General features: G+C 47.7%; 3 protein-coding genes, 1 non-coding gene and 1 pseudogene across 9 annotated transcripts in view; 3 read left to right on the top strand and 2 right to left on the bottom strand.

The window, feature by feature from the left end:
• The window catches only part of LOC125942548 (uncharacterized), a 16,104-nt gene extending 13,707 nt beyond the window's left edge, over positions 1-2,397 (top strand). Inside the window, exon 3 of the mRNA XM_049660733.1 lies at positions 1,897-2,397. Coding sequence (XP_049516690.1) covers positions 1,897-1,917 — 21 coding nt within the window. The 3' untranslated portion in view covers positions 1,918-2,397. The remainder of the gene's footprint in view (positions 1-1,896) is intronic.
• Positions 2,398-45,714: 43,317 nt separating this feature from the next.
• On the bottom strand, positions 45,715-45,786 carry Trnat-ugu (transfer RNA threonine (anticodon UGU)). The gene has a single exon. It is a non-coding gene; the product is annotated as a tRNA-Thr (tRNA).
• Positions 45,787-51,663: 5,877 nt separating this feature from the next.
• LOC119437584 (bromodomain-containing protein 3) lies at positions 51,664-236,288 on the bottom strand. Of its 6 annotated transcripts, XM_037704595.2 has the most exons (24): positions 235,892-236,288; positions 235,238-235,340; positions 232,088-232,182; positions 194,316-194,397; positions 190,940-190,979; positions 187,848-188,433; positions 187,178-187,320; positions 184,455-184,667; positions 164,227-164,478; positions 164,050-164,127; positions 162,703-162,804; positions 162,515-162,643; positions 162,252-162,449; positions 147,733-148,225; positions 134,165-134,476; positions 133,790-133,924; positions 112,689-112,726; positions 112,248-112,530; positions 112,034-112,192; positions 107,594-107,806; positions 93,576-93,685; positions 84,011-84,157; positions 77,043-77,303; positions 51,664-54,008 (listed from the first exon to the last, which is right to left on the bottom strand). In XM_037704595.2, exons 5-24 carry the CDS (start codon positions 190,976-190,978, stop codon positions 53,943-53,945), a joined length of 3,957 nt encoding a protein of 1,318 aa, XP_037560523.1. In that variant the 5' UTR covers position 190,979; positions 194,316-194,397; positions 232,088-232,182; positions 235,238-235,340; positions 235,892-236,288; the 3' UTR covers positions 51,664-53,942. The 6 variants fall into 6 exon arrangements, with proteins under 6 accessions (XP_037560523.1, XP_037560524.1, XP_037560522.1 ...); XM_037704596.2 differs by lacking the exon at positions 194,316-194,397; XM_037704594.2 differs by lacking the exon at positions 232,088-232,182.
• LOC125942546 (uncharacterized) lies at positions 208,854-213,168 on the top strand (annotated as a pseudogene).
• A 9,738-nt stretch (positions 236,289-246,026) lies between the features above and the next one.
• Positions 246,027-281,820, top strand: LOC119447155 (WD repeat-containing protein 5). The gene is made up of 15 exons (XM_037711480.2): positions 246,027-246,030; positions 249,028-249,083; positions 251,415-251,510; positions 254,713-254,809; positions 261,528-261,601; positions 263,928-264,017; positions 264,308-264,397; positions 270,509-270,592; positions 270,662-270,717; positions 272,160-272,206; positions 272,804-272,879; positions 280,120-280,153; positions 281,116-281,190; positions 281,438-281,525; positions 281,597-281,820. The coding sequence occupies exons 1-15, from the start codon at positions 246,027-246,029 to the stop codon at positions 281,695-281,697; spliced, it is 1,068 nt and encodes a 355-aa protein (XP_037567408.1). The 3' UTR covers positions 281,698-281,820.
• The last annotated feature ends 6,538 nt before the right edge of the window (positions 281,821-288,358 follow it).

Raw genomic sequence — 288,358 nt, 5'->3', positions numbered from 1 at the left:
TTGCTGCTGCTGCCCTAATTTTTCTTCTTTTCACAGAGTGCTTATTGTAAACGCACACAAAGAGTGACAACGCAGAGGTGATCGAAGAGACGGGATGCGTTAACCGCTGCTTTCCCATTTGCCAGAAATTTGGAGGGGTGTGCATGTGTGCACAAGCTTTCATTCAGGGGTAATTCATGATAAGTTACATAATCATAGTTTCGTATCATGTCGTCATAGGCGAGATGTTGTAGGGGGCTTCAAAGGATGCGGGAGTGACCAATCTTTTGTGCGATTCTTGCTACATGCAGTGCAATATTAAATGGCTAGCATGTCCATGGTGGCATTGTCTACAGATAGATGTTTCCTTGCTGTGTTAAAAAATATGTAGTGCAACTTTACGGGAATAATGCTTTGTAGCTTCAGACTTGATGTTCAAGTTTGGGGGACTTGTTCACGATAAGTGCATTAATTGAAAGATCTAGGTCATAATTGCATTTGAATAATTGTAACTCTTCCTATACATAGCAATTGGCAGTGCACTGTGCGATGTGCAAGAGGTGGTTTTCATTCATAGACCCAATGCAGAAAGCAACACAATGCCTCGCTTGTGAACAGTGTGGGTAACAGTGCAACTTTCTGTATCCTCACTCTTTGCTTGTAACATTACCCATCAAGGTGTGTGGGGTCATCTCTTAGTAGCATAAAAGTGCTAGACCTGCATTTATGCAAGCTTTTATTTCCCCCTTTTCAGATGGCTGCAACTGTCTCAACAGGTCCTTCCTACATAGAGATATTTCCAGAGTTCGCAACAGATTCCAGTCTTAGTGCAAAAATCTGTTTCATGCATTCTTTACCGACAGAAGGTGCTTCAAAATTGGTTGCATGAAATGATCAAACGCACACTGCCACATACAGGGTGTTTTTTGTTACCATACAGATTTTTTTAAGGTTACGAGTGCGGCGAATGTGGCATTCTTGCAGAGGAGTTCCTTAGCGAAAATGCAGAGGAATTCCTCTATTTTTAAACTCCACAAATCTTAAAAGTTGCGCCTAATTATAAGATAAGTGTAATTGAATTTCAACGGTAAATTCAGGTAGTATTGGAACCGAGTGTGCTGGAAGCGCAGAAAAGGGGGTCCCACTATCGTATCAGACGGAAACACCCCTTGACGACAGGTATGAGAAAGTCTGAACATCTCGGCCAGTTGTAGCTACAGATATGACACTCTGCCTGGCAAGCATGTGCGTCTGTGTGCTTTGTCAGGGTATCATTTAAACTTCGTCCCACACTTTTCGATGGGGCATTGCCATCTGGGTGGTTATTCTGCAAGAGTCCACGAAGTGGACTCTTACAGAATACTCCCCTTGATGTGCAGCAGGATGCACCAAGTTTTGATAGTACTTATTTGAGCTTTGAAAACACAATTTAAAAAATTTCGATGCAAGTCAGATTTCCACGTAAAAAAGGGGGGGGGGTGTGCATTCAAATGCGACTGCCTCCAAATATGCCATTCAGACACTTGACCACAAGGCACTAATAAAAAGAGTTAATTACTGAATTTTTCAAAATGAACTTTTTGAAACTCGCATTATTGGTCAAGGGTGTCCACCTCTCCTAGAAGCAAGAACACCAGGCTCTCTGCGCTGGAAACTTTTATAAATTACATGCAAGGTTTAAAAAAAAGCTGTATATGCACAATTGTTAATGTACAATAAAAAACGTACACCATCACTTTTCAAATTTTTTTCTCCTTTTTGCACTCACCAGAAAAATCTTCGGAAATACAACCTTCACTTGACCTCATCTGACATGAACATTGAGTGGCCATAGTACTAATGTTTTAATTTTTCACTATTACCTTTTACTGTGATGTCACCACTGCAGTAGCTCAGCAGCTGTGGTTTTCATTCCAGGTTGCAGAAACCACATTCTGATAGAGGCCGAATGCACAAATACTTGTGTACTTTGCTATAGCTGCACATTGAGAATCCCAGGTCGCAGAGATTCATCCCTTGCCCTCATTTTTTTACTGCGATTTAAAAGTAATGTTTGTGCTGTAACCTTGTATCCCTCTTATTCAGACTAAATGTGCATGCAAAATTATATCTCTTTCTCTACACCATAGTGCCCATAGCTGTGTTTTGATTTTTGACGTGTCTGCATGTGCTGTAGCAAGGATTTTCAACCAACACTCACAGAAGAAAAAACATTGTCAAGGAACCAAGAAATTGTGTGTAGCAGTTCCTTTTAATCGGTGACAAATTTTGCATTGTTTAACCATGTGTTAGCAACATTGTGTTACCTTACTGCTTTGGAACTTTATAGTTTTGTTCAAGCAAGATGTACTTTGAATATTCTGCACATTCATTCTGTATGCACTTGTTACAATAAAATTTGTTTTAGGAATGTACGAATCCAGTGTGATGGTTGCACTGAAAACTGCAATATGCTGATTTCAGTTTCACGTTTCAATTTTCTCAGAGCCCCAAAGAAAGCGCCTTCGCTTATATTATTTCCACAGTTCGTGGGATCTGCATTTTTTAGATCTTGTCTGCATGCCGCATTGTTCATTTGTTTAAAGCAAGTGCGAGATAAAAATAAAGCAGTTGGATATTTCTCAATAAGCAGTAAGTTGCTCAAAAGGGTAGTCTGCTTGATTGCATTTGAATATTGCAGACATAGTTTCGTTCTTTTTTAAAGCCTTGACGGAAGTTGGCTGAAACACCCTGTATATTGTACAAACACCTTAACTATAGCTGTGCCACACCCACATTATATCCCGACCCAAGTCTTGGGCCGAGATAATGTAACAATTATACAATTCTTATCCCTTGCACTGTATGGTCTGAGCTATGTTATTGCAGAAACTGGTTGGCTGTGGTCATAAGTATAGAATTGGAAGCAAAGGAATCCTAGCATTATGCCAGATGTACATCCTTACCTTCCCGACATACCTTGCTAAGCAAAGCGATTCCTAGCTAAACAGGAAAATGCAGAGGGCAACGGTCAGGAGCATCTCTAACCTGCCGGACAACATATGGGTGGCCCTGAGAAGGGCCGTTTGATGGCAGGCAACATTTAGCGTTGTGTTGACATCTGGCGAGAAGGTGGCTTGCAGAACTTCATGCATTCATTTGATTTGTGGCCCTTGGTTTTGCAGTAGCAGCACTTGACTGCCTTGTAGACAGCACCTGGTTCAGCGCGTGTAGGTGACTTGACACCATGGCCTAACTGCTGAGCAAGAGCATTGACAACGATCTTTCCCAACTGGTCAATTCCTCGGCCTCTGTGCACATGGTACCCATCGTCTGCAAACATGGCGCGCCTTGGCTTCTTGGATGCGTTAAGAAACCGATGCTGGAGAAGAAAAAAAGCAGTGCAATTGGGACAAATGTTTATAATGCATTCAGATCACTGCGATATGTACTGTCGAGGACAAACCTGGACACCTGCAGGTGGTGCAAGAGGGTAGCAAGCATTCACATGCACGAATGTTTGCCACCTTTAGCTGTATATACATTTGTGCCTTTTAAATATGGATATTTCAGCTCCTGGCCATAGCTGTCAAAGGGTGGCTCGTAATGTAAGAATTATTCGCATTGGATACTGATTCTGCTCACTGTGTTTGCTTTAGAGTCGAAGTTTGTTGCTTGGTAGCTGCACTCAATTTCCTTGCTTCTTGTCTTCAGATGGCTAGGCTCCTCACATTTTAGCATGGCTGAACAAATGGGGCACAATTCAGAAACTCGAGTTTCTGTAGCCTAGTCTTTTCATAGTTGCCCGTGTCACCTGATCCATGTCTCAAGAACTTTCAGCACTTGCAAGAATACCATCTCAAGCATATTTTAAAGACAAACAGAATAAAGTGTGCTGAGCTACACTGACTTGACATCTGTCAGCACCAGTGAACGCAGTAAAAATTCTCACTAAATAACGAGTAACATAGCAGCAGATGGACAAATGGATGTGCTTTGAATTTGAAATTCAACTGGCTGAAATCGAGCATTTGTGAGGCATTCGCCTAGTTCACTACCTTTAAGCTGTGAGCGCAACGAAGATCCAACAAAGGTCAGGCAGGTTACGTGGCTGCACCAACTTTTGTTCTTCATGCCACGTCTCCCCCCCCCCCCCCCCCAGAAATTTAGCATGCCCATGCCTTGTGTGCAAGCCACAACCATTTACAACAGAAACAGTAATTTACACTGGTGAGCAAAAGATTAGAGAGCAAAGATGCTGCATTTTTTTTCCAGCCTACGCATGCACGCTGAAATCCAATCCAAGTGGTACAGCCAATGTGTGCCTGTTCAACCAATGCAATGCATTAAGACACTTTTGACAGCGCACAGCTGTAGCAGAAGGTTTGAATTTTTTTTCTTATGCCATGGTCTTATGAAATTTTGCTCGTGAATGTATATTCAGGTTTTGCAGGCTTTCTGCAGCTTGCACGTTAAGTGGCCAGTGTGTTATTGCTATCCAGTTGGAGTGTAATAGGAGCCAGTCAAATTGGTAACATATGAAGTCAGTGTGCGCTAAAAGATCATATGTACCCTTACATGACCTCAAGCCACAGGTAGCTAACAGCTTCCAATTCACAGTTCTTGTAATGTGCTTGTGGCAGCCATCTACAGTGATGTATTTAAATTAACGAGAATGTGTGTGTGTTGGCCGGATTGGGCCTCAGTAAACAAAAATTATGCTAGAAAATATATCAACACCGATCGATACGTTTTGCACAGAATTTGTCATTTCAAGAATGGTGTGTTGACACAGCAGCATTGTGCAGAAAAAAAGTTGGCAGATTCCATGCATAAATGAAAATCTGTTATAAATGAAGCCTTCTTTAATGTTTAGTGAGATGTACTAATAACTAGTTCACTTCTATGTAGCTCTATGCATTCCCGGTCATGTTTTGTTCATTTATGTCTACACTCAATTTCTTTTGATGCTGACTTCCCGACATATCGATGGCCGACTTCTTAATTTCCTGTTGCAGACTTCTTGCCTTTTGTTCTGCTTGTCTACCCTGTAGTACATGTTGAGTTGCACTTAACGGTAAACCAAGTTGCTAATTGGACACATGCCAAGTTGCACACATGCAGTGCCACACAGTGACCCAAAATGTATAATCGGCAGAACTAGCAGCCAGCAGCCACTGAGCAAGGAAGAGGCAAAGAGGGTTTCGTTTTGAAAACTATGTGCATGGTTTTACCTTTGAATAATGCATGCATCTTAACCCTTTCATGGACAGAAGCAGAAAACATAGCTTACTGTCCTAAGCATTAAAAGTGCATTTTTTGATGAGGTATTCACATAATGTCAAATCTCGAAGCCGACACCGATTCTGTAATAGCAAAAAGTGGGAATATGTCCACTATACAGCCTCGAGGCCCGTTTCTGCCTCATGGTCGCCTGTCATGTGATCAAAATCAGCCCGAGTACCCTGTGCAGTCTAACCTCACCAAAATCTCAAAAGCAGTGCTATTATATGAAAACACATATCATGTATTCGATAGAATAAACTAAACATCACTGCCACAGAGCTGCGAAGTTGCCCTGAAAAGTGGGACCAATATTTCCGACTATACAACAAAGGGCGAAATGCGTGGCGTGCGCACAGTACGTATCGCAACACGTGCTTTGTTCACCGCAGTAATGCGATTCTGACAATGGAGACTCGCAACTACGACAAACGGTCTGCATTTCTGCCGCAGTGAGCAGCGAAAAAAATTAGCCATTTTTCAAAAGAGCGAAAAAAATTAAAGCCGTGCGTGTTCCGGACGGTATGCAAAGGCATGCCGTTGGAAATAGCTTACCTCGTGGTTCAAAATCCGCAGACACGGCATGCGCTTAAATGTAGCCGTCAATTTGCGGTTAAGCAATAGACGCTTCTTCATTTTGCGCTCCGCATAAGCATCTCCGGAGTCCAAGCAGCAGGGAGCACCTTGAAAGCCAGCACGACGGGGGCCACGTCGCGTTGAAGCTGGACAACCAACGCCTAAAATAAAAAAAAAACAACAACAACCATCAGCACTCAATGTTTAGAATTTTGTGATTTCAGTACACTTGCCTTGATGTTGTCGCATATTTCTTGTGGGTCCATGCTGGTGTCGAGGTCGTTCCCGCCAACATAGACTACGGCGAAATCGACAGGCTGGAAACTCATGTTGGAGACCGCTCTCGCCAGCCGTACTGCGTCGTAACCACCAAAACTGAACGTACAGGTTTGAATGGAGTCGATCAAGCGCAAACGAGACCTATTCAAGAATTTCATCTGGCTGTCGCCGATAATGACACCGCGCAAGGATGACATGCCTGATCACGATCCGGCGAGGGGTAGCACGACAAAGCAAATGACCACCTGAACGAGCCGGCAGAAACCACAGGGATTTCGCAGCAGCACCTATAGCAGCGTCTTTCCCTAGGCGAACTAGTACCTATCTGGGGGCAGGGAGTACCTCCCTGACTCACGTCATATCCGGTTTCGACCCAAACCGGGGACAGCCGAGCTGCGGCGATACGCTTCTGCTTACACTAGTGGTGCAAGGCTGGAGTAAACAGCGGAGCTGGTGATCGACCTAGCTTTTCTTTCAAGTTTTACTAGGCTTGGCTAAATTTTGCTGAGAAATGCTAAGTGCTGCTGGGCACAGTGTTCCGAATCGGCTCGCCGCCGACGCGCAGATGCTCGCGTGGCCGCGCGACGCGCTTCAAGATGAGCGGCTTCTTCTTCGGGTATCCGGATCTTCTTTGGTCGTCCCATGTCAAGGCTATATGTACTCGTCACAGAGTCAACGATCGAGAGTTGTTCCGCCGTCGCGGCGGCTCCCGGTGACGTCACGGCCAAACTGCGCCTCCAAACTTGCTGGGGCGTGGCTGGTCGAAACGTGCCGAGCTGCTGCCGAGGCCGCCCGTGTTTCCCCGGCGCGAACGCGGGAAACGGGGAATGCGGGCAGCGTCGGCAGTGCGCGTTGCCTCGTTGGTACTAGTACAATTTCTTTCTCTCTCGCTCTAAATTTCTCTTTCCCTCTCCTGAGCATTGCGTGCGCCGCGCGCATGCTCTCCTTCCCTCTCCTTAACGTCCCATGTCAAGGCACGGCACGGAGAGGAGGCGAGGTGCACGAGAGGTGGTTGCTAGGCAACGCAGTGACGTCTTAGCTCGGCGAGGTTTTGCGGCAGCAGGCGGCACTTTTTACGGTTAGCTAGAACAGCCTCGCTTGAAACAGGCTGGGCGATCGTAGCCTAGGATTTTCCGGAAGTTCGCGCCAACTTTTCATCTTATTACTTATGATGATGATAATTTCTTTTCGCGCGTCTCGGACTTACGGGCGTCATTGCGCGTTGCATAGCGCAGCTTGCAACGCCGACACCGCGTCGCAATGCCGACAACGCGTTCCAGCAGAACCACTCCGTGAATGCGTCTCTCTCGCTCTCATTTTCTTTATGTCTCTCCCGAGCATAACGCGCAAAACCTCTTCTTTACCTTGCAGAGCATTGGCACGAGCGCGTAGGAACGCGCCAGCTGTGGACGAAGACGACGACGCTCGAACGCAATCATATGGTTCGCATTAATGCATATTCTGCAAGCGTGGCTGTTCAGCCTCCAGCTGGCTTCCATATAGCGTAGTAGTGTGGTTACGACGCTCGCCTTGGGACCGTGGGTACGCGGGTTCGAATCGCGCCTCGGGATTTTTCTCGGATATTTTCTTTTATTTCTTTCTTCATTGCTGATGATGACAGTTTCTTGATGCGAACCACAAATAACGGCTGGCTTAAACAGCTGCGCTGTTCAAAAATCGGTGCGAGAGCGATCGGGCTCGCCGCCTCGTTTTCCGCCCGCGCCTGGCCAGGAGGTTTTGCCCGCTTTGGCCGCTCCGCCTTCGGTGCGAATAAAGTGCGAGTGAAAGCGTTTTTCTTTCTGGAGTTTTACGTGCCAAAACAAGTTCTGATTATGAGGCACGCCGTAGTGGGGGGCTCCGGATTAACCGCCTGGGGTTCTTTAACGTGCACTACAACGCAAGCACACGGGCGTTTTTTGCATTTCGCCTCCATCGAAATGCGGCCGCCGCGGCCGGGATTCGATCCCATGATCTCGTGCCGAGTGAAAGCGTGCGAGGGTGCGCCGGCGATCGAGGCTAGCTCTCGCGCACGCGAGTGATGAATTATGATGATGATGATGATGATGATTTAATGGCATCCCCTTTGAAACGGGGCGGCGACAAATAGTCACCTAGCCTGCTTGATTTAATCAGGTATACTATGCATCTTCATCTAGCATTTTTGTATACCTCTCATTATTCTTTTTTCTTCTTCAAAAATTTACCTTGTACCGCTACCTATGATTTTAAGAGATCAGGTCATATCAATATCTATTCCCTGCTTTTTTTCCACCATTACTCTAATCGTCTCTTGCTTATCTCTACGGCTGATCGGCTGATGCTTCCTTCCACTTTAAGCCCAAGCGATTCTGGAAGTTGTACGTTACCTACGGCCCTGGCTGGGTGAATCCCTTCGCATTCCATTACGATGTGCCGAGTGGTCTCTGGATCTTTACTGCAGCATACACATGCCTCACCTAGTTCCGAATATTTGCTCCGGTATGTTTTGGTCCTTAGGCACCCGGCTCGAGCCTCAAATAGCAAGGCAGATTTTCCCTTCCAATTTCTTTCTTCTCATTCTTGTAAATCTCCACGGTCCTTTGTTTCCATTCTTTGCATCCGCTCTGACGTCATAGCTCGGCGAGGTTTTGCGGCAGCAGGCGGCACTTTTTACAGCTAGCTAGAACAGCTTCGCAGCCCCACTTCGCAGCTTCACGGTCTCTATTTCTCTCACTCTGATGACTCCTGGTTGTCTATTCACAGTTTCTTGGTTGCCAACTTCCTTGACCTCTTCCTCCATTCTGTGTCCACGCTTTTCATGTACAGATACTTGTCCACTTTAGCCGGCCATTTATTTTCACCCATGTTCCTAGGAGAGCCTTTCAAAACTAATTTTTCTCTGTGTTTCTCTGACTTCAAAAGAGGCCTAACCCATATGTGACCCTGAACTGCCTCACTTGTGGTTTTACCGTGGAATCCCAAAGCCAACGGGCCTACTGATCTTTGGTTAACTTCCAAACCCGACAAGATATCCGATTTTAAGCATAGAATGGCATTTGCGAACGTTAGCGCTGGCACCATTACTCCTTTCCAGATTCCACGCACCACCTCATACTTATTGTGGTCCCACGTACAGTGCTCAGTGTTTCATTATTGCTGCATTCCGCTTCCCCTTTATTTTCAGATTATCTTGGTGGTTGCGTGAGTAATTCTTTCCTTCGTTTATGTTTACGCCGAGGTACTTTTATTGCTTGACTATAGGTATGACTGGTTCTTGAATTGACCCCACGTAATTACGCGTCTCTTCATTAAAGATCATAATTCCTGATTTCTCTGTGCTAAACTTAAGGTCTAGATTTGTCGCTGCGTTGCCACAAATATTCGCAAGTATCTGTAAATCTTTTTTATTGTCCGCTAGTAGCGCAATGTCGTCTGCGTACATTAGTCCAGGGGCCTTCTGTTGCAACATTTGTCCATTACGCATGTAGGATAAATCAAACCCTAATTCGCTGTTTTCCAGTCGTCTTTGTATACCCTTAACGTAAAGCGTGAACAACAACGGAGACAGAGGACATCCTTGCTTCAATCGTTGGTGAATTCCCACCAGCAGAGAAAGCGGAGAGGAAGCGCGCCCTCTTTTGCGCGCTCCGGGGTGAGGGTAGGGTGGGCGGGCGTTTTTCTCCAGGCGGCCGCAAGGCTCCAGGGGAAGGGTAGGGACGCGGAGGGGGAAGCTTTCCGCGCGCTGTATCCCGAAAGCCATCTGCGTCGCGGACACATTCCGCCGTGCGCGCCTTCGCGTTGATGCGAGAGCTGGCACGGACATCAATTCGCTCGCTGCTGCAACCGCGCTTGCTCACTCCGGCGCTTTGGCAGCAAGTTTCCGCTGACATCGAGTGAGATGTGTACATGTTTGCTTGGTAATTCATGTTTGCTTGTTAATGTGTACACCATGCTTGTTAATTTAGTTAGCGGGCGTTCCGAAGTTTATACGGATGATAAAAGTACTAGCCATAATTAGTATAGCTGTCTACTAATCAGCCATCGCAATCGATGCTTCGCCTTTCGAACAGGCCCAATTGCGACATTGTGATGCTCATTACTTACGTAACTGCACAATAATAACACGGATACCTCGCGACACTCCTTTCATTACATGTCTTGTCAATAAAACTGCATCACACAGCATGATGTGGCAATGTGCGGGGGATATAACGAGCTTCCAATCTGTTTTCATGTGCGGGTTCACCTCCACGCGCACGGACTGATAACTACCTGATTGCGCATGAACCACTGTATTGACGCTACAATTGAGGCAAACAGAAGCGTGCCTTCAGCGACGCTTTGTGTGTCCAAAAGGCTCCAGTACACGTTACACACAATTTCGTGACTTGCATACAGCTCTCTATGCAATCATACTTGCCGCAATCACGTGAACGCAGCGGTCACCGTGCGCACTAGTAGCCACCGAGAAAGCGTCGCCAAACAGCCCTCGCAAGCGACCAGCCGCACGTGGTGACCAACTTGTGTGCCGTTCGTCTGAGGTTCTGATACGCATGGGAATTCCTCAAAGCATGTGGTACAGCGTGAAACCGCATGCACGACACGTACTTGTGTTTACTGTGTGTTGTGGTTGTCTCATGTATTTATGGACATACGCTAACCAATTCCGCAGTGGCCTTCAATTACACGTCTGCGTTACTTACCCACCCGGCGCATTTTACTTCGTCCACAGACGTCGGCGAACGCGTTTCACGCTTTCGCACTACAACGAACACACTTGTGATCATGCTCAGTTTTGCGTCCCTACCAGTGCGCTACTTTATCCAAGTCGCTCACGTCACGTGTGTTCACCTGCCCCTTTTCATTGCATCTGCACAGAAGACTGTGTGAAACGCTGCAGCACGAAATACTTCTATCCATCTTCACAAGCCATCTTCCTTGGAATGACCATCTCTCGCTTACCATGACGTAACGCCGCATCTTACGCCTCACTCAATACTTTGAGCATAATTCATGCGCGGTGTTGCAACCCGGCCTTCGCGTTTGCCGCGCCGCTCCACTTCAGGTGCCGCTATCATCGCTACGTAAAAAAAACGTACACCGTCAGCCTCGAATTTCGCCTTTACAGAAGACGCGCTGCCATGGAGCCTAGCTGCGTATCACGCTTTCGTCTTTTAACTATACCAAAACCGCGCACGCACCAAGCCGTCACAAACGCGCGTGGGAAATGCCTCGCCGGCTGCACCAGTGACATTCCAAAAGCCCGCACAGTGCTTTCCGCTGATAAATCCCCTTTCGTTGAAGTGCCATCGCATATTCGTCACTCGCGTGGGGCGAAGGTCGTCTATGCAGACCCTGCGTCAGCGTTTCTCCACTCGCACTGCTCGTACTAGCCACAGCGCTAGCTGCCGCGTGGCCGGTATTTCTGCAGCGTAGCAGTGCTTCTTTCACGTGCTGCTTCGCACTATCATGCCCCCGCGTATCGTCTCAACAGCGGCCGAACAGCTCACACGAAACGCTTGTCGCACTGAAGCAAGGCGGGCTTGGGTACGTGCCCAGACGCAAGAACAACGCGCTGGTGCGCGTGCGACGCACGCTGTAGCTCAACGCCGGAGGCGCCAGGACGCGACCCTGCGGAAACGTGAGGCCGATGCGACGCGACAACGCCGGCAAGACACTGCAGTTCTGGAACACGAAGCTCACGCGCGTCGCGCTCGCCGTAAGGATGCCGCAGTGCGGGAACGTGAGGCCGATGCGACGCGACAACGACGGCAAGACCCTGCTGTTCTGGAACACGAACCTCACGCGCATGGTGCCCGACGTAAGGAGGCCGCAGTGCGGGAACGTGAGGCCGATGCGACGTGACAACGCCGGCAAGACCCTGCAGTTCTGGAACACAAAGCTCACGCGCATGGTGCCCGACGTAAGGAGGCCGCAGTGTGGGAACTTGAGGCCGATGCGACGCCACAACACCGACAAGACCATACAGTTCTGGAAAACGAAGCTCACGCGTGTCGTGCCCGCCGTAAGGATGCCGCAGTGCGGGAACGTGAGGCCGATGCGACGCGACAACGCCGGCAAGACCCTGCAGTTCTGTAACACGAAGCTCAAGCGCATGGTGCCCGCAGTGAGGAAGCCGCAGTGCGGGAACGTGAGGCCGATGTGACGCGGCAACGCCGACAAGACCCTGCAGTTTTGGAACACGAAGCTCATGCGCGTCGTGCCCGCAGTAAGGATGCCCCAATGCGGGAACGTGAAATCGACGCGACGCGGCAACGCCGCCAAAACCCTGCAGTTCTGGAACACGAAGCTCACGCGCATGGTGCCCGATGTAAGGAGGCTGAATTGCGGGAACGTGAGGCCGATGCGACGAGACAACGCCGGCAGGACCCTACAGTTCTGGAACACGAAGCTCACGCGCGTCGTGCCCGCCGTAAGGATGCCGCAATGCGGGAACGTGAGGCCGACGCGACGCGACAACGCCGCCAAAACCCTGTAGTTCTGAAACACGAAGCTCACGCGCATGGTGCCCGACGTAAGGAGGCCGCAGTGCGGGAACGTGAGGCCGATGCGACGTGCCGACGCCGGCAAAACCCTGCAGTTCTGGAACACGAAGCTCACGCGCATGGTGCCCGACGTAAGGAGGCCGCAGTGCGGGAACGTGAGGCCGATGCGACGCGACAACGCCGGCAAGACCCTGCAGTTCTGGAACACGAAGCTCACGCGCGTCGTGCCCGCCGTAAGGATGCCGCAGTGCGGGAACGTGAGGCCGATGCGACGCGACAACGCCGGCAAGACCCTGCAGTTCTGGAACACGAAGCTCACGCGCATGGTGCCCGACGTAAGGAGGCCGCAGTGCGCGAACGTGAGGCCGATGCGACGCGACAACGCCGGCATGACCCTGCAGTTCTGGAACACGAAGCTCACGCGCGTCGTGCCCGCCGTGAGGATGCCGCAGTGCGGGAACGTGACGCCGATGCGACGCGACAACGCCAGCAAGACCCTGCTGTTCTGTAACACGAAGCTCACGCGCATGGTGCCCGACGTAAGGAGGTGGCAGTGCGGGAACGTGAGGCCGATGCGACGTGACAACGCCGGAAAAACCCTGCAGTTCTGGAACACGAAGCTCACGCGCATGGTGCCCGACGTAAGGAGGCCGCAGTGCGGGAACGTGAGGCCGATGCGACGCGACAACGCCAGCAAGACCCTGCAGTTCTGGAACACGAAGCTCACGCGCGTCTTGCCCGCTGTAAGGATGCCGCAGTGCGGGAACGTGAGGCCGATGCGACGCGACAACGCCGGCAAGACCCTGCAGTTCTGGAACACGAAGCTCACGCGCATGGTGCCCGACGTAAGGAGGCCGCAGTGCGGGAATTTGAGGCCGATGCGACGCCACAACGCCGACAAGACCATACCGTTCTGGAAAACGAAGCTCACGCGTGTCGTGCCCGCCGTAAGGATGCCGCAGTGCGGGAACGTGAGGCCGATGCGACGCGACAACACCGGCAAGACCCTGCAGTTCTGGAACACGAAGCTCACGAACGTCGTGCCCGCCTTGAGGATGCCGCAGTGCGGGAACGTGAGGCCGATGCGACGCGACAACGCCAGCAAGACCCTGCGGTTCTGGAACACGAAGCTCACGCGCATGGTGCCCGACGTAAGGAGGCCGCAATGCGGAAACGTGAGGCCGACGCGACAACGCCGGCAAGACCCTGCAGTTCTGGAACACGAAGCTCACGCGCGTCGTGCCCGCAGTAAGGATGCCGCAGTGCGGGAACGTGAGGCCGATGCGACGCGACAACACCGGCAAGACCCTGCAGTTCTGGAACACGAAGCTCACGAACGTCGTGCCCGCCTTGAGGATGCCGCAGTGCGGGAACGTGAGGCCGATGCGACGCGACAACGCCAGCAAGACCCTGCGGTTCTGGAACACGAAGCTCACGCGCATGGTGCCCGACGTAAGGAGGCCGCAGTGCGGGAACGTGAGGCCGACGCGACAACGCCGGCAAGACCCTGCAGTTCTGGAACACGAAGCTCACGCGCGTCGTGCCCGCAGTAAGGATGCCGCAGTGCGGGAACGTGAGGCCGATGCAACGCGACAACAGCGGCAAAACCCCGCAGTTCTGGAACATGAAGCTCACGCGCATGGTGCCCGACGTAAGGAGGCCGCAGTGCGGGAACGTGAGGCCGATGCGACGCGACAACGAAGGCAAGACCCTGCAGTTCTGGAACACGAAGCTCACGCGCGTCGTGCCCGCCGTGAGGATGGCGCAGTGCGGGAACGTGAGGCCGATGCGACGCGACAACGCCAGCAAGACCCTGCTGTTCTGGAACACGAAGCTCACGCGCATGGTGCCCGACGTAAGGAGGCCGCAGTGTGGGAACGTGAGGCCGATGCGACGCGACAACGCCGGAGAGACCCTGATGTTCTGGAACACGAAGCTCACGCGTGTCGTGCTCGCCGTAAGGATGCCGCAGTGCGGCAACGTGAGGCCGATGCGACGCGACAACGCCGGCAAGACCCTGCAATTCTGGAACACGAAGCTCACGCGCGTCGTGCTCGCCGTAAGGATGCCGCAGTGCGGGAACGTGAGGCCGACGCGACAACGCCGGCAAGACCCTGCAGTTCTGGAACACGAAGCTCACGCGCGTCGTGCCCGCCGTGAGGATGCCGCAGTGCGGGAACGTGAGGCCGATGCGACGCGACAACGCCAGCAAGACCCTGCTGTTCTGGAACACGAAGCTCACGCGCATGGTGCCCGACGTAAGGAGGCCGCAGTGCGGGAACGTGAGGCCGATGCGACGCGACAACGAAGGCAAGACCCTGCAGTTCTGGAACACGAAGCTCACGCGCGTCGTGCCCGCCGTGAGGATGGCGCAGTGCGGGAACGTGAGGCCGATGCGACGCGACAACGCCAGCAAGACCCTGCTGTTCTGGAACACGAAGCTCACGCGCATGGTGCCCGACGTAAGGAGGCCACAGTGCGGGAACGTGAGGCCGATGCGACGCGACAACGCCGGCAAGACCCTGCAGTTCCGGAACACGAAGCTCACGCGCATGGTGCCCGACGTAAGGAGGCCGCAGTGCGGGAACGTGAGGCCGATGCGACGCGACAACGCCGGCAAGACCCTCTGTTCTGGAACACGAAGCTCACGCGCGTCATGCTCGCCGTAAGGATGCCGCAGTGCGGGAACGTGAGGCCGATGCGACGCGACAACGCCGGCACGACCCTGCAGTTCTGGAACACGAAGCTCACGCGCATGGTGCCCGACGTAAGGATGCCGCAGTGCGGGAACGTGAGGCCGGTGCGACGCGACAACGCCGGCAAGACCCTGCAGTTCTGGAACACGAAGCTCACGCGCATGGTGCCCGACGTAAGGAGGCCGCAGTGTGGGAACGTGAGGCCGATGCGACGCGACAACGCCGGAGAGACCCTGATGTTCTGGAACACGAAGCTCACGCGTGTCGTGCCCGCCGTAAGGATGCCGCAGTGCGGGAACGTGAGGCCGATGCGACGCGACAACGCCGGCAAGACCCTGCAGTTCTGTAACACGAAGCTCACGCGCATGGTGGCCGCAGTGAGGAAGCCGCAGTGCGGGAACGTGAGGCCGATGTGACGCGGCAACGCCGACAAGACCCTGCAGTTTTGGAACACGAAGCTCACGCGCGTCGTGCCCGCCGTAAGGATGCCCCAATGCGGGAACGTGAAATCGACGCGACGCGGCAACGCCGCCAAAACCCTGCAGTTCTGGAACACGAAGCTCACGCGCATGGTGCCCGATGTAAGGAGGCCGCAGTGCGGGAACGTGAGGCCGATGCGACGAGACAACGCCCGCAGGACCCTACAGTTCTGGAACACGAAGCTCACGCGCGTCGTGCCCGCCGTAAGGATGCCGCAATGCGGGAACGTGAGGCCGACGCGACGCGACAACGCCGCCAAAACCCTGTAGTTCTGAAACACGAAGCTCACGCGCATGGTGCCCGACGTAAGGAGGCCGCAGTGCGGGAACGTGAGGCCGATGCGACGCGACAACGCCGGCAAGACCCTGCAGTTCTGGAACAAGAAGCTCACGCGCATGGTGCCCGACGTAAGGAGGCCGCAGTGCGGGAACGTGAGGCCGATGCGACGCGACAACGCCGGCATGACCCTGCAGTTCTGGAACACGAAGCTCACGCGCATGGTGCCCGCCGTGAGGATGCCGCAGTGCGGGAACGTGAGGCCGATGTGACGCGGCAACGCCGACAAGACCCTGCAGTTTTGGAACACGAAGCTCATGCGCGTCGTGCCCGCAGTAAGGATGCCCCAATGCGGGAACGTGAAATCGACGCGACGCGGCAACGCCGCCAAAACCCTGCAGTTCTGGAACACGAAGCTCACGCGCATGGTGCCCGATGTAAGGAGGCTGAATTGCGGGAACGTGAGGCCGATGCGACGAGACAACGCCGGCAGGACCCTACAGTTCTGGAACACGAAGCTCACGCGCGTCGTGCCCGCCGTAAGGATGCCGCAATGCGGGAACGTGAGGCCGACGCGACGCGACAACGCCGCCAAAACCCTGTAGTTCTGAAACACGAAGCTCACGCGCATGGTGCCCGACGTAAGGAGGCCGCAGTGCGGGAACGTGAGGCCGATGCGACGTGCCGACGCCGGCAAAACCCTGCAGTTCTGGAACACGAAGCTCACGCGCATGGTGCCCGACGTAAGGAGGCCGCAGTGCGGGAACGTGAGGCCGATGCGACGCGACAACGCCGGCAAGACCCTGCAGTTCTGGAACACGAAGCTCACGCGCGTCGTGCCCGCCGTAAGGATGCCGCAGTGCGGGAACGTGAGGCCGATGCGACGCGACAACGCCGGCAAGACCCTGCAGTTCTGGAACACGAAGCTCACGCGCATGGTGCCCGACGTAAGGAGGCCGCAGTGCGCGAACGTGAGGCCGATGCGACGCGACAACGCCGGCATGACCCTGCAGTTCTGGAACACGAAGCTCACGCGCGTCGTGCCCGCCGTGAGGATGCCGCAGTGCGGGAACGTGACGCCGATGCGACGCGACAACGCCAGCAAGACCCTGCTGTTCTGGAACACGAAGCTCACGCGCATGGTGCCCGACGTAAGGAGGTGGCAGTGCGGGAACGTGAGGCCGATGCGACGTGACAACGCCGGAAAAACCCTGCAGTTCTGGAACACGAAGCTCACGCGCATGGTGCCCGACGTAAGGAGGCCGCAGTGCGGGAACGTGAGGCCGATGCGACGCGACAACGCCAGCAAGACCCTGCAGTTCTGGAACACGAAGCTCACGCGCGTCTTGCCCGCTGTAAGGATGCCGCAGTGCGGGAACGTGAGGCCGATGCGACGCGACAACGCCGGTAAGACCCTGCAGTTCTGGAACACGAAGCTCACGCGCATGGTGCCCGACGTAAGGAGGCCGCAGTGCGGGAATTTGAGGCCGATGCGACGCCACAACGCCGACAAGACCATACCGTTCTGGAAAACGAAGCTCACGCGTGTCGTGCCCGCCGTAAGGATGCCGCAGTGCGGGAACGTGAGGCCGATGCGACGCGACAACACCGGCAAGACCCTGCAGTTCTGGAACACGAAGCTCACGCGCATGGTGCCCGACGTAAGGAGGCCGCAGTCCGGGAGGTGAGGCCGATGCGACGCGACAACGCCGGCAAGACCCTGCAGTTCTGGAACACGAAGCTCACGAACGTCGTGCCCGCCTTGAGGATGCCGCAGTGCGGGAACGTGAGGCCGATGCGACGCGACAACGCCAGCAAGACCCTGCGGTTCTGGAACACGAAGCTCACGCGCATGGTGCCCGACGTAAGGAGGCCGCAGTGCGGGAACGTGAGGCCGACGCGACAACGCCGGCAAGACCCTGCAGTTCTGGAACACGAAGCTCACGCGCGTCGTGCCCGCCGTAAGGATGCCGCAGTGCGGGAACGTGAGGCCGATGCGACGCGACAACGCCGGCAAGACCCTGCAGTTCTGGAACACGAAGCTCACGCGCATCGTGCCCGCCGTAAGGATGCCGCAGTGCGGGAACGTGAGGCCGATGCGACGCGACAACGCCGGCAAGACCCTGCAGTTCTGGAACACGAAGCTCACGCGCGTCGTGCCCGCCGTGAGGATGCCGCAGTGCGGGAACGTGAGGCCGATGCGACGCGACAACGCCAGCAAGACCCTGCTGTTCTGGAACACGAAGCTCACGCGCATGGTGCCCGACGTAAGGAGGCCGCTGTGCGGGAACGTGAGGCCGATGCGACGCGACAACGCCGGAGAGACCCTGATGTTCTGGAACACGAAGCTCACGCGTGTCGTGCTCGCCGTAAGGATGCCGCAGTGCGGCAACGTGAGGCCGATGCGACGCGACAACGCCGGCAAGACCCTGCAGTTCTGGAACACGAAGCTCACGCGCGTCGTGCTCGCCGTAAGGATGCCGCAGTGCGGGAACGTGAGGCCGACGCGACAACGCCGGCAAGACCCTGCAGTTCTGGAACACGAAGCTCACGCGCGTCGTGCCCGCCGTAAGGATGCCGCAGTGCGGGAACGTGAGGCCGATGCGACGCGACAACGCCGGCAAGACCCTGCAGTTCTGGAACACGAAGCTCACGCGCATGGTGCCCGACGTAGGGAGGCCGCAGTGCGGGAACTTGAGGCCGATGCGACGCGACAACGCCGGCAAGACCCTGCAGTTCTGGAACACGAAGCTCACGCGCGTCGTGCCCGCCGTGAGGATGCCGCAGTGCGGGAACTTGAGGCCAATGCGACGCGACAACGCCGGCAAGACCCTGCAGTTCTAGAAGACGAAGCTCACGCGCGTCGTCCCCGCCGTGAGGATGCCGCAGTGCGGGAACTTGAGGCCGATGCGACGCAACAGCGCCGGCAAGACCCTGCAGTTCTGTAACACGAAGCTCACGCGCGTCGTGCCCGCCGTGAGGATGCCGCAGTGCGGGAACGTGAGGCCGACGCGACAACGCCGGCAAGACTCTGCTGTTCTGGAACACGAAGCTCACGCGCATGGGGGGGGGGGGGGGGGCGGTCGATAGCCACGAAAAGGAAAGCGGCGACGATTTCATCCGGAACGGATGAAATCGTCGGTACCACACCAACGAGTCAACGTAGTCATCGGGAGAGCGAACCGTTAAGTATACAGTCACTTCACTGGAAATGGCGCGACTGGGGAAGCTAGACTAGTACGACGAAAAAGATCAGAATTTTGAATTTTATTTAGAACGCCTTGAGCATCTCGTCACAGCAAACGATATCAAAGAGGAAAAGAAGCTGGCCGTATTCTTGAGCGTGATAGGACCACGCACGTACGAGGTGCTCAAAAGTTTCGTAGTACCCGCCGTTCCTGGGGAGAAAATCACAGCATATCCACGGGGTGAATGATGATTAGTGGGCGAAGCTCCGGAGGGAATCATCGGATCTCCCGCTTAAGGGGACGCTAGCACAAACGCGTCAGAAACGTGCAGTACTGTCTAGTAAGGGGGAGCGGCCACAGCGTCTTACGCAGCCATTTACACATGCCGGAACGTGCACCGCGTTTGCCGACGCCATCACATGACTGCTGAGAGAGTATACCCCCCGTATTCATAAACGCTCCTCGACTTGAACTTGACTTGCCACCGCTTTGGGCAGCTCGTTCGAAACGCGTTGAAGGCAATTCGGAGAGGCCACAGTGTCTTACACCAGCTTATTACACGGGCCGTAACGCGCAAGCACAAACGCGTTAGAAACGCGCTAGAAACGCGGCCTTTCGTTAATGTTGGGTATTTATTGCCATCGTGGTGCGTGTGTCCACGTCCGCTTCGTGGCGGAGTAGGCTAACGCCGCGCGCTCGGAAGCGAGGGGTCGCTGTTTCGATTCCGCGCTACGGACACAACTTCGGAATTTTTTTTCTCATTTTTCTCAGACTGGTTACACACTACTACTACGACGACGACGACGGGGACGAACGGGTGCCGCTATAAGGAGCTTCGCCCCTAAAATCCTTTGAAGAGGTGACAGTGCCATTGAAGAATCACTATAGCCCAAGCTGTTCGGTCATCGCCAAATTTAACAGGCGAGCACAAGAGGAACAAGAAAGCGTCGAGAACTTCATAGTGGCCTTAAAGCATTTAGCAAGAAGTGCGATTTCAGTCTGTTCCAGCAAGACGCACTGCGAGACAGATTAGTGGCAGGCATAAGACGCGAAGAAACGGAACTCGCCTTGTTTGCTGAAGAAAGACTAACCTTTGAAAAGTTGAAAAGGCGTGCAAGATAGCCTTGGACCGGGAGCAGGCTGCGCGACAAACAGCGTTACTGCATGCAGAAGGCACGAAGGCGGCGCTGCATGCCATGGCGATAAGAGGACAGGGAACTGAAAAGAAATAGAAGCTTCGGAAGCTCAAGGACGTCAATCGAGTCTGCGAAAGATGTGGCAAGGCGCATGCCGCTAGTGCTTGCTGGTATAAGAATGTCCAGTGTCACAGCTGTTCACAAATCGTCCATTTACAGAAGATATGTCCCAGTAAGCGCAGAGAACTAGTCCACCAGAACTGCGAACGTGGTGGACTGCTCTGATAGTGACTCTGAATTAGATGTGTACCATGTTATTAATACAGTCCGTTATGGATACGAAGTGCAAGTAAACGTAGAAGGGAAAGAGATCTGCATGCAGATTGATACGGGAGCTGCTGTAACCCTAATTCCTGAGAGTGTTAGGCTGAACGCCTTTCCTCATGTCAAGTGCGAGCCATCGCGAGTCACCCTAAGATCATACACTGGGGAACCCGTTCAAATGAAGGGGCAATGCAACCTTTTCGTTACGGCCGGAAACCAGTCTTTGGGACTGCCAGTTATCATTGTCAAAGATCACGGCAAACAGCTCCCACTGCTGATGGGGCGAAATTGGCTCGAGAGGCTGTAGGCTTGACTGGAAAAGAGTCTTGTCTGTAAATGTAAGCGACGCTAGCAAAGAGGAAGCAGTGAAACAAAAGTTCCCAGGGGTGTTTTCTAAGCAACCCGGAGTAGTAAAGAACTGCCAAGCAAGGATAGTTCTAAATCATAACTGTCGCCACTCTTTGGCAAAGCTAGAAACATTCCATATGCGCTACGAGATAATGTAGAAAATGAGCTGGAAAAGCTGCAAAAAAGCGGAGTTATACGCCGCGTGAATCAAAGCGATTGGGCAACGCCAGTGGTTGTGATTCAGAAGAAATATGGCTCGCTGAGATTGTGCGGGGACTACAAAGTGACAATTAATCCCGTGCTAAAGACCGACCACAACCCATTGCCTCGACCGGAGGACTTGTGCTCTGCAATAGCGGGTGGCAAGGTGTTTTGTGTGTTGGATCTTTCAGCCGCGTATCAGCAGATTCCGTGTACTACCGAGTGCCGACCACTGCTAACCATTATTACGCACATGGGACGAGTTTCTGCGCTTACCGTTTGGTGTAGCCAGCGCGCCAGCCATTTTTCAGTCATTCATTGATGAGGTGCTCAACGGCATACCGCACGTGGGATGTTACATAGATGACGTCATTGTGTCGGGAAAAAACTTCACCGACAGCCAAAAGACGTTGGAACTTATCCTGCGGCGGCTTAACGATTACAACGTGACTCTGAAAGAAGAAAAGTGTCGTTTCTTTCAGAACACCGTGACTTATCTAGGTCACACTGTGTGCGCTGACGGTATATCTATCCCACGGAAGAAAAGATAAAGGCGGTCACGGAAGCGCCAGAGCCCACTTGCCACACGGAGCTAAAGGCTTATCTAGGTATGTTAAACTTTAAAAAATTAAATTGTGGGGTTTTACGTGCCAAAACCACGATCTGATTATGAGGCACGCCGTAGTGGGGGACTCCGGAAATTTCGACCTCCTGGGGTTCTTTAACGTGCACCTAAATCTAAGCACACGGGTGTTTTCGCCCCCATCGACATGCGGCCGCCGTGGCCGGGATTCGATCCCGCGACCTCGTGCTCAGCATGTTAAACTTTTACGCAAAGTTTACGCAACATGTTAAACTTTTACGCAACATTGCCTGCGTGGCAGAACCATTGTATCGTCTGTTGCGCAAGGGCGAAAAGTGGCCGTGGACACGGGAGTGTAGCGAAGCTTTTGCTGCTACGAAGCAGTTGCTTGTCAAGAGTACTGTGCTCACTTGTTACGACGAAGCGAAACCAATTGCTCTGTCGTATGATGCTTCGTCGTATGGGTTGGGTGCTGTTCTTTTTCATGAGACTGCACAGGAACAAGAGAGGCCAGTGGCGTTTGCGTCTAGAACACATCAGCCGAGAAGAACTATGCTCAGGGTGAGCGGGAAGCATTAGCACTGATGTTTGGGTTAAAAAATTCACCGCTACTTGTATGGAAGAGTTCACTCTTTACACAGACCATCAGCCACTGCTCGGAATATTAGGCCAAGACAAATCTGTGCCAACACTTGCTTCAGCTCGAATGCAAAGATAGGCAATTACGTTGGCAGTGTACAGGTATAAGCTAAAATATCGGAAAGGAAGAAACGTTGAAGTGGCTGATGCTCTGTCCAGGCTACCACGGCCTATTCTAGCGGCGGACAAGCCTCCCGAGTGTCTCTTTTGACAGCATGCCACTAAAATCGGATTACGTGGCTAAAGCAGGGGCCGGAAACTCCCTATACCTCCCATGGGACGTTCGGTCCCATTTCGATACTAAAGCCCCTTGATCTTGAAAGGGACACTAAAGAGAAACCGGAAGTTCAGCTTTAATGGTAGATTATCTTATCACGATCACAGACATACCATTCTTACTGCGAACAGAGGTTTAATAAGCGAGAAAATAGCGAAAAACTGAAGGATAGGTGCTGACGCCCCTTCGAATTTCCCGCACTACACGTTCGTGACGTCGGAGATCACAAACGCAGACCGACCGCGATTGTTCGAGAGCGATTTATCGTTGTTAATAAAACGCAAAATGAAATACACCTTAAACGTACATAAACAGCATTTGCCAACTTTTTAAGCCGTTTCAAGCGAGGACGTACAATTTTAGCGCAAAATTAAGTAATAAGAAAAAATGGCGCGGCGCTACATGCGGTCGTGATAGTTTCGTAGTTTCGTTTTTGCTCCATGCGTCATCGCGCGCGCCTGTTCCGCTCTACAGTGTTGCAATGTTTCGTTGCTTGTTGCGTGGCTCGAAAAACGTTGACTTCGCGGGAAACAGCCACAAAATGCCTCGTGTGTGTAATGTTAAGGGCTGTATAAACGGCGCATGGTGCTTGCTCAGGGGCAGCGGCAGTGTTGACCCGACTTTGTCCTTTCATGTGGTGCCGCGCGCTGAGCCCCGGCGTTCGCAATGGCTCAGTGCTCTGCCGATTATAAAACGGCAAAAGAGCCAGAGAAACCGATGGTGTGCTCTCTGCATTTCTCGCCCTCGGATTATGTATATAATCCTGCCTTTGAAATGTATCTTGGCGTGCCCCAGAGGCCAGTCCTTTCTCATCTCATCAATGTCCCTTCAATGTCGCCTTCATCAAATCCCCTACTAATGCCCCTGGCGGCTCGGTGAGTGCTGAATGTGATGAAAAAAAAAGACAAGAAAAAACCGTACCGAGTACGCGCGCAACTTTCTGCGCTTGTTCTGTCGGGAACATCATCGACTGGCGGACCGGCCGCCTCGCTTTCCGTCGGCGCGGCCGGCTGCTCAACGCCATCGTACGCGGAAACCCCTACCGCGCGAGCACGTAGGATCATTTCGTGCTCCGTTTCACTGAAGTCGCTCAAATGCAGTCCTGCTTCCCTGGCGAGCTCTTCGTTGCAAGGTTCAGCGTCAGCAACGGTATCCATCGCCGCTACAGAACACCTAAGCAAAAGTCAGAGCGAATGCAAACGCAGCGGCCATGCAGCCTATGATGGAGCGAGCGCCTCGGCCGTTTACGCAAGCGGTGACGTATCATGGCGCCCTCTGATTCGCTGAGAGCAATGAAATCTGTGACGACACTGCTTCAGCGCCGAATCTGGGGTGAGAGAAATTGAGGAAGTTATATTTGGTCTTTGTTTACGAATTTCTCCGCTAATAACTCATTTTTGCACCCGACAAAACCTGCATGCATTCCTGAAGGTCCACTTTTATTCCAGCTGAACTTCCTGTTTCTCTTTAGTGTCCCTTGAAAGTAGCGACACTCTCCTCCGCGCGCGCGCTTTCCTCCTCAATTCTCCTCGGATTTCTCCCCTCCCCCGGGCGCGACTTTACAATTGCTGGTAGGTACAGCGGAGACTTCCGCTTAACACGTGTTGTCATGGCAATCGTGGAGCTCCTAGGTGCCTGGGACATAATGGTCCCAGGCACCATTACCAGTTGCCAGTCCCATTACCAGTTGCCAGTTGCCATTACCAGTCGTACCAGTTTTTTTTTTTCCGACGGTCATGATAGCAGCCTTGTCGTTAGAGCAAATTCAGATGTTGTGGATGTGCAGAGGCTGTAAATATTAGGGTACCTGGCGCTCGCTCTTGTAAGCCCGTGGGCTCAAGGCCATTAACGTCGAGATTTTCTCGGGTACAGACCAACCCTCGCGCCGCGATAGAGATGCCGGATAGTGCGGATAAAGCGACGGACGCACGTTCTCGCGCGGGTGTCACACGGGCATTTACGATCGTGATCAATGATCACTCTTATATGGTACAACTAACCGCATCGAGTTTGCCGAGTTCTGGCGCACCACACGATCGTGGCCGATCGCAATTTGTTTAATCTGTATCGAGAAGAATCGTGATCGAAAGGGTCCGCGTGACAGATATGCATATCGACCACAACAGCCCGGTAACAAACGCTTGCACGGTTGTGGTAGATTTATTATCAGGCGACGTATTTTTAAATATCACCCGCAGGTGACAACATTCATGTATTGCACATACGGGTTATTAATGTTTTGTTGATGCAGGTTTTAACTGCATGTTTATCTCTTGAAACTTGCAGGTTTCGTATCATCGCTTCCCAAGAGATGCCACATTATACAAAAAGTGGATCATCGCCATCAAGCGCGATGAAGGGAAATTCTTCAACGTGACAAAATGCACAAAAGTGTGTTCAAGGCATTTCCTGCCATCAGACTTTATTCCCAGTGTATCCTGTGGCAACAACTTGCTGCGACAAACAGCCTGCCCCAGTGTGTTCAGCTTTGGCAAAATGCAGCAGCTTCGCAAGCCACCGAAGAAGCGAACATCAGATTCCAGATCAGCACATCAGATTCCAGATCAAGCTACTGCTCAAGCATCGACTGTAGAAGACAGTGAAGCAAGATTTTTTGATGACCAGTCTACTGATCGATCGTCTGCAGCAGCTCTAGGGTCCGACACACCTGAAACAGAGGGAGACACCACCAGTTGTTCACCTACTGCTGGTACAGTCCCTTTATTAGGTGGTGGCGAGCCTGTCGGTGAAGTGGAACGTCTTGAGGGTGTGGTTGCCACACAGGGCAATGAAATAGACAGACTTAAATATGAATGTGAAGTCCTCCAGGAGCAGCTGCTCCAAACGAAGACAGAGATGCACCTCTCTCTCCAAGAAAATCACCGCCTCACTGCACGTCTTGAAGAGACAGAAAGTTTAACAAGCTTTTGCGTTGAGCATTTTAAACACTCAAATGAGGACTTGCTTGCCTACACAGGAATGCCAACATACCGGCACTTTCTGGTATGGATGGCTTACATCAATCCTGGAAAGAATGGGAGTAACGTTTTGAGGAATGCTGGCATCAAAGCTAGCGGAGGCCGACGGCGGAAGCTGACAGTGGAGAATGAGCTGTTCCTCGTACTTGTGAGGCTTCGTCTTGGCCTCTTCGAGCATGACCTGGCACACAGATTTGGCATCACTCAATCAACCGTGTCACGCATATGTGTGTCATGGATTAACTTCATGTACATAAGACTCTGCAAATTACCACTCTGGGCATCAAGAGCTGTAATAGACGCAACATTGCCTGCAGCATTCAGTGCGTATTCAACAACAAGGGTTATTTTGGATGCAACTGAGATAAAGTGTGAGGTGCCCTCCTCACTGTCTCTCCAATCGAGCTCCTACTCTGCTTACAAGTCTTCAAATACCTTTAAAGGCCTCATTGGTGTTTCACCAAATGGCTTAGTTACCTTTGTGTCAGAGCTCTACACAGGTTCTATCTCGGACAGGGAGGCCGTACTGAAAAGTGGATTTCTCGACCTCAAGTTTGATGGAAATGATTCCGTCATGGCAGACAAGGGGTTCTTGATTGAGGACCTTTTGGCAAGAAAAAATGTCAAGCTACACATTCCACCATTTCTGCACAGGAATGCCCTCTCTGAACAACAAGTAAGGGAAACTAAGGAAATTGCTTCATTGAGGATCCATGTAGAAAGGAGAATAAGGAGAATCAAATCATTCCATATATTTGATCGTCCGATCCCACTCACTCTGGCTCCCATAATCAATCAGATCTGGACTGTAGCTGCTATTCTCACAAACTTTCAAAGCCCTCTGAGCAAACCTTCACCACCAAGCAGGCAACAGCTGGCACCTCCAACAGAGCTAATGGATGAATAACTTGGAGGATGACCTCTATTCATAGGCTCAAACCACGGAGCGAGATGACACAGAAGAAGGAACTTCCCTCATTCCTACAACCAGATGAAGTCACGATAAAAAATAAATAAAATATACAATGTGTGAATGCGACCCATGACTGATTCTTCTTCATTTGTACACATCACTTGTACAAATTCCTCATAGCGTGGAAGCTTGGGCATGTTGGTGATTCATTGGAAAAAAAACACAGAGACACGAGAGAGCGACACTACAAATTCCTCATTTGTATTTATCATCAGCCGTACAGCTTGTTCTTCATCGTAGCTCGAGCTCGGCTGGAATAAATGATTTAAAGTAAAATATGCAATGATGATTATACAAACAATAAGGAATGGACAATAATACAAAGAAAGGCAATGTCTAGCACAAAAAAGCCATAAATACAAGATATCACTATTCATTTATTTATTAGTTACCTGCATCCCCCGTAGGGCATTACAGCAGGGAGGTTACAAACTTAACTAAATACATGAACAAATAATTACAATGTGTGGAAGAAAGCATCATTTTCTGTGATGTATACAATGCGCGATGGCAAACTGTTCCAATCTTGAACAGTTCTAACAAAAAAAGAATAACGGAAAACGTCACCCCTACAAGAAAATTCCCTGACCTTCAAACAGTGGTCCAGTCGCTTAGATATGTAGTGTGGTGCCTGGATATATAGTTCGCGGTTTATGCCCGTTTTAGAATAATAAATATTGTGGAAAAATTTTAATCTGATATGCCTTCTACGATCCTTCAGCTCTTGCCATTTAAGTTTGTTTGCTTTCTGTCATGCTAAGCTGCCGACTATAGTTACCAAGAACAAATCTAACTGCCCTATTCTGGATTTTTTCTAATTTATTTATAAGCTCAGATGTGTGTGGGTCCCAACAAACATATCCATATTCAAGTATTGAATGTACATGACTGAAATACAGCTGCGTTTTTTAAGTTACTCGGTAAATGACTAAAATTGCGCCGCAAGAATCCCAAAACTGATGCTGCCTTATTTCCAATATAGTTAACATGCTTGTTCCATCGTAAATCAGAAGTAAAAAAGACGCCTAGGTATTTAAATTCCTTGCTTATGTTTAGAGTAAAATCATGAATTCTATACCTATATGGATGATTAGCTCGTTTTCTTGTGAAGGTGACGTGAACAGTCTTATTTATATTTAATGACATATCCCAACGCACACACCGGTCTGCTATAGTAGTTAAGTCAACTTGCAGGATTTGTGAATCGGAAATGGAATCTACGACTCTATAAACAACATAATCATCGGCAAACATCCTGAATGAAGACTGCATACCAATTGAAATATCATTAATGTACAACAAAAACAATAGTGGCCCCAACACTGAGCCTTGGGGAACTCCCGACGTAACTGATGCATATTGTGAAGATATACCGTTCAGAACAACAGCCTGTTTCCGCAATGACAAATATTCAGCAATCCACGCTATTATTTGACCATCCAAGTTAAAGCTTTTAATTTAGAGATTAGGAGACTGTGTGCGACTACATCAAATGCTTTACGGAAATCTAAGAAAACGCAGTCCACAACTTGTTGCTTATTGAGCCGAGGCTAAATAGTGTATAAATTCTACCAACTGTGTATTGCAAGATAAACCACGCCTGAAACCATGTTGGCTGGGGCTTAGGGGATTATGTTTAGTTAAATGGGCCATAACGCAACTGTATATTACGTGCTCCATAATTTTGCAGGTTATACTAGTTAAGGAAACGGGCCTGTAGTTCTGAACGGAGTTTCGCACACCACTCTTATGTATGGGCACGACTCGCGCTAATTTCCAATCATCAGGCATGTCTATTTCACTGAGGGACTTCTGGAACAATCGGGTGAAATAAAAATATAATGCGTCCGCACAATTTCTTATGATAGCGGCAGGAATGTCATCAGGGCCGCATGCCTTAGTCTGGTTCACATACGGATACCATCGACACAAAAGGTGACTTCCGGCATGCGGTCTATTTCAATAGGTAATTCAAAACAGATAGTACATGAGCTAGACGGCAAAAACACAGATGAAAAATAACGGCTAAAAATTTCAACTTTAGACTCATTATCATGAATAATTGTTTCATCATTTTTTAAAGCAAGTATCAATCTGTTGTCCTTGCCATTACGCTTCACATACCTCCAAAATTCTTTGGTATCCCTGACAAGTCTTTCACCTAGATTAAAAAAATACAAGTCCTTAGCGATGTCAGACTTTTGTGTAAATTCAATTTTTATTGCTTTCAGCAAGGCCAAATGCTCTGGCGAATTAGACGCCTTGTATCTGATAAGTTCGTCGCTGTCATCGAACAAGGGCACGTAACTCTGCGTTAAACCAGGGTTTGTCTTGAGCTCGCCTACTTGATATAACTCGTGATGGGACAAAACCTTCACGTAGTTCAAACATTTTCAGTTTGAAAGTATTCCACAGTTGTTCGATATCTAGATCATCTGCGAGTGCATCAAAAGTTGGAAAGAACGACTCGAAAGCAGCGCTAATCGCCTCGTAGTTGGCCCCGCTGTAGGCATAAATCTTTCGACTAGGTGTTTTCGCAACCTTCACATACAGAACTGATAAATCTGCTAGAACAACGTTGTGATCGCTCACAAGCTGCAAAGTAGATCACTACAATGAAGAAAAATGTTCAATCCACATATCAATGCAACCTCATTACAAAACATATATTGCCAGAATTATAACAACGCAGCAGTGTTGCGAGCAGCAAAGTAAGGCAGAGCTGTAGTAAAAAAGAAATCATCTAACTGTGCCTTAACATTGTCCCACTTCTGTTGATCAAAATAAATGGGCTCCACAGCTATCCACTTTTCCGAAAAAACTACGAAGTCCGCCCATTGGCATTCTGTGACAGCCATCTGTCCTAAAACTTGATAAAAATATTCGTCATCTCTCTTGAGCTGCGGTGTATCATCAACAAATGTAAGACAAAAGTTTTTGGTGGTTACAGTATTGGCTTCACTGTCTTTTAAAGAGTAGGGGCACTTTATCTCTACCACACCATGGGTGCCTTCTTCGGGGTCAAAGGCCAACCTATCCGGGCTTGCACCCAGCCATGGACAGCTAGGGTGCACAGCAAGGCCACAATGTTGCAGGGTCACGTTGTGTCCTGCAGCTCTCATTGTAGTGGCATACCGCTCTGCTGCAACAGACTCATTTTTCTTTCCATATTGTATAGCCCGTACACGGGACAGATCCTTTGGGTCTAAGAGGTTCCTTAGTCCTTTCTCGGTCCATTCTTTCCGCTTTATCACCCTGCCAAAGGTGGACGCTGTGAGGCGGTGATGTCGTGCCGAGTGCCATCTGTCGCTCAGGGCCTGCTGCCTGGTATTCGCTTCTAGGTCCTGGGCTTCCTCAGGAGCAAGTTGAAGGTGCTAGGAAAGAAATACAATAATATATATTTGCCGCAAGTCTGTACTTTAATGCATTTCAGCAGTTCTCAATAATCATGCTTGGCGCACATCCAGTCTGTCGACTTTTGCTAGTAACAGTGCATCAGATGACGCTAATCTGAGCATGCAAAATGCTGATCGATTAAATGGCCAAACAGCGAAAATTTCACAATTAGCTGCAAGCCAGTCATCTTTCGTGCCTTGTGTGAGCCGCCACACAGCTGTTTTTGTTATATGCTGCAGAGCTATTTTGAAGGTTACTGGGCCATTCTATAAGTGTTAACAAGACATCATCTTACACAAGGCCATCTACAAGGGGTGGGGAAGGAGAAATAAGGCATCCTCTGTCGCAGGCATCGCAGTTGTAGTTGTACAGCATTTGACTGCGGCAATGACTGACAACAGAAAGCTCGAACTGTTGGCAGTGCAAACTTTCACCACCAACCACTTTCACCACCAACCGGTATCTTTTGCGAATTATGAAGCTACAGTGCCTTCAGCACAGGGCCAATTACATGGCTTAATATGGCTATTACTATGGTTGACAAATAAACACACTAAATTCCAGTCCCCACCCTGTACGACTGTAATGTGCCACTGGCACTGGTCAAAAGTAATATGGCGGCTAGGTCAGCTCTGACCAATGCTCACATTACTTTGGACGCACATTATGCGAATGACAAATTGCAGCAATAAAAAACCGGAAACCACAACAGAAAAAAGAATAAGAACATGCAGCTGGCTGTGAAGCAGTCAAAGTGAGCATCTTTAGCTGCGCACATAGGAAGCGTGAACATTTTAAAACAGTATTGTAATGCAGTGATTTGGGTTTGTTGGTATGGCATCGTGAGGCTTATAGCAGATGAAAAGACAAGGACGAAGGAAGACGTGACACACTCAGGCGCTAGCGCCTGTGTGTGTGTCATGTCTTTGTCCTCGTCTTTTCACGCACTATAAGCCTCACGTTAAAGCAGTAATCGTTCTTGTACGCCTGTTCATGAGATAAAGAGCACGCTATGCACACCAATTAAGAGCAGCAGGTCTAAAAGTATAGTATCGTCAGACATGCATGCTTTGAACTCTACTATCACAGCAGACGTCCATCGCCAGGCAAAGCGGCCATGCAGCTTGGATGGTGCTGACTGAGCCAATGAACTTTTGGCGGTTACATTATATCCTTTTAGTAAGATCATCAGCAACAAGATAATCAACTGAGAGCATTCAAGATGTAAGTTTATCATAGTTCAGGGAGATTATGAAAAGCGTGTGGCTTGTACGCTATGAGCATCCGCGAATAACACATGCCAGATACGTATAACTTCGCTTTCTTGAGTACGGCTATTTACTTCACGATGGCTGCCAAGATATCATTGAGCGATTGTTAATTGACTTTACTTTCGCTTAATCAACTCACGTTCATAAGCCTATATGCAGGAAAGAGGATGCAAAGGGCATTGCAAAGGGCATTAAAATCTCCATGCAACTTCACCTACCAATATAAGGAAAGCGGAAACAATCACCTCACAAAGATATACGCTTGGAAGGGGCGAAATCCTTTCTCCCGATGTTATGGAGCCCCTGCTTCCGGCGCATGACATTCCGTTCTTCCCGGGGGATAGAAAATAATGCTAGCCCTTTCTCTGACCTGCTGCTGCATTGAAACGCGCAGCAGCAAGGCATTTTCACGGAGAACGAAGCCCAGATTCCTATGGAACCACAGGAAAACTTAGGAAACGCACGTTCGGAGCGGCAGGGCGACCACCGCTTGGAAGGCCCATGGCGGGCGGGAGGAACTAAAAGCGCGCAAAAGAAAGTTTCGGGCCATTTTCGTGACGTCAGGGTCACCTGACAGGGTCGTATCGCGCGCCGCAGCCATTCAGCGGGCAGATGCGCCGGCTCCGCGAAAGAGGGGGAGAAAAAGAGGAGGTTAACAGCGCCGGCGAGGGTGTCGCGACGTAGATCAAAGAGTGCCGCTACTTTCCAACATCAAGGTGCTTTAGCTAATTATCAAGGAGCTTTAGCCGTTGGGAGGGTGCCTCGATGCCAGCGCCGCCGTTCAGGGTGGTGCCAACCTTTGACCGCCCCCGCGCCGCCGCTTTCTCGCTGCGACGCCATATTGTGTCACAGCGAGCCGTTGCGATTGCTTGGTGCCGGTGCTGAGTTCGAGGCACAGTGCGCGCAGATGCTTCGCGGACGCTTCTACTTGCTAGACAGTGTTCAGCCGCATGACTGACAAGCTATCAAGTGCATCGTGTCGACATGACGGGCTGTTGTGTTCCCAAGTGCGCCGGATCGACGCGTAAAGGACTGCGTTGTTTTCGCTTTCCCCGGGACCCAGAGCGACGGAAGAGATGGGAAGCCCAAGTAAAGCGCGATCACTGGAAGGCAACGGATAACTCCTGCATTTGCGAGGTAAGTGTCAAGAATGTTTAGACTACCGCACCGTGTTTTTCATTTAAATAAGAAAGTATTCTCTGATCTTCGCTCACGTACCTACGTTCGCTCACGAACTAAGTAAGCACTGCACCGATGCTGTCTGAGTAGCGTATGGTTTGCGAGCGCGCGTCGCATAGGCTTTTTTCGTTTTGATGGGCGCAGTCTGTACCCTTATTTTAAGGACTGACGAAGATGCTTAGCCGCGAAATAGTCTTACATTAGCTACGAATCGTCACGTAAGCCACCTATTTTCCTTTTTCACGGGAGGCACACATCGTGTGTGTCTCTTGTTTCTTTTTTTTTTTTTCTTTTTTCGGTACTGGTTATTTGGGACTAAAGAACGCAATGCTTCGTCTAGGGAGAGCGGCTGTTTTGTACGTGGTAAGCAAAACATTGTGATTTTCTCTGATTTCTCAGGAGATATCTTGCGGACCTCAGGGTGTTACGTTACATAGCTGATTTTTTAGACTTGTACATATTTGTAGCGTGGTGATCGTAAGCCGATGCTCATTCGTGCTCATTCCCGATCGTAGTGGGTACTGTGACGGTCTTTAAATGCCTGTGCACGGTATGACCAGGTGTAGTAGAGTTAAGGGGCATCATGGGACCAAAATGTTTCGGCGCTTTCTGGCATGGTGTCTGTTGTAGCCTGTGCATTTCTTCGAAACGTGTGAAGCGAGGTAATACAGCATTGCTTCTGCTAAAGTTTATTTTTAAGCACTGTAATGGGTTCTCTGTATTTACAAGGCAACTTTTCATATCAATAGTCACTTTTGTTGTTTTACCTGTACTTAGAAACACTTTGAAGAGAACCACTACGAGGGAAATCGACAGGATGGGCGCCGTCTGTTAAAGTCAACAGCCCTACATCATCGTGGACCATATTTTCGAAGTGAAAAACATTGCTAATCTGTATTTGACTGTCTTAGTTTCATTTACGGTTTTTGTACGTGATATGTATGCAGTGTTGTTTATTTTTTCAATGTAGTTGTCAGTGTTCTAATGGTTATTTATAAAATGTTCTGTACTCGCCATCGATGTGTTTGGCTGATGCGACGTATTCGATGGTAGCTGATGTATTCTGGCTGGATATCTTGATTAATATTACCCGCGGTTGCGTTTTCTTGTTTGCATTCTTGTTTTCGATTTATATTGTATGTAATAAGGTTGATGTACTCACTTGAACCCCCCCCCCCCCATGTAATGAATAAATAAAAAAAACTCTCTCTATCCCGAATTGTGTGTCGAGCCTACCTTGCGAATTAATTTTTTTATCTCGTCTTTCAACATAACCTTCAGGCGCCACACAGTACATATAATTTTTCATGTACATATCTCTTTCATGATTGATTGTACTAGACATTATAAGTAAATGTATTTTGTGCATCGTTTGATTTCTTGTGTGTACTACGCAAGATTGACACAGACAAGTTACGTTACATTTTTCTCTACAGCACTAACTAAACCTTATTTTCACATCGCAGTTATTTTTACAGCAGCTTAATCATGTCAGCACACAGTTTTGTGGGCAAAAAAGCAAAAATTGCGCGTAGATATCGTCAAATAATTGCAACGAACGCGAGGAGCATGCGCAACGCAAGGGAAACTAACCGCCGTGCGCGAGTGGCTGGCTACGGTAAAGGAGGCGTGACGTGTAAACCAAAATACAACAGCGAAAAAGAAAAACTTCCACACACAGGGGGTCGCAAACCTTATATACCAAGCATCGAAGCGCAAAAAAAAATAGTGCGTATTTTAAACATACACACGGCATATTAAATGTGATTGAATTAGGCAACTTGGGGCATGTTCCCGGCGCCATACATTTACGTCTTCGACCTTCGACGAGTTAACGGCTATTGGTTATAAAGATATGCAGATGGGACACCGATAAAAAAATCCTCATCAAGGCAAAGCACTTGGAAGCGCGCCGCGAGTAACACTTTATGAACGCAAGCGTAGCCGAGTCTCAGCTCGTGTGACACAATATGGCGGCGCCAGCGGGGTTGTCTCCACCCTGGACGGCGGCGCTGGGCATCGAGGCACCCTAGCCGTTGCCCCTATATATAAAAAGTAGCGACACTCTCCTCCTCCGCCTTCCCTCCTCCTCGTTTCTCCTCTCTTTCGCGCTCCTTTTTCGACCGTTGCGCCGCCTACACCGCTTGAAACACGTGCACTTGTTTATCTTTAACCGCTGATCAGATTCGACGATCGCCGACTGTGTTCGTCGCTATCGTCGTGCTCCTCGCCAGTCGGTAGACGCTTCTCGGGCAAAAATGACGATGGAGCCATAGAGAAAGAAATTCAACAAGAGGGGACACTCGGCAAAAACTGGCAACAGGAAACACGTCACCATACGTCACGCTATACTTTTGACACCGAACGTTAGCTGCCGCGAGCATCGAAAAAAAAAAAAAGAAAGTGAACTTAAGTTAACAGGCATTGATTTATTTTTTAAATTCTTTGCCGCGAAAACTAAAACGTTTTGCGTATAAATGAACTTAAGCTTTGCGACTTATTTTCCTAGCCTTACCTAGCCACAGGTCAATGACGCGCCAGATACATGCGTCATCCGCCAGACAGTCCCCCGAAGCCAGCGAGTGCGGCCGCGCCCGCGTTTGAGCGCTCGCCCGCGGCGACCCGTCTGTCCCCTTTTTTTGTAAAGTAGCCTGGTTTCGTGGGCTCCCGGCGTATGCTTACGTTTCTTTTGCACTGGGACAAGACACCACTGCACTATTGGATTACGGCAAGGTGAGAAATTTGGTTTCACAGTCTACGACGCATTTAGGCTTACGGCACGGGACCGAGACTTAAGACGCAGTTAGCGAAAAACAGCTCGGCCGTCCTGGCGCAGTTAATTTGAGTTAATGAATCGTGCTGGGACATGTTTCCGAAGCTTCCTAGGGGATTATTGTAACTTATTTCGGTTCTGTTGAGGCACACTGGCCGCGCAGCGTGCTGTGACGCAGTTAGCGAGAACCAACTCGGTCGTAGTGCGCAGTGTAGTGCATCTTACTAGGAGAAGTTTGTGCCGCTTTCTCTGACGCCAGACATTACTGAAGAGTAATTTCGTTACTTTCTGGGGTACTTTTGAGGCCCGCTGGCCGCACAACGCGCTGTGACGCAGTTAGCGATAAGCAGCTCGGCCGTGGTGATAAAGTTAGTTTGGCGTGTAATGAATCTTATAGAGGGTCAAGTTTGTGACGTTTTTTGTGGCCCCGCAACAACATATACCTTCTTTCGGTACTCACGCCTGTTGAAAACGCGATGGGCGATTGCCAAGAGTGATAACATGGGAGTGTGCTGCTGGCGCCGGCAGAACGCGCGAAAGATAACGCCGAGGAACATATCACACTTCTAATTCGAAAATTCCGTCTTCTAAAGGACTGAAAACAGGCTTTGCACCCACGCATTTGTCTTGAGTGCCTGTTACGTCCGTCTCTGTGTATGTCACGTACCGTCGCATAACCTGAGGCCAAGTTGTGAAAACGCGAAGTCGCCCGTGTATTTGTGGTGCCAAAGTGCAGGAAATAGTGCCCGGAAAGGGGGGAACGCTTGGAAATCAGATGTTTTCATATATGTTTGGGATGAGTCGGGTATTTTCTACGCCATGTATGTAAAAGCGAATTGCTTTTGTTTGTAATGCCGCCCATTCACCGCTTTCGCACGTTTCGCCTCTACACGCAGTATTTCTATGTCGAAATACCAAAATGACTCATGCTTGTAACATGCTGTTACGTGCTTGCAAATGTAACATGCTTGTAATTTACTTTTTTTTTTCAGCTGGTGCCGTCCGGTGGAGCTTCGTACAGGAACTACTGCCTTACCTGCTGGTGTCACAACGTTGGACGAACGCACAAAAAGCGCCGAAGGAGCTTTTATATAGAGCAAAATAAATATTTCCTCATTGCACAAAAGGTCTTGCGTCTACTTTGTGAAATTGCACGTGGCACAGATTCGATGGGACTTTACGAGATCGTTCGCAATCATTTTTACTAAATAATAAACCGATTCTGCACGCAGAGCAAAAAAATAAAATAAAAGGAGGGGGGGGGGGGGGTCGAAGCCGGCGTGCTAGCTTGCGTTCAAAATACGCGCGCCCAAAACCGAAACCGGAAGTGATGTAAGTGATCGACACCGACCGCTTGGCACGCTGCAGTCAATTCGGCCGCTGGGCCCTATGGGAGTGTCCCCTCTTGTTGAATTCCTTTCTCTATGATGGAGCGTGATCGTAAGCAAACGCAGCCAGCGCCCGGGGGCTCGACGGTCCACGTGATGCCATTAAGCCAATACCGGCGCGGCCTCGGACAGGGTGTGCGAGGAGGCGGCGGCATTCTTCAAAGCGTGACGCTACTTTTTATATATAGGGGTTTTAGCCGTTGGGCGCTCACCGCGCCCTCTGTGTGACGTCACACCACGGGCCTCGATTCTCCGGCGACTCGGCTCGTCGCGCGGCTACAGTGGCTAGTGTAGCGCAACCACCGCTCCTACAGGCGCGCGTCCGCCTTTGCCTGGCAACCGCCACAGCTGGCTGGAGTTCCCAGTGACTCTACGGCTCTGTTCCAATTCTTTCCATCATCGTAGACAGTCTACTTTGACGTCTAGGAAGACAGCCAAGACAGCTTCGAGGACAAGTAATGGAACGCGTTTCGAGCCGTCTGGAAGACAAGATGATGATTTATTGGCATCCCCTTTGAAACGGGGCGGTGACCTAGCCTGCTTGATTTAATCAGGTATACTATACATGTTCTTTATCTAGCATTTTTGTATAACTCTCATTATTTTTCTTTTTCTTTAATTTACCTTGTATGGATGGATGGATGGATGGATGGATGAGGCTGAACCCTTTAAATCGGGCGGTGGCATACGCCACCTAGCCATGGCTATTAACGTAATTTGTACTTTGTGGTGGGTGAAATTTCACCCCTGCCTTAATTTTATCCACCAATCAGATAACCTCTGTTTGGTTATTTCTACCCGCTTAAAGTCTATTTTGCCTTCACTGTCCCTAAACCCCAATGCTTTGAAAAAATCAGCCCCGTTGCCTTGCACTGTAGGGTTAAGCCCCTTACAGAAAAGTATGAGGTGTTCAGCCGTTTCCTCTTCTTCTCCACACGCACAGCACAACGTGTCTATACCTTGGTACTTGACTCGGTACATCTTAGTCCGCAATACTCCCGTCCTGGCTTCAAACAACAAAGAGCTTCCCCTAGAATTATCGTAGATATTTTCTTTGGCAATTTCTTGCTTGAAAGTTCGGTATGTGCCCAGTGCTGATTTCGTCTGCATCCCTGTTTTCCACAGACCCCTCTCTGTTTCCTTAACCTTTTTCTTAACCGCTGTTTCCTGGTTTGCACCCCTCCTGCAGTCCAAATATTTGATTGACAGTTTTCTGGTCACTGGCTTCCTCCATTTTGTATCAACATTCCTCATGTACAAATAACTGAAAACTCTCCTTGCCCACCGCTTTTCTGCCATCTCTCTCAATCGCTCCTCAAATTCTATCTTGCTGCTGGCTTCCCTGCCCTCGAATGACGTCCATCCCATGTCACCCTGTACCCCCTGATTTGGTGTATTTCCGTGTGCTCCCAGAGCCAGTCTACCTACCCCTCGCTGCTTAACTTCCAACCTTGCTCGAACCTCTGATCTCATGCACAGGACCGCATTGCCGAAAGTCAAACTAGGGACCATCACCCCTTTCCAAATCCCTCTCACCACTTCGTACCTATTGTAATTCCACAGTGCCCTATTTTTCATCACAGCTGCATTTCTGCTACCTTTAGCCGTCACATATTTTTCATGTTCCGTTAGGTACTCAGCCCCATTGTTTATCCACACTCCAAGATATTTGTACTTATCCACCACCTCCAGCGTAACCTCCTGTATCCTATGCTCGCTGCCCTGATTATCATTAAAAGTCATGACTGCCGATTTTTCTTTACTAAACTTCAAACCTAAGCTATCTCCCTCTTTACCACAGATGTCCATTAATCTCTGCAAGTCTTCCTTGCTGTCAGCCATAAGTACAATGTCATCTGCATACATCAGACCTGGTAATGACTGTTTAATCCATTCTCCCTGTTTGAAATAGGAAAGGTTGAAGCCAAGTCCGCTCCTCTCTCATTTTTTCTCTAATCCTTGTAAATACAGCATGAACAACAGAGGTGACAGAGGGCACCCCTGCCTAAGCCCCTGCTGTATCTCTATAGGCCCAGATACCTTGTTTTCCCATTTTATAAGCACCCTGTTACTTTTATAGATATCTTTTAAAAGATTTCTTACTCCATCTTCCACCTCTAGAGTGCCCAGTATGTCCCACAAATCCTTTTGGATTACACTGTCATAGGCTCCCTTGATATCCAGAAATTCAAGCCATAGGGGCCTGTGTTCCTTTTCTGCTATTTCAATACACTGTGTCAATGAGAACAGATTATCTTCTAACCTTCTTTGTTTTCGGAACCCATTTTGTAGTTCCCCCAGCACCTCCGCTCTCCACCCATGCCTGCAGTCTGTCCTTTATAATCTGCATCACCACCCTGTAAACCACTGACGTCACTGTTATGGGACGGTAGTCGTTTATGTCGGCTTTGTCCCCCTTTCCCTTATATATCATGCTCATCCTGCTCAGTCTCCACCCGTCAGGGGCTTTACTGTCCATTATCATTTTGCTCACTGCCTCTCTTAATGCTTTCTTAGATTTTGGGCCCAATGTCTTTATCAACATAATTGGGATGCCATGAGGACCTGTCGACGTGCTACTAGGAACCCTCTTCTCTGCCCTTTCCCACTCGCTTTGTGCCAGTGGAGCCACTGCACTGACTAGTCCATCCTCACCTGATTGAGCACATGCTATGTTTCGTTCTTTAAATTTTTCTGTCATCATTGTTCTTATATGTTCCATTGCCTCATCTCCCTCTAGTCGAACACCTTGAGCTGTAACTATAAACCTCTGCTCTAGGCTAGTCTTATTACTCAAGGAGTTGAGATGTTTCCAAAATTTCTTCGCTGCTTTTCTATCCTTTTTGTTTACTTCTGACAACCATTGGCTCCCCTTTCTTCTGATCTTCTCATTGATCAAATTGGATGCTTCCCTTCTACAGTTTAAGAAGTTGTTCCATTTTCTGCCTACATCAGCTTCTGGTTCACCCCTCTGCTTTGAATATCTGTGTTCCCTGGATGCTTCCTGGCGTTTCTCTATGGCCTTCTTAACCTCCTCATCCCACCAGCTCTTGGGTTTACATCTTCTGTTCCCTTTTGTCCTGACTCGTACCTTAGTAAGCTCTAGCTCATATAGTCCTGTTAAATTTTTATATGTCCATTCTGTTTTTGTATCCTCTGAAATTACTTCCTCAATTTGCTGGGTTGCTATTTCAAGCTGCTTTTCCGAGTAAAATATCCCACCTGGTTGTTCATCTTGCCTCCTACCTACTTTCATTTCCCTTCTAAAACTCACCTTAATACGTTTGTGATCACTACCTAGATTTCTGGAGCCATATTCATCTATGCTCATTACATTTAGCCTATCGTGCATCCTATGTGACATTAGTGCATAATCTATCGTCGACTGCAGGCTCCCTACCTCCCATGTTATGTGCCCTTCACACTTCTCAGTACTGTTGCATACAACTAAGTCATGCATTGCACACATATCCAGCATCATGTTGCCTGTTGAGTCTGTGTACCCGTCCATGTCTTCTATGTGTGCGTTCATATCTCCTAGTATAATAATCTCGCACCCTTCTCCTAGCTCATTAATGTCACTTGATATGCATTCCAGCATTTTTTTGTTTTCCTCTTTGGCATTTGCTCCTGTCCACAGGTATACAAAGCCAAGGAGTGTCTGCTCTCCTGCAACTTTCCCTTTTAGCCATAAATGCTCCTTGCATTCCTGTTTGACCCTTTGCCAGTTCATACTTTTATGAATGAATGCACCAATTCCACCCCCTTTTCTGCTGCCCTCTGTTCTATTGCAATATTCCCATGCATAGTCAGGATTACAGGGAGGTTGCTCCGTGTCCCTAAGATGTGTCTCCACAAACCCGTATACCATCAGCTTTTCTTGCCTTAGTTGCTCGTCTATCTCCTCCCACTTCAGCCTATTCCTGCCACCTTGCATGTTAATGTAACCTATGTCAGAATGACCTTGCCCCTGGTGCTTACGTCTATTTCTTCTACCGATTCTACGTTTCTTGAATCTTGGAGCCTCTCTGGGTCCGTCTTCGTCTACACTGGTGGTCTTAGGGCTCTGGGTCCCCCCAAAAAAGCCGTAGCTTGGCGCCCTATCCTACTACCTACGCTCCCGCCCGTGGCACCACTGTAGTGAATGCCATCCTGTGCAAAAGGCTGGGAGCCAGACTCGTACACTTCCCGGTTTACCTCCATTACACCGTACCCAAGTGGTCTGCTGAGACCCCTAATGACCCGGTTAGCCTCAAGCACCCTCCATTCCATCGCGCTAGCCTGGCCCCGGACATGTGGGATTGTGCATATGGTCACATGCACTTTTGCAGAGGTTTCTCTGAGTTTACGCAACCCAACCTCTAACTGTCCGTTTAGGTTCTGGCTCCTTCCCTTCAGCACATCGTTGAGACCAGCATGGATAACGACCAGATGTTCATGCTCGAGGTTGTCCGATACCACCTTCTGAGCTTTTGCCATTGCGTCAACCATGCACTTCCCTGACTGGGCCTCCACCCTCACCCGCCCGTCTGCCTTCACTGTTGTAAGGACGCCCTCCTTAACCCTAGCTACGTTGGAGTCCCCCACCACTAGGACTCTTCGCTCTACACGTTTGCCTCCCGCCTGCGATTGTCGTCCTCCAGTTCGCGCTAGCTGGTTCTCCACCCGCCGTGCGCCACTGACACGTGACGATGTGCTCCCTGCCATTCGTCCCTTCCCACCCGAAGCCTGCCGCACTACCTCGCTGTAGAGTTGTGGAACCGCCGTGTTGCCGCCGGCTCTCGCCTGCTGTTCAACGGCCCCTAGGCGTCCCTCCCTGCTCTCATGGCATGCCTCTGCCTGAGTCTCCGCACTGTCCCCGCCGCCCGCCTGAGCTGACCCGGGATTACGCGCCGCCTGTGCCATTAGCGCCTCCACCCGCTCTTCCAGCACGACCCGCTTTTCCCGTTCTTCTTGTAGCTCGCCAGCTATTCGCTTTACCAGAACGGCCTCGGCCACCTCCCTGTGAAGCAACTCGCCGATCCGAGTTTCGAGCTCAATTCGCCGCTCTCGCTCCACCTTCAGCTCCCCTTTGAGCTCTTCCACACTGGCTGACCATTCCCCTTCCATCCGCCGCACAGCCCCCTTAAATCCTTCACACGACCTGCACGCGAAGCTAGCCTCCTCAGCGTCGGCTAAACTGGCGAAGTGCGTCTCGTCCAAATAACACCAACGTTTGCACTCCTCGCACTGCACCAGCTCGTCATCACCCCTGTCCTTCCTAGCCTGCCGCGCCATTGTCCACCCGTCCACCTATCGAGAAAGCCCAATAAAATACCTGAACAAGGCCCCACGGTAAGCCGTACGGCAAACTCGCTATCCGGCTACCTCCGCTAGCTTCCCTAACGCGGTTTAAAACTGCCGCTTTACACTGCTTTCACCATGCAACACGTGCGCCACAACCCGCTTCAAAAAAAAAAAAAAAAGAACTATTCGTTACCTACTAACGTCCTACCAAACTAACCAAGAAACTAAAAAAGCATGAAAAACAATATGTATAGATAGCTCAGGTACCCTAACACTTCTATCAACCAAATAAGAATAAACAAAATTTGAACTTATTCACTGCTCCTGCAGCGCTGAGCTCCACTCGGCCACGACCGTCCTGTTCGGCTTCACTCGAGTAGTACCTTCGGCTTTAGTACCTTCTGCGACCTGACGCCACCTCGCGGCGACCAAAAGGAAGATGAGAAAAGCACACATTAGTTTTGTATATGTTAAGTATTTTCGCCTGCGAACCTATGAAAAACATGATGTGACCAAGGAAGTTTTAAAAAAATGCTGGAGTGGAGCAGCCGTCTCAAAAGTGAAGCCGGACCGCCGCCATCTTACCATAGGCAAGCAATAACGTTAGGAAATAGCGGGGAATATACGAAGCACATTCTTCCCACTCTGTGCTGTTTTTAGGTGGATAATTTAGCCGTGCAGATATCGTTGGACGTCTTCCTTTCTGTCACTGGTTTCAGAAGAAAGCCTTAAGTTATTTTCAAATTTTAAGCGAAAGGTTCGAGCTTTTAATTTCAAATTAGCCTAGCATTTGCAATAACTGACCAAAAGGACGTGAGCTGCTACCAGATTTCAGCTGTCACAGCCCTCTTTCAGAGTAGAAGTATAGGCAAATTATGGCTTCACCTGTGTTGGTAAGAAACTGCGGGAGCTGCCACTCCAGATATTTTTTTTAAACCTCCTTGGATGCGACTTACATTGAGGGTATTGAAAAGCGTGTCCACGTTTTTGTGTGCGCAGCCAACTTTCCCATCGAGTTTCTAAGCGCCCTATGCTCAGTCGCCATCTTGTTTAGACAGGAAAGTAGCCTGCATCGTTCTTGACTTCGATGCTGTCTACTTTGACATCTTCGTGAGAAATGTGCAAGTTTCGTGAGAATTGGAACGAGACTTAAGATGGCCGCCGTCCACTTAGCTGTCTATTTAGCCGTCTAAGGCGAGTATTGGAACCATGGAGGTAAGTTTTTTTCCTTCCTCCATGATTGGAACACACCCTACAGCTGGCGCGCTCGCCGCGCCCTGTGTATGACGTCACACCCCGCGTTCCGCAGTTCGCGTCGCCGCAGCCGGGGGTCTGTAGCTATCGCTACTCGACTAGGTTTAACCAGAGCTAAACCACAGCCAATTTTTTTCTTCGCTTTTTGATTACGAAAGCAAGTCGACGGTGGCGCCCCTAGAAAGCTTTCAAGCCGGGCTTGAAAGCTTTGAAGCTTTCAAGCCGGGCGCGCGCCGCGGCCGCCGCCGGCGACTGCGCAGAGTGACTTTCAACATGGCTCTGAGGCGGAAAAAAATATAAAGTGAAAGCGCGCGCTATCATCGTCCAATCGGATACAAGAGAGAGAGAAGCGGCGTTGATCAAAGGATGGCGGTACTTTTCCCATATAGGGACTTTAGCTGCACCCGCTCGTCCATTCTCACAAATTTTTCATACTACCGGCTCAGTGATGTAGGAGGCGAAGCGAACTTTCGGAAAGCAAGTTGCTTGTGCGATCGCGCCCCAGGTTTCAAACACCAAAAAGTTCACCGACGATTACGATACGCCCTTATGGGAATTTTGAGCGCAGCTGTTTAGGTGTTTCGAATTTGCGATATATTATGGCAAATAATTTGATTCTGAACGACAGGGTCCTCTCGGCGGCGGCGCTGAGCTCGTTTAGCAGCAGCGGCAGACGAAGTATTTTCACCGGTCGAGTCACTCATTGTTCAGAAAGAAAGCGTGAACACGGGAACGCGTGGTTCGCGCATTCTCTAGCGGCGGCAGCGCAGGCGATGTAGCGAATGCGCAGCGGGGTCCGAAGCCCACGTCAGCGCTTCGTTTCCATATACGGTATCGGACGATGCATGCTCGCCGCCGTGAAGCACGTGTCGTGTGGCACTCCCCTTTCCTACTCACCCTTCTCATCCATCCGCTTTCCTCCTCTCTTCGTTATCGTCGTCTTTCATTCCCCCGCTGCGGTTCCTTCTTTCATCCTTCGTTGTGCTCGGTTACGCCGAGCGACGCCGACAACGGGCGCTTGGGCTTTAGGCTGGACAGCCCAACGTTACTAGACTAGCTTCAGTTGTAAAACTCGGCGGCGTTGCGCGGAACCGCCACTCGCCCGCGCCTTCATGGGGTTCACTTCCCCACTAGCCGGCTACGCGAACTGGCCGGACGAAACACGCGGTGCAGCGTTCGTGTATTCTGTGGTTGGTTGTTGACGGCGGATTTCAGGAAGCTCCGCGAAACTGTAACCTTCGCCGCGTTTGTTGATATTAGCAGACGATCTGTCGACGTATCTGCCGAACCAACCGGGAAAAAAAAAAAAAAAAAAAAAAAAAACGCGAACGAAGAGAGAGATGTTTGGTGACCTGTTCTGGGCCATCTTAGAAGAGCTGAGAATACGCTGAGTCGTGTTGGGTACCCCTTGCGCTTTCAGGAACTCAGTGCACGCATCAGTAAATTTTTAACAACGGAGCTGTTTAAACTTTTTGCTTCCCCGCGTAGTGTTCGCAAAAACTCGCCTAGCGATGACCCCACTGCGCACAGCTGCGCCTCGCATCACCTTGCGATAGCCAATCAATAGCTAATCAATCAATAATCACTAAATTCCGGGAAATGCTGAGGATGACTTGGTAGTGCTAAGCCTAGCCCAAATATGTGGACAATACCTTGCGATAGCCTATCAATAGCTAATCGATCAATAATCAATAAATTCCGGAAAATCATAACCCGTAAGGCCAGGACCAGGTAGGTGCCGATCAGCTCCGCCGTTTCTTTAGCCTTGCGCCACTTGTGCATGCTATGCCACGTAGACCCAAATCATTTGCCTAGATTATGTCCCTTCTGAGTGTTTAAGTCTTAGCTTTATATAGGGGCATACAGTTGTTTTTTACTTCGTTTTCTTTAATAAAGCATTCATTGGTTTACAAGAAAGTTGTGCTGTTATTTTTGTGGATAACAAATTTGCTCTCGCTAGCTGGCGTATAACTGCCCCAGACCAAAGTGTTAAGCAAGTAAAAGCAGCGAGAAAACGTGCCAAGCTGCTGTATGGGAAAAGTAAACTGCGTGAAAGGTTTAGGCGGCAAGAAGAAACACATGACACTTAAAAACGCAGCTTCTGCGCTTCGTCGTATGCGTTTCTTGCTATTGTACAGTTTACCCTTCTTTCAGAATGCACCAACTAGCCCGATATATCTTATTGCTGTAGGTGGATACCGCTTTCGCATGGTATCACTCATAGGCGGAAAGTTTTCATATTTCCGGGGGGGGGGGGCATTATGCAAACCTACCCACATACATATATACACACACACACACATATATATATATATATATATATATATATATATATGCGGGAAGAAAGGGAACTGAGGGGCCTGATTTTACTAATCATAAGAAGCCAACAAACAGTGACACCAACGACAACATACGGGAAATTGTACTTACTAGTTGAATTAAAGAACTGATAAAGTATTGAAAATGAAAATGGATGAAAAAACAACTGGCCGCAGGTGGGGAACGAACCCACGTCTTCGCATTACACGTGCGATGCTCTCACCATTGAGCAACCGCGGCGCCGTTTTCCCATCCACTTTCTGTGGTATTTATGTCTTACAACAAGAATTAACCCTTGGAGTGTTTGCCAGCGCTACCACTCACAAACCTAGGCGGCGGATGTGGAACATCCTTTCTGCCGCTGGCGTCACGAGTACGTGATCTTTTTCGGTGAAGGCAACTGGTCAATAAGCCCACATATGCTACCTGAAGGCATCAATGTTGCCGGATTTGAGCCCTCGTTATGTAATGAACGATAAGAAAGGGGACCGAGGGGCCCGATTTTGTAATTCATATCATAGGGTTTTATTGTCGCGGTTGTCGTCGCCGTAATGTACGTTTCGAATTCCACCCAAAGCCAAATAAATGCATGAGCGACCCATACCCTGTGGGTGCGGGAAAAAGCACGTAACAGTGAGCCGAAAAGGGTGGCGGCTTGATGGGCATTATTTCCCATGCCCATCCCATCCACAGGAAAAGTAGAAAGATACCTATCAAGAAAGGGGTCAGGCAAGGAGACACACTCTCTCCAATGCTATTCACTGCATGCTTAGAAGAAGTATTCAAGCTCTTAGACTGGGAAGGATTAGGAGTGGGGATCGATGGCGAATATCTCAGCAACCTTCGGTTTGCAGATGACATTGTCCTATTGAGCAACAATGGAGAGGAATTACAACAAATGATTGAGGACCTTCATCGAGGAAGTGCAAGAATTGGGTTGAAGATGAATATGCAGAAGACAAAGATAATGTTCAATAGCCTGGCAAGGGAACAAGAATTCAGGATCGCCCGTCAGCCTCTAGAATCTGTAAAGGAATATGTTTATCTAGGTCAATTACTCACAGGGGACCCTGATCATGAGAAAGAAATTTACAGAAGAATAAAATTGGGTTGGAGTGCATACGGCAGGCATTGCCAAATCCTGACTGGGAGCTTACCACTGTCGTTGAAAAGAAAAGTGTACAATCATTGCATTCTACCGGTGCTAACATACGGGGCAGAAACTTGGAGGTTAACAAAGAATCTCGAGAACAAGTTAAGGACCGCACAAAGAGCAATGGAACGAAAAATCTTGGGAGTAACGTTAAAGGGACACTAAAGGCAAATACTAAGTCGACGTGGACTGTTTAAATACCTTTCCAGAAACCTCAAAACGCTTGTCTCATGCAAAGAAAAGACTTAGTTTACGAAAAAATGGGATCTGAAGGGTCCAAATAATTTTATTGCAATTCAAATCACCCGCCATGCCAATTGAAGAGTTGTGACGTTGCATACGCCATTTTCTGCCGTTGGTGAGTGTAACGGCGCCCGACAGATGGCGGTACGGTGCGCCGCTGCAGCTGATTTTGGTAAAGTGGCGTAGACCGTTCGGGCATTCCGCGACGTCGCGTGGAAGTGGAATTCTCTGCTACTTGCAGTTAGTGCGAGGTTCGCGAGCCAGAAAAACAAGTGCAACACTACACGTTAACAGAAAAACTGAAACGCGAAAGTGCGGGCGGCGCAGAGTCGAGCGAACACGAAACATTTTGACCGCCCGCGTTGTTGTCAACGGTGTAATGTCAGTTAGTTCTTTTTTGTAAAAATGTAATACAACTAGTGAAGTAGTATTTTCTTTCTTCTTATAATACAGTACAATGATGTTTTCATAACGAGTGGTTCAGTACTAGTGACAGAATTTAAATGAGGAGTGCCTTCGTCATCGGGCGAGTACTTGAATGTCCCGGGGGAGTCGCTAATCATGTCCTGCATTTACCTTAATTTCTCTATTACTAAGGCTCTGCTCGCGATAATATTGACGCTTTATTGATACTCGTGCACTAATGCATCACTTTAGCTTGACTTAGTATTTGCCTTTAGTGTCCCTTTAAGAGACAGGAAGAGAGCGGTGTGGATCAGAGAACAAACGGGGGTAGACGATATTCTAGTTGACATTAAGCGGAAGAAATGGAGCTGGGCAGGCCATGTAATGCATAGGATGGATAACCGGTGGACCATTAGGGTTACAGAATGGATACCAAGAGAAGGGAAGCGCAGTCGAGGACGGCAGAAAGTCAGGTGGGATGATGAGGTTAGGAAATTCGCAGGCGCAAGTTGGAATACGCTAGCGCAAGACAGGGGTAATTGGAGATCGCAGGGAGAGGCCTTCGTCCTGCAGTGTATAGGCTGATGATGATTTCCCATGCACTCAATATTCGGGTTAGTTGTAGGTCACGTAATCAAATGCGTATGGGAAGGAGCCCTGCCGTAACTGAATGACTGTGCGTGGCTGACGCTTTGGGCCCGCGTGCCATATCTAATTGTTGGTAATCAATGGTGGGTGCAATTACTAAGGGCGAGCAGGGATGGCTGCTAACTTCATGCGCACTGTCTTCCTTGCCGGGCTGTCTTTCTGCGTCCCCAGTGTTGCAGACTTAAGAGACAGAGCTCATCGCAGATCACGCACAGAGGCCGTCAGTAGTGGACATTAAAAATAGGCAGATAATGATGGCATAAATAGGCATAATGATAATTTTCCGTGTTGCGGTGAATCGCGCGGCTGTAGGAACCGTTCGCCTCCGCTGCCGGCGTTCTTCTCAATGCTTGCGTTGTGAAAGCGAGTGCTCGAGGTCATCCAGTGAGGTATTTACAGGTTTACATGGTCCGTGCATGCTTGCCATTTTAATTTTAGGTGAATATTTACAATTTATCTGGCCACTATAACTAACGTATAGACTCGTGTAAGGGCCACACTTTCCTGTGGCGACTTTGACGAGCCTTTCATGGGACCGGGCCATTTGACCTCATTTTTCCAACTACGAGTATGGTGAATCCGCCGTAAACATCCGCGATCGCCTCCTCTCGACCTCCAGTAGCGACGCTCGAAAGTACGCTGCGCGCGACAATTCGCTGTTGAGCCCGATCAGAATCAACGCACGGAACGCGATTGCTTCTCAGTTGGATGTCTTTTTTTTTTTTAATATTGGCTGTCAAGTTATGGGTGCGGCCTTTACACGGGTGCGATCCTTACACGGATTTACACAGTAAGAATCTTCCTTCGTGTAATTGTCTTCTACTTCGCTATCACTAATACTGCTTCGCCTTCCCGGCCGAACTGCATTTTATTTTTTTAGTATTTTGAGTCCGAGTATAAGCGCTGCTGCGCATGACTTCTAGACTTCTATTCATTCTGATTTTGAGTGAATCCGTCTTGGCATCATTTCGAATACTGAGTGAATTCTATATACAAGGTGTTTCAGTGAACAGATTCCAAAATTTTTAAAGGTGCCCTGTGTCAGATAGTACAATTCTAGTTCATGATAAGCTCGTCTACTCGAAGAGGCGGGCATTACTCGCACAAAAAAAAAATTGAAATGCATAATCGACTAAATAACAAAATTAACCAATTAAGTTTTTAGGTAATTACCTTATAACCCATCTTGCAATTTACCGTCTGAGGGTTCCTAGCTACAAGCATCTGAAATGCATCGTCGTCGACTCCTTTCATGATGTGCTTTATTTTTTCCCCTTTGGCGAGAGATGGGTCGACGAGCTTGCACAGGTAGAGAACGTTCTAGCCGTAGAGTGCGGATCCACTTTGAACTAAATCTCAGGATGACACCAGTGTCGAGATATTAATTCTCTAACTTTGCGGGGAAATACATTGGCGTGCCAGTCACTTTCTCAACAAAACGTCGATTTATGCATCAAATCACAAAAGTATGAAAAGAACAAATTATGGGATTTTACGTGCCAAAACCACGATCTGATTATGAGGCACGCCGTAGTGGAGGACTCCGGACTAATTTAGACCACCTGGGGTTCTTTAACGTGCACCTAAATCTAAGTATACGGGTGTTCTAGCATTTCGCCCCATCGAAATGCAGCCGCCGTGGCCGTGATTTGATCCCGCGAACTGATGCTTAGCAGTCCAACAGCATAGCCACTTAACCACGGCGGGTAAGCGCAAAAGTAACAGGAACGGCAATGCATTTCTCCAGAATGTTCGGGAATTAATATCTCGAAACTGGTGCCTACCTGAGAATTCGTTCCTAGTGCATCTGCCTTGCGAATTCCACGGCTATAATTTGTAAGTTGCAACACGGGCCATATAAGTTAATATGTTAAAAACCTAACTGGTGATTTTTTTAGTTCGTCGATTATGCACTTCAATTTTTTGTGCAAGTAATGTCCATCTCTTCGAGTAGACAGCTCATGAACTAGAATTGTGCTATCTGCCACAGGCAACCTTTAAAAATTTTTTGAAAGTGTTTGCTGAAACGCCCCGCATTTATAGCCTCTGCATGCAAGAGGCGATGTTTCCACCCCTAATGCGCGAATGTTGTAAATAATTAGAAGAGCTTTTTTATTTTATTTTGTCGCTAGTCGTTAGCATTGCCTACTGAAAAGAGAATCACCATTGAGACACATATCACTCACGTGCTTTTCACAAGCCGTTGATAGAAGACTCGGCCGAAGGGGTCACTGAAGTCTGCAGGTTTTTTTTTTTTTTCAGGGTCAAAAAGCACGCAAAGTAATTTGAAGTGAGGTGAACATACATCAACATATTCATTCTCTAGGTATAGGCTATCCATTTAGTTGACTATCTCCTTGTCTTTAAAAAATATAATAAACTTTGTCCTTTGTATATATTTAAATATATTGTGTCTGTGCGTGGTGTTCTCAGCGGAAATAAAAAAAAAAGATGTTAAAGTGAGAAAACACGGATGAGGTAGCTGCCGCTGGTGCTTCTAATGCGCTTGTCCTCCTGTTGTCAGGATTTGCCGACATAAAGCGAAAGTATAAATTAAAAGCCGTGCACGTCCGCGCCAACAATGATGCAGTGAGCTTTTAGCCACAACAAAAGTGAAAAAGTAGAGGCACCTCAAAGACTCCTCAAATTATGTGGGTAACAGAACTCCGGCAATAACATTTTAGCGCGGGGGGGGTGTAGGCTACGGATCTCGGGGGGGGGGGGGGGGGGGGGGGGCTCAGCCCCCCCGGGAAAATTCCGGAGGGGGCTCGAGCCCCAGAGCCCCCCCGTAGTCGGCGCCTATGGTATCGCTAATTCCGACTATAGGGAGAACGCCAGCGAGCGTGAAATACGCACAAGCTGCCCGTCCGCACGAGCTCAAGAAAATTCCGGAGGGGGCTCGAGCCCCAGAGCCCCCCGGTAGTCGGCGCCTATGGTATCACTAATTCCGACTATAGGGAGAACGCCATGAAATACGCACAAGCTGCCCGTCCGCACGAGCTCAAGAAAATTCCGGAGGGGGCTCGAGCCCCAGAGCCCCCCCCGTAGTCGGCGCCTATGGTATCACTAATTCCGACTATAGGGAGAACGCCAGCGGGCGTGAAATACGCACAAGCTGCCCGTCCGCACGAGCTCAAGAAAATTCCGGAGGGGGCTCGAGCCCCAGAGCCCCCCGTAGTCGGCGCCTATGGTATCACTAATTCCGACTATAGGGAGAACGCCAGCGGGCGTGAAATACGCACAAGCTGCCCGTCCGCACGAGCTCAAGAAAATTCCGGAGGGGGCTCGAGCCCCAGAGCCCCCCCGTAGTCGGCGCCTATGGTATCACTAATTCCGACTATAGGGAGAACGCCAGCGGGCGTGAAATACGCACAAGCTGCCCGTCCGCACGAGCTCAAGGCTGCGGCGAGGCGTCCGCAGTGGAGCGCGATGGAACGGCGCTGCCATCTGGCGGCTGCCCAAGGTGTGGCGACAGCGGCGGTAAGCGCACGGGCGGAGAGTTTTACAACTGAAGCTAGTCTAGTAACATTGGAGCAGCCTTCTTGAGTGTAGCTTCGCAATACTTGGCCACATTCACATTTTGTTCTTAAGAGGCACTTGCAAAACACCATGCAACAATGAAGGATGGTGTCAGGCCAGAGAACAGAATAACACAGTGCACTTGAAAGTTGCCGCTGCTTTTGTATTTTAAAAACTTTCCACATTTCTTTCAGACATCCAGAGAGAGAAGAGCAGGAAACAGCAATTTGCCTCCATTGCCTCAATGCAGTGAACACTCCTATTTACAGAGGAATTAAAAAAAAAGCCAAGCAAATAGAAATATATTTATATATAATATAATATATATATTTGTGTGTATGTATGTATACATATATTACACACACACACACACACACATATATATATATACATATATCCTCTCGGTTGTTACAACCACAGCAAAATAAATAGGTTCTGAAAAGAAAGCATGCACACGTAGCTTATGTACAAATCTGCTGAACATGCAACGCTTACAACCCTCCAGCCCAGCTTGTCACACCTAGCCTACATACATGCCAAGACAGCCCCCCCTGAGTCTTCTTTGATAAATGGTACTGCGAAGTCTGCAAGCATGCACATCATAGTTAAATGTTGCAGCCACATTAGTTTGCTACTGCCTGATATGCTCTGAAAAGAGACAGCTTGACTTGTAGCCACAGGCTATCATCCAATTTCCTCCCGCTGCAGGCATGGTAATGAATGCATGTGGATTAAGACCTTGTCAAAATGATGAGCAGTAAAAATCCAATGAGGGGGTATATACCACCGCGGGTGTGACAAGACTCAGTGCCTGGAAATTGTGTGCCTCTTGCACAAGAGAAATGTTGGGTGAGGAAAAACACTATGAAGGAAATCAAACTGCTGCACGCACACACACACGCACACACACACACGCACACACACCACCCAGGCCTGGGCTTGATATCCTAGCATGCACACATCCATGCACACATCCACCCACACTTGCCTCTGGATACCAGCTCCAAAACACACTTTGACCTTCCCCAAACGTAAAATCAAACCCTTCTTTCACTGTGGGAAGCAGATGAAACTAAAATCCAAAATGCTGCAGTGACAAGAAATCACATCTATCAGCATTCCAACACGACAAGGACAAAATACAACTGTCCGCAGAATCCACGTTCTGTGGAGATTAAAAAAAAAAAAAAAAAAAGCAGGATTATCTTGGCAGCCTGTCAAACATGCCCTCCGGCTTCAGCCATTTAAGTGAAGCCAGTAGTGCTTTGATCAGAGGTTGCATGGTGAGCCACCCTTGTGTAGAGTGGGGCTGCAGTTACAACAGCACACAGAGCTGGGATAGCTCGCCAATGATTTTTAAACAAAGATGAACCACAAATCACTGCTGTCGACCACAATTTTGATACAGAAATGGCCACAGGGATACAGGGGAAACTTGAAGTGCAGTCACGAGCACAACTTAAGAAAACAATGCACAAATGCAAATAAAGAAAAAAAATGTTCACACATGGCCAACTGTGTGCAACTTAAACTCTGGGCATAGTTACGTCACTATGCAGCCCTTGCAAAAATAGCTGATTGCACTAAACATCCATAGGTGGAAACAACAAGTGCAACTTATGAATCCTTCCTGCCATGTGCCACTACAATTTTTGTGCAGATGATCATGTAGCCACTAACTGTTAATGACAAACATTCACAAGCGCACTTAACAGCCGATAGCACTACGGTTACAATCAGTAGCCAATCTAAAATGTGAAAAAGAAAGTTGCACAAGTGACTGCTGTAATGATTTTCTTGCTGTGGCGGCAGAAATAAAAAATGGTGGAGCTAAAGAGAGAGGCTACATAACCATGCAGCCACTCAAAACTACACAGTGCATGAATATACATTCTAGACACTGTGCAGCAAAAGAAGAAAAACAACTGCAACACAATGAACAAATCATCTCTCAACCCAGCCATCAGAAACAAATGCACCAACACATCCTACCATTGCTAAAGGGCTTGCTACTGTGCGCACACAGCCACCTTTTGGAGACAGTTTTGACAAACTCCATCAAGATGCTTGCCACACAAATATGCTGGGTTGAAACAAAGGGGACTTGATAACAGCTTGGCCTCACACACACACACACACATACGCAAGCACACACACATGGCAGACAGCGTTGATCGTCCCTATTTACACCATGAGGACTGTCCCATTGCATGAAGGGGTGGCGCTGTTTGCCACTGAGCTAAAGGTGGTTGGCAAAAAGAGGCACCCCCAGAACGGGGCGAAACTTGGCAAGTGTGTCTTGGCCTTGCACAGGATGCTAGGAAACATGGGTGCAGTCTTATATCACAAGTCACCACCACCACTCGCGAGGCACAGTCATCATCATCATGGGGTGGACCAGTTATGCTCGGTGGTGCTTCCTGGCCAATCACAGCATCTCCTCGAAAGTTGCCATTATGTCACTTTGTCGGTTCATGTCAATCTGGCCAGCCATCTGCAAGGAGTATACAGGTCACTTTCATCACATGCATGCTTTGCAACAGGCATCTCTGCAGCACATGACTGAGCAGTGCTGAAATCTCATGTGGCAAGCATGATATTTTTTTTTTGCTGAAAGGCTCTGTTCACACAAATGAAAAAGGGCTCAGCTAGGTGAGAACACGCAGGCTCAAGCAGCTTGTTGAGATAGCAGATGTGCTCAGCTTTCAATTAAAACTTCACCATACACTCTTTCCGCACCACGCCCATTGGGCATTGTTAGCTCGTCAATGGTTTGACACGCTACTTTGGAGACTTTCCGCGTCTCTCAAGGACACACTGCGCCATCGGACGTGAAGGAAGAGAACTATATTTTTGTTTTCTAAGCAGTTCGCTTTTTCACGCCAGGCGTTATTTTTGAACGCACTCCGAAGTCTCACGATCGTCAAAACAGAAAGCAAAAATGGCCGGCCGCTATCGATGGTTTGAAAGAGTTTCTCACTATACCACCTAGAAGGTAATCTGGTGCCACCGTCTATGCGAGTTTCTTAAAGGGCGATGTGACGTCATGGGAATGACGGGATGTGTGTCTGTGAGGCTTGTGTTGGCTGGTGTTGTACGAGGCTTCGTCTAGAACGTGGATATGGCTACACAAATAACGCATTCTTAAAATAAAATCTACATAAAAGGCTTTCACTCACCCATATTACATCTCTCAATAAAGTTGACTCACCTACAATGCAGAATTAAGCGAAGAAATGCAAGAACAGACAACAAATTGTTCCAATGCGAGTGAGAAGTCATCTGCCCTCCAATTTTAGCGGCTCATATATTTTTACGTTTCATATAATTGTACATCCAATAGTAAGTCCTAAAAATTAAACAAAATATGTTTTTGTGTAATAATAAAGCTAAAGCAGCTTTTTATGTGCTGTTTTAGCAGGAAATGAATCATTGTGACAGACGGTGCTAGCCAGGTGCGTCTTCAAGGCTCTCCGAGAACTATGCCAATCTGAAGTCACAATATACCGGCATTCCCATGGATACCACAGCGCCAGTTTTCCCTCTAGGATATAGTGAGATGGTTTTAAACATCGCTTTCGAGACCTTCCATGGACACACTGCGCCATCGGAGGTGTATTTTTCTTTTCTAAGCTGTTCACTTTTTTCCCGCCAGGCGGTAATTTTTGAACGCGCTCCGAAGTTTCGCGATCGTCAAAGTAGAGAGCAAAAATGTCCGCCTCCGAAGCAGGCGCACGTGCTTCGAAAGACCGCAAATCTTGTGATTCCGCTGCGCCTGCGGCTGCTCTTATCGATGGATCGAGCAGCAGTGAGTCAGAGGATGCTGCTCTTTCGCGAGACTTTGACTCTGAGACCAACTATGCAAACCAGCCCGGAACATCGGCAGCCACAGCCCAGCACACCAAACTGTAGTGCTTGCAGTTAAATTTTTGTAGCGGAATACTTGTTGAATGAAAAATTTTGATTTTTTCAGAGATAGTGCTTTTTTTTTTCTTAGTAGATACAAGCGTGTCTTTACAAACTTTATTCAATTTTATCCCACAATCTTGATTTGGCAATTTATATCTCTTTATGACACACATCTCGTTAATTAAACTTTAAAGGGGACTTCAAACTTGGTGGTACCAGTAGGATAGCCTCCCAAGCAGAACAATTCCGGGTAGAGTTCCCCCCCCCCCCCCCCCCTGAATACTTTCTCCATTTTTCGTCCTGCGAATTCGGTTTGCATCAGTCAAAGGTTTGGAATTATCTCCCGTTCCATAAATGTGACGCATCTGTATTTAGTTCAAATGGAAGCGAAAAGTGTGAAAAGTGCATTCATTCTGCTTTTTGTTTATGTATTACGTAAAATATTGAGTGCAGTAGTTCCTTTGGGGAAAAAAAAAATCTGCCGTAACCTACAAAAAACACCTATTTTCCCCATGGCAGGGAAAGATTTCAAGTTTTTCTCATGAGTGTCATAAAAATGAGTAGGAGATGGATTGGCTGATGGCATAAACACTCCAGCTGTTCCCTTGCAGTTTTTCATGGTAATGATTCATATTAGGCAACATTATAACATGCTCAAGTTTCTTCTGTGAAGAAGGCACTGCAAAATAATTCTTTGTTCCTGTACTTGAAATATTTTGCAGTCTCGAGGCATAACACTCACTGTTACAGATTCAACAACATTTACATCAAAGATTGCACTGTCTCTTTTTTTTATGTGCAGATGCAAAAAATGTGCAACAAATACATATTTGTGACGAACTCTATGGGCAGTTGTGCCACAGAAAGGCCTGCAAGTTAACTTCAATGTATACGAAAAATGCTGCTGGCCATTTCCGTTAAAGTCAATATCAACAATGGTGGTTTCTTGAAGATGTGTGCCCTGGATAGCTATCACTGTCTTGACAAGTGCATCAAACAGGAACAGAACCACAAAGTTAGTCTTTTTTAATGTGATTAGCATTCTTTGGGAACTTCACCCAGTTTTGCAGTATGCCTCTCTCTCTCACTGGCACACAATCCTTTCAATCATTGATGACCCTCTTCAAACAATGACCCTTTTTGAAGTCAACTTGCGTCGCTGGGTATGTGCCGCATTTCATCATATAAAACATAGACAATTACGGTCTATGTATGGATGCATCAAGAGAGGGGTCCAGGCAAGGAGACACAATATTTCCAATGCTATTCACTGCATGCTTAGAAGAAGTATTCAAGCTCTTAGACTGGGAAGGCTTAGGAGTGAGGATCAACGGCGAATATCTCAGCAACCTTCGGTTTGCAGATGACATTGTCCTACTCAGTAACAATGGAGACGAATTACAACAAATGATTGAGGACCTTAATCGAGGAAGTGTAAGAATTGGGTTGAAGATGAATATGCAGAAGACAAAGATAATGTTCAATAGCCTGGCAAGGGAACAAGAATTCAGGATCGCCCGTCAGCCTCTAGAATCTGTAAAGGAATATGTTTATCTAGGTCAATTACTCACGGGGACCCTGATCATGAGAAAGAAATTTACAGAAGAATAAAATTGGGTTGGAGTGCATACGGCAGGCATTGCCAAATCCTGACTGGGAGCTTACCACTGTCGTTGAAAAGAAAAGTGTACAATCATTGCATTCTACCGGTGCTAACACATGGGCCATAAACTTGGAATTTAACAAAGAAGCTCGAGAGCAAGTTAAGGACCGCACAAAGAGCGATGGAACGAAAAATCTTAGGACTAACGTTAAGAGACAGGAAGAGAGCGGTGTGGATCAGAGAGCAAACGGGGATAGCCGATATTCTAGTTGACATTAAGCGGAAGAAATGGAGCTGGGCAGGCCATGTAATGCGTAGGATGGATAACCGGTGGACCATTAGAGTTACAGAATGGATACCAAGAGAAGGGAAGTGCAGTCGAGGTCGGCAGAAAAACAGATGGGATGATGAAGTTAGGAAATTTGCAGGCGCAAGTTGGAATACGCTAGCGCAAAATAGGGGAAATTGGACATCGCAGGGAGAGGCCTTCGTCCTGCAGTGGACATAAAATATAGGCTGATGATGATGATGGATGCATCCACAGCCTCCCCCCCCCCCCCCCCCCCAATATGGGAATGGCCGACTACCCTATCCTAACCTTCTATAAATGAACACGGGCCTAGGTCATTTTAAACGTGTTTTCATTTATACCTATCAGATGGCCGCCACAGCATTTAAGTATAAACCGCATTCACGCGATCTTGCGTGCGACAGCGACAAGCGAAGCGATGGAGATGGCTGTTGCGGTCGCTCGTCGCCTACAAGTCGTACCGCATGCGAGCGACGAGACTGGCGACGACTTTGAGCGACGTCTCCCCGGTGTTGCCGGTATGAGGGCAGTGAATACTCGCCGAAACTGGCATGACGCTTGCTTTATTAATTTAGGTTAATGTGTTTTAGTGTAAAGAGCAGCATAAATATTTCTAAAGGTCTTGCACTACGTTATTATCCTTGCACGTATCAAAATCTAGTCGTTTGCTCGTTCCGTGCAACAATTGGTAGTGCTTGACTGATGTATATCCAGTTCCGGCTTCGTGCTATTGGCTGGTCGCTCATAGCACTTCCGGGCGACGAGCGACGAATTCTAGATTTCTAGAACCGAGCGATCTGTTCGCGTGACGGCCCGTTTCGTCACTCGAAGCCGTCGCTCGTCGCACACAAAATCGCGTGAATGCGGTTTGGGCTTTAGAGCCAGTCGTTCGGTGACAATGCAGAACATTCTAAAAGCGAAATTCACTGCATCATTCATGTACTCATCCGTTGAAGCACAGTACGCAATGACAGTTTCTTAAAGCATTGTAAGGCTGTCGTGTCATGAGATGTTGGTGGAAATAAAAAGACCATGATTTATAGAGATAGAATTGAGCATCATGTTGGCGATATAAGTAGGAATTATAATTTTAAATTGGCACAGAAAGTTGTGAAAAACGATAAGTGGTGCGAACTGGCGGTAAAACCTTGGTACTTGCAATGCAGTACAGTCGAACCCATTTATAACCGCCTTGAAAAGTGGTTGCTGTATCAGTAGTTTGTTACATATGGACTTGCCCTTAGAAATGCTCAAACTGTACTGAAGCTGGTGTCAGTAGCTACAATTTGGCAGCATCCAAAAACCAGATTTTCAGTGTCATTTTTGTTCCCGGTACGCTCCCGCACCTAGCCGCAAATTTCTGTCAGAAACGTCCATCTAAAGCAGTGGTTCTCAGCCATGGATCTGTCGGGGACTCCTTGTGGACAGGTGAAAGTTATGGGGGACCCCTTGTGTTGCCAGATGGGGGGGGGGGGGGGGGGGTCAAAGGTTGAAGGAAAAAAAATTGGAAACACTGCGACGTCTTTTTATTTTTAAATTTTTTTATTATTATCTTGTGTGGATTGCTGCCACAGTTCCAGAAGCAGGTCCTGGAACTGGGAATGAGTCAAGGCTAAAAAAAAACTTTCAATTTTTTTTTTAGGGATGTGTGAATACCATAATTTTCAAATAGAACATTTAAACTTGGAATATTGAATTGAACGTAGAATAATGATTTGCACATGCATTTATTAGCAAGTTCGGTTAATTTCACATGTAACATTGCAATTACACTGTCAATGCTACAAAGCTAGACTAGTAAGCTGTTATACTAACACATTGTGTATTTGGCTTATGTTAACTTTGAAAATTTTATAACTCCCACTAGCTGTCCTCGCCACTGTACCTAATTATACCGCATCAAACGCCCGTAAACTCGGAGGCATTTGGCCCTGTGCCAGTCGTCACTCATCGCACTTGCTTTCAAGCAATAAGCTCATAATTTGGGGTTGCGCTGCAAAGCTATGGGGAAAAAAAAGAAGAAAAAAAGTTCACCTTCACTGTCTGCGACCCGTGCCACTTGCTGCTGAGAGGTTGGCTTTCCCACAAAGTTTAGACGTTTAGTGGCTAAGTGTGCTTTGCAGTGCCAGCAGCACGAAATTATCACAAAATTAAGACCAGTATTCTTACACTAGATAGAAAGAAATGCTAAGAACCGTGTTTGCCAGCCAGCAATATATTTGATTGGATACGAATATTCGATAATACTTGCCGCAGTTCACATATCTTGGTGCCATCTGGCATGTGTTTGACCTTGGCACGGAAGGGGTATCCACTGCAGCTCCACTGAGCAGCAACACAAGTAGGTATCGCCATTTGTTTTAGAGAGAGCATGGCACACCAGGTGAACCAAACAATCGCCATAACGATCCACGCCCATTGCTAGTACGACGACGGAGGAGGAATGACGCATGCGCAGAGCGCCGAAGAAGAGCAGACCTGAGGTTATTCGAGTACAAATCACGATGGCACGCATGCTGATAACATGGTCGCCAATGGAAGTGCGTGCTGTTATCCGGTACGAATGGGACTAGTGTGTCCGTCATCCATGAACGCCTACAGATCGTGTATAGGGAAGATGTCTCGTCAAATGGTTGGTCGCTGGTGTTGAGTGTGGAAGATGAAGGTCAAAATGAGCATCCCTCCACATCCACGAATGATAACAACATTACTAGAGTACAGGACAAGCCATACTCTCGGGACTTCCAAAACAATGCTGAATTGGAGCAGGCTGTGTGACCCTGCATCGCAGGGCACCGAGTGTTACCAGAGTGGTTTCTTCGAGCTACGACAAATGTCGGTGGTGAATAGTGCAAGGTGTATGATGCCATGGTGCATTTTTTTGCAATGTAAAAATAAATGATGAAACTTACTTTCGGAACGTCCCTCGTATCCAAACTTTTTGAATATTCACACATCCCTATTTTGCGGGCGTGGGTTTCATGGGCCCCCATTTGAGAACCACTTATCTAAAGAACAAAAGGAGTTGCCAAAATTGCTGCTGTATGTGTCATCCTGTATGTATGTGTTCAACCCTAGTAATGAACCTGAACTAGTACGCACTGATAACACTGGTGCTGTAATTACCAAGACTCGTTGTGCACAGCTCAATGATACTTTCTGATTAGTATTTACTTTTGAGGATACTGCATCATGCCCAAATATTAAAAACTTAACTGATAGTTATATGCCAGAAATAATTATTAGAGAGGGTGGTATTCTTTCTCTTCTTAACAAATTCAAGATATCTATTTCTGACACTTCTGGGTTCAATAAGAAATCTGTCGTTGAGCATTTCGCCTGTTTTATCAGTGCTTTTTCAATAATTTCTCTCGACTGGTACCATCCTCCATGACTGGAGAGTTGCTAAAGTCATCCCCATTTTGAAATCCAGTGACAAGTCTTCGCCACAAAACTACCAACTCATTTTGTTAACAAATACTGTTTGTAAGCTTCTTGAGCATAAAATTCATTCTCATGTCAGTAACTACCTCGAGGAGCATAAGATCATTGACAAATACCAGCATGGTTTTCGCAGGCGTTATTTATGTGACACTCAACTACTCGGATTCATCCATGAGTTACAATCACCACCAGATGGTGGTGGTCAAGTTGGCGTAGTCTTCCTTGACTACTCGAAGGCTTTTACAGGCTTCTTCATAAACTTACAGAAGTAAATATCCACCCGAAAATTGTTCTGTGGATTAAAGATATTCTTTTCAAATGCAGTATACCTACGATAACTACAGCTCCTCTCTGGCAATCATCATGTCTGGGGTACTAGCATGCTTGGGCTTTTTCTAATCTGTGTTTCTTCAGAAATTCTATTACTGCATATTACAGGGTGATCACTGTTACTTTATTTTCTTCTTAATTGAGCAGCAGTTGGCAACAACGTGAACGTACCATAATCCCTGCTACTTCTTCTTGGTTCCCGCTATCTGCGCAGTTCACACATTTTGGTGTTGTCGGTACACTCATCTGGCACGTCGGCACGGAGGGGGTCCATAAAAGGGGGTCCACTGCAGCTTCACTATTTCCTGCTACTGACCGCAGGTTGGCTTTCATTTTTCTGGACCTTTCGTATGTCACAGTTCTTTTTGCAACTGCTACTCATTCGTTTTTTGGCTGAGTTACTTCTTGTGCCCTGAGGTACCTAATAATGCCGAGCTGTGGAAGAAGATTGAGTGCCTTGAGTCCTTGCTGGAGGGTAAACTTGATTCTGTTGTTGAAGAGCTTGCTGCTAAAATTGTACAGAAGCTTCAAGACCAGGGCCTTAGCACTATTACTGCATGTGCCGATAGTGCACGTTTCATCAGCCAGCAGTATGAATAAACGTGGGCGACGTTTGATGCACTATCCACTACAAACAAAGCTTTGATAGCTCAGAATTAATTCTTGACGAAAAAGAATTACATCATCCCTTCAATGCAAGGAGAGGATGGCTCTGCCATTTTGACTACTGTCGCTGATGCAATTGACTGTCCACTTGATGCGGTGGACATTGACACAGTTCATCGGGTCGCTAGCAAGTCAACACAGAAAAAATTTTTTTGTTCGATTGTGCTCCCGTACCAAGAACGATTTCCGCCGTAAGGCTCGAAAGGCACGCCTGAGAACCTCCACGATTGGGCTCTCTGGTAATATTGATGGCCCTATATATGTTAACGAGCACCTCACATTTGAGAACAAACGTCTGTTCAGCAGTGCACTTGCTCTAAAGAAGGAACATAAGTGGCAGTTCCTTTGGACAGACAACTGTCAGATTAAAGCACGCAAGACTGAAAATAGCAAAGTGTTCTTCATTACCTCTGAGGCTGACCATGCGTCATCACTTAACCTATCTGTACTTCAAACATGTCTCTGTTTTCCCCGCCTGAAGCTATATCACTGCTTACATCTGCTGGCTCTTCTTTTGTTCACATCAAATTTGCATACGAATCATGATAACATATCGATTAACTTTCCCACACTTTTTCGTTCATCTGCATATCTGGTTTGGCCCAGCTGAAAGCAATTTATACGGGTTCCATTCCTATCAGGCAGAGTATTGTCACCGTACTGCAGATCGATACGGTGGTAGCGCGATTTTTGCTTCACCCCTTATTAAATATAAATGCAGGCCTGACCTTTGCCTAGACGTATTTCAGAGCGAAACCGATGTCTTTTCCAAACTATTGTGGTAGAATTATTAGTGGCTGTATTTATTGTTCTCCATCTTCTTCTGTACCTGATGTCCTTCATCATCTTAGCTTAGTTCTGCAAGTGAAAACAAGCCTGCCCTAATCATAGGCGATATAAATATTAACTCGCTTGATGTCAACAATGGTGCTGTATGTGCCTATACGGACTGTTTTACTGGCTTTGGGCTTGAGCAATTAATAACTTCTACAACCAGGATTTCCACTCAAGGAAGCCGCTCCCTCTTAGAACATGCCCTCACTAATATTTCGCCTTCACCAGATTCTGGTGTAATTGACATACGTATATCAGATCACTACCCTGTACTCGTCACTTTCAAATCTAACCTTCCTAGGTCAGATTCTTGTTATTTTATGTCTTGTCTTGATAAGATAAATTTTGTTGATACAATTGACAAAATTGACGGACATTGATAGCTACCAAACAAAATCCAGAAGAAGCACTTTCAGTTATTTTCGTCTTTATTTTTAAAAGTTGTTCAAGCTAACACTGTAACTCTAAAGTGCAAAAAGAAATTTAAATTTCCACACAATCCTTGGATCACTAATGGGCTACTTATGAGCATGAGGAAAAAACATGTAAAGGAAGACTAAAAAAACAGCCTTTCAATGTTAATTTAGCATTAGACTATAATAAATATTGAAACAACTTAAGCAATTTATTGAAAGTAAAAAAGGCAATATTACGAAAATGAATTCGTGAAAAATAGGTTTCACCCTAAAGAACAATGGCAACTTATCAACGAGCTTTTGAATGTATTGCATTTTGGCAGTTCCATTGAAAAAAATAATTTACAATAATGTAACTATCACTGACCCGCCTAGCATTGACCCTGTGTTCAGTAACCCCTTTTATTAAATATACAGGGCGTTCATTTTTAAGCTTTGTGGAATTTTCAAAAATCACCTGTGGCAGGTAGCATAATTTGTATCGTTGAGCAGGGTTATTCGAAGAGGCGGACATTAGTAGCATGAGAAATCTAAACACATATTCAACTAATTAAGAAAAAGTGACTAGTGAACTTCTTAGTTAATTACTTTACGAAACATATTAAAATTTACGAATTGTAGCCGGTGAGTTTACAAGACGATGCGCATCCACTTGAAATGAATTTCCAGGATGACACCAGTTTCGAGATATTATTTTCCGAAAGTGTGGGACGAAATTCATGGGCGTTCCAGTTATTTTTGTGCTTCAATGTGTAAAACAGCATTTTGGTTAAAAAAAAAGTAAGTGGAACAACAGTGCATTTTTACAGCGAGTTTGATCTCCAAACTGGTCATTCTGGAAATTCATTTCAAGTGGATACGCCTGACAAGCTCACCGGCTACAATTCGTAAATTGCAATTTGTGTCATAATGTAACTAAGAAGTTAATTTGTGCATTTTTGTTAATTAGTTGAATATCTGTTTCGATTTCTAGTGCTACTAATGCCCGCCTCATCGAATAACCCAGCTCAATGATAAGAATTATGCTACCTGCCACAGGCGATTTCTAAAACTTCTGTAAAACTTAAAAATGAACACCCTGTATAATGCTACCCATGATTTTTCGGACTATCATGCAAGCCAATGTGACCCTTTATGTTTCCGGTAACCTCTGAAAAGTCCTAACTGAAATTTCCAACTTAAACAACACAAGTCCTGATCTTGATGGAATTTCCGCATTTCATTTAAAGCTTGTTGCACCGACTATTTCTGGTGCTCTGAGTAAATTGATTTACTTTATTTCAAAAATGGTATATTCCCTAGATGTCTAAAAAAAGCTAAGGTAATTCCTGATCATAAAAAGGCTGACGAAGCTCAAGCCGTTAACTATCGTCCTGTATGCATTTGATCTTCAATTGGTAAAGTTGTTGAAAAGTTATTAGTTCACTCTATTAACAGCTACCTTAACAAATTTAGCCTTGTCAGTTCGGATTTCGTTCAGGAAGCTCGACTAACTTGGCTTTGCTAACAATTAATGATTATATTAGACATTCACTGATAACTTACTAAAGCCTTGGATACAATAAACCATAATGTTTTTTTTTAGTAAACTGCATTCGATTGGAATATCTGGTCCAGCACATAATATGTTAAAAAGTTATCTAACTCTTTCCCTACCTTGGGGAAAATGGGTTTTTTTGTATGTTACGGCAGATGTTTTTTTTCTTAAGGAACTACTGCACTCAATATTCAAGCAAAATGAATGCACTTTTCACACATAAAACTTTTATTAACAAGATGTATCATAAAAAAGATATAAATTGTTAAAATCAAGATTGTGAACAAAGTTTGTAAAGACATGCTTGTATCTACTAAGAAAAAAATTTTATGAAAATTATGAGATATACAAAATGTATTGCCGCCTATTAAGCACTATCTCTGAAAAAATCTAAATTTTTCATTGAACAGGTATTCTGCTACAAAAATTTAACTGCAAGCGCTGCAGTTGGGCGTGCCGGGCTGCGGCTGCCGATGTTCCGGGCTGGTTTGCGTCGTTGACATTTTAAGACTCAAAGTCCGACGAAAAGTCAGCGTCCTCTGACTCTCTGCTATTCGATGTATCAATAACGATAATGATCAGCCGCAGAGGCAGCGGAATCACAGTAGTTGTGATCTCCTAAAGCGCGCTTACCATTTCCGGAGCCGGACATATTTGCGTCCTGCTTTGACGATCGTGAAACTTCAGAGCGCGTTTAAAAATCACCGCCTGGTGGGAAAAAAGCAAACTGCTTAGAAAACAAAAATATAGTTTCTCCTCTTTCACGTCCGATGGCGCAGTGTGTCCCCATGAGCGGCGCTGAAGGTCTCGAAAGTGGCGTTTCAAACCATCGATACAGCGCTAGCAATGCCAAATGGGCGCGGTACGGAAAGAGTTAATCATGAATTAACAGTGTACGCAGGTGGGGCTTTCTTTGAAAGCAGAATTATTAACCAAGGAGTGCCTCAGGGCTCCATTTTAAGTCCACTATTGTTTTGCATGTATAGGAGGGATTTACCCGACTGCGTCAATTATACACTGCCCATAATGCAAAAAAAAGGTAAGGCGTGCAGACATGGACACGCCTTACTTTTTTTGCATTACGAATCCTTAACAACTAGCTCAGCTTTCTGTCATTCTATTGTGACAGTGCGCAAAGCCAGTGTAGTAGATAAAGAGAGCAGTGCGGTGAAGACAACATTGACAGTGAATGGGTGCGGCGAAGACAACATCGAGAGCAAGAAGCCGATGACGAAGAAGCGACGCGCGTGAAATTTGATGCACCGTCAAAACAAAATACTAAAAAGAAAGCAACCATTAAGGGCTGTACACGATGGGTGACGTAGGACAAAAGGGAGGACGAAGAAGAGATGTGAACGAGACCCGAGAACGGCGTGGCGGTGTTTGGACGCAAGCGAGCGCCAAGAAGTTAGCGTCCGCCGGGAGCGGGAGTAAGCCGTCGGGCCGAGGGCCCGAGCTTCCAGACTCCTACCGGCAGAACCTTGTCTGCCTAGCCTCCAGAGCTAGGACACGGTCCCACCGCGTGACTGGAGTGAGCTGTCTGGCCACAGGCTCGAGCTTTCAGATTACCACAGGCAGAACCTGGACTGCCTAACCTCCTGAGCCAGCAGAGGGTCCCTTCTCGTGACAGCCTGAAGTTCGCTCAAGGAGCGACCAGTGCCCTCCTTCGATGACGGCTCGACGTTACTCACCGATGCGACCATGTGCCCAAACTGTTGGTGAGCCGCACCCCGCTCTCATTTTACTGTGCTTGTGTAGTCGGACACACCTAACAACTGTAGCATTAGAACTGCGGTGACCTTAATTTGTGAGAACAGTCTTTGTTAAAAGCAGCGTAGAGTGCTCTTTATTTTTTTATCCTTTGTTTTTGTGTGTTATGTTTCTGCTTTCTTTATGCAAATATACGTTCTTTCACTTCTGAGATCAAACGCTCTCATCCGTCATTTGAATAGAAAACATGGATAGCGATATTACTTTAAGTCGCTTTCCATAAACGAACCATGACATCTATTATCTACCTATATTATACGCAGACGATACAACTGTTGCCCTCTCAGATAAATAATTAATTTTGGTAATTTTGAAACTAAACAGTGACCCGACTAAAATTACTGATTGGTGTTAACGCCAATTTTCTAATTATAGACCCTGCAAAATCGCAATTCATGATATTTAAGTCATCACAGAGACATTTACCTTGCTCTCCGAGCATAACCCTCAATGGGCATGACATTATTGCCTTCAATTATGTGTCCTTCCTCGGCATTAAATTAGATCCCCCCCTTAAGTTTACTAATCACATTGCGCACATCAAACAAAAAACAGCCTTTTGCAAACATTATAGCACTACTCTAATCATTTGCATTTTTTTTCCAAACAAGCATTATTATCATTATACAGTAAAACCTCGATAATTCGAACTCGGTTAATTCGAAATTTCGGTTAATTCGAAGAATTTGAGCGGTCCCGTCATTCTCTATGCAAATTCTACCGGATAATTTGAATGGCCCGCGCGGCTCTATTCGGATAATTCGAAGTTTCCGGCTAGTAGCAACGTGCGGCGGTTAGGTTAGGGCGCTCCGTACAGTCGCCAACCGATTTTCCGAGCTCGTGGGGACTGAAAAATAGTCCGGAAAACTCTGTACGGCCGAAAAAAAAAAAAAAAAAAGTCATTAGTGCGGCTTAAAAAAATCTTTAAGAATGTCCTGCCTCATACTACGCTTGGAGAGGATCGACTTGCTTGGATTTGCGCAGCAATGACGTCGGCTCCGTGTACAGTCGACACGAACGCCACCGCGTTGGCGATCTCCGCCAACGGAGTTCGCCATGGAGATCCAAGAAACGAGCTTCGCACCGCTTAGCTCTCGCGAAGGTACAGGAGGTAGCGCCGATCACTGAGACATGGGTCTCCGAGACACCTGCTCGGTGTACACGCCACGTTCAAAATAGAAACCGAAAATTGAGGGGAAAAAAAAAAAAAAAAACACTGAATTAACACGCGTGGTGTCAGCGCGCACGAGCGAGCGAGCGCGGCCGCCGCAGCGAGCTAAAGTTCGTGCGGTCTATATCGCTTCAACGGAAACTGAGCGGTGAGAGCCAGAGCCGTCTGGAGATCGCGTTCAAGATACGGTGCACGCGAGAAACCGCTCCGGCGCTAAGTACCCAGTTGTTAGAAGAGTAGAAGTCGCCCCCCCCCCCCCCTCCCATACCCCCACGGCCTTTCGCACGAGGGAGGAAGTCGCGTTTACGCTCCGCCGTGCGTTCGCTCTCCATGAAAGCGCGCGTACCCCGCGCGCTGTCACTCGCACATACGGCGGGCGCGCGGCGATGATTTTATCGCCCTTGGACTTTGTATGGATCCTCAGGGCGGCGACGCCGACGGCGAAAATCCGCTTGAAGTGTCCAAATAATTGCTGTCGCAATAAATAAAAAAAAAAAATCCCACAATAAATGGTTACAACGATGGCATGGCCTCCGAGACTGGAGGATTGCGCGAGCCATAGAGTTTCTAAATAAAATATGAAACTCTATGGCGCGAGCTCTCTATTGATAACGCGCGTTCTAATCTTGGAGGCATATAGCGAGCCACTGGAATTCAAGCCAGTGCATAATCCAACATGGCGGCCTCCAGGATTGGGTAGCGCGGCTAGGAAAGAGCGATTTAGTCCGCAAAATCGAACTTTGGGGTCTCAATTCGTCCGAAAAATTGGGTGCGAAAATGCATGAACTCAATGGGAACCCTGATGGTGCATTTTTGAAGTCCGGAATATCCAGCAAGTCCAAATTTTTGGAGTCAAGCACCACCACGCCCGCTTTCGCGGCAGTTATCGATTCCGTGAACATCGTCCGCAACTTTGTTGAGTGCAGTGCGGGTGATATTTGTATGCTACGTTTTTTTGAGCCAGCTGGAGAGCATGGCACTAAGGGCGGCGAACCAGCGCGCCAAGTAATCCCGCATCGGTGATTACGTTGAGTAATTTTTCTCGGACATGGAAAATAAAGGTGATTTCTTTTTGCAGCAAGTTCTTGCTTGTTTTCTTTTTTTTATTATTCATTTCGGTTAATTCGAAAATCCGCTTAATTCGAAGAATTTTCGCGGTCCGGCGACCTTCGAATTATCGAGGTTTTACTGTACTTCACTTTCATTCATAGTCGTATCATTTATGGTATTGCTTCATGGGGTAATACTTATCTTTCCTCTATTCAGCACATTCAAAATCAGGCTATTCACATTATAACCCAAAGCCATTTTTTCTCGTAACATCTCCTCTTAACTACGTACAAACAGCATTGTTCAAGTTGCAGATTTGTTCAACTATCATTTAGCGATATTATTTTTCAAACTAGTAACTAAACAAGCTTCTTACAACTTTGTTAGTTCTGATCTACTTCTTAATCCTAATAACACAAGGTTTGCAGCAGAAGTAAATTTCCTGTTACCTTTATGTCATACTAGTTACGGAATTTCGCACTTAAACTTTGGAACAGTCTACCATATGCCTTTAAATTGTCATCTACCTTGTACTCATTTAAATACCAACTTAAGAATTATTTGCTGTCTGATTACCTTTGTATAATGTTATTTCGCTAACTCGGAGCTGTGTAATCATCTATGATTGTGTATGCTTCCTCTTCCTTTGCTTAAATATGTGTGTCCTCACTCAGTTTTTTGCGTATTCCATTTTGTTGTTTCCCTGCTCTGTATTCCGCTTTATTTTTTTATAACAATTAATCAAGGGTCCCGGTGCAGTCTCTGACTTTGGGACTCTTCGCTGTATATAATTTCTTGTAACTAATTGTATGAAGGCATAATAAACTGAAGTTTTATGAAATTTTTAAAAACAGCCTGTCGTAGATAAGATAATTTTAGTCCTTGAGCTGGATTACTCAGAGAGGCGGACATTACTTGCACACGTTTGGACGCCAGTTTGGAGACACTTGCTGTAAAAATGCACTGTTGTTCCACTTACTTAAAAAAAACACTCTTTTAGCATAGATGCACAAACTCGGCAAGCTTTGCGTAAAGCAAGCAAAGCTCGTGCAAGCCCAGCATTTCTTAAAAGAAACCCTTTTGAGGCCGCTCACACGTCACTTGCCGCCTGCGAGACCCCTCGTTGTTATAGCAGTGCCATCTTTGACAGCTGCGGCTTGCTACGTGCGATAGAAGCACAGTTAAACGAGTCAACGTAATCAGCAGCCGGAAGGAGTGGCCTCCCTGCCATTATCTCACAACAGCTCTGCCGTATTTTGCTTTTTTTTCCCATGCAACCCGGTTATAACAATGAAATTTTTGTGGCCCTTGAATATTGTTGTAAGTGGGTTCGACTGTGTCTGCCTCTTGTCATACACTATAATCAGAAATTTGCTGTTGCTTGACTTGTAATCTCTTGTGGTCCGATGTATTGCCGTACCTGCAATTATGTTTGTATTTACCTGATTTTTGTGACCCCCTGAAGAGGGCCTTAAGAGATGCGTTGAAATAAATAACTAAATTACAGTGGCTAGCAATGCATCAAACCTCGACCTTTGTTCGAAATAACCATTGCAGTTTGTTTCCCTATTCAAATACATGCAGCTCTGCTGGGACCAACTGAGCAGTTCAAGACTCTGTCAATTCAAATGAAGGGATTTCGAATTACCTTTTTTCACTTTTTTAAGGAGAAGTTAGAGACCTTGAAGGAGGTCAACCAAAACCAAAATGGACTAATGGTGCCGTCAGTGCGACCCAAATCATGCACCGCTTCAGCACAGACACAAAGGAGGCGAAGACTGCACACTATGGAGGATGCCCCCCGTTTACATGCTGATTCTTCGTTTGAAGGCTAGGCATGGCCTTGCTTACAAAACTCTCCACAGTGAAAGTTTGGTCGTTAGCGACTGGATGTCAACTACACCGCCATCACTCATTGCACGCTATGAAGCTCGTAATATTGCTGACGAGGCCGGTCTCTTTTACAATCTGCAGCCCGAGAAAAGCCTTTGCTTCAAAGGCAAATCTTGCCAAGGCAGCCATAAAAGAAAACAGAGAGTAGCAGTTTTGTTCCCCTGCGATGCCAACGGCTCGGAGAAAATGAAGCTAATCGTGATCGGCCGGTATCAGAATCCCCACCGCTTCAAGCTGGCCAGTCGTGTTGCATGCCTTGTACGTACAAGATTAACAAGAAAGCCTGGATGGCATCGGCGATGTTCTTGACGTACTTGAACTGCAAGACGCCAAGACAGAACTAGAGGATCCTGCTACTCCTGGATCAGTGACGCTGCAGAAGGTGAAGTTGGTTTTCCTTCCCGCCAACACAAGCCATTTGCAGCCATTAGATATTGGCATCATACGGAATGCAAAGAATTACTTTAAAGGGCTGCTTGTACGTTGTCTTTTAGCAAATACCGAATGCAAGGACGATAAGTTGCCTTTTAGATGCACTGCATTTTATTGCCATGGCCTGGTATCATGTCTTGCGCACAACTATAACAAATTGAAAATGTGGCGATGTGGAATCTACCGTGACCGCCTCGCAGGAATCGGAAGACAACATAGAGTACTGAGATCAGCTTGGCGTTGAGTGTTCCGCCGCCGACTTGGTCAAGTCCACAGGCCACTTGTGACCTGTGGACTGCGCACAGTCGAAGAAATAGTGAATGAAGTGGCGACATCACAAGCGAAATTTCGAGCAGCGACGGCAGCGCCAGTGACCAGCAACCGTCGATTCCTGAAACACTCTCGGTGTGCCGTAGCATCCGAGTGTGTTTGGGAAGTAGTTGACCTGGCAAAGAAAGAAAATCCAGAAGGGTATCTGGGATATCTTCCAGCGTAGGTTTACGAATATTTTACGCTACCCCTTGCGATTCGTATCACAGAAGTTTTACTGTAAAATGATAACCTTAATTCCCATAAAAACAATGCATTTAAAATTGCGGCCAACTGCAGCAAGCTGTCCAGGCACCAAACCATGGGCAGCTTGGCTGGCTTGCGGCCTCCGAGATGGCACCAGAGCCATGTGTATGGCTGCGCGTGGCACACTGCTGTGAGAGCGAAGTGGATACACTGGTCTTTCGCACCGCAGCCACTTGCAAGCAATGGCTGACGATCGCACTTCTCTCTGGAGCCACCCTGTGCGGCAAACCACAGTGAGAGGTGGTGAGAAACACCAGTGTAGCTAGACAGCCTAAGGGGCAACACGTGCGGATCGCCCCTAAGCCCATGGAAAGCGATATGCTCGATTATTCAGACTGCTACTCCATAGACCTAAGACTGAAATTTCCGACAGCTTACAGCCATAATTCAGACTCCGCCTGCAAGACCACATGCTTAATTTGGCCACTGAGTCAAGCAGAAAAAGCAATGTTTTTGTTTTGACATGTCGCCAGCATGGTCGTCAGCCAAGTTGCCATCACCTTCTTAAAACCAAAGCTAAAAGAAAAAATTTAATTATGGGGTTTTTCGCAGTGTTGCATGGAACGGAGGAATGCCACTGTTCTGTTAAGGGTCGGTGGAACTGTAACGGTAACTCGTTAGGTTTACGAGGGAACGGCGTTCCTTCTGTAAACGTTCCACGGCACTGAACAGACGCACACACGTATGCAGCACACCATGCAGGGCGGACAGGCGACCGCGTGAGGCGCAAAGAACTACCGCTTGCCTGTCGCGTGATTATGGTGCATTCTTTTTTCGTTCGTTTTTTTTTTTTTTTCTCAAAGGAAAGCGCGAGCTCGTTGTCGCCAGTAGCTTAATCCTAAGATTTAAGCTATCATGGACCTCATACAATTCAATGCGATACCAGACGACCATCAACATAAAGACATAAACATAAACATAAAGACAGAGTTGACTGCTGTGACCGAACCAGCCAGCGAAGATGTTGCCACCTCGTCCACGCCCGAACATTTCTCCTTGTTCGAGAACCAGACCCTTCCAGCTGAGGCACAGGACGAGCCGTCACAGTACCTGCTGGTACCAGTTGACTACCCGCTGTCACAGATTAAGAACTTCGAGGGACTGAACCAACGAAGTTTCCTTAAGTACAACACGGCAGTACCCTCAAGCTTTTTGGCGGAACGGCTCAACATTGGCAACGAAATGCTGACGAAAAAAAGGATTTGTCTGTCGGACACCAACATCGAGATGCAACTCTTGCTAAGTTCAAACACAGGGCTTTACTAAGTTGCCGCATGAGTATTCTGGACATTTTTTAACAGCGGAGCTGTTTAAGCCGGCCCTTATTGAGTTAGTTGTCCACAAAAAATTTGGGCCGATCCTGGCGGTAGTGCAGAAAGGTTCCAAGCGCAATGGCACATACCCCTGTGAACTAGCGAAGCTGAGCCTGGCTAAGTCTAGCTAAGCATAAAGCCCCTATACAGTAGAACCCCGCTGTTACGTTCCCGGGTGCTGCGTTTTCCCGGCTGTTACGTCGTTTTCGGCCGGTCCCGGCACAGCTCCCATAGAACCCAATGCATTGGTAACCCCGCTGTTACGTCGCAACTGTGGGACCGTTCCCGCATCATACGTTGCGAACTGCCACACCGTGCCGGCCCGAGCGGCCATTTTGACTTTTCATGTCGCTTGGCTTGGTTGTTTGACGATGGCATTGGCCGCCCAAAGTGCTGGGGGCGACATTTATTACGTATTTTCGGTTTCCGCCAGCAAAAGTATGGCCTTTGATATCCGCTTTTGCTATCTAAAGATGATGTCTATGACGCGTTGCGGCCCTAAAATTGGTTTTGGCTCATAGATGTTTCGTATAAAGTCCAAGTGCGATAACGCCGTCGCCGCGCGCCGTATGCTTTCTTTCGCGCGCGAGACGCAGTCGTCGGCTCCCCTCGCACGCTTTCACTCGCACATACAGCATACGTCGCCGCGCGCTTTCACTCGCACATACAGCATACGTCGCCGCGCCGTATGCTGTATGTGCGAGTGAAAGCTTGCGAGGGAAGCCGCGTGGCCGTATGCTGAATGTGCGAGTGAAAGCGTGCGAGGGGAGCCGACGACCGCGTCTCGCGCGCGAAAGAAAAGCAGAGAGGAAGCGCACCTCCTTCCGTTGCGCTCGAGGCACCAGCGAGGGAGCGAGGGGGGGGAGGGGAAGGTAGCGGGCAGCGTTGTGCTCCGGCATCATACTGCGCGGCGGCGCCGCGGCGCGCGCGCGGTCCCGCGGGCCTTATCTTGAAAGCGATCTGCGTGGGGGTAGATTCTACGCAGTGTAGGTGCGTCGGCGGCTCGTGGCTTTGTGCGTGCTGCGTGTTCTCGGCGCTCAGTTAGGGTTGAAGCGATAGACAACAGCACGAAGGTCACTTCGCTCGCTTCTGCAGCGGCGCTTAACTGCGGGTGTCCGCGCTCATCGAGTGTGATGTGTTCATGTTTGCCTGTGGGCGCTGACACTATGTTTGTTAATTAGTTAATAACCGAATGTTTACAAGTTTATACAGACGATAAAACTACTATTCTTACTTTGTATAGCTCACCGCAATCGATACTTCGGCTGTCGGGCGAAACTACTTTTTGTCGCACGTAAGAATTAAAATAATATTGTGTGCAGTTCAACACTACTCCCATTTCTCAATTTTTCCTGTTTCCTGGCTCTTGCGTTTCCCGGCTCTTACGTTTTTTTTACGGTCCCGTGAAAAACGTAACAGCGGGGTTCTACTGTATATAAAAAGTAGCGCCATTCTTAGATCTTGCCGCCACCGCGCTCACCCCGGCGTTTCCTCCTTGCCGCCTCCTGTCGCCCCAGCCTCCTCCGCTCCCCCATTGGCCAATCCGTGTCACGTGGAAGCACGCGTTGCCGCTTTTGTATATTTTTTTTTCTTTCAAGTGTGCTCCGATTGCCATTCTCGGGCCTGTGCGACGAAAGTGCTGTACGCACAAATGGATCAAATGTGTCAGGGACAAGAACTTCGTTGTGATGACATGCTGCTGCACCTTAAGTTGCCGCAACCGACAAGGCGAGGGCAAAAGGCATTTTTTGTTTACCATCCGGCGTGGCCAAACCCTTGCTGCACACTTGATATTTGCGCCATCTCGCATCATCGCGTTGCTACTTCCAAAACGGCATTATTAAGGCCAGTTACTGACTGACGAAGCAAAATCGCGCCTCAAAAACTTCTCCGCAGGGCGCGATCGAAGTTTTCCGCCGATTTCCTCTGGTAGCGCGTTAGCTGTCGTCTGCTACGGCAGGTCCGACGCAGGCGGCGCCACTGTCGATATCGCGCCTCGATCGCGCTGGTCCCGAGCGCGACAGTGGAACGGAGGAGGGGGGAAGTGGATGGCACTACTTTTTATATATAGGGGCTAAGCATGGTTGGGACTGCTTAGTCAGTCATCGATAGCCAATCAATAGCTAATCGAACACTAATCATTTAATTCAGGAAAATGCTGGGAATGACTTGGTAGTGCTTAGCCTAGCCCAAATAAGTAGCCAATACCTTGTGATAGCCAATCGATAGCCAGTCAATAAGCGATCAATAAATTCCGGAAAATGCTGGGGATCACTTGTCTAGCTGGGGATAGCTTAGTCTAGCTTAATACGTAGCCAATACCTAGCGATAGCCAATCGATAGCCAATCAATATGCAACCAATAATCAATAAATTCCGGAAAAAGATGGGGACTACTTGGCAGTGCTTAGCCTAGCCCAAATATGTAGCCAAAATACCGTGTGATAGCCAATCAATAGCTAATCGATAAGCAATCAATAATCAATAAATTCCGGAAAATGCTGGGAATGACTTGGTAGCGCTTAGCCTAGCCCAAATATGCGGCCAATACTTTGCGATAGCCAATCAAAAGCTAATCGATCCCTAATCAATAAATTCCGGAAAATGCCGGGGGGCGACTTGTAGGTTTAGGGTAGTGCTTCGCCTTGCCCTAAAGCCAGGACTAGCTAGGTGCCCCAACAGCTCCGCTGTCTCTTTAGCATTTCGCCTCCAGTGCAAGCTATGCTTGTATTTTTTTTTCCCCCTCTGATACTGCAATATTCAATCTGCATTCATTGAATGCCTATGTATTGTTCCTTTCGATGCGGTTTCTTGTGCAAGAAATTTAATTATATTGGTGCATGCGAGCAACTTTCTATTTGCCCATCTGAAGCGCAGTATCCCGACTGCGCATTTGAAGACCGAAGTTGAAAGTGCCATATCTGTGGCACTCGTAATATATTACGACGAGCAACAAAGTTGCAGTTAGATATCTCTGGAGTATGTCTGGTGCTCAGTGAAAAAAATTGTCTAGGAGAGTTTTTTGGATTCTTTTTACCTCCAGATAATCTGCTGCTGGCGATGTTCAAATTCGAGTTCTAAATTGCTCACGTTATTTCGCCTCAGGATTATCCGGCACTATATTTTAATTGAAAAAATCAAATGTAGCGTTGAAGCAGATGTAACGATATTGATATTGATGTAACGACACATTCCAATATTCAAAGTGTAGCTAGAACACGTTCCTTTCGCATTAAAGGAACTTGTAACGGGAACTCATTCCAAGATTGGGAAGGAACGAGGAACGAGCTTTTGTTCCTGTTTTCGAGGAACGTGTACAACACTGGTTTTACGTGCCAAAACCACGATCTGATTATGAGGCACGCCGTAGTGGGGGACTCCGGAATAATTTGGACCACCTGGAATTCTTTAATCTGCACTTGAATCTAAGTACATGGGTGTTTTCGCATTTCGCTCCCATTGAAATGCGGACACTGTGGCAGAGATTCAATCCCAAAACCAAAGCTAGTGAAGCCTAGTGAAGCTAAGCCACCAAGTTTTAAGGGCTGCATCTGCGGTTTGTCGTGCGAGTTCCACGTATGCAGCGTTTATAACCGTTTAAATAGCAACACAGTCCTAGGTCACTTCTTTGATTGTTATTGTGAATTTTCGTCAGCATCATCAAGAAGCTTCAAGTGGCAGCAACTCCACCCTCAATATCTGCGCTGAACAGGGGTGCAATTAACCTCTTTTGTGCGACGCTATTATCTCAAATTCTGACCAAAAATAAAATAAAGCAGATCTCGTGCACTGTGGGAATTGGTATAAACGAAGCTTTGATGAGACGACAAGGCAAAATGCAGCACGATAAGAAGTGTGCTTGGTTGGCATACAAAGAGCAAAGGCAAGCTTGTATTCAGCGGTGGTATTCAGGGGCGATGTTCTTGAGCAATCACTTTCAGTGATACAACATCCTCAAGAGATTTCATGTCTCTACATTGGAAGTAGACAAACGAAAGCGTTTGTGAAACCACAAATGCTGTCGGTTGGAACCATATGTTGCGTTTGTCACGAGTGAGCACACAGCGTGGGGTGTAAAATGCAGTGCCAAACACTGCCATCACTCGTGTGGAAGCCAAGATGCATTGCTGGTAATCGGACCTCTCGTACACAAGGCCCCAAATATCGCACGGCAAAGGGTTCCAGCATTTGAGGTTTTATGGAATGGCTTTGTTGGCACCACAAAGGTGTCATTGACTGTATTCAATGGTCTGGGGTGCAACAGCAGCCACTCACCGCCTCACGGCGCCGTCGCTCCTGCTCCCGCAGGCGCTGCCGCTCGCGCTCACTGACAGCATTCTCAGTTGGGCTGGGGGGTGGCGGTGGTGCACGGCGCCCCTCATCCTCGGTGGTGCCATCAGCCGTGACACTTGTGGAAGGAGCCAGGCGGGCCGTAGTCGGCAGAGAGCGCTGCTTCTCCTGCTCCTGCCTCAGGCGCTCTTTCTCGGCCAGCTCCCGCTGGCGCCGCTGTTCCTGGGCCTCAAACAGCTGCCGCTGCTGCACATTGGAGCGGAGGAGGAATTCATCAAATGATGCAAGACATGGCTTCATTAGCACTGGCTGGCATGAGATTTCATAATGAAAGTAATCAAATCTCATCTTAGAGTCGTCGTGCCATTTGATACCCAATTGTAATGCACCAGTAAATGTGGACCCATTCTCTTGGAAACGCGCATTACAAGCTGGTAAACATGGTCATAATTCGTCGTGAGCTGCTGCTTTTGCTTGAACCTCTGCTGAGGGCGCACGAAAAATCTCCGTTTTCAGCAGGAGATAGCATGTCTGATAGTGTCCCTTAACACCTCCAACACCAGTGGGGCCACTATTAGGGTCAGGTGTATGGCGTGCGCAGTCAAGTTATCCAACAAAGGCCAAATTCAGGGTCACAATAACCAGTCTTGGCCTATAAAAAGCATGCGCGCAAGACAAGACCATCGGTTGGGGTCAAATGGGCCACAAAATCAAATTATTTGAGTCAAATTAACACAACTCTATCCTTCAGGCATCAGTGACGTACCAATACGTTTCCGCGTTTTTGTCTCGCCATGTCACTGATGTACCCATACAGTCTCTGCTTTCTCCGTTCGAACGGGCGCAGTAGCACGAGCTCCGAGGTAGTTCCGCCATCTGTTGTATATTTCTCATCACTCTGGGTTTGCTCAGTCTGCGTGCTGTTCAATGCACCATCCCTTTGAACAAAGGTGCACAAGTCCACCCCTCACTTTTGTGCGGCGCAACACTTCACTAACATCTGGACACTTTTTCAAAACCAGGACATATCCCTGAAATCTCAACTCTAATCTTCAAGTAGAAACCTGTTACGGTAACAACAATAAATTTCTGCTGCGATAAAACACACAAATGGAATCGAATGAAAATATAAACTCTGTGCGTGCTTTGCTTGTAGTGACAGCAAGCGGTGGCAATGATGCCATTTTGTTGGCAGATGTAGCAACAGTGGAAGAGCCCTTATCCATCAGTAACAATTGTCCCTAGAAATACAGACACAGCAGTTTCACTAGCAACATGCTTCCGGACACAGAACTGCGACGATGACCTGCTATACCCGAAAACGTCGCTGCTGGCTCTCAGCCCGCGCTGTTCATATTTTCAACAAGCACCACCAAAGCACCGTACAATAAGAGTGAAGCATGCAAAGAATGCCAAGAAAACTACAGACAAAAAGGTTGCTCCATGTCGTGGACGTTCCTTGCCATGGACACCAGAACTGTCTTGCTCAAGGCAGACACCTGAACTATTCCAAAGTGCAAGCGTGCTTAAATGACATCGCCTAGAAAGTGCCAAGTGTGACCGTGTGGCATCCCCATGAGTTCGGAGGTTACAATTCTCCACATGCATAGCTAGTACGGCCGCAGAAAGAAGCGCCAAAGAAGGAAGAGACGTGCCTCTGTTGCTAGACAACACGTGTTTGGGCGGAGCATGCGCTCGTAAAACCTGACGCGTTGTCGTCTGGGTGCACAGCAGCGTGCGCCCGCTCCAGTCCAATCGCGACGATGATATGGCCATCAAGATGAGTGGGCTACTGCCTCGCGCAGATGTCGAAAGTCGCAAAAAAGAAAACGTGTGGTCAAGCGTTTTCAAAGCATACCTCCAGCACCTTCAGGCCGGAGGCAAGTGCCGGTGCGATATTGGATGCCACGACGGCATCACTCTCGTTCTTGCACAATTGTCCGTGCGGCACAATTTGGAGTGACCATCTACCGTATTTATTCGAATCTAGGCCAATAGTTTTTTTCAAATAATCACATATGAAACTCTAGGGTCGGCTTAGATTCGAGGATTTAAAAAAACGCGCCAGTTTTTCACTGAAACTGATAAATATGGTGCATAGTTAGCACCATCTAGAAAAGTCAGTATCGCAGCCGCTACTAGCCGCGCCAGTAGCCAACTGAAGTACACGAGCGACGTCGCCATTTTGACCTACGTCGTATCGGTAGTATCGGTATGGTGCAGCATCGGCGCGCGGTGTGGCGTTAGCGTAATGGCACCAAATGGGCGATGCCACTATAGTGCCGCTTTCTAAACGAATACTATATTTACTCGAATCTAACGCGCACTTTCAACACAACCCTAAATCTGTGTCGGCATTTCAAAATGGGCGCCTCGCACGCGCGTCGAGCCTAGCTACCGTAGCATGCGGAAGCTTCCTCCGTGTGCTGCACTACACGTGCTTAGGCAATAGTCTACCGTCTGTCTTCACGTTCCCAGCGTCTGCTCTATCTATCAGCATGAAGTACCGAGTTCATCATGATGCCGCATTTAAAAGGAAAGTGATCATCTGTGCGGAGACGGACGGAAATCGGGCCGCATCACGGGCGTTCGGGGAATCCGAAACTTGCGAGCGGGACTGGTGCAAACAGAAGGAGAGGATTTTCGCCAGCAAAGCAATGCGGAACGGTTTCAGTGGACCGAAGCAGGACGTAATCTGCGACGATCCACTCCGGGGATACGATCGCCTTGGCCCTATCTTGAAAGCAATCTGCGACGGGTAAAGTCCGCCGCGTGCTGTGTTTTCGCCGCGTTGAAGCGAGAGGCATGCTAGCACGAAGGCGCGCTTCGTCTCCAGCGTTCTGACAGTTCGTTTCCTCGGTCAACGAGCGAGGTGTGTTCATGTTTGCTTGTGCGCGCGTGACGCCGTGCTTGTTAATAGCGGTCTACTAATTTGCTATCGCATTCGATGCACCGCCTTTCGGGCGAAACTGCGACTTTTTTTTTTATTCATCGCAACTTCAGTGCATCGGGAGGAAATCTATTTTTCCAAATGACAGAAAGTTGTATTTATGTTTGAAAGCATGAGGTGCGCGCTACTGGTAAAGGACTTTTTTTTCCTCATGGAAAACGGGTGCGCGTTACAATCGAGGAAGCGTGAGAATCGAGTAAATACGGTAGTTGTGCTAGCTGCAGAAGCATCGTCAAACGTTCAAGCCGGGCGGAACTTCGGCATCGGTCTGTCGCTGGAGGGGGCCACAGGAGATGGTTCTTGCGTGCGCCGCAACGTGCGCTCCTTCCAAAAATGCCGCATCTCTAATGCGGTGGGTGGTACTGAACATAGCGCACTGTTTGAAGATGTCAGCAGTAAGCAAGATAGCGACGAGGCTAGCAGCGATGGTGACATAGAATGAGCTCGGCATGTTCAAATTTAAGAAATGCTGTTTCATTTTGCGAATGCTGTCCTCGCTTTTTCGTTCGGCCTACATTCGAGGTAAGTTTTTTTTTTTTTTTTTTTGACTTCGAACTTTTAGGGGGTCGGCTTAGAATCGGAGTCGGCCTAGATTCGAGTAAATACGGTATAGTTTTCCACCATGGGAACAACGGCCACTCAAGCATTCCTGTCAACGCAGTAATATGCGGCCCAAGTCGGCAAAACGCTGCACCAAGCGCTGCCACCACGCAATGTTGCAAAGGATCGGCGCTTATTACGCCATAATCAGGAGATCACCGTTCCGCAACGCGTCGTTTACGAGTTGCCAATTGCTGGCATTTGACCTTTCAAACATTGCATCTTTTTTCGCACGAAGCGACACAGGTATCGAAATTTTATGCCTTTTGTGTGGCTGACGTGCGGTCATAATGCTGAGACCATGATGTCCGGTCACTTGTTGCAATGCACCAGTCACTTGTTGCAACGTACAAGCTGGCTGCACCGCTAAATTTACGTGACCACCACATTCAAACGCAACATAAGATGCAGGAAAATTACACATTAGCGACGCATCAAGGGGAACTTAATACACATGGAAGTAAATGTTGGATTTAGGTGGGCACCAGGAAAACGCGACATAGCAGCCGGGACAACACAGCAGTGAGGAACGTATCAACGAGGAACCCCACTGTTACGTTCCCGGGTGCTGCATTTTTCCGGCTGTTAACGTCATTTTCGGCCGGTCCTGGCACAGCTCCCATAGAACCCAATGCATTGGTGACCCCGCTACTGCATCGCAACAGTGGGACCGTTCCCGTACGATACGTCGCGAACTGCCATCCCGCGCCGGCCCGAGAGGCCATTTTGACTTTACATGGCACTTGGCTTGGTGGCTTGACAATGGCATTGGCCGCCCAAAGTGGCGGGGGCGACACGTATGACATATTTTCGGTTTTCGCCAGCAAAAGTATGGCCCTTGAGATCCGTATTTCCTATCTAAAGGTGGTGTCTATGACGCGTTGTGGCCCTAAAATTGGTTTTGGCTTATATATGTTCCATATAAAGTCCAAGGGCGACAACGCCATCGCCGCACGCCGTATGCTGCATGTGCGAGTGAAAGTGTGCAAGGGTCAGCCGACGACCGCGTCTAAATCTCGCGCGCGCAAGACAGAAAAGCAGGGAGGAAGCGCGCCTTCTGCCGCTGCGCTCGAGGCACCGGCAAGGAAGCGAGGGGGGAGGGATAGCGGGCGGCGTTGTACTCTGGCATCAACTGCGTACTACACGGAGGCACGCGTGCTCTATCTTGAAAGCGATCTACGTTGGGGGCAGAGTCTAGGCAGTGTAGGTGCGTAGGCGGCTCGTAGCAATGTGCGTGCTGTGTGTACTCGGCACTCAGTTTGCGTTGAAGCGATAGACAACAGCACGAACGTCACTTCGCTCGCTGCTGCAGCGGCACTTCCTCACGCCAGCGTTTGACAGCGCGTGTCCGCGCTCTTCAAGTGTGATGTGTTCATGTTTGCCTGTGGGCACTGACACCATGATTTTAAGTTAATATAGTTAATAAGCAAATGTTTACAAGTTTACACGGACGATAAAACTACTATCCTTACTTTGTATAGCTGTCTACTAATTTGCTACTGCAATCGATGCTTCGGCTTTCGGGCGCAACTACGACTTTTTTTCACACGTAATAATTAAATAATATTGTGTGCAGTTCAACCCTACTCCCATTTCTCAATTGTTTTCTGTTTCTCGGCTCTTGCGTTTCTTGGCTCTCCTGTGAAAAACTTATCAGCGAGGCTCTTACTGTATTAGGAATTTTTTCTGCTAAAAACAAATTCATTCTTTCTTGATTTTGTGTATGTTTTGACGATGCGAATTTTGGGTGATACGAATATTTCACGCGACCCCGCGAGATTCGTATCACCGAGGTTCTACTGTACTGATATAACGACCACTTTTGGTGGAACCCGGGTTCGACTGTACAGACGAATCTCGTTAATTCGAGCACGCTTAATTCGAACTGCCGGTTTATTCGGACTGCCGCTGTGGTCCCGTCAAAGTTATATTTATTTCAATAAGCGAAAACGCTCGGTAATTCAAACACAAAAGCATTTGCGACGGTTAATTCGAACCTACCACGGACCGACAATGCTCTCAGCAGCGCGCCAAATAACACGGCGGCGCCTCCGCACAGCACTGCTCCGACACCGCCATAGAGCAAAAGCTTAAGAGAGACCCCTTAATGAAGCGGCAGAGGCCCAGTCCGGCCAACGAAACTGCCCCACGCCAGCAAACGCTCGCTTTCCGATAACGATAGACAATGAAACTTCAGGGAGCGGGTTAAGCTGGCATGGGGCCGGCTGGACCGGCAGCAACACTACATTTGCTAGTAGGTACAGCGTTTGACCTCTGGCGCCACGCTGCGCCGCTCGCACGTACCGCGTTTCTAGGTGGTTCCGTTTACCGAGGGCGCTCGAACGCAATGATATGGTTTGCACGAATGCAACCCATGTAAGCGTGGCTGTATGGCTAAGTGGATATGGCGCTCGCTTCGGGATCTTGTGTATGCGGGTTCGAAACCCGCTCTGGCTACTTTTTTTTTTTTTTTTTAATATCACACTTTTCCCTTTTTGTTCTCTCACTGTTTGCCAGCGCGGTCGCTTGGACCCCAAATAAAAAAATACTGCTCCAGTCAGGTAGACTGCTCCCTCCCTGATAGTGAGATTATATTTGGATCATCAAAACAGTGATGCGTTTATAATACCACCGATCCCAACAGCAGGCAACCACCAGCCCAGCGTTTTCTCCGTCAACGCCTCCTCCGTTCCAACGGCGGCGGCTACAAACATGGTACGCGCGAGCGGCGCAGCGTGGCGCTAGCGGTCAAACGCTGTACCTACTAGCAATTGTAAATACGCGGACCGGCACCCCACGCCGGCAAGCGCTAACTTCGTGATAACGGCAGAAAACGAAACTTCAGGGAGCGGGCTAATCGGCGGCGGGCACGCACGGAGACAGTCGAAGGGGAGGGAGCTGAGAGAGAGGGCAGAGGCCAAATCCGCTTCCCTGCCACCCTCCTCCCCCACCTTCTCCGCACGCGCCCGCCCGTCGCCACCCGTCGCCGTCCGCTCCCTGAAGTTTCGTTTGCTGCCGTTATCGGGAACCGAGCGTTGGCCAGCGTGGGCGGTTGCGCGCCGCGATATTTCACGACTAGCACCGTTCGTGCATCTTGCTATGGTGCTCGAATACTTCAAAAATACGTCCTCTCTTTAATTCAAACTTCTTTTAATTCGAACAAATTTCCGGACCCCTTCGAGTTAGAATTATCGAGATTCAACTGTATTAACTTGCTGCAAGCTTTTCGAACGTGCTGCAGCTTCCCCTATAAGGCTCTGAAAAGCAATTGGGCAGCAATGGAAAATTAAGGGTGTGATTCTCCAGCAAACCAATGAATTGATGAGCACTCACTTAGTGTTTTCAACATCAACTCTCAAGTGTGAATATTGAAACTGTTGGCACACCAATTTCTTACACTCACCTTGTCCAACTTCTCGCGGGCCTGCTTCTTAAACTGCTGAAAGCTGTCCTTGACTTGGGCTGTCTTAAGTGCCTGGCCGGGGCTATTGGCTGCTGACTGCGCCAGGCTGGACCAGGACCCATAGTTCTTCAGCTTTGACTCACCACCCTGTGACACCCAGAAAAGCAAACACTGCCCATGAAGATTCCATTATATAAGACTCGGCACAAAACGATTCACCAGGAAGAAAAAAAAAAACTCATCTGCACAAGTGGGGAGGAAAGCTTGAGAATACAGTGCTGTATGTACACGTTTACCTGCAACCATGGCAGTCTGCCTGTGTCACACTGTCACTACAAACCGGAGAAGTACTGCCAGAGCTTGCACCAAATTTTCATATCCTGGCAACATAGAACAGAGGTAAACAGCATTCCAATAGTCAAACCGGCTCCATTGTGCTGTGTTTCATAGCATATTGGTGGAGCAGTGCACTGACAAGGAAGAGACGTTAATCGTCATACCAATACGGTTAATCATCATACCAATACGGTATGATGATTAATCACCAACTAGCCCAACTTTCCACATTACTGGGCTTCATAGCAGCTTGCATTGACACAGACAGCAAGTACAGGTGCAGCTGGCTTACGATTATGGGCGACTAACATTTGTAACATAATAGAAGAAATGTGCACAAGAGCATGCTGCTGTTTATTACATTAAGCAAGAGAGACACACACACTCCATACAAACATGCTGTGACTTGTTCCTGGGACTTGGCTGGCAACTACTAGATAGACTAGGCGATGGACTAGGCCAGAAGCATCGTTTCTGTTTTGATGAGGCACTGGCACAACAAAAACCTTGCTCTCGTAGCGGCCCCAGAGTTATCACGCTGTCATGCAGGCGTAGTCTGAAAGATTAGGCTGGTGCGATACTTTCCAATATTTGATTGAATATTATGCTATTCCATATTCGGTTTGGCTCAAATTTCAGATTCCAAGTTTTCAAAGTATTTGAAACGAACGAATCTAAAATTAAAAGCATGTGTATTCTACAGTTTCGGTTTGATTGAGCAAGTTTTATTGCCATGACATGGCTCATAGCCAAGAAAAGCCAAAGATGATACTATTCACTTACAGTCACCGACTGACTTTTGCACCTGCTCGATTACAGTTGATCCTGGCCTATGCCCATACATTTCTATGGGAAAAAACTGTTGTTATTTCGATTCTGAAATTACCTTTCGCCAGATAATTAAAACCTTACAAGTTATCACACATGCATGCAACCCCAATTGTGACCGCAATGGTGACTCGCAGGGCTTAGGGTATGGTGGCTAGAAGGGAAGGCAGGAGCATCACGGCTTCTTAGATGCCTGTTTTTCGGGTGGCACCACAGTAGCTGACTGTTGCGACCTGGAGTCTCCCGTTTTGATGACAAAATGTAGGGTTTGGTGGCGCAAGGGCCAGAAATGGCCAAAGCGTGCTAAGAAATGGTATGATATACAGTATAGACCACTTATAACTAGGGGTGTGCGAATACCGAATAGTAAGTCTCGAATCGAATACCGAATCGAATCAAGAAAAAAAAGCCGAATATCGAATCGAATATCGAATAGCAAAATTATTTAATAGAAGCTCGAATATTTACAAATTCTCATGCAAAAAAAGCAGCTGTTGTACGTGATCTGGGGTCAACTTCTCCCTCCGGGCCGTAACAATGTTGCCAGCCGTCGAAAACAACTTTTCACTTGGTACACTTGTTGCTGGAATGCCCATGTACTTCATGGCCATCTTGCACAATCCTGGGAAGTGTTGCTTGCCTGTCTCTTTCCAGAATGCTAGAGGGTCTTGGTCCTTACTGCAAGTGGGCTCTCGAAGGTACCGCTGAAACTCCTCGATGTTAGCTGTTTTGAAGGAGTGTCTTCTTTTTGATGACGCTGCCAGCTTCTCAATGCTGTCCCAGATACTGCTGACGCGCTCCTTGTGAGCTGTAGATGTTGACGCTTCAGTATAGTTAATTGATGCTTCTCCTGGAGAGCTCTGCAACTCAGTTCTTGCAAGCTCCACGAGCCTTGTTTCCTCGAATGTTTGAGCACAAAAGAGGTTCTTAAACCTTGGGTCACAGGCGGTTGCCAACACATACTCCTTTTGCTCGTCCTGCCCTGGAAACCTTGTCCTCATGCTTTTCAGCAAGTTTCTTGCAAACTCTGAGGTGTCATCATCGGCTGCAATGCAGTCTTTCAGGACCATTTGTGTCCCATAGAGAAATGGTACTACTGACGACAAAGTTGCATATTTCTGGCCACTAAGATCTTTGGTCGCCGATGCGATTGGTTCAAGAGCTTTGACGAGCCCAGCCACTGCTTTCCACTCCTGGGGTGTCAGGTTGGGCACAGTTGTCTCAGAGGTGGCAAGCTCTAAACAGACGGCTTCTTTCAGTTGCACAAGACGTGAGAACATGTCATGCTCGCTGTTCCATCTTGTTTCCACGTCTTGAATAAGTTCCAAAACTGAGAGCTCCATCCGTCGCTGGCAATCATGCAGTCTTGCCGCAGCTTGGGCACTGTGTTTGTAATGACCGACAATTGCGTGACACTTCTTGAGAATGGCAGGAACTCCTGCTGTTTCTTCCTTGGCATCTTTTATAGCTAGTTGCAGTGTATGGCCCATACACTGCATTGGGACGCAAGAAATGCCCCTAAGGGCCGCACGGAAGTTTCGTGCATTGTCCGTCACCACATAGACTGACACTTCCTGCAGTGGCAGCTCCCAGTTATCCATCATTGCTTGCAGGTGCTCCATGATGTTGCAAGCAGTGTGACTCTCGGTCACACTCCGGTTGTCCAATGCAAAGCTTCTCATCTCGAAGTTGGAGGTTAAGTAGTGGCAGGTAAGACTGATGTAACTTTGGTTAGACCTCGACGTCCACATGTCACTTGTAAACGAGATCGACTCTATGCCTTCCTGGAAGTCCGCATGCATTCTCTCCTTGACAGCCGTAACTGTGTCTCTGTACAACGCCGGGATGATTGTCCTCGAAAACGTCGTGCGACTGGGTATCTTGTACAACGGCTCCATGTGGTTCATAAGCTCTTTGAAACCTCGATTTTCGACACAGATGTAAGGCTGAAGGTCGAGCGCCAGCATTCGGGCAATCCTGGTGGTTATCGCCGTTCTCTCGCGCTGCGATAGGTCCTTGCCTGACTTCAGCGTACTTTTGATGAGCGGCTGTGCGCCTTCTGGTCTTCCTTGCTTCCCGCTGTCTCTCAAAAACACACTGTGCAAAGAAAGATGCTTGTTCTTGAGATGGTTCGCAAGTGGCGTCGTCGTACTCGATGGTGTTCGAAGTTTCATATCACAGCTTTTGCACGTAGCCTCTTGGGCCGAGTTCTTTACGAAATGTTTCCAAATGGCACTTTTCGTTCGTTCAGTCATCTCGCCCCTGACGTCGGACTACGTTTTCCGACAGATAACGCAGATAAAATTCGGGAACAGAACACGTCGGCTTCCCGATAGCGCGAGACTTCGTGGTTTCGGATTGCCCGGCGATACGACGCCAACGGCTAACGACGCGGAGCGCGTGGGGTGACGGGGGGAGGGAAAGACACTGGCGCCACCTCTATCCGGCTTGCAAAAGTAGGAGAGAAATTGGTGGGCTCTGCGGCCGAGAGGTGGCGCGAGGGCCGCCCGCGTCGGCCACGCAGCGACGGGGACGGAACGCAGCCAAGGCAGCATGCCGTGGTGCGCAGTATCGCAGTTCGCTAGGGCGGTTTCCTTTTGTGCTCGCGAATTGCAGTCTCCGATTCCTCTCAAGTGTATACAGTCGCCGACCGATTTTCCGGACTTCGCGGGGACCGAAATATAGTCTGAAAAGTCGGAGTCCGAAAAACTCGTTCACCCTTAAAAAGAAAATTTATTAGGCTTAGAGTGGTATAAAAAAAATGTTTATAATGCCCTGCCTTATACTACGCTTGGAGGCGATCAGATTTGCTTGGATTTGCGCAAGACTGACGTCTCCGCATACAGTCGACAAGAGTGTCACGGTAGAGTGTACTAGATTCTAGTCACGGTACAGTGGCCATTCTAGTCACGGCGTTGGCGATCTCCGTTAACGGATATCGCCATGGTGGTCGAAAAAACGAGCCCCGTTATTTCACACGTGGCCTCCGAGACGAGAGAATGGCGCGCGCGTGCGTGTCCCAATTTTGGAGGCCATAAAGGGGGCCACTAAAAGCCAAGCCTGGTCAAGTCGGCGAAATTCCAACATGGCGTCCTCCAAGAACGGGTAGCGTGGCTCGGAACGAGCGATTTAGTCCGGACAATCGAACTTGGGTGCCTAAATTCGTCCGAAAAATCAGTCGCGAAACTGCATTAGCTCTATGGGAACCCGGAAGGTGCATTTATGAAGTCTGGAATATCCAACAAGTCCGAATTTTCGGAGTCCACAAAAAATCCGTCGGCGACTGTATACAACTCTTGCTTGTGAAGGAAATGAAACACGGTGCAGCCTGTGCGAGCGGCGCAAACAAAAGGCTGTTTTAGTTCAGTTTCACCGTTCGGCTGTGTCACGACCACAATTAAATCTGCGTGCTGTCAGGTTCGTGGCATTCAAACTTTGTGTATTTAGAGTGTGTTTCGCATATTACCCGCCAACTAGGCTCGCCGAATATAACGAATATTCGAGTAACCGAATACTTAAGATTCGATTCGCGAATCGAACTATTCGAGAAGTTACAATTCGATTCGTATTCGTATATTCGAGTATTCGCACACCCCTACTTATAACGTAACAGTTTATAGTGCAGAACTGGCTACATCGCGGCCTTTTAAGACTCCCGTTTACCCTCCCACAGAACTCCATGTATACGCATACCACTTACAGTGCAGCCACATGAGATGAAATACCGGTTATAATGCGGCTTCCGCAGGAAAATCTCGCCAACAAGGGCGGCAGCGAGCGCGCTTCTCAACAAGGTGCGTGCTCCCGGCCGGCGTATGCATTATTCAATGCAATCAAACTCTCATTAATTCGGACTTATTTGGCCGCACATCGGTTAATTCAAACTACTTTCGAAGCTCAGTGAGCGAGGAGTGCCGCAAATGTGCGACGCAAAAGAACAAGAATGGCGCTAGCGTCTAACCGAAACGAAGTGGTGGAGTCCGCATCGCCACAGCCATCATTTGAAATCGTACGTGAATGACAGCAACGCCGGAACGCTTCGAGCCTATTTGTGTCTTTAAAGCCTCTATTCTTGCGTTTACCGCAGCGCATAACACAGCGTTGGCCGCGGGCTTTCGTAACTGCGCAGTTGTCATCCACGATCGCGTTGATAGCGGCCGCGGTTATCTCTGCAGCGGTTGCGGCGAACAGTAGTTTCGTTTAGGCCGCGTGCCTAAATAACTGCTGTGTAAATACGGCCGCGCGGCTTCCCTCGCAAGCTTTTACTCGCACATACAGCATACGGCGCACAGCGACATATGCTGTATGTGCGAGTGAAAGCGTGCGAGGGGAGCCGACGACTGCGTCTCGCGCGCGAAAGAAAGCATACGGCGCGGCGGCGGCGTTATCGCACTTGGACTTTATACGGAACATCTATGAGCCAAAACCAATTTTAGGGCCGCAACGCGTCATAGACATCATCTTTAGATAGCAAAAGCGGATATCAAAGGCCATACTTTTGCTGGCGGAAACCGAAAATACGTAATAAATGTCGCCCCCAGCACTTTGAGCGGCCAATGCCATCGTCAAGCAACCAAGCCAAGCGACATGAAAAGTCGAAATGGCCTCTCGGGCCGGCGCGGTGTGGCAGTTCGCAACGTATGATGCGGGAACGGTCCCACAGTTGCGACGTAACAGCGGGGTTACCAATGCATTGGGTTCTATGGGAGCTGTGCCGGGACCGGCCGAAAACGACCTAACAGCCGAGAAAACGCAGCACCCGGGAACGTAACAGCGGGGTTCTACTGTACATTGGTCAGCGGCCGAGAGGATTTGCTCAGTTTCTATTATTCATCTAACATTCTCGCGTTTATCTCTGTATACAGTAGAACATCGCTGTTACGTTCCCGGGTGCTGCGTTTTCCCGGCTGTTATGTCGTTTTTGGCCGGTCCCGGCACAGTTCCCATAGAACACAATGCATTGGTAACCCCGCTGTTACGTCGCAACTGTGTGACCATTCCCGCATCATACGTTGCGAATTGCCACTCCGCACCGGCCCGAGCGGCCATTTTGACTTTTCATGTCGCTTGGCTTGGTTGCTTGGCGATGGCGAAACGCTTCGGATGCAGCCGCACCAAGGTACTTTGGGCGGCCAACCGCCCAATGTGCTGGGGGCGACACTTAAGACCTATTTTCAGTTTCCGTCAGCAAAAGTATGGCCCTTGAGATCCGTATTTGCTATCTAAAGATGGTGTCTATGACGCGTTGCGGCCCTAAAATTCGTTTTGGCTCATAGATGTTCCGTATAAAGTCCAAGGGCGATAACGCTGTCGCCAAGCGCCGTATGCTGTATGTGCGAGTGAATATGTGCGAGGGAAGCAGACGGCCGGGTCTAAATTTCGCGCGCGAAAGAAAGAAAAGCAGGGAGGAAGTGCGCCTTCTTCCGTTGCGCTCGAGGCACCGGCGAGGGGGGAGGGATAGCGGGCAGCGTTGTGCTCTGGCATAAACTGTGTACTACGCGGCGGCGCGCGGGGCATACAGTTAAACTTGGATATAACGAAATTGACAAATTCCCGAAAAATTTCGTTATAAAGAGGATTTCGTTATATGCAGGTTCGGCACGAAAATTCGAAAAAGAAGCGCTTACCGTATTTACTCAATTCTAACGCGCCCTCAATTGTAACGCGCACCCGTTTTCCGTTTTCGTCGAAGCACTTATCCTTGGAATGTCACACCAGGTACCGGATGCGTGGACGCGTGTCGTTTCGCACAAGCACGAGGCATCGGAAACGAAGAGCGAGCGTCACGATAGCATCGTAGCGTCGTATAGTGTTACAGTAGAACCCCGCTGTTACGTTCCCGGGGGCTGCGTTTTCCTGGCTGTTACATCGTTTTCGGCGGGTCCCAGCACAACTCCCATAGAACCCAATGCACTTGTAACCCCGCTGTTGCGTCACAACTGTGGGACCGTTCCCGCATCATACGTTGCGAACTGCCACCCCGTGCCGGCCCGAGCGGCCATTTTGACTTTTCATGTCGCTTGGCTTGGTGGCTTGACGATGGCATTGGCAGCCCAAAGTGCCGGGGGCAACAACTATGACGTATTTTCTGTTTCCGCCAGCAAAAGTATGGCCCTTGAGATCCGTATTTGCTATTTAAAGATGGTGTCTATGACGCATTGTGGCCCTAAAATTGGTTTTGGCTCATAGATGTTCCGTATAAAGTCCAAGGGCGATAACGCAGCAGCGGTGCGCCGTATGCTGAATGTGCGAGTGAAAATGTGCAAGGCGAGCCGACGACGGTGTCTAACTCGCGCGCGCAAGAAAGAAAAGCAGGGAGGAAGCGCGCCTTCTTCCGTTGTGCTCGAGGCACCGGCGAGGGAGCAAGGGGGGAGGGATAGCGGGGCGGCGTTGTACTGCACTCTGGCATCAACTGCATACTGCGGGGCGGTGCGCGGTCGCGCCGGCCGTATCTTGAAAGTGATCTGCGTTGGGGCAGAGTCTAGGGGGCTTCTTCGATTTTCCACTTCTGCCTACCCATGGGCTGCCAGAGCCAGTAGGTGCGTCGGCGGCTCGTAGCTTTGTGCGTGCTGTGTGTTCTCGGCGCTCAGTTTGCATTGAGGCGATAGACAACAGCACGAAGGTCACTTCGCTCGCTTCTCCAGCGGCACTTCCACACGCCGCCAGCCTTTGACAGCGCATGTCCGCGCTCATCGAGTGTGATGTGTCACAGCCTGTACCAGCGCGTCGGCAACATCAACTGGAAAAGGAGAGAGTGCCGGCTTGGCGGGCTAGGCCAGCTGCAGGAAGCGGCAGGATCAGGTTTGAATTAAGGGAGGGAAACAGGTCACACCCGTGGCGGTAAGATCGCCAGATCGAGGGATGCAGGCCTGCCTCGCACACGCTCGCACGCATGCACACATGCGCTCGCTTCGCATTCCGTCGCGGCGCAGAAGGTGCTTCCAGTTGCTGCTCGCGCAAAAATGACAAAATTTGGGGTGAAATCTCTAGGTTGTCGGAGGGGAAAATTCGTTATATCGAGGGGGTCTCCCGCTGCGCTGCCACTTCGTTACGTAGAGGTCTCAAATACATGTGCTTCTATGGAGTAACGGCGGGGAACAGAAAAACTTCGTTATATCCGGGAATTTGTTATATGGAGATTCGTTATAAGCAGGTTTAACTGTATCTTGAAAGCGATCTGCATTGGGGGCAGAGTCTAGGCAGTGTTAAAGCCCATATATATAAAAAGTAGCGCCAACCACTTCCCTCCTCCTCCGTTCCACTGTCGCACTCTGCGCAGCCAGCGTGATCGAGGTGAGATATCAACAGTGGCGCCGCCTACGTCGGGCCTGCCGTGGCAGACGACAGATAACGCGCTACCAGAAGAAATCCGTGGAAAACTTCGATCGCGCCTTGCGAAGAAGTTTTTGAGGCGCGATTTTGCTTCGTCAGTCAGTAACTGGCCTTAATAATGCCGTTTTGGAAGTAGCAACACGACGATGTGAGACGGCGCAAATACCAAGTGCGCAGCAAGCGTTTGCGCTCTCCAGATGGTAAACAAAAAAAGCCTTTTGCCCTCGCCTTGTCGGTTGCGGCAACTTAAGACGCAGCAGCATGCCATCACAACGAAGTTCTTGTCCTTAACACGTTTGATCCGTTTGTGCGTACAGCGCTTTCGTCGCACAGGCCCGAGAATGGCGGTCGGAGCGCGCTGGAAAAAAAATATACATAAAAGCACAACGCCTGCTTCCACGTGACACGGATTGGCCAATGGGGGAGCGGAGGAGGCTGGGGCGACAGGAGGCAGCTAAGAGAGGGCGAGGAGGAAGCGCCGGGGTGAGCGCGGTGGCAGCATCGTCTAAGAATGGCGCTTCTTTTTATATATAGGGGCTTTAGGCAGTGTAGGTGCGTCGGCGGCTCATAGCTTTGTGCGTGCTGTGTGTTCTCGGCGCTCAGTTTGCATTGAAGTGATAGACAACAGCCACGAAGGTCACTTCGCTCGCTTCTGCAGCGGCGCTTAAATTCCTCACGCCAGCGTTTGACAGCGCGCGTCCACGCTCATCGAGTGCGATGTGTTCATGTTTACGTGTGGGCGCTGACACCATGCTTGTTAATATAGTTAATAAGCGAATGTTTACAAGTTTATAGGGACGATAAAACTCCTATCCTTACTTTGTATAGCTGTCTACTAATTTGCAATCGCAATCGATGCTTTGGCTTTCAAGCGAAACTACGACTGCGAACGAATTTTTGGCACTGCTGGCCGTAAAAAAATTATACTACCGTTGAAACAGGATTTTTCGAAATGACCAATCTTTCGTGTGCTTCTGTGGGTCCCGTCTGTGTCAGACTGTGCCAGCATAGCCCAAACTTGAGTTCCTATAAGAAAAAATAACTCGCTGGATGTTCGGTACCAACGCACCTTCCGTGTGGCTGGGGCTGTGGAATGTGGGGCCACCGGGTGCTGCTGTGCCGCCACCGCCTTAGTGTCCGGCTTTCGGTCAAACTCCACCGGCACAGTTGCTGCTGCACCTGCAACAGGGAGGGTTATGTCACGCTAACACGGTGCCAACATCTTTGAAGACAAAGGAAAGTTCGTACATGGGTATTGTTTTGGTATTTGGTTTACTGTAAAAACCCGCGTATAATACGAGGTTTTTTTCCAAATTTTACCATGTAAAATTTCTGCCTCCTATTATATGCAAATCCCAAAGTTTTCAGCGTGAAATTTGCAGTTTCGGGTTTGTTTTTGCTCACTGCTATCATCATCAAGACTCGTAGCGGAGTATGTGTCATCTTGCGGTGGCGTCGGTAGGCTGCTGCTTTTAACGGGTGCAATTTTGACCACGCTACGAATCAGCATGTTCGCTTGTCTATTTCGCACGATGTCGGGACCGCGAAAGTAGTACCCAGCTGCCTTTAAAAGGAAAGTTATTTTAGCTGCCGAGGCCATTGGAAATTGCGCCGCAGGGCGGCACTTCGGCGTCACCGGGGGCAGCGTTCACGGCTGGGATGACATCCCAGTCGCAAAGTTGCAACGGCGGCAGATAAGCGCATTTGGCCTTGGCAACGCCATCGCTTCGGTGGCAGTGGCTCCCCTCGCCATCCCTCTCAACTCCCTCGTAGCTCCCCCCCACCATCGACTGGCCCCGCGCGCGCCCGCCGCCGCGCCCGCCGCCACTCCCGTCGGCGCAGCGCCAACTTAGCCCTTTCCCTGAAGTTTCGTTTTCTGCCGTTGTCGGGAAGTTGGCCGAGACGTCGGCTCGTACAAGCGTGTTCTGGCGCGACGGTGAAATGGCGACCTTGCTATTTGAGAGTGAAATTGCCACCGCGCGTTTTTTTTTTTTTTTTTTCGTTTTCTTTTTCCCAGCGTCAGTTCGAATTAAGCGTGTGCGAGTTAACAAGATTAGATTCTCAATGCTTTCTGTGGGTTTTCCTCGCTCGCATTATATGCGGGTGAAAACTTTTTTTTTCGTTATTGCTATCCCCAAATAACACCTCGTATTGTATGCGGGTCCGTATTATACGCGGGTTTTTACGGTATGCATTTATAGTTGTGTATGCTGGAAAACATCCGCGTACAGGTGTGTGATAAAGTCTGGGCCATGCTGTTAATGTGGTGGACCGTGTGACCAGCGACACCATCTAAAGGCACCTCGATTGCACTGGCTCAGGAATGTTGTGTGGGGGATGTGCAACAGCAGCTAATTTTGGCTTTGAAACAGATAGCAGACAAGTTGAGAGAACTTGGCCGTAATATTCTCTATATGCGCATGCCCGACACCGTTGCCATGGGCAAGAACATAGCGAATGCATGAATGGTGAACCACCAAAGTCCCGTTTCATTAAGGTGTTTGGCGTCTTACAGAACTAATTGCTTTATCATTGCTATACTTAGCAGCACGATATAACAAACTTCAATAGAATGAGATTCTCAATATAATATCGTATTCAACTTTTTATAACTTCTTGTCCATAGAACATTTTGAGCCTCAATACAGTAAAATCTCGTCAGTACAAACCCCACATTAGCAAACTTTTCAGATTAACAAACTTTTCAGAAATCCCCCGCTGACTTCTTACAGTTTCAATGTAAATATATTTCAGTACTACAAACTTCAGAATACCAAACTTTTCATATTAACGATCGTTATTCAGTTTACGTGTCATGTTAACAACGCCTCAGTACTACGAACTACTAATATTCCAAAATCTGGGGATTCTTAGATTTCTGTGTTTGCGGTCACAGCAGCCGAAACAGGAGGCTAGCAGACGACAAGGCGCAGAGAGCGGACGCCGCGGTGCATGGGTTCGGAAAGCCTGAGACGGTGCCTCAGGGAAAAAAAAAGCACGCTGGCACGCAGCATTGGCGCGTCGGAAAAGTGGGGTGGCCACCTCTCGAAAGGCCAATCGCTCACGATAATCATTCCACGAGTTCTGAAAAAGCCTTGAAAGCAGCGCGACGATCTCGCAAATTGGTGACAGCGGCATGTCACAAGAGAAACGGCTGTCACCTGAGCGCGCACACAGGTTCTTTTGCGCATGCCTTTTCCGTACCAGCCAACCCTAAGGATGGCAGATGATATGCCGGCATGCATTGTAACGGGTTCGTGCCTGGTTTAGGACACGCTCTACAGCAGCACAGTGTGCCCGAAGGCCCCGCATGGACGGATATTCCAACAGCGCAGCTCAGTAGAGCAGCGGGACCAGCGAGGCGAGAAGGTGCACATCGGGTCGGGCATCACCGCAACATACTTTCGCTCTCGACTCGCACTTTTTCATTCCGAGGCAAGGTGCATCAGCTGAATAGTCAGGCGAGCCGTTTATTCTGAAAAGGTCCCGAAGTGGCAATTGTCACGCGCAGGACCGTGCAAACACACAGATGGTCAAATGGTTGAATTACGTGCGGCGAAAGCACCTCTCAAATCCCACGCTGTGCAACCAAGAGTGACCACTTAAGCGTAGCAGCATCACAATACATATAAAGTCCAAGTGCAACAAAATCCTATCACACCCTGTTTGCTTTAGATGCGTATGAAAGCATGCGAGGGTGAGCCGTGAAGAATGGTGGCTTGATGAGCACCGTCAAGGAGGGGGGGTGCACACCTCCTTTTCTAGCTCGGCTGTCAGCATGGCTGAACACACATGCAGCCCGCATGCCCTGTTTTAGATGAGCACGTGTGAAAAGACTGGGCAAGCTGAGATGGGGTGGCATCGTGCACTGCCTTCCCGCACGTTTAGTGCTCGAGGTTGCTTAATCTCGACTTTCGTGGACGTGCTGAAGATCAACTATTCGCTAGCACTGCATTGCATTATAGCATCATCCCACTGCGGCCGACACTATTAACGGCAGAGGTGGAGTTGGATGCGATAGCATAGCAGGCTTCGCTACATACCACGATATGACGATATCGTTGGCAGAGCATGAAACTATCTCTCGTCGCCAATTCTCAAATTCAACAAAATTATTTTTTTTTTACAAGTTCAACTGAGCCTTTTTTCGACTGCACAATCATTCAGAAAACTTTACAGCCCTTTCTCTTTAGGAAAAATCCATCAGTGACTGTACTTATTTGCATAAAAGATTGAATTTAAATATAACCAAGTTTTGATACAGTCGACGTCCGATTTCCCGGACCCTCAAGGGACCGCGAAAACGTCCGGAAAATCGGGCAGTCCGGAAAAACGAATGCACGTGAAAACGCACCTTTTTGGTAGGTATTTTTCGCTGACGGAGAGGGTCACGGCCGGAGTACAAGATTCTCATTGCTATTCAGCCAATGCATCTTAGGTGGCTCTGAAAAAGCCGTTAAAAAAAAAAATACGACGTGGCCGGCGCTACCTCATAGGTCAGCACTTGGGCGCAAAGAAGTCGCTTATTTTCTTTTGCACGGTCCGCTTGCCCGCGATCATGTCTGCCTCAATTTCAGTCAACGTCATGTTGCCGCTGTACACCGATGACATTGTCATCAGTGCTCGCGTCAACTCCGAGCTCGTTGGCTGTGTAGGAGCTGGCTCTTCGTTCTCGGTGTCGGAGTCGTCGGAATCCTCCGTAACTTGACGAATGATTTCGTCATCGGTCAACTCCGCACATAGCTCGAGGTCTTTGTCAGCGTCGGCGAAGCCCTCAAAGGTTATCCCGGCTGGAATCGACACGCCGGCAGCGCGCAGATCGTCGAAGGCAACGTCCGCGGATGGCAGTTCGTCACTTCGTCAGTTCGTCTACGGAGGGCAGTTCGCGGATGGAAGTTCGTTCGAAGGCGCAGACGAAGACAAAGGAGCAGTCGGTGCCATCGCTGTAAACGGCGAATCCGCTCGACGAAAAGCGCAGCACGAAACAGCTAGGAACTCGGTGGATGCTGAAGGTCGGGAAACGTGATCACTGAAGATAGCGCGCAGCAGCAAACGATCAACCGCAGACACGACCGCAGAGCTGACAAAACAACACGCGAACGAACACAGTGAGGTTTGGCTTGGCTAAGCTACGGCTGGCAACGGATTGACACGTGCGGTTTCGAGGTTACGGCAGTCGCGGCGCGGTGCGGCGGTGCTGCTGGCCACACCTGCGATGCGAGTATGGTGGGTTCGAGGATATGAAAACAGCCAAAATGGCGGCGTCGGTGGTGACTTTCGGTCGGCGGTTAACAGTAAAAAGTCCGGGAAATCGGATGGCGAAGGCTATAAGCGTCCGGAATTTCGGACTTTTTAATACATTGACTCTATGGGGAACTTGACGGTGCCACAGATGAGTCCGGGAAATCAGGCATGTCCGGAATTTCGGGCGTCCGGGAAATCGGACGTCGACTGTATAACGAAGCAAATTGACAATTTTACAGACTTGGTTATATTGAGGTTTAACTGTATTACAGTAGAACCCCTCTAACATGATTTCCACAGGACCACAAGAAAAAAACTTGATAGCCAAAGAATGTATTACGCGAACATGCAGTTAAATACTAAAACAAAGACACTATGCACAGCTTAAAGGATTTGCAGTCACCGACTGATGATGCGGATTCAAAGGGGACCTCCTAAAATTCCTAAATATCGGATACGGTAGAGAATGAGCGACTTATTCCAAACGTGACCGAGAAAGGTGCGTCATATTCTCGGTTAGTCCCTTTTGGGGATACCTTATCTTTCACGATTGTGAGATGTCCTGCGCTAGACGCATTGGCGTCTACGAGCAACGGCTCTCTTCGCACAGCGCCATGCACACTACCTTACTGCAGCACCAGAATCACTTTTGCCTGTAGTACCTTCGAAAGTTACTGTCCGAGAGTATGTGGCGAAGTTTGGTCCATATTTCAACCACTGCCATGGTGTCACTGCAGATAGCTAAAGTAAGTTAAAGAAGCATAGATAGCTAAAGAACCTTCGTCCTCTGGCACCATAACGAAGGCAACTGATTTGCAATAGTCGAATGCTCGCGGGTTAACAGTATTTACGGTATTTTTTTACACGCAAATTTTGCCTTTAGGTGTGGCTTCACGGCAGCACGACATTTGCCTTATAATGTGGCTTTACGGCAGCGTGCGCCGCGATGCCGTGAAGCAACACCTAAAGGCAAAAATTCACACACAACCCACACTCCACATGCTGGAACTCCAGTCGCCATTTTGCGCTTGGGCTGTGTTAGTAATTCAGTATTTCAGGCAAACCCTGCCGAGTCTGAATAATCCGTTTGCTACTCTATATCGCCTTATACAGTATTAGTGTGCATACTGTTGTGTCTGGCGGTCCCTCGGGACAAAGGAGGCCGGCGCCGACTCAGACGCGCCAACCTGGCGCCCTTTCTCGCGGCCGAGAATTGTCACCTGGGACTGAGGGATTAGCAGTTGGTCTCCGGGCTACCTCATGCGTGGCTAAACGGCAGCGTCGCCCCTTGGTGCGGTCCCGTGAATTACCAGCGCCGCCCGAACCACGACGACGCTACGCCGACTGCTGCCTTTCGAGACAGCCACCGCCCTACCTGGTTCCGCGAACTGACCACTATGGAGAGGCGAATCTTGAAAGGGGCCCGCGTCTGGCAATCCCGGGGGAACGACATCAACGTTCGGTTCCCAAGGTGTCAACCGCTGCCTGTGTTCGGGGGGCGACCTAACAAGATTGGAGGCGGAGCCCGGCGGGAAACGACGACACATCACGTGCGGGATATGGCCACCTGATCCAAGATGCTGATTGGCTAAAAGAACTACAGTGTGTTCCCTCGTCGAGTGAAAGAGGGAAACGAAAGGGATAAAACAGGGGACTTGAGTGTTGTGAGAGACGCTTAAGGCTTGACCATGTAGAGCACGCTTGACGATGTAGAGCACGCTCGACCATGGAGAGCGCTCGGAGATGTAAACGCTACCACATGCAAAGATGTTAGCACGTAGACGACTCCAATATCATGGAGCCCATCCTGTAATATACCATGTACAGTGTATATAAAACAGTTTTCTAATCTCCCTGGATAACTCCTCCTCTTGGCACCTGGCACGGCACCATACATGCAACCTTTGATGGACACACGAACCATCACCATTCGCAACAGTGGCTGGCAGCTTATGGGATCGGCCTGCGTTGGCTACATCGGTGTGGTGAGTGCTACGTGTTTGCTTCTCTTTTTGCCAGACTCATTAGCGCAGGTTACTAAGTCGGTAATGATGGTTTGGTGTTGTTGGTGATTTCATCTCGCAGACCAAGAATATAGTGTCTCGTGGGCTAGGTTACTAAGGGGAAGAAACACAGGGTGCACTGTAAATACGGATAAGTTTGAAATCCAGGAACTCCTCAAAAGTTATGAGCCGATGGGCATTTTGGTTGTCCCTGCGGTAGGCAAAAGTCAACAATTGGAGCTTTTACAGAATGAGGAAGTGAGTGGGGAGAAGGCCGGAGAGGCCAGGAAAATTGTTTCGTAAGCGAAGAGAGGAAATTCTGCAATCTCCCAAAGTGGCAGCGATAAGGACGGGCTTAGTGCCGGAGTTTGCGCTTCATGTCGCCAGAACTCTCTAGTACAAGTAGGTAGTTGCTAGGAGAGTAACTGTGTGTTTTCTGGCGGGCACCATTTTGGGAAATTCACCTTCTTTAAATAGCGAATTTTAGGAAGGGTGAATTTTGAAGGCAAACAAGATCGCTATGGAGAAATTCAGAGTGCAGGACCTCCTTCTAATTTGCGAGGAGTTAGGCATTTCGGTCGACTCCGCAAAAACGAAAGAAGCGGTTCTCGACGTCATGAAGGTAGAAGAGGTGACGGTCGAGGAAGCTGATGAGGCTTGGGAGACAATTGAGGAAAGAAAGAAAAAGGCAGAGGAGTGCAGGAGGCGCGAGCTTGAAGCTGTAGAGAAGCGCGAGAGGCGCGAGCGTGAAGAAGCAGAAAGGCGCAGGCACGATGCCGAAATTCGCGAGAGGCGCGAGCAGGAGGCAGCGCAACGGCACGCTCTTAGGATGAAAGAGCTCGAACGGGAAAATCAGATGCTCAGATGGCGGACAGCGCGACGCCAGCTCCACACTTTCGAGACAGACGAGGGTATTGTTAATTTCCTCGCCGGTTTTGAACGAGTGTGTGAGAAAGAGGGTGTCAGCCGGGACTCGTGGGCCGAGCGATTAGGAGCACTTCTCCCGTTTAGCGTCGGCGCGTGTTTCATGCATTGCTTGTCCGAGGAGAAAGCGCGCGACTACGACAGGGCTAAGAGGGCTTTGTTCAGGCGCTTTGGTGTAGCATGGCAGGCCGACTTCGAAGGCCCAAAAGACAGTGAAAAAGCCGAGCCTGTCGAAGGTAACATTAGCACTGAGAGGACTAGTGTAGAAAGCTTTCGAAAAGGTGTGATGCAAGTGGCACACACACAAAACGAAGAGAGCGGCGGATTTCCCGCACCAGAAACGGAAGGCCCTTTAGGCCAAGTGTGTACGGCGGCGGCAATTTCGGCCAGCCTGCCAGACAAGGTCACGCATTGCTTCTCGAATAGGTCGGAGCAAATGCTGAGGGAACCGGGAAAATCCATCTCCAGCAAGGTAGCTTTCAGGGCAAAAGCACGTGAGGAGACTCAGGGACTGATAGGCTTATTCCCTATTGAGCAGCGGTCACAGGACCATGGAACGATTCCAGAGGCAGCTGTAAGCAGTGATGAGTTAGACGTGTTAGTAGCCGGAAGCGAGGTGAATGCGGTCACCGAAGAGAGCGGTGGTTTTCCCGCCCTAGAACCAGGGGCCGACTTCGAAGGCCAAGATGGCAGTGAAAAAGATTGCTCAGACAGCGCTGAGAGGGCTGCGGTGCCCGTCGTTAACGGACACAGTGACAAGCGCGAAGAAACAGCTGTTTCGCCATTTAGCGAGGCTGTTCTGGAAACAGAGGCCGACTTCGAAGGCCAGCAAGGAGTTTTGCATGCTGTCGACAGCAGTGAGAGAGCTAGGCCAGCTGAAGGTAGACTTCATGACAAGCCAGCTTGCTCAATGGTCAAATCTGGTAATGTTCTATTACAAAGGCAGACGCACTGTGAAACCCGAGAGGCAAGGAAATTTCAAGCGCGTGTGCCGAAACTGCAGACTCTACGAAGCATGCCAAACAGAAAAGGCGTAAACGCAGGATGCGAAAGGCGGACGCGGTCGAGGCGCTTGGAATCAAACATGCGAAGCGCCAAAGCGACAGGGGCAAATTCGCTAGGGTCAGAGTCCAGACAGAGAGCGTGAAAAAGCGAAGGAGGGTAAACCCCAAGCTTAGGCGTTTGCTGCGGTCAGGGACCGGCGTGACGCACGTCGCGAAAAGGAGAGTTTCGCGAAGATTCAGGCGTGGTGAACGTCGCCTAACCGCATCTCGTACAACGCATAGTAGGCAGAGGGACAAAGGGAAGCGTCCTGTAGGCTGTTACAATGGCCGATCACTCGCAGGGGAAAAGAAAGGAGTCTGCCGAGCAGATAACTGGAAAGTGCGCGCACGGGTCTGTCAATGTATCTCCCTCCCCGTACTTGGACGCGGTTGTCCTAAAGTCACAGCTACCGGATGTGTCAGGCGAATTAGTGGCTTTTGCCTTCTTCGCGACGGCGCCTTGCGAAATCCCCGGAATGCGCGACCCCCTCGAGTGCGTTTGAAAGAAAGAGGTGCGTTTGAGGCCCGAAAACAGAGAAAACAGGAAGACGGGTAGGATTTTTTTTTCTTCTTTTGTATTCTGTCTGCCCGAGATTGAGTTCAGTTTTGAAAGTTTGACAGGCGTAAAGAATGCCGCAGTTTTTTTGTTATGTTGTTAACTTTCCGGCTCAGGTTAGACCCACGATTTAAAGGGGAGTGTGTACGCGGCGACAGATAAAAATTGTATTGCAAACAGTGTCAGGGTTACCAAAAGTTTAGAAGGTCACGCACAGGTTGCACAAGTTGATGACCGGAGTTTTCGCGCGAGTTAGTGTCGCGTCATGTTTTGTTTGCTTTCATGAAAACGTGACAGCTGATTTTGGAAAGCGTCGGATGGTTGTTCCCGCACGCACGTGGAGAGGACCGCGCGTTAGAAACTGGTTGCGCGGATCGCCTTTAGCGATAGATTTATTTTGTCTTCAACGTCTTACAAAGGGGTATGTCATATGAATACGGCCACCTGCTCAGATGGAGCTTATAGCATTAAAGCAGCACAATTTCGAAGTGCGCAGGGGAAAATGCAGAATAAATTAGGCCTTGTGAGCCACTTTGGGCACGGGATAGATGGTTTTCTTATTTGCTGATTTAGTATCTCAGTATTATGTAATGATTGTGTAGCTCTTTTGTGCTAAGTGTTACAGAATGCGAATTAGTGAAGGCCAGTTCTCCCTTCGCCTTCCTGATATGTGGAAACTAATTCATAATTACTTAGCTTCATTACATTAACCCAGATGGTGTCTGTTTCCGAAGACACATCATCGGAAGTTTTTTTGGTACTTGTCCGGATCAACGAGCACCTTGTGTTTCAGGGTTTTCTTTAGATGGGGGGCAGTCAGATTTTTGGAATTGGTAAAGTCTGGCGATGAGAGTGGCTTGCAGTGGCGCTTGCAGCATTGTGTGTGGCTGACAAAGGTCGCTCCTTGGAGCTTGGAGCTTGTCATTTCTGCAGCCCAGTCTGAGCCCACCTATGAAGAGGCCTTTGGCGGGAAGATCATCATTCCTGGAAGCAGCGGCCCCATGGCTTTGAGCGAAGCAGGCATCAAACCGGCCGAGCTGCATGAAACAACTCGACCTCCCGATGCATCATCTGGCGGCGGGGGTGCTGTTGTGTCTGGCGGTCCCTCGGGACAAAGGAGGCCGGCGCCGACTCAGACGCGCCAACCTGGCGCCCTTTCTCGCGGCCGAGAATTGTCACCTGGGACTGAGGGATTAGCAGTTGGTCTCCGGGCTACCTCATGCGTGGCTAAACGGCAGCGTCGCCCCTTGGTGCAGTCCCGTGAATTACCAGCGCCGCCCGAACCACGACGACGCTACGCCGACTGCTGCCTTTCGAGACAGCCACCGCCCTACCTGGTTCCGCGAACTGACCACTATGGAGAGGCGAATCTTGAAAGGGGCCCGCGTCTGGCAATCCCGGGGGAACGACATCAACGTTCGGTTCCCAAGGTGTCAACCGCTGCCTGTGTTCGGGGGGCGACCTAACAAGATTGGAGGCGGAGCCCGGCGGGAAACGACGACACATCACGTGCGGGATATGGCCACCTGATCCAAGATGCTGATTGGCTAAAAGAACTACAGTGTGTTCCCTCGTCGAGTGAAAGAGGGAAACGAAAGGGATAAAACAGGGGACTTGAGTGTTGTGAGAGACGCTTAAGGCTTGACCATGTAGAGCACGCTTGACGATGTAGAGCACGCTCGACCATGGAGAGCGCTCGGAGATGTAAACGCTACCACATGCAAAGATGTTAGCACGTAGACGACTCCAATATCATGGAGCCCATCCTGTAATATACCATGTACAGTGTATATAAAACAGTTTTCTAATCTCCCTGGATAACTCCTCCTCTTGGCACCTGGCACGGCACCATACATGCAACCTTTGATGGACACACGAACCATCACCATTCGCAACAATACTTAAGTTTTTTTTTTTTTTCTTCAGTCCTCCAACTAGCACTTTCACCTTATAAATGAATAAATACACTATATTTCCACTTTGGACACATGGAAAGTTGGTGTGTGTGATTCAGGGGCATGTTAAACTCGAGAAAATACTGCCAAACCAATTAGCAATGTGTTTTAGCATTTTTTTTTCTGCATGTTGTTTAATTGGACCCGCCGGATAATTCAATCAATTTCATCGGTCCCGTCAGAGTCGAATTAACAGAAGTCAACGTTTCTGTGGCCTAATTGGCATGCGGCCGTGCAGGCAGAGTCTTTATACCGAGCGGTGCAATGTTGGGTGCGTCAAAAGCGCACATCACGCTGGCGCAGGTGGGCGAAGGATCCGAGTTGTCCTCACTATTCCCTTCACTCGTGTCCCGATTCACGACGTCGGCAATAAAGTCCTCATTCGTCCATGGACACAAACTTGTTGACCGTGAACCGGTAACCAGCTTCTTCAAATGATGACAAGTCACTGCATCTTTTGCGAAAGTTAAGAGGTATTCCCAAAAGTGATCATTCGAGAATATGAGGCACCTTCTCTGCTGAATCGCAGACTCCAGATTATTTATTCAAATTTTTAAGTGGTCCCCATAGAGTTCAAATAAGCTGTCGCAACTGCAAATCCCTCAGGAGCCAAGCCGGGCATAGTGTCCTTATTTTAATATTTAACAGCACGTTGTGGTGATTTTAACAGCATGTTCGCGTAACACATTTCGGGTATTACGTTTTTATTCTCACGCTCCCGTGGAAAATGTTCTACTGTACACGTGTTTTTAAATGATATTCGTTTATTCTGAAAGGTTCGTCCAGGTCGACAGCACTGATCTAAATGATAACGAGAGGGAACAGCAACAAAAGCAGTGCCTAATTCGGGAAGTGCAAAAGTATGCGCAAAGATCGGGTGGATTAGCTGCCGACAGGCAAGCAGATCATGTTGGATACGCATTTCATGTAGCTTTAACAGCCGTCAATCTAACCAACATGCACAATCTCTGGAATAACCACTGATGAGACACATGTATGAGCATATTAGCGGCAAGCATTCCACCATGGCTTGCATCCTGTTACCGCATCAGCCAACATTTTTGTCACAGCCACACTGCCTAGGCCATTAGGCCTAATCGGCGCCGTTTCCTCGGGCGCCGGCGACTGAAGTTAGTTGGGTGCCGAATGAAAGCAGATCTATTTGGAGCGTGACACTCAGAAAGCTGCCAAACCGCCTCGCAAACGAAAGTGAATGAACGAGGAGGCAGGGAGGGTAGTGAACTTGCCATGAGCCTACAGATTTCAGCTTTTTTGACAGGTGACAAATCACGCTGAACCTGGCACCTGCTCTTTACCATCAGCGCCACCTATGGTGATCCAGTCACGCGATGCACGGTCCTTCCGTCTGTCACACAGATTGGCCTTACGATAACTGAACAGCCATAAAGTTGGTTTAGCCCTTCTGTATTTTGGAGAAGGGCTGGAAACAAAAAAAACTTTCTATGCAATAAATAAAAAGATTGCCGTAAAACACAGGTCCACTATTACACTTGTATTTTCTTTTCTCGTTTTATTCACCAAAAAATAGATTCATCTGATTGGCAGATTGTAGACAATGCCGAGCGAAGCGCGAGTTCCCCAAACACAACATTCCGCGAGAAAACAGCCTTTGTGACTCCAGATGGGCTCTATGAATTTCGAGTGCTTCCTTTTGGCTTGTGTTCAGCCCCGGCTACTTTCCAGCGAATGATGGACACTGTCCTTACTGGACATATCTGATATAATTGCTTCCCCTAAATAAAGTGCGCAGGATTGTGGAGGATGAATGTGGCGACAGCTGAGCGCCGGTAAAAGCCCTTCATTTGGCTGCTGTTTTATTGGCTGTAAAACCAAACACCTGGCTCCTGCAGCTGGAAAAAATACTAAGTACTTCATTGGTATTCAGTGCTACAGAATGTGACTAATTCATAGGTTCCAGAGGAAAAAAAAAGCACAATTCTATTCAACAGAAATTGACCTTCATATACTACAACTGAGCTGTAATCAGTATTGGTATTTGATGTTGCTTCTAGTAATAAGAGTAGACCGTACTGTGTATCTTGATTTCTATGCACCCAAATTACTGATAGCTTGCAAAATTCTTCTTATGCACTGCTAGGAGACTCCTAATCACCATATTGCCCAAAATTTGCACGCATTAAATGTTGTAAAAGCTTTTCTGTATTTGGTTAGATATTCGGCTTTCTTTTTTTCTTTATGCAATTCCAATATTCGATTCGAAATGGACTATTCAGTATTTGCACACCTGTACTAATGGCTGGTCTTCAGAGCTATTGTGCAAGTGGCTGTCACGATGTGAGCCCTAGTTTCGCACACCTTACAGACCCTGTAAATGAGACCATACCGGGCCCTGAAAGGCTGGTGATGTATGAAAATCCAGGCACGTCTCATTTTCAAGTTCCCACAGAGCTGCAAAAATTTGAGAAAATGTGTTTTACTGCTCTCAAGAGCTCAAATCGCCACAGTCACATCCGAAATAGTGCTGAAGACCTGCCAAGACGCTTATTCGGTGTCTCGCGGTCATGCTGTAACCGGAGACGGCGGCTGCACTTGTGTATGATTAAGGAACACATACTATGTCCCACGACAATAGGCCCTTCATACACTTAGTATGCTTCGACGCTAAACCTTGCGTATGCTTGACCACATAACATCGCTGTATTGTGGTGAAGCTGACCATTGGTTGCGCATAGGACTATGCAATGCTTCCAAAACGCTTGACATGCTTTCCACACTTGGTAGTTATTGGTGAAGATGATTAGAGCGCTGGTTCAACGCGGCGACACAATCAAAATGGCAGCAGTGGTGGCTTCGATTAATGCTGTTTTGAACCTGCGGTCACAGCAAAAACTCTGATAAATTGCCTGGCGAAGGGCCTTCAGGGTCCGAAATTTCAAAAGTCCTTCCAGACTGGCTCTATGGGGGTACGCGTCGGTTCGGCAAAGGCATCCAAATTATCAGGCATGTCCAAAAAACCAGGCATGAGAAAAAACAGTCGTTAACTGTATCGCTATTTTTGCTCAGCTCGGTGGCCAATAGACAGAATCACCGTACGGTTCACTGCAACGTGTCCAAATTTTCAGTCGTCCTTATTCATTAGGTCTATGGGGTTAGTGGTTGTGCTGTGGAGCTGTCGGAATAATCAAGCATGTCCGATTTATTGGTGTCAGAATTATTGATTAGCGACCGTACATTGCTTTCTTGAGACCTTCTACAACTGGGCATTCAAATAACATTTTTTCTAGTCCCGTGAAGCCTGAAGTGATGAGTAAATGCCATTAAATATGCAATGTGTAACAACAAACTGTTTGAATGCATGCAATGAAAACAGGGAAACTGACTACTTGTGGTCGACGGGGGGGCTCCTCCACTGTTGACGGGCGCAAATAGGTCGTCCAGCTTGAGGGCCGCCTCAGACGGTGGGGGAGGTCGTGTCGAGGGACTCTGTGCCTTGGGTGCATCCGCCAGGGGGGGCAACGCCAGTGGGGACAACCCCTGCTGGGGCCGGGCTGGCTGCTGTGGAGATGCCACTGGGGACACCGCAGTTGTGGCCACTGCAGCCATATATGAAGGCCAATTATACTCGCAAGCCGCTACTTTTATCCCAGGACATGAAGCTGCGCATTTCTTGCACACCGGCATCAGCCTATAGTTTTCAGGACGAAGGCGATCTTGCCCAATTTTCTTGGTGCCCATTCTGCAATGGTCAACATAGCCTGCCCAGCTCCATTTTCCCCCGTTGGTTATCCCCGTTGGCTCTCTGATCCACACCGCTCTCTTCCCGTCTCCCAGCCTAAGATTTTGCATTCCATCGCTCTTTGCATGGTCCTTAAAAAATTAAAACGGGCCAAAACCTGTTCTGATTATGAGGCATGCCGTAGTGGCCTGGACCACCTGGGGTTCTTTGCGTTCTCGAGCTTCTTTGATAATCTCCAAGTTTCTGCCTCATATGCTAGCACCGGTGGAATGCCACGATTGTACACTTCTCAACGACAGTATCCATGTACCGAACACACACCACACCCCTATGCTTCAATCGCTGTACCATCTGAGCTCAACAGCTCAGATGGTACAGTCATTGGGTCCCATCCCAAATATTTATTTTCGCTGAATCGCAGTGAAACTAGGTGCAGCCTAACCATGCACTAGCCGGCAAGTACATAAAAGATGCCACAGAAAATGTTGCCTCAAATACACACTAAGAGGTTCCTTTCTTTTATTCAAAGGAATCAAAAACAATTCAAGTCCAAAGATACCAAGCAGCATTTCAACACTCTGGTAGGAAGCACAACAGACACGTCAAGTTTTCCCCAATGCACATATATATCAGGGGTGGGACTGCCCACAGTCGTTTTGGAGCAATTTTTAGAGCAAGTAAATTTGCATTTTGGAGTAGTTTGGAGCAGACAAAACTGCAGTTTGGAGCAGCTTAGAGGAGAATACATTTCATTTTGGAACAATTTAGCGCAGATAAACCGTTTAGAACCGGCCAATTTGAACTTTGGTGGAATTATGGAATATGGCAGCACACTTCGAAACCATGACGGAAGACAGAATAAACCAAAACGAGCGCTGTACTGCAGCTGTCTTAAGCAATGTCTTTAGCTGAATTTTGAAGCAGATTACCCTAATACTGAAACCGTCTAGTGCATGCAAATTTTGGTAATAATGCCTGTAGATGTTTAATTAGTGGTAGCAATCCCGCCCCCAAAAAACACCCATTATGCAATAGTGAGCTAGAAATTTCGAAAAGTAGCCCAAAACATTTTAATATATTTTTCTTCAATGTCTCAACAGTGTGGGCGAAGTGCCTAAAAAGGCACTTCACCAACAGATTGTACACAGAGGCCAGAACTATTGTGCTTTATAGAAAGCCGCTCCTACATAATAGAAATAGTTTCGCCTCGCTGCAAGCCAATCAGAACGCGGGGCGGTAGAAGCGCGCTTTGTAGCTATAGCGTAGTAGAAAAAGTCGCAGTTCCACCTGAAAGGCGAAGTATTCATTACGATAGCAAATTAGTGTGTCTCGAAGACGACGTCGCATCTTAGTGTGTGTTCGTGCGGCTTCGCATTTGTGTGATCAGCGCCACTTCCTGTGCCTTCGAAAGAGCCAAGTGGTGCGAGAGTGTTCGCCCCCAACGGAGATCGCCAACGTAATGACACTCTTGTGCAAATCCAAGCAAATCTAATCGCCTCCAAGCATAGTATGAGGCAGGGCATTATTAGAAAAATTTAAATTCACTCTAAGCCATCTTAATTTTATTTTTTGGGGTGAACGAGCTTTTCGGACTATTTATTGGTCCCTGCGAGGTCTGGAAAATCTGTCGGTGACTGTACAGCCAAGGTTGGTTTCTCCACACCCTTGGTGCCAGGAAGATCAGAAGTAAAAAAGACGTGAAGGCAGGAAAGCTTGTAAGTGAGAGAGAAAGACAAGGTTGGAGAGGGCTGGAAAAGGAAACTACCGATTTGCCCCGGGTGGGTCATTCCGGGGTGCCGTCTCCATGAAGCCGAGGCAAAAGGGGTGTGTTGCCTCCACCAAGGGGCCTTAAAGGTCCTAACACAGCGTCGGCTCAACCCCCAGGATCCCCGTTTTCCCAGACACAGCTAAGCCGCACATGGTTAGATGCGCGAGGGTCAAACCCTCGTGTGCTCAGGTATGTGGTGATGCAGACGCCCCTACGGGGCAGGAGGCAACTACAGCGTAAACTCGTGTAAGGGCTGCAGATTTCGAACAAGTGCGCCTTATGCATCGGTGCGACTTATATACATTTCTTTTGTTTTTGTTTTTTCAGAAAAACTGCCATTTTGAGGGAGGGTGCGTCTTATACAAAGGTGCGACTTCTAGACCAGAAAATATGGTAATGGCGCTGGCTTTTAGTGGAGGTCATGATGGTTTGACAGCAAGGTTTAGCATTGCACTGGAACTCCTTGGACGGTGTAGGTGCAATAAGCTGGCACGATGCAGCACACAAGACCCCTCCTGCTCTGCAGAAGGAACAGCGTTCACAACACTGCCATGCTGAGGTGAGACAGTCACTGCTCAGACCGGTTGCTGCTCAGCGGGATGTGCTTAGTGTTCATGCCAGCAGCAGCCCTGGCTCCGCCAATTGAGCAGAGCATTTATATATATTTCTTAACTACGGCATACCTGTGTCGCCCGAAGGCATTGCCACAGGCATTGGGATTTGAAGGCGTATGTGAGTGCATTCATGTCAGAGGCATTGCACGCAGTGTGACCGGTGCTCCTCTGAATGCCTTTTTAGCCAAGCCCTGTTTGTGTTTCATGTCACGTGAGCCAGTGGTGTCCCCTTCAATCCAGCTATTGGTATCAGCATGCCAGTAAATGAGACATGAGGAGTGCCCTCAAGCCGATCATATCGGGAGTGGCAAATGTGAAAGTTGCCAGACTAAATTAAAAATTTATTTTAATATATTGAGGTTATGAAATTCACTTATATTTCACAGTGTGGTCGTTTGATGTGCATAACCTTTGCGAGATGAAAAGTTGCATCGCGAAAATGTGGTGCCATGGCCCTTTTAAAATTAGCATGTTATATTACTGGTGCAATAAAAAAGGAAACTTGCAGAAATATCTTCACCTTTTCGTGCACAGTACAATAGGCTTTAGCACAAAAAAATGCCAACTCCTGCATGTCACTGTCAAAAAACTCGCGGCCACTTTCATAAGTTGTGCAGGCTTCCGAGGGAGTCCTGGTAAGGAATCACTGACGGCTGGACCCAAGCACTAGTCATCAGACGCCAGCTGGAGCTGCTTGTGCCAGTGAGAGTCCAGCACCGTACAGTCGTCACAAGACTGTGATGATAGTGGTGGCCGACCAGCTAAACCTGCACCTTGTAGGTAGCCGCAGGGACCCGTTTTGGACACAGACTAGCCTGTAAGGCGTGTCCTTAGCTAGCGCGTTCGGTTTAGTTCCGCAGACCGATCTGGTGAGCCTTGCAGGATCTCAAACCCAAGGTCTTGATAGAGGGGAGTGAAAAACACACACACACTTATGTGGCTGGACGGTGGCACCCTCCGATTGTGTATATACTGCGCAGCGTGAAAAAGTTGCAGTCTTTGGAGTGACGGCAACAATGTGCTGCTTTTGCTTCTTGCTGGAGAACTAAGGTTAGTTGGACCACATCCCAAACAATGCCCCTTCACCTACTGCCAGAGTCAACATCACAAAATGGCAACCCCCCCCCCCCTCCCCACCCACAGAAATGACCGCAATTACAACAGCTTAGTAAATCTAAAATTCAAATGGCAGAGTGCAGAAACTGTACAGTGAGTTGCAAGGGCTCCACATCTGGGAATCAAACCTGTGGCCTGAGCATTGACAGAGCAAATTGGTTGGCTTAGTTGCGGACCAGCAGTGCATTCACTACAGATCCGAGAAATGTCATATGCAGCCACTACATGTTGCGGTCAAGGGGCTTGACACGAAAAAACAATCAGTACATTCCAATTCAGGAAATATCCTGCTCTCTCTTTTGCTAATTGGATGTTGATCAGATGTCACTTGTCTTACCTGAATGCATGTCAGAATTACATCTGTACATAATTCCAGCCCTGTTGTTGTTATTTGCTGCGACCAGTTCTTTCATAGAGAGCACCTTTGGTAGGAGCGTGCTGAGCAGTTTCTGCCCCAAACCCAATTCGATCAAGACGTGCTGTGATTATACGCCAGTCCACAAATTTTCAAAGAGGAAAAACAAGGCTCGCTTGGAATGAACAAATGGACCGGTGTGTCATCACATTCTCGGTGCCAAACCCTCACCAGTGGTGGTCGGCCTGTGTGGTGGGTTCTTTTTCACGGGAGCTGCTGTCGCCGTGGCAGTGGGCCGCGAGGGCTGCTGGGGAAGACTGCTGTGGCTAGCGACCACCGGAGGGCGGCCTGCTGGTACGCCATTGGCAGCAGACAGGCTGCCCAGTGGGGCTGCACAACAAAAGGTCCTGTAGCACAATCTTCGAGCAGTTACTGGACGACATACCTGTGAGGCCCGTGTAGGCAGCTGTCAGGGCCGGGTCTGGCATCGGGGCCTGGGTCAGCAGTCCCGGAAACGGCACCATGGCAGGAGCATACGACTGCGGTGCTGCCAGGCCCGAAGCGACTGGGCTGTGCAGAGAGTAGGCTGCCCCATTGCTGCTGCTGCTGCTGACTGGCAACATGGTGGCGGCGGCAGAAGAAGGCTGTCGTGGAGCCACGGGCGTCAGTGACGGCATGGTACCCGGAAGGGAAGGACCCAGCAGGCTCTGTGGCTCCAGTGTTGGAGCCTGCGTCAGACCAGCTAGCTACCACATCCATTTCAATGCATGCATGCCACCATGCTGCTATGCAGCCGGTGTGGCATACTTCCGCTCTAGCCAACTTGCTTACTGCACATGAACATTTTAAACAGTCCTCGCTACAGACATAACAACAGGGATCTCACCTGGTTGGCATCAATCTTCCCTTTCTTCGCCAAGGGCTCTAGAAAAGAGGAACAAACCAATACTTTGTAGCACCATTCCCAGGCCAGTTGTCCATCACACAAAATGCAAAGATTTAACCCATCTGGTCTCCTCCGTCTGGGTCAACAGAATGCTATTCTTGTCACGTGGCTAGTGCTGCAGAAATTTTGCCTCTAGCTTCAGTTCCTGTATACACAAAGAACAGAATTACTGGCTATGCCAGAAAATGCCTTCACACAGTTTTCTCTTGTGTCAATCAATGATAGTCTTACTGCTGAGAATGGAATTGGATGCCTTGCAGAATGGCCACAGTGGAGACTGAGTTGCAGCCAGTTGGTATTCTAGAGGACATGAAATGCACCTCGTGGCACCCAGGCAACTGGAAAATAAATCCTCAATGCCACAAGCATGCGAGGGTTTATGGGTGTGCTCCTCCCAACTTTGTGCACTACGAAATGTCGGCGCTTGAACACTCCCAGGGTTAGAGTCGATGGGAGGAGAGCAGGTTGTCTCTTATTATACTTTAAAAAAGATCACATGTTGCGGGTCTAAGCGCAGCTTTTATTGGCGTTTGTGAAAAGTGTTCTTATTCGGCGACCATCTGAGCCACACGACTAAGTTGGACAGATTTTCACTGGGAAACGCCTTGCTCAACATTTACTTGTGCATGACAACGAAGGAATGAGGATGATGGATTGAGAACGACAGTACAATGACAATGGGATGCGATGATGGAATGATGACAAAGAAGGGATGTCAAAAGGATGCTGATGGTACGAAGACAGCTTGACGATAATGGGATGACAATGATGGAATGACCATGGTGGCATGATGAGTGTATGACGATGGCATGATAACAGCAGCATAATTACGACAATGTGATGACAATGGTATACAGTAGCATACGTATTTGGACTGGCTGGTTAATGAATTGAGATTCATGAACAGACACGGTGTTAAAAAAAAAAAACAGGATGCACAAGAGGAGCAGAGTCTGTCCCTTTCTTATGCCGTTTTTTTTTTTTTTTTGCTCCGTTTCTGCTAAAGACAATGTACGACGACAGAGTGACGACAAAGTGACTGTGACATGAGTGAAGACCGCAGAACAATGACATGACAATGAAGCTGATTAACTGACAACAACGGAGTGTGGAGGACATGAGCTCTCTTATGTCAATTCAGTTTGCATTGTATCTGGTACTGGCCAATCGTGCAAGACAATGCATCCGCAAAGCAGGTGGACAAAAGCATTGCTTCAAAACCTTGCCTACATATGGTTGCGGCAAGGGGCTACAGCACGAAGCCCTCACAAGGAACCTTGTGCTGCCGCTGACTGCATGTCAAGATTTTGTGCAATTCAGTTGTGTTCTGGCCTGCAGTTAAGCGAGATTTTCTTGCAGTTACTAGCACAAATCCCATTTCTGATAAAACATGCCCAGTGCCTGTTTACACAACCTTCATGGTTTGCTCTGATGTCACTTTCTGTCATGTGCCGTGAAACAAGTTGCAGCAGCACTGATTCAGCAGTTTCCACCATTTCAAGTCTTAACCAAATGCTTATAGCGCCGGAAGGAACTCTGGCGCTTGTCTCTACAGGAGCTGCAAGCCATGGGAATGATGGCTCGTACATACATGGATTTGCCTTAACTTTGTCCTTCTGGCTTCAATCATTTGCAACACTGTGTAATAAATAAAATTAAATAAACATTATTAAAATTGTCCAATGGCAGGATTCTAACACAGAACTGTGGGCACAGAAGCCCGAAGCCTATCGATGAGTGGCACAGAACGCCCTTATGGATTTCTCCACTGATCTCTACATTAGGGGGCAGGATAGCGCATTGAGCGCCATCAACTGAAGCCACAGGAAGCAAGCAGCTTTGTCCCGGAAGTCGGTAATTTGATACTCTTCACCTGCATGGCAGCTCGGCATCTTTTTTTTTCTTCCCCTAAGATACCTGCTCATTGTGGCGCAAACTACCCAAGAACGCAGGAGGTGTCTTTTGGATAGACATCAAACATTGGTCATTGCCGTGCCGGCAGCGTCGCTAACATGAGCGGCGCGCGCTGGAAACACTGCCGATTTAGAAAATGCGTAATGAAAGAAAAAAAAATATCGCATTGGGGTTCAGATTATCATAATAGCCCTTACCAGACATAAAGCGACAACAAAACCCCCTAAAACGTGGTAAACCACTAGGAAAAATTGATTCGGCAGCAATATTATCCGACCAAGCGCACTAGTAAGTGAAGCATGCGTCCTACTTCCGGGACAAGCCGCTGCACGATGCTGCATTTCCGATGGCTTCACCTGCAGCCGGCTTGGCGAGCGGCGAAGCAGCATCCAGCAAAACATAGTACAAGTCAGTGGATTTCTCGCATGCAAGCCAGCACGTTGAGACACTTGGCACACTTCGATTTGGCCACCTCGACAGGCTGAAGCTACATTTAGCAGCAAATGTACATGTTCGCAGAGCAGTCTGAACTTAGAAAAATATAGATTGCTCTGAAATTTATGACAATGAAAGCAGATGAAGCGTAAACAAAGCCACAAGAAGGTCTGAATACACAAAAATCAGACATCATTCCCATGGTGGCTAACGATTGCAGCGCCAGATTTCGCTCTACAGTTGTTCATGTGCTGGGAACACTATTCAATCGCATACATGGTGCACATAAGATTTTATATCAAGCTTTGTGCGCATGTGTGAAAAGTGCGAGACGCAGAGAAATGACAGCTGGCAATCCAAGCCTGCTGTCTATGGCCTCCAGAAAAACCCAGTCTCTGAGGATATGTGCCGTCGCCTGCCTAGCTCTCAACTTCGTCAATAGGTGGCACGTTTCTTGTGTTAGGCTTCAAACCATTCTAAATGAGGAGCTATCTCGAAAACCACGTAAAGTTATCCATAATACTTGGTCGTCAAAGTGGCCGGAGACTAAGCAAAAGCTCTTGGACAGAGTAATTTGCACAAACTAAGGGAATTCTACAACAGCAACATATTCAGTTCGAAGTTGGCGGCCGAGGCAGCTACTATGTTGCCTCACGCAAAACCAGTAATGCTAAATCTGAAAAAAAGCATGCGTACGCTAAATGACCCATTGTGGTCATTTACCGTTATTAGTAGTCTAGCATGCTGCGCATGCAGATTTTGAGCCAAATATTACGCTAAACATGCTAAACTAAAACTGTCTAAGGACTGCACCTCAAAAAAGAGACATCTCTATCGAGGCAATACTTTCGCAATCATCATCCTGTTCCCAAGGTCATAGACGGCTGAAAGAAGGCGACATCTAAACATCAGGGCTGCTACCTCCCATCAAAGCGACACAATGCATTTACGAGTATACAGAAAGACATTTGAATAGCACAAGAGCTGTGAAATCAAGTGCGTTTCTCACAGCTCAAGCTAGTACAAGCTTCTCTACAAATTTGACAATGTCATCTTTGACAAACAAAATGATAGCTTCAATAGAGAGATTTTACAACGCATTACAACCGTTACCAACTGCCCTCGACTGCTTGAGTTTACTAGGCTCCAGCAGGCTTCCCAGAACGGCTCCCATTGGTTACGACTGTGTAGCAACATGGCAGTGCCCAGGCGATGTGCTTTTATTTGCTCTTCCTTTGCAACAGCAAGAAATAAATGATGAAATCAGCCATCATTTAGTCTCCCACTGAGGAGGTTTTGTAATCATCAGTAGTATGTTCTGACACAGCTAAGCCATGATATTAAGGCAGGGAAGTGTTAAAAGATGATGCCGCATCATTTAGCATTGATCAAAGGGTGTGCAGTGCTGCAGCACCATCTGTTAAGTGGAAATGAATGTACTTCCCCACCTTGATGCTCTCCCACTACAATCAGTTTTATACAGAGCAGCTCTTCCCCCATTGCTCGCACTTGCAACAAAATAGCGACGCACAGAAGTAAAAGATGTCATGTGTAAAATTCATTCTCATGTCGCAAAATATCACGCATTTATTAGAAGGAAGGCGTTGAAGATCTAAACCCATTTACCACCAAATCAGCACAGCGGGAGGTTTATGAAACCAGCAGCCACAGTGCACTACTGGCATTTGCGGCCAATACATTGTATATGCTGCAAAAACTAATGTTTTAATTCTGGGGTTTTACGTGCCAAAACCACAATATTATTATGAAGCATGCCATGGTTGGGGACTCCGAATTAATTTTACCAACTCGGAGTTCTTTAACGTTCACCCAACTATAAATGTGGAATTGAACATTCAAGCACACCACTATGGCGACTCGGCTACCACAGCAAGTGCACGAATACCTGATTGGATGTAACCTAACACGTTGAAATATATGAAGTAGTTATCCCGTAGAAAGCTTCGGCGCAGAGCAACAAATCTAGGACTGCACTACTTTAGTAAAATCTTGCGCAATGTTCCCTGCTACGTATGAACCAAAGTGTAGGCCTAGCAGAGTCAAAACGAACTACTGCTTTCAATGATACAGTAAAACCTCATATATATGTTTTAGAAAAATTGTACTCTCCAGAAAAGCGTACGATCCGAAGTATCTGAAAAATGCCACAGTTTCGGCCAGTATTTGACTATTACACAAAGTAGGCCTCATAGTTCTATGGGCAGTGTAAATTGCAGTGAACATACACTTACTAACTAAAGCTTGGTGTAATGTGCCTAAAGAGACACAAACAGAGTTCACTCTATGATCGCGAGCATTTGTCGTCACCGGGGTGACAAGCGCCAGGAGCAGGAAGCGTGCAGGTGTGCTTGTCCCAAACCAAACACTCTCTTCTGTCCCACGTCTCAACTGGGACAGAAGACAACACTGCGTCACCAGAATGCCGCAGATCATGTAACAACTGGGCACACATTGAAGCTGCCAGTTTTGTCAGCTGCCCCAACCACGTGTGATCTCCGATACACGACGCGTATGCGCTCTACTGCTAAGTGCACTCGTTCGTGTCGCCTCCTACATTTACCAAGCGGAAAGCGTCAAGGCTTCTCGGCCTCGCACCCGCAGAAGATTACGTGACCCCCAGCATGTGACGCGGGCAGCACCAACGTCGTTGGCCGGTGATCATGTTGACGCTGGCAATGAGCTTTCTCTTCGGGTGGTAGTCGACAGGTGTTCCTTGAGGGACAAAGAATTGCCGCAGCAATAAGTGTCTTTGTGCCATGCCTGGCTGTGCACGAGGGTGGCTTGTGCAGCCAATGCAACGACTGTTCGCTGATTGTGAGCAAGTGGTGCACCCACAAACCGGTCCCACTCAAAACGGCGGCATATTTAGGCAGTACGCTTCCAATGGCCCTACGCCACACGCACAGAAAGATGCTTATCACAATAGCTGTGAATGCGACGACCATGGAGCAGGGAAACGGCGTCCACCCCCCAGGAAATTTGCTGGTATTGGAAGAGAAAAACAGGCGCATGCTGGCATTTTAACATGACATGGGCAGGCAAGTACTGCAAGGAAGGTGCCCCAGTGGGCAGCTACTGCTGTCGATCGTGCACGCCTTATGCGCCCAGGCTGTCGGTGTCTCCGGTCGTCGTCACGGTAAGCAAGCGATTCGCACTCGTGCCACTGCTCCAGTGTTCGTCGTCTTCCGCAGCTGGGTGCGTTGCCGCTCATCATTCCAGCGTAGAATTTCACTTCTCTTCTGTCGTCGTAATGGGGAGGTCGCATTTATGGGGTTATGAGCCATTGCTTAAGGCAGTATGACCCCACTAGCGGTGCATCACTGCATGTTTTGCACCTCCCCAGGTTTGACGTTAGTGGAGCTACATTTCACCCAATAAGTCATTTGACACTTATTCTTGATCACATGGGATCTAGCGGCCAGAAAGCGTATCTTGACATCGCAGATTGGCAATGTACTAAACAATGTTGCCAAAAGATCCAATTTTCCGGGAACATATTAACCAGTAAAAAGAAAAAAAGAAGGATCACTGTATCGGATCATGCTTTGTGTTTTCGATCGCAAACATTGGCACTGGAAAATCGTACGAAATGGCATCATGGTTCCCCTGCAACTTCAAAACATCACCGATACTTTTTTGTTGGAGCGAGAAAGAGACTAAGCGAAAACAGACTTTTATTTCTTGCTGTCACAATCGAACAGTATATAACACCTGTGAAATAGGATCGAAGCCTGAGCACTGCCATGTCGTTATACAGTCACGGTAACCAGCGGAGTCATTCCAGTAAGCACTGCACATGCAAAGTATGGGCAGCCGGTTAATGCTGTGCTTAAAACTCTCCAGTACCAAAGCAGAATGCCTTCATCCTCTGAGCTGTCATTATCTTTCGGCTATTATCAACCAACGTCCGATACGCGTATCAAGGGTGGGCATGTTGGTAAGCTTTGGTTAGCAGTGCAATGAGAGACACAGCAAGCAACAGCTCGCACTTCCTACATCACTGGTTGTGCTGCTAACCAAAAGCGTCTAACAGTTGCCCTCTTCAACACTTCAGTTCTTCTTTTTGTGTGTGAAATCGGCTGGAAATACCCTGCAAAAATTAGCAGCGTCAACTCTTTTCATTTCTGGAAATGAAGCTCCCCTGATGACACGCTTTAAATCTTCAATTTGGGCCAATTACTACATCAAATCATTTTCAAATGTGTGCCTCTGTGAAAAAAGTCATCCAGAGGAAATCCATTTATTGTTTAGTGAAAATCCTGCAATAGATGCTGCATTATCGCACTCAGTGCTAGCTCTACAATGCATAAGGGTGTGGCAAAGTGCATTCTATCGCATACTGTGCATCGCGATGACTTGCTAGAAGGTTTGCTAGTCTCTGGACTTACTAGCAGAAAGTTTGTCTACTTGCGCTCCTTTTCAGCACCTTGACCTCTTACAGCCTGAATCTTTTTTCCTGATGAGACTAGTCTAAAGAAAACTGAAATGGGCATCTAGCGTAAAAGCATGCCTTTATATTCGAATGTTTTTGCATTGAGGTGAATTGTCTCGCATCCTATGGCAGTCTGTAAAACAGTCTTTATATTCGAATGTATTTGCATTGAGGTGAATCGTCTCGCATCCTATGGCAGTCTGTAAAACAGTCAGTATTGCAGAGACGACCACTTTAATTGATGCACAGGTCTCTTGGAGCGTTCACTCTCACTGGAAGCACTATGCACAAAGCATTGTTTTCAGACACGCGGACACCCCGACGTGTTTTTGCTGGACTAGAAAACACATCAAAATCAGGATTTCTTTTGCTTAAATCTCCAGTTTGGATTTATCAGCTCAGGTTCAGAATGTCGCAAAATCATTACAACAGGCTGGAAGAGGTTAAAGGTTCCTTCAAAACTGACGACACACTCAAGAGCTTTTAATGAATATATTCCCAAAGAAATAATTACTTTCCTTTCACATGGCTCAATAGCAATGCACTGTCCTATACCCCGGGAGCACCTACAGGGGATGCCATGAACTACCGGTCTAGCATTACAGTGGAATCCAGATAAAAGAAACTCACTTGAATGTATTGCCAGATTAACTGAACACTGGTACCAACTTTGGTTAGCTGCCCATAGGCACAGTGTTAATAGACTCGAGTTATATGGAACCCATCTTTTTGTGAACTCCTGTCAAACGAACTTGAGCAAAAACTACCACCTACCTCATTGGTGTATAGAACAGGAACAGCCCTACAAAGATGTCTAATTGTGAGGCTATAAGTAATGAAGAAAATCCAATCCATCAAGCAGTTGCAGGAAACTTTATGAAAATAACGATGTCGAAGTTGCAATGGTGTTTCCATCATGAGTGATGATCCACGACAAGGAAGAAAACACTATGGTAGGATCTTGTAGTCAAGCTGCCCCTATTTTGGTCGCACCGCAAGGAATAAGACCTCAGATGATGCCCTTGTTACCTGCTCCGAGGAGGCCGTTGAAAATATAACCCGTGAAGCTTGTGGCAAAGACCCTATTGACAAGGATATTACTGTGCCAGTGCGCATTACTGTTTTGGAGTAGACAGCAAGAGATGGAGTTGGAATATTTTGAACACGAGGACTGTGCAGAGTTATTGGAAATCAGTTCGCGCATGAGGATACCTTTGCACAAAAGATGCTACAACATTAGAAGCAGAACAGTATTTTTTTTTTCTTCACCACAGTAATATATAAATACTAGGACGAATACCAAATTAAATGATTCTGAGCAATTTCTGTCCCCTTTGCTAAAACGAAACTTGAGAAAAAGAACCCTTTTTTTTTCCCATCTACTGTACGCACCATAGGCTGCTTTTACTCAAGCCATGCACATTCTACCGTGAACACTAGCAACTGTTGGGTTTACAATTTATGGGTACACCCAATTGACATGGCACAGACCTTAGGAGCTGTAAACAATAATTACAAACAAACATTAGGCAAAATATACTGTGTGATCAATGGGTGGAACCCAAAGCTCCAAAATGGCCCTAATGTGTTATCTAAAACTGGCAGTAGATGCTTGGTGCAGGCATAGACTACAAACAAATTGCGAGTGACGCCAAGCTATCCTGTGCAAGGCAAGAGAATGCATCTGGGAAGCACAGCACATTGCGTCGACGTTAGCACCTCAATGCCACATGTCCGTATATTGAGCACATGGAAGTAAAAACATGTATTGATATATGTTTTTTTGTTTACAGTCATGTACTTTAGCTCAGTGTCAAAACTTCAGTGTCAGAGGAAGCTTTAGCTCGGGCCCAACACCAACTATTCAAGTACATGTAAAACGCATAACGCTTTTCTGAGATAACCCTTAGACCGATTTTAATGAAATTTGCTGCCTTTGAGGGAGAAAGTTAAATTCTAGTGACTGTTGGAAGCAGAATTTCAATTTAGGGCTTGAAATTTTTAAAAAGAATTTTCAAAAACTTGGAAGTTGGCAAAAAAAATAGAAGCACGGAGTTTACGAAATTAATAGCTCTCCATTAAGAATACACATCACAGTTCTGTAAATGGCATCCATTAGATCATTCGAAGCGAACAAAGTCATTATGTCCATTTATATCTTACGTGAATTCATTATGTTGTGTACAAGAGTTCTGCAAAATCTGTACTTCCAGATTACTAAATTTCTTGAGATTCTTATGCAACATATCAATTTTGTCTGCTTTAGATGTATTATTAGATGCAATTCACAGAATTGTGATATTTTTCATTGCAGAGTTGTGAACTTGATAGTTTCGTTTTCTGAAAATTTGCGATTTTTGCCACATATTAATAAAAAACTGACAACCTAAATCAAAAATTGCAAATCTACAGTCACTAGATTTTTTTTTTCTTTTAAATGCAACAAGCCTTGCCAAATTTCGTGCAGTGGTTGCCGTGAAAAACTAATTCTCCTTTTACATGTATTTAGATCGGAGCACCTGAGCTAAAGCTTCCTCTTAAGACAACAGAAATGCAGTTAATTAGTCTACAGAAAATTCCTACATTAGACTAAGACAACAGAAATGCAGTTAATTAGTCTACAGAAAATTCCTACATTGAGACCAACCGTTTAAATAAAAGGTAGACAGTGCCGAACAAACATGTGCTCAAAATACTTTATTTTGAGCACATGTTTGTTCGGCACTGTCCACCTTTTATTTATTTATTTTATTCGCTCAGCCCTCATTCAGTCACCATGACAATCACGGCACGGTAGGAAGAGCCAATTGTTTGCCGTTGTCTGCTACAGCTACAACGCGATCATGCTGTAATGGTGCCACTCAATCAATGTCCACAACATTAGGCCAGGGGGTACCGACACCCCCCCCCCCAATATTATCACTGCAGCTTACATATACGATTACATTATATGCACAGGTGGGCCCGCTGTTAGAGGGAACATACGAGTGCATGGCTCACGCTCCACACGGCGCCACGAACGGGACGTGGTGAAAACCAAGCACACGGTGCATGCCGTGCATCGTCTGCTGCCGAGCCATTACTTTGCTTCGCCTGCGCACGGTCCTTTGGCTGGGCGACCACTCGTCTTGAGCCACGGTTGCGGCAAACATTAAATCGATTTAAAGTTGCACTCGACATGCCCGCCATCTGGATGCTAAGAGCATGGAAATTATCCAGTTTTCAGAACATTATTGGCGACATCAAGCCCCGTTTTTCTTGTGGAAGCTTAATATTGTATTAATTTTGCAGCATATGAATCAACGAAACAACCACGAGTCACTCTGCACAGCTTTTTTTCAGCACTGTTGTGCATAGCATGTTTCAGGAATGTCTGGCTACGTTGCGCTCAGTCTGCCAAATTGCTGGAAGACACAAAACACCGTGTAAAGATACCGTTGGCAAATCGTAAACTAAAACATGTAAGGCTAAGCAGCAAGTCCTTGCATCTGCTCCAAAACTGAAGGGCTGTAAATATTCAATCAGAGAATATTTTTCACTGACAGGAAAGGAAAATGATGATAGAATTCACTAAAGCTCTCAGTTGACTAGCTGCGTCATTGACGGCACAACTTATATACTCGACCGTGTCAGCAAAGTCGTTTAGTCAAAAACATAGCTCGCAGCTTACTCATGCGCACGAAAACACCACCAAAAGCCCACACCACCTCCTTCCTTTTCATTTACCAACATTCAAAGCATAATGCCCCAGCACGACGCCATCTGCTCTTCACTAGAAGACAATGATTTTGGTATTCTCGTGCTCACAGAAACTTGGCTGTACCCTGCAATTGCAGATAACGAGGAACTTGCTGTTGGTAAACGCTACAACATATACCGCAAAAATCGCATTGACAAAAGAGGCGGCGGTGTCCTTCTTGGTGTAAAAAATACGCCCACTTTGTACGCACTAAATCTTGACTCTACCCTTAAGATCATTTGGATCAGTGGCGGACCGACGGGGGGTCCGAGTGTTGTAACCCCCCCCCCCATGCGTCCAGCCCCACCAGTCCAACGTGTACCTTCAGTGCGCTGTTCACATTGTCATTACAATTCAGGAGGTGGCTTGAGGTCGAATTTGCCTGATTAACAAAAACATTATCACCGTCTTGTATTTAGTCATTCACTCTTAAATTACGTTGAGTAAAACGCTGACCAAATTGTCATCATCCTTGGTGTCATATTATAATTATTAGGCATTTTATTTGCTGTTGGATTCCTCTGGCTTGTGGGAATCCTCTGTTCCCATGACCGCCGCACGTGCAGCGAACGCGGCGCATGCGCGCCAAGGAGAGTTGGGAGAGGGGAAACATTCCTTCCACGGGCGGCGCACGGGAATCGCAAGCGCTATCAGCGCCAACGGGTGGGTCAGGTGAGATCCCGCTGACATCACCCGGGATCTCTCTGGTCCCCAGCAAGCGGCGATGGCGGAAGTCTCCGCCGCCGCTCCCGTATTCCCGCACGTGGTTAGTCAACCGCGTTCTTGCCGCGGCAAACGCCGCGGCCGCCCGTATTCCCCAGTTGGTAAGTCGGAAGCCCTTCTTTACCTCGTGTATTATTCTCTTCGAGGGAACCCTCAGCGATGTCAACTAAAGCTAGCTGGCCTGCTCGAAGTGTTAGTTGCAGTCGTAATAAATGCTTTCCGAGTGTACACGTGGTTGTCGTCTATTGTTTCCTCGAGCTTGTACCGGACCGCGGTTGATGCGCAGGCATGCGCCAACCGCGGGGCTCGGTGTGTCGAGGCAGAGAGCGGTCGGCAATCCCCACATATCCCGACAGGCTAAAGCAAGGAAATTGCATATTATGCAAAGTGCTTGCTCCCCCCCCTGGCAGAGATCCTGGGTGCGCTACTGATTTGGATAGTCCGTGTGACTAAATACATTAAAATTTTATTTGGGGCTTGCCATTGTCTGCCTGTTTCTAGCAATACCATTGTACAGCAATTTAGTATCGGTTACGCCAAAGATCTTTGTCCCACAGATGTAATTTCCTTCTTCGGAGACTTTGATCTTCAGCTAATTGACTGGACCAATTTACTGTCACCGTGTAGCCTTTCAATAGAATTCATTAACTTAGCTTTAGACTTAGACCTGTATCAAGTCATTGATCAGCCAATCTGTGGTGTGAACATTTGAGACCTGTTACTGACGAACACTCCGGAAACAGTTCAGACAGTGTCTTGCCAAAAAGGCTTTAGTGACCATAATTTAACCGAAGTGACATTGGACTTGCCTCTAGCATTCACAGGAATACAAACAAAGGAAATCGGGGACTACAACAAAGCCGACTATAATGAAATGAACACTCAAGCATTTTTCATTCTCGTTTTACTTCCATGTTTCTACAATCGGTCTGTAAATGAAAACTGGGCACTTTTCAGAAATAAAAAGTCCTCACTCATTAACCATCCCTATTTGTAACAATAAATCAAACCCCTGGTTCACCAAATCGCTTCATAAACATAGAAACAGTGCTTGACTAATTATTGTGCTGCAATATGTAATGCAAAAAAAAAATATTTCCACAATGGGTTTCCTTCCTTTTTACAAAATGCTTCATATCACCTGACTAAGCTACTAACCAGTCATCATTAATGGAATGACCTTCGTCTTTCAAATTACGAGTATCCTACTTTTAATACGTTTTTAGCATCTGTATTCACTCGGGAAGATCACTCTGATGTGCCATGTATCCCTACCATTACACGCAGCCCATTGAAATCATGGTGGATGACATTGCATGACAAATTAAACAGCTTAAAGAATCATCAACAGGTATTGATGACTTTAACAACTTAATATGCTAAAACTGACAGATGCTAAAAAAATACCCTTTTCAATACCAGCACTATATTACACATCTTTCGACAGTCACTGTCGTCTGGACAACTGCCAGAGTACTAGAAAACTGCTAAAGTAATAAGAATAAGAAATAATAAGAAATAAGAATTCACCTGAAAGCTATCGTATCACAAACATGCATCTACTGTAAACAACTTGGGAATATACTCCCGCATCTACAATCACCTGCAGACATTCTTCTTTCCCAACCAGCACAGATTCAGGAAGGGCATGTCATGCAAGGAATTCCCCACTGACCTTCATTCCAACATGAACAATGGCCTACAGACCGATTGCATCTTTCTTGATTTTCCCAAAGCTTTCGATCAAGTCACCCATTGCTGCCTTATTTCTAAATTATTCGGCCCTTCGATAGATTCCCTCACTTTATCATGGCTTCAGAATTTCCCCTCGCAAGCAGTACCCGAATAATTCTTCCTACGTCTCTTCTGGCGTTCCACAAGGAAGAGTACTAGGATCGATTGATTGTAGTTTTTACTGGCGCAAGGGCCAGATATGGCCAAAGAGCGCCATGCACGTAGTGATGAGTAATCAATGAATGGTTTGTTAATAAATGAAGAAATGAGTTAGGAATGGTGGATAAATGTGGCTGTAAAGGGGCCTAAAATCAATCGCTGTAAAATACTTGGAATATAAATATACTAAAATGATCGCAATGATTTGTGATGTGCGCTATGATCGTAAAATATTTGCGATGAATACTTAGCAGGACGTGCAGGTAACAGCAGCACTAGCACCTCACAGAGCCCTTAGGGGCTTACAAATATGCTTGCATTGTAGCTGCAGCCTGCAAGAGGAGGTCGTGCTACAAGTATCCGGGCCAAATGACTTTTAAGATGTCGGTTTCGGCTAAAAATTTCAGTACCGTTTGAAAATCAAAAAGCGATTCATTGCTCAGAAAAAATGCAGGGTGTAAGCGGTAACGATATGCAGAACGGAAGTATTTTTTCCTCTCTGCTTCTATTTCAGGCCACTCAAGAAGAACACGGAGGACTGCAAGACACACTTAGTACATGCCGGAGGATCGCTTCCAGTCAGTAGGAAGGAGTGAGTGCTGCAAGTATGCCCTATTCTACAAAGAAGCACTTCTTGCTGTTCTCTCAGATATGCAGTTATCTAATTTTGGCTTGACAGTGCGTAGCTTAATATTTCAGCATCCCACTGCCAATACTTCAACTTGTGGTGTACGAAGGGCTTAAGGTCTGTAGCTGGTATGGGTTTATTTCTGTCCGTCTCACTAAAAGTAACTAACGAAGCGTTTTCATCAGCAGCTACATTGCCTTTTATTCCTCTGTGGCCAGGAAAGCGTAATGACCTGCCAAATAACATATCAATTATTAGAATCTTTGCTGATGACTGCAAGTTATACAGCACAATAGGCTCCGCTCAGTGAAGTTTGCTGCGATTGCTGCGCCATCTGTCGCAGCTCCGCCAACAATAATGAGACGGCCAAAGCGCGCGGGGGTATTCGTAGGTGCGGCGTCGATGGTGCTGTTCGGTCTTTTCTAGCGTTGAGACAATGTCATCCTTCAGCTCGACTAATGCTAATCCATCGACTGAAAGTGTCCGGAAAAGCAAGAGGAACAAGTGCCGGTACTGCTGCGTAAAAAACTGCCACAGCCACGAAGGCCAGCCTGGCGTGAAATTGTACCGATTTCCTGGCCGCCCGTGGGAGCAAGAACGACGAAAAAGATGGATTGTTGCTGTTCGAAGAGTTAAGTAATTGTGAAAACAATGTTTTCCTAGTGTCAATGTAGCTATATGCTTTAAGGTCTAGCCAGGTCTAGCTGCTTGAGGTTCTGCAACTGTATTTGTGTGTTTAGCGCGGTTGGAAGTGTATGGAGCACGTTTTGCACAGCAAGCTTACGTAGCGTGAAATCTTACGCGCGAATTTGCGCCTCAAATGCTCTTGTAGGCTGCATGCGAATCTGTTGATTTTCTTGCATGCTTGCAGTCCGGTAATAAACTGTTCAATTGCGTTTTTTTGTGATATTTTCAGCGAAGTAAGTAAACTCGGTTTGCGTTGATTTTGGGGGTAGTGATGGTGCGTGTAACATCTAAACTTCAAATGCCTTCACCAAGTGGCGCCCGCTGTGAGACTGCTCTCTCTCGTCAGCGCTTTGTGGCGTGTTTGCCTCATTTACCGTCTCGTGAAGAAGTCATTCGGTTACTGCATGTGCGCTCTTGCTTGCGGCCGCATGCATAGGACACTGTGTCGTCAGTATGAACTGCGTAGTATTCGTATTCATGCTCACTCCTCTTGTTTTCTTCGGCGAGAATGACGGCTCACCGTGGATGCCGAAGCAGACGAGCAGGATCTGCTCCACACTCTTCGTGAACAGCGGAGTAGCCAATAAAGGAAAAAAAACACACCTAGAAACACTTCATTTATAGATTCGCAAAAATGTGTTTCTGCGCACGTCGGCCACGAAATGAACGAAATACTGTAAATAGCAGAGCTGCAGTTGGGCATTTCTGTGACCACCCACCGAAATACCTGGCAACGTAACACAACGTGTAATCACCGAATGTCGATTTGGGACTGTTCTCATTCAAAAAACGTCGCGGTAACATAATCTTGGTTTGAGCTAGTTGCAATGCGCCGCAAGCTCCCGTCCTGTTTGTGTGTTCTTCGTCTTCGTTAAACTTGCACCGCGGATTTTCCTCCAATAAGTCGTGGTAGCGTATGCGCTTCCGCTTATGCGTCAAAACCACTTGCTGATATAAAGATGCATGCATGTTCTCCCTACCTGCACGGAAACGTCGTACACTTGTTTCCCTTGCTCAGAGTGACCGACGGCGCCCTCAAGTTGGTGCCGTCGGTCTCCTTCGCGTCGTAAACGTGGCCCGCCACATACAGCTTGTCTCCTTTGTCGAGTATAGGCGCACGAAAGTAATTTTCAATACAGCTTATCAGCTTAAAGCCGCAAAACAACACACGCGACATTTTGAATGTCACACGCTCGTTGAAACACGTTCAGTCACTGCCGCAGGGCTCGGAGCGGCCGTCTCAATGTTTCACATTCCTACCACCATTGGCGCTGCACGGCGTTTTGCCGTATTCGGTTGTAGCACCCTCTGTTCACTGTACGGAGCCTATAAACTGTCCAAACGACCACCTGATGCTTCAAGACAATCTTAACATTATCTCTAAGTAGTGTAACACCTGACACGAATATACTAACACATGCAAGATTTTTTGGGGGCGTAAGCATGACATTCCTCATTTTTTTCTACCACAAACAAGGCCACAAGCTGTCCTGGGCATTATCTTATATCCTGGCGTTAGATATCTCACACCAGGCCTCTCCTGGTTTGATAAAATCATTCGTGTCTGCACGAAAGCCTCAAACACATTAGGGTATTTATTTACGACCCACCCTCCATCATTGTCCCTCTAATGTTCGTAAATTATCCAACTATCGTCTGACCTCAAATTCAATGCCACATTCGTTTGGTCCCCTTCCACTCATTATCACATTAACATACTTGAAGCAGTTCAGAACAGAGCTGCCGTTGCACTTCAAGGAACTATGACAATGTGTTACTCGGCTTAAACTTGATCATTCTCTTCCCCCATTGGCCATTCGCCATCAACCATCTCTTATGCCTGTTTCACAAGTATTTTTACAGCAATAAAATATCCTCCTTACAACCTGAATGTCACGTCACGCAAGCTATATAATCGCCTCTGCTTCACGTGCATCGTTGGCAACACGAACACTTAACACATCCACACTTTCACAAGCCATCCGCATGTGGAATGATCTTCCCAATGATAAAGCCTCCGATAATAACCTGAATACATTTCGCTACACGCTTGAGGTGCATTTTGTCCAATAGCACTACAGCATGCTTTCGTCATTTTTAAGTTTTTGCTTTGTTTTGCACTGGGCTGCGTTTCCTTCACTTGCAGTCAAATGCTCTTTTCATGCTTATTCTGCAAAGGTAATTGTTACGTTTTTTTTTTTACTTGCATTGAAACGTCTTGTATTTTGCTTTCACTTGCATTGAAACCTTTTGTATTTTGCAAGTTACTTTGTTGTGTTGAGCTCACTTGTTTACTTGCTTTGTAACCCTGCTCCTGAAGAGTTTGCTTTTGCTTTCATTTTGATAACTAAACCCCCTTACTCAATGCCTTTTGGGCCTACAAGGTATTTTTTTAATTTTTAAATAAACATTATACTATTGTGTATATACATATGTGTCCCAACTATCATGCACCAAAATTTAAAGAAAGAGCAATTGCGTTACTCGAAGAAAACTTAGTGCAACTATCATGCACCAAGATTTTAAAAAGAGCAATTGCATTACTTGCGTTAAAACACACAAAATTGCCGCATGACTGTCCCCTTGAGGCACTTTGCGTGTATTTGCGGGCTTCTCTCCCACTCGGAAAAACACTTGTGTAGCACGTATTGAGCCACAAAGCTGTAACGGGAGTTTGTTTCTCTACAATTTTCCCAGGGACACTTTGTTAATTAGATCAGTACTTTTCGAGTCAGATAATTACCTAATTCAACCTCAGTAACGAAAAAATTACTGGTGGCTACTTCACTGTACTGGAAACAATATGCACTAGACCTTCGAGTAACGCAATTGCTTTTTCTTTTTTTTTTATTTCGGTGCATATTTGGGACATCCTTTATATTAGTCCCAAGTCATCTGAATGTATCCCTCTTCTGAAATGCTAGTGAGGCAGTGACACATATATACGGCAATAGGGAAAAATTTGCAGTTGCCAACGGTGTTTCCATCCACGAAGCAGCGCGATGTTATTTGGCCATGTCCGAAAATAGCATACTCCAAAACAACATTGTTCTGCTGGTGCTTATTCACATTCTATGCCAGCGCATTTACTTGCGCTTTCTACGTCACACTGGTGGCAGTTTCTTAACTCTTGATGTGCAATAGCACAGCTTGAGCAAAGCTTGGTTTGGACGCATGGCAAAGCGATGTGCAGAGCATGAATCACACGTGTTGACCCACCCAGTACATATATGCATTAAATATTTATACTACCATGCGTCAGCAATGTACGTCATTCAGAGGTGAAACTAAGCGTACAGAAATCTTTCAAGATGGCTCCCATTATTCCCGTATAACCACTCCCGAAAATAATTACCCGGCACAGCCCGGAATAACGTCGCCAAGATTATCGGCCGCATGCAATGAAAACATGCTCCCATCGGTTGACTGCCCCACTCCACGAGGTGGTGCTACTGTGTGGCTCTTAGTGGAGCAGGTACCTTGCTTAACAAGGCAAATTGGCCTACACTCCCAATGATTCAGATTAGCTGGGTCAACTTTCTTAACCAAAGAGGCCCAATCTCCAAAAGGTAGGCATTGCTGCAATCCATGGGGAGCTTGTTTCCAAGGCAATCAAGTAGGTTTTTTGAAGCCTTAAAATTCTGCCTAGGTTCTCAACAATGCATGCCACCTGCTTCCACCCCACCGACTAGCTTCATTCCAGATTTTGTGAGTGGACTCTTATGGACATGCCACTTTGGTTTTTCTCTTTGGAATTACCACCATCAGCACGAAAGTTTTGAATTGGTGGTAAACCTGGAAGACCTTCACTAGTGCCGGAAACCTCTCCTATTTGGCCAGGCCCATTGCTCTGCAAGGCACTCGGCCTTTTGCTTTCACTGCTACATAGAGAGATCAGGAATGTGTGTGGCACATGACTGCCCGAAACACGCATGCATCCACTAACTGGTTCAAGTTAAAGAGCCACGCATGCCTTAGGCACAGCACTTTTTTCCCAGTGACCCTTGCAAGAACAGATTTGCCCACTGCCAAACAAGAAACAATGGCCATTCAGCCTGCAAAGCCAACTCTGCTGTACGACCTCAAATGGCTTCCTTCTCATTCGTACACCATTTGACGCCAACCACTAAGCATAGTTTCTGGAGGTACAACCATAGTGGCTTATACCGAATAGCTTTCATTTATAAGTACGGAGATGAGCTCCTACAACTACGGAAAATTTCATATGCCGACTCGCAAATGTTAATGATGTTTCGTTTTTTTTTTTCTTTACTCTCACGTGATTGTTTGCAGCTGGTCCTTTTTATTATTTATGTTACGTATGTTTTTTTCATAGAAGTCCAAATGAAGTAGCTGGAGGCCTATTATTTCGAACATCTCCAGTTAAAAATTTAAATTATTTAAATTATGGGGTTTTACGTGCCAAAACCACGATCTGATTATGAGGCACGCCGTAGTGGGGGACTCCGGAAATTTAGCCCTCCTGGGGTTCTTTAACGTGCACCTAAATCCAAGTACACAGGTGCTTTCGCATTTCGCCCCCATAGAAAAGCGGCCGCCGTGGCCGGGATTCGATCCCACGACCTCGTGCTCAGCAGCCAAACACCATGGCCACTGAGCAACCACGACGGCTTAAAAAAAACATCTCCATCTCCAGTTATACGCCATTTAACCTAACCTACGAACAGGTTTAACGTTGCGCACGATTAAATGTTGTCAAGGGAGGATTCATTTCATGCCATTGATTAGTAGCAATAATAAAACTTGCCTTTCATGCCAGTTCCTTTGCAGCCCTTGAGCAGAATATGACCACACACTCAACACAAAAAAAAAATGTAGGGGGGGGGGGGGGGGCGGAGAGAGAGAGAAAGATCTATTTGCCCAAACAAGTGCAGTGTTCTCTACATCAGGCCAGCCTTGTTGTTGACAACATTGTGTAGCGTGTACCGCAGTAGCAATCACTGCCATCAACAAAACCACAACGCTGCAGGTTCCATCTTTTATTCAATGCTCTATGCAAAGAGGCTCATCCATCCACACTTTATTGAACACAACTGTGTAAACCCACTCACACACGCACGCACATGGGTCTGTGGATGATGATATTTGCTGTCTCAAAAAATGTACAGCTTTAAGAACAATGCAGACATTTAAATCAAAATGATCTGTGGCAGCCACGCAGTAGGCCCCACCTGTACAACTCAGTCTTTAGATATAAAAAGTACACCATTTAGGAAAAAGGTCCCAGTAGTGCTTGCTCATCATTCAGATGCATACACAACACACAGTATGAGATAAAATGCAATTACGACCAGAGAAGCAAAATAAAATCATTGCACCATACGCCACGCTTTCTAAAAAATAACACCCACCCAGACTAGCACAAGAAAATCTGCTAAGCCTGTGGGGTCGCTACACTCTTGGCCTATATCCAACAGAGTTGCGAAATTAAAAAAGCCCTAAATGTACAGCCGAGGAATACAATGTGTGCTAAACAAACTCTGAAGGGGGTGCACACACACACACACACACACACACACACGCACGCACACACACACGCACACACGCACACACGCTCACACACACGCTCACACACACGCACACACACACGCACACAAAAACAATGGTGTTGCGCAGAGAGGAGCCAGTCTCGGGCACGGCCGTACACACCCCTAGCCACAGAGTGCACGTGCTACAGCAGCAATCAACGCGGAGGCCAGCTTTGTCTCAAACAGGAGCCACCACCGAGGCCTCTGCTTTGTTCGGACAGGGGGGAGGGAGGGGGAGGGGAGAGGGGGGGGACAACGCTGGCCACCCAGAACAATGATGGCTCCTCCCTACGCGCCTCAAATGCTTACCCACTGTGTGTGCCCCACAGAAGCCTGCCGAGACAAAAATAAATAATGACAAACACTAAACCAGGGATGGCTTGCACACCACTTACACAAGGCTGGCCTCAAGGAAGAACACTGCACTCATGGGCTATAGATGTGCACCAACCGTGCACAGACTTTTTCAGTGTGGGAATGAACAGGGCAGCAAAGGACACTGGCTCTCTCAATGGCAGCATGACGTGAAGGGTGAAGGCACCAGCTTTCACCCTTCACCCCGGAGACGGACGCTTTAAAAGCAGACATTGTGTGCGCACATACACACTCGCTACTAGTTGGTTAAAAGAACCAGTGATGGGAACAGCAATGGCCTTCTATGTACAGATGACGAGGGTCTCTACGATTAGACTCGCTCTTGCTCAAAAACAGTGTGTGCCGCTGTCTGACAGCAGGGGAAATAAATACACTACCCACATTCACACAGTGCCCAGCCACAAGTGCACAGCCCCCACTCCCCCCAAATGCCCTGTGAAAGGGAAGTGTGTGTGTGTGTGTGTTGGCGTGTTGTGTCAGTCCCAAACGCACAATTTGGCATCGGGGGAGGGGGGGTTTGAGAGGGAAGGGTGCGCGCATCTTTTTGTTTGTTCCCTGGCCGGATGGTGCCGCGGTGATGGGCTCAGCAGATGGGCCGAGCACGAGGGGCAGTGCCCCCCCCGCCCCCGCCGGGCTGAGCCTAACCTGACTCCGAGTCCGAGCTGTCCGAGGAGCTGCTCGTTGACGACGAGCTCGAACTGTCGCTGTCCGACGAGCTTGAGCTGCTGGCGCTCAACCTGCTAGGGCCCCCGACCACATCCACGTGCGAATTCTCCGCATCTGCAACAGTGTGTGCAAGAGGCACACCCACACAACTCAATCTCCATGATGCCATGCAGGCATAGCAGTAGCAGCAGAGGAGGAGGAGGAAAAGGCATGCGAGACAGGTTGTGCGTTTGGGACGTGGTGGTGGTGGTGGTGGTGGTGGTGGTGTGAGGGGAGGAAGAGGGGGGGGGGGTGAACCATGCAGCAGCAGCAGCAGAAGGAGGAGGAGGAGGAGGGTACCAACTAGCTGCTCACCTTTCTTGAGGGGTTTCTTGGGGGTGGTGCCAAGCTGGCCACTCACATCCTGCAGCCGCTTCTCCAGCTCCTGCTTCTTCTCGCGCACCTGCTCCTCCTTGCTCTTGCCAGCTGCCGTAGCGGCTAGCTTGCTCTTGGATGAGTAAGGCTTACGGGGCTTTTTGCGCAGACACGATGCCACATACGACTCCAACTCCCGCAGGGTTGACGGCTTCAGCGTCTCAAAGTCTATCTCTATTTCGTCTGGGTTGGAGTCGCGCAGGGATGGCTCGCGCGACTGGATTATGTGCACCACTCGGCCAAGCTTGTCACCTGCACCCACAAAACTTGCCTGTGAGAACTACACTCGTCTGGCATTACTTAACATCTTTGTAGTCGGTGCTTTCCATAACGTCATGGATCAAGATCTCACGAGAACTACGACAAATTATAGAATAAATTGCTTATCCTTGTTTGTGTTTTGTACACTAGTGCAAGATGTGAAAACACAGCAGAACCAGTACACATTTTTGTTGCCAGGCTTCATCAACTAGCTTGCCGACGGCTATGCCTTGCAGTGCCCAAATTATCATAGTACAATCGAAACCGTTTACACTCACATCTCGTTATAATGAAATGGAAGACAGTTAAACCTCGATATCACCAAGACGGTAAAATCAGGAGTTTGCTTTGTTACACTGAAATATTGTTACATTGAAATTTTATCTTGTATGCGAATAAGTTCAGTCATTGACAGATTTTTCTTGCATGTAAAGAGGGGCCGCAACATCCAAATTATCCAGCAATCCAAAAAAGCAAATTCGATGTGAAAAAACACATTTTGTTGATTGAATTTGGGAGTCCGCAACGCGAGATATAGTTCATGCTGTGTCGACGATATCTGCATATTGGCGGTACGAAGCAAAGCCAGCCGCACTTTCATGTCCACTCTGCCACCACGGCTAATAGTGTCGCCCACAGTGGGACGATGCTATCATGAGAAGTGCCGGTAGCGGGGAACGAATGCTTCATCTGCCTCTCACTTCAACGCGGCTCCGAAATTTGAGATTACGCAACCTCAAGCACTAAACGCGTGGGAAGAAAGGGCATGATGCCATGCCATCTTAGCTCACCCACGTCTTTGCACACGCGGAAGATTACCTCTAAAACAAGGCATGCAGGCTGCTGACAGCCATGCAGAGCCAAGACTGCGCTAGAAAAGGAATCATGCACTAACCTGCCACCCACCCCCTTACCCTTGCATTCACTTGATAGCGTTACCGTGAGATAGCGTTACCCTTCCCCTTCTTTCCCCGTGCTGAAAGACGGCGCTCATTAAGCCAACCTCCTTCCTCGGGTCACCCTCGCATTTTCACTCGAACCCAAAGCACACGGCACGATAGTAGTTTATCACACTTGGACTTTATACGGAACATAACATAGCTGTGTTTCCGCGATCTCTCTTGGTCGCGAAGCGCGCAATTTTAAAGGTGCATGCGCAATGAGCCGATCATTTAACCATCTGCCATTTGACCATCTGCGTCCGCGGAAGTTCCCATTAATTAAGGCCTTATATGTTTCATCGTTCCGTCAAGGTTCTTCAGCAAAAACGGGACGACACGAAAGGTAAAAAAATGATAATCATCAATGGCTCATACCCCCATAAGCAAGCAACATGGATGACGAAACAAATTAAGAGGATGACCAAGCGAATTAGAGACTACGGTCGAATCCCGGCACAACGAAGTCCGCTTCAACGAAATTTTCACCACAACGAAGTTTTTTTCATTCCCCGCCGATGTCCCATAAAACATAATGCATTGAAATTTCCTCCAAAACGAACTACTTCACGGACACAATTTTACTTCAACGAAGTTTTTACGGAGCAGACGTGAGCAAAATTATTTAAACGGCAGCTCACCGAAACCCCTAAAATTCTTTTTTCATGCCTTAAACCATCGACCTTCATAGCATAAATACACACAAACTTGAGCTTCTCTGGCTGCAGTGTAAACAAAACAAAGCCGCCATTCCGCGTTAGTGATGGCAATGCAACGCGCCCGTATGGAGGAGCATCCGAGCTCCGAAGAAACGTTTTGGGTCATATTTGTTAGGAAAATCGTATGCCTATAAATTACATACACGCATTTTATTTTTATAGTATGTCTAACTTTCTATAACGTTCCGCTTCGGCAGATAGTGATGGCGCCGCTGCGTGGATGTCAGCTAGCCTCGCAGGCATCCTGAAAGACTACGCACCGTCGGATATTTACAATGCCGATGAGACCGGACTCTTACGAAATGCTACCCACCAGGACCCTGGATTTTAAGGGCAGCGCTGCCACGGAGACAAGCACAGTAAGAACAGAATAACCGTGCTCCTGTGCGCGAACATGGATGGTTCGGACAAGCGGCCGCTGTTGGTCATCGGCAAAAGTGTCAAACCACGCTGCTTCAAAGGAAACCGGAGCCTTCCCGTGAAGTACATGGCTAACACTCGAGCGTGGATGACCCGGGCTATTTTCGGAGAGTAGGTCCAGGCTTTCGATCGGGACATGGGCAGGCAAGGCCGAAAGGTTTGTCTACTCTTAGACAATTGTTCCGCCCACATCATAGAGGACGACGTCGAGCTGGAAAATGTGCAGTTTTTCCCGCCGTATTGACCCTCCATCATTCAACCTCTCGACCAAGGGGTCACCCAGAGTGTCAAGCGGGCCTACCGTGAGCGCCTCATTCAAAGGCTGCTCACGCAGTTGGGCCGCGAAACTAACGTGGACCTGTTTATGGTGCTCCAAATGATTGTCGCTTCGTGATGCGCAACGAGAAGCGCCATAATTGGCAGCTGCTTCTGCCATGCTGGGTTCACTGTGCAGGCTACCGAGACTTCAGACTCTGAGAACGAAGATATAGATGGAGACGGGTCGCTGCCTGATGAAGTCGCAGCCGTGTGGGCAGCCCTGCTGGAAAGTGGAGATGTACCCGCCAGTGTACATCCAGACGAGTACATCCAAGTTGACTCGTGCGTGGTGGTGCGCGAGGAAATGACCGACGAAGACATCCTGAACAGCAACCGAGAAGACTGTGTTTCGTCAGACGACGATGACTCAGCCACGCAACTTGAGCCTGCACAACCGACTAGGGGCGCGATCTTGTACGCGTTCCAAAATGGAACGGAGGCCATCCGTTCCATCGAGCCGCACACGATTGGTCAATTTAAATCATGACGATCAAATTGACCAATCGTGTGCGACTCTATGGAACGGACCGCCTCCGTTCCATTTTGGAACGCGTACAAGATCGCGCCCTAGATCGCAGGTCATGGATGCATTCGACACGATCAGGCGTTCCATCGGGACCACGGACAACGATCAGGCAATGGCTTTGCTGGCGGCATGCGAGAACCTCGTTGTGCCATCGTTTGGGAGGAAGAGGAAACAAGCTAAGCTGACCGATTTTTGGAATTAAAGCTTGCTTTTTGCGTCAGCGAGTCACGTGTCACCTATGTATTTGATTATTATCGCGACAACGAAATTTTTCGCGCTCCCCGTCAATTTTGTTGCAGCGGGATTCGACTGTACCGTAAAATTCCGAGCAAGCATCTCTACCCGTGCGAGAGTGCACATGCGCACCTGTGTGCATCGGGGCAAACTGCGGCTGGCGAGATCTGCCTGTCACACCGTACAGAGGATTTCCCTGCGGCACAGCGACGTGACCACTCAGCGACAGAGGAGTGGTCTCGGCTACGCCCTGGCTTCACCGCTGATCACTCGCCACCGATATAGTTGCTAGGCCTTTTCCGGTTCACGTCGAATCTGTAGCAGACGACGCTTCAGAACCAACCGTCGACACTCCCAGCAGCAATGTTGTGTTACCGTTGTTGCTGCTTTACCCTCTGCTCACAATAATTTCACACGAAGAAGAAAACAAGCTGATATTTGCGGCACCAGCAGCTGCTATACAAGCATGGCCGAGCCGCGGCACGCTGTCCGCCTTCGGTAGCCATGCACTGCAGCTGAGCTTGACTTGTGTCAGAACTCTCATTAGTGCTAAACGTTTGACCGTGGACATGGTTTTTAATAAAGTGAACATTACGCATCAATCACTTTACTCTAGCGGACATCATTCTGCCTAGAATAGAAGTTGAACAACCAATGTTCATGTCACCGGTCGCGGCAACGCGCCGGTGCAGCGTCGAGGCGCTATTTCTACAGTTCTGTCGATGGTTTTCAGACTGACACTAACAAATGTTTGGCTTAATAAAGTACATGTTAAATATATTACATTGTAATTCCATGCCCACTGCGCTTTCTTTTTTTTAGTGGGAAAATTTTGCCGTCACCACCCCGTCACCACCTCGGCAAATTAAGAGCAATGACTAAGCGAATAGACTAAGCAAATTAAGAGGTCTAAGTGAAATAGACTAAGCAAATTAAGGGGGATGTGTATGCGATTCTGGCGCAGCAAAACTAAGTGGAAAGAAGAAAGAAAGAGCGCCCTTTTGGCGTTCTTTCTGTCCCTTTCTTCTTTCTACTAAGTTCTGTGATGGTCAAGGCTGTGGTTGCATTTCGCATTCGCCCCTTGCAATGCACATCGTCGTGAAATGGAGATATTGAGACCTTGACTCTGCTGTTAGTTTAAGCTGTGCTCTGCAAATTTAGTTGCGAGCTTTTAGGCTTGATGTCCACACGCCAGCTTTCACATTGCTATCAGTATACGCACATACAAATTTGATATGGCTCGCAGTAGTTGCCATAGCTCATTGCCCACGAACCCAAACTCAGCTTTAAAACGGTGCCCTTGTTGAGCCTGGGAGCATGAATCGTCTATGGGTACCAACATATTAAGGGCGAACTTCCAGTGACCATGCGGCCCGCAACGGCATGCCAACCCACACCCCCACCAGCTAGGCTTCACCAGCACTGCATCATCGGTAACCAAAATTGCTGTTTGGTGCTCAGTCAACGAAACGCTTCGAAAGGGCTGTATGCAGTCGGCACTTCGAAGGTGAACGAACCACCTGGACAATGAAAATGAGTGTATGGGTGGCATGCGCAAGCCTCGAATGGTGGCAACTTGGTTTGCGGTTGCCACGTTTTTGACTTCAATCACGAGGATCAGTTCTAAAAATTGAACAAAGTACTGTACAGTGTGCAGAATTTCGGTTGTCCTATGTTAGTTCTGTGGAGTTGGTGGCGCGAGGAAGTCTGAATAATTGAGCAGGGTTCGTAGAGGTTTCCAAGGCAAAAATTCAAGGATATTCCAGGACTTTCCAAGACCTGTCATAAGTTATTCAAGGACTCAAAGCGGCATCTAAAGTAGGGTTTTTTTACTCTAACATTTCCAAAAATGACTAGTTTTATTGCACTTACAATAAATAAATGTATATCACAATTATAATAAAAATGTCTAGCCTTGATAACTTCTCAAAATCACAACACAAAATGAACGCTTACAACAGCAGCTGAGATTTCTCCAGTATAGGCTGGGTAAAGTTTACCAAAAATATTAAAAACATTCAGCATAGGGTTATTGCACTAAAATAAGAAGAAATAAATGTATATCCCAATGATGTTAATGTCTAGCCTTGATCACCTATGCAAGTTCACAACAATACCAAAAAAAAGTTCACAAAACACAATGAATGCTCTCAACAGCTACTCTGGCTTCTCCAGTATTAACTGGGCAAGTTTACCTAACATTTCCAAACCATTCAGTGTAGTCTTGCTACACATCCATTATATTATAATTAATAGATGTATAATGCAATTTTGTAAAGCCTGTCTAGTCTTGATCATTTCTCAAGTCCGCAATATTAAAAGTTAACACAACGAACGCTCACAACAGCTGCTCAGGCTTCTGAAGTATTAGCTGAGTTGGTTCATCAAACATTTCCAAAACATTCAGTATACCGCATTTTTCGGTGTATAAGACATTTTTTTCTGAATTTTTCGTCCGTGCGTCTTATAGAACGGTGCAACCTGTGTACAAGCTCACCATCGCACGCTTTCACTCACACATACAGCATAAGGCACGCGGGGACTTTAAACGGAACATCGCGACAAACACAACGGCAGAAATGCGCCTGACGTAGAAATATATGGCACCCATGCATACGCTTGCGCGTGACCCGCATTCCCGGAGTGAAACGTCACTGTAACTTTTTTAAATCGTTTACGGAAAGAACAGGTGCATCTTATACACCAGTGCGATTTACATACGTTTTTTTTTCTTTTTTATCAGAAGAACTAACGTTTTGAGGGGGGTGAGTCTTTTACAAAGCTGTGATTTATAGACCGGAAAGTACGATGTTATTGCACTTATGTTTCATAAATAATATTATAAACCTCCATCCAAAGGCACTGAGCATCAGCAATAAAAGTTGCTCCACTATAGCTCTGTTTAGCTTCACCTCCCGCGCAAGATTGAAAGTGGGACAAGGCAGACAGACGGGCGAAGAGTGGGACGAACGATAGGGTGAGGAAAGCAGCGTAAACAGCACCGAAGCGCAGCACGGGTCTCTCATTCCATTCACGGTTTGACGTGGTGAAGCCTTTCATTTTTTCCGTGCAGTTCTGCAAAACGGAACCATGTGTGCTCGCACTGGTGTATTGTTTCTGAAACAGGGAGGTTGTCAGATCGACACCGATCTGCCACAGAAAGGAGGTCGCAATGTCGATATCAGAGTGCAGTGCTCACGAAATTCAAGGATTTTCAAGGAAGGAAAAAAATTCCAGCACTTTCAAGGGCCTTGAAAACGCACTTTTCCATTTCAACGGTTTTCAAGGATTTCAAGGACCTGTACGCACCCTGAATTGAGCACGTCTGAAAAACTGTTTTCTCTTGCTTTATTTTCCTGTCTTCATTTGTCCGCTTTATGCTAAGACTGCGGTTCCTCGGACGTTAACCTTTTAACGTTCGTAAATTTAAATGGATGCAAACAACCTGGTCACATGCTTCGATTCCAGAATACGTGCGGCTTCTTGGCCTACGTGTTTCACTGTGTGCAGCCTTCGAATAATGTTTTTTGGTGGTAGTGCAGTACCACTTATAGTGAAGATATTCCAGACTCCGGCAATTTAAGTTACAGGAGGTCTATGCTGTATATGTAATAAAACCATATTACAGTGTACTTATTATTTCCTTATCTTACTGAAACTGCGTAATTCAGACTCGACGGGGACTGACAAAGAGCTCAAATATTTGGGAGCTTGAAATACCGGATTCACCCGAAAATAAGTGGATTATATAAGCGGCCAAAAAATGGTATGCCATATTTTCTCGGATTATCACTTGCGAGGATATCTTCAATTTCGCATCACCAGCGCAAGTCTACGAGCGATGGCATTCTTGGCATTGGTGCCAAGCAGGCTATGTTATCACAGTGTGGAATCGCTGACGGCTGTCGACACACCTGGTGCTCGTCACGCGGAAATAAGGTATCTTAAAGAGTAATCGTCTAAGAATACGGCCCAAGTTGGTTACCGCATTGCTGCACACGCACATACTCTTGCCTTTGGCCTACACATTCCATGGCTGCGGTTATCGCGCTTCGTGAATGGTCATAGCGACACTCCGCAACCATTATCAACGGGATCAGCCGGCCATGAACATTGGATAATTAGAGTGGCATAGAATCAAGCCGAATGCATTACAAAATTGGCCTATACCTCGACCATTGTCACGCTGTTGCTGCAAATAGATGGAAGTACAATCAATGCATGCACGAAATCAGCGACTACTAGATCGAATAGGCTTTGCTAGTTTCGCACAGCCCACTGTAAGCGTGCCGTGCGACAATTCGGGCACTTTCCTTACACATCAAGTTTATGGGGCTAGTGGCAGTGCCGTGGAGCTGTCCAAATAATCAAGCGTGTACAAAGTATGGGATGGTGACTGTGTAACATTACGTAAAGCGCCCTACTGTTTCAACTACCACTTCGAACACGGCCGCAGTAAAAATAGGACGTAAGCGAAGTGATAAAAAATTATGGTTGATCCCTCCTTCATAGTAATTGGTAGAACATGAAAGTGCAATGTACCTGTTTGTTGACGCTTGTCGTTGCTGATAACGGAGTGCAATGACATTCAAGAAACCGCGCTCAACCTTGCATGGCTGATTTGCCAGTCACGAAGGCCTAACTGCAAGACCTTTGCGAAACGGCAGCTTCTATGCCGCAGTAGTTTTCACTTCCAGCTACAGTAAAAGCTCGTTAATTCTCACGTCGTTAATTAGAATTTGCGAGTAATTCGAACTAAGTGGCACAGTCCGGCCATGCTCCATAGAGCCCCATGTATTGAAAAGCTCGTTAATTCGGACGCTAATCCGGTCTTCCATGGATAATTCGAACTGCGCACCGCTGTAGCCAGCTCGTAGTCTCTGCTATCACTATCATCATGATGTGTTTTTAGGGGGCAGCACTTGCGTTTATTCGCAAATGCTCTGCCGCATCATCATGAACAGCAGGATACGCAGTGCGTTAGGTGGCAACCCCAAGGTCAGCCACTCTCTCTCCGTCGCCAGTGCAATGGGAACGTCTAAGCCTACGGGTGCGCCGTTGTTCTCTTTTGTTCTGCCCCTGGTCGGACACGTCCGTCGCAGACCAACACTACACGCATGCCGCTATGTCATCGCGTGCAGGCGCGGATCCAGGGGGATGGCCGGATGTCCTGACCCCCCCCCCCTCAGATTTCTGCATCGCCCCCTCGTTGACAGGGGGATGGCCCTGTTGCAAAAAAATATGGCCACCAGCATTCTTCAAAAGTATTTTTCGCGATTACCAGTGGTATCAGCCATGTCAGTCAGCATCAGTCAGCATCAGTCAGTAAAGCTAGCTCGCCCACAAGCTTAGTTGCATTCCGTAGGAGTGTGGTGTCGCAAAGTTGCCGTAGTTATTTTTTCTCATGAACACCTTGGACCTCCTGGCGCCTGCCGTGCCTTACTCGTCCCGTCGATGGCGTCGAATGAATGAGCTAGGGGACGTCCCTTTTGCCAAACACGCCGAGGTCCGCTCGAGCGCCTTCGCGCCTGATCAACTTAGTTTCCCCTTGGGGTGTCAACGGTTGCCTCATTGGCTGTCATCGGTTCCGCGATCAACCTGCTTAATGAAAGAGATCTCTTGCTGAAGTGTTCATATATAAATAAAAACAACTAACAGCTAAACTAAGAACTACGCATAGGCAACTTTTTTTAACTGTAGCACTCATTGTGATCACAGTAACACGTTGACAATATCCAGTACAACACAGTACCGTTCGTACGCTACAAGTTCTGCATTATAACTTCGCACTGATTTATTGCCGTACGTTATAAGCAAACGAGTAGGCTCAAACCCGCCGGATCTGCTTGTCTGAGCGGGCGTTCTCGCGGAGCGGGGCAAAGCCTCGAGCCGCGGCTGCGAAGTGGGCGAGCGTGACGTCAGCGGCCAACGCCAGCGCGCGGGCCTAGGATGGAGTCGCGTGGTTAGAGAAGCAGGAGCAGATGCGCGCCTTGTATAAAAGGATGACGTCGAGTGGGAAACAAAACATGAAGACGCTGGCTCGCGCTCTCGGCTAACACGCCACATCGTTCTTCTTGTAGGTGGCGTCGTGAGTCTTCATACACGGTGATTTGCATATCGTAAACACCCAGCTTTGTGGTTGCTGCGTTGGAGCGGGGCGTTACGCCCGTATTCAAGAACGTTCCTCTAGTCAACACACCACCACGACTCAAGAGAGAAGATGGCACCGCCATCCCTCCACAGAAGTGGTCACTGAGCTTCATGATCATTCACGGTAATTCATGAGAATTGTCGCGTCTTTATTCTAAATTATTCTGCGCAGTACGACAACTGAAATTTGGAGTCTGATATCTCGGAGCACGGACACGCTAGAATAATTCTTCCGACTGATACTGTGTAGAAACTCGACTGTCTCCAAGTTTTCCATACAAACATACCCACTAACTGCAGTCAACAAAAAATAATAGTTCAATTTTAGTTAATTGGGCTGCTCACAGCGATAATTGTCATCTCACTTTGTGCCCCCCTGGCCACATAACTTATTTGTACAGGTGGTCTTCGCGTGCCTCCCAGTGCCTAACTTTAAGAAAACCATAAAGCTTAGTTTTGAACACCCTGTAATATCAGGCACAGCCGCCAAGCACATGGCTGTATTGGGTAACGTGCTTTTCCTATAAGCTCGGAGAAACCGATACCTGGCTTCGCTACAGATCATCCTCTTTCTGGGGTTTTACGTGCCAAAACCAGTTCTGATTATGAGGCACGCCGTAGTGGAAGGCTCCAGATTAATTTTGACCACCTGGGGTTCTTTAACCTGCTCTACAACGCAAGAACACGGGCGTTTTTGCATTTCGCCTCCATCGAAATGCGGCCGCCGCGGCCAGGATTTGATCTCGCGATCTCGTGCTCAACGCCTGAGCTGACTGAGCCACCACGGAGGGCTACAGGTGTTGCTTTACCCGTATAAAACGCGGGTTTATCGCGAGGAAAAACGGTAAATTTCGGTAAATAAGAAAGGCTACTATCATCATCATTGACAGAAGCTGACCCCCCCCCCCCCTCAGAAAAAACCCGGATCCGCCCCTGATCGCGTGGCAAGTACCGTGCTAAAACGATGAAGGAGAAATTGGAAATTCCGCAGGAAGTGGATGCAGGGGAACATAGCAAGAATGAAATCGCCAAGAAGCACGATATACCGAGAAGCACGCTGTCGACATACATCTGGAATAAGAAGACGATTGAGGACTCCTACCCGGATGAAACATTCGCCAAGAATCAGAAAAGGCTTCGTACAGCTAAGCACCCGGACCTTGAGGCAGCGTTGCTCACATGGATCAAGGAAAAACAGAGCCAGGATCATCGTAGCGAAGTCGTCACAGACTTCACCGTTTCGGACGGATGGTTTGACCGCTTCAGGGACAGACACGACCTCGTTTTCCACAGTGTGTGCAGCGAAGCCAAAGCCGTAGACGCAGAAACCTGCACAGTGTGGCGGAATAGTGCGTTACTAGACCACTGGAACAGGTGCACACCATCCAATATTTTCAATGCCGACGAGACCGCCTTGTTTTGTAGCGTTAGCTACACTGGCCTAGCCAAGCCCATTTCGCACGGCACATCAAGAGCCGTGCTGCGCATGCGCAAGGATCAGTGATGTCACACGGCTTGCGCACCGGAGCCACCGGAGCCGGCACCTCTCGCGCACTCCGCCGCCGCCGCGCGTGACTCATCGCCGCCGGTCTGCGCATTCCAGAGGAGTGACGTCGTAGCCGTGGTAGACGCACTGGCGCCGGCGTGCGCTCGCTGTGCAGTCGCCGTCTGACACTGCGCTGGAGCCGCTGCGCTTCTGACTGGCGTTTGGCAGTGTGGTATAGCCATGGAGAAGGAGAGCGCAAATGCTGCTCAACAGCGCAGAAGAACGGAGAAGCTTGACTCATCAGATCCCGAAGCAGTTGCCTGGCAATTAGCGGTTGAGCGTAGGAGGAATGAACAGAAGAAGGCTATATACATGTGCCACATAATACGTATACCGCGTGTGTCATTGGAGCAGCAGTAAGCATGACAATCAAGCTAATCCTTGACAATCTAGACAACCAGGAAAGCTAAGAATAATCAGCTGAACCTTTGCTAACGCTACGTATATCCTGGCATAGCCGAGCTAAGCCACTGCAACTTTTTTTAAACTCTTACCGGACAAAACGATCACATAACAGGGGGACGTGTGCGCAGGCAGCAAGCGCAGCAAAAAGCGCGTCGACTATGCTGCAAATAAAAAGGCCTGGATGACAGGCGAGCTTTTCAAGTGGTGCCTGAGGAAGCTCGACCGAAAATTTGAGCTTCGCAAAAGGCAGGTTCTCCTCCTCGTCGATAACTGCTCGGTGCACAAGGTGGAAATTAAATTGAGAGCCATTGAGGTGGTTTTTCTTCCGGCAAACACCACTGCGGCTCTTCAGCCTATGGATCAGGGCGTCATAAAAATTTTGAAAAGTTTTTATAAACGTTCTCGGAGAAATTGCTCCTGTGATCCGATAATGAGAAAAGCTACACCGTGACTCTGCTCACAGCCTGGCACATGCTTGTGCGTGCCTGGAATCGGGCAACCACAGAAACAATTGCAAATTGTTTCCAGCAATGTGGTTTCGGAGCCCTTATTGCAGACACTGATAAAGCTGAAGAGGACGTCCGTGCTCCGGTTCTTATACGGGAGGTGCTCGGCGATGCAGACTTGGGCAACTATGTCGACAGCTGCGCCGCAGTCCGAGTTTCATGACCAATGATGAAATCCTCAGCCAAAGACGAAGAATCAGCCATGGACAATGAGGCATGTACTGAAGCAAGATTACGTCCCTAAGAACATTCGGCACAATCTAGCAGAGCAGCTGGAAAAGCCTCCACAAATGCATGGCGTGCCAGTGCTGAGAAATGAGTCGCAAGAGCCTCAGACAGCAAGCCCTTTGCGTTATTGTAGATTGGTTGGCCACTTTCAATTACCCTCGAGTGCCACCTCCCTTCAGGTTGGAAGCCATCTTTTTCAGGCCTGTACAATTCCAGAAGAGCAGCACATGCCCAGTGACCAGTCTGCAGAGGTTCGCTCAGCACATATTGCCACGAGTAACGCCACATACCAAGCTGTTGCTCAGCATTTGACCAGGGTGGGAACCTTCTTCCCAGAGTTGCTGCTGTAATTAGCTCTTAAAATGCTCTCATCATGAACACTGCTGCCTTTTTTGGCTTACCTATTCTGCACCAATAATGGTGCCACGAAAAAGAGCCCATACAAGCACTCCATCTTGCCCCTATTTGTTTTTTCGTGGGGAAACAAATCTCGAATCTCCTCCAGACAACCCATAACTGCATGCTGTATCAGCAATTAAAGCCTGTTTTAAGGGAACCACCCGAATGCGTGTCTCAAAGCATCAACAGTAGGTTAATAAACGGTATATAAACAGCCTAATATTTTTATGTGCAGATTTCAAGCGAATGAATTGTAAAAATACTTTTGCACATTGTGTGGCAAGCTGCAGGCGCTCGGTCAACCTTGAGCGAAAACACATCGGCGACGGGAAAGGTAAAAAAATCCTAAGAACCCTCGGCCTTTGGTAATAATCAAGGCAAAGTTGAGCTAAGACAGAGTTAACGCACTCGAACCCACGACCTTTGGTGTTAATGAAGGCGAGGTTAATTTAGGCACAGTAAATTAAGAGAGTTAATTATGCCACTTAAACCCACAACCCAGGGTGTGGGAGTCGAACCCTCAACCTTTGCAATTAAGACAAATGACTATGGGAAGTAGACCAAGCGATTTCAGGTGTACTTCATGTGTCCATCTTTAATGTATCAGCACTTGGGCTTTCGCCCTCAAGTTGTCTTAGGGATAACTTATCCTGTAAATTTTTCGAGAAAAAATTACTCAAAAATTATTTTCAGCGCTAAGGTCGCTGTGTTTTACATTGCTGACAGATTCTGGGTGAATATGTAGGATTTTCTTGCTTTTCGACTAGAAGAAACTGCTCTATGTGATGCATCCTGCAGTAAGGTGTTATAAAAGCGTTTTTAGCAGAATCCCTCTCAACCAATTTCGACTGCACTCACCGGGAAGCTTGTTGATGTCAAGGCTGAGCTGACGCTTCTCGTCATACGACATGGGCTTGGCGTTGTCCTCGTCCTCACTGTCGAAGGCCGGCAGGCTCTTGCTCTTTTTGGACGATTTGCTGTTCGACCGCTGCCGCTTCTGCTGGCCCCCGCCAGATTTGGCGCCGCCCGTCGTTGGGGCAGCAGCAGCAGCGGTGGCCCCTGCACCTGCAGTGGCCGTGGCTGCCGCCCCCTTGGCACCCTTGACCCCCTTGGAAGCCTTGGGCGTCTTGGTCACAGCCACAGGGGTGGTGGGCGTCGTGCCCAGGGCTGCTTCCGAGGCAGGAGGTGCCACAGCTGCCGGAGGCTCGGCTTCCATCTTGATCTCCTTGGGTTCAACCACGTCACCTACCACTGCACCCTTGTCACGCTTGGCCTTCTTCTTCTTCTTCTTCTTGTCTTTTTTGCGGCTCTCAGCTGCCAGCAGGCTGATCTGCTCGGTCACCTTGCGCAACTGCACATAACACAGAAAGAATCACTACATGCAGTACATGCTGTCATTTCATTTATACTGTCAGCCCCACTAGGGCTATCACAGGGGTGGAAATAAAAACCCTCTAAAACCTAAGGCACTCATGACACAAACGGAAGCCATCAGAAAAGCCATTCCCAGATCATGCATGGTGGTATGAAAAAAAAAAAACGGCATCACCGTTTTTGCTGCCACCAGTTCAGATGACACGCAAAAGCTTTTCATCATAGGCCATTGGTGTGTCCCTGTGCAGCAGTGGAGTACATGATTTTCTCACGAGGGCCAGGCAAGGCGCAATTTTCCGATCTGCCTTCTGCAGAAAGGCCGACTGCAACAACATTTTGGTAGCAGTGTGCGAATAATATACAGGGTCTGTACTGAAAGTGAAGTTATTGTGACAGTGGGGGAACCCAGCTAAGGAGCGCTCCGTCGCTCAGTGTGCTCTGAGCATCGGAGAGTGTAGGACGGGCCTGTCCGTGAGAGTTGTTTATTCTTGTGCAAGTGAAAATGCCACGCTCGTTAGAACAGAGATTTGCAATCACTTTTGCCTAAAACTTCGCAATACCGCTGCTGAAAATGTTACTGTGATCAACACTGCTTACAAAGAACATGCCCTGTCAGATCGGCAAGTGTTTCAGTGGCACAAGGCCTTTTTGGAAGGCCGGGAAGAGGTTGACGACAAGAACCACGCCGGACAGCCATCCACGACCACCACTAAGGTCCCTGTATGTTCCAAAGGTGGCGCAAACCATTGTTCAAGTCGGAAAGGAGAATTTCCTCCCCGCCCTCTACCCCTCTCCTGACTTCTTTGCCGTTTTCCGCTCTTCCATTGGACGAGGCTTGACACGTGACGAATAACCCACGCGACTTTCGTTATCGCGGGAAAACGGCGCCATTAGTGAGCGTAGAAACATCGAGACACATGTGCGCTGTGCGTGAGCGTAGCATTTTTACATTTTTGAAGACGCGCTCGGCTGCCGCACGATGCCGACTTGCTGTGCTGTTGAATGTTCGAATAGCATTGTCAAGGGAGGCAAGCTTTTTGCGGTTCCTCGTGGCAAACGAAACTTCAAACGGCGAGCGATATGGCTCCACCGTATCGGAGGAAAGAAATTTAACTGCCACCGAGGGAGGTCATTACTGAGGGGGTTTCTGATTGCTGTTCTCACCCAGTTGGGGATGAACACGGTAAGGTGGGTATGTTCGCAAGTTCACCATCAGCCAGCAACTGAGTAAAAAAAAAAGTACCGGTTTATGCTCTGCGGCGAACAAAAGGGCGCATTTTGGCAATATGAGTACCAGCATGACTTCTACTAAAATGATCATAACGGAAGAGTCACAAATTAAAAAGCAAAACGCAGAAAGCGCACGCACACACGGGAACCAAGGCATATAACTGACGGGGGAAGAAAAGCGTGCGGTTCCATTTTGGACATTTTAAAAAAAAGCACGTTGAGGGTATTTAGCACATAAATGTCTCCACCGTGTTGTGTGTGCATAGTTTGATGTACCTCTTTGTTTTCGTAAATGCGTCAGATAAACAGAACACCATTCGATTCCGAGAAACAATCAGCAGTAGTAAAGACTGCTTCGGATTGCGTTTAACTTGTTCTACCTTTCGATTTCCTCGTCTGAGCGACGCAGATTCTACTGATAATTGAAGGTACTACATGTCTTACGTGGATATCTTACGTACAAACAGCCTTGTGAAAATGCGCCCAGAACAGTCGCGTTTCAAGCAAGTGCTTCAACGCGCCGCATGCGATACCATATGAAGCGGGCGGTAGCGGCCGCGCGCTTCGCTCACTAATGGCAGCCGAGAGGAAGGGGCGAGGAGGAAACGGCGCGGAGAGGAGGAGTTTGCGCTACCTTTGAAAAATACAGGGACCTTAACCACCACAGCTGACAATGTGACGTGAGTGAGGGAACTGTTAAACTCGGACAGACAATTAAGTGTTCGTTTAATGGCCGAAATGTTAACCATTCCGAAAACTGAAGTTCGTGAAATCGTTACAAACGATGTGCACAAAAATGGTTCCAAAAGTGCTCACTGACGACCGAAAGTCACGCCGCATTGAAACGTGCTAAGAAAACCTCGACATGTGCAAACGTGATTTAAAATTTTTGGACAACATCATTACAGGTGACGAGACTTTGGTATTTGAATATGACCCGGAGACCAAAAGGCAATTATCTGAGCGGCACACGCACTCGTCCCCTAGAGCCAGGATGAGCAAATCAAAGATCATGATCACGCTCATCGTTTTTTTTTTCTTTACATCCACGGACTGGTTCATCACGAGTTTGCAGAACCTGGAAGCACTGTGAACTCCAAATTTTACGTGAAAGTCCTCAAAAGACAAACGCAGCGTTCAATGCATCTGGCCGGACATTGCAGACAACTGGAAGTTGCACCACGATAATGTGCCGGCCCACAGTGCCTCCATCAATCACCACCCTGTTAAAGCAGGGGTGCCAACAATCCCCCAGCCCCCGTACAGCCCGGACTTTCGAATTTGATATTCAAACCCCCTGGGTAAATACCGATCATGTGCAATCATGTGCGATCATGTCTTGCAAGGCACTGAAGTTTCTGGCAAACTTTATCATGCAATGTTAAGAGGCAAACGTCAAAGCTTGGCTGCCCTTGATTGGACAGACGGATGGTGCTAAACTTCATGCACAAGGCCTTTTGCCCAGCTCCTTCGAGAACAGATGCACAAACTTACGTGAAAACTACTGGGCAGTTCAATCCAATGACATGTCAAGGTGGCACCGACAGTCCAACTGTATGTCATTTCGCGATAGCCTCTAGAGTCGTTCTTTCTGCAGTTTTGCGTTCCAAAACCAGTTCCGATTATGAGGCACTCCGTAGTGGAGGGCTCCGGATTCATTTTAACCACCCGGGGTTCTTTAAAGTGCACTACAGCGCAAGCACACAGGCGTTTTTATATTTCGCCTCCACCGAAATGCTTCTCGTTGGATGCACGGGGGACAGCGGCAGAAGGCGTGTTCGCCTTGCTGAAATGCTTGAGATGCTCGACGGTAAAAGCTGGAACTTGAGATTCAAGAATCTTTGCAGGCGGAAACGTCGGCGTTACACAAACGCACGTAGTACGTGGCCACAAATGGTAGTAGCCCGACAGATCAACACACGTTTTGCCGCTCTCCAGCAGAGCATGCTGGGACGTCAGTCACATTTCTCCTCCCACCTGCTCTCCGGATGCATTCCAGCGGCGGTTCGCACTGTGCTGCCACCCAACTGCGCCCTGCACTCCCAATTAAATTCGCCATAAGGCTCAGGGGGGAAAGCTGAAGATGGCTGCGTAATGGCAGATGGCTACAAAATGTGGCGGTGCCGCAAATGACCATTTTTTGCAATGTTTTCACAAGACACCACATCGAGTTTGTCCGTTTATTTGACAATATCTTAAAAACCACGAAAAGACCTGGAACTTCAGGGGATCCCAGTAATTGCGAATATGACAAAATTGAAAAATCGAGTTTCTCGGCCCTTGTCCTTGAGGCAATATGCATACAAGTTTTAGAACTTTTTTTCTTGCACTTACGGTGAAGCAAAAAGCCAATAGCTTTATAGCACAGAATATGGCATTGTGAACCTTATGATGCAAAAATCATGAGCATTTTGTGTTGTTTTGGGGGGATAACAACTGGAGGGTACGAACTGCTGTAAATCAAAAAACTATAACGCTGCTCAAATGATTTCAGATCTCATGCCAGCATAATAAATTACCTTCCTGTACCACATTTCATCAGATCAGTTTCATAAATAACAAAAAAATTCAATCACCACGTCACCCGTTGACATGCACCTTTAGCGATGTACACAAGTGTTTCTACATTGCATCCCCATCAACAAAACCGTGTGTGTGTCCCTCATGTCAGAGCTTATGTTCATGACAGACCTGCTTGAACGTAATATTCAAATTTAGAAAATGCTACAAGATTAGGAGGTCACAAGAAATCAGTACCTCAAGTTCCACACTGAGTGGAGTTACAAGCTTTGCTAGATCGTTTCTAAGAAACTAGCAAAAACATCATTTTTGCTGCAACATGTTCCAATGAATGCACATCTAGAAGAACAAAATTTTTTGAAGTGAATTGTATTCTGCAGTTGTAAATGACAAAACCACTGATTATGAGGCATGCCGTAATGGACATAAAAAACATTTTAGTTTTAAGCTTGGTTTTACAGCTTAAAGGGACTGACAAGCTATTTTTAAGGGCCCAGTTTGCTGTGGCACAACAAATATTTTGTAAGCAGAACTTTTCCATCTGAGCAACCTCTAAACAAGAAAGCCTCTCCTCCAGCAGCACGGAGAAGCGAGAACGGGAAAGTTCATAGCATGTCGTTACTAAGCTTCGAGCTTCAATATAGCCAATAGATCAAACAGCTACAGGCCCTTAGGCGCTGCCACAGCTCTGCCCACGATTAAAAAAAAGGGAGCAATCGAAACCTCAATATTGTCCGCATTAACATACAAGCAAGGTGTTATTGTGTTTCTAGCCTTTACCTTCTATAATGGTACAGCAACACCTCGTTAATTTGGATTTCCCAGGAGCACAAAAATGTCCGAATTATATGAATTTCGAATTATCAAAGGTATCAAAAAAATAAAGGCTTACTACATCAACAGACTTACTGAATGAATCGGACATCCCGTTTCTATTTTGCACAAAAACAGTGAGGAAGCTGCAATTCTCGTCATCTCGTAACTGATTGGCTCTCGCAGCAGCAAAGGCTTTGCGATTTCCTTCGCAACGCTGGCGAGGGGCGTGCCTTTATTCGAAACACGCTTTTCACTGCAACACGCACATCCCGATTATTTTTCAGCCAGTGAGCGAGTTGCCAACAGATCCGACAGCCTATCATGATGAACCTGGTAATCTTCGTCCTCGACAGCTTTGCACCGAGTCACAAAGAAACTACTGTTTGCCACAAATGCTGCGGACAATAACGCGGCCGATGCGCATGCAGAGTCAAAACGAAACTGTTTGTCGGAACTGCTCCAGACAATATCGCGACCGCTATCGACCTGATCATGGATGGAGACTACGCAGTTTTGAAGGCACGTTGCCGACGCGCATATGGAGTAAAAACGAAACTACTGCTGGCCGCAACTGCTCCAGAGATACCGAGGCCGCTATTGACTTGATCATGGATGGTGATTACGCAGTTTTGAAGGCACGCAGCCGAATCGCATACAGAGTCAAAACAAAACTACTGTTTGCCGCAACTACTCCAGACATTACCGCGGTCACTCTCGACACAATCATGGATGTCGACTACGCAGTGGCACGCGGCCGACGCGTGCCTCCAAACTAAATGTCAGGAGCATCTTTGGCAATCAGGCACAGTCAGTGGAAAGAAAACTTGGCTAGCTTGACGTACTTATGGACAGGGAAAAATTGCAAAGAATCAGGAGTTCGTGGAATGCCTAGTGCTGATATTAGGGGTTTTGGGAATGCATCCGAAATTATCCTATTAGGTGACGAATGCCCACATACAGAATCTAGATGGCTATACTGACAACAACGGGAAGTCAATGCGAGATCTTTATGAGCAACGTAACTTCATCATCGTGAACACAGGGTAAGTGTAAGGGGCAGACCACGTGGGAAACCGGTAATCAACCACTGATTACTGTTTGATGACAGAAGGAATTTATGACAAGTTGAGAGAAATGGTCATTGACGAGGAAGGGCAGGGTATAGCAGCATAGGGAGTGATCATAAACGCATCATTTTGAAAATTGGATATGTAGTTGGGAAAGAGCGAGGAATGGCCAGTCCAAATTTGAAAGCTGAACAAATAAATAATCACAAGAGTCAAGGAAGAAATTGGCAAATGGCCAAACAAAGAATATAGTGACCCAAGTGTAATTACGAGAGAAATATGGCAAGAGAAGCAACATGCTCGTTGGAAAGCAAAAAAGAAACCAGAAAGACGGTGGAACAGAGAGATACGAGAAGCGATCGCCGAACGAAAGAAAGCATCACAAGAGCACAGGCAGGCAGGATGAAGTAGCCAGAAAATGGGAAATACACCAGCGAAAGAAATCTATGGTTCAAATACTGGTTTAAGCAAAAAAAATTAATTATGGGGTTTTAGGTGCCAAACCCACGATCTGATTATGAAGCACGCCGTAGTGGGACTCCACAAATTTGGACCACCTGGGGTTCTTTAACGTGCACCTAAACCGAAGTACATGGGTGTTTTCGCCCCCATCGAAAGGCGGCCGCCGTGGCCAGGATTCGATCCCGCAACCTCGTGCTGAGCAGCCCAACACCATAGCCACTGAGCAACCACGGTGGGTCTGGTTCAAGCAAAGATTAAAGGTGAAAGTGAACGTTGGTTGTCACAAATACCCGAGAAAAAAAAGGCTGCACCTAGAATATTTTGGAACCACAAACTTATTAGGCAGGAAGGCTGGAAAAATACAACATATCCTAGACGAAGATAGAAACGAACTGGGAGGGGATGCGGCATTAAATTACATCAAAAAAATAACACATGAATCTTTTCAATACAATGACAAGGTTTTATTTGAGGAAAGAAAGAGCGTGAAAGAGAACCCGACGGAAAAGGAGCTGGTGCTGACAAATTTGAAGTGGAAGAAAGCCGAAGAGAAAATTCCCAAGTGCACAGGGCTAGACAAGGTTCCCATTAGGCTGATTAGTGAACTAGGACCAAAAAGTCCTCTCTGTTGAAAGCATTAGACCAGACAATTGGCAACAAAGTAGAATGAATTTAAATTATAAAGGTAAGGGGGGAAAAAGATAGAATTCACTCATTGCATCGGTAATATACAGGTTAGCAATGCGGGAGAATTAATTGAAGCTGCAAGCAGAGAACAACGGCATAATGGGAGAACTTCACAATGGCTTCAGAATCAGTAGGCATCTGGATGATAACTTGTTTGTCCTTACTCAGTGTACCGAAATATCCAGAGAAGAAAGGAGACCGCTATATGTGGCTTCTTTAGACATTACTGGAGCAAGCGACAACGCAGACCGCAACATTTTGTGGGATATTCTGGAAGGGGAAGGTATAGGCAACGACTGTATACAGCTAATGAGGGAGATTTAGCAAGAAAGTAACGTTTGCGTTGAATGAGAAGGGATGAGGAGCGAGGATAAAGTTGATATCAAGGGACTGAGACAGGGCTGCCCTTTATCCCCGCTGCTGTTTATGATGCACATGGTAAGGATGGCAAGGGCACTAGAAGCAGTGGTGCAACAGCCAAAATAGGATTTGTAACAATTTTTGGAGCAGGAAAATCTAAATTTCGAGCAGGTTACGAAAAAATCTCCGTTTTGGAGCACTAAATCCCTAATTTGGAGCAGTTTAGCAGTTTCACACACTTGCTCATAAAATGCCCCGCATAATAAACGCGCCCCCCAACTTTGCATCGGATTTCTGGGGAAAAAAAGTGCGTTCATTACGCGAGTATATACGGTAATTCTATACGGTAATATACGATAATACGACAGGGGTAATTGGAGATCGCAGGGAGAGGCCTTCGTCCTGCAGTGGACATGATGCGGTAATTCGCATTAGCAGCGTAGGTGAGGGCAGGGGCGCGATCGGAGATTGTTGTTTGGAGTGCGCGTTGTTACGCCGTGCACGGTTGACCTAGTCCGCGCCCGGCGAAATTGAACGCGCGCTCCGAACGACCTCGATCGCAACCCAGCAGTGCACTGCACGCAACTTTTCCCGTCAAACATGTGAAAAGTACACATGCATTTCTTCGCGAGTGGTTCCCTATCGGTTTTTTTTCCTGACGATAGACAGTTGAGTATATCGTACGCTATACGCTATAGTACAGCGTACACTAAGCGGCGCACGTTTATTACAGGTTTAGTTGGCCTGCGAGATCAGGCCAAATGCCAACGTCGCGCCTATCTCTCGACTTCACTGACAGGTGGCGCTGTCATATCTCGAAGGTTTCCCTCGTTAGGCTTCGTGTCGTTTGAAACGAGAAGCTATCTCGAAAAACTCCACAAGGTTATCCATAATACACTGTCGCCGAAGCGGCCTGAGACTAGGTGAAAGCTGTTTATGCAGTCATTTGCTACCAACGAAGCGAATTGTACAAAAGCCACGCCAAATTCAATTCGAAGCGGGCAGCGGGGACCGCCGCCATGTTCGTAACCTACGCAAACCACACAAAGACGGTAACACTAAATCTGAGAAATAGCGTGCGTACGCTATACGCTATGGGTCGTTTAGCGTTTTCCGCATGCGCAGCGACTATCCGCTATATTATAGCGTACGCTAAACTAAAACTGTCTGATGTGTCGCGACGCTCCGGCGGTAGTCGAATCATGCAGCGTCTGTTTGACCATTTGGCGTTTCGGCGGCGTACAGTGAAAATCAACACAGCTTCAGTACAACGCGGTGCATGTTGCCGCGTGGAACCGAACCCTTGCTAGTTTTTTTTTTTCTTTTTTTTTCTGCATTGCGTCGCCTACAAAGCTCACGCCGTCAGTGCCAGGTCGCCTGCTATACCGTACAAGCGAGTTTCCCGTGAAGTATTCGTACCTGCTCCGCTCGTGAACGCGTGCACGGATACGGCGAGGATCTTGTCGAGTCAACACGGCATTGGCGAACTGCTTTCGTAACTGCAAACAACGCGCACTTCGTGTCTCCGCGAGATCACACTGCAACCAGTAGCAAAAATATTCTTCGGCGCCGACCACAAAACACACCAACGTTACTCACCCTACCAACGTCTTCTCTGGGCAGGTGTTTGGATCTCGTCTGCGCTACTGGATCGGACTAGATTGGATTGCGATGTCGAAGCTGCAGCTTGCCAATGCGGCATCTGTTTCCGGCTAAAAGTAGCGTAACCGAGAAATTTCGCGCCTGGTCGGGCGTTTTATCGCAGCGTGGGGCAATTTCAACATATATCACTGTTTTGGCGCAGCTCGGCGCAAAAATACGAAATTGTATCAATATGGCGCAATGGGCGCAGCTGTTGCACCCCTGCAGTCTAGAAAGAATCAGTATCGGGTTTACCGTATTTTCTCCAATCAAACGCAAACTTTTATTCCTATAAAACAGGTCCAAAAATTGCGTGCGCGGTAGAATCGAATACGACCTTAAATCGCCGTTATCATATAGCCATCGGCATTTCAAAATGGCCGCCTCGCTAGCGCGTCGAGTCTAGCTACTCTCTAGCCTAGCTGCTGTAGCTTCCTCCATGTACTACAGTACACGTACTTAGGCATTAGTCTTGTTCCCGTTTTCTGCATCTGCTCTATCAGCATGAAGTGCCGAGTTCATCATGATGCTGCATTTAAAAGGAAAGTGATCATATGTGCGGAGACGGACGGAAATCAGGCCGCATCACGAGCGTTCGGAGAATCCGAAACTTGTGTGCCGGACCGGCGCAAACTGAAGATTTTCGCCAGCAAAGAAACGCGTTAAGAGTTTCAGTGGACTGAAGCACGACATATTGTGCGACGATCCACTTCGGCGATACAATCGCCTTGGCCCTATCTTGAAAGCGATCTGCGACGGGGAAAGTCCGCCACGCACTGTGTTTTCACCGCTTATAGGTCGCGTTGAAGTGAGAGGCATGCTAGCACAAAGGTCAATTCGCTTGCCGCGTTTCGTCACTCCAGCGTTTTGACAGCTCGTTTCCGCAGTCAACGAGCGAGATGTGTTCATGTTTGCTTGTGCGCGCGCGCGCGACACCGCGCTTGTTAATTTATTTAGTAAGCGAATGTTTGCAAGTTTATACGGCCGATAAAACTGCTATCCTTACTTCGCCTTTCGGGCGAAACTGCGACTTTTTTTATTCATCGCAACTTTAGTGCATCGGGAGTAAATTTGTTTTTCCAAATGAGAGAAAGTTATATTTCTGTTTGAAGGCATGAGGTGCGCGGTACTGTAAAGTATATTTTTTTTTTTGTCAAGGAAAATGGGTGCGCGTTACAATCGAAGGCGCGTTAGAATCAAGTAAATACGGTAACCTCTCATACAAAGAAGCTGGCACAATAGTTGAGCAGCAGCTCCCAGTTTTATTTTACGCAGACGACACTGTGTTGCTTGCTAACAAGCAAAGTGATATGCAACGTCTGGCTGATTATCTGTGGACAAGAATGTAAGAATTTAGGATTAAAATTTAGCGTAAAAAATTCGGTTTTATGCTATTCATTGAAAACAGTGAACAGACAGTGTTGATACAGGGCACTGCAGGACGAAGGCCTCTCTCTGTGGTCTCCAATTACCAGTCTTGCGCTAGCCGATTCCAACTTGCGCCTGCAAATATCCTAACTTCATCCCCCGCACGTAGTTTTCTGCCGTCCTCGACTGCACTTCCCTTCTCTTGGTATCCATTCTGTAACTCTAATGGTCCACCGGTTATCCATCCTACATAATACATGGCCTGCCCAGCTCCATTTTTTCCGCTTAATGTCAACTAGAATACTGGCTATCCCCGTTTGTTCTCTGATCCACACCGCTCTCTTCCTGTCTCTTAACGTTAGGCCTAACATTTTTCGCTCCATCGCTCTTCGTGCGGTCCTTAACTTGTTCTCGGGCTTCTTTGTTAACCTCCAAGTTTCTGCCCCATATGTTAGCACCGGTAGAACGCAATGATTGTGCACTTTTCTTTTCAAGAAACAGTGGTAAGCTCCCAGTCAGGATTTGGCAATGCCCGCTGTATGCACTCCAACCCAATTTTATTCTTCTGTAAATTTCTCATGATCAGGGTCCCCCGTGAGTAATTGACCTAGATAAACGTACTCCTTTACAGACTCTAGAGGCTGACTGGCGATTCTTAACTCTTGTTCACTTGCCAGGCTATTGAACATTGTTTTCTAAATATTAATCTTCAACACCACTCTTACACTTTCACGGTTAAGGTCCTCAATCATTTGCTGTAATAATTGAGGACCTTAACAGTTACATTCTGAAATGTGGTTGTTTGCTTGAAGTCAGGGGTGCAATCAAAACTCGATGGCAACCGAAGGTCAGTGGGACGCCTCCCTCGCATTGGGCGCTCCCGAAAAGACTTAATGAAGCTGTGCAGGGTGATATGGGCTGGACAAGTTTTAAGTAAGGGATGCTCAGAGTAAAATTGATACTCAAGAGCAACTGAGGAATATGGAAGAAAGTAAAGAGAGTGTTCAGATATTTGTACAGGCAAAATATTGACTCACAGTGGAGGAAAAGAACTAGGAAGCTTACCAGCAAGTATGAGACCGGTATGGTCAGCAACAAAGAACGTCATACGCAAAGTGAGAGAGGCCGAGGCAATTTCATGGGTGCAGCAATAGAAAAGAAACCTGCTATGACTAACTACCTCAAAGAAAAAAAATGAAATCAAGAAAGAAACAATTTATGGTAACTCAAACAGAAGCTCCTTACTTTTCTAAATGTGATCAGGGTGCCTTAGAATGCGTAGTTATAAAGTGAGGTACACCAAGGACGAAGATGCATGTGCTTTGCTGCGGTAAAGCTAGGGAAACGATGGAACTTGTTTTATTGGAATGTCAAGATATCTACCCAGCTGCTAGTTTCCTCTGGCCTCCTTGAAGCCCTTGGGTTCAGGGATAGCAGGGGGAAAGTAAAAATGTCCTCTATAGAGATTGGAGGTTTGGCGGCAGAAAAGTAGGGAGACCACAAAGAATGGAGGCACACAGAAACAGAGTTCCCAGTAATGGTTCAAAAAGTTTGATACTGGGAATTCTTTGTGGGTGTTTTCTCAAAAATGTAGGTAGGGCATTAGGCAAAATACTGTAATAACAAGGGCTTGGTAGCGCAACCCACCACCCCGCTTCAAAAGGGACGCTCATAGCATCCATCCATCCATATAATGTACAGCGGGGTTTTAAGAGGATGAATGCCTTGGCATAGGAGTACTGTCTCATTACTTAGTGTCCAATATATTGAACAAATCCCTATAGCAAGGTCTCAAAAGGCTATACTATGCCCACGCGGGTGATAATTTATCATACCTTTGCCTCAATTTTTTTTTTATTTGTGGGCAGTTGATGTTTGGAAACATTCGCAAAGTATTAGGAAAATATTGGCACTTACAAATACTGACTACAGTAAAACCCCAGTGATATGATCCGGCTGGTATGAATTTCGGTGTGATACGAATTCGTAACATTCCCCAGCTGAAATACACTGCTCACAATACGAAAAAAATTGGCTGTTCCGAACGCATTGCCGCGCTGCTGCGGATCATACAAATGCATGACAAACAGCGGCGGCTGCCGAGTCAGCGGAGCGACCGGCACAGCGGGATCCATAGTCGCCAAGCAACCGGCTACGTCGCGTGGCTGTGCAATCTCTCATTGGTGCCCACGTCAAGCGGACCAGACCACATCACAGCCTAGCCGATGCTTAGCGAGAAAGTAGACGAGGTCCACTGCAACAACGACGACCGTTGCCTCGACGGCCTAAACGCTCCCTGCATTCGACATGCTCAGGCGTTCAGTGGCGTGCGAAAACATTCTTGAGATCACATTCTTGAGTATGGGATGAGTCGGGTATTTTCTACACCATGTATGTAAAAGCGAATAAGCTTTTACATAACCTTTACATAAGAATAAGCGATACGGCCGCGCCATAACGGTAACGTGCCGCTCGCTTGTTGCTCGCTTGTTGCAACGTGCCGCTCGCTTGTTGCAACGTACAAGCTGGCTGCACCGCTAAATTTACGTGACCACCACATTCAAACGCAACGTAAGATGCAGGAAAATTGCAGATTGGTGACGTATCAAGGGGAACTTAATACACATGGAAGTAAATGTAGGATTTAGGCCGAACCGATAAACGTGACGTAGCAGCCCGGAAAATGCAGCAGCGAAGAAGGTATTCAATGGGGTTCCACTATTAGAAATCTTTTCTGGTAAAAATAAATTTTTTCTTGATTTTGTATGTTTTGACGATGCGAATTTCGGGTGATACGAATATTTCCGCAAGATTCATATCACCGCACATTTCTGCGCTTGCTGAGAGTGTAGGCAGCCTAGGCTGCGCAGGCGCTGCTCGCTTATCGCTTTCTTCTCCCTCCTCTGTGGATGCTCGCACGACCATAGGCGACGCGGACGCGAAGTAGCTGGAGCCATCTTGTGCACGCTGCCCCAACTTGCAATGCTCTCCGTGGCTTTTGTTCGCAATCGGCGCGCGGGCCGGATGCGCTGCGCGGTAATGGCGGCAGATATGAATTCGCGTAGGCAAACTTTCACCCCGTCTCGATTAAGGGCTACTTAGGAACGCAAATTTCACGATTATTCTGCATGAAAAACGCTGCCCAAAACCAAATTTCGATCGTTATATCCGATATGCGGTGAATAACATATCGTTATGTAAGGGTTTTTTATCTCATGGCCCTAATGCATAAGTTGACACTCTTATGTAGACTCATCGTTATAACCGATATATCGGTATATGTGGTATCATAAGTGGACTGCACTGTAACTGCTGCACATGTGCAGAGGGCCACCCCTGCGGGCAGGCGCTCCTCCCACTGGACTATTCTTTCCAGCTCCATGCGAGGAATGCCAGGGCCGACACGGCCCAGCACAGCTGGTAAGAAATAGAGGAGCTATCCACGAGTTGCCGACATTGGAGTGCTTGTCTGCCAGTTGTACTGGCTGCACTGTGTCACTGGAGTACAGAAGTTGGCTGTATGCCACTGTGAAATCTGACACGCACATGCATTACGCTGCAGTATAACTTGCCCTTCAAAGGTCATCGCTGTGCACCATGGAAGTCTCGATAATTTATAGGCCAGCAATGCTACTGTTATGTTTCCACGCACAGTTACACCGACCTGTATGCTACTGCTCTAAGCAACGCTCGGCATAAACAACATTCTGATGCAGACCAATGGCTGCCCCCACTTACGATAGTTGACTTGTAACATTCGCAATAGTTGACCAACTCGAACATGCACCTCTCATTCATATCCCAGTTTCACGAATGACACTAAAATGCCTGCTGTGCTGATGACGAACCCACCTGCTCCTGAAGCTGTTGCAGCTTCCGTTCACGTTCTTCGTCACTGTCCTCAGAGTCGCTGGAAGATGAGCTGGCACTTGAGGATGACCGTGAGCTGGAGCTGCTCTCAGAGTCCACCCGGTCTGCCTGCGACACAGGCTGGGGCTCACTTGGCGGTGGCTCGTCGGGCATCTTGGCATACCTCATCTCGAACACATCCTGCAACATGCACATAGGCCTTTGTGCAAACCAGTCCGACAGCAGTGCAAATACAAAAGAGGTACCTGGAGCTTGCGTGCCATGGCAACCACCTCGTGGTCAGGCGGGTTGTACTTGTAGCAGTTGGTGAATATTAACCGCACGTCCCCAGCGAATTCCTCAGGGCTTTTGTACTCCCGGTTGTCCATCTTTTGCTGCACAGAAGCGACACGTTGTGGTGCAAGTGTGGCAGACTAACCGACTGACTGACTACCTTGACAGTGCCCAGATCCATAGGGTGCTTGATGATCTCGTGATAGTCGTGCAGTCCGAGCAGCTCAGCATCCACAGGCTTGTAAAAGGGCCATGCATAGCCCTAGGGGGCAAGGGAGGGGGAACCAGCCATTGTAGAGAGGCTCTCAAATAAGATCACTTAAAGAAGGGCCTTTGTGCTCAGGAACACGTAGGCGGTACGGGACGCATGTCTTGGCTATGCAAGTTAGGGTGGGAAGGAGGGCTGTGCAGAGACAATGGTTATTCCAATTCGCAGGCTATACTGCAAATGACACACACTTGTACTAAAAGAGGCGGGTTATTGCCCAGTATGCTTACAACCAGAAGTGTTAGATAGCCGAAGATTACTGTTCTAGGCTGCCACCATGCATTTGCAATGCTTATCCGTACAGTCCCCACCACACCAATCAGTAGACCTGCACTTTCCGAAAAGGCACAACATCAGTCAAGGCAGCACAGTTGTGCCAAAAAAAGTGACCATTACCCAGCGGGCAGCATACGATACGTTCCATGGCATTACGCCATACCATTAGAATCTATGGGATTGGACGCAAATAGACTGTAGATTTTATAAGCAAATAAATATTTACTGGCATGTCTGAGTCTCATCATCTTTCAAAAGCATGCTTCAATGTGCACATCTGCCACAAGTTTGAAAACGCCAACAGCGACTCCAAGGAAGGAGTTGTGAACACTCAACCAGCCAAATGTAAAGAGCGCCACGTACCCTCAACAGATTGGATATTTTCTCAATTCTAGCATGCACTTTCCATTCTAAGAAAACTGCCTGCATGTCACTTAGAGCAGTCATGCCGTTGCCAACAACCCAAGTGTTATCACAACATGGAACACATTTCTGTGCAAATACAGTTGCCGGCCAATTTCTCATACATGAAGGAATCCACGAAATGTCCCAATTGGGCATTTTGAAAAAACCTATTTCAAAAGATAAATCAAGCTTGTTCATTTTTACAATACCAGCAGTATAAAAAATTTATTCACAGTATTTTGCTCAGTATTCTAGACCAGTCAGGTGATATCAGTCTGAAATTTAGTGATGGTTGAGGCCACAGAACTCTTTGCACAGCTCAATGTGCTTTGCACGTTGCCGCAACAAGTCAAAGCGCAGATGTCATGGCCTTGACGTCAGCAGTTTGATTCAGAAGCTTCCTGCCGAACCATCCTTCACCGCTTGCGTGTTCCTGAGCGTCATGCAACCACAAGCCCTCTCTCTTCCCCCCAGAGGTCTGCACGGGTGGGCGCACAGAGGACAGAGGGAAGAAGAGGGCCACAACCCCAGCAGAGCAACAACGGAAGGGTAACTCACGGGCCTGGGCTGCTGCGCCCGGCGTGGACGTCTCGCATTCAGGCTCGGCCCCTTCAAGAACAATGCCCCCGTGCAGACCTCCGGTTAGAACCCATCATGGAATGACACAACAACAACACACACTCAACACACTAAAAACGAGGGGAGCGGGAGGGAGGGCAACAATGCAATACTCACAGCATGCTTCTTGGCGAACAACTCCTTGAGGATGCTGTTGCAGTACTTCATCTGTTCAGTGAGCTTGCCCTTCTTAGGCTTGGAGCTATGCTGCTGGGTGTCGGGCAGGTCCTTGCTGGGCTTCTTGATAGGCCGCCCACTCTCCCGCCGCGTTGACACCTTGGAGCTTTTGGCCTCTGGGGGCGCATAGCCACCGGGCTCCAGAGGCAGGGGAGTTGTCGTGTCCGCTTTTCTTTTCACACCTTTCTTCACCTGCACAAGCATCACTCACTCTGCACCACTGCAAAGCCATTTTCGTCTAACCTTTAGTCACACTGCACTCAATAGAAGAAATTGTACAGTTGAGACCACCACATCATAGTCCTGGAGCAAATAATGCCATCTTTTCAGACACTTCCCATAATCTCCACATCAACGCACACCAGTGTACACAAGTTATAATGCGACTGTCCCACACACAAGCGAGGCAGCACAGAATGTCACGTGGCATGTGCTCCGCAAGGGTTGCTAGGGAGAAGCCCCTGCTTGTCAGCAACACAGCCAACGCTTGCACAGTGTGTGTAGAAAGTAAATAGTTGTCAACACCATCGGGCAGGCCAAAGAAACAAATTAAAAGGCCTTGTGGAAAAATAGTTGGCAGAATTTGTTCTACGTTATGCCTATTCAAAATTTCGATACGGATGAAGCCTCGAAGCATTTCGCCCATCACGATTCACATAGTCACTATGTGCAGAAATCGCCACCTCTGTTTTTAGCCTGTGTTTAACAAATTCAGTTCAGAGCTTTATGTCCGCACACGAGCTTTCATCGTTCCTACCAGTAGGCACACATATATAAACTTGGTAGGCGTTCGCAGTAGGTGCTGGCCGATTGCCCACAAACCTTAGCGCTGCCATCAGTCCAGCCCATGGTCTCAACCAATCTCCATGTAGTCACCTACAGGGTGCGAAGAAAAGGACGAGCTTCAGCTTTCTAATGCCACCCAACCACCACCCGCTGGACACTACCTCACCAGGAATGTTTGGTGCAGAGTCGACAAAACTTTCATCAAGCCACGGAATCACCTGAACAACGCTCAAGTTAGGGCCGTAAGCGACGTGCTGAATTGTGACAACTTTGTTCGTGGCTGCCACGTTTGTGATTGTGCATATGGATCAGGCCGAAAAATTAAGCGACACACTACACATAACCTGAAATTTCAGTTGCCATTCTGCATTCATTTTACGGGATAGGTGGCAGTTCTAAAGTCTCGAAAATGAGTCAGAAACTGCACTTTTCTCTAGTATGTACCGTATCTTAATGCAAGTTCGCATCCGAGGGCCTATGTGGTCTCCCTTAATATCTAGAAATGCTATATATAAAGGTCTATTCTGAGCTACTGAAATCTCTATGCACTGATCTTTACCAATGTATTACCCTCCAAGCGTCGGACCATTCTGTACTTCTCCCAGTAAATAGTTTTTTTCCCACCCACTTTGAGAACTCGATTTTATGGGTTGCACTGCCATTCTATATATGATAGACGTTACTGTAATTTGTTTTTCTCATCACCTTTGCCTTTGTAGATGAGGTTCATCGTGCTTTGGCACCATCCAAGCAGAATTTTCTTCCTTCTAATCACTTGCTCTATGGCATTAGTCAGCAGTGCTTTGCTCTTTGGACCGAGGTTTTTGATTAACTGTATTGGGATTTCATCGGGTCCTGCTGCCGTGTTATTAGGGACAGTGCTGCTTTCTTCCAGTAAGGGCTTTCTATGCTAAATTTTGATCTCTCAGGCTTATCTGTTTGAGTCTTAACTACACTTTCTTTCGTGGCGAAGTTATTCCTAATAACACCTGATGTACCACTGCACATTGTCTCCTTCAATGATGTTACAGTCATTAGTTTAGCGTTTGCAACCAAACGTAAACGCATTATGTACGTAAAGAAATGCCGTCGTCCTCACAGCGCATGCTCCGAGCATTATTGGGTTGCTCTGGTTTACGTGCACTTTGATAACGTACGTTATTTGCCAACTTTAACGTTCGTAATGTACACGGACATTAAGAAATAGCGTTCTTGAAAATGACGGCACTAACGGCTCCCGCTGCAGGGTGAATTCACAGATGGCTACGCTCTCACTGACGTTCAGGGCCAGTAACTATTGAAATGGGCTTTCGCTTTCTCTAAACTCACCTGAAACAGTTATGATCGCACAGCGCGTCCACTTATCGAGATCGTTCGGCGATTCTGGTGCCGGTAGGCCTAACGAGAGTCTCACATCCGCATAGCGACAACAGGATGGCTGCTAATGGATTGTCTTGGCTTGGATACGTTTGGCGCGAGGCACCAGACAGCACCCTGTTTTACAACGTCTTCCTTACATTTACGTTCCCGTATGGTAAACTGAAAGTCTTGAAAGAACGCGTACTGTAACGGCCCCGCAAACGTGCTTACGTTTAACGTACGTAAGCTAACAAACACTATTCTAAAACCGTCTATTAGCCCCGAGATCTTTGAGTGGCATCCTCTTGCGTGTTAGATCAGTGGGAGGATTCCGCTGCCACCCCTCGCGCTTGCTCGCTACGTGAAGGCAACTTAAAACTGTCGGCCGACCTGCTCTGCTCGAGGTTTTGAAATGCAAGTCTGCAGGTTTTTTTCGACCAATACATACGAAATGTTCCAGGAAAATATTCCCTGTGAAATCGAAAGTAGTAGTCATCCTCACGTTCAGTGTGGATTGCTGCGTGTTCGGTCACCCACTCCGTTCCTCAGGTGCATGCCTACGCAGCCTCGACTGTCGCAGAATTTCAAGTAGGTACGACTTAAGTGATGCACAACACACAGCAAGATTCTGTAAACATAGTCAAGAGTTCGACGAAAGTTCGTCTGGTCAGGTAACGTGATGACAAGGAAATTGCGGTCACTGACCAAGTCAATGGTGAAAAAAGCACCATGGAGGTTATTGAACAGAAGGCCCTCGCTGACTCCGCTACGTAGACGACTGCTTTTGCATTGTGCAAAGGCAGGACGCTTCACGCCTCCTGAGTCTTCACAACTCAGCAGAAGCAGCCATACAATTTACTACAGAATAGGAGTGTGACAACAGCCTCCCCTTCCTTGACGTCCTCGAACGAGACTCGCATTTGCCATGCACAAGAAGGCGACTCATACCGGCCGGTACTTAAACTTCAATTCATGTCACCCTGCTTGCCACAAGCAATCCGTCGTCTCATCTCTCGAGACGCGAGCCACACGCATCTGCTCAAGTGACGATGAACTGAAGAACAAACTGAAGACAATTCGTCACGAATTATCCAGGAACGGGTACCCAAAGAAGTTTATTAACAAAATGGAAGCTCGTGTCCTCCATCCCAAGCCGTCTCAAGGCAAGTCGTTCACAAAACGCGCTGGCGTCCCATATGTGCCTGGCGTCAGTGAAGCCCTTAGCCGCGTATTCTCAACATATGATCTTAGAATAGCACACATGCCATCCAACAAGCCGAGAAATCAGCTTGTTAATGTAAAGGATCGGCTCGAAAGCAAGAATTACCGCTGTGTTCTTTACAAGGTGCAATGCGCAGACTGCCGCTGCAGTTACATCGGCGAAACCGACAAATTCACAAGAAAATTAAAGGAGCACCAAAGGGACGTCTCTAACAAGAAAAAAGCTTCAAACGCCCTTGCCGAACACGTCGACAATCGCAGTCACCGCATCGATTGGGAAAACGCTGCTATAATAGCTAAGGAAAAGAATCTTATTCAAACTTCGGACAACAGTATCAACAGGACTGATGGAAATCTGCCTGCTAACTACACCTGTTCTCAACGTCACATTTTGGCATAAAAATGACTTGCGGCTCTTGCCCGCTTTTAGTGTGATCAAGGAACCCATACGGGTCCCGAAACGTCTGTTATTTTCACCATTGACTTGGTCAGTGACCGCAATTTCCTCGTCATTCTGTAAACATGTAAACAAATTATGTGCAGTGTTACTTACAGTTGTGAAAAACAATAAAATAGATTTTACTTTCCTTTAGGATACTTTTCGGCATTTTGAACTTTGAACTTTTGAACTTTTTATTTTGAACTATATTAGATACAACTTCATAAACAGCCAAATGTTTATACAGTGTAGACCCTTTATAATGTAAGCTGCCGGAGTACCAAACAGCAGACAATTCTGAAGCATTCTAGAGCATGCAAACTTTAATTCAGAACATTATTTAGTGGGCTCAGTCAAAAAGCCATACATTTTGCAGCATTGAAGAAGTGTTGAAGAGAAGCCCAAAGACATTTTTGTACAATGTTGTTTTCGAACAGAAGTTGTGAAGAAGTGAACACCAAATACGTTTCTAGACAACTAGCTCAAACCAAGATTCTGCATCGCCTCACTAGGACCTCTGCAGTGAGCGCCCCTTTTCAGACCCACAACACATTCCCCTTTCACATCTTTCTGCTTCTTGCCGCTTTCACAGTAAGTGGCCAAGGTCGTTCCGGTACCAACAGAGACTCACCACTAAACTACCACCAAGTTTCCGTAATCATGGAACATGCCATTTTTCAGTTCAGTTTTATTTCCTTAAAGACCCCTTTGCTAGGGGTATTACATAAGGGGTGGGTACAGTTGATGCAACAGAAACACAGGTATTCAGAAAACTACAAGAAAGCTGCATTTTGCAAGTGCATAAAAACAAAAGGAAGGGGGAAAAATGACGCGGTGAAAAAAGCTGATTATTTTTCAGCCAACAAAGACACATTTTCGAAGAACGATGTCGGGCAAGTGATTTCAGCCACGTGGTGGGGAAGGGCGTTCCAGTCTGATGCTGTGCGGGAAAAAAAAGACGAAGAAAAGGTAGTTGTATGGGAGCGTGGCCGTAAGACTTGTAATGGGTGCCCAGTTCGTAGCGATATGCGTGCGGGTGGTGTGATATATGGCTCGTGAATTAGGGAACTGTAAAGAAACTTATGAAAGAGGCAAAGGCTGGCTGTAGCGCGACGACGTGCAAGGGGCTGGAGATAAGATTTTGCTCTTAAGGATGATACGCTTACGTCATATGAGTATGATGAATGGAGGTATCTGACGACGCGGTTTTGAAAGGACTCGAGCGCGTTAACAAGATAGACTTGATATGGATTCCAGATGGGTGATGCGTATTCAACTTTCGGTCTGATAAGGGATTTGAAAGCTAGGAGTTTTACGTTCTGCGGGGCGTCACGCAAGTGTCGTCTCATGAAGCCAAAAGTTCTGTTAGCTGATGAAAGTATGTTGGAAATATGCGTACCCCAACTGAGATCACGAGAAAGTGTTACGCCCAAGTACTTAAATGATTCTACTGATTCTATGGGAACATTTACTATTGTAAAAGAGGACAGGAAAGGGTCACGGCGGCGGGTAAAAGATATATGCTTACATTTGTTGGGATTAAGAGTCATTAACCATTGTTCACTCCAAGACTGCACGTTGTTAAGACTTTGTTGTAAGGTGTTTTCGTCAGTAGCATTAGAAACTGGATGGTAAATCATGCAGTCATCAGCAAAAACTTGTATCTTGCAAGATACATGTAGGGGTAAGTCATTAATATAAATTAAAAAGAGAAGAGGATCGAGAACTGATCCCTGCGGGACACCAGAAGTTACAGGGAGAAGAGTGGATGATTTGTCATTTATAGAAACGAATTGGTAGCGATCAGTAAGGAATGCTTCGAGCCATTTGAGTACGTCACTGTGCAAGTTCAAAGAAGAAAGTTTTAGTAGTAAGTGGCGGTGAGGAACTTAGTCAAAGGCCTTTTCATAGTCCAGAAAAATAGCGTCAGTTTGTTGGTTAGAGTCAAGGTTTATATGCAAGTCGTGTAGAAACAAAGCTAGTTGCGTTTCGGTAGAGAAGCCCTTACGGAACCCATGCTGTGCCGAATGAAAAAATTGATTGGCGTCCAAGTGATTCATGATCAGGGAGTAGATGACATGTTCCATGATTTTGCACGGAAGGCTAGTGAGAGAGACTGGTCGATAATTTAGCGGTGTGTTCTTATTACCAGACTTGTAGATGGGAACGACCTTCCCCACCTTCCAGTCGTGAGGCATGGAAGCTGTAGAAAGTGACTGAGAGAATATAAGACAAAATATATTTTGTATTTTTTAGCAGTTTAGAGTTTATATCATCTATACCTGCTGAGGATGAAAGTTTAAGGTTTTCAATAATGCGCAAAACACCATCAAACTTACCAAATATTGCTTCAGAACGACCTAAACAATATTCATAATTGGTGTGATGACTGACGAATGCTACTAAATCCTTCTAAATGCAAAGTTATGTCAATAACCCGCCATCGAAATCCCCTCAGATTCTCTTATGTAATATATAACAAGCCTGTATATATAACAAGCCTATTCAACCAGCTAATTCCTTCAAATATCTAGGCATCACTATTTCTGACAACCCTGACTGGTGTTTGCATGTGAATAGCGTCACAACATCTGCTAACAAAAAGCTAGGTTTTTTTAAACGCCACTTACAAAACGCTCCTCCGCACGTAAAACTACTAGCATACGAATCATTCACCAGGCCTAAACTTGAATACGCTTCTGCCATCTGGTGCCCGCATGAAATTTACCTCACTAACGCCCTTGAAGCAGTACAGAATCCGGCTACTAGGTTCATTCACTCTGCATATTCTTACAACTTCTTCTTTCTGGGGTTTTACGTGCCAAAATATTCTTACAACATCAGCATATCATCCTTAAAAGCAGGCTCCGGTTTACGACCACTTTTGTATCGCCATCTAATCGCCAGCCTATCTTTATTTCAGATTTTTTTACAGTCATCTCGCTCTCCCGCCATACATTTCACCCCTAGCATGAATATGACTTGACACCAGTCATTAAGTGTCACTTGCCACAAAGTGCGCACTGTCACTTTTTCGTCGTCTTTTTTTCCTCGCGTAGTTTTAGACTGGAACAGCCTTCCCTACCACATCACTGTACCAGTTCATGTACATTCACGGAAGTGTCAACGATTTCTCACTTTAATATTGTTTTAACTATTGTTGTAATGCCACCCCTTATGTAATACCCCCAGGGGGGGGGGGGGCTTTAAGGAAATAAAGAAAGATCACGGTGATCCCACTGCACAGGAATGCAAGAGATGCAATTATCAGGATTTGCGATGGTCGTGATGATTTGGCTGCGCACCGTGATCAAGAGCAACTGTCATGGCGCCGGGGCAAGTCAAAAACAACCAACTAAAGTCCCGAACACAAGAGTTTAAGCGGTAGTGGCGCCAGTACAAGCCATCTGACTGCGCTCCACTAACAGTGAGGCACCAAACCTCTTTGCTCGACGGCTTTGGTGGCAAAGAGAAAAGAATATCACTACCTTTAGTTTTATTCATACGGCCTGCCAAAGTTGTTCTGGCCTAATCACAATGGTGCAATTGGCACAGTATTGCCGCTTGTGCACAACCAACACTCCAAACTGAATTTGTGAAACACGGCTTAACACTTTCCGGCTCGGGTAGTATCGTACTAAATAGTTTTTTTACTCTCAAAGAGCACGCTTGATACTAGCATCTTGATACTAAAGTGTGCAGTGAAGAAGAAATTCTCTTTTTGGAAGAAATTCACAAATCTCTATGTGATCATCTACAGGTATGAGCATATCAAGGGCGAGCTTTCCGTGACGGCATGCCACCCGGCACTGTTGCCGGCTAGGCCTAACCAGCGCACCTCGCCGCGAGACAACCCAAGTTGCGGTTTACTGCAGAGTCACGAAACACATCGCAGTGGCTGTACAGCCCTTGGAAAGCACAGGAACCCCCCTACCTCTAAAACAAAAGTGAGGGCTCAGATGGCACGAGGAATCGAACAGTGGGCAACACTCTAATGAAAGAAACAGGGTTTGTAATCAGTGCATGCAGTTCGAAATTTTAAGGAAAGTTGGTGACGGTGCCGTGGAGAATTTGGAATCCCATATTTGCACAAATCTAACAAATCAATTTTTTTTTCCAGAAAAAAAAATGGGTCAGAAAGTTGCCTGCACGTTACAATCGGATACGAAACCGAGACCACATTCGCGGCGTTGACAACAGCTGACCATCATACACGGCGGCATCACCATCACACGATGGCAGCAGAGCAAGTTTTCACGAAGGCTGCTGTGATTTCATCTTGTGCTCGGCCATTTTCGGAGATCTCTCTTTCACGAGATGTCGTGAGACTCGGCACCGGATGCCTCGGCGACTACAGCCACCAGCGTTTCTGGCGCGGCACCAAGCTCGCTATCTGCGCACAGTGCCAGGAACGCCACACATCTCGACAAGTCCGGTGCAGAGTCATGCAAGATCTTGTGAAAGTAGTACCCCAAAAAGTGATTTCTCGAGAATACCATCCGTTTGTGTGGTCAATAAAGCTCAAATGGCGACGACAACCTTTCATTGTGCAAGCTCATTTTAAAAAAAGTTTTTCTGTGAAAATTCTCTTTTTTTTCTGTTTGCGAACATGAGACCAAACTATATTTTTCGTCTATAAATAAGGTGCATATTTCATTCAGGTGCACTTTTATTTTCTTTAAGCCCATGAAAACTGGGTGAGTGTTACATTCAGGGAGCGTTAAAATCATGCAAATACGTTTCTCAAGCAGGTCTGAAAACTGAGTGATGTTTGTAAATTTAAATGAATGCAAACATCCGAGCCCCATGCTTCAATTCTCAGATACGCACGGCTGCTTGGTCTACATGGTTTGCACGTGTACAGCCGTTGAAAAATGTTTTTGTTATAGTGCAGTACAGCTTATAGTGCGGATATTCACAACACTGGCTACTGACTTGCGCTATAGGCGAATAGGAGCCCCTGAGCTAAACTTCCTATTAAACAAAAAACCGAAGACTGTCTTGATGTACAGATGGAATGCAACAAAACCAACGGCATCAAAATCGCTCCTGCCACCATTGTGATATGCTTTCCACAAGCCAGGCAGCCAGCACAAAAACCACACATTTGAGAAAATAGGCATCAAAGTTTTGAATGCAGTTGACCCAAACTAAATTGTCTCCATGCGAGCCTGCAAACTTTTAGGCCACTGCTTTTTCATTTGGCAGGAGTGTCATTCACTGCAGATGCTTTCGTGCAGCCCTACGGAGTGCAAGGGCACAAGCCTGTATGAAAACATGCTGCCGGATGTGCGCGGCATTTTTGTGGAATGTCAAGACTCGCCAGGCATCCTAAATAGTGTCTTATTCGTTTGGCAAAGTAGCGCAATCATTTCGGGCAGCTACTTACATCAAAGCATTCATTTTTGTGTGCGAAAAACCGCACCCTCGCCGCAAATCTGTCATGGTGCTCAGCGGTCTGGAACCGACGTCGACTTCACGCGAACTATGCTGCAGGAAGGGGCAAGTCTTCGCTAATGGTGACATTAAATGCATGTGGCCTAGAAACAGGGCTTAAAACTCTTTGAACATGAACCTGTGATGGAGCAGAGAGGAGCAGCATCGGCACAACTAAGGTCTCCAAACTAATGGCACGTGGACGCTGAACTTTTGAACGATACGAAGATGACAACACTCGGCTAGCGACGTTCGAGCTTTCGCGGCATCTGCACTGACAAAATTATTTGGGGGGGGGGGGGGGCACCTTAACGTTTTCAGCTTAATAATAATAATACTAATAATAAGCACTGCAAATAGCAAAACAAGTGGTTTCCCAACAGTCAAACCTCGTTAATACGTAGCCGCTTAATCTGTAATTGCGGTTTAAACGTAGTCCCGATGATTTCCCCACCCAGCCCCCATTGAACCCCCTCCGCTGTATTGGCTGACCGCTTAAGCTGTAGTCGCTCATTGCCCACCGAACAGTTAGTGCGTACTATTTTTGTTTCTTATCTACACGCACAGGCACAAAATCTGCAATATCTCATGTGCGCAGACATTCGATTCACGAGTTGCGACGCCCGGACGACAGCCGCCAGCGATGGTGAACTTAAAACATGGCCACCACAACGCATTTCCTGCTCATGAAGCTGTTGCCGATTGCTGCGCACAAAAGCGTGGCCTTCGAGATTAGCTCCAGGTAACGCGAAGAAGCCGCCGGTAGGGGGTGCGAATTTGCTGTCGCCGTCGTGTTGCATTGTGAAAGCAGTGTAGGGCGGCAGTTTTAAACCGTGTTAAGGGAAGCTAGCGGAGGTAGCCGGATAGCGAGATTGCCGTAAGGCTAACCGTGGGCTTTTGTCCAGGTATTTTGGCAACCTTTCTCGTTAGGTGGTCGGGCAGGCGATGGAGTAGCAGGCAAGGAAAGTGCGGGATGATGGCGAGCTGGTGCAGTGCGAGGAGTGCAAACCGTGTTATTTGGACGAGACGCATTTCGTAAGTGTACCCGATGCTGAGGAGGCCAGCTCCGCATGCAGGCTGTGTGAAGGATTTAAGGGGGCTATGAGGCGGATGGAAGGGGAATGGGCAGCTTGTGTGGAGGAGCTCAAAGGGGAGCTGAAAATGGAGCGAGAGTGGAGGATAGAGCTCAAAACTCGGATCGGCGAGATTCGCCTGGTAGAGCGAATAACTGGCAAGCTACAAGAAGAGCGGGAAAAGCGGGCCGTGTTGGAAGAGCGGGTGGAGGCGCTAATGGCACAGGCTGACGGCGGGGACAGCGCGCAGTCTCAGGCAGAGGCATGCTATGAGAGCAGCGAGGGACACCTAGGGGCCGTAGAACAGCGGGCGAGGGCAGGCGGAAACACGGGGGCTCGACGACGCTACAGCGAGGTAGCGCGGCAGGCTTCGGGTGGGACGAGACGAGCAGCAGAGAGCCCGTTGTCGCGTGTCAGTGGCGTACGGCGGGTGAACCAGCTACCGCGAACTGGAGGACAGCAATCACAGCCGAGAGGCGAACGTGTGGAGCGAAGGGTCCTGGTAGTGGGGGACTCCAACGTAATGAGGGTTGAGCAGGGCGTCCTTACAAAAGTGAAGGCAGACGGGCGGGTGAGGGTGGAGGCCCAGTCAGGGAAATGCATGGTTGACGCAAAGGCAAAAGCTCAGAAGGCGGTATCGGACAACATGGAGCACGAAAGTCTGGTCGTTATCCATGCCGGTCTCAACGATGTGCTGAAGGGAAGGAGCCAGAACCTAAACAGACAGAGGTTGGGTTGCGTAAACTCAAAGAAGCCTCTGCGAGTGTGCCCATGTGACCATATGCACAATCCCAGAGGTCCAGGGCAAGGCTAGGTCCAGGACCAGGCTAGCGGGATCGAACGGAGTGTGGTTGAGGCTAACCGGGTCATTAGGGGTCTGAGCCAACCACTTGGGTATGGCGTAATGGACGTACAGGACGTGTACGAGTATGGCTCCCACCCTCTTGCACAGGATGGCATTCACTACAATGGTGCCACGGGCAGGAGGGTAGGTAGTAGGATAGGGCACCAAGCTACGGCTTGTAGCGCCCACCAACGCCGCAGCGCGGAGCGCTTTGGTCAGCGCTCTCAGCCGGTGCCCTGGCGCCGGCTGTCGAAGTGAAAAATAAACAAGCGTAGCGCGTGTTCGGGGCGCAAGCTCGGCACGCGCAGTGTCGTTCCAAAAGCCAGCCACGCTGGTCGTCGCAGCCCCGTTGCTCGGCTCGCCGCCTTCGCCCTTCTGATCAGGGACGACAGCACGGCTCGTACAGCCGCCGTCACGTCCCTTCTACATTGGTGACCCGGGAGAATGCGCGTTCCACCGAGCGACACGCTGCCATGGCCACCTGGCCAGAGCCACAGTTTCACCCGCCACTGCCGCCGTTCTCGTCCCGCTGCGTCGGCGTCCGGTTCGCCCAATTCGAGGCTGCTCTGGAGCTGAATACCATCTGGCTTCAGGAGTTCAAGTACGAAGTGCTATTTAACGCCTTGCCAGTTAATCTCCAGCTCCGCCTCGGCGTTCCATCGCCTGGCCCGCGCCCCTATGACGGGCTGCGGCAGTCTGTCCTAGACTTCTACGGCACTGCCTACCATCCTCTTCCAGAGGTGGAACGCACGGTGCGTGACTCTCTGCCAACGCCCTCTCGGCCAGCACCAGACTCGACTCCTTCAATGCCCGTTAACCATCATCAGGCAAGCCTTCCTCCCTCGTCTTGCCCCGATATGACGGCACGGCTCGTACAGTAGCCGTCACGTCCCTCCTACAGGCATTTTTGGGGGGACCCAGAGCCCTGAGGCCACGAGTGTAGATAAAGACGGACCGGGAGAGGCCCCAAGATTAAAGAAACGTAGAGTCTGTAGGAGAAGAAATAGACGTAAGCACCAGTGGCAAGGTTATTCGGACATAGGGTACATTAACATGCAAGGTGGCAGGAATAGGCTGAAGTGGGAGGAGATAGACGAGCAACTAAGGCAGGAAAAGCTGATGGTACAGTAAAAGCTCGATGATACGATCACGGCTAATACGAATTTCCGGATGATACGAATTTTTCTGTGGTCCCGGCCGAACCCCAATACTTTGCAACGTGCTAGAGAACGGTTGTTACGAATCGATTTCCGGCCTGCGTCGGTTGATACGAATAAACGCCGCCCCCACCAACGGCCGCGAAAGAGAACAGCGCGCAGTCACGCGCTTTCTCCCGTTCTCTTTTGGTGCGGAGGCGCGGACTCCGCCACTGGGCGCGAAGAGTTTGAAGCGGTGGCGCTTTTGTACTTTTCCTCCTTTTCAGCGGCCGCCCATCGGTGGGAGTGGCTGCTGTGCTTCGGGCCGCGTTCTTTGTGTTTGCGCCATTTTACCTAGTCGCAGCGAGCTATGTCTACCGAGATAGAAGGACATTAGAGACTTTTTCTTCAAGAAATAAATGCTTTTTACTTACATGTGCCTGAGTGAGTTCACCTCTGACTCTTTAATTTAGCTACAGTCGAATCTCATTAATTCGAACACGCTTATTTCGAACATACCGCGCACCGACAATGCTCTTAGCAGCGCGCCAAATCACACGGCGGCGCCTCCGACACCGCCGTAGAGCAAAAGCTCAGGAGAGAACCCTCAATGCCGCGCGCGAAGGAACGGTGAAAAAAAAAGAACCCGCGGCGGAAATTTCACCCTCTCTCAAATTGCAAGGTCGCCGTTTCTGCATCGCGCCGGAACAAGCGTGTACGTGCAGACTAGTGTGTTCTAGACAACCGTATTCTAGTACACACTAGTGCCGACATCTCAGCCACGCGAATAAAATGGCAGTGAACCCTTCTCCTCTATGCTTTCTCTATTTTCTAGTCGCATGTTGACCTTGCACGCTGCGGCAGCAGCGCAGAGGGAAGCAGCGGCGGAGGCGCAGTCGGGCCAACGAAACTGCCCACGCCCGCACACGCTCGCTTCCCGATAACGGCAGAAAACTAACTTCAGGGAGCGGCTAAAATAAGCTGGCGCCAGCACGGCGGCGGGCACGCACGGAGATATGTGCGCACGGAGTCGAAGGTGAGAAAGCTACGAGGGAGTTGAGAGGGAGGGAGGGCGAGGGGAGGAGCCACAGAAGCGGCGGAGTTGACGCGGCCAAATCCGCTTCCCTGCCGCCCTCCTCCCTCACCTTCGATGGTCTCCACGCGCACCCGTGTGCCGGCGCCGCCCGCTCCCTGAAGCTTCGTTTTCTGCCGTTATCGGGAAGCGACCGTTAGCCGGCCTGGGCAATTTCGTGGCCCGCGCTTGCTATGCGCTTGCTCGCCGCGATATTTCACGACTCGCACCGTTCGTGCATCGTGCTATGGTGCACAAATACTTCAAAAATACGTCCTTTTAATTCGAAGAAATTTTCGGGCCCCTTCGAGTTCGAGTTATCGAGATTCGACTGTAGTTTTAATTGTTTCCATGATACGAATTTCGGCTAATACAAATATTTTTTGTGACCCCGTGAGATTCGTATCATCGAGCTTTCACTGTATACGGGTTTGTGGAGACACATCTTAGGGACATAGAGCAACCACCCTGTAATCCTGACTATGCATGGGAATATTGCAATAGAACAGAGGGCAGCAGAAAAGGGGGTGGAATTTGGGCATTCATTCATAAAAGTATGAATTGGCAAAGGGTCAAACAGGAATGCAAGGAGCATTTATGGCTAAAAGGGAAAGTTGCAGGAGAGCAGACACTCCTTGGCTTTGTATACCTGTGGACAGGAGCAAATGCCAAAGAGGAAAACAAAAAAATGCTGGAATGCATATCAAGTGACATTAATGAGCTAGGAGGAGGGTGCGTGATTATTGTACTAGGAGACATGAACGCACACAGATAAGACATGGACGGGTACACAGACTCAATAGGCAACATGATGCTGGATATGTGTGAAAGGCATGACTTAGTTGTATGCAACAGTACTGAGAAGTGTGAAGGGCACATAACATGGGAGGTAGGGAGCCTGCAGTCGACGATAGATTATGAACTAATGTCACATAGGATGCATGATAGGCTAAATGTAATGAGCATAGATGAATATGGCTCCAGAAGTCTAGGTAGTGATCACAAACGTATTAAGGCGAGTTTTGGAAGAGAAATGAATGTAGGTAGGAGGCAAGATGAACAACCAGGTGGGATATTTTACTCAGAAAAGCAGCTTGAAATAGCAACCTAACAAATTGAGGAAGTAATTTCAAAGGATACAAAAACAGAATGGACATATGAAAATTTAACAGGACTATATGAGCTAGAGCTTACTAAGGTACGAGTCAGGACAAAAGGGAACAGAAGACCTAAGCCCAAGAGCTGGTGGGATGAGGAGGTTAAGGGGGGAGACGGGTCTTTGGGACCGGAAAATGGTGAAAAAGTCGATTTTTTATATGGCCATCTCCTTGGCCATATAACGACGAAGGGTCGACGAAGAACGTGATGGGTCGCCAGCCACCGCCGCCGCCGATGTAAGCTTATCGGGCGTCTGCGATGCTCCGACAGATAACAGCCGCGTCTGCAACGAAGGAAAGAAGCCGCTGCCGCGTCGATCAGCGAACGCGCAGATGAAGATCGGGGCTCCGTGTCACCCACCCCAGCCGCCGACAAAGAGCGATTCGCCGAGTCGCCCGAGGCCGCTGACGGAGAATTAGGCCTCGCTGGCCAGCCGGCCTGCGGAGTTACGACAAACAGCGGCCGCGTGCGCCGCGATACTTTGATGCTGACGCCGTCAGATCTGCAGGCAAGGCAGACAAAAGCCGATACAAAACTGCGGGAACTTGTTTCAACCGCCGCGACGAAAAGAAAATTAGATTTTTTTTATGACAGCAACAACGCATCGGCCAGCGCTGCTCCGACTCAACAGAGCGACAAGGAGAGTTTCTTCATTGCCGATATTCAGTGTTTGAGTGGACTGCTCGGCGTTCTAAAATGCAAATTTTGCGGCGGCGGCAACGTCAGCTTGTACAAACGCGAGAGAGAGAGTATGGCCTTGCCGTGAAAGTATGCGTCAGCTGTGTAAACTGTGGGGACATCGCGGAAGGATGAAGTTCTCCGCGGGTGGACAGCGATCAGAAAGTAAATCCGTTCGCCGTGAACATCCTCGCCGCTCGAGCGATGCAGTCTACTGGCAATCGTCAAGTAGCAATGAATGACATTTTTTCGACTATCAACATTTCCCATCGCGGTCTCCATAAAAAAACGTGGCAGGGATATGTCAAACAAAAGTTGACTCCTGCAGCAACTCGCGCAGCCGAAAAAGTCACCAGCGAGTGCGCGACGTCAGTTCGGCAACTTTATAAAGAACTGGGCATTCACAACGCCAACAACATTGCCGTTTCATTTGACGGCTCGTGGATGACACGCGGGCACTCGTCTCACATAGGTGTGGGCGCGGTGATTGAACTCTTCACTGGGCTAGTGCTCGACTATGTTGTGTTGAGCAACTTCTGTGCCGGGTGCGAACGAGGGCCGAAGGAAAACGATCCAGCATATCAGACTTGGTGGGAAAGCCACATGTGCCAGAAAAACACTGCAAAGAAAGCTGGCAAAATGGAGGTGGAACAGCTGTTCTCCTTTTTAACAGGTCTCTGAGAAAAAACGGCCTCAGATACACGACCATTCTTTCAGATGGTGACAGCCGCGCTTTTCCATGCTTTGCAAGAAGCAGATGTATATGGCTTCATCAAAATCCAAAAAGAGGATTGTGTGAACCATGTACAGAAGCGCATGGGCACTGCCTTACGCAATTTGATTGCAAGGCACAAGGGAAGCGGCTCTGAAACCCTCGGAGGAAGGGGAAGGCTTACTGGCGACCCCATAACTAAGTTGAGCTCGTATTATGGCTGGGCCCTCAAATCTCACAAGGGAGATGTTGAGGCCATGCAAAGGGCTGTAATGGCGACATATCACCATGTAACTTCAAATGACAATGTGTCAAATCACAGCCTACGCCCGGCAGGCCCAGATTCTTGGTGCCGCCAAAATGCAGCAGCAGCAAAGGGGGAACCCGCTCCGAGGCACCATTATAATTTGCCACCCCATGTGTCTAAAGCTCTGCTACCGATTTATGAGCGCCTGTCGGAAAGAAAGCTTTTAGAAAGGTGCCAACGGGGTAAAACCCAAAACAATAACAAAAGCCTTCATTCCCTTATCTGGGCACTGGCACCCAAGGAACGCCATGCTTCACTGTTTACGGTTGAAGCTGCAGTTGCCGAGGCAGTGATAAAGTTCAACTGTGGCAATTTGAGAACCTCGTCGGGCATCTTGGAGGAGCTGAGTCTGAACCCCAGCCTCCTAAGCACCAGACGGATGAACGAGAAAGACAGGCACCGAGCGGCTGAGTCTACACGCAAGCATGCAAGCACCGAGCGTGTCCAGCAGGCACTAAAGAAGCGCCACTACAACGCTAAGCAGCAGTCAGACTATATCCCTGGTGGCTTTTAGCACCTGCATTGAAAAATATCCACATTCTACTTGTTATTTTTTAAATAAACTGTGTGCTATTTGTTTTTTGCACTTTTCTCAAAATGTAAATTTATGACTCTTTTCAATTTTGAGGCCTACATATCTCGGCACCTAGGGCAGGTACAACAATAATTCTTTTTGCAATGGAAACCTAAATGCATCCACAATGCAAGTATGCAAGCAGATTTTTGAGCACAAGCCTTCATACTTAATTGTTAAAATTATAACTGCATGGCAGGTGCTTTTCAAAGTGTAAAATTTGTTGTGCTATAAATAGCTAAGAATGGCCAAATAAAAAAAGTGCTTGCATTATATCAATCTTCAGTCATTAGTCTATTCAGCCATAGCTTAAATATAATTTTTAATTAAACACTTTTTTTTCCTATTGTGTCCTTAAACAATGGAAGATGAGCTTCAGTTATCTCAGGAACAAAATAACTTACTGGAAAAGTAATTACATATGTGAAATCAGAAGAAAAAACTATACAAGCCAGTGCAGTTGCATTAAAATTGATGGATAAATAAAGAAAAAGTGCCTAAAATGAGTCTGTCCCCTTAAGAAGGCCATAGAGAAACATCAGGAAGCATCCAGGGAACACAGATATTCAAAGCAGAGGGGTGAACCAGAAGCTGATGTAGGCAGAAAATGGAATAACTTTTTAAACTTTAGAAGGGAAGCATCCCATTGGATCAATGAGAAGATCAGAAGAAAGGGGAGCCAATGGTTGTCAGAAGCAAACAAAAAGGATAGAAAAGCAGCGAAGAAATTTTGGAAACATCTCAACTCCTTGAGTAATAAGACTAGCCTAGAGCAGAGGTTTATAGTTACAGCTCAAGGTGTTCGGCTAGAGGGAGATGAGGCAATGGAACATATAAGAACAATGATGACAGAAAAATTTAAAGAACGAAACATAGCATGTGCTCAATCAGGTGAGGATGGACTAGTCAGTGCAGTGGCTCCACTGGCACAAAGCGAGTGGGAAAGGGCAGAGAAGAGGGTTCCTAGTAGCACGTCGACAGGTCCTGATGGCATCCCAATTATGTTGATAAAGACATTGGGCCCAAAATCTAAGAAAGCATTAAGAGAGGCAGTGAGCAAAATGATAATGGACGGTAAAGCCCCTGACGGCTGGAGACTGAGCAGGATGAGCATGATATATAAGGGAAAGGGGGACAAAGCCGACATAAACGACTACCGTCCCATAACAGTGACGTCAGTGGTTTACAGGGTGGTGATGCAGATTATAAAGGACAGACTGCAGGCATGGGTGGAGAGCGAGGAGGTGCTGGGGGAACTACAAAATGGGTTCCGAAAACAAAGAAGGTTAGAAGATAATCTGTTCTCATTGACACAGTGTATTGAAATAGCAGAAAAGGAACACAGGCCCCTATGGCTTGCATTTCTGGATATCAAGGGAGCCTATGACAGTGTAATCCAAAAGGATTTGTGGGACATACTGGGCACTCTAGAGGTGGAAGATGGAGTAAGAAATCTTTTAAAAGATATCTATAAAAGTAACAGGGTGCTTATAAAATGGGAAAACAAGGTATCTGGGCCTATAGAGATACAGCAGGGGCTTAGGCAGGGGTGCCCTCTGTCACCTCTGTTGTTCATGCTGTATTTACAAGGATTAGAGAAAAAATTAGAGAGGAGCGGACTTGGCTTCAACCTTTCCTATTTCAAGCAGGGAGAATGGATTAAACAGTCATTACCAGACCGATGTACGCGGATGACATTGTACTTATGGCTGACAGCAAGGAATACTTGCAGAGATTAATGGACATCTGTGGTAAAGAGGGAGATAGCTTAGGTTTGAAGTTTAGTAAAGAAAAATCGGCAGTCATGACTTTTAATGATAATCAGGGCAGCGAGCATAGGATACAGGAGGTTACGCTGGAGGTGCTGGAGTGTGCACGGATAAACAATGAGGCTGAGTACCTTCGGAACATGAAAAATATGTAACGGCTAAAGGTAGCAGAAATGCAGCTGTGATGAAAAATAGGGCACTGTGGAATTACAATAGGTACGAAGTGGTGAGAGGGATTTGGAAAGGGGTGATGGTCCCTAGTTTGACTTTCGGCAATGCGGTACTGTGCATGAGACCAGAGGTTCGAGCAAGGTTGGAAGTTAAGCAGCTAGGGGTAGGTAGACTGGCTCTGGGAGCACACGGAAATACACCAAATCAGGGGGTACAGGGTGACATATGGGATGGACGTCATTCGAGGGCAGGGAAGCCAGTAGCAAGATAGAATTTGAGGAGCGATTGAGAGAAATGGCAGAAAAGCGGTGGGCAAGGAGAGTTTTCAGTTATTTGTACATGAGGAATGTTGATACAAAATGGAGGAAGCCAGTGACCAGAAAACTGTCAATCAAATATTTGGACTGCAGGAGGGGTGCAAACCAGGAAACAGCCGTTAAGAAAAAGGTTAAGGAAACAGAGAGGGGTCTGTGGAAAACAGGGATGCAGACGAAATCAGCACTGGTAACATACAGAACTTTCAAGCACGAAATTGCCAAAGAAAATATCTATGATAATTCTAGGGGAAGCTCTTTGTTGTTTGAAGCCAGGACGGGAGTATTGCGGACTAAAATGTACCACGGTATAGACACGCTGTGCAGTGCATGTGGAGAGGAAGAGGAAACGGCTGAACACCTCATACTTTTCTGTAATGGGCTTAACCCTACAGTGCAAAGCAACGCAGCTGATTTTTTCAAAGCATTGAGGTTTAGGGACAGTGGAGGCAAAATAGACTTTAAGCGGGTAGATATAACCAAAAGGAGTTTATCTGATTGGTGGCTAAAATCAAGGCAGGGGTGAAATTGCACAGACCACAAATTACAAAATATGTTATTAATAGTCACGGCTATTAACATAGCAGTCGCGGCAAGGCCACCACGGCGGCAAGTGAAGATTACGGATTTTTTGCTGCCTACCCGCAAATAAAGCCTGTCTGAGTGCGTGTGTTTGAAAGCATGGCGACGTAGTTCTTTTCCAGCCGGTAAGTAGCCGCTAAACTGGCATTGGCGGTTAATTCGTACATTGTTTAGTGCGTACCTAAACATTGTTCCCAGTCAACTACGCATTAACGAGGTTTGACTTATACGATTTTCATGGTGCAATCCCCTCATACACTCAAGGCCATTCTTTCAACCGCAAGCTTCACCGTACTACGTGAACTTCGGACAAGGGCCAATAAACCCTCTCAGGGATAGCCCTAGTACTTAAATATCCTGAAGCAAGTTGCTAGGTTGACAATTTAGCTGCCACTTGTACACTTTCATTTGCTGTGCCACTTGAACATTTCATTTAGAAAACAATTTCCCCATGCCATCCTACATATATAATTGCAACTAACAAAAATCGAGCATGGCAAGATGTTACACCTCCAACATAAACACACGCACACACACCTGTCGCCTCTGGGGCCAGCGGCCGTCGTCCCGAGCAATGGGTGGGCTCACCTTGGAGGCCGGCATCTGCACGAGCGGAGGAGGGGGCGCTGGGGCGCTGCTCATGGCCGAGGAGGCAGGGAGCTCAGGGGGGGCAGCAGCAGCGGGGCTCACGCCGCCACCACCCCCCAGCACAGAAGAAGGCACAGCCGCAGACGCCAGCGCAGCTGCCGCCTGCATCCCCCACACACACCCTCGCAAAGACAAGCACACACACAAGCAGCATCCACCACCAAGCACTACTAGAACCATCCCCCCCACGCACACAAAGCATGGAAACACACCTGCTCCTCTACCGTGGAGCATCGTCTGCTCTCGAACGAAGATACTTTTGCATCCAGTCAAACCTATTCGCCAAATTTCTGAGCCATCATTAGCACTATTGAAATATCAGCCAGCGATGCAGACACTCTCACAACGGCGTGTAACAGACTACAATGAGACATGATTAGCCTAAAAGCACTCTGTTGGATCGGAGCCGTTTACAGAAACCAAACGACCTTCCAGAGAAACCTGCATCAAGGAAAGAACTTTTCTATCGATAACAGTTGCTTACGCAAATACGACTAAGCTACAACACCAAGAAGCGAAAAAAAAAGAAAGCAAGGCTAGCAAGAGCCAAGAGTCTGTCAAATTCTAACCAAAGAACCATCGCCATTCAATTATCACCCGTCATCTCTAAAGTGTTGTTTGCTAGCTGTACTTCCTGCACCTGCATTCGGTGGTGTAGGTGCACCTTGGTGATAGTTGATCAGCGTGCAAAGCAAAAGGTGTCCATGCCTGTGTGCATTCACCATTTGGATATGCACGCTGTTGTTTATATTTAAATATTCTCTTTTGCATGTTTCGTCCCCATCCAGCAGTACCGTATATAGGAGTACCCTATCCTCAATGTAAGCTACAATGAATTTTCCTGTTGCTGCATAATAAAGCAAACATTTCTGTGATTGCATCTTTAGTACAGTAAAACCTCGTTAATTTGACCACTGTCGATTAGGAAAATTTGATAGTTCGGACTAGCCCTGGCAGGCGCATGTATTATTTAACGCAATGAAACTCATTAATTCGGACAACTCTCGGAGCTCAGCGAGCGCAGAGCGCTACGCTAAGAGCAAGAACGGCGCTAGCGTCCAGCTGAAACAAAGTGGCAGAGTCCACATCGCCATACTCATCAGCAGAAATTGTAAGAGAATGATGGCAATCCCCAGGTAGCCATTCTCATTAGCCTTACACTCCCGAGCATGCACAGCGCCATTGAGCAAATAGAAGCATGTTGATGTAGTAAGCATTTGTTTATTGTTTTTCTGATAACCTCAATAATTTAACATTTTACTCCTGCGAGATCTGAACTAAGGAGGTTTTACTATACAAGCGTTTTTCGAACTTACAATGTGCAGACAAGCCTTTGTTTGTAGCGAGTAGAAAAGTGGTGCTGCCTTCAATGAGCCGCCTTGGCTCGTCTATCGACAGAATAATGACACCGGGGGCCAGCCAGCCATAATGTAGGCGTGCTTTGGGGAAAATGCTGTACAAATATAAGAAAGGTCTGTATGACAACGCAACCTAATTGTAACAGCTTTTTGTTTTCAAAATTGGTTGAAAAGGTCGAAATATAGGTGGTTACCCACAGTTGCACTCACTCCTGTGAAAGCAGAACGATGGATGGCTTTTGCGAGGCAGGCTATCGGCACCACTCACTTCTCAGTGTTGCTGGGGGAGGGACTTTTTTAGAGGCTGCTCACATCAACAAATTCTGCTCACAAAATATCTATGTGCTTTAGGGACTAACCGCTGCTGGTGAAAACGCTACCGAGCCTTCTGCACTTACAAAAAAGCACTTTGAAATTTAGGCCAAAGATAGCAAACATACTTGAATATCATTGAACAGTTGCAGTAATTTTTGCATGAAACTATGGTGACAAGATAATGCACCACGATGGCACAGCATTGTTTCATAGCCGCCATCTTTGCTGTATGATCATTCCGGACGAAGGTTGTGGACACACATCTCGTAGCTTTGAGAAACCTGTCAACAGACTAGCTCTAGATTCATACAGTGGGTCCAAAAATGTCACAGGACTAAGACACATTTGGCGGGATGGCCAGTGGAACCTTCGACAGGTCGGAAACGACACCGACAGTGAAAAGGCACCCAATATTTACCGTCGGAATCGGCTGTGGTCGACCTGCCCTGCACCAACAATGGCTACACTAAAGAGAACAGTAAAAAATGGGCAAGTTGGTACCGATCTTTCAAGCAAGAGAGCACTGACTGTTCCGAGTCTTCCATCTTTTTCCTGCTACCCTTCACAGTCACGAGATGCTCAGTGCATGCAGATTGACCTTAATCAGTTGTCAAACAGCCATGGAATAACTTTCTAAAGGAATGCAATACACGATTGCCATGGTGGACTTGAAAGGGGAAGAAGCTCAATCATTTCCTTGGTATTAAGAGCAGACGATCCTCAGGTAGCCATTCTCGTTAGCCTTACACTCCCGAGCATGCACAGCGCCTCTTCAATAGCTTGTTCCTTCTAGATTCTATTCGGTATTCTCACACAGGCCCTACTTTTGGGTGACAACATTGGCAAAAAAAAAAGATGGCCCTGTTGTGAGATGCACAGATGCAGCAGCAGTTCTTTAGATGGCTCAAGCAAAAGCAGGAAGCCACCCTTGAAACTCACCTGCTGTGCATAGGTGCTCGACCGCAGGGTCGGGGAGGTTGCACTCAGTGCGGTGGGTGTGTTAGTGCTGCCGGGCACACTCTCGGCAGGCGAGTGGGAGTTGGTCGCAGGACTTGCCGCATTCTGCACTGCTGGGCTGGGCCCTACAAGAAGCATCGTGATGTGCACATCTCAAGGTTGCCTTGCATCCATCCCAACACAATGGGGCAAAAGAAACCCTCTTGAAAATACCATGCAAAAGTACTACCGAAACAAGGCCTGGTCATCACACATTGCCTAGTCAATCCAGTCATGGCCGGACTAGTCAATGGAACAATGGTGAGCCAGCACGATTGAGTGTACGCACATGCTTAACGTAAAACAGCGACAGCATCTCAGGTCTTGCGTTACAAATGTTTATCGCTCAGAACAGCTCCATCCCCGCTTGCAATGGAATTTAGCCGACCACCGTCTGATGGAGAAGCCCTACTTTGCCCCGTCTACAGTAGCGACAAGGGCCAAAATGAGAGACGGCCTTATGTGGGCCATGCTTATTGGGTGGCCTCCACCATGGAGGACACACACATAACCAAGCCCTTGAGTAGTGTTGCACTTGAGCCTACCCAGTGAGGCAGAAAGGGCCACACCGGGAAATAACAAGTGCCCCTCAACCCCCAGCACCACAACGCACCCTTGGCGGCAGCAGCAGCAGCCCTGGATGTGGAGGCGGCGACCTTGGCACCACCACTGCTGCTACCAGCCTTGCCCTTCTTGCCCTTGCCCTGGCCCGCCCGGGGTGGGGGCAAGGGCAGGTCAGTCTCCTCCTTGGGCATCTCGGTGATCTTAGTGAGGAACAGCTTCTCCAGGGCCTGGGCCATGAGCACCACATCCTCGCCGGGCTTGTTGTACACGTAGCAGTTGGTGAACATCGTCTTGAAATCCTCGATGCACTCCTGCGCCGAGGAGTAGTAGCAGTGCTCCAGGCGCTTCTTGATGGTGCCAAGGTCCATCGGGTGGCGGATGATGCGGTGGTAGTCTGGCAGGTTCAGCTTCACAGTGTCCACGGGCTGCTGGAAGGGCCAGGCAAACTGGTGCTTCCACAGAGCCTTCATCACCACTTTGAGCAGGTGCTGCAGCTGGTTGGTGGTGCGCTGGCGCCGCGAGGGCGGCGGCACATACGGTGGCTGCACCACTCCGTTCACAGGCTCCACAATGGGCTCCTCCCGGGCTGCAGCACCGCTGCTGCTGCTACTGTTGCAGTTTGGCTCGGTCCCACTCTGCATTGCACACAGGGAGCGTTACATTCCTCGTGTGTAGCACATGCCTGATGTGGCACAATTGGCTTTCTGCATTTAGGCCAACAGAGGCAAATGAAGCGTAGTACTAAACAAAGCCACACGTACTAACCATCCCTCTTCCCATGCTAACGACTGCAACGTTTATTTAGACTCTACGGTCTCAACTCTACTTACCGATCTTCGTTTTTCAGGTGTCTGAAAAAAGGATTGGAACACTTGCATGCATATAGAGTTCTGCCACACGTCTAGAATAAGAACCATCAAATGCTTACCCATCTTTGAAATCGCTTTCGTTTTTCAGGGGTCTGAAAGCGCCCAGAATATATGCGCATACACCCATTCAATGTTAAACACAAAAAAGGCATTCCCGAAAGAAACACACATTCTCTGCTAGTTCTTACCCATTTAGAACACTGCCTGTGCTTATCAGGGGTCTGAAATCAACGTACCATACAATCACTTAATGGATAGCAGAAACCTTGTAGTTACCACATTGGACAGCAATGTGTAACGAAACATGCAGGCCAGAATACCCCCTTTGGCAGAATGCATGACTTGTAGCACTAATTATATGGAACTTACCACACTCATAGGGTGCGTCGCTTTATTAAACGTCATGCATACATAGAGCACCATTGGCTGGAATCTATCACACCTGGCCTATGATACCAAGGTTTTCGAGCTTATTACCATTGTTGCGTGCACGCGGTACAATGCAGCTGCCACCTATTGCCCAAGATTGAAGCGGGTGCTAAACCATTTCGCCCACAACATCGTTCTTCCATTGCCAAGCAATGCCATCAGCTTATTACCATTGTTGCGTGCATGCGGTACAATGCAGCTGCCACCTATTGCCCAAGATTGAAGCGGGTGCTAAACCATTTGGCCCATAACATCGTTCCTCCATTTCCAAGCAATGCCATTAGCGACCGAACCGCCTTGTCTGAGGTGCAGGAGATTGCATGCTATATGCAGGGGCAACATTGTCCGTGTCGATCCCCACCAGCGAACCAGCACGTAACGCGATAATTCAGACTGCACAACCATCCACTGATTTGGCCACCGAGTCCAGCAAAAATAGCGATGTCGTCAGCCGTGTCGCTGGAGCCTCAAAAATAAAAATGGTTAAACCTAGTCTGTCTAGTAGTCTACGACCACACCCAAACCAATGGACAGGCCAATCCACTAAGTTATAAAGGCTACATATGCGATTTGTGCAAATTTTCGTGAGAGTTCCACCCCTATCTATTTTTCGGAACCCGTGGAGCGGACGGAGCGTTGCTCTGACCACCCAAGCAGTGCCTCCTCTATTTTTGCAAAGCCAGCCAGATGCAGCAGACCCAACCGTTCACCACCCTCTCCTATTGTCCTCTCTTACTCTCTCCCATCAGCTAGCCTCCGCACCTCCTTTACGGTCGTGGGGGAGTGTACCATCCGGGTGGCGCCTCACGAAATTCGAAGGAAGTAATCCTGACAGACGCGTGAAGCGTCTACCGCATCTACTCTGAAACGGCAGCGGCGCACGCTCAGATGCACGCATGACGCAAGCAGTCGTGCCACTAACGGCTCCTATTGGGCAGCAAGCGCTGGCATTGAGAAAATAAGAGGAGGTGCTGACCCAAGCAGCGCGAAAAGGCATGCATCGCAAGAAAATTCGCTGCCACGGAATATTTAGGTAAAAAAAAACGTAGGTCCATGTAGCAACACGTTGAGAAACTTCGGCTGTTTTTGGAAAAATGGCTTTCCAAGGTACTCCGCAATATTTAGCGTGACTAGCACAGGACACGGGTGGCAGCATGCTTGGCACAGTGCCAAGAATCGCATTGCTCATAGATGCGTCTTCTTGCTAGCCATGCGAAAGAAAGCATGCTTGACATTGTACCAAGAATGCCGTCGATCGTAGACACCGATGCGTCTTTCGCTAGCCATGCAAACAAAACGTACTTGGCATTGTGCAAGAATGGCATTGATCGTAGACACTGTTGCGTCTTGCTCTAGTTGGAGATATCCACAAAAGTAGATACCTCCAACATTTCGCACTCCCGATAATTCGGGCCTTCCGGTAGTCCCCGTATAGTCAATTATCGGCTGGCAGCTGTACTTGCGGTTTGGAATACACACATTCTTGTGCTTTCATTCATTCAAAGCATTGCAATACGCAACTAATGCCAGCAGGTACTGATTTACCCATTTTATGGTTCTTATTTCATAAAACACTGCAAATCCTTTCTGTGGTCCTCATACTCAGGTTCGTGCTATATTCGAGTTCTTTTACGACTAAAAGATACAAGTGGGCTTCCAAGGTGCACAAAAAATAAAGGACTGGGACTGAGTATCACGACACTCCCTGGTCTTTGTTGTACGCAAACTGCATCAAAAGTATGCTACAGGAGCAGCAACACACATAACCGTTGTTGTGAGCCACTATGGTTTAAGATAGCATAAAACTACACAAACAAAATTTGTGAATGCAAGAGAGACTCACCATTTCGTTATGGCTACTGCTGTCCTGGGTACCTCCCATGCTGAAAAGACAACACAAGTCTTAGTGTTGTGCCAATCATCTTCAAGGTGGCGCCACAATCTCTATACAGCTTGCTCAATTGTCCTGTGCTCGGCACACTAACTTGACCCCACTGAGGGCAACCAATGCTTCTCCTCTACCGTGCCTGCAACAGATGCAGACTCATTCCGCCCCAGGAGGCTCCTTCCTGCTAACGCTTGGTCACTTATGACCTGGCATTAGCAGAGTTCAGCACAAGAATTTATGCAAAGTGGGACAATTTTAAATGTTCGCACTAGCTTAAGGCAGTGGTTCTCAACCATGGGTGTGTCAAGAACCCTTGTGGGCTGACCCAAGCAGTGGGGGACCCCGAACAGGAAGGCAGGGAGGTGGGTAGCTCGTGTACAATGTTGCAACAAAGTATACAAGTATTTGCAATGTGAAACAGACACTGTTTGTAGATTCTAATTACTGTGTTTACATGGATACAGAAGAAGCGTATTGTTTTTCACTGTATCGCCTATACCCATTTACATGAATGCAAATTTTTTTCGTACAGCTAGCTAATGGCACCAATCATCATATTTGAAAGTTACCGCTTTCACTTGAGGTAAGACTGCTTTTGCTGTAGCATTGCACCTGCAGAGCCGCAAGTGCCTGCACCTAGTCCATTAGGGCTTTTTTTTTTATTTCTTTGGGTACACCATTTGCGATTATTTTGCACAAAGGTACCAAACTAAATTGGGATATTAATATTTCCCAGCATGTCTGCAACGCTTGCCATGCCCAGTGGTTGCTGAGCACGGCCATCTCGGCTTCTACCTCATCAAAGGAGACCTGCCACCTGGCGACATTAACGCAAATAACTCAATGACATTCATCTGATTTATTATCAATAAGGAAGGCACTGCTTAGATGTGCAGAATGTACCTACGAGTCCAAGTAAATTGCGTGTGGCCTGCTCCACCCTGAGCGATTTTTGTTTTAATGGCTGGCAGCATCCACCTGCAGCGAATGCTTTCCCATAATTGGTCGTATGATACGCTTCTTTTTGCACGCGCTGCTGAAATGTACATTTTCAATCTCGTACTCCTGTTTGGAACATTTTATGCAATATGCCTTCTTAGCAAATTACCTCGTTTACATGAGACATGATAAGTGTGAACATTGACATGATACACTTCTGTTGCATTCATGTAAACACAGCTACTGATTGCACAAGCAACACATTGTGTACGATACTGCAGCAAATTATGAGAGTATTCACAAATATGAAATTGACACTATTTAGTGGCATGCACAAGTAACACATCAAAGTTCCCCTTTGGTTTTGGTAGCTCGTCGATTCATGGCATGGTTGCACTTATGCATGTCTGCACTCACGTTCATCCAGTTGCAATACTCGCTTTTCAAGTAAGCAAGTCTTCAAAACGCACGCTCACATGCATATGTTGGGGAACACTTGCAGCCTTTTCGTAGAGCAGGGGAACATTTCAGCTGTGGGAGTAACTCGTTCGGTGGCACCCCGAGTGTGCCCTGTCTCTTTTTGTTGCGAAGTCATTCAGCGACTGATCACCTCTTCCTACCTGACTCAGCCAACCTTCCTACAAAAGCCCCTCACTTTGTCACCAGACGATGCAACATTACTCCCAACCCATTCAACTGAGCTGCTCAAACATGTCACACAGAGAGGCAAGCTTAGTGAGGGCTCTCCCTGCCCCTGCTAGGAAAATGCTCGCTTCCTTCCAGAGCTCAGAAACCCTGGCCAGCACACCTCCGTGTGTAGGAGCACATGGCCGGTGTTCTGAACCCATCTTTTCGCAGCGCACTTTGAGAAAGTGACTGCGTCCTTGCTCTGATGCTGTTCACAATTTTGACAACATGCTGCGTCATGCTTGCTAGCTCTTGGCTCAGTTCCTTTGATGCCAAAGCCTCCATGTGAAGCATACGACTGAACTTGCTTCACAAGGCCTAGCAAACCTGCCAACGATCAGTGCACAGGTCACACCGACCAAATAAAAAAGTCCATTCATTGACATGGCCTTCTGCTGTCGTTTTGAGCTCCTTGCTCAATTTCATCACTTGGGCAATGACCAAATTAAACACAAAAACACGATGAGCTGTGGGCTGCCAGACATCGCAGCTCTCATCCACGACAAGGATAAACGGCTTTCAGTTTTCAATTATCCGGCTTTGCACATCAGACGCCATTTCTCGCACTCTTCATGCGACCATGTCATTTGAGGGGTTCTTTTTTTTTTCTCACATGTTCATTCCTGATTACGATGCCTACAACTTCCTTCATACAAGGCATGAGCAGAATCTCGCGGATGGTGTGAGGCTTCATCTGTTTGGCTATGTGGTAGCTAATGATGTAGCTTGCTTTTACTGCCGCTGAAGAGCTCATCAGCTAGAACAAAAAGAAGTGTGGTACAGTAAAATATAGGAAAGAGCTTGGGTCGAATGTGGCAGCATGAAATAAAGCAGTCTGCAAATATGTTGACAACAGCATGCGGTGTCAGTACCGACGATACATAATAATACACCAAAGTAGCAAAACTGCCAACTAACAAAACATAATTTTACAGGTCTGCACTTCTTAACTAGCTGCCACAACCGCAGCATGCAGGAAATCAGCAGATGTCCCACTGCTGATCAACGAACAAAGCAAGGTTAATTGGTGGCCTCTTATAAAACCAGCTAACGATGTGACCTCACTTCGGTTGGGTTATCCCATTTCTGGAACACCAGTTTCTTCACTTGCAAGAAGTCGAGGTCCTTGTCTATCTTGATAGGCTTGGTGCTTTGTGCCAAGCTTGGTTGGCACGAGGGAGCTTTGTGCAAGCACTTAGCCACACAAAACACATTGCGGCTTGCTGCCGACTTCCACAAGCCATCCTTCAACCCTCGTAACTTCCCAGATAGTCAACACAAACATTGTTAACACTACCAAAAGGAAGGGTTCTCGGCATGTGCCTACCATCATATGGCCAGGCATAGTCGTCGCAGCAATAGTAATGATGGTGGCTTCCCCTTTGATTATGGCAAGCGCCACCGTGCGTAGCGCTGCGAAAGGCGCGACGCACTGCACACTCTACTCTTGAATCTGACACGAGCACAATTCATGGCGAGCACACACGTAGGGCTTCGCAGACCTCTATTGGAGAACCACTGGCTTAAGGTATTTACTTTTAAAACCACAATTGCATGCTTCCTTTGTCCACTGCAAACACCACTGGAACATTCGAAGCAGTCGTGGAAGGTGCCAAAGTCTAGTCTGCCTCACTTGAAATGGATATCAAGGATTGGACAAAAGCATGCAGCAGCAGTGGACACCAATGGAGAAAGCCATCCATACCGCGCTCTTTCTAAGTGCCTCTTGGGATGAGCGCACCTTCCTTACGGGGAGGGAGCAATCTGGAGGAGACGTGCAGCACAACCTACAGAAAGACAAAACAAGGCATCAGCAGGGGAAAGGGGGAGGGGGGGGGGACAGTTTTCATCGGGAGACTTGAGGCCAGAAATGCCCCCCGAAAAAAACTGCCACAACCAGAATGGAATCAACTACTGGGAGATATGAGGCCTGGACCCCCCAGCAGACCAGAACAGCCAAAATGTCACTGCAAGCTTCCACAAGCATATCATGTTGACAGTGTACTTAGTACCATTATTCCAAAGCTACATGTGCAAGAAAGCTCAGCGTAATTAAACACTGTTTACTAAAAAAAACAAGCACTTAAGACTTGTGAATAAACTTTTTGGGGAGCTTCAAATTAAACAGCAGCAGATGAACGCCCAGCTGTACTGATGTAGGCCCTTTCATAGATGCTTGAATATGTTGCCATGCAACGTGCATTTCACCAAAAGCAGTTTGTGTGTCAACTATTTTGGCTGCAATGCTCAACAAAGGGCGTAGCATCTGTGGATTGCGAGCATGTTCACTGCTTGGAATTGGAACAGTGGTGCTCAGTGACGCCACTGACAAAAACTGAGACTTGGAGCAATTGCAAGATCTTAACTTTAGAGCAGTTTGGAGCACCCAAATGCAGATTTCAGAGCACTTTGGAGCAAACAGATGCCGACTGCTGGACACATCTTAGACTATTTCGAACATTTACGCATTCCAGAAAGTACTTGCTTGCTCTAAACAATGTTGCTCTGCCTCAAAATACAAAAAAAGGCAAACCTAAGTTTGATTATCGCTTGAATTTAAATGAAGACAACAAAGCTGTTCCCGAAGTGTGCTGTGATTAGTGCATTTCAAACTGAGTGAAGCTGCTCAGGTGAATTACAAATTATTGACAGCTGCGAGCTTAGCCAGACTAATGTCATCAATGCTCTTCTCAGCCAGGCCAGCCTTGATGAGCCCCTGGTGCTTTAGACAACACCAGCCGCTTTTCTATGGTCTCCTCGCAAAGCCTCTGCTCAGCAACTAAGCACCGACCTAAGCACCGAGCTTCAAGGCACCTTGACCGGCTCATAAATTTAATGTATGAATACGACCGAAATTTGAGACACCTTTACCGGCTCATGAACTTAAAGGGCCCCTAAACCACCCAGAGGTCGAAATTTAGTTGTGGTGTTGCAGCTGTGCACGAGTCTACAACGAACACGTAGCTGCGAGAAAATTTTTTGAAATGGTGCCGTAATAGCGGAGTTACACACGTTTTATGATCGAAAAACGGTGCTCGCTCGTTTCGCTCTTTCCTTCGCTACTCGTCGGCTGGTCTCTCTTCCGCGCCGAGTCACGTGACATACGTCATCGCCAACGCGCTTCTCAAAACACCGCCCACTTCCGGTTAAGGCACGTCCGCGCTAGCGGCAAATATACCGACGGCGAACCGGCCTCCAGTGCCCTAGAACGTCTGCCGCGCGAGACTTGTCCAAAGTAGACGGCAGTTTGGCCGCCGCACCACGCGCAGCACGATCAACGGGCCAATCGACGACTGCGAAGCTGCGCACCACCAGCGACGAAAACATCGGCTGCAGCTTCTGTTCCAAGCAAAATAATTTTCCTTAGGTAAAGTGATGCGTAAATTAGCGATATCCACTGTCAAACGTTAAACATGAACGAGAGCTCCGATACTTGTCGAGCTCAGCTGCCGTACGGCTACCGACGGGAGACGACCGGCTCGGCTGTGCTCGCATCGCAGCCGACGGCGCCGCTAATATAAGCGTGTTTTCTTCGTGTACAAGTATTGCGAAGAGCGATAACGACGGTAAGAAAATATTGCGGCTTGTGAGCGTCGGAAATTCATTCCGAAGCGCCGTCCGTTTTAGCTTTGAAGTGAGCCAGAAAAGTCCTAGCGACGATATCGGCACCGTCGAGCGATCGGCGGCGGTGAGGCTACCGCACAAATGGGTCCCGGTCTCATCCTCTCTACGGCAAGGAAATCTCACCGTTCGCGAGGAAAACCGTCGTCGAACGGCGGCCCGCGAATGGCAAACGGCATGCGGCGAGTTACCGTGCCGGTAATGGCGCATCCAGACGAAGGACCGAATACGGATTTGTAGCGGACGAACATGCCACGAACCGTCCGGCTGCAAGCGCGGATACACGGCGGACGAGGCCCTAGCAGACGACAGCGCGACCGAGTCGGATTACTCTCTACCGCAGCTCTGGCTAGCAGCAGACTGGTTAGAGATAGAGAGTTTCTTCCTACAAAATGGAGGCTAGCAAAAAAGCGACTTTTGGCCGCGATGGCTGTTGTTCTGTCAGAGATTGAGGAGGACTGATTTGTTTCCACGAAAACGGCGCTGTTGGCAGAAAGACTGGATGGGAAGGAAAGAATTGGAGGTCCAAAACTGCTCTACGGACGAATACCGGAGGCTGCTTCGTGTAAGCAGAGAGCAGTTTCTGCCTGCAACTGCTGTCGCGCATGGGGTGCGAAGGGAGGATACCGTTATGCGCCGTTCTATATAGGCGGAAACCACGGTGTACGAAATATTCTTACACCGTGCTGCAGGTCACACTGCAGTACCTTGCTTCAAGTAAGTATCACACGTTTGAAAGTTATTACCTAACCTTGGTTCTGTCCAGCTATGTCGCATTTGCATATTTTAAAATATTGGTGCATGATAGTTGGGTCACCCTGTATATTGAAGCATATAATCAAGTGCTGTCTGTCATCCTTTTGAGCATTCTTCAAGGTCACCACCATTCTATTTCAACACTGGCGACTAAAATAAGTTTGTGTACTTAATTCCTACGTGGAGTGATTAGACGAGCAGGATGCAGTGCGTCGCAGTAATATGACCTAAGCAGCTCTTCACTGCGAGCCTAGAAATCAGTGCAGCTCTCTTTACCCACACCACCGGCATAATATTCTTCGCATTAGCTCTTTTTTTTCCACTCCCGACGATTCGGGAAAGCACGTGGCATGTGTGCAACCGATACTGGAAAAAAAAAAAAAAAAAAATCTGTGCCGGCCGTGACGTGCTTTAACACTTAACCACTCATCAAAGGATGCTGCAAGTCATTTACCGTCTCCTCTACTAACAAGGTACGATATGCATTAGCTTAATGCTAGTTATGTCAAAAATTCGGGTAAAGGCGAAGCATCAGTTGCGATAGCAAATTAGTAGAGATCTATACGGAGTAAGGATAGTAGTTTGATCAGCTGTATAAACTTGGACATGCAGCAGCAACAGCTACGTGGAGAACTGTTCTCGACGCCGTCGGCGTTTTGCCCGCATTCGCACCGAACGCCGGTGCCTCTGGCGGCTGCTCGGATGTTTTCGACGTGATCAGAACGGGACGCTCGTCGAGCAGCGTCGGAAGTCTTAATTTAAAATTAAATTATGGGGTTTTACGTGCCAAAACCACGAGCGTCGGAAGTTTTTACAGTAGTTTTATCAGCTGTATAAACTTGGACATGCAGCAGCACCAGCAACGCGGATAACTTGTCGACGCCGTCGGCGTTTTGCCCGCATTCGCACCGAACGCCGGTGCCTCTGGCGGCTGCTCGGATGTTTTCGACGTGATCAGAACGGGACGCTCGTCGAGCAGCGTCGGAAGTCTTCATTTAAAATTAAATTATGGGGTTTTACGTGCCAAAACCACGAGCGTCGGAAGTTTTTACAGTAGTTTTATCAGCTGTATAAACTTGGACATGCAGCAGCACCAGCAACGCGGATAACTTGTCGACGCCGTCGGCGTTTTGCCCGCATTCGCACCGAACGCCGGTGCCTCTGGCGGCTGCTCGGATGTTTTCGACGTGATCAGAACGGGACGCTCGTCGAGCAGCGTCGGAAGTCTTTACAGAACGCGATCCCGTTCGAGTGTCCCGCGGTAAAGACTTCAGCGTGGCGGAAGTCTTTACCACCTTCTCGCCTCGCAGCGTAAACGCTGCGAGGCGAGTGTCCCGTTCTGATCTTGTTGAAAACCTCCGAGCCGCCGCCAGAGGCACCGGTTGCACAGCTTGTTGCGGCTCGAGGTGGCGTTTGGGCCAAGAATTCACCAAGCCCATCGATGAATACATCCAGTAGTAAGAAATAGGAAAATGGTTTAATTTACATTATGTAAACTGGTTCCTGGCACGGAAGCCCACTCCATCAGGAGCATATTCCACGTCTGAGTTCGTATCAGGTCACGTCAACCACCACCTCCCTGCACCACCGGTCTCCGCTTTTAATCCCTTCCGTCTTCCCTCGGAGACTCGACTGGGGAATCTGCTGAACTTGGTGCGGCCAATCAGAGGGGTTGTATCTTTCACCGAACTCCACCTCTACTGTTGCATCCTCGCCCTCGAATTTGCTGCAACTGCGTAGTCATCTAGGAAACCGAGATCGTTGTCGTTCCCACGGTAGTAATTCCTGGAAGTTGGCCTCTCGCCTCAATCCGGTCAACTCGGCCGGTGTCGGGCGGTAGCGCCGTCGGGGCGACGTCGATGAAAGGCGCTGCCTCGGGGCAACACCCAAAGGATGCGCACTCCCAATTTGGGACGCTTGTCTGCCCGTCACCGTCGATGTCGAGCACTGTCGCCGTCTGGGAGACGCTGATGAAACGGGCTGCCTTGTGAGAAATATCCAAGTTATACGCTGTTACCATGTAATCGTGAAGACAACTCTTATGTATATTAAAAATAAAACTGGGTCCAAAACACTGCCTTGGCGCACTCCCGATGCAACAGGTGCTAAATTGGAAGCTTCGTTATGAATATACACGAATTGTGAGCGGTATAGATCGGCACAGCGACTCATGAGTGCACTCACTAAAGGGGTGAGTGCGAGTGAGTGCCAGTGAGTGGAGGCAAGTGCGAGCCAGTGAGTGCGAGTGAATGTTGCGAGTGTGAGTGGAGGTCAGGGTGAACGTGAGTGAGTGTGGGGCGTGGAAAAAATCATGGTGGGTGAGTGTGAGTGATTATTCTCCCACACTGCCGACCTATGCTTGCGACACTCCGCCGCCGCCGTTTCCCTCACCTCTCCCTAGAAGCCCCCGTAATCCGGATGTGAAAAACGGCTTGGCGTTAAGGCCCAACAGCATGCACGCGATTTTCGAGCGACAGCGACGGCGACGAGCGACAGGTTTTGCTGTCGCGGAGGGCTATCCGTCGCTGTCGCTGGTCGTGTCGCCGGTTTCTGGCCAGCCAGAAAATATCGCTTGTCGCCCGGAAGTCAGCGCGACGACATCCGCTGGGGACAGCGATTGCACAACAACATGGCAGCAATCAGTCTGCCCGCTTCGATCTGAATTCGCTCTTGCAACTTGCTCTCTGCTGTGACAGCAAAAAATAAATAGTACAATCAGTCATCGCTTCACCTCATCGCTAGCTGAAGACTAAGTATCGGCGCTCTCTTGTCGTTATTATTGAGATCGGTTGTTTTGTTTTGACGCTGTTAGGCCTGAGACGCCACCGAGAGCCGAGAAAGTGTTTTAAGTTTTACTCAACAGATGGCGCCACGGCACCTTACGCTGGCGGCATGGGACGGAGTTCCACTGGGGATGCATGGGACGGATTTTCACTGGGGATGATAGCATATTTTAGCTAGGTCTAGATAAAAAACATTGACATTTTGATAAAATTGAGATTTCTTTACGCGCGCAAGATAACATTTATTCGCACAACAATGTAAATCCGTCGCTACTCTTTTTCGCGATGTCGCGTTCATGTGGTTGCTCCACGCCGCGACACCACAGCGCGACAGGGTGTGCCTGTCGCGTCGCTTGAATATCGCGTGCATGCGGTTGGGCCTTTATCCGTCTGCGCGGCTCGCGGAAGAGGCAAATTGCTGATGTGACGTCACGTGACGTGCCGTCCAGCCCTGCAAATCCGGATTCGGCCCTTCGTCTGGATGCACTTTATTATAAAGCCCGACCCTCATAGAACGAATTTACGGCGTCCAAGTGGCGAACTTCGTCCGACGGCGGCCGCTCTTCGGTCGGCGTCAAAAATCGCGACACGCGCCACCGATTTGGAGGGGAGATATTTTCGCCCGCCGCCGGAAGCGTCCAGCGCGCGGCGACAAGCCCGATCCAAGCAGGAGGCAGCACTGCCGGCCGTTGCATCATGGGATTGAGCTTATGTAAAACATGGCGGCGGTCCCGGTCGCCCGCTTCGAACTGAATTTGGCGTTGTTTTTGTAGAGTTCACTTCGTAGCAACTGACTGCGCAAACGGCTTTTGCTTAGTCTCATGCCGCTTCGACGAGTGAGTGTTATGGCTAATCTTGAGGAATTTTCGAGATCGCTTCTCGTTTCGAACGCGCCTAAGCCTAGCGAGAGAAATTTTCATTGAGATGCGAGCGCCACCTGTCGGTAAAGTTGGGAGATAGGCTCGACGACGGCATATGGCCTCTGAGATGGGAAGCTTTCGGGGGCTATGGTAGATAGCTTGTACTGCTTGTCTGTTTCGCTGCAGATCGGCGGACATGGGAAGTAAAAATACAACGCGCTCCTGGCTTCCATTGCGCTGCCTCTGGCACTTTCCTGACGCACACACACATAGAATTACTTGGTTGCCCTATGTATGCGAAATTCAAAGCGTAATGGAACCGCGTATGTTGTAGAAGAATTAACTCAAGAAAAATTATAAAACATTAAGTTATGACGTTAAGTGTCGCAACATGCTAAATCTTACTGTGGGTTACATTTAAAAAACAGTATTATCCTGCTTCACGGCTGGCCAGATTGATAGCGGCTCGGCGGCGTTCGCCGCTGGATCGTCGCATGAGGGGCGGTGAGGCGAAAACACGGCGGCGCGTCTCGCTACACTTCTTCACGCGCGAACATCGTCGGGGAAGTTCGCTCCATGAGGGTCGGGCTTAACGGGGACGTGGACTCACCCGCTGTTGCTGCGGTGCCGGCCCGTGTTCATGCGAAGCGTGCCGCTATAGACCCTGTGTTGCGCGCTCGTCTAGAAAGGCCAACACTGTCGCACTCGGTTCGGGCCGCTAATCAGACCGCTAAGCACGATTGTGTCGGAACGCGAGCGATTTGGCACTGTACACGTGGCACGATTTGGCACCGTACACGTGAACGACTAGGCGATGGTGTCATAGCATGGGGCGAACATATTCGCTCGCTATCCGGTCGAGGCGAGTCGGACTTCCTTGATTTGTCGCGCACCCATGTTCTATGCGTAGTAATTCGGCTAGCGCGTATTAGTGTATGAAAGGTGCAATAAATGCCCTTTTGATTACTACTGCGTTGTCGTTCCTTTGTCCCAAGAGCACGTGTGAGACCCCACAAGGCAGAGCTCTTGCATCTGACGAAGCGAGACAAGGAGTGGCACGGAAAAAGGCATTGCTACAAAATCGCGGTGCTCTTATGTTGCCACAGGCTGAAGATTCAGTGAATAAAGTCACTTGTTTTCTGGCAAATTTGGATACATCGGACTCCCGATTATTTGGACTAAACGGCAGTCACTGTCAAGCTAGAACTATAGGTCCTGTTCTTTCTGGGGTTTTACGTGCCAAAACCAGTTCTGATTATGAGGCCGTAGTGGTGGGCTCCGGATTAACTTTGACCACCTGGGGTTCTTTAACGCGCACTAAAACGCAAGCACACGGCAGTGGTGCGATAGGATTTGGAGCAATTTTTGGAGCAGGTTACATGAAAAAAAACCCTCCGTATTGGAGCAGTAAATTCCAAATTTGGAGCAGTTTCACAAAGAACGCTTAGTCATAAAACACTAAAATTTACCCTGCATAATAAACGCACCACCCAACTTTGCATTGGATTTCTGGGAGTATATACGGTAATTCACATTAGCAGCGTTGGTGAGGGCAGGGGGGCGATCGGAGATCGCCGTTTGGATCGCACGTTCAGTTTCGCCGAGCACGGTTGACTTAGGCCGCGGCTGGCGAAATTGAACGCACGCTCCGAACGACCTCGATCGCGCCCCAGCAGTGCACTGCACACAACTTTTTCCGCCAGACATGTGGAAAGTACACATGCATTTCTTGTGGTTCCCTTTCGTTGTTTTTTCTGACGTGTTGCGACGTTCAGGCAGTAGTCGAAACATGCAGCTACTGTTTGACAATTATTTGGTGCTTCGGCGGTGGCCTCTAGTTTCGGATACTATGGACTTCGGATAAAACATTTGTTTTTTTTTTTTTTCGGATTATCAGGGTCCGTTGTAACGAGTCGACTATATATATTACACACACAGTCGACTACCGCTAACGAAAATCACGGGACACGTGAAAAATTTCTTCGTCGTGGAACTTCGCTGACGCGAAATTAGTATGTATATACCGTATTTTCCGGTCGCAGTTTCTGAATTTTTCGCCGGTACGACTTGTGTAGGTTTCCTTCCGCGGCAAAACTGCCGTCAAAATCGGATTGGACGCTATGGCCACGCAAAGCACGCTGGGTTGACCTCCTCTGCCACCTAATTACTATGGGTTCTGTGCGCGCTATCGAGTTCCCCAGGACGGAGCAGCAACGCATGGGGCAGCAGGCCGACCGCGAATCAACCGACCCCGAAGTTGCTCTCAAGATACGGCGCGCGCCGTTGTACAAACTTGGCAGTTGCTACCAGAGCCAACCCCCGCTCTCCCCGCAATACCATCCCGCTTTCCTCTGTGCGCGATTCGGCTCACCGTCGCACGCTTTCACTCGCACAAAAGGCATCCGGCGCACGAAGACGATGTTATCGCCTTTGTACTTTATACGGAACATCGAGGCGACCAAGACTGCAGAAATGCGCCTGGTGTGCCTTATCATTGCTATCGCAATTATGTAGGAATGACAACCATACGCTTGCACGTGACCCGCGTTCACGGAGTGAAACTTCACTAATTTGTTCACTAAGGCTGGCGCATCATAGCCTTAGTTGCTTTTGCGCCATAAAACCTTACCTAATTTGTTAAAATCGTATACTGAACGAACAGGTGCGTCTTGTACACCAGTACGATTTACGTTTTCTTGTTGTTTTTCGGAAGAACTGCCGTTTTTAGGACGGCGCAACTTAACAAAGGTGCCCGCAAAATAAGGGTACAGTGTAATAAGGGCGAACGAAAACCGCGAACGAAACCGAAACCAACGTCCAGGAAATCTTTGCGATGGCGTGGGGGCAACGGTTGAGACGTACTGAAGGCGGTCAATGAAGTGTCAACTTTACGAGAAAATGCATTTCGCGCCGCAGTTACAGCATTTTGCGTGCATTGCGGCCGACGCCCAACTCAAAGCGCGTGCCCGTCCGATCGCGAAAAACTCGCTTCGCGGCACATGCTCCGTCGCAATGAAGCAGTTTCAATTATCTGAATTTCATTGTATGTTTATGACAAAGTCGGCAAGCTTGAGCTTACCCAGAAGTCGGTCAGCCTGGACTTGTTACGCTTCACGGCAAGCAAAGGCGTTACGAGTCCCACAGTCCATTAAAAGAGCATCACAATGTCATTGTAACCGAGAAATTTCGCGGCTGGTAGGGTGTTTTGGCGCAGCGTGGCGCAATTTCGACATATATCACGGTTTTGGCGCAGCTGTTGCAACCGTGTCACGGGCGTTTTTTTGCATTTCGCCTCCATCGAAATGCGGCCGCCGCGACCGGGATTCGATCCCGTTACCTCGTGCTCAGCAGCGGAGTAGAATTATAGGTCAGGAACATATAAATAACATGAACTTGAAATTACTAAGGCACTTTAGTCATACATGTGATGCATGTCTGTAGACCACAACAGGCCCACACGTATTGCAGAGTTGCTCATCTTTGAGCCCTTCCGCGCAAAATTGTTTTAACAGGTTGGTGCAGGAAATCTTGTTTGGTGAATATGGCGCGGGAGTGCCACAATGTACGTCCAATTATGCCACCCCGAAATATACGAGCACCAATAGTGATCATACCCACTGGCAATGCATAGAAAAGCCATGTATTTCAAGTCTACTATGCTAGGCCTACATTGGGCATCCTGCGTATTTGCTGTGGATGGCAAACCAACATGATAAATAACCTTTGTGCATCAGCACTGGCTCTTTGCCCTGTAAAACTGCAATACCCAAGAGCAGATAGGCAGGGACCAAGGTCTTGATGAAGAGCAGAAAAATGACCTAAAGACTGTGGTTCAGAATTTTGAGACAGTGTTTTCCAATAGGCCAGGGAGAACTACAGTAGTTGAGCATGACATGAAACTGTCAAATGATCAGCCCATTCGGAGCAAGCCGCGCATCCCCGAGGCAGATTATGGATACAGAGGTCAGGCGCCTGTGCGAGTGGCTATTCCCTGCGAGAGTGACTACACCTCGCGATTAATTCTCGTAGAGGCACCGGGCAAAGACCCTCGGCCATGCGTGGATTACCGGAGTCACTGTGGACCAGACGTATCCCATACAGAGACTCAATGTACACTGGATCTTGATCGGGGTTTTTGGCAGGTCCCCCTGACGCGCCAGTCGCTACACTGCTTTCATCTGGGAACGAAGTTTCGTCCGGTAATGTTAAAGCTTGAAAAACGCTCCGTACTGTTTTTCTGGATTGCTATGGATCGAGTGTTGCGCAGACTCTCTCAAAGGGCTTCGTCATCCAATGTGACGCGAGTGACCGTGGCCTGGGAGCAGCGCTTTGCCAGGAGAAAGAATTACAGGAGGCGGAACTCTGGGCCGGCGCGAGACGCGCTGATGATGATGATGATGATGATGATGATTTATTGGCATCCCCTTTGAAACGGGGTGGCGACAAATAGTCACCTAGCCTGCTTGATTTAATCAGGTATACTACACATGTTTGTATACCTTTTTCAAAAATTTACCTTGTACCGCTGCCTATGATTTTAAAAGATCAGGTCGTATCCATCTTTCCCTACTTTTTTTCCACCAGTACTCTAATCGTCTCTTGCTTATCTCTACGGCTGATCTGTTGATGTTTCCCTCCACTTTAAACCCAAGCGCTTCTGGGAGTTGCACGTTACCTACGGTTCTCGCTGGGTGGATCCCGTCGCATTCCATTAGGATGTGCTGAGTGGTCTCTGGATCTTTACTGCAGCATACACATGTCTCATCTAGTTTCGAATATTTGTTCCGATATGTTTTCGTCCTTAGGCAACCGGCTCGAGCCTCAAATAGCAAGGCACTGCCCTTTGTGTTATCGTACATGGATGGATGGATGGATGGATGGATGAGGCTGAACCCTTTAAATCGGGCGGTGGCATACGCCACCTAGCCATGACCATTAACATAATTTGTACTTTGTGGTGGGTGAAATTTCACCCCTGCCTTAATTTTATCCACCAATCAGATAACCTCTGCTTGGTTATTTCTATCCGCTTAAAGTCTATTTTGCCTTCACTGTCCCTAAACCCCAATGCTTTGAAAAAATCAGCCCCGTTGCCTTGCACTGTAGGGTTAAGCCCCTTACAGAAAAGTATGAGGTGTTCAGCCGTTTCCTCTTCTTCTCCACACGCACTGCTAGCACAACGTGTCTATACCTTGGTACTTGACTCGGTACATCTTAGTCCGCAATACTCCCGTCCTGGCTTCAAACAACAAAGAGCTTCCCCTAGAATTATCGTAGATATTTTCTTTGGCAATTTCTTGCTTGAAAGTTCGGTATGTGCCCAGTGCTGATTTCGTCTGCATCCCTGTTTTCCACAGACCCCTCTCTGTTTCCTTAACCTTTTTCTTAACCGCTGTTTCCTGGTTTGCACCCCTCCTGCAGTCCAAATATTTGATTGACAGTTTTCTGGTCACTGGCTTCCTCCATTTTGTATCAACATTCCTCATGTACAAATAACTGAAAACTCTCCTTGCCCACCGCTTTTCTGCCATCTCTCTCAATCGCTCCTCAAATTCTATCTTGCTGCTGGCTTCCCTGCCCTCGAATGACGTCCATCCCATGTCACCCTGTACCCCCTGATTTGGTGTATTTCCGTGTGCTCCCAGAGCCAGTCTACCTACCCCTCGCTGCTTAACTTCCAACCTTGCTCGAACCTCTGATCTCATGCACAGGACCGCATTGCCGAAAGTCAAACTAGGGACCATCACCCCTTTCCAAATCCCTCTCACCACTTCGTACCTATTGTAATTTACAGTGGTGACGGCGCAGCGCCCCTTGCGGCAACGGAGGGAACTAGTTCCCTTGCAGTCACAGCGGCAGTCGGAGCGGCGCGCGCGCGGAGGAAAAAAACAAAAGCTCCTTCCGACATGACCGCCATGATGGCCACGGTCTCCGAGGTAGAGTGTACTAGACTCCGAGGCATCGTCTGCTACTGACCGCTTGCGCTGGATTGTCGGATACTGCCCATAAAGTTTTGCGCAGGGCGGTTTGCGCTTAAAGAATAAAATACATGTAGACCGTTCTGGTATAAATATTTGTTTCAATATTTGTACGTAGTATCAGATGGTTCTTATGCGACAATAACGCAAGCAACTAGCACTCTTGAAAGGGCAGATGATCTGCAATCGTACCCATGCGCGTATAAAAAACTGTACTTGGTGCTTTTTCAAATTTTTGGCGTAACGTAAAACGAGAATTCATCTTTATTATAATGCGCCATAAAAAGTGCCGATCAGAGTACGCGATACATAGGTACCGTGCGGGGAAACAAAATTTAATATTTCTGCAGCACGTTTGGACAGACGTGGACAGACGGAACAGCATAGCAAAAAAATTTAATTATGGGGTTTTACGTGCCAAAATCGCAATGCGATTGATTATGAGGCACGCCGTAGTGGGGGACTGCGGAAACTTTGACCACCTGGGGTTCTTTAACGTGCACCTAAATCTAAGTACACGGGTGTTTTTGCATTTCGCCCCCATCGAAATGCGGCCGCCGTGGCCGGGATTCGATCCCGCGACCTCGTGCTCAGCAGCCCAACACCATAGCCAATGAGCAACCACGGTGGAGCATACGGCAGAGCAGAGTGAGCAGTGAGAATCACCGCTTTGTCAGTTCTGCGTTCACTGCTCGGATCCTTTAAGATGCAAGTGTTCAGAAACCTAAGAGTTCACCGATTTTTGAAAATGGGGCGCCAATGTTTCGTCAAGAACTGCAAGAGCGGATAGCGGATATAAGTCCGGCGCTGAAAACTTCGAACTTTCAAAGCTCCAAATGGCCTTCAGAGAATGGGCGAGAGCTATTGGAAGAGAGGACCGCGAACTGACAGCCCGCGATTACGTCTGCGAAAAGCATTTCCCCATTGAAATGGTCCGCAGGCGTAAATACTACGCTGAGCTTGGAGGCGCAGTCGTCCTTGACCAGCCGAAAAAGCCAAAGCTGCTCCCGGGGGTGGTACCTTGTGTTTTTCCGAAAGTATCACCTGGCTTGTGCCCAGCAAAGAAACCAAGAGCGGACCGGAAGATCACTAATATTACCGGTGAAAGCAGCGCCAAACGCGTGAAGGTGGACAGTACTTGTTCCGAGTCAGAATGTGTCGTCGAAGACAGTAACAACCTCCAAACATCTGCGGACTTCCAGGTGAGCTCGGTCGGGAAAAACGTGTGCAAACGTGGCTCTGAGCCTTCGAGTCATTTGCGCACAAACTCTCCACTGCAGCCAAGTTACGACGCAAGTACTTCTGCTGCTGCAGACGTGCCATTGCAGAGAATAGAGGCATGCGCTTCGTCCACTGTAGCAAGCTGGCTACAACATCTGTCAAGTGAAAATCGGTTACCGATGCCGAGCCATGCATGGAACTACCACTACATCAGCGTGGAAGGTGTGGAATGCCTTTGTTTTGTTAAAATGGCGAAAGCGTCAGCAGCATCTACCGCCTTCGCACTCAAAATCATGGAATTGGCGGCATGCCGAGAGGGATACAGAACAACGAAACGTGTTCTCGGGCACGAAGTAAGCAGCATAGTTGGAGTACAGTGTGAAACCCAGCAGACAAAAGATATTATGGACATGCTTGGGGCATTCGATAAGCAAGTCGTTTGTCATGGAGGTCCTGCGCGAGAAATGTTCCCAGGCATTCAGTTAGAGTGTGCCTCGTGTGACGGGACAGGGTTCTGGAGACAACAGGTGTCCTCTACTTCTTGACGAGTCCAGACGGCTGTTAGGTTTCGTTTCAGTGGCCCCAGTTTGCCTTACAGGCCGAAATTAGAGTTATTTAGGAAATACCGTGCTGCATTGTAGCGCAAAACGAAAAGCCTCATGAAAAGAAACTATACACTGAAAGCCGCTCTTGAAGCGAGCAAGGAGAAAATCAAATCGCTTGCCGACTATCAAGTTCTGGATGTGGCAAAAAAAAGCTGGCTTTCCACAGAATCACTGTGCTTTTGATGGAGTGTTTAGCAGCTGCAAAGGTCACGGTGAAGCAGGGAAGACTGGCTTCTGCTCTATCTGCTTCTACACATCCGCACGCCAAAAATTAAAAAAAAATTAAATTATGGGGTTTTACGTGCCAAAACCAGTTCTGATTATGAGGCACGCCGTAGTGGGGACTCCGGAAATTTGGACCACCTGGGGTCCTTTAATGTGCACCTAAATCTAAGTACACGGGTGTTTTCGAAATGCGGCCGCCATCCGGATACCGATTTCTGAGAGACAATATGCTACCATTACCCTGCGTCGGGACGATCACGAAATACATCATCATAATCATTTATTGTCCCTTAAAGACCCCTTTCAGGGTATTACATAAAGGGGGAGGGGGGGGGGGGGGCAAAAGGCATCAATATACACTACACTCGTTATTATACAATGGTTCACTGGTATACAATGGTATAAATGACTAGCTACCCAAACAATGAAGTGTGGCTTTGATGCAGATTTTTTCACCGCGCTGAAGGAAAAACTGGAGCCCAAACCCAAGTTTCAAAAGGTGCTCCTTTTCGACGAGATACAGGTCCGAGAATGGAAGTGCATCAATTCCGAAACGCTTGCATACACCGGCCTTGTTGACCACGGTCACGGAGGAAACCACGCCGAAAGTAGTGCTGATACTACCGGACTGGCCAATGATGCGCTTGTCTTTGTTTATCCCCTTTGGGGAAAGCTACACTTAACCAGTTGGCGTGTTTGCCTCACGAGGACCAACGAAGGGAACAGTGCTAAGCCAGTTGGTGCTGCAGGCTATCATACTGCTAGAGAATTCAGGTGCGATCGTGGATGGCATTGTTTGCGATGGAGCGAGCACAAACAGGAGGATGTGGACGGAACTCGGCATTGATGGCAAACTCGGTGTAACGCCTTTGAACACCCAATGAATGATGCAAGGAAGGTGTACCACAGCTTGTAAAGTGCGTTTGTAACAGGCTCCTCAAGCAGTGCTCCCTGAAAGTGAACGGACAGTGGGTGCACTGGTCTTGCTATGTATGTAGCTGTCTACAAAGAGGACTGCAAGAATGCAGGAGGCTTGAAAGTTTGCTCTAAAGTATCGCATCACCATACTTACCCATCACATATGGAGCTCATCTATGGCTTCCGCACTGAAGTACTACACTGAAGTTAACATACTGTACACAAACACTACCGCAGGCACCACTGCATTCACCGAACAGATGAACGACCCCTTTGAGGCGAACAGGCGGCATCCTAAAGAGGGTCTGTGCATTGGATGCAGAGATTGAGTGTATCGAGAATTCCTTAAACTAGCTGGATGACTGGGAATGGGATGTCCACAGTGGAGCTATTTCACAAGACATGTTCTTGATTCAGTTGACTGCAGAAGGCCTCCTAGTCACCATGTTGTCTATGCTAGAAATTTCGGAGTACCTACTGAACCAGTGTGGATTCAAGTACGTACTAACCGGGAAGCTAAACCAAGACCTGCTAGAAAGGTTTTTTTGGTAAAGCTCGACAGACTGGTTGCGAGAACGACCGGATGCTCATAGTATATAGCTTGATGAAGCCACCGAAGCTAGGGAACTGCGAGATATGAAAGGAGAAAGCAGTGCTAGACCAGTCTTCCTCCTGGACTACTTTTAAGACGCAAGACTCCAGTGATTCTCGCCAGTCGCACGTCAGTGAGCTGAAAACAAAGCTCGATGGATTGGTGGAAACTGAAGAGTGGAAGTTGGAGGACCGGGACGACCTCATGCAAGAGAGTAACAACAATGCTGAGGTAGTCGACGCAGTTTTGTACGTTTTGTACAACGCTCAAATTCTTTCCAGTTCTCAAACCGCGGAGCACCACCTGACCCCTTTCGGGGGTGCGCACGACGGAGTTAGCTGGCAAAGCACAGCGTAGCAGCACGTTTTGGGCAGGTGGCCGCTGTGTGTGTAGTCGTTTTCTCACGTTTGTGCTCGCACTCACGGTATTTAATGTTTGTGCATCGCGCTGCCAATTGCATGGACTATGACACGCTGCTTCGTTCCAGGCTGTAAAAGCGGCTACAACTCCGTGCGATCTGTGGACGACAAGAGACATTTCTTCAGGGCACCTCGCAATGCTGAGCGCCTTCAACAGTGGGAGCGCGCCATACCACGGCTGGCTGGACAGAAAGCTTTCAAGCTCGTGTTCCGTCTGCGACCTCCACTTCATCAATGATGACATTTTCAAGGTCTTCGAACACAACATTTGTGGTGAAATTGTGGTCATACCGCACAACAAATGGACATTGAAAGAAGACGCCGTGCCTCGCCTGTTTCCGAAATTCCCAAGTTATCGCTCGAAACCCACACGGAAACGCAAAGCACCAGTTCACAGACGATCACCAGCAAAACAAAAGCGGCAGAAGAAACATGGTGAGTGTGTGGATGCTGCTGTCGGAGTTGCAGACGACGAAGCGAGCTTGTCTACCGATGACAGCATGCCGGTGGAGAATGTGTTTCACGTGCTCAGTCGCATGGCGAAAGAGGGACGAAAAATTCGAGCTTGGTCCCTTGACGTTGTTGACGTAACGGTCGTTTTTGCACAAGCTCGGGATAAGAAAGAATATCCCGCCAGTAGAAATGTCTGTGGTGTTGTCAGACAGCCTTAATTTAATTGTCAGCGCAGATGGTGGAGTTGTGCCACGCAGTGTGTACGCCGGGAAGCAGACCACCGAGATCAAGTGTATGGAAGACTTCACATGCCTCTTGCCATATGTGGAACAGCTGAAGCTGTGTAAGGGCTGACCCCAACATCTCTTCGTCAGTGGAGGCATCAAAGCATGGTGAAACGTGGAGGCGGAACACATGCACGGTATTGAGTGTTAATGCTACATGTGCTCACTGCCGGACTCTCGAGAAGATTTTCTTGCAGCAGACGAAGCAGCAAAAATGTAGCAAGAAAAAACAGCTGCTCGCTTGAAGTTGCAGCGTCGCAAAGCCATTCGTGCAACCTCAAGGAGAGAAAAACTAAAGGAAGAAGTCGTTCTGGTGAAGAGGAAGGCAATTGACAGCTCTCTTCACATTCTTCCAGCCAGGCAGCAACTAGCTTTCAAGACAGCTTTCATGGCTGCAAAAGCAACGTACAAAAATGGGAGGCGATATGGTGATGACATGCTTGTTACTGCAAATCCCTAAGGCCTACACTTTACTAGCTGATATGCAGCTGCTACCACTGCCATCTGCCATCAAAGGCTCGCCTTCGCCAAATAGCAGGAATACCCTGCAAGTATGGATTCAACCAAGTTGCACTGAACAGCGTCAGAAGCCATTTCAGCAACTAAAGTCACCTAAGACAGCTAGGTGTATTGCTCCTTCACGAGATAAAGTTGAAGCGAGGCTTCTCCTTCAATAAGGCCTCATGCAGAATGGATGGCTTTATCGACTATGGTGAAGTCATGGTACCAAATGCAAAATCATCTAGCTGATCATGCATTGGTATTGATGTTTGTGCCACTGTTCGAGGACTGGGTGCAGCCAACAGCAAGCTTTGCTACAAAAGGAGCAGCTCCTGGAAAAGTTATTGCAAAACCGGTAATGAGCAGCGTCCTAGAACTGCACAAGAACAATGAGCCAGTGCTGGCTGTGATCAGTGATGGGGCTGGCAACAACAGGTCCATGTGGAGCCAGCTTGGAGTGTCAGGAAAAATGGATGCAACATGCCACTTCATTGAGCATCCATGGGAACTGTCACAAAATATCTATTTCATTTGTGATGTCCCACATATTGTGAAGTGCATACGAAACCACCCGAGGAAGAACGGATACGGAATGGTAAGGAAAAAATGTGTGAATTTTCCGAACAGTTTAACTATTCCTTTTTATTACTTCCAGGCTGGCGACCTTCGAATCAACTTTCAGCATTACGTGACCCTATACGAAACAGAAAAAAATAAGCACGTACGTGTTGTGCCAAAACTCACCAAAGGACATGTTTCCCCTGACAACCTCCGCAAAATGAGCGTCAAGCTGGCTACACAGGTATAACTTGATGCTGTCCAAGCACGTTGCCTTTCTGTTCGTAAATTTTTAAAAATGCAATCACTCTTTTTTTTGCACAGCTCTTTAGCCGTGGAACATCAATTGGATTGCGTGTGTATAGGGAAGCAAAAGTCCCTGGCTTGAAAGACTCTGAAGGGACAGACATTCACAAGAATGCTGAATATGTTTTCGATGCACTCAACGTCAAGCTTCCATGCAGGGGAATCCGGCATCATTCCAAGCAGATACAGGCAAGTGGCCCAATCTCATCCTGCTTGACCTTACATATGCTGTCGTTTTGCTTCGTATTACCGTGAACATTTGAAACTTTTTTTTCCAGACCATGAAGCAGTTCCTAGAAGTCTTGAATGTGACTGAGCAAAATGCACGAATACTACTTATATGGATATGTCATACATACACAAAATGAGCAAGCACACAGAGTGCGAGTTGTGCCTGCATGACATCAGCTTAACTGTTCCACTAGTTGATTCGGATGCATACTTGACAACATATCGGAGCTTTAAGGAAGGGAGCCTCAAGCATTTTCCATTGATCAGGCAGGTCTCTGCGTTGACCTATTTTGGAAAGCCCTGGATGAGCTAGAAAAGTGCAGTCTTGCTCGGCTAGGTTGCGATGAGCACATGTGCGCGCGTGCCAGATACTGAACTTTCATTGCCATGCGAATGCATTTCTATGCGAGAGATGCAAACCGCCGCCTAGAAACACGAGAGAGAGTAGCCATCGCTAACAAAAAATCTCTTCTTTTGTAAAGCCACGCCGTAAATTCATAAGCCGTATACAGCTCCTGTACTAAAAACTCATTGAGAGAAGCAAAGCTTCTCTCAATGAGTTTTTGGCAAGCAAAGGCAAGGTCCATTCAAATGGTCGCGAAGGCGAGGCTGAAATACCGTTCCAAGTTAATTATGGTCATGCGATTCAAGAGCGACTGCATGTCACGGGGCAAAACACTAGTTGTTGAAAATTACGCATCGAAAACGTCTCCAATGGAGACATTTGAAAAAGTACAGACAATTCCATTAGAATATGAAAATGAAGTCGCAGGCTGCTTACTTCCATCCACGAATAATTATGAATACAAAACTGTGCAGGCTTCCTCGGCATGCATGCTGAGATGCCGAACTTATCGTATTTAATACTGCAATGTTGTCAGAACTCTCTTATGTGTTGCCAGAAAAAGTAATGGCTATATATATATATATATATATATATATATATATATATATATATATATATATATATATATATATATACTGTTAACCTTGCGAGATTTGATCAATAACTTTATTTTTTAACTGCCTTTTCACTAAATATCACATTTTAGCAGTCTTCAGTACCAGAGAAAAACTACAGGTGGCACATGTGCTGTGTTAGTGAAGAATAAAGTGTGGTTTTTGCAAATGATTTCAATGTAATGTTGAGTTTACCTTAACACCAAAATAACAGATGTGTGCTGGTACTAATGACAAATGGCCATGTTACTTTATTCAAAATTTTGGTGAACCCATTGCTCTAAATTCATGCAAAGTTCTCAAAGCTCGCCAGTGTAATGTGTGCAGTTATAGAATGAGGCCTATAAATATGGATGGGAGAATACACGTTAGATTATGTGTGGCGGATGTTCTCACTTGCTACATTTGTATTCCTGTGTGCTCAGTATTTGAGATGTGATGAGAGCTGACGCAGTAGACTGCTTGGCACAACAAGCCTCGAACTGCAACGGCCGAGAAGTTGGCCCCGCGAAATGTAGACGCATGGGCTTCAATGGCACCTTCGCTACCATGCGTACCTTGGAGCAGGCATGGCCTCCGAGAGGATGATGCGCACTCTCTATTGATAACATGCGCCTCCTAATCTTAGAGGCCATAGAGCGGGCCACTGGAAGCCAAGCCAGGGGGAAATCCAACACAGTGGCCTTCAGACGGGTCTGGTAGTGTGGCTCAGAACGGAGGATTTAGTCCGGAAAATCAAACTTTGGGGCCTAAATTCGTCCGAAAAATTGGTCGCAAAAATGCATTAGCTCTATGGGAACCCTGACGGTGCATTTATGAAGTCCAGAATATCCAACAAGTCCGAATTTTTCGAGTCCGAAAAGTCAGTCGGCGACTGTACGACTTATACCGCTGTCACACGGGCACCCACGAACTCCGTTGAACATGAAACTCTCTAATGGAGATTTATGGCAGTGGAGTTGCGGCGGTGCTACACGGCACAGTACGAGCTTTCGATTGGCGCCGCATGGGACAGAAACGGCGCTGCTGTGCTTACTTCCCCGTGCAACTTTTCATATATATAGTCGCCGTTAAAGTAAAGTATAGGTAGTTAAAGTATACCTTAACCTTTATACCTTTAACACATACCTTAACCAGTATACCTTTAAAGTTAAAGGTAGGACATTGTCCTATTGAGCAACAATGGAGAGGAATTACAACAAAAGATTGAGGACCTTCATCGAGAAAGTGCAAGAACTGGGTTGAAGATGAATATGCAGAAGACAAAGATAATGTTCAATAGCCTGGCAAGGGAACAAGAATTCAGGATCGCCAGTCAGCCTCTAGAGTCTGTAAAGGAATATGTTAATCTAGGTCAATTACTCACAGGGGACCCTGATCATGAGAAAGAAATTTACAGAAGAATAAAATTGAGTTGGAGTGCATACGGCAGGCATTGCCAAATCCTGACTGGGAGCTTACCACTGCCGTTGAAAAGAAAAGTGTACAATCATTGCATTCTACCGGTGCTAACATATGGGGCAGAAACTTGGAGGTTAACAAAGAAGCTCGAGAACAAGTTAAAGGGCAACTCCGGCGATTTTTCTATGTCAACGGATGTCGATGAAATTCGCTGGGTCTGTTCCTCTGAATACCTCCGCCGTGTCCTAAAAAAAGCAGGCTTGAGAGTTGCACAGATTTTTTACAAATGAATTTAATTTATTGCCTCGAGCACCCTACCTTACCCCCTCCTCAGTTATAGGCCACATTGTGTATGACGTCAGGAATGGTCCACGCAAAGCATGCCGGGATCATGCAGACGACAGCAACAAGAGCGTGCAGGAGTCGACGATCGTGAGCTAGCGCTTGGCGCGAGATCGAGATGTTGCTGTCGCGAGAAGTTGCATTCCCTGTGGACGGGCAAGTGATGCGGGGTGGCAAGCGGTGTTGCGTTGTTGGCTGTACGAACTTCAGCCCTCGCCATCCGCAAACACAGTTTGAGCCGATGCCGATCGCGTTCAACCGAGGTTAAGCCTATCACAGTGGCCAAGTTCGTGCGTCTGCTGCTGGCGGACCAGACCCACTGATATGAAGCTAATTAAGCTATTAGGATGAGGAAAGCTGCTTCTGTAGTTCAGTTTTGCTACGGATTTGAAATAAACCATTCCTCATTTCGTACAGTGCACACGCAAAAAGCTAAAAGCGACAACACGACGCGTAATCAACATCCGTATACGTTGCCGTTCTCGAATGCGGCCAGTCGCACTCGCCGGCGCTTCCCTAAATGAAATGTGACTACGCAAATCCATGGGTGTATTATTACCCATTGTTATGCTGACATTATTTAGCTTACGAGGTGCACTGTTTGCCTCGTATCCCAAATGGGCAGCAAGCGGAGGCCCCTTCGATACAGCATGCGTAAACAACCGTCTCGTTCAGCTGCCAACGATGTCATACTTCATGACATCGGCGTTTCCGCGAGAAAACTATACATTCTCTAAATGAACGATCATACGCGCAATGTCCCAATCTATGTCTACTTTACGGAACACTAATTGTGTGCATGAAGAGAATACGAAGAATAAATAAGCAGGCTGCACAACGCTTCCCTACTATATACGGTCTCCCGCTCGCTGTTTCCGAAGGTGCGTGGTCGCACGTATCAGCGCGACCCAGAGTGATGTAACGGTGCTTACATGCACAAAATCGACGCGTTTTGATATGTTCTGACATTAATTGATGTCACCGATGAGCGGCTATCTCAAGCGAACGACGTACGAGTGGTCGCTGTACCTGCCGATGTAAACAAATGCACCGGTCGGTGCTTTGGACTGTCAGCGGCGTTCTTGTGGGATACAATGCGGAAAGTCGTGCTCCACATCTTACAGTGAGCATGCGAAGCGGTTCCCTGAGAGGGGTAAAACACCTAAAATAGCAAGCAGCATGTATATCAGTGGTTAGGGCTACCCTTGGTCTTCATGTCGCAGGGCGATATGTTGCGCATGGGTGCTGGCTCTAGGGGTGGAGGACGGTGATTCGTGGCTATTGAATTCTTCTGAATCATAACTGCCACTGTTTGACAGATCCGAATAGGTGGTGCAGCTTACATGCAATGTCACCCGAAGGTCCGGCGCGGTCTCGAATAAGCTGAGCGTCTGCTCTTCGCCGGTTTCGTTCACCCCGCGGGCGAAACCGGCATGCGTTACACGCCTTCCCCGCCGGGGATACATTCGTGACGTCACACGCAGAGGTTCGCTCGGCTGCTTGCTCAGGTTTCGGTTTCGTTTTTGCGCTTTTTTGCTTGTTTAAAATTATTTTCCGACTTTGCGGAACAATTCTCCTATCAGGTGCGTCACAGGAGGGTCTCGGGAACCTAAATATTTTATTAGCTCGACATGGTCAAAAAATCGCCGGAGTTGCCCTTTAAGGACCGTACAAAGAGCGATGGAACGAAAAATCTTAGGCCTAACGTTAAGAGACGGGAAGAGAGCGGTGTGGATCAGAGAACAAATGGGGATAGACAATATTCTAGTTGACATTAAGCGGAAGAAATGGAGCTGGGCAGGCCATGTAATGCGTAGGATCGATAACCGGTGGACCATTAGGGCTATAGAATGGACACCAAGAGAAGGGAAGCGCAGTCAAGGACGGCAGAAAGTCAGGTGGGATGATGAGGTTAGGAAATTCGCAGGCGCAAGTTGGAATACGCTAGCGCAAGACAGGGGCAATTGGAGATCGCAGGGAGAGGCCTTCGTCCTGCAGTGGACATAAATATAGGCTGATGATGATGAGTTAAAGTATAGGCGGCGGGATCGCTGATTGCGGTGTTTCTCGCCCAGAGAGTTTTGCGGTACGATACGTGCAGCTCGCGCGCGGATAAACAAACGAAATGGCCGAACGACACTTTCCCATGCGGGATGGCGAAGCATGGTGTAGAGAGTACAGGCTCAGTGGCGCACCGACGGGGGGAGTTTCGGGGGGGGGGGGGGCTGTAAACCCCCCCCCCCCTGGCAGATATCCTGGTTGCGCTACTGTAGAGGCGCTCATGTCCTTAAAAACTAATTGAAAGCTCCAATTACGTGGTGTAAAACCAAAGGCAAAACAAATAATAATGCTAAAATTTGTAAGTGAGCCAGTTACAATTTTATTAACGTGGTTTTCTTCGCAGCTATAGCTATCTGGGAACGAGAGTACTCCGTCCAGCCGTAATGGTCATTGCCGAACTCCCTTCGCGAAAAGCTCCATTAAACTTCCATGGCAAAAGGGAGACCGTGTGACACCGAGCGCATCTCCTTCGAGATAAAGACGATGGAGTTCAAAGGAGTTTGCAGGTGCCCGTGTGACAGGAGTATTATACGCATTAAATTTCGTGCCAACATGCTTGCATAGGCTTGGATTTCAGAATGTTTGTTTCGGCTGATGGCACTTCTTTTCCGCCCTCTGCTGAAGGAGCTGCGGTTGGTGCACAAAAAAGCACGCCGCATGTCACGAGCTAAAAGTTTACCCCAAAAATAGTATAGCTCGATCATGAGAGCAATCAGTACAGCCTCCCGCATTTTTAGCTATATCGCGTCAGAACACTATAATATTGCCGCGACAACTTGGCCACATTTAAGTTGCGCGCCCTTCGTATTGGACACTGCACGCCGTACCATGGTGTTGTTCAGTCAGCAACAGGCAGCGATCTTCGTGGCATGAGCACCCGGTTGGACCCAGATCACACGTACCATGCGCACGATATCACGCGAGAAGAAAGAAGACAGTTGGACGCCAGTTTTAGAACGCGACTGCCGGGGATTCTTCACGACCACAGTGACTTAGTCGTGGACACAGGTTTGCCCTTAATAAATATTGTTTTGTTAACCTGTGTTCCTCCAAATCGTTTCATTTCTGGTGGAGGTGCTGGGTATAAGTCGAAAAGTCAGCATAGCCCCAACCACCAGGGAGTCCATCCTGTGGAATTGACATCTGTGTACCAGCAGACCAGCCGCCATCTTCGAGGTGACTCGCCCGAATTCGGCCCTCTTCTCTTCACGCCAAGGGAAACTCAGACAACAGACGCCGTCACAATGACTAGCCAGGTAACACCGGCACAGCTGGTCGTAAGCTTGCCGCCAAAATTCCATGGCGACTCGTTCGAAGATGACTGGTTGGAACTGTTCGAGAGAGTGGCGAGCTTTAATCAATGGGATGAGAGACAGAAGCTCCATAACATATATTTCGGTTTGGAGGACTCGGCAAAAACGTGGTATGAAAACCACGAACCCTCTATGTAGTCTCGGGAAACATTTCGACAACTTCTAGCAACATACACCAGCACAGATCGTAAAGAAAAGGCAGAAATTGCACTTCAAGCTAGGAACCAGCTCACAAACAAGAATGTCGCGATGTACATCGAGGACATGTCCTGCCTGTTTAAGCATGCTGATCCCAACATGCGTGAAGATAAGAAGCTGCGCCATCTCATGTGTGGAATAAAAAAAGAACTCTTCGCAGTTCTCGTCCGCAATCCACCGCGCACGGTCGCCGAGTTCAGATCCGAAGCAACGACCACCGAGAAGACGCTGGAACAGCGGGCTTGGCAATACGACCTTTAGGCAAGCTGTGCACCTGCCCATGCCTTCTCTGGAGGCGTGCCGAATGACCGTGAAGCCCTGCGGGAGCTCATCCGGTCAGTGATCAGAGAAGAGCTCAACAAGTTGAAGACACCTCAGACACCAACTGCACTATCTATCGTCGACGTTGTCCGGGACGAACTGAGGCAGGTCATACGGAGTCCAGAGCGTGAGCCACAGCCAATGCGGCGCACCCCAACGTACGCCGACGTACTCAGGCAACCTGCGGTACACAGTAGTGGAGCAGTTGCCACGACCGTTCCCTACCCGCCGACAGTACACAGTGCACCTCGTCTGATGGAACCACCGGCTGCCTATCCGCCTCCAGCACATAGTGCACCTCGTTTTGTGGAACAAAGGCCCCGGAAAAGTGACGTCTGGCGTGACCAGGAGCGCAGGCCTCTGTGTTTTCACTGCGGAGAAGCGGGTCACCTGTATAGGTTCTGTCCGTACCTTCAAGCTGGATTAAGAGGTTTTCCCTTAAGTGCACCATGCCCCCGAAACGGTGAACGGCCAGTAGAAATCGAGGAATACTTATCCACGCGCCAAAGCCCCATTACTCCTCGCCAACATGAATCACGGTCGCTGTCGCCCATGCGCTACCGATCGCCTAGCCCACGCGCGTCTCCAAGATTGTCTAGGCGTCGTTCACCAAGCCCACACCAGGAAAACTGAAGCAAGCGACCTGTGGAGGTGAGGCCGCTGATAACCAGAGTTTCGAAGATCCTCCAACACGGTTCCAGTACGATGACGAGATAATTCCAGTAAACATGTGCAGGAACGAAATGATTACATCAGATTTGCGGTTGATGATAGACGGATGCGAGCTGAATGCCTTAGTCGACACCGGCGCTGATTATTCGGTAATAAGCTTCAAGATGGCGAAGAACCTGAAAAAAGTTGTGACACAGTGGACTGGACCGCAGATATGCACGGCAGGCGGTCATCTTATTATGCCCCTTGGCCGATGCACCGCAAGACTTACAATAAAAGGCTCCACTTAATTTCTGACTCGACTGTACTGCCAGAATGTTCACGGGAACTTATATTGGGAATGGATTTTCTACAAGCTAATGGCGCCATAATTAACCTACGTCGGTGCAGTGTGTCTTTCTTGACAAAACAAGCTATACCTGTGGAAGAATCGGAGGAGCGACGTCTTTCTGCATTGCGCGTCGATGATGATGATTTAACTGTGCCACCATGCTGCAGTATAATGGTTCTTGTGGAGAATGAAACATTTTGCGACCGCGAAGGCATAGCAGATGGAAACATAGAGCTCTTTTTGAACAAAGATATTTGCGTAGCTCAGGGTCTTGTTCACTTAAGCAATGGCCGTTCAAATGTCGCACTTACGAATTTCGGAAATTAATTACAACACATCAAGGAACAGCTATTGCCTATTTCCACGAGTTATGTGACCGAATTATGCAACCTAACGACGTCAACTGCTCTGCCAGGAACCTGCAGTGTCGAGAGATCAATTACCGTCAACCCAAGACTCCCAGAAGCCCAAAAGAAACGGATACAAGGGTGGTCCGACAAGTACTTAGCCTCACCGCGAGAGCGAGAGCGCGATGCTATCGCATGAGACATATGCTGACGTTGAGTACGCTCTCTTAGAGGGACACATGCAAAGGTCCAGTCGAATCGGGCTCGCGGTATTGTTTTTGGCCGTTTGAGGAAGAGGAAGCAGGTGATTTTTCGTGTGTCCATTAAAAAAATGGAAAAAGAGCAATATCGGTCGCTGATTCGATTCTTGTTTTTGGAAGGGAAATCGCGCAGCGAAATCAAAGAGCGACTGGATGCCGTCTACGGTGAGTCTTCTCCTTCGATGGCAACCGTCAAAAATTGGTTCAACGAGTTTAAACGTGGTCGCACGTCGGTTTTTGATGAGCCTCGCCCAGGGGCCCCGCAAACGGCTACCACGGCCGATAACGTGGCAAAAATCCACCACCTCGTATTGGCAGACCGCCGACTGAAGGTGCGCGAGATAGCAGAGACTGTAGGCATCTCAAAAGACCGCGTGGGTCATATCCTGCATGAAATTTTGGGCACGAGAAAGCTGTCGGCGCGATGGCTGCCGCGTTTGCTCAATCCGGACAACAAGCGCGTCCGTGAGAGCACTTCAGAGCAGTGTTTGAAGCTGTTTAAGCGTAATCCGAAGGAGTTCCTGCGTCGTTTTGTGACCGTCGACGAAACATGGATCCACTGGTACGCACCAGAGACCAAAGAACAGTCAAAACATTGGACTGCACCCGGAGAACCTGCTCTGAAGAAGGCAAAGACTGTCGCATCGGCCAGAAAGGTGATGGCCACCATTTTCTGGGATTCTCAAGGTGCAATCATCGTTGACTACCTTGAGAAGGGCAAAACGGTGACAGGACCCTACTACGCCGAATTACTGGGCCGATTCGACGTCAAATTGCGAAAAAAGACTACCACATTTAGTGAAGAAAAAGGTGCTCTTCCACCATGACAACGCGCCAGCTCACACCTGCGCCATTGCCACGGCCAAGTTGGTCGAACTGGGCTACAAGTGGTGCCCCATCCAGCGTATTCTCCAGATTTGGCCCCGAGTGATTACTTCTTGTTTCCCAAGTTGAAAAAGTTACTCGCCGGACAAAAGTTTGAGTCGAATGAAGAAGTTATCGCCGCCACAGAAGCCTACTTTGCAGCTCAGGAGAAAACGTATTTTTCTGACGGGATCAAGAAGTTGGAGGATCGCTGGTTCAAGTGTATAGAGTTGAAAGGGAAATGTTGAGAAATAAATCGACACCATTCCAAAATTTTCGTTTTTCTTTTGAAGGCTAAGTACTTATCAGACCTCCCTCATACATGCCCTGATAAAGGATTTTTCTGACTGCTTCTCTACTTCATCGAAGGTACGGCGCACGTCTGTTGCAAAGCACAGAATCATAACAGAGGACGCCACAAGACCGGTATGCCAGCACCCGTATCGAGTTTCACCAAAAGGGAGATCAAGAAGCAAGTAGAGGAGATGCTTTCAGATGACGTTATTCAGCCTTCCAGCAGTCCATGGGCATCTCCCGAGTGTTCCGTTAAAAAAAAAAAGATAACACACTTTGATTCTGCGTCGACTACCGTAAATTGAACAGTGCAACTAACTAAGGGGGATGTATACCCCCATTCCGCATATCGACGACACGTTAGATCGGCTCCGATGTGCAAAGTTTTTCTCCTCCCTGGATCTCAAGAGTGGATATTGGCAAATAGAGGTGGATGAGCGGGACCGTGAAAAGACAGCATTCGTAACCCCTGATGGCCTCTACGAATTTAAAGAGTTTCCATTCGGCCTCTGTTCCACGCCTGCAACGTTCTAGCAAATGACGTTCTAGCACTGTGCTCGCAGGATTGAAATAGCAGTCGTGCTTAGTGTATTTGGATGATGTGGTCGTACTTTCCGCAACATTTATTTATTTACAAAATACTGCAGGCCCGCAGGCCCATGCGGGCCCAAGCAGGAGCGACTGACCAATTTAGTGTTGACCAACATTTAGAGCGACTTCGACTAGTATTAGAAGCTATTCGCACAGCATACTTGACAATTAAGCTGGAAAAATGTCAATTCCGGCTTCGATAAACTTCGGTTTCTCGAACACGTTATCAGTGCTGAAGGCGTTCGCCCAGATCCTGAAAAGACAGCAACTGTTGCGAGGTTCCCGACACCCACAGACAAAAAGTCATGCGACGTTTTTTGGGTTTATGCGCATATTACAGAAGATTTGTGGAAAACTTTTCAAACATTGCTGAGCCCCTTACAATACTAACAAGAGAAGATGTACCTTTCATGTGGAAAAGCGAACAAGACGCCTTTGACGAGTTAAGGAAACTCCTGCAAGCTTCTCCAATCCTTGCCCATTTTGATGAGACAGCCAACCCTGAAGTTCATAGGGTGAGAGTAACGTCGGCCTCGGTGCCATACTAGTGCGGTGGAATAACGGCCTGGAGAAAGTAATTGCTTATGCCAGCCGCAAGCTCTCGAAAGCAGAGGCAAACTACTTGGCAACTGAGAAAGTGCCTTGCAGTAATTTGGGCAATATGTAAATTTCGACCCTACCTCTATGGTAGACCATTCAGAGCAGTCAGTGATCACCATTCGCTTTGGTGGCTGGCGAATCTCAAGGATCCATCCGGACGACTAGCAAGATGGAGCCTTAGGCTGCAAGAGCACGATATTACTGTCGTATACCGATCCGGGAGGAAACACAGCGATGCCAGCTGCTTTTCATGCGTACCAGTCGAGACAACTGTGTCAGAAGAAGAGGATTTCCCGATCTTTGGCATTGTTGACGCGTCACAAATCGCTCAACAACGAGATGACCCGGAATTGCTACCACTTATACAGCGCCTGGAGGGACTAGACGTTCAACTCAAGCATATTTTCTCTAGAGGGCTATCCTCGTTCTGTCTGCGAGGAAGTGTCCGCTACAAGAGAAACTTCGAGAACAGAGAGACAAAGTTTCTACTTGTCATACCCACAGCTATGCGAGACGAAATTTTGCATGCATGTCACGATGAACCTTCATCTGGACACATGGGTGTGAGCCGTACATTCGCCAGGATTCGTCTGAATTACTACTGGCCCAAGTTATTAGCATTTGTGCAGCACTATGTGAAGACTTGTCGCGAGTGTCAAAGGCACAAGACTCCATTTGTAAAACCGGCAGGCCTCCTCCAGCCAATAGAGCCACCAAAAGCCCCACTCCAACAAGTCAGTATAGACCTCCTTGGACCCTTCCCAACATAATCTTTAGGCAAAAAGTGGATAGTTGTGGCCGCGGACTATCTGACCCGTTACGCAGAAACTGATTCCCTGTACAGTACAACGGCTGTCGAAGTTGCAAAATTCTTTTTCAACAATATCGGGCTCAGGCATGGCGCTCCCACAGTTATTACGAATCGTGGAACAACCTTTACTGCGGACCTAATGAAATGCTTGTTGCAAATGACACATACTGATCATAGGAGAACTACGGCGTACCACCCTCAGCCAAACGGTTTAACTGAACGCCTTAACAGAACGCTGGCTGAGATGCTTTCAATGTATGTCGATGCTAAACATAGGCTGTGGGACGAAATTTTGCCGTACATCACCTTCACATATAATACGGCCGTTCAAGAAACAACACGAGTCGCCCCGTTTGAACTTGTATTCGGCCGAGCAGTAACCACAATTTTGGATGCTATGTTGCCGTTAGATGAAGAAAACAATAACTCATCTGACCTAGATGATTTCTTGCAGAGAGCCGAGGAGGCACGACAAATGGCAAGGTGCCGAATACGCCGCCAATAACGCATCGACTCCAGCCAGTACAATTAGCGAAGTAGTGAGGCTCATTATCAGCCCGGTGACAAGGTGTGGGTACGGACTCCAGTGCGACGCCGTGGACTGTCTGAAAAGCTTTTCGGCCAACACTTCGGCCCTTACGAAATACTTTGTCGTATAAGCGACATCACTTAAGTGAAATCCGCTGGACACAAGAGCCCAAGACGGCACAACTCCATGGAAGTAGTACATGTTGTCCGCATGCAACCCTACCACTAGAGGTCATGAAAAGAAAAAAGCGAGAGCTCACAGGAACCCCTACTTTCTCTCACGCATTGGGCCGAAGAGAACAATTTATCACTACACAAGCACTTCTTGCACAAAGCAAGTGTCTGCTTGTGTTGATGGGAGCTGCGTGTCAGTGTTGGTCTCGAGGTTTCTTTTCGTAAGGGCCATGGTTAGCTCTTGCTGCGTTATGGGCTGCAAACCTAGCGATTGGCGACATGTCAAGCTACGTCATCGTGTCCCTCTGCAAGGCAACAGCCGTGCATCGGGCACTCGGTATTCGATCAGCACCAGGATCTACGCGTTTGCGGGTGCTACTTCATGCCGGAGGATTGCTAACACAAAAGAGGGCTTTAGAGTGTCCTGTATTCTAGTAAATGCAGGCAAACTGGGCGTTTTGACTGATGGACTGAGGCGCAAAGCTCAACCAGACACAGAGCTAATATAGCAGTAATCAAGTGTATTCTACTTTGCTGTCGGTTTTTTAAATGTGTCGTCAAAATGCCAAGCTCGCCTTCTTTTACCGGACACGCTCGGCGCTGCAACAGAATGCTCGCAACGCACGCTGCTTGTACAGCTGTTGCTGGTGATCGACGGCCAGGCAGCTAGCGGAGAGGTTTCGCGCGCTGTCCCCAAGACACCAGAAGTAGACGTCACACATCACGACCCAGAGCCAGTGAAGGTGGAGCTTAGCCTCGATCTCTCGACGCATGGCTAGAGAGGTGGGTAACTTGTAACCGTCCGTAACTCTCTTAATACGAGACGGTTCACTTAAATTAAGGCATGAATGTTTTACTGTAGCTGTACCCTATGCGTCTACCAAATTTGTCCGTTTCAGGGACCCTTTAAAGGAAGCACACTAAATGTAGGATGATATTTTAAACTTGTACTCAACCAAACCACAAAAAATATGCAGCATTTTTTACACCCATGTTTCACTAACTCGGATATTTCTTGGAAGGTTTTTCAGCTGTTCCAATGCCTTTGTTATGGTCACTAAGTATACCAACTGCATGGTGTAAAATTTAGAGAAAAACATTTGGTTTTAAAACTGCAACTATGAGTTTCTTTAGACAAAAGAGGTTTCTTTGGGTAGCCTAAACAAAGGTTTGTCTTTTTTTTTCCAAGGAGATAAAGTTAATGCAGAAAGGCTTAATTGAACTAACATTTCTGCAACATGGGCGCTTCAAGTGGCTTGCAACAGGATTGGTGTGCTTCTAGGCATACCTCAGGAACGATCTTACACTGCATCCCCAACACTACAAAACTGAAAATTTATTCTGTTTACAGGCAACAGTATACTGGTCGTGCCAAGATGAGTTGCAGATTAAGTTCAATGTGACTTCTGTTATACAAACGACGATTTAATGAATACTTAGCAAAGTGATTTACCACCTACTGCAGTGAAAAACCAAGTTACTCCACCCCATTTAACCAAGTTTTGTGGTATGTCAGTTTTCAGTTCAGGTGACAGACGATCTGCTAAAGTAGGTTTTTTTGCCACTCAAGAACACAAGGCACACTAAACACGTAAGCTGTGTACAATTTAAGAGTATTGAAATGATTACTTTTGTGAAACCGGCTGCCATCTCACAGCATGTGTGTGTCAGGCTGCACTGACTCGAAGGCATCTTTCTGTCCCTGCAGTGCAGCAGCGCCTGTCCCTTTTTTTGCTTGTGCAAAGCCCTAATTTTATTTAAAATGCTTGTCGCCACGTACACTGCTCAAATTAACATGCCAGAAAAGTGAAAAACTGACATACAAAAAAAAAAAGAAGAGGGGGGGGTTCTGTGTGTCAATACAGCAGGGGCGTTGGGTGTCCTTAAAGGGCCCTTGACTTTTTGAGCTGACAAGCACAATGCACACTGCCATTCGTGTCTGCCAAGCTGACATTGCTACGTGGAGCTGAAATTTCAAGCCAAACGCCATTTGCCCTTCCCCTCGCGGGCGCCACGCTACCAGCTGGAAAGTGGACATGTATATACTGCGACGTCGCTCAGTGACTTTTAGAAGTATTCAAGGCAACATCAGTTATTTGTTTCATCTGTTGCTTCAATGGATGGAAACAATTTAGAGAAATAAAACTTATAAACCAAATGTCTTTGTTTTACTTTGCATTGTAGCAAGAGAGATGTACTTCCGTTTCGTCCGCTTGTTCCCACATTGTGCAGTTGCGTGTGCCGAGAGCAAAACTGCCATTTTCTACAGTGTTCCAGCACGCTATCATCACGCTCCGCGATTCGCTTGCATCTGCCTCAGTGTTCCATGCAGCACTGACTTGTACCGCTAGTCAGGTGTTCTCGTGCACAGCGCACACGATAGTGCGCTGCGCGAAACGAGACAAACGCAACAGCTCGCACGCGCCACTGTAACTGGAAGTGCGCCACGCAGCAAAAAAAGCATGATAAAAAAGACAGGGCTAGTGACGTATGTGTCACACGATCTTCCAACTCCGGCATGGGAGAACGCAGAGAAGGTACTTCGCTTGCGGAGGCTATTATAGACGGGGGCAAGTGGAGAGTGTCTCTCCTGGTAGTCCTCCCAACATGAATTTGGGGCACAGAAATACAGTATAGACCACTTATAGTGCAGGACCGGACATAGTGCAGTCTTTTCAGACTCCCGTTAATTTTCCCATGTATACACGTATCGCTTATAGTGCAGTTGCAGGAAACAAAATACCGGTTACCTACGGAAGCCAGCGGAGACGGGTACGGAAGCCAGCGGAGACAGTGAACGCTCCCCTCAAACGGGCGCCCCAAGGAGTGCTCGAGGAAGAAAGAGACAGGAAGTGGAGGAGAAGGGCATGTGGTGCGAACGAACAGCCAGTGAGGCTGAAACCAGAATCTTGAGTGCGAGTCGTGAAATATCACGGCGCACATAGCGAACGAGCGCCACGAAACTGCCAACGCCGGACAACGCTCGCTTCACGATAACGACAGTAAACGAAACTTCAGGGAGCGGGCGGCGCCGGCACAGCGCAGGGCGCACGCGGAGATCGTGGAATGTGAGGGAGGAGGCCGACAGGGAAGCGGATTTCGCCACGGCAACTCCGTAGCTTCGGTGGCTCCCCTCGGCCTCCCTCGTAGCTCCCTCACTTTCGACTGTCACCGTGCGCGCCTGCCGCCGTGCAGGCGCTGCCGCTCCAGCTGACCCGGCGCCAGCTCCTCGAAGTTTCGTTTTCTGCCGTTATCGGGAAGCGGGCATTTGCCAGCGTGGGCAGTTTCGTTGGCCGGCCTGGGACAGAGCCGCTGCTTCCCTCTGCACCGTAGCCGCAGCGTACAAGGTCAACACGTGACTAGAAAGTAGAGGAAGCATAAAGGAGAAAGAAGGGTTCACTGGCATTTTCTACGCATGGTTACGGTAGCGTGGCTGAGATGTAGGCACGTACACGCATGTTCCGGCGCAACACAGAATCGGCGACCTTGCCATTTGAGAGAGGGTGAAATTGCTGCCACGTTTTTTTTTTTTTCTACGTTTTTGGTTCGCGCGCGACATTGAGGGGTCTCTCCTAAGCTTTTACTCTATGGCGGTGCCGGAGCAACGCCGGTCGGAGGCGCCGCCGCGTGATTTGGTTCGAATTAACGAGATTTGACTGTAAATTGAATGCAAATGTTCTAGCCGCATTCAACTGTCGCATACGCGTGGCGGCTCAGTGCACATGTTTTGCATATGTGCGGGCCTTGAATATTGTTGCTTTGGTTATAGTGCGGTACCGCTTATAGTGCGGATATTCGTGACTCCGGCGACTTACGTTATAAGCGGTCTACACTGTATTTCTATCGCAGCTATTATTGAACCAATTCGCAAAACTCTTGCGGTAGAATGCTTGCTCTAGAGGGCGCATCACTTCCAGCACGTAACCAAAATTTGCTATGTGGCCTGGTGAGGGGAAGGGGGAATCCTCAAAGCTTACTGGATACTTTGGTGCCTTGCAAGAGCAGGAACAAAGTCACTTGGCCTTTCCTACATCACTGCATCAACCGACCAAACAAAATCCGTTGCTCCTGGGCCACAGCAACGTCGGAAAGAATGTCTGCCAGTACAAAGTTATTTGCAGCTTATCGTACCGTGGCCCCTTTCAACTTGCTTCACTGCATAACACGGCTATATTGCGGCAAAGCTGACTTGAGGAAACCAGCCATTACACAACACACCCTTGCATGCCTCAATCTGAAACAAACCGAGTTAGGTTTACACACAAATGGCTTACAATTAGGAATGAGTAGGTCTAGCGCATAATGGCAATCATTTATGGCATGTGCGTAATGTTTCGCGCACAGCGCTCATGACTAGCAGAATACTGTAGTACCCAAGTCTGTAAATTTAGAACCACAAAACATCAACGCCCGACTACATGTCCAATTGTGGAAAAAGCTACCTATATGCTTGTGGGATGGAAGAAAAACCATTCTTGACAGCTGGCAAACCAGCAGGGCGAGTCAAATAAAAAAGGGAAGTTATTTCAACGTTCTGCAGATATTCCAAGACACGAATCAAATATTACAAACTATTTGATTCCTATTCAAAAAATAACTATTGAGCATTTTCATATATGCAACAACCAATTGTCTGGTCACTGTTCTCAGTCTGTTGAGCTAAGCATCACAAATTAACACAACTGAAACAAGTTCTCAGAAGAATACAGAAACAATGGTTAAAGCATGTTTTGTTTTCTGTTTTGTGGCAGAAGCCTACATGCCAGTTCTGCTAGTAGTCCGTCATTTAGTGTGTGCCTAGCATTCTCATCTTTTGCGCTACAACCAGTGATGTTCACATGCTTACAGCACAAGAGTCCTTGGAACATCCCCCACACAGTGGTGCAACAGCCAACATAGGATTTGGAGCAATTTTTGGAGCACGAAACTTGCTTTTGGAGCAGGAAAATCCAAATTTGGAGCACTAAATCAGTGGTGCAACAGCCAAAATAGGATTTGGAGCAATTTTTCGAGCAGGTTACGGAAAAAAAAACTGTTTTGGAGCACTAAATCCCAAATTTGGAGCAGTTTAGCAGTTTCACAAAGAACGCTTACTCATAAAATGCCATAAAATTGACCCCACATAATAAATGCGTCCCCCAACTTTGCATTAGATTTCTGGGTAAAAAAGTGCATTCATTACACGAGTATATACGGTAATTCTATACGGTAATACGACTGGGGTAATTGGAGATCGTAGGGAGAGGCCTTTGTACTACAGTGGACACTAATACAAGCTAATGATGATATGGTAATTCGCATTAGCAGCGTAGGTGAGGGCAGGGGCGCGATCGGAGATCGTTGTTCGGGGCGCGCATTTAGTTTCACCGTGCACGGTTGACCTAGGCCGTGCCCGGCGAAATTGAGCGCGCGCTCCGAACAACGACCTCGATCGCTCAGCAGTGCCCACTGCACGCAACTTTTCCCGCCAAACATGTGAAAAGTACACATGCATTGCTTCGCGAGTGGTTCCCCTTGGTTTTTTTCCGACGATTTCTCGCGATGTTCCGGCGGTAGTCGAATCATGCAGCAACTGCTTGACAATCGGTGTTTCGGCGACATTTCATTGCAACGCAGTGCCTGCTGCTGCATGAAACCCTTGCTAGTTCACAAAGCTCACGCCATCAGTGCCGGGTCGCTTGCTCTACCGCACAAGCTAGTTTCCCGTGGAGTATTCGTACCCGCTCGTAACCACATGCACAGATACGGTGAGCACGAACACGCACAAGTCTGCGAGATTTTACTGCATATACAACACGCCACACTGCAACCAGCAGCAAAAATATTCTTCGGCGCCCACCACCAAACATGCCTTCTCGTCTGGGCATGTGTTTGAATAGTACACTCTAGTTTAAATCTCGTCTGCACTACTGGATCGGACGGCGATGTCCAAGCTGCAGGTTTCCAACGCAGTCTATGTATCCCGCTAAAACTAGCATAAGCGAGGAATTTCGTGGCTGGTCCAGCGTTTTGGCGCAGCGTGGCATAATTTCAACATATATCACTGTTTTGGCGCAGCTCGGCACAAAAATATGAAATTGTATCAAAATGGCGGAACAGCTGTTGCACCCCTGCCCACAACTTGCGAGCTTTTATGAGAAACAATTTATATAGGGTTGTGTAAAGCTCAATTCACTCTTGGAAAGCTTATTTGCAACAAGACTGTAAAGATGCGCGAGTGGCTATTAGTGGGGTTTTTGTTCTCCCTGATCGTAGCCGTTTTTCTTGGACTAGTCAGCACAGGCATGGTAATTGTAGAAAAATAAATATTCGTGCTGCAAATACAGACTACTCCCCACCTCTAGTATATATTATTGACAACACTGACTCAGGATCCCACCTGGGGGGGGGGGGGCATGCCAGCTGCACCTTTCTGTGGCAATGAAGGGCAGTCTTGCAATGCCAAGTAGTCCAGCCCAGTTTGACGGGGCTCCTTGGAACAGATGCTGAATCAGCAGAGCTTTCACATGCGACGCTTTTGCATTTGCCCAAATGAGGAAAAGAAAAGCAGAAGCATAGCACGGATGAGATTCAATTGCCACAGAAAGTTCTCCACAAGGACAGTGAGCTCCAGGATAGTGCGAAGTCTTTTGCTCTTGAAGAGCCCAGCGGGCAGGCAGGCACTCCCCCCGTCAACACATCCCAGGGTGCTTCACGAATGCCCTCACCGGTTTGCTTCTTGCAAGGAAAGAACCGCAGCTTTTCCCTAAAGTGTGGCTCCCATTTTAGATTGAACCAGCTGCACTACTGAGAAAATACACTGTAGCATGAGGACATTTCATGGCTCAGTTGAAGAAAAAAAATACACGGAGCACAAAGTTAACTGCAGCAAAAACATAGTTAAGTTCAACTATGTGGAAACAGCGTGAAATGAACTCTTGTGCTAAGAATGTGTTCCACAGAACCATGATGATGATGATGCATGAGAGAAGAAGCTACTTTGAAGCAAGATGAATGGGCTTGAGTGAGTTCGCATGAGGCAGAGCCATGCAAAGTCATCCAAAGCCATAGATCCTACAACCACTGGTCTTGGGGGAAGAGAAGGGAGGGAGGTTTTACCATCGTTGCACGGTGGATTTTGAGAAAGCTGCCGTCAGCTACTATGGTCAAATGGCAAGTAATTTTGACCAGTCATTGCAGGAACTCTTGCCAACCTGAAGAAGAAAAAACACACTAGTCAACTCCAGAGAGAAGCTGGGAAAACAACAGGCACTGCCTTTTGCAGGAGCTCAGGATTGGAACAACACAAAGATGACTGGTGAGGACATGCTGGATGATCCATCAACTGTGTTTTCCATGTGAAAAATGCCTAACAGCCACACCATGTCAGACATGTGCTTTTACAAACAGTACTTTGCCAGTTGAACCCATCTTCATTTTCACTCATCCAAATCTGAGTACCTACAGCATTTGTTGAAACAACCATTCCTCACTCCTTAAAAGACATTATTGGTGCCATGCACCACATTCCATTGAAGGGGCAGAACACAAGCCAGTACTTAGCACATCCTAACATGACCCCCCAAGGCATCTTCCAGGGTCACGTTTCAGTCCCACCACGTCATGACTTCTCCAGTGGGCCCCTTAACACCAACAGCTCCAGGGTAGCCATCTGTTGTATATTTCTAGTCCGGGTTTTTGTCAATGCGCTGAAGAACACATGGGTGTGGTTAAGCTGCGCAGATGGTAGGGGTGGCTCTGTGCACCACTACTGTGGCCATTCTCCATTCAACTATTTTTTTAAATTATGGGGTTTTACATGCCAAAACCACAATCTGATTATGAGGCACTCCATAGTGGGGGACTCCGGAAATTTGGACCACCTGGGGCTGTTTAACGTGCACCTAAGTGTAAGTACACGGGTGTTTTCGCATTTTGCCCCCATCGAAATACATTGTGCATAACTTACATACATTCAACCATTTGAAACATGGCCAGCGTTCTTGCACGTTTCCCCTGACACAGCAGCATGTACGCATGTCACAACAAAACTAGTTAGGAGATAGAAAACAAAGATGGACCACACTAAGAGTAGATTTACCATTTTCTTCCCCTTCTGCAAGGCCGAAAATAAACTTGATTTATCCGAATGCACAAGGGCAATCACTTGGCTAGTTCATCCTGCAACGCAGACAATGCTCTGAAAGTTGCCATGGGCTTAGCAAGTAAATTATTTCTTAAATGAGCTTTCACATACTTGCTAACCTGCAAATATTTGCAAAATGCCACGCTAACACAAGGACAGGGTAGGGTAGTGCAATTATTATTTTTAGCTTGCTTTAAGCACTAGCCTTTTGTGGGATACATTTGCACTTTATTAACGATGATTTATTTTCACACACAGCACTTAGGCTGCAGCAAGCTTAGAACGGCAAACACTTGGCTGTTCCCTGCTTTAGGTAACCGCAAAGGAATTCCAAAGGAAGGTTCATAGAACTTGACGCAATATTGATGAAACGAGCCCAAATTCTTATATATAACTTTATCGGGACTCCGTAGGTGCTCCTGTCATCTATCCTACGTGTGCTCTGTCACCATCTTATGACGGCAATCATGCTGACTTGCCGATGCGGTTTCACTCCACAGCCAATTTTAGGGTAAGTTTTGGCAGAAAAGACACCATTGGGGTCAGGCATGCTAACCAGTCAAGTTGGTGTAATGATAATGCACACCAGCAGCACTGAATTATTAAAAGCTGGGTGCCACAAATTGCTCCCCCCGCCTCCGATGACACCAACGCAGTTTATTTCAAGCAATTGAGAGCAGCTAACTTGAGCTTTAGCACATTGTAAGCAGGCATGTTTAGACAACACACTAATTGCACATTCTTTTTCAATTATGCCAGCTCTTGACAGAAATCTAAAACACAATTACTTTCATTAATGCACCCCCCCCCCTTACCACTTCCCCCAAAAAAGTATACTACCTTGCTTGATTATTACTTAAGCCATCTTTTGGGACTTGCACGTCAAATTATCACAAGCTAAATAACTAATTTCACATTTCCACCCAAGCACAAGGCTCTCAATTCCCGCAATGGCTCACCACACAAGTGCCCCAGGCGTTCAAAGGAGCAGATCACCCCATGCACAACACAGCTAGATGGTGTCGCATAGCCTTTGTACATACAGGCACTGATGCATGCATTCCTTGCTTACAGAATGCCAATTTCACCCACATTTTACCACTTCCAAGCTGCCGAGTAGGTTTCCACAGCAGGAACCACACAAGAATTTGCCTCAACGGCTGGCTTCACAGCTTTGCAAATTCACTGTTTTCTACAGGATAGTGTGTTATAAACGCAACAATGCTTCTGCATGCTCGCAGAGTGCCGTTCTAAATTCACATCAACAAAGGTAGTAGTGAACGAACCCTGTGCTGAAACCAGTGCTAGAGTAGCCCCGGCGATGCACACCTTTGCAGCTGCTGCACACACGTCAATTCACAGGTGGCTAGTATCTCAGGAATGCACGCCTACTCTGGCTACATAAATAGTGAAAGCCAATAATTATAAAGTACCTTTGACATATCTACTTTGCCAAGTATTTTAAGCATTCACAGCATAGGACCACAGAATGGGAACAGTTGATGACAGCAGAGAATCACCTGGTGTGATGAAATTTGGAAACTTGCAGGCATAAGAGAAGCATTTGTCCTGCAGCCCACGTAAATTGAACAATCTATTGTGCTTGGTACTGCTGTCATCAGCAACCCAGATTGTAGGCGATACAAGCTGACACCTGCCCACTCTTCTCAAATTGAGTCATTTATGTGAGGCGAGAGGAAGCGTACACCATTTGTAATTCAGAAATTCGGCCAGACTTGTGGGCGCTAAAGCACCATGATGAAAAAACGTACATGAAAAATTGCATACTCAACGCAAACTGCAGAAGTGGCAACGATGGAGGCCCCTATTTTAAAATGGCAGTGACTATCCTGCCCTGCATATCAAGGTCAATGACACACCGTGATGCACAAACGAGCATGCCCTGAAAGGACGTGTGTCGCCTGCAGAGGATGCCCCAACGCCGCCACTGTGCTGTACACACCGAGTGCACCTTCCGCTAGAAAACAACCGCTTGTGGACTGCACGCATCCGGACACTTGATCGAGCGGCTCCCAACCAGAGTCTTTCGCGCAACTAAACGGTCAGACCGTTGCACGAAAAACTCTCGGGCTCCAACAACAAATTCGGGCGGGAATACTCACTCCATGCATATCTCTCCAAGTGCTGTGCGGGTGGGACGAGAGGGAAGACGCTCCAGACGGCTTCCCCGGGCTCTACACGGCTGCCGATCATTCACTGCACGGGCTGGGGGAACAAAAAGGTGGCCACACGTTAAGCGACGGCCGCCTCGACGGTGCGCATCAGGCGGTTGACGGCCCGCCGGCCGGGATGCGCAATCGCCCGCCAAGAGTGCGCGCAACGGGACGGTCCCGCCGCGCAACGGCACGGCCCCGGCAAACGTCAAACACGCTTACCGCCGGCAGACATGGAGCGACGAGCAATCGTATACTCGGCGCACCAGAATATGGCGGATTTCATACACTTCGCACCAACAAAACGCCACCGACGTTAGGCTTCACACCATTTCACTCCGTGTCAAAGAAGAAGGCACAGTTACGAGTTCCAACTGCAACGTTCTTGTGCCTTAATAACCAGAGAATCACAAGATACACGGTTTCTCGCTAAAAAAAACGCTACTTTATTAAAGCTTACCACATTACGGTACACGCTAGCAAGCCTCACTGCTGAATCAATAATGGCTGTCCTTCGGACGGCCCACAACAGGAATCGTGCTCGCATAAAACCCACTTAGAGCATTCAAAATACCTTCCAAGTTGAAAATAATAGCATAGTACCCTTTGCTGACGCTGCGCGCAGACTGCAGGTAGCCTTTCTCTGTCGGATGGCTCGCAATATCCATTTTCCAACCGGATAAGCCCCCCGAATATCGGAATCTGCCAACAGCAATGGCTACGCAGTGCAAGGTCGCCTTTTATATGAGGACGTTCAAATGCGAAAGCCCCATTGGTCAGTTCGGATCACATGACCACCGATCTTCACGTTTCTGCACTTTTCGAACCAACCGAGGGGCATACTCAGGTGAATGTGTGTCGGAAATCCACGGTAGGCACAGAGTTTGAATTATATGTGCCACAGTCGCCGTCTCACGCGCGGTTAAGTAAAAGCTCCGTCCTACCAAGAAAGCCAGCGTACCTCCCCACTGAGCGGCAACCGAAATGGGAGCCATCTGAAAGCTGATTCGCCATTACTGGTCACGTGGGTGTGCCTCCACGTATCTAGCAACAACTTACGACAATTGTGCAGCTAATTTTCTCTGATTATTCACTCCCATAACGTTCACAAAATTAATTTATGCTTGTTACGTATTATAGTGAAAACTTGTACAAGCATTTGCGCCATCTATCTAAGTAGCAACAGAAGCCTAGTTGAGCACGCAAGACGGAACTGATAGCGCACCTGCAAATGGCCGCGCTGCGGCGCTGCGTGCGAAATCCCTATTGGTTGCCTCTACACCGCTAAAAATAAAAGAAAAATTGTCTCAGCTGGAAGACAAATTCCATCGCGCACAGAGCGACCCGTTTGCACCGTTGCGCCATTTATGTGCGATTAGCAAGAACGTATGCGCAATAAACGCTTGCATTAAGGCTGCCGATTGGCACCCGTGTTTACAATAAGCGTTACCATTACCACTGGTCATCTGTCAGCTGCATATGCAACGGGGATTAGCTAGCGTCTGCGAAGCTGCCAGAGATCCATGACGATAACGGCACTATGGTTCCGTTATGCTAAAACACACTTGCGGGTTGAGGAAGAATACACCAATGTCAGATGCTACTCATTACTTAGCGAGCGAAGGCTCAAATTTCCAGGGCGTACAGCTGCCGCGGGGCCTGGAAGCATATGCTATCGCCGTCGGGCATAATTTTACAATAGGTACCACTTACCTTCTTAATAAATGATACCGTTACGCTATCTATATACCAGCGTAGTTACGCAATGGGCTGTTGCGCTGCTAGCGTTCCTAATTTCGTCGTCTTTTTGTAGTGTACGTGTGACGTACTGTATCGGAAGTGAATTTAAAGGACCGGAGGCCGCATTTCGATGGAGGCGAAATGCAAAAACGCCCGTGTGCTTGCGTTGTAGTGCACGTTAAAGAACCCCAGGTGGTCAAAATTAATCCGGAGCCCTCCACTACGGCGTGCCTCATAATCAGAACTGGTTTTGGCACGTAAAACGCCAGAAAGAAGAAGAAGAAGAAGAATTTAAAGGAGTGCATAGTGTTCACTTGACATTTTTCACATTCTGGGCTGTCATTACTTTTTTTATTATTATTACCAGCTTGCAGGCCAGATCGAATGACACGGGGTCGCACACACAATGGGGGGGGGGGGGGGGGGGGGGGGCTATCAAACATATGTATCAATGAAGCAGTTACGCAGAAAAAAAAAAGGCATAAAGTCAAGGAGCCATAAAGAAAAAAAATCTCAATGCATAATTAGTACAAACTTAAACAATAAACTGTGAGAGTGCAGAATCGTGTCGCCCGATACAAAATTAAGCGTTCTTCGGAGCACGCTGTTTTGCGCGTGCCTGGATGGCAGCGGCGAGGCCACGCAAACCGACCTCGAACGTTCACACTCGCGGCATCAAATCCCGGCCACATTTCGATGGGGCACCCGTGTACTTAGATTTAGGTCCACGTTAAATAACCCCAGGTGGTCCAAATTATTCCGGATATGGCGTATCTCAAAACAAGATCGTGGTTTTGGCACGTTACACGTATAATTTTACACCTTGACAACGCTTGCAATGCTTCGCCTGCAGACGAAACTGCATTTAAATATATATTTTTTTAATATTCACGATGATAAATTACCGTGTCATGTGTTCTTGATCGCTGTGCTCATGTGTACGTAAAAAGCGCGCATTGCAGCTGGAATTACATATGAGGCAGTTTAGAATGGTTCCGTGCTGAACGCTCTTCCACAGCTGATGATAATGGTCGCTAACCACAATCTGATTACGAAGCAGGCGTCGTTGTGGGGGTGGGCTACGGATTAATTTTGACCACCTAGGATTCCCTAACGTGCCACTAAATCCAAGTGAACGTTTTCGCATTTCGCCCCCATCGAAATGCGGCCGAGGTAAAACCTCGGCTGCATTTACGGCCGCATAAACGCCATAAGAGGCGGGAGTGGCAAGAAATACTCATTGATAGTGCATGCCCGAAAAAAAAAAAAAAAAAAAAACTGGCTACATTAAGCTATGCTTGGTGCGCATTGCAGAGGAGGCTCGCACCAGGAAGATAACAGTCAGCGTGACTTCGCACCGTCTGCGCACTCCGAGAAGAAGGTATGGTTCAATCCAGGGCTCCCTTCAGTGGTCATACGCTCATATAGGAGAGACACAGCACCCATTTCTGGGCCGGCTGTTCTATATTCTGCCTCGTCGTCTTCCCGGACGGTGCAGTGGGTACTTGCGACGGTGGTAGGGTGGCGGGTTCCATACCGAAGGAAGCGTGGACGGCGAAGAACCGTGCGAGGAACACTTAAGGTGGAAACGCCGTAGGGCAGGTTCATTGTAGACTACGCCATTGTAATGGAGAGACACAGAGACAGCACCCGTTCCCGGGCCGGCTGTTCTATATTCTGCCTCGTCATCTTCCTCTCTCTGTCCGCGCCCGCAGTCCGAGCGCCCGAGCCTAGGTGCGTCTTTTTCTTCATTACAATATATATATATATATATATATATATATATATATATATATATATATATATATATATACAGTCGAACCAGGATATATTGAATCTTAAGGGGATCACAAAGAAGTTCGATATATAGGTGATTCGATATATCAAATAAAAATTTTATACAAAAATTTTCAAGGGGATTTTACAATTAATTCTTTGTTATACACAATAATTCGTTAATACACAATAATGGGCACGATATATCCGGGTTCGAATATATATATATATATAATCAGCCTATGTTTATGTCCACTGCAGGACGAAGGCTTCTCCCTTTAAACTCCAATTACCCCTGTCTTGCGCTAGCTGATCCCAACTTGCGCAAATTTCCTATCACCCCACCTAGTTATCTGCTGTCCTCGACTGCGCTTTCCTTATCTTCAATTCTGTAACTCTAATGGTCCACCGGTTATCCATCCTACGCATTACATGACCTGCCCAGCTCTATTTTTCTCTCTTAATGTCAATTAGAATATCGGCTATCCCCGTTTGCTCTCTGATCCACACCGCGCTCTCTTCCTGTCTCTTAACATTAGGCCTAACATTTTTCGTTCCATCGCTCTTTGTGTGGTCCTTAACTTGTTCTCGAGCTTCTTTGTTATATAACCTCCAAGTTTCTGCCCCATATGTTAGCACCGGTAGAATGCAATGATTGTACACTTTTCTTTTCAAGGAACAGTGGTAAGCTCCTAGTCAGGATTTAACAATGCCTGCCGTATGCACTCCAACCCAATTTTATTCTTCTGTAAATTTCTTTCTCCTGATCAGGGTCCCTCGTGAGTAATTGACCAAGATAAACGTACTTCTTTACAGACTCTATAGAGACTAACTGGCGATCCTGAATTCTTGTTTCTTGCCAGGCAACTGAACATTATCTTTGTCTTCTGCATATTAATCTTCAACCCCACTCTTACACTTTCTCGTACATATATACATAGGGGTTTCTTGAAAGTTGAACACGCTGGACCCGATGTACCAGATGCAGGAAAGAGACGACGAACTTTTTGGAAATCAGACATATTTACTTCACGTTTTACATTGAGCTCCGTTTTAAAGCGCGCCTTGATCCCACTTAGTCCAATAGCCGGACGCTTCTACCTGCTGCCCAAGATACATAAACCAGGTAATCCAGGCCGTCCCATTGTTTCCGGCATAAGAACAGTCACAGAATTAATACATCTCTCGTTACGTGGACAGTCTAATCAAATTCATCCCAGCCACATTTTCTTCTTTCGTTTAGGACAATAATGCTTTTCTTAACGACATAGCAGACCAAACTGTTCCTGAAGGATCGCTTCTGGTGGCGATAGACGTCACTTCAGGCTGTTTTGAACTCGATCCTATGAAGACCTTCAGTGCAATAACCCGATTGACAGCTCAACCCTCAACGTTCTGCTAAAGTTAGTTCTCGAGTTTAACAACTTGGAATTTAACGGTTCTCATTATGTACAAACTAGTCGAACATCGATGGGAACCAAAATAGGCCCCAACTATGCCGACGTCTTTATGGGAGTGCTCGAAAAGGCATTTCTGTATCGCTGAAACCCATGTACTTGAAACGCTACATCGATGGATATATTTTGTATTTGGACACATGGCGAAACAGAACTGTTAAACTTCATTGGGGCATTCAACCAGGCACACCCCGCTATCAAATTCACACATCATTACTCACCTTCATCTAACACTTCCTTGACGTCACTATCACTATTTCCGACTGACGTCTAATTGCAAAACTCTACAAAAAGCCAACTGATAATCATCAATTTCTTCATTTTGAAAGCAGCCACGTGCGTCATTGCAAGACTGCGGTTCCATATAGCCAGGGACAGCGCTTTAGGCGCATATGCTCCGAAGCAGACGAGTTTAATTCTTGTTGCCAGGAGCTCAAAAAGAAACTTCTCAACCGCAAATGTCCAGAAACGATCATCGACGACGCGATACACAGGACATGACCGCATGGCAGCAACAAGTCCAGTGGCTCCCAGTCTGCAAATTCAGAACATTCCGCGTCGTGACCCAAAGGTTTCAGGCATAAACACTACAACATCCTTACCCAAAGCGACAGGTTAATTTCCGGAGATGTCGTGCGCTCGAAAAACATAGGTGACACACTAACGTCTTCAGATATCACCGCTTCCCGACCGGTTGCAGCCGCTGCAATAAACCACGTTGCAAAGTTTGTCCTCATATAACACCTACACTCACTGCCACCAGCACAGCTAGCCAATTCAGGTTCACAATTAAAGACAGTTTCAACTGTGATTCATCTGACGTAGTGTACTTGCTTGAGTGCGGTACATATGCAATACATAGGCCAGACTGAAACACCTTTCAGGATCCGTTTTAACAATCACAGATCGCATGCGGAATCCCAACCAAACCTACCACTCTCGAAACATGTTAACATGCCGGGTCACTCATTTAACAATCTCAAAGTAACGATACTGCAATCTGGATTCCGCAACAGCCATGAACGCGAGATTCTCGAATCCTACCTTATCCACACTGTCTCATCTGGAATAAATCAAAACAAAGGAAAACTCACTTGTCTAACGTTAGATTAAGCACAAAGATACAATTACCACACCGTGTAATCTACAATTATCTAAAATGGAGGTGTTGAGCGTACAACTTCAAGCCACATGCGACAAAAATTGCGCAAAACGGCAAAGAAAACAAAGCACACAAGAACAAAAAAAAAAAAAAAAAAAAAAGGAGGCGCGATGAAATCATATATGCATTACAGTGCACTACGGTCCAGGGCTCGAGCCCCTTCCGGGCCGCTCCTAAAATGTCATTACCCAAATCATTTATGGTTTCTATTGAGTTGCCTCTACCGTTTCCCTTAAAATGTTAATGTGGCTAAAAGCTAATTGCATCATCGTTGACGCAAACGTGCACGGCTTTTATTCATACTTTCGCTTTATTTCCGAAAATCCTGACAATAGGAAAACAAGTGCATGTTAGAAGCACCAACGGTGGCTACCTCATCCATATTTTTTAACTTCAACATGTTATTTTAACTTCCAGTGTGAACACCATGCACAGACACATTATATTTCAATGTGTACACAGGACAAAGTTTATTATATTATTTAAAGAGAAAGAGGTAGCCAACGAACAATTATTTCTAATGATATGGATAGCCTATGTCTAGAGAATGAATATGTTGCTGTATGTTCAACTCGCTACAAATTGCTTTGCACGCTTTTTTGACACTGAAAAAGACCTGCAGACTTCAGTGACCCCTTCGGCAGAGTCATTTATCAACCGTGTGTGAAATGCACGTGAGTGATATGTGTCTCAGCATTGCTTCTCTTTCCAGAAGGTAATGCATGCTGCGACTCATGAAAAAAAATATATATATAATAATTTACAACATATATTGGGGATGGAAACATCGCAACGTGCATGCAGAGGTCATAAATATATATAATTAACTTAACAACCAAAGTGACGCCAAGCCGGATTCACTCGAAATCAGAATCAATAGCAGTCATGCGCAGCAAAGCGTTTACTAGGATTCAGAAAAAAGAAAAAAAAGAAAAAGAGGCTGCAGTTTCACCGCAAAGGCGAAGCAGTATTAGTGATTTCGAAGCATAAGACAATTACACGAAGGAAGATTCTTTTCGTATAAATCCGTGTAAGAGCCGCACCCCCAACTTGAAAGCAAATGTTTCTTTTTTTTTTCTTTTTTTTTTAAATCCAACCGAGAATCAATCGCGTTCACCGCTGATCCCGATCGCGCTCCACTGCGAATTTTTCCGCGCAGCGTACTTTCGCGCGTCGCGACTATAAAAAAAAAAAAGGGGGGGTCGGTTACAACTTAAGAAGACGTTCCTCGGAGGCGCCCCGCACCGCCCGATCAGTGAAGCGCAGCAGCCGATGTCTACCACGACTAAATAGTCCCGCTGACGTGACTCGGCCCAGCTATAGCTCGAAGCGCGGGCGGCCATGTCCTCTGTCGGCGGGGTCACCGGCCGTCCGGCTCATGACGTCAGTCTAGAGTGTGCGCCCATTGGTGGATGCTCTTAGGCATCCGCCTTTGACGGGCAAATGTCGCTGCCTTCTGAAGTTGTACACGACTATAGATGGCGAGATTTCATACTCGTAGTTGGAAAAATTTGATAAAATGGCTCGGTCCCATGTAAGGCTCGTCAAAATTGCGGCAAAAAAGTGTGGCCCTCGCACGAGTCTGTACGTTGCTTATATCACCTATGTTAATTGTAGTAACATTTACTCACTAATTAAAAGAACAAGCATCGTGCAATGCTGGGACCATGTAAACCTGTATAATTATCCCGCGGGATGACCACGAGCAGTCGCTATCACAACGCTGGCACTATGATGAACGCCGGCAGCGGGGGCGAACGGTTCGCACAGCCATGCGATTCACCGCGACTCCGAAAATGAGATTCATCATCATCATCTGCATATTTTTATGTCCACTACAGGACGGCCTCTGTCAGCGATCTTCAATTACCCTTGTCTCTTAGGCTATGCGATCTGCAACACTTGGGGCGCGGAAAAACAGCCTAAGAAAGAATACAGCGCGCATGAAGTTAGCAGCCATCCCTGCTCGCCCTTTATCATTGCACCACCCAATGATTACCAACAATTGGATACGTCACGCGGGCCGCGTCAACCGCATTCGCAGCTGCGACATGGGCAATAGATGAGAAGACGCGTGCTGTCCTCCCCATGCGCGCATTTGATCACGTGACCTCCAACTAACCCGAATATTGAGCGCGTGGGAAGATAATGTCCACCAAGTGTTACGGCTCAGCGTTAGAGCTTTTTCTCGCACCTGTAGTGAATGGGTCGCTCACTCATATGATTTTTGGGCTTGATACGGAATATCACGGCGACGACTACAGTGAAAATTTGCCTGGAGTGTCGATACAATTGCTGTCGCAATAAAAGGAGAAATAGAAAACAGGCGTCGAGCTCACTTCTACCGCGGCTGCGGACGTTACAATGTGCACCGGCTACAAACGCAGCATGAGCACCAACGACAAAACCTACAGTGGGCACCTCGCTTATCGGTACTTCGCCAGAACCCGTCTGGCGCTGAAAAGGAAGCGTGTTTTCCACCGTATAAGCACCAGCGGAAACATAACACTAGGCGCACGGGGAGACAGCGCACACGAAGGAACCAGCTATCTCGGATGGCCCAAGCTTGAACTCGGCGCAGATCAACTCCAAAATAAAGCGCGTGGCACGCGCATGTATGGCAGAGGCAGGAAAAGTAGGAGTTGAGGACCCGTGTGTTCTAGCTGCTAGGCAAAAGAAGACTCCACGCCGCTATCAAGAAGGTTCCTCAGCTCACGTGTTTCCATCAGCGAGTGACATGTACGGCCAGAGGTACTATGAAGTACTTGACACAGTGCTGTCTTCGTTAAACAACAGGTATCCACCTGATATGTGGCAGCATAAGTCCCACATTGAGCAGCTTGTCATAGGAAAGTTCTACGGTGATAGCGTATGCGGTGACGACCTTGAACCAGGATGCCTGATTTTGCACAGAAATAGGCTGATTGACATTTTAAGCAAGCAAAGGTCGGCATCATTGCACACATTCGAGGACGTCGTGCGCATGTTTACGGGGGGGGCAAGGGCGAACACCTGCGAAGCCTTTTGCCGGAAATGGCCAAGCTAAAAAAAAAAAAAAAAAATTGCGTTGGCCATACCGGTCTCGTCGACCACATCCGAGAGGTCCTTTTCTTGCCTTCGGCGACTGAAAATGTACTTGAGGTCAACAAATGAACAAGCCTGTTTGAACAATCAGGCAATTTTGCACGCCCACAAAGAACTCTCCCGCAAAATCAATTTTAATAAGATTGCCGACGACTTCATTTCCAGATCAAGCGCCCGAAAGAACACCTTTTCAATGATGGTGAAATCATCGCATCAGACAACGAACTGATGTCTTTAATAGGAGAGAAAAATGCACCAACTTACAAATCAAAACAAACCAGCTGGCTTAGAGAAAGTTATGCAAAAGAACGAAAACGGGGTACATAACAGCGTTTCGAGGAACCCGGTTGGGTTTCCATTGTAGCAAGTGCTACATTTGGGTGGATGTCTCAGTTTCCCTTTAATAACATCCAAGCAGAGTGAAGCCATTTGGGTAAGAAAAGACGCGTGGTTGCGCTATTTGTAAAACTCCCCAGTCCATGCTGTTCATTTTCCTTATTAATTTTTATTCGTCATATGCTGCATTTGCCACTCACTAACACAACCCACGCTGTTCCTATGTTTGGTATCGCGTCCTTTCGCGCTTTTGAGATATCGCTGTCTTATTTATTTATTTGTTAATATATTTATTTATTTGGGCACCTGATGATTTTTACTCTATAATCCTTTATTCTGCCTCCGGAAAATAAACGAAACCAGTGGCATAAGGCATGCTTTGACAAGTAATGCAACTATTGCGTTATGGAATCACATTATATTTATGCTAATATAGTTCGTCATAAGTTGTGCTCAGAAATTGTTATATATCATTTAATTTTTATAGATGTTATGTCTTATCTTCTCAATAACTGACCTTTCGTCAGGAAAAGATTTCTTGATTGTATCTTTTGTATTAAAACATTTACAAGGCGTTACATGGCTTTTTTTCATTAATGTGTATTTGTGCGACGTAATGCGCACATAACAAATATAACTCCTTCGCGCGTTTAACTGAATCTGCTTGTCTGACTCCAACCAAATAAGGAAATTTATTAGCCGACATTTCGGAGCAAATTCGGCTCCTTCTTCAGGGGGTACTCTTCGGAGGTGGCGGTGTGTCCCTTTTAAAAGGTCCATCGTAAGAAAGGAGGAAGGGGGAGAGAGCGGAGCTCCTTTCTTACGATGGACCTTTTAAAAGCGGCACACCGCCACCTCCGAAGAAGCCTTAATGCGTCACCTCCGAACACTTCAAGCCTTAATCAATTGTCCCAACCAGACAGGTAACTCTGTCGAAATGTTTAGCTTCAAATGCGCTTGTCGCATGGCTCATCCGAGAGATGCCACTCTCTTGGTGGTGCGAGGGGACTAAGGCCTTAAACTGAATCATCTCGATCCTACTCTAACGTCTTGCAAAACCTCACATAAGCTCGTCACTTCAGTGAACAATCTTTCGAGGTAACACGAAGTTTTTAGTGTAATATTTATTTAGGTAATATATATATATATATATATATATATATATATATATATATATGCATACATGGGTAGGGCTCGGAAAGCAGGTCAGGCCACAGCCCCCCCCCCCCCCCCCCGAGAAATGAAAACTTTCCGCCTATGCAGCGAACTACCGCACACGTCTTCCCTTTATCGTTACACATTTTGCGGCATGAATTGGGCACAGTGCATTAGCGAGCACCCCGTTGCATTTCCGACAGCTGATCGCACAGTAGCAGGGCAGAATTAGCAGTAATCGTTTCGTATTCGTGCGCATTCGCAGAGGCAACGTATGGCGTGCCGTCGAAAGCGCCATCGCGTTCCTCTATAGTACAGTGTCTAGAATTCTAGGCACTGTATCTAGAACAAACTGTTCCGCGAAAAGGGTCAATAGGTACTACGGAGAAGTTTCTCCGCTCGTTTTGTATGCGTTTGTCCCTAGGCGCGCCGGCATTGCGGATACTGAAATAATAAAAGTGAGAAAAATAACAGAAGCCTGAAAATGATGCAATGTTTTTGGCGCGGCTGTGCTCATCCTTTGGGATCGGCCCACGCAAGAGGCCGCGTTTCTACCAGAAAGCTCGCCATAGGCTCCGTACAGTCAACAGGCGGCGCTGCTGCGAAACAGCGGTGGCGCGATGCTCAGCGTCGCATGTGGCGGGCGGCGCGAAACTGGGAAGGGCGGAAGACAGCGAGATTTCGGAACTACGTATAGGCTCCGTACAGTCAACAGGCGGCGCTGCTGCGCAACAGCGGTGGCGCGATGCTCAGCGTCGCATGTGGCGGGCGGCGCGAAACTGGGAAGGGCGGAAGACAGCGAGATTTCGGAACTACGTATACACGCCTCGGAAAGCCGCACGTATATCCGCGATCCGTCTTCTTTTTTTGTGCGTGTGTGTACGTGAAAGTACAAGCGTGGCCCTCTGTGATGGCACAAATAGTTTTTGCGGGGTTCAGGCCTATTAAAGGAATAGACGATTACTTTCACGGTGCAGCGTTAACCAGCGGAGACAAGCTCTACGCTGCTTCGCATGTTGCTTGTGTGAAAGAAGAGTACGGCGTGGACGTTCACGCGAAGTGCCGTTCGCAACAGGGAAAGCAAGTATACGACGTCATCCGTCACATGAGTAAAGCTTACTGTTATACTAAAATTGAAGTCACTAAACTGGCACCCTGAAAACGTTGTAGTTGACCGATTTTTAATCGACGCCTCACTGTTGGCAATGCATGCCTCATTTCGCTCCGGCGCGTTGTACGCCGCGGCCTATCATTTGATGCCCCTGTCACACTGTTACTTTAGATTGTCATACAGATTGATCTGGAGCGCGTGCAGCTACACGCTCACTCGTAGGCTGTCGTCAGCACAGTCATGTCGAGTGAGCTAAATGATTCGGATTGTTGGATCGTGTGGCAGTGACCATGCTATCCTCGTTGACTCGTTTGGGACCCAGTCGGAGCCACCTGCTGCGCTGATAAACGAGATTTATTAACTAGGCGATCTTAATTTACATGACGCGAATGTTCGTTTTTCATCATGTACAATGATCGAGGCTCATTAGGCCCCTTTCACAAGATACGATTTCGCTTGCGAATTCCTTTCCTTGCATACGCGCTTTGCTTTTACAATGATACACCGCAAATGTATATCACAAGAAAAATCGCACCATGTGAAACCGCGCCTCTCAAGCGCCAGCGGCCGAAACGAGGATCGTCGAATTCGTGCTCGCCAGCACAAAATAGGCTTCCTTGGCATAAAATATTGCTCATCGCACATGCCAGTGCTATGCTGATCATACCGAATGCTAAGACAACGGCAAGCAGTCGTCAAATCAGCAAAGTCGTGACAAAGTTCTTTTAAATGTTCAGCAGCTGGCCATGGCCGCTCGCTTCGCACAACGAGCTATGAAACGCGCATGTGTAGCACGCTTTACAGAACAAAAACTTCTCACAAATATCAAAAAAAGCTGACTTACTTTACTCTCATCTAAGCTGTGATCCATTTCTTTCGCCGTTCGATCTCATAAGACTTGCCAGGAAACCTGTACAACTTTATCCCGGGCTGGCCTTCGTGGTTGTGACAGCCCTTTACGCAGCAGTATCGCCGGTTCCACTTGCCCTTTTTTTTTTTTTTTTTTCACCTCCGACGCTTGCCGATGAAGCGCATGCCATTGCACTGTCGCAAGACGTATAAAAAAAAAATAAGGAGGCTGGTGAACAAAGCAAAACGGCTTCAACCGCGGCCGAGACGAAATGTAGCGCGCGGGAAAGAATACTCATCGAGCCGGCCGAGCTGCGGCGCCCACTTCCCAACACTGTTGCGTCGCTGCGCCAGATGGCGCCAGAGCAGCCGCAAACTCGACTGTACGGAGCCTATAGCGTTCGCCGCCAGCGTTTCCCGGTAAACGGTTACACAGCTGCCGGGAAGCGTGAGAAGGTCAGGGATCTTTGAATGCAATCGCGTTACCCTCTTTAAAGGCGAAGCTTAAGCGTCCTCCAATTTTTTTTCATTCTTTTTTCTTTTGTATTTCGCGGGCTTTCTACGCAAGATGTACTTCGCTGGAAATACCTTATTTTGACGTGTTTTACGATTCTCTACAACCGCCTAATTGACATCTTGACAGTTGGTACAACAATGAAAAAGTTGGACAATTACTTTTAGGTAAATAATTGGATCTTAGGGAGAAAGAAATACTGGCAGTTTCTCAACGAGACTCTAAAAACACACCATAGAGTAAGATACGGATCCTTGTATATGTTACTCTATGAACACACTTATGATCCGCGCTTGGCCGTTGCGAGCAATCTGTGGGGAGGATTCGATCGGAGCGCCACTTTGGGTATCGTGAAACGAACTGCCCGGATGCTTGGCGCACCAGTCGCGCGAGACCGCGAGGCGAGCACGTCGTGAGTGTGTGTGTAGTCCGTTTTGCTAAACGGTCTCTTCGCGGCGGACTAGCAAGGCTCTTTGCGGGCGCTTTTGCCACGAGCGCAGGGAACGACGCAAACACCCCGCGGTTGGAGCAGGACTGCGATGTGATCGCCGACAGACCTGCTAGCTATCCGGGCACCTGCAACGCATTCGTCACTCGGGACTCGCCACTCGGTGAGTCTATCAACCGGAAAACGAGCGAGCGGCGGCACCTCTGCGAATAACATGAGTCGCCGCCGTGGCTTCACAGTGCGCACGCTTTGGCAAAGCGCAGTGTTGTGGGCGCGCGTTTTCGTGTCTTTTGAGCCTCGTCAAGGTGATCGTTTTCATTTGCGGGTGTGCAAACGTACTTCGCACTGTACCAAGCACAGCGATTACAGTACATTCGAGATGTAATATTTACTGGCCATTAATTCTTGTTGCAAAATTCAAGTGCTCAAAGCATAACGTTTTGCTAGAAACTCGCTGCCTTGCACCACTTTCGAGAAATAGGGACTCAGAATATGCATCGAAACGCACTGCTGTCACAACTGTGGGGAAGTGTAGTAAGCAAAACTGTAGTGCATCCCATATTTGTTGAAACCCCCACTTCAAGTCTGCCCCTGTTGAGGTTATAAACCATATGGGTAACCATAGTCGTATGGCTCGAATTGAGGCAGCCGTCGCATTAACAGACGCCGTTTGGCCGGCCCATTAAACTTACTACAGTTACGACTTTTGAAGTCGCTGTTGCATAGTGTATTTTTTTTTTTTTTATTAGAGCGGTTACAACCTGCGGCAAGCTTCACTTTAAAAAAGTCGCGCGGAAAGTAAGGCTTGTCCACATTCTGTGCTGCTATGGCCAAAAAGTGTATGAAACTCGCCTAATGTTTCTATGTGAACCTATTTTTTTATTGCAGGCCACAACAAAATTGCAACCAAGGCAAAACTTGGGGCAGCAGCAGTACGACACGTATATGCTGAGTCATTACCTGATTGGTCAGTGTTTGACCATATCGTGTTTGAAGGGTAGCACCCACACCGGACAAAGTGCTGACAGTGCATCTGTCTTTCGATAATGATTCAGCATCAACTCTTCCAGTTTACTATTCATACAAACAAAATATATTTTCCATCAGAAGTGGCCATGACTTAAAAGCATGCAAGGCACAATAAAATAATTGACTTCTCAGATGAACCAGGGCCACAAGACACGGCAAAGCTGACAGAGGGGTCACAGCCTCTTGCAGTGCGATGAATACTGTCCGTGATTACTTGATTTTCTTGCCAAGTACAACACAGGTGATATTTTAGCACACTGCATGCAAAAGTGTTGCAGCTGATTGGTGTAGCTTCTCCAACCAACCCAGACCAGAAAGTTGTGTGCAGCACTTGTGGTTTGACACTTATTTAGCAGGGTGTGTCTGGACACATTTAGCATGCACTAGAGCTAAGATGACAGCTTGGTGAACATATTGAAAATGCTGTTGAATTTGTGAGCGCAAGTTTCTAAACATTTGGGCCATATTTTGTAGGAACTCTTTTCATTTTTGTGTCTTCTCTTCGGGATTGGCTGTCACCAGGATCAGCCGTTTGATGGATGACATGAAAATAATTAGTAGAAAAGAATCCTTACATCATCATGGCTGGGAATATAGGCGTGCTGATGGGGGGGGGGACCACAGTGAGGGCCCATTCACACTTGCGACTAGGCGAGGTCGCGCGACCGATTGCGACTGGCGATCAGAAAACGACTCAAGACGAACGATGTTCACACTTGCAAATGCGACCGACGAGTCGCTAAAGTGAAATGTCTCGCGATATGCTGTTCACGTCTGCTTGCAGTGTCATCGCCGCGTAAAATAAGCCTCAGCGTATATGGACGTCCTGTTCCTACGCATCTGATTGGTTCAGCTGTTCTGCGACTGCGGTCGAGTGACTGAAAAATCGAGCATTGAGCGACTGGCCCGAAACGGTCGCATTTCGAGAAAAGCGACCATTTGCGACTACTTGCGACTGGTCGCTTTGCGACGAACTTGGTCGAGCGACCTCGCCTAGTCGCAAGTGTGAATGGGCCCTAACTCTTGAGTACACTTGTGTATCACTGCTATGCTGGCACTAAGCTTCATTTCAGTGGAGTCCAAGGAATGCCTTGGGTGTTGTACAGGGTTTGAAAGTGCACGTTAAAGAACCCCATGTGGTCAAAATTAATCCGGAGCCCTCCACTACGGCATGCCTCATAATCAGAACTGGTTTTGGCACGTAAAACCCTAGAAAGAAGAAGAAATAACATTTGGCGGGCTTTAAAGCTGCCCTTTTGGGTGTAGTCCTGGCATGGCTGCCAGGGTCCCAAGACAGTTGACCACAATAGCTGCGAAAGATGTGGTCGTTCACTTGCTACTAGATTGAACCTTTTTTGTAATTGACAGAGAAATCGAGCCTGTGGTTTGTCTCCGAGTTACTTCACCCAACAAGTGAAGTGGGAAAGTGGTTCACTGACCAAGGTGCCCATTTTTTGTTGTGCAGGACAGGAGTGGCAGCCTACTCACAGAAACGGCACAGTCCGGCTCATCTGGTCTGGGGGGTTCCAAACCTGGGGACCCCTCAGCGGCTGCCAAACTGGTGAGGAGACTGCTTTATGAGACTTGTTCAAAGCTGAGCGACACAAGACGTGTTAAGCCGTGGTGCATGCAAAGTTCCATGGTGAAATGAGCAGTAGCTATGGCATTGCTTAAAATTCGCTCTCATCAAATGCAGTTTAGCTTCACTAGCCAAGTAGGCCGCTCACTGGCAGCTGGCTTGCCTTTGTTGGTCGTGAATGCTGTAGCAGAGACACTACTGCAAAAAGTAAAGCATGGAGCACGAAGGCCCAAAGTTGAGGGTGTCACACGACATTAGAAAGGTTGCAAACCGTCCTGGTCTGCCTTTCTGCCCCTGACAAGCTTTCTAAGCTGTGCCCTCGAATTCGCTGTGAAAGCAGACCTGATTGGCATGAGAAGCCCTTCATCAAGTGTTCCAGAGGTGTGCCATCCCCATGGCTTGCAGTATGAGGCACATATTGGCCAAACGAAACATTGCCTGAACGAGCGCTTATGGGAGCATGTAAGCAAGGCAAGGGCCCACGTTACTGTCAGGCTCGATTCTCGGAGATTGTTGGCAAGAACGGCGACACCTCTTCAAGACTTGCGCTGGAAGCCTATTTTATCAAGCAAAACAGAGACTGTTGTATAAGTGAGTTGTCCATCGCACTGCATGCCTCAGAGTATGATTTTTTGAGCACCCATCTTTGGCGTATGTGTAGTATATTGTATGTGAGCATGTGTGACAAGGACAGGCTGTCCCAGCTAACTTTAGTCAAGGTTTAAAAGCACCCTAGGAAGACAGATGCATGTTTTCGCTATTGTAGGGAGCAGCTCATACTGTTTTTTGCATTTGGCTTATTTGCATAATTAGTCAAGATTAATTAACAAGCTTAAAAGTATCTTATTTTCAGGGCAAACTTCTGATGAGGAAGCTGCGCAGCGCACACGCAAGCTGCACCAGCTGTGCACCTTGCGTGTGCTCTCCTTCTCGGTTGCTGCTCATAGTGGGACGCTCTCTGTGTCGGTGCAACAGTTTTTGTTGTGTCTGTCAGATGATTTCCTGCACTATCTGCTTTACTGTGCTGCACTGACCACGCACGAAGTGCAAGTACAGCACCATGCTGCGTGTATACTGTGTCGTTGACTTGTGCCCAACACATTCAGGCTTGGGTATAGTGATGCATAATTTTTCCCGTGATAAGCGCGAGAGGCATATTGCGATATTGCGCGCAATCCGTCGTACGACCATTTGCACCAACAGCCGCACTCGACAGACACTCAACAGGTTCCGACAGCACGCGGCGTCGCATGGTGTCACGAACTCAAGGTATATGTATGCATGGTAGCGGAGCTGCCGTAGAGCTGGTAGTGGGGCTGCTAACGTGTCAAGAATAAGTGAATGGGCTCACACTCGAATATATGCGCACTATATACGTACAATAAGTGACGGTACTACACCGATAGCTCACGAATGGTCGAAGCTGAATGTTTCGTGATGGTCCACAAGAGTAAACGAGTTACTAGTGATTATACGTCTTTGCTACAAGGCATTACAATGTACAAAACAGCTACGTTTCAAGCCTTGTGTGTAGCAAGAACAAATCTAACGGAACTGAGCAAACCCACGAGCGATTAGGCCGAAAATGATCAGATAGTGACCGCATCGAGGAACCTTACTGAGTCAGAAACGTGACAAGCCACTGCTTCAAAATGTTTGCCAAATAAAGAATGAAGGCCAAAACCCCAATAACCGTGATTCAATTCAGGAGCTGAAAGTTTGGATAGCTTCGAATACAGATTTGGCTCTGCTTTTAGAGCAAGCACCATATACGGTGCTCGCGCCGTTTGGACATAGCTTAATCACTTTCACATGTTCTCTGAAACTGTGACCAAAGCTTCGTGTCGTTCACTCAGTCACCGTCTATGATATCTCTCGAAACAGAGGTTTGCTAAGCTGCACCGGCGTCATACACATCCATTGTAAACACGGATGCAGTTGAGGCAAGCAATTAAACGCGTCACCACGTGATCAAACATGGCAGCGCCCACGGGATCGCCGCGAAACGGGTCCATAGGCGCTTCATTATGAGCTCCGGACGGATCGCAAGGGCCGTCGGCCCTGGATCTGACGGCCAGGGAGCTAGGCCATTTCCCAGCGATCGCCAGCTTGCCCGACTTGCTCGTTTGCTACCGTCGATAAGCGGCAGAAGTGGACTGAGTTTGTGCGCGCCACTGGACTCCGCTGAAGAGCAGCCAGATTTGCTCACTTTCATTTCAAGCGTGCCTGCTATAAACAAAAGCCGCCGAGCTTAGCGCAGTCCGATCTTCCACAAAGACTACGTACCCCGAAGCCTGGTGCTGTGCCCCGCCTTGTGTCCTGCTCCGGAATATGCTTCCTTCACAAAGCGTCCTCAACAACAGGATTGTACTACTTGCAGCAGTGCGTACGCATATTGATGACTGCTGGTGGCCTCCATTTCCGAGCCGCTCCTTTGTAGTGGATCGGATCGAAAGTGGTTGGCCACTATGGCGGCAACTCCAACCTGCAGGACATTATCGCTGCTGGACGGTGATGATGGCATGTGCAGGCGTTGCAGACAAACTAGCAACACGAAACTCACGCGCCGGCGTCAGTGCTCACGTTTTGTGCAGTTAATGTACCCTCTCGTTGCTCCCTGAAACTGAAACCTGGACTGGTCGCTACAAACAAAACTTTAAATAATTACCTGTCGTGCTCTGAAGCAAATGAGGTTTCGTGCCGTGATTACTGGGTTACTAACAGAAAAAACACGATTGAAAATTTTTGGGTCAGTACTCCTTTAAAGTTAATACATGCCAAGTTAATTAATATTAACTAATTGCGCAGTTAAACAGAATAGAAAAAAATAGTATAAGTTGCTCCGTACAATAGCTAGGGGCATGCATTTGGTTGTGTCCTCCTGCAGTGCTTCAGCATATTTTTAAACCTTGGTTAAAGTTATCTGGGACCTTCCCGCTATTTAGTAACAACAGTTGCGAGTTGTTGCACGGATTCCTCTCATCAGAAATGCTGAAGCGATTGCATATAATGAGAGCATTACTTTACACTGTGAAAGATATCACTAGAGCTGAATGGGCTAGAATTACGAGATCTTTTTTTAGAATTGGGCAATGCACGAGGATGTGAAACTTCTGCAAAGTGACATTTGTGATGAGAGTGAGACAAGTTCAGACTCCTGGTGTGCATTCTGGTGGTTTTGCAGAAACCCAATTACTCCCTGAAGTTTACTCTTGCTGGCCACACCAAAGCTGTCTCTTCGGTCAAGTTCAGCCCCAATGGAGAGTGGCTTGCCAGTTCTTGTGAGTTTCTAAGGAATGACACTATTATGTCAATGGTATTGGCATCTTTTTTGCCATGTTTCAATGACAGGCAGATAATCTCTATGCCACAAAACACTGTGCAGAATATGGGGTGATCATTCCTAAGTTTTCTGATATTTTTAAAAATCGCCTGTTGCAGTTACCTAACATAATTATAGTCCTTGAGAGGCAGACATTACTTGCATGGGAAATTGAAACACATATTCAACTAATTAAGAAAGTTCACTAATTAACTTCTTAATTACCTTACGGCACATATTGCAATTTACGAATTGCATTCGGTGAGTTTGCAAGGCATATTCACTTAGGTTGAATTTCCAGAGTGACGCCAGTTTGGAGATATGCGCCATCAAACCTGCCATAAAAATGCAGTGTTGTTCCACTTATTTCTTTAACAAAACGCTTTTATGCATTGAAGCACAAAAGCATGAACTGGGACGCATATCTCGAGACTGGTGCCATCCTGGAGATTTATTTCAAGTCAATACTTCTTGCAAACTCCTCGGCTACAATTAGTAAATTGCAATATGTGCCATAAAGTAATTGATTGAGAAGTTAATTAGTGACTTTTTGTTAATTAGTTGCATATGTGTTTCAATTTCTCGTGCTGTCCACCTCTTCGAATAATCCAGCTCAAAGGTAAGAGTATGCTATCTGCCGCAGGCAATCTTTAAAAATAAAAAAAAAATGATATCCACGTATTGCATGACATTTTTTTTACTGCTTCACAAGTGGGTTGGATATATTTTTTGCACTACCCGTTCATGGCGGATCTCCCATTTACATATCAAGTGTTGTTTGTGCCATGTCATCATTCTTCCCTCGTGACATTGCTGCATCCATGTGAGACAGAATTACATTTAATGAACTGCTTGACTAAAGCATCAAGGGACTCTAAAGGCAAATATTAAGTCAAGTGATAGGCATCAATATTATTGCCAACAGAGCTTTAGTAATCAAGAAATTGAGGTAAATGCAGGACACAATTAGGGACTTCCCTAAGATCTTCATTTAAGTACTAGCCCGATGACGTAAGCACTTCTCATTATAATTCTGTCACTAGTACTCAACCATGGATAATTAAGAGAGAATTGCAGTGGGTTATAAAAAGGAAGAAAATGCTACTTAACTATTCTATTTGATTCTTAGCAAAAAGAACTCACTGACATTACCCTTGGGAAGACATGGGTGGTCGAAAGCTTTCGTTTTTGTTCGACTCCACGCCGCTGGCGCTTTCGCATTTCAGTAGTTTCGTTATCATGTAGAGCCCCGCTGGTTTTGCGGGCTTGCAAAGCTCGCACAAACTGCAAGTGGCAGAGAATGCCATGTCCAATGCAATGTCACAGGATGCCCGAACTGTCCATGCCACTTGACCAAGAGCAGCTGCAGTGGCGAATCCAACGCTCTGTCTTGACTGTTTCTTCATGGCCGCGCGCTTGCATTTTGTGCAAAAAAAAACGTAGCGCCGTCTTGTTAAGCGCCGTTTCATTCACCAACGGTAGTGAAGGACGGTGATGGCGTATGCAACGTCACCCCTCCACCACTCGGGGGTAGGAGGCGACATGAATTGTGCTAAAGGTATGCGGACCCTTCAGATGCGATTTCTCTTAAACCAAGTCCTTTCTTGGCTGCGAGGTTGATGTAATGGTATTTTAAGTCCTCGTTTACGTAATATTTGCCTTTAGTGAACCTTTCACATAGATTGAAACGTGAGTTGCATTTGGATAACTTTTATGCACAAAAGTAAGTTGTCAGTTTTTATTTTTCGTTATGCACATAAATGCACAAATACAAGATGGTTATGAGTAATAGCGTTAAGGTTTGTATCGATCTAGTCCTTGGCCAGGAACGCCGATCTTATATATATATATCAGTGAAGTGAAGAGTAACCGGAGCCGGCACAGAAGTAGTTCAAAAAATAGAAGCACGTAGGAAAAACATAACTAGACTTTACTGACGTTTCGGCCGGGGTCCGGCCTTCATCAAGAGGGCGTGTACAAGCATACAGAGCTCAATTAATACCTTTTTGCCGTAAGGGTGAAAAGAGACAAGAAAAAAATACAAAGTGAAAAAAAAAATACAAAGTAAAAAAGAATACAACGAACATGTAAATGGAAAACTGCGCGTGCACAGAGTGGAATTATTAAAAAAAGTGAATACAACAAGGCTTTGAAAACAAGCTCCTAAATCGTGAGTAGCCCATGACCACAGGTGTGCACAGATTTCGTGTCATCGTGGATGTCAACACGTGCAATGACTCATGTCAAAATCATCAAAACGACGGGCATGTACAGTGGTGCTATACAGGGGTACAAAGTTGGGCGTGCATGGAGTGGGATTTGAAAATGTATTAACAAAGAGCATGCGGGCATCACTGACGGGATTTAGTGGCGTCGTGAGTGTCGACACATCTGATGGCTCATGTCAAGGTACATCAAAAGCGACAGGCATGTACAGTGGTGCCATAAAGGGGTACAAAGCTGCGTGTACATACAGTGGCATTGTGAAAAACATATTAACAAAAGGGATGCGAGCGGTCGCTGCTGCCAGGTTAGTATTTGACCACAAAGACGTTCATACACCCTCACCTGGCTTAAAGGACTCCTGCACTGTGACCTCCACTAACCCTCCAGACCGCTGCTGCCAGGTTAGTATTTGACCACAAAGACGGTCATACACCCTCACCTGGCTTAAAGGACTCCTGCACTGTGACCTCCACTAACCCTCCAGACCGCTGCTGCCAGGTTAGTATTTGACCACAAAGACGGTCATACACCCTCACCTGGCTTAAAGGACTCCTGCACTGTGACCTCCACTAACCCTCCAGACCGCTGCTGCCAGGTTAGTATTTGACCACAAAGATGTTCATACACCCTCACCTGGCTTAAAGGACTCCTGCACTGTGACCTCCACTAACCCTCCAGACCGCTGCTGCCAGGTTGCGTATTTCTATTTCAGCCCCCGTACAGCGCTTGACCGCTGGCGCCGCGCTGCGCCGCTCGCGCGTACCATGTTTCTAGCCGCCGCCGTTGGAACGGAGGAGGCGTTTACGGAGAACACGCTGGGTTGGGGCTGACTAGCCTGCTGTTAGGGGATCGGTGGTATTCCTAAATAAACGCATCACTGTTTTGATGATCCAAATATAATCTCACTATCAGGGAGGGAGCAGTCTACCTGACTGGAGCAGTATTTTTTTATTTGGGGTGTTGCTACGCTGCGCTCCGCAACACCCCAACGACCGCCGCTTCGCGTCGGCGCCCGGCACCACGGCTTCCGCCGTGGCGCCGTGGTTCAAACGACCGCGCTGGCAAACAGACAGGAAAACAAAAGGAAAAGCGTGATAGAATAAATAAAAAAAAATAGAGCCAGGGCGGGAATCAAACCCGCGTACGCATTATCCCGAAGCGAGCGCCGTAACCACTCAGCCATACAGCCACACTTGCAAGGTCAGCAAGCATGCGAACCATATGATTGCGTTCGAGCGCTCTCGGCGAAAGCAACCACCTAGAAACGCGGTACGCACGAGCGGCGCAGCGTGGCGCCAGCGGTTGAGCGCTGTACGGGGGCTGAAATAGGAATACGCTCCCAGGTTAGTATTTGACCACAAAGACGGTCATACACCCTCACCTGGCTTAAAGGACTCCTGCACTGTGACCGCCACTAACCCCTGGATGGGTTAGTGGCGGTCACAGTGCAGGAGTCCTTTAAGCCAGGTGAGGGTGTATGACCGTCTTTGTGGTCAAATACTAACCTGGCAGCAGCGACCGCTCGCATTCCTTTTGTTAATATGTTTTTCACAATGCCACTCCATGCACGCCCAACTTTGTACCCCTTTATGACACCACTGTACATGCCTGTCGCTCTTGATGTACCTTGACATGTGCCATCAGATGTGTCGACACTCACGACGCCACTTAATCCTGTCAGTGATGTCCGCATGCTCTTTGTTAATACGTTTTCAATAATCCCACTCCATGCACGCCCAACTTTGTGCCCCTGTATAGCACCACTGTACATGCCCATCGTTTTGATGATTTTGATATGAGTCATTGCACGTGTTGACATCCATGACGACACGAAATCTGTGCACACCTGTGGTCATGGGCTACTCACGATTTAGGAGCTTGTTTTCACAGCCTTGTTGTATTCACTTTTTTTAATAATTCCACTCTGTGCACGTGCAGTTTTCCATTTACACGTTCGTTGTATTCTTTTTACTTTGTAATTTTTTTTTTCACTTTGTATTTTTTCTTGTCTCTTTTAACCCTTACGGCAAAAAGGTATAAATTGAGCTCTGTATGCTTGTACACGCACTCTTGATGAAGGCCGGACCCCGGCCGAAACGTCAGTAAAGTCTTGTTATGGTTTTCCTACGTGCTTCTATTTTTTTGATCTATATATATATATATATATATATACTTGACACCTCGGCAACTGCGTCGCAAAGCAGCTCTTCGGATGTCACTTCTGCGCCGGTTTCCTCCCTAGCCACCATAGACCGCCTTTCTCCGGACGACGATCAAACATTTGCATTTCGCCAAAGGGCTGACCCATATTGTCGGCGTATGATAGACCACCTCTCTGGCGCTTCTCGCCCACCTAACGCGCGGCTTCGACGCCAACTCGCACAATTCAAGCTGAACAATCACGTGCTGTATCGGCGCATTTACCACCTTGACGGTCAACGCTGGGTGCCCGTTCTACCACGCTCTCTTCGAGCCCATGTCCTCAGAGCATTCCACGATGACATGACTGCTGGCCATCTCGGTTTCCACAAAACCTACGATCGCATTCGAAGCCGTTACTATTGGCCTGGCCTTTCTACTAGTGTGGCGAGATACGTCGGTTCCTGTTCTCCGTGTCAGCGTCGCAAACTCCCAACCTCTGCTCCTGCCGGCGAATTACTGCCTATTCCGTGTCCTGACGCACCATTTGAGGTTGTTGGTATCGACCTTTACGGGCCCCTTCCTGTTACTGCAGCTGGATATCGGTGGATAGTGACCGCCATCGACCACCTGACGCGCTACGCTGAGACAACATCAGTGATCACTGGCTCAGCTTCGGAGGTTGCCGACTTCGTCCTTCAAGCTATAATTCTGCGCCATGGTGCTCCTCGAGTACTGCTCAGCGACCGTGGAAAGGTCTTTCTCTCGCAACTTTTAAACGAAGTCCTGCGCGCCTCTGGTACCACCCACAAAACAGCGTCGAGTTACCATCCACAGACTAACGGCTTGACAGAGCGATTTCATCGCACGCTTGCCGACATGATCGCCGTATATATTCAGCCTGATCACAAGAATTGGGACAAAATTCTACCTTTCGTCACTTTTGCCTACAACACGGCCGTTCAGCGTACCACCAGCTACTCGCCATTTTACTTAGTTTACGGACGGTCGCCTACTTCCCTTCTAGACGTTTCTTTCTTCGATGCTCCTGTCAATCCATCTGCATCGTCTAGCGAAGAATTCCTTTCACGACTCGCCCAGTGTCGCCAGCGTGCTCGCGTCAACACGGCGGCCAGGCAACACGACCGGAAGATCATTTATGACACCCTCCATCGCGTTGTGTCCTTCCGACCTGGTGACGAAATACTTCTATTGACGCCCCTTCGCACGCCTGGTTTGTGCGACAAGTTCCAGCCGCGTTTCATCGGGCCCTACATCGTCCTGGAGCAGACATCACCCGTCAATTATCGCGTGACTCCTGTTATCGCGTGACCGCCGTTGTCGCAGCACCGAGGTCGTTCATGTCTCCCGCATGAAACCGTTCACGCGGCGGTCTTCGTCGCCTTGACTTGCGGCCAGGATGGCCGCTTCCACGTGGGGGGGAAATTAGTGTGGGCGTTTATTACGCACGTCTTCTTCATCTGTATATTATCATCATCATCCTACGTTGCGCGATCCTCATCTTCAGTTGTGTGATCATCATCATCGGGTGTGTGCTTTTGCTGGTTCGCTGCCGAGTACTCGGGCCGAATAAACGTCGTGCCAACAGAGACGCCATAATATATACACACACACACACACACACACACACACACACACACACACACACACACACACACACACACACACACACCGCTCTCACGAAGTGCATTCAAAATTTTGTAGAACTAGAGCAGAGATAATTAAATAATTTCTTCTTCATTGCTTATAATGGAGTCATACATTTGAAAATGACACGATATAGTAATAAGACAAGTAGTTACGTAATTACACTAATTAACTTTTTAGCCAAAAGAACCATGCAATTGATCACAATGGAAGACTCGAAGTGCGCCATCCGATGAGCTTATAACTGTTCCCAGAAATGCAAGATGTAGATGCTGCTCATTTTTGCAGCGAAATGCATTAATTCCGGCCAATTTCCCACAGAAATGCGAAACTCACGCCCTTAGTAGATGACCATCCGCGAAGTGACGTGACTGCTTGCGCCTTATCGTCGGGCGAGCATGAAGCGAGCGTCTCTCATGGGCGTCAACTAAGGGCATGGCAGTTGCACTCATGCGCTGTTCAGTTCCGCTTTAATTTGTAAAATTTGCCGGAATTAATTGCGCTGTAAAAATGAGCAGTGTGTACATCTTGCATTTCTGTAAATAGTTCCTTTGTCATTTGTGTGCAAAAAAATGTCAGTTGTGTCTTGCACTTTCTGCCAGTGATGCATTATGCGTTTTTACTGAGCCACTTGTGTTCCGCAGCGGCTGACAAACTGATCAAGATTTGGGGTGCCTATGATGGCAAGTTTGAGAAGACCATCTCGGGGCACAAACTGGTGAGTTCTGGTTGTGCCTTGCAATCAGCGAGTGCTGCGTATCTATAACAATGGTCTGTTCTTGCTTTTTGAAACTGTCGGCTTGCCCACTGCACTGGCTACGAGGTTCCCAATCAGTCCCCTGAGCTCACTCGACCATTGTCTTGGTCATCATGTGCATTATATATGGTTAGTGCAGGCTGCGCTTTCTTAAGAATCACTCTTAGTGGAAACACGTGCAAATGTAGGATTACGGGCAAGCGTTGTATTTTTTTATCGAGTGCCATTGCGACAACATTGCGGTGTTCTGCACTTGCAGCTGGACCTTGGATTGTGCTTTTTGTGCACTGTCCTCGGCCAAGCAGAATGCAGGCCAAGTGTGCTTACCGTTGCACGAGACGCCAGGTACTGGGAGCATGGCAGAGGATCCCATTGGTCTGGCCATTGGAAGCCAGTCAGTGCGGTTAATTGTAGCAGTGCGCACTGTAACAGCATGGCCAGGTTCCGCAATTCTCTTCCCAGCAGCCTGCATATGTCCTTTGCCATCCTCGATGTATTTTTTATGACGGTACACGTAATATAATCGTGGCTGGGATATCAAATTTGCAGTGACTCAGAAATGTGCCAGAGAAGAAAGCCAACATGAGAATGTAAAAGGTAGTATTGTGCAAGCCAGATAATGTTTAATCGGGGCGCTGGGCATGTGCAGCCTTCCATGATCCTGCTGCAAAAGTCATCCTGCAACGCCCGACCTCCGTGTAGTATCAAGTGCGTTTGGGCTTGAGAAGCCAATCCTACGGAGATGCTGCACGGCTTTCTAGCGAACCACAGCAAGCTGCTATCTCCCAAACAAACAGTATTGAATGTCAACTATGCAGCTGCAGAAATTGAGACAGCCCTGCTACTTTCTTTACTAGCAGATCTTGGAAACAATGGGATATGGAGTCTAAATTAGCCATGCATCAAGACTATGAAAGCGCTTATCAGTAAATGGTATCAAAAAGAATTCAGATTGGGCCAGAAGGCTAAAAATAAAGTGTGATCTGTGATTACATTTCTGAATTATCGAGGAGGTGTACCTGTACTGAAAGACATCCCTGCGCCTGAGGATTTTTCAAAACAAGTTCGACATATTAGAAAGCAATTATGGCAGACGTGGAAAGGCCCAATGACACTCAAGTTAAGCTCTCGTATCACATGCTAATCATTGATGGAGTCTCGCATGGGTGGGATGAAACTAAAGCCTCTCATTATCACATTAACAAGAAAACAGATTGACGAATTGTTGTAAACAAGCCCCCTGATACCCATTTTATTTATACTTGAACAAAAAAAACATTTCGAACATTGTGGATTATTGGGCTTTCGTCCCTATATTGCAAAAACTATATTGCAAAAACTTCAGTGTGCTGTTGTACTTGTCAGTGTCGCTAATTCGTGACACTGGGCCCCTTCTTCGGCCAATGCTGAACATGTATGTGGCTGGGCAGGCACTTATTCTACTGGAATGCTCTTAACAAAGCTTATGAATTTGGTGTCGCTGGCAGATGGAAATTGACCGGGTTTTTGTGTTCATTGAAGACAGCAGCAGAGGTAGGGACGTCAAGTGGCACTTTATTCAACCACATGGAGTGTGTCCAACTGAGTCCACAGCCACCGATTTATCAGTAGATGTACTTTTTCAAAACCCAAAGCTCTTGTGATTGTCAGAATGCTTCAATTTTTGGCCTGCTTTCAGCAAAATAAGGCTCGACTTGTTCACAATGATTAGTATTTGTGAATGGTCAATGGCATAGATTTTGGTAGGAATTACTGTGATTGATGGCCCTTTCATAGTGTTGGGTGTGAGCTGGCAAAAATGCAACACCGGTACTGGCATATTAAATTGTGTACTTGCACCTCATGCTTCGGGCACGATGGTCAGCACTTTGGGCAAGATGTGCGGTACATGCTTTCAGTTTTATCTTCTATGGCCTGGCTAGGGGTTTGTGAGAATAGACATTGGATAGAATTGATTAAAGAACATGTTAACTCGTGAACATTATTTTACAGAGCTTCAAAGTAGTAGTCGGTCCATCTACTGATTTCTGCTAAATTTCTTGGGTCAATTTCTGCTGCTAGTTGGCAGCTGTGACAGCACTGGAGCTGAATAGAAGTATGTTCCAAATTGGTTGTGTGGGCTGCTTTTTATTCAATGTATAAGTGTGTGTGTACAGGCTAAAAGACGAGCCAAGTTTTTCTTCCAAAAGTGGGCATGACTGAAATGTTGAAGCAATTTGGCACGTGTGTTGATGCATGGCGTATGTGATGCCGTGGTTTGCCTCTCAGCATTATGGTGCATGTGCAGGGCATCTCGGATGTTGCCTGGTCCACGGACAGCCGACTGTTGGTCAGTGCCTCGGATGACAAGACTCTCAAGATCTGGGAAGTGAGCAGCGTAAGTGCACCGGATGAGAAAAGTGTGCATGACATGCCAGCTTGGCCAGTTGGAAGGCGTAGCAGAATAACTTGCTCCTCCAAGTGGTCACAACCATCATTCCTCGTATCCATGGGGACCTGTGCCATGTGGCTAGTTTCGATCGTTGACCTGCAATTGGAGGCATGATTTTGAGGTTCAAAGCCAAGTATTTGTGACCCGTAGCAGTGCTCATATGTAAGACTGCGTATGTTTGAACATGTCAACATTGCCGATGCAGTGAATCTGACAGTGCTCTCTTGATGATGCAGGGGAAATGCCTCAAGACTCTCAAGGGCCACAGCAACTATGTCTTCTGTTGCAACTTCAACCCACAGTCTAACCTCATCGTCTCGGGCTCGGTTAGCACTGTTTCACCGATTCAGTCTTTGTCTTGATGGTATCAGCAAAGCTGCCTTTTTGTTTATGCTGTAATCACAGTGAAATCTTATTTTTACGAACCTCATATTTGCCAATTTTTCACATTAATGAAAATTTTAGAATTTTTTTTTTTTTTTTTTCAATACTGCCAGTCTCAAACGAGACCATAGCAGGTGCGCGTTCATACAATTTCAGCAGTAGAACAAGTAGAATAGCAATGACAGTGGCCAAGAAAACAAAGCAGAAGGGAAACTGTACAACAGAAGGGCGCCATATGTTTGCAGTTAACATGCAGTTCCCTTAGAATTCACAAAACAGCTTAATCAGTTTATTGAGTTGATAACAGAAATGACAGCACTAAACGTGTTCAAGGTTTGCCAATATGATTGGTTTACGCTTTATCCAGTAGGTTATCCTGTGTTAGTTATAGTTGGGTCCAGTTTATTCCGTGCTTTCACTGCAAGCGGAAAAAGCGAGTATTGAAATGTGGTCATTATGGAACGAGTACTCTGTTAGTGTGCACGAGTGTTTGTGGCATGAGGGGTGAAATTTGGAAAATGACAAATACTTGGAAGAGTCTATTTTCAGCCGATTATGGAGTATCTGGTGTAGGAATCTCAAGTGCGCTAGTTTTGCTCTGGCAAATAGTGTTGGAAGGTCTGCTCGAACTAACGAGTTAGTGGGCGAGTCGTTACGGGTGTATTTGTTATAGATGAATCTGATGGCTTTTCTTTGGACCCTTTCTAGTTTATTTATGTTAGACATTTTGTGCGGAAACCAAACAACATTGACATATTCTAGAATTGGGCACACAAACGTAGTGTAGGCTAGCAACTTGGTATGCCACAGTGTGTATCGCAAGAGACGTCGAAGATAAAATAGCTTCCACAGGGCAGTAGAAGTGACGATATCGATGTGTGAATCCCAGTGAAGGTTTGATGTTAGAGTGACACCTAAATATTTGTGCTGTTTGACTTTAGTAAGAATACTGCCCCGTCAAGAACGTATGTAAAGTTAGAGGGATTCTTTTTTGCTGTAATTGTCATGCAGACTGTTTTTTTTTGTTTTTTTTTTTTTGTTTATGGGCATTTGCCACGTGCTACACCATTCAGCAATTTTTTTTAGTTAGCTATTCAGAATATCCTGGTCTTCCGGGCTGTTAATTTCTTTGTATATGACGCAGTCATCTCCAAAAAGTTTAATATTACATTCTACGTTGCAAGTGGTGTCGTTAATCAAAATGAGGAATAACAGAGGTCCTAAGACTGATCCCTGGGGGACACCTGAGGTGACGGTGACTGTATTGGATGGTGTTTGGTCGTAAACAGGGTGTATTGCAATCGTTGGGATAAAAAGCTTTTGATCCATGCTCTAATTGGTCCCTCCCTAATAATGGTCCTTAGTTTTGAAATTAGCTTGGTGTGGGATACACAGTCAAATGCTTTGGTGAAATTCAAGAGAATAATATCTGTTTGGCCACAATTGTTAATAGTTAGCGTGAGATCGTGTATTACCTCGGCTAATTGGGTGATGGTTGACAAGCCACTTCAGAAACCATGTTGGTGAGGTGTAAGAATGTTTTCTAGAAAGGAGGTAAAGTTTTTCAATACGATGTGTTCCATGATTTTGCAACATGTATTAATGAGGGAAATTGGTCTGTAATTAGAAGGTGTATCGTCGCCTGATTTGTGAATTGGTACCACTTTGGCTATTTTCCAGTCGTCAGGTAACTGCGCAGTCGCAAGAGATTTTCTGCATATAATCCCAAGGTAATGGCTACACAATTCCGCATATTGTTTCAAAAACTCGCTCGGAATATTATCGGGGCTGTTTGCTTTTTTGTGGTCAAGGTTGAGTAGAAGATTAAAAATACCGGCGTTCGTTGTATTTAGGGGTTCGATAGGTGGATGCGCAGAATAGCTGAGCGTCCAGAGCGCGCTGTTATCGGATATAAACAAGGAGTGGAAGTAATCGTTAAACTGATTTGCCTTTGCTGTTTTTTCTTCTAATGATATCACTGGAGCTGGGGTTGGCAGTGCGCAGAAATGGTTCCAAAACCTCTGCGGGTTGTTTGTAATGAATTGTGTTAGTGTTTCATTAAAATAGTGTAGTTTTCCACGCCTATGTTTTCCTTGACAATCCCTAGTCTATTGTTTTAATCTGAAATATTTCATTACTACAAACTCCAAAACACCAAATATTTCAAAATAACGAAATATTGTTTCTCTGTTGTAGTAGCACGTCTGAATAACAAATTTGTAAACCAAAATATTGCGCACATTTGTGATTAAAATTAGGTGCGCCATCATCAGCACCAGATGTTCCTGGACGGCTGTGATTACAAATCCGCGACAGCCCTATTGCCATTGCTTGCAGTAATGGTGGCCTGCAGAAATAGAAACTACACAAATCGGCCCTGGGCCTCTTGAATTTTCCACTTCCTGTGGGCTGCCAGAGCACGCATTCATTTTTTGTGGGTTGCTTTGCCCATTGCGTACTTCTGCCGCACCTTTCTCGGTTCTGGCTACTTGCAGGCTGCCAGAACCTACGATTTTGGTTTGGCAGCTTGTGGGGATTGAGGGATGCGCCTCTCCCCTTTGCTCTCGACAGTTGTCGGCTGTCTGTGGAACGAGCTGGGGACAGCACTGGGTACGTCCGCTGGCACCGTTTTTTCTCGGACTTGTGTTGATCCTTTCTGGACGCTAAGCCGAAGAGCGGTGCCTAGTGCTCACGCGTGGTCGAACTGAAGGAGATTGCCAAAGCAAGTGGGCCCATTGAGAGCAAGCAGCATAGGGGGGCCACACAGTGTCTGTATTTTTACCCTTGGTGCGGCAACCCTTTGGTTCCCTCGAACCCTGGGGCATTTGTGCAGTGTTGGGTGCCGTCGGAGACAAAAGGCCAACTCAGGGTAATACTGTGTTCTCTTGCTTGCACAGCGCTCTCTAGCCCATTTGTGGCCTGAGCGACTGAGCTTAGCGACTGCTGGCTCGCTAAGCTCGAACCCGCGGTGATCGGCACTGCTGTGAAACCCTCTCTAGTAGTTCTCTGGCCAGCAGACAACAAAAGAGGCAATGCGGGCGCTTTAGGACTTCCACCTTGCTCAGCCATGTGGGCAGCGGTCACCTTCAATTTTCATTACTTCTGGCATCATATTGTAAAGCCCGTTCTGCCTTACGAGACAGTGCGATATGAGGGGCAGCAAACGTTTGAAAGCTTTGTGTCCCGTGAAGCTTTTTTTCTGTCAACAGCATGCACTCATGCATGCTATCTGCATCTTGTCACAGCAGGTTGTAGACGCCCCACAATTTGGGGTGCCTTTTGGGTTGACTTTTCTCTGGTGGTATACCTTCTGGTATCTCTTCCATTTATGCAGTGGTATCTCCTTTTGAAGACGGTCACAGCTAGCCAGTGTTCACGCAGTCCCAGAATGTTTGGGCACGTGAACGGCACTGAAATCAATGTGTTCCACCTAGTTCGTCAGTGTTAATGGAATGCACTGATTAAGTAATGGCTAGTCAATCTATATAATAACCGCACATACGTTCAATTTTTGCTCTCATGAATGATACTGTTTCTCGTGTGAGGCTTCTCGGTTGGTTGCGGACAGTGTGTGAGTGCATTTCCATGCGCCAGCGGCCACCTCAGGTCCTTCAGAACAGGGGCCAGAAGTCCATCAGCTGAAACGATTTTCGGAAGTCAAAGTTCCAAGCAGTGCGGCATGAAAGTTCATACAGTCAAACCTCGATATAACCAAGTCGTACTTGCAGCGAAAAACTTTGTTGCATTGCAAATTTCATTCTTTTGCTGTTTTAAAGTTTCAGCAGTAAAAATGGCTTCTTAAGTTCCCAGAACATTCCTGGTGGACGGCATCTTGTCAGTAAGCCGTTGTAAACAAATGAGGTGCGTCTCCTTTTTGAGTGCGGCCGTGGCTGTCAGTGTGACTGAGCACATGTGCAGCCTGCGCGTCTCGTTTTAGAAGTAATCTGCCGTGTGTGCAAAGACTGGGCTAGCTGAGGTGGCATAGCATCGTGCACTGTCTTCTTGTGTGCTTAGTGCTGGAGATTGCGTAATCTCGAGTTTCGGAGACGCGCTGAAGCAAGAGGCAGACGAAGCGCTGTCACTGCTTTTCTTGGTAGCGTCGTCCCACTGCGGGCGACACTGTCAGCTGTGGGGGTGGCTTGGATGCGAAAGCATGGCTGGCATCACTTTGTACTGCCTATGTAAAGATATCGTCTACACAGCATGAAACTGAATCTTTCGTCGCCTACTCTCAAATTCAACGAAATTATTTTTCTCATTTAAAATGAGCTTTTTCCGATTGCCCAGTACAGTAATTCAGAAAATTTTGTGGCCCCTTCCATGTAAGAAAAATCTATCGGCTACTGTACTTATTTGCATAAAAGATGAATTACAATGAAGCAAAATTCTGATATAATGAAGCAAATTGCTGATTTGACAGACTTCATCATATCGAGGTTTAACTGCATTTGTTTTGCTAAAAAAAAGAATGCCATGTTTGGTGGGTCTATCCGTTCAGGGTTCTTTTGAGTAGCATGTGTTGTGCTCCCATGTCTTTGCCTAACTTTTTAAATCCCACCAGAGTGCCACTGAGGTCCATAGCCTCACAGTAGCTGCACACAGGAGAACCCATTTACAACAATCCCATATCTGTCGGTTTCTATAAAGACCAGATGTCGGTAGTTGTACAAGTTAGTTCCCATGCAACGATTAGATTTCAATGCGTTGTACTGTCACAGCGAACAGGGCTTGTAAGAAACGAGAGTGAGCAAGAAAAGCTAAATCTGAGCCCCAGAATCTGTTAGAAAGAAAAGGAAATGAAAGGGTGTAACAAGAGAAACCCTCAGTGGTGTTTGATTCATGCACGGCCTTCCTCATTGGTTCAAATGCAGTGACGTCTGAGCCAATAAGGAAGACTGAAAAGACCTGTGAGAAAAAGAGCAATCGAAACAAAATGTCCAGACTGCATCTAGGATTGTGATTTTCCACTCTAGGCAGCGCACGCGAATGACGCACTCAATTGTGAGATGATGCAGTGTGGGCAGCCAATCTTGGGGCGGTGGCACTGAAGGAAGAACACAGAAGACAAGCGTCCAAGCCCCAAACCAAGAAGCCCCTGTTTATTGTCAGCGAGCCCTTTATATATCCTGGCGGGGATTGATGTCACCGGCAAGCTCGGACACCGCAGTTGTCTTTGAATGTGGGTGTCGCTCGGTGGAACGTCTGAGCACTTTGATGTGTTCTGGTGCGCGTTCATCGGAGCGCTGATTGCGTTCGATCCAGTGCCAGAATGGGCCCATACGCAATGTGTTGTTTCCCTAAATCGAGGAACTGGATGCACATCTGACTTGTTTTAGTCGGTTTGTAAACCCCCTTTAAAAGGATGCCATTTGCAGAGAAAGAAAAATAGTGTTTCTTAGCAGGGCTTGCAAAAATGAAATAGGTACGATGAACTACCGTAGCTTTTTACGGGTTTGTTCTGCACAACGTTAGGCGATTTGGTGAGACTGCATAATGTAATGAAGAAGAGGTTAGTAGTTGGAGCTGCTCACATCAAATGCATTAGCCAGCCTTTGACTACGCTATCCCTTGATTGTAGGAAGGGACCCGTGTTTATGCGTATTGGCCTTATTTGTGCATTCTTTTGCCAAGTATGTGACATTTTTTTACAAATCGGCCTATGCAGCCCTAGACTAGTTGTGTGTGTCGCAGCGTCTATTTTGTGCACTATCAGAGGTGCCTGCTCATGTAGAATGAGGAGCTGGCCAAGTGGCACATGCCACACTGGCGTGTGTGGTGGGCAAGGGAGTAGCGTGCCAAAGTGTGTGCTCACTGTCGAGATGGCAGAGTGCCCAGAGGCATTGACAAGTGTCGCACTATATAGCGTCTTGTGCTGAATGTGTACCAAATGTGTGCAGCTGCATGCTTCAGCAAAACATTAGTCGCCATTCTTTCAGTTGCTGGCTTTTCATGGATTGAAGAGAATGTGAATGCAAGTAGCCCAATAATGCAGTGTGCGTGGCTGTGTGTGGCTGCTGTGTCCCAAATGATGCAATGCAGGTCTTCCCTTGCAGTTTGACGAGAGTGTGCGCATCTGGGACGTCAAGACTGGCAAGTGCCTCAAGACTCTGCCAGCCCACTCAGATCCTGTGTCTGCTGTGAGTGCACGTGCTGCCAGTGGGGGGGGGGGGCAGGGGCAGGTTCTCTACTAACCAGCTGTGTTGCAGGTGCACTTCAACCGGGACGGCTCTCTGATCGTCTCCAGCAGCTATGATGGGCTCTGGTAAGTGGCTGCACCGCAAGTAGACTCGGATTAGCTAGCTTGGTGCTTTTCTGTGGGGCCAAATTTTAATTATTTCCATCCTAACAATGGCCTTTGCCGAATGATTCCAACTTGACTGGTCCCGACTCCAATGGTGACCCCCAATTGCAACCCCTTCAGTGGCAGCATCTATGTTGGGGGAGCTTAGAGGACGGTGAATACGTTCATCACGTCATCCCCTCCCGAAAATGCTTATATTCAAGTGAAAATGGTCGTTCACAATGAACGGTTCAGTATTTACCCGATTCTAATGTGCACATTTCCCCATCAAAATTGTTCCAGAAATTAGCTGTGGGGTGCAGTCTGATATGAAAACGGAACCGCATTTGCAGTGTTCACAATGGCCTACTGTCGGAGCCACTATTGCCAACACAAGATGGCGACAAGTAATGCTCACGCAGTGTGATCACAGTCGACTTCCATTATCTGGTTAATTTAATTTTTTCAGTTAATTCGGTCGGTCCCAGTCGGCGCCCATGCATTTCTTTGGGCTCAAAGTTTCGTTATTTCGATCCTAAAATTGTCCTTCGCTGGATAATTCAAACTTCAGTACCACGCACGCACCTGACCCCTATGGTGACCGCATTAGCGACCTCTTTAGTGGCAGCATCTGTCTCGGTGGAGCTTAGCGAACCTATAGACAAGCAAAGTAAAAGGTAAATGTTTCTCTACAGTACAGAAGATGTCATGCAAATGTAGAGGATGGACCTCTTGCCAGCCCAGCACCCTACATGTGGTCTAGCGGAGATGCTCCCAAATGCATAATACCTGGGTCGTTTTACGATTTTGTGAATGTTGTGTCAAGCTTTAGGAAAAATAATTTGGTTCTCAGAAAAGTTCCAAGTTGAAAGATGGGGCAAAGCAAGATTGCCAGAAATGCATACAAGAAAAGAAATAGTGCTGGCACCTCTTGTGGCCCGAGGGGTACATGCTTGGATTAAGTTTATTGACAGGTTCCTGAAGTAGGCCAAACAGGCCAGAGCAAAGTCCCAAAAAACGTCACTGTGGTCTATGCGCTTCGTAAGTCTCTGCGTCTAAATCATTGTTAATAAAGTGTCTCTTCCTTGGTGTCCGCTGGATTTCTGCGTATGCTAACAGGTTGACAGGTATGCAAATGTTGGGACAACCAGAAGTGAGCTTACAAGCGCCTTGATGAAAAGAAATGTATGCATGATGCATCTTGAAGAATGGTGGCCTGTGGTTTTACGTGCGGATGGCACTTATCAGTCGGCGTGATCAAAAGCGCTAGCGCAAGATGCCATAATTCTGTTCACTTGGTGTGACAACATGCTGTGTTGGCCATGGCGGTAGTTGTTGGCTGCGCAGGATAATTGGGGCCACTAGTTTACTCATGGCTTGATCAGTGCAGTTTTGTTGGAATGCGGTGTGTGTCTTGTGTGCAGCCGCATTTGGGACACCGCCTCGGGCCAGTGCTTGAAGACCCTGATAGGTGAGTGACACCTTCCCCCGTTGATTCCCTGTCATGCACTCACTGCATTTGCTGCATAGTGTGGACTGGTGTCAGCAGCCAATCTTGGGCTTAGTCATGTGCTCACTTCAAAACAACTGCATGATCATTTATGGCAACACTTTCTATCGGGCACCAGTATATATTGGTTATTTTTGTCACATTTTTATAAAATTGCTCATAGCAAGTGGCATTAATCTTCAGCTGGGTTAGATGGATGCATAGTAAATCGGGATGTGCATTTAGCTTAAATAATCAACTCTCTACTACTTTATGCAGCATGTGGGAAATATGTCACTTCAGTGGGAATGCTTACAAGATGTCCAACTGCGAAATGTCAAACTAGGTGCCTCTAGTTCTACTGTGGTTCCCAGCCACATTCTTGGCTGCTACACCGACTTGTGCATGAGCTGGCTGTGGATTTCATTGTTTGGCTAAGGTCTTGCTAGTGCAGTCAACTTTATAGGGGGGGGTCACTGTTTTATGAGAGATTTACTGTGTGGCTCCCAGTTTTGTTTTAAATTGCCCGAGCATTCTGGAGGAGTGTGGTGGCAAGGTTTGATTGTACGAACCCCACAGATGATGACAACCCACCTGTGTCCTTTGTCAAGTTCTCACCAAACGGGAAGTACATCCTGGCAGCCACCCTGGACAAGTGAGTGTTGGGCCATCCCTACTTCAGTCTACCCTATAGAGTACAACAAAATCATTTTTGGCACTTGCATAGATGAGTCCTGAACTGAAACTTGTGAGGAATGATGAAATACCAGAGATCCAATAAGCATGCTTTGCTACAAAGGAAGCCTTATCGAAAGTTGTCACACCATTTGTTGTGCTTCACCAAGTGTAAGATATTTCATCAATACTTCTTTTTGGGCGAGTTGGTACATCTTGAAACTTTGGGTAACAGCGCAAACAGACGACCACAAGAAGGGAGACACGGACGTGTGTCCGTGTCTCCCTTCTTGTGGTCGTCTGTTTGCGCTGTTACCCAAAGTTTCAAGTGTAAGATAATTTGCCTAAAAGAATATTTGAGAACAAAGTTATGCTTGTTTGAAAGAATTGCAAAAAGGTTCTGAAAAAGTCAACAAAAAGCAAACAGCCTCCCATGTGGCAGCTGACCTAGCTTGTTTTGCAGTGTCAGTACTATGGTCTTCACAATGTGCTGGGCAATCAATGAGGCACACTGTGACCAGGTTCTATTTCAACTTGTTCAAACGTGCCTCTGTCCCCCGTGTTCAAGTGACACGCAGAGCAAAGTTATGGTTGAAATGATGGTGTCTTGCCAAATCATATTCATGTTCTATGCAGTGCACATTTTTACTTGAGATTCTTATATCGCCAAGCTTGTCATGTCCCAGGAATCTTTTGTTCCTCACCTCTGTACTGTAGCTATAGTAAAAACACAACCAAACATTGTGTTTCGTGAGAGTTTGCAATGGAAATGTATTGCTTGTTTAAACTGAACACTGCACAATTTGGGAATGTGAAGCTCTGCTGTAGAGGGTCCTGCTGTCTGCATACTTGTCTGCCAGATGCCTGTGTATAAAGAACGTCAGCTGGTCAACTCCTTCATGTGCACTTTCAGGACACCACAGTGTAGTTCTCTTGTCAAAGGAGCAATGTTGCAACGAACGTTTTTCTGATGGATTGCACGTCTAAGCCTGTTCTTGTACCTTAAATCCTGCCATGCTTAGTGGATTTTGCTTGGACATCCAACCTAAATGATAGTGCAATCAAAATGTCAAGCCAGTCCTGTCCTGTTGGCAGCCTCTGCCAAGTCTTTTTTTGTGTGTAATTTTGTTTTTTGTTGTCAAACATAATGTTGATTTGGTCGTTGAAAATGTTTTGTTGGGCCTTTGGAAGTTGCTAAAATTCTAGATTTTTCCACATTAACTGCTACAAAACCTTGAAATGCAGTCATTCCCAATAGGACCTGATGAAAACTCTTATTGTATTATAGTGAAGGCAGTCTAACTTGCTCAACTTTTTGTAAGCAGAATCAACTATATTCCAAAGGAAATCATTCTTTATAGTGGAGAACGTGGCACATGGTGACTTGTATGATCAGTATGGTCAAAGGTAGTCAACATTGTTGTGTACAAGCACATTTTGTGTCGCTTCATCATGTGGGTTGAGAGGCAATCATGTAACATGCACCAACTGAAATTACTTCAAGAAAATGGGTCAGAAAATTGCCATCACATTATGGGGATTTATGTAGACTGATGGTGATGATGTGGTGTGCCCCATTCCATAACAATCCTTACATGTTGAAGCGAGTGGTGTATCATGGAACAAATTGGTTCAATGATGTCAACCACCGCGATATGTTGTCTTTGGAGCCTCACACAAGTGGCAGATGCTTTTAGCAGCTTGGTTCTTTTTGTGCATTGTGGCACCTGGGTAATCTTCCAGTGGTTGTTGGCAACTCAAGTGCAGTTGATGAAATTGAAATTTTATTTGCAGCTGTCTCTTCCTGTAAGTAGACACCTCAAAGGGTGACCCCACTTTGCAATGCACTAAATGTGGCCATAAACAAACGGTGGCCTAACCTGCAGTACTGGTACAATCGAGCCCACCTATATATAACCATACCAGTTTTAACAATATATCGCTTGTAACAATGAGAAGCTACTGCACCGTCAACTTCTGCATGTGTGTAATGTTGAAATAACCTGCTTACTACAATGCCCCTATGCCACATTATCAGTTATAACGATGAAGTCTGGCTACTGGGTGTCTGTGCCAAAAGGTAATGGAATGCGAAATTCTTGAAAAGAAAAAACAAAGAGAAAATTAAGCAAGTGTTACTCATTTGTAAAACACTACGGCGAAAGCCTGATTGCATTCTTGGCACACTCTTTGTCACGATACGTTTAGGAAGAATTGTGTTAACTGTGTGCCAAGTGTGCAATCAGGCTTTCGCCTTCACGTTTTACAAACGTGTAGCACTTGCTTATTTTTTTGTACCACCTCTGTTGAATCAGAGCACACGACAGAAATCGCCAAAACCGCCGTACCTACTGGTAGTCGGCCAGTGCCGTGAGCACTTTCGCACAGGGAGGGGCAGTATGGGAATGCTGGCGTAATGAATGGCATTGAAGCCAGGGAGACGACGACGAACGCACGAGCAGTGGCACGAGCGCGTCTCTGTTATGCATGCACTAAGCACACTTTTAGTAAGCCAGAAGCGTGCTCCTCTCGCACCCTGGAGGCTCTGGTGCTGTTCCGACCCAGACCAAAATGTACAAAATTTTCTTTTCAAAGCCACTAATTTACTTTGTTTACAGGGAGATTCCGAGCATTTGTTGACGTGTTTTTACTCTTTGCAGCGTCGGCCATCTTTTTCACGGCGCAGTATCGCCTTTAAGGCTTTCGCCTTAAAATTCGAGCCGCTGCATGCCGCTGCACACTGTTTTCCTGCCTTACCTGCATCGTCAGTCTGGCGCGCCTCTCTCCCATCACCCTTCCACCCCTCCGAACACAATTGGGCTGCGCCCATAGCTCTACGCTACGCCTCCCTCCGAATCATGAATGGACTGCACCAACTGTGCTGATAGCGCTGGGCACTGCTCCCAGATTGCTCACTTGCCTGCTGGCCCCTCATTCTGTGCAGTTCTTCCAATGATTAAGTCACTTGTGCTTGATCTTGTTGGTTGTGTTGAAGTCGTTCTTGGCTACATGGTTTCTGAGCCTTATTTGACTTGTCGCTGAAACGGAAGATGGCTGATCCGCCCAGGAAGCAGAGTTAAATGAATCAACACAATCAGCAGCCGGAAGGAGTAAGGGGCACTGGCCTCCCCTAAAGCCCCTGAAACTTCGTAAAGTAGCGACACTCTCCACCTCCGCCTTCACTCCTCGTTTCTCCTCTCTTTCGCGCTCCCTCCTCGACTGTGGCGACATTGCTTGAGCGTAGCAGACGACCGTTCGCAGAGTGAATGCACGCATAGCAAAGCCATGCGCTTTAAGTGTGTTCGCGTTGGCTATCTAGCTCTGAGTAACTTCGTGTATAGCATAGAATTTCTATATGGAGGGTTATATATATGTATAGATTGTCACGTAGTAGTGACGGTGAAGAAATTGTCTCAAAACTGTGAATGACGAAACGAACCTGTGCCCACAAAAGCAATTTGCACTCGAAGCACAACGATAGCAGCAAACACAGTCGGCGATTGTCTAAATCTGATCAGCGGCGAAACGCGTCGGCTTTTATACATGAGTCATCGAAGGTTCCCGAGTAAACCCTGGTACCTGCGTGTCTTCCAGAAAGTACTACAAAATTCGCGTCGGTCATACAATCAGATTAGGTAACCGTTGGCGACAGCAGACAACGGATAGAAGCAGCGATAACGTTCGAGAAACTTCCGATACATGCAGGTGCGTCCTGCGCCAAGCGACAACGTTTAACATTTCTTAGCCAGTGAAAAGCGGTCACCGGTGAAAGATAAACAAGTACACATGTCAATATACAAATTCAGTGACACCAGCTTTTTTTCTTGTTTTGATAACTATTTTTATAAGTATCTAAACAAGCACTAACGCCATAGCATGGTGACTCTGAATGTATCGCGTGCACTACATTTGTCAAGCGTGTGTCGCAAGGTCTTGTTGCCAAAGGTTGTAATTATATGTTTACGATCGAATGCCAACATCCTGGCCTCCAGCAAACCCTCAGTAACCTAAGTAATCCGCGCCGTCCTTGCCACTTGAATTTGCGGCGCGTATAAGCTGTAACGCTCAAAGGCTGGCAAAGGGCACGGATGCACCAGCCTTAGTGCCTTACAGCAAGTGCGTCTCGGAGACATAGTGGCTGTACGAACTAATAGTTGAACGAACAAGCAAGCGAACGACTTAAAAACTCGAACAGGGCATGCAAGGAGGAGGCGGCATTCTTCAAAGCGTGTCGCTACTTTACAAAGTTTGCGGGGCTTTAGCCTCCCTGCCGTTATAGTTTTTTCACAGCAGCTCTGCCATCTCCCTATTTTGATTAATTTTTTTATGCAACCCGGTTATAACAATTATCGGTTGTAATAATGGAATTTTCGTGGCACTTGAGTATTGTTATAAGTGGGTTCGACTGTTTACAAGTTATCATTCGCTATTTTACTGCACTTGCTGGATGCAAATTATTGGTGTATGTACTTTTAATCGGGCACTTGAGATGTGTTCATGGCCGATTGTGTCACGTCTTCTTCCCTGTTTCTTGCACTCCTTATGTAATGGCCTTCAGGCGCATGAATTAACTCTCAAAGCATAATCAGAAAACCTGTTGTTCTTGGCCAATGTCCCCACCATTGCCTCGCGACACGTCTCGCACTGTCCATCCACCTGGTTTTCAGCATAGCACAAACATTGCATTAAAGTTGCGTGGTGCATAAAACATACACCTTGCATAGGATGAAAATAAACACAATTGTACATATCACATTTATTAGTACAGTCGAACGAACCCACTTATAACAATATTCAAATGCCATGAAAATTTCATTGTTATAACCGATAATTGTTGTAACCGGGTTACATGAAAAAAAATGTCGCAGTTTCACCCGAAAGGCGAAGCATCAATTGCGATAGCAAATTAGTAGAGAGCTATACGCAGTAAGGATAGTAGTTTTATCAGCTGTATAAACTTGGACATGCAGCAGCACCAGCAACGCGCAGAACTGTTGTCGACGCCGTCGGCGTTTTTCACGCATTCGCACCGAACGCGCGTGGCGTTGGCGACTATTGCTGGTGCTTTTGGGGGCGGCTCGGAGGTTTTCGACGAGATCAGAATGGGACACTCGTCGAGCAGCGTCGGAAGTCTTTACCCCCTTTTCGCCTTGCAACGTTTTTATATAAATACGCATTTGGTGCCGCAGCTAAACGTCGCCTCCCCTCCCTCCTTCCCCGTGAAAGCGCGTGGCGACGCCGATGGCAGAAATCCACTTGGAGTGCCCGTATAATTGCTATCACAATAAAAAGTCAAAATACAGGGATGGCATAGCTCTTGTGAGAAAACTATAATGGTGGGGAGGCCCTCCCCACCACCTTCCTCCATCTGGCTGCTCATTGTGTTGACTCGTTTAACTGTTAAATTCTGCTTCCTCCGCGCTCCAATCACGTGTAACAAGGCGCGACTGTCGGCGTTCAAGAGTGGCACTGCTATAACGACTGCAAAGCGGGGTCACGGGCGGCAAGTGACATGCAGCCTCAAAAAGGGCCTTTAAAAAAATGTGAGGTTGCCGTGGCAGCCTTTCAGCTTGAGAAGTCCAAAAGAGACGGTGGGGCGAGATAGCCACGAGCATCTCGCCACGTACTTCTCACTAGCTTGCACGAGAAAACCCCACGTCCGTCAGTCTTGCTTGCTTTACGTGAACCTTGCCGACTTCCTTCTCCAAGCTATCCAGGTACTCCACGTAGTGTAGTGGAAGGTCACCACGCTAAAATGAAGTCTCGCAGGGACTGAATCATCTGCAGGGCCTGCTGTGAGGACAACAGTGAGGCAGCCTGCCCTGCCGCGTCATCGCTGCCGTCGTTGCTATCCGATGCAAGCATGTTCGCGACGATCGCCTCATCGGTTAAAGCACTTTGTTTCTAAATATATATCAGTGCGCTTTCTTTTCACCGGCAATGTCGTGCATTGCCAATGATCAGCGGGCGGATCAGCCGTCTTCCGTTTCAGCAGCCAGGAACGACTTCCACGTAGCCAACAAAGACAAGCGCATAAAGCCGTTAGCAGAACTGCGCGGAATGAGGGGCCAGCCGGCCAGCGCACAATCTTGCAGCCGCAGCGCTATCAGGCAGTCAGCGCAGTTGGCGCGGTCCATTCGTGTTTTGGAGGGAGGTGCGGCGTAGCGCTATGGGCGCAGCCCATTAGTTTTTGGAGCGATGGAAGGCGACGGAAGAGAGTTGCGCGAGGCTGGCGATGTGGAGAAGGCTGGAAAACAGCGCGGCGAGGTGCGGCGACTCAAATTTTGTTTTTTATTTTCAAGGATTTCGCATTCCATTACCTTTCGGCATGGACACCCAGTGGCCTGACTTCATTGTTATAACCGATAATGTGGCCTGGGAGCGTTGTAGTAAGGTGTTATTTCACCATAGGAAACATACAACAGTTGACGATGCAGCACCTTCTCATTGTTATAACCAATATATTGTTAAAACCGGTATCGTTATAAGTGGGTTCGACTGTAAAATCTCGTTAATTCGGATTTCATGGGACCAGAAAAAAATGTCCAAATTAACCGAATGTCAAATTATCGAGGGTATCAAGAAAACAATAAGAAAATGTTTACTACGTTGACATGTTTTTACTGAATGAATGAGCATATCCTGTTTCTATTTTGCGTAAAAGTTGTGCGGAAGCTGTAATTCTCGTCATCCCATGACTTTTTGGCTCTCGCAGTGGCGATATAGCCTTGCGACTCCCTTCACAGCACGGCCGCTGTACGCGCGCCTTCATCTGAGATGTTTTTCACTACCGCATGCACATCCAGATATTTTTTCGCCGGTGAGCTGATCGTCAGCAGATCGTCCATCCATCACGTGCCAGGGGGTGTTTGCATACAAAATTGGCTGTCTGCGATAGTGGACAGCCGATCTTATACACCCTTGGCACGTGCAGGCCAGCTTTGATCCCCCCTCTGCCCCTTGGGTGCCCTAGAGATTCTGCACCGCCTGCTTTATTTAGAGAAACATTTTAGAAAAAGGTAGTAGGTAGGCAGTAAACTTTATTGTGGTCCTGATAGAAAAGGTAGTGTTATTTTTTAATTGTTTCCTTTGCAACAACAACCAAAAGAGAAATATGGCCCTGCTGAGTCAGTAAGAGCAGCATGATGGGCCCAGGTATGATTTGACCAGTGAGTGGGGACGTGCACTTCACTGTTAACATGGTTGTCTCTTTATTTCAGCACACTAAAGTTGTGGGACTACAGCAAGGGAAAGGTGGGTTGCTGCATTTCTCACGACACCTGTGTAATGCTTTGAGTGGCGCCACTGCAGCCATGCTGAGATGTGTGTGCCAGTTATTATAGGGTGCACAATCTGGCACTGCCTGCGGGGGGTTTACTGACAACTGGACGTTTTTCTTTCAACCAATCAATTTGAGAGAGCAGCCAACAAAGGGAAACAAGGCCAAACACGAAGGTTGCATGATGATCACCATGCGGCTGAAGCCACAACTTCTGTGGTGGGGGCTCAGTGTGATGAAAGCCACCTCCATCCGCATTTTTCAAAACTGTGAGTCCTGTGGTAAACAAGACAGTTTACTAGAGCATCAATACAATCAGTAAATGATTCCAGTTCCAATCTGGCAATAATGAGCACTTATGCACATGATCTTGCTGCTGCTGCATTTGTCTTGCAGGTAAAGTATGTTGTGTCCTTGTCCTGGTTAGTCGTGTGTATTTGTTAAGGCTCATTCACACTAGGCCGACACGACACCGATTTTGGTCTGCCGACTGTTGACGACGGCAGTTTACAGAAAGGAAAACACTGTCGCCATCAGTCGGCCGACCAAAATCGATGTCGTGTCAGCCTAGTGTGAATAAGCCTTTATATATTGTGCAGCCAACTTTCAACTTGCTTTACTTGATGAAATGCTTTTGGTAAGGACTCGAAATTATATCTGCATACTCGAGGGACGGTCTGACGAGTTTTGAAAGCAATTAACTTGTGCATATTTTAATTGGAAATGCATGGGCTTTCTGGCATACTGCACTGATATTGCACAGTTGAGCTTACTTTCTAGCGTGAGGTATATTGGCATTGTAAAGCGTGTTTGTGTGTTGCATATGTTTAATTCATTTTTAGCACCGCCTGCAAAGTCATCCACTGTTGCTTGAGTTGAGCTGGCTTTCTGAGGCATTGTGCGTTTCTTGTGCACCAATCAAACGTTCCCTCTGCAGTGTCTCAAGACGTACACAGGGCACAGGAATGAAAAGTACTGCATCTTTGCAAACTTCTCTGTCACTGGCGGCAAGGTGAGAGCTCGTTTTCCCACCTCTTCAGTGGTTATGGTTCATAAAAAGTTGTGCAGAAACCACGATTTCCAGTGTAGGCCTTTTTGAAAACTATTCGCTGTATTAAATGAATGATGCGCTTGAAAGCGTGTTACAGTTTAGGTTCACTTTGGCATTTCGTAGAGAACAGCAGCAGTCCTGCTCTCTCAGGGCTGCTGTCAGTCAAGTGCATTTGAGGTGGTGCTAACAAAGTGCCGCTTCTGCGCAGTGGATAGTGTCCGGATCAGAGGACAACTGTGTGTACATCTGGAACCTGCAGACCAAGGAGGTGATGCAGAAGCTGCAAGGGCACACAGGTGTGTGTGGCAGTTTTTTTTTAACTGCATGGTACTGCAGCCTATTGACAGGCCTCATTTGTTGTGCGCAGATGTGGTCCTTTGCACGGCATGCCACCCCACAGAGAACATCATTGCTTCAGCCGCTTTGGAAAATGACAAGACCATAAAGCTGTGGCGGAGTGACACCTAAAAGCCATTTTTAAGTTTTTATTTGACGCATTGCACTCCAATGTAGGTTCTCACATGTTTCACCCCTGTATAAAACCGTGTGTCTGTGTACCATTAAAGTTTGGTGGCACTCTGCCAAAGCCAACCTGTCTTTTTTTTATTTCACTAGAAAAGTGCATGGCGTGATCATTTATAAGTACACGAGACAGTAAGTATAAAGATCCGGCATTACATTAGTGACTTTCACTAATCGCCAACTGCAAGCGATGTTTGCACATCTTTGTATCAGTGTTGTAATGGGACATATGCTGGACATAAGAGGCCAGGCACGGCTTGCAGCCTTGGCCCATTCTTTCTTGCAGTGGCTGTTCCTTTTTTTTCTTTGGCACCACTTTCGGCCAAGTACTGCCGCTTCTGACAGTCTGATGGCTGCTTGTGACCCTTTAACTTGCTTGTGTACAAAATAGTTGCCTAGGTAATAGTAAAGTTTCGTTGGTTCATTCTTCTTCTTCTGCGTCCTTTGCTGGAACGTCAAGTCTCTCGTGTGGCGATCGGCAGCAATGAGCAAACGCAGACGGGAAACGAGGCAGACCAGATGAACAAGATGTTTATAAATAAACTTTTCCATACTGATACATGGCAGATAAAACAACTTAATTTCAAATTGAACAACAGAGAAACAATGTCTCGTCCTTCAACTGTCTCAGTGACTGTTAAAGACCAGACTACTGTGCGGTGCCTCACCGATCTATCAGCTATTCTGATTTCAGCCCAGACTGAGGGACTGGATATCGTCTGGATTATTATAGCTCAAACGGACAAGAAAAAGGGTGTTAGGGCCGCTGGCCCGTCCCCCAGATGCAATTGCCAATGAGCGTTCAAAGTTAAGCCACAACCCAAAGGGACGGGCTTACTGGTAAAAGTAAACGTCTTGAAAAACAAAACTGTTTTCCCTCTTCCTACAACTCCATTTCCGTTTCCTATTTTCGCGTAGTCAGTTGCCTCAGTGGAACACTCCAGGCATGACGATTTATTGCTAGGCCATCTCAAACCTCGGCGGCGTTTCTAGCCAGCAAAGGACTCGGGAGCCGGTGCCACAACACTAGTCCTGCAGTCTCACTCAAGGTTTGTCCGTGTGCAAAAATTATGACCGTCGGTGGCATCTGAACCCGTTCTCCGAATGTATTCCTCGCATGCGTGCCGCGCAACATAAGCTGTCACCCGACACCATGCGGGCCCTTCTCAGCGCTCTAAGAACAAGGTCCAAGTGGCCGCCGCGCGGACGCGTGGGGAGTGGACCCCCACTCCGTACACGCAACACGTGGTCAACTCGCAACATGCGAAAGTATACACAAAACAATCGTGCTGCCTTGCAGTATAGAATTAGGGCAACTGTTGACCAGGCTGGCTCTAGGAAAGGATAGGTCACATGCGGAACGTGACTAACTAAAAGATTATTGTGCATAGCACACCTGCCCTTCACAAGGCAAGAATAGAAGCTATGGAATAAATCTTGCACAATTATAATCTGCAATGCCATTTGCAGGTTATACGCAAATGGCATTCAAGTTCAGAGGAGCAAATGATCTGCCAGCATTCAGATTATTTGTTTGCAAAGTCTGGACTCTTCACTTCTTTTGCAGCATGCAAGAGCAAGGATGCACAGAAGAAAATTGTGTGTGTCCTGCAACAGAAGCTTGCACTGTGTACAATCCATAGGGAGTGCCTGCATCAGCTTTGCACAATCTTGCCTTGTGAAATGTAGCCACAGTCGGCAATCCTGCTGCCATGACGCCACACACATGATGTTGCCTAAACAGTCCTGTGGTGTGTTTTACAGTTTATTACATATTGCTGTTTAATTGCAGCATGTAGTACAAATATGTAGAGGTTAACTTTCTTGAGTACGAATAGCAAGTATCAAATATTGAATGGTCATATTCAGACGCATATATTTATTTCAGAATAATTGGGTCTCGCGCTTGTAGTGAAGACTACACGAGTGGCCTCAGAGCCTGGTCACAAACAAGCTTTCGAAGAATGAATGGCTGCTGTACGACACTTTCCAGAATTGGATGGTTGCTGGAAAGAAAAAATGAGGGGCTGAATTCACAAAGCTCCTCTTTCGTTTGCAAGTGCTCTTTGCCGGTTGCCTTGGCTAATTTCGAGGCAAAAATTTTCTCTTGACGAACAATGGTAGCATAAGGGCTTTTTGTGAATGTGGCCCCTGAAATAATGAGGGAAAAATGCTGCCGAAGGGCTTGTGTACCGTAGACAGAGAACAGTATCTGGACTTAACAGTTGGCTCTTGCAAATTATTTGGTTATTTTAAAATGTTTGAAAATGGTTTCATTTTCAAATATGAATAGTTAGTGTGTAGTATTCGATTTGTATTCCAAAGTTCCAACATTCGCTCAGCTCTACAAATATCTAAACAGATGAATTAGCCATAATTAATTCCAAGGAGTGAAGAGACTAACAGTGCAATTTTATGGCAGATTTGTTTTTAGCTTGCATCCTCCCTGTGGCAGACACTGAGGTATTGTCATGTGATCATACCTAGAATGGTAAATGGTTAAAAGTTTGGATATCACTTTTAAAGTTTACAGGCTGGCAGGTATGAGAATGGACACGTACCCAGTGGAATGTGTATGCAGGTTCAATGCACCGTTGTAATTCAAATCGTGCTGATAAAGAAGTTGGAAGGTGATTCAACCTCTAGTTGAAGTCAATGAAAGACAATGTCTCGGGGTGAGAATGAGCTGCCAGGAGCAACGTTTGATCAACTATACTCTGTTTCACAATACGTTGGTAGTGAAGTGGAGGCTATAGTGGGTATCAGCCAATTAGGAGTGCAGAAGCAATGTGTTCCTCCACTGTGGAGCGCCGTCTGCTCTTGGAAACAAGGTGGGCATGCAGTACCTTTTGCTCTCTGCCGCTTTTCACTTTCCACTTCTGAAGAGTAGCTGAAGGACAAGGACTTGTGTCGTGTTTCACTTGCGTAGAAAGTGCATGCACGTAAACTTGAGAACTTCACATACATTATGCACTGCGTGCATCGCATATGAAAAATCGGTGACGTGGCACCATCTAGAGAAAAAAAGTACAAGCTGTAATGAAGAAGACAAGACGACGACGAAGCAGTCAGCAAGCAAGCCACAGTGTTGGTGCTAACCACGCGCCCCGAGCTTGCGCTTGCCCGGATTTTGGCTGCTGGTCGCCTCGCCGCTTCTTGACGTTCGCCTGACGTTTCTCGCCTTCATTGACGTTTACACGTGAATAAATCATGTTGCATTTGGTGGAGGCTGCGTGGGTCTCCCGCACCAACCTGGAACTCCGCTCCCGGATGCTACCTTCGGTTCCTGTACCCATGAGGGTCAACGACACCTCGACTCAGACTGACCCTTCGGCAGCGCCTGCCACCTGCAGCGCCGTGTACCGTGAGCGGGATCCGCCCATCTTCAACGGCTCAGGTGACTCCGACGTTGAAGACTGGTTGTCGACATACGAACGGGTCAGCGCCAATAACTAATGGGACGATTCAACAAAATTGAATCGCGTCATGTTTTATCTCCGCGCAACTGTGGTATCACAACCACGAGACCGACATACCCACTTGGTCCGTTTTTAAGACTTCCATTTCGGACGTCTTTGGTCGGCCTACGGCCCGGAAGCTTCGCGTAGAGCAGCGCTTGCGTGAACGTGCGCAACATCCAGGGGAGAATTACACAGGCTACATCGAGGATGTGCTGAATGTTTGCAACCGTGTCAACCCCACCATGGCAGAGGGGGAGAAAATCAAGCACATACTGAAGGGCATCAAGGACGACGCTTTTCAGATGCTGCTCGTGAGAAATCCCACCACGATCGCGGCACTCGTCTCCTTGTGTCAAAGCTTTGACGAGTTGCGTAGGCAGCGCACGATCGCCCGCCAAGCCCTCATGACGCCAGACACACTATCAAGCTTGCAGCTAGCTGCCCACCCTGCCGATCAACAGCCGCTGTCACCGATGTCCACCTTCGCCATTTGATGTCATGGGCAGGCCTGTTCCTTCGTCTGCCCGGTCGCCACCAAGGTATGTCCCTGACGATCAACCAGCCTCTGCTAACCGCCGGTCCCTGTCCCCGCGACGACGCTCTCTATCACCCATGCGTCGCCGACCTCCTACGGAGGAGGGAAACTGATTGCTGCAGTTCCGGAGGCAAGAGCTGCATGCGCGTCGAACTGCCCAAGGCTTCATCTATTTCGCCGCAAAACATTGTCGACGTTGAAGGAACTGCCGCATTATCGCTTATTGACACGGGGGCTGCTGTTTCGGTTATCTGTGAAAACCTATGCCACAAGATCAAAAAAGTGACGACGTCGCTCTCGGGACTAATGCTCCGCACTGCCAGCTCACAGTGCATTGCGCCTTCAGCTGTTTGCACCGCACGTGTCGCTATTCAAGGTGAACTTTATGTTGTCGAGTTTTTCGTGCTGCCGTCATGCTCCCATGACGTTATTCTCGGATGGGACTTCCTTTCACGTCATCGCGCCGTCATAGACTGCTCCCATGCAGAAGTGGCCCTTACGCCACTGCAAACCTCTCTTTCGGTGGATAATCATCCCGACGCTCACAAACTTGTTGCTGTGGACACAGATATTGCCCCTGAAACGTCGACCCGTGTGCCTCTGTCCTGTATGGCCGCCCCTGACGGAACTGTTCTGTTTGCCCCATCGGAGGTACTTCTCCGCCGTCGCGGCCTACGACTGCCGTTTGCTGTACTTACGGTTGAATCGGGTGCTACTACTATGTTAGTTTCCAACTGGCTCACATCCTCCGTTACATTACTTCGTGGGGAATCTTTGGGTCACATTCAAGGTGCCGATCTGCTGCGCTCCCTCGAGTTTGCAGAGGACCAACCCCATCTTCAACTGAATGCCATGACATTCCCTGTTCCCAAACCTTCGGGTCCAGACAGTTTCCACCCTTCTATTGCTGCCGATCTATCGTCAACACAACGCAGCGAACTCCTGGCCCTTCTTCGAGACTTCCGCTCCTCCTTCGATTGCGCTCAACCATCTTTAGGTCGTACAACAAGCGTCACACACCACATTGACACCGGTTCCCATGCGCCCTTACGCCAACGACCATACCGAGTTTCAGCGGCAGAACGGCGTATTATCAATGAACAAGTGGATGATATGCTTACGCGTGGTGTCATTCAGCCATCCCAGAGCCCCTGGTCCTCTCCTGTTGTACTTGTGCGCAAAAAGGATGGCTCTATCAGATTCTGTGTTGACTACCGCCGCCTCAATAAGATAACTCGGAAGGATGTATACCCGTTGCCCCGCATCGATGATGCTCTCGATTGTTTGCAAGGGGCAGAATATTTCTCGTCACTGGATTTGCGCTCGGGTTACTGGCAAGTTCCAATGGCCGACCCTGACCGACCTAAGACGGCTTTTGTCACTACTGACGGACTGTATGAGTTTAACGTGATGCCGTTCGGATTGTGCAACGCCCCAGCTACTTTCGAACGGGTGATGGATAACATCCTTCCTGGCTACAAGTGGAATACCTGCCTCTGCTACCTTGACGACATCGTCGTTTTTTCTTGCGATTTTCCAACTCACCTTGTTCGTCTTCGTGCGATTCTCACGTGCCTCACCTCTGCTGGCCTTCAGCTTAACATAAAGAAGTGCCACTTTGCTGCACGCCAGTTGACGATACTAGGCCACAGCGTCTGCAAGGAGGGCGTTCTTCCAGACCCCGCGAAGCTCCGTGCCGTAGCCGAATATCCGAAGCCCAATTCCATGAAAACACTTAGAAGTTTCATTAGGCGTATTTTTGTTGATTTGTGCGCGACTTTGCTACCATCATCGTGCCTCTTACCAACCTTCTGACCGCCTCTAATGGCCTGTCTGCTTGGTCAACAGAATGCGACGAATCTTTTCGAACGCTATGGCGCTTACTAACGTCGCCACCAATACTTCATCACTTTGACCGTAATGCGCCTACGGAGATCCATACTGACGCCAGCGGGGTTGGCCTTGGTGCGGTATCGGCTCAAAAAACACTAGGATACCAAGAATACGTCGTTGCCTACACAAGTTGAACGCTCAAGAAACCCGAGTGTAATTATTCTGTCACCGAGAAAGAGTGCCTCGCCATAATTTGGGCTTTGGCCAAGTTTCGTCCGTACCTTTATGGCCGCCCTTTCGACGTCGTCACGGACCATCATGCTCTATGCTGGCTCTCGTCGCTGAAAGATCCCTCGGGACGCCTCGGTAGTTGGGCGCTTCGCCTGCAAGATTACGACATCCGTGTTGTGTACCGATCCGGCCGCAAACACTCGGACGCTGATGCACTGTCCCGCTCGCCGCTAGTGTCTGACACGGCTTCTCCGTCAGCCTCTTCGGCTCCCTTGTCGCCTATTGACTTTGCAGACATGTCGTCGGAGCAATGCAAGGATGCGTGGATTTGTCAACTCCATGACTTTCTCACTGACCCATCCACTTATCCCGCCTCAAGAACTCTACGTCGCCAAGCCGCCCATTTCACTATTCGCGACGATCTCCTTCATCGCCGGAATTACGCGTCTGATGGCCGGAGGTGGCTTCTAGTTGTACCTCGCCACATGCGCACAAACATATGCGCTGCTTTCCACACTGACCCACAAAGCGCTCACGCTGGCGTTCT

This window comes from Dermacentor silvarum, chromosome 1 (assembly GCF_013339745.2).
Source record: "Dermacentor silvarum isolate Dsil-2018 chromosome 1, BIME_Dsil_1.4, whole genome shotgun sequence".
Lineage (NCBI taxonomy): Eukaryota > Metazoa > Arthropoda > Arachnida > Ixodida > Ixodidae > Dermacentor > Dermacentor silvarum.
This window is presented reverse-complemented; position numbering and strand designations above follow the sequence as displayed.

What these genes read in the sequence shown, in the direction of transcription:
- LOC119437584 (XM_037704586.2), bottom strand. Translation starts at nt 188,730, where the DNA reads ATGGGTAAGCATTTGATGGTTCTTATTCTAGACGTGTGGCAGAACTCT. An exon ending in TGTTCGCCAAGAAGCATGCT is followed by an intron (nt 164,128 to 164,226) that starts GTGAGTATTGCA and finishes TTCTAACCGGAG; the next exon opens with GTCTGCACGGGGGCATTGTT. An exon ending in GGAAGATTGATGCCAACCAG is followed by an intron (nt 112,531 to 112,688) that starts GTGAGATCCCTG and finishes GGTCTGACGCAG; the next exon opens with GCTCCAACACTGGAGCCACA.
- LOC119447155 (XM_037711480.2), top strand. An exon ending in CCTCAGCGGCTGCCAAACTG is followed by an intron (nt 251,511 to 254,712) that starts GTGAGGAGACTG and finishes GTGGTTTTGCAG; the next exon opens with AAACCCAATTACTCCCTGAA. An exon ending in AGATCTGGGAAGTGAGCAGC is followed by an intron (nt 264,018 to 264,307) that starts GTAAGTGCACCG and finishes TTGATGATGCAG; the next exon opens with GGGAAATGCCTCAAGACTCT.